A 288,358-nucleotide genomic window follows, 5' to 3' on the forward strand; every position below is an offset into this window, starting at 1 on the left:
GAAGTCACAAACATCTTGAATTTGAAACTATGTCGTACTACGTCGTATGTTGTCGGCGATTAGCCTCGCAATGATCTTAATTGTGGTTATTTGTCAGCCCAAAACCCCCTAAGTATATCTTAAATGCATCTTACCGGATATAAAATGACTACTACATAGTCTGTGGTGATTTTTTGGTGCCCAGTTTTCACGTCGAATTGCAGCCGTCCATTTCGCTCTCCTCTTTGGATCCCTCGGAATACGGTAAAACTTCAAGTCTCTCCTTTCATCTTCTCTGTTAGTGCAACCAACAGCCACACACGCCTTCACCATTTTGATTATTAATGTTAAGGAGCAGAAAAACACGCCGTAAATAGGAGAAATGCACGTAGCCGTAACAGGTTAACACTATGTTTTGACGGACAAGTGGGCGGTACCATTCAGGAGAGCGGAGCTGTGACGTCACGTGGGTAGGGTCTATAGATAATGCTGCAAATATTGTTAATTATGTACGTGACACAGACGGATTCGGACCACAAATAGGATGTCTTGCTCATGTAGTAAACCTAGCTGCTAAGAGAGCTGTAGCAATCAACAGTGTGCCCCTCCTCACTTTACAAACAGTAAAGATTGCTCTCAGCACTTTTATACAAAATTTCTTCAGATCAGTAAAAAGTAAGCACATAAACATTATTCACTAAAATGCATGTTTATATGATGGCAATTTAAATTTTTGCTCGTTAGCAAAAAAAAAAAAAAAAAAAAAAAAAAAAAATACAATTGTTATTTTTTTTCAGAGCATTAAATGTATTGAATCGGATCGAAAATCGTGTCCCCCGTATCGAAAATCGTACCGAACTGTGACTTAACTGTATCGTTGCATCCCTATGGAACGCCATAGCAGAAGCTATGAGGGGAAAAGTTTTCATTTGCCTAAATGCTTAAGGTATTAAATACAATTTTATCTTTTTTTCTTGAAAAACACATTTATTTATTCTGTGTTTCTGTGCGGTATTAATATTGTTGTCTTTTACTTAAGAGGCATTGTCTATTGTTTTTAGTTGTGATTTCTTAAAAAGTATTTTTGAATTTAAGAGTAAATATTTATCACGTTTAAATGGGTGTACTTGATCTATTAATATATACTGTATTCTCACTGTGTTATTGTAAATTGGTTAAAAAAAAATAGGGGGGGTGCAATAATATCGCATATTGCAATACTTTAGGAGATAAAAATTTTCGCACACTAAAATTTGTTATCGCGACAGGCCTAATCACGATACACCACAATTTCAAGATATTGTCACACCCCTATTCTACAATTTTTTCCCCTCTCCTTTCCCACCAGACAAACACCAGATATGTGACCTGGCACAGCAAAATGAATCACAGTGACCCATTTTCAAAATTGAGGATTTGGTATAATCCATTACCATCGCGCAAGCATGGTTTCCCCCAGCGATATTGGCCCGAATATAAGACGACTTTTCAAGACTCAAATTTTAAAAAAGACTTTTTGAACACCAAATTAATTTTTATACAGAAAATAATTACAGTACATCTGAAACAAATGATTATAACAATATACTTCAGAGAAAAAGCATGTTATTTTGCCTCATTAAAATCTTAATATCTGAACATTTAAATATGTAAACTAAAGTGCAATCACATTCGTAAATGAATGGCTTCTGGTTTTTGAAATGTAAATAAACCAATCTATTGCGACAAAACAACAAAATTGCAATAACTGCATTAACCATCAAAGTGAAATCTAACTATAACTGCAGTCTTGAAACAAATCTGAATAAGGAAAAACTTTTCAATAAAATAATGCAAACTGGTTAAACTAGTAGCTGAGATCTGTCATGACAGAACATCGCTTCAATGATATCTGGCGCCATCTAGCGTCGTGAATGGGGAGAGTAGCTGAGATCTGTCATAACAGAACATCGCTTCAATGATATCTGGTGTCATCTAGCGTCGTGAATGGGTATAACGTCTAGACCGCGAATATAAAACGACCCACTCTTTTTCAATCTTATTTCAATGCAAAAAACACCGTCTTATATTCGGGCCAATACGGTATAAGCCTGCCGGGCCACCAGTCTTTTCTCTACAAATTGAGGATGAATATTTGTAAAAACAGTAGGGAGATGAAAAATTGTTTTTGAGATCATTTCTGACATTTTATCTTTTGCAAAATGTGATTTTTGAACACTTAGTGATGTTTATTTCGTGGTAAAGAAAGAATCAAAGAAAAATTTATACAAATGTATTTAATCCTTTCAGGGACATCTATTCAAAAGTTATCATTAATTTAACTAATTCACTGCCAGGTCACAGAGTATGTGCTATGGTAGTTAGTAGGAGAGGGGAAATTGATATTGAAATCACTTATTGACGGCAAAAGACTTCCAATCCATTTCAACTGGGATTGTTCAATCGCTTCTACCCTCTTCCAGTAACAATGGATTGGACGTCTATTGCTAATAAAGGCAGGCAAAGATTGAAGTTATGCGAGGTCACCAAAAAAAAAAAAAAAAAAAAAAAAATCCCAGAGCAAAATACACCCGGACCATACTTGTCTTTATTCTACCCCCCCCCCTAATTTATTACAAATTCTTTTAATTTACTTATTGATTTTTTTTTTTTTTTTTTTACTTTACTTGGAGAAATATATATATTTTTTTAATACTGAAGACTAGTGCTACAACGATTAATCATTTACTGTATCTCAAGTAATTCGATTAGAAAAACCTTCAAATCAAATTTTGCTACTTCGAGGATTCGTTTAATTAGAGTGGCATTGTAATGGTTTGTTATAGAGGTATATTTAGCATTTTTGAGGGAATATGTATTTAAAGAATTTGTTAATAGCGTTGTAAAAAAAACATTTGCATATCATTGCAATCAATTAGAGACCGATTTTTTCCTGTGCCAAATCGCATGTGTTTCATCAAATTAATCAATATTATAATCCTGTGGTCTAAGGTGAGTTAAGAATTTGTCCCGATAACAGGGCCTGAAACAGGTCAAACAGACGATGTTAAATATTAACTCATTAGCTGCCACTGATGTCGCTAGACGTCCATTTTGATAAAATCGATTGGACGCCAGACCTCCCAATTCAAATGGAATTATTGCATACCAAGCTCGAGCCAGTTTGGAAACAAGGAAGTAGCGGTTGATTTTTGCACTGCGGGTCAACGGTCGCATCCTTAGCAAGTCGTGCTTGGAAGTCTGCCAACTAGAGCAAAGGAACGTCTGAAAATGCAGTCTCATCATCATCGCAGAAAGAAAACAAAGCTCTCCCTTAGCCTCACTGAAACATTCCTGCAACTTTTTTCAACTTCTTTTACCTCCCACTCCCGTCGCCACCATTAATTTGATGAGCTACTAGCCGGCTGTTTGCCTTCATGGTTGGAAATTTTCATCTCCATTCAGCAAACTGCTTTGTGCGTAAAAAGTAGCGGTGTGAAGGAAGACAGCAGATGGTCGGATAGCTAATGATGGCAGGTCAGCTATTACCGCTAAACGGCGTGCTGACATACCTGCACGTGTCACCCGAAGTGGCCACGCTAGTTGCTCTTTAAACTCACACAAGTGCATGACTAAAACAAACAAACATTGTTTACTTTGGGTTGTCCAAAGTTTTTCTAGAGGGCCACATACAGAAAAATGAAAAATGTAAACATCCTTTTGAAAGTCATGTTGTCAGAAAACATACTAACTGTATGATGCCTTTCAGAAGAGAAACAGTCTAAATCCCATTGCAGTGTTGTTTTTATGCTACCCTTTTCATTTTCTTCTTTGTCTTAGCATTTTGGACAAAAAATAAATAAATATTAGTCTTTGTCATATTTTAGTCATTTCAAAATGTGTTATTCAACGATTGACAAAGATGTTTTTGACTGTAAAATTTAAAGGTTTTGGCCTAAAAATAATGGTTTACAACAATTTCGAATAATTGAGAGACGAGCATATATTGTAACGTCTACAAGGACAATGCCAACTTCCAGATGATGATAATACACACTCATCAGGAAAATAGTACGTTATTTTCAATTCATTAAACCCACCTGGACGCCACGAAATGTATGGAAAAAAACAAAGTTGTCCGAGAAAGAAAGATGACGCTCGCTACGCTAAATGCTAACGAGAATATGCTAACACTACAAGTTACATTTAGTGTGTGATGATCACTCAGCCTGAAACAATTACTCGAATAATTCGAGTAACTTGATTTTAAAAATTGATAGAGGAATGTTAACCGGTCTGTTAAATTTTGCCAGCTCTTAGCATGACGTTTTGCCTGGACTACTTTTAATGCGGCACAACGCGCTTACAGGAAGAAGACAGAGGCGGCTGATATATTTGATTTTAACCATGCATGAATATAGAGGTAATGACGAAGAAGCCGACGAAAGCGAAGAGAAAGGCACCAAGAAAAAACAGAAAATGTCAAAAGTGTGGGAGGATTTCAAGCTAGACACCAAGGCGAACACTGTTTCATGTATTCACTGTAAGACAGCGCTTGCATAACACTACAGCACGTCTTCAATGCTGCTATCCTTGAGGAAACAAACGGCCGTTAATCTCATAATTTAGTATTATTTTGTAAACACCTTTTTGGCTCCTGGGCATTTGTGTGCTTATTTTAATTTATACAGTCACCTGAAACATTGGGAAAGTAGTATAGTCCCATGTAGCAGTGTAGCTAGCTAAAAGCGCTGCTAATGCTTATAACAAGTTGAGGCCTGTATATAGGACTACAGTATTCAAGGAACGTAGTATAACTGACACGCGAGATGGTCGCTATGTTACGTTATGTGTTTCCATTGATTGTAAATAGTAACTTTGTGTATGCAGGCTGACCTACTCCTACTTACTAGGGGTGTAACGGTACACAAAAGTCTCGGTTCGTTACGTACCTCGGTTTTGAGATCACGGTTCAGTTTATTTTCGGTACAAGGGAAGACGTTAAAAAACAAAATGCAAAATAAAAATGTGCTAGTTGTTTATTACACACTTTTGTGCTTTCAACAATAGGAACATTAGCCTATACAAAGCTAGAATTCTGCTCAAAAAGTAGCGGGTATTTAAAGATAATCCAACAACAATTTGCCTTTCAGACCCCGCGTTTTGGTCAGTTTTGTTTCTGAAAGAAAGAAGAAAAAAGAAGTCCAGTGCTAAAGAGAAAAGCAATCCCAATGACAAAGATTTTAACATGTATTTTACAAATGAAACGCCTCAATGAATCGTTTTTTTTCTTATGAACGGTTTTCAAAAGCTTTATTCGTGGATTTTCTCAGGTTAAAGCGCCACACAGAAATTATTTAATTATGTAAGCAGGATCTGTGTATTATTCTTATTATTTAATTACAGGTGTTTTAGCTCATTTCAATTTATTTTATTTAAATGGGCTATTATTTATTTTATTGTGTTTATATTTTACAAATGTGACGTAGTAGTCATTTATATTGTATATTTTGTGTTGTATAACTTTAGTTTCGATGTGAATATTAGTTCCTACATGTTTTGTTGTGGTGGGAGTGTTTTGTATTGAACACTGGGCCGTGTTGGTTATTATTATAGCAGAGAAGACAGCAGTAAATCAACAAAGACAAGTCAACTGTGCCCCGATGTACCACTCAAGAGATCTGATGGACTAAAAAAGTGGGTTACGATTGCATATTAGTTTGAAAATCGACCGGATCCACCGTATTTTTACACGAGTGACTTCCGGTCTGCCCGATCCTAGCTACCGGTAGTAGTATTGACGCAGGAGGGTCGCGTCTCGCTTCAAATAATAAACTCTGCCGTTCTTTTCGCATGCGTCGTGTTGAGCCGCTTCTGGGACGCGCCTAACACGCGGCCGCACTGCGACTGGTGTGCATTGGCTGATTGACTTTAACGCCCACGTTTAAATGCGTTCTCGCAGCGGCCACGTTGTCGCGCCGTTGACATTTCTGGGTTATACTGTCCTCCCGTGTTGGTCCTCATTATAGTACAGAGAAGACGGAGTAAATATAATCTACACAAAGAAACTGTGACCCCATCGACTCACAGCCTCGAAAAGTAAGGGTTACATTACGTCAGAAACTTGTTCGGTACGCCTCCGTTCCGAACCAAGCACCACGTACCGAAACTGTTCAATACAAATACATGTGCCGTTACACCCTTACCGCTTACAATATGAAAATGTCACGCATTGTGAACATATGACAGAAACTAACCAGAAAACTAGCATTGGTCTCGCTATGTTTTAGAGCGCTTTCACACAAGCAGTGTTTGGTCCTTTTTAAATAGACCAGAGTTGTTTTTCTCAGAAAGTCCACTTTGTTTTGTAAATGTGAACTCTAGTTCGGACCAAACAAACGAACTCTGGTCCGCTCAAAACTCGAGGGTCTCAGTGCGCTTGTGCTACATTACGTGCAGCGTCACACTACACTCTCTCCCCTTCGCTCCAAAGGAGGTAGTTCCACTTCAAAATTTGTCCAAAAGTGCGTCTTTCGTCCACGTGATGCTACTTGGAAAGTTCAGTTGGCGCAGTGTGAATACTGAATCTTGTCATCAAGTCATTTGAAAGTGCTGTTGCAAGGTAGCTCTCCAACCGGACCTTGGTCCCCTTGTCCAAATGCAGTGCTTCTAAATTATTTTTTGTTACGCCCCAACCAGAAAGACGTAAACATTTTGCGCCCCCCAACTCTCTGCCGCAAATGTAAATCGTATCATTTGTCTATAAAATTATTATTATTTTTAGAAGTACAATTCTGCAGAACATTCTGTCCTTTTGTATATTAAATTAAAAAAAGTAATATAGATCAACTTACAATAAAGTTTAACCATAGACTTCAAAACTCTATTGACCTGACACTTCGTCATTCTTTGCGTCACACCTTGCCGTAAGGGGCTGAGCTTCATTTTTAGTAATAGTCATTCGAAGACAGCACACGCTCATGTCCAAGCCGGATTTAAGCTTGGATTATTGAAAAAGTACGAAACCTGTACCGCATACGAACAGGAAGGATTGTCTCGGGAGTGATTTGTTCGAGGATTCAAGGTAATTATTTTATTCTTCGTTCCACGCATGCATTTTTAAACGTTGAGAAAAAAATCAATGGGAGAAATCAGCTGCTACATCATTGGCATCATAGTTCGCCATATATACATAAAATACATAAAAAAACGCTAACTGCACGGTTTTTTGCTTTTGACCAAGAATCTAAATTATTTTACGTCCATATCTATGAAGAATTCCGCAATTACCGTAATTTCCCGAATATAACGCGCACTTTTTTCCCCCAAAATCAACTTGTAAACTCATGGTGCGCATTATAAACGGATACATGGATGGAGACAGAAATATATATGTATTACATATATATATAAACCGATTTTTTTTTCATTGACACGGCCACGTTGTGTTGAAGAAACGTATGCGGCGACCCGTTGCCGACCATTACGGTACGTGACGTCACCGTTTTGTTTCGGTAATACTTCACTCTAATCGGCCGAATGATTTCGTCTGTGTTAAATTCTGCTTTTTTCACTCTTCATAAAGCACAGAATTTAGTTTCTTGAACTCATTTGAGTCGACGTTTATTGCAGCTCCGCAATTCGGACCATAACAAATGTAAGGACACACACTTCCTGTGTCCGTCAACTATATCGGTCCCTCGGGAAACTCAAACCCAAATAACAATAGTTCCTTTTGTTACTGTCGTGTTGACAGCTATGAGCTCTCACGGATTTCCGACTTACGTTCTCACTTTCATTTTACCGTATCAATCCATGGAAGAAACATTTATTCATCATGAGGAAACGAGCAAGTTATACAGCAGCCTTTAAAAGAAAAGTCACATCTGTTTTGTTTTCTCCTAGATTCTGGTAAGTTGGAGAAGTTGTCAAATCATATTATTACCGTAAATATTGTCAGTTTACGTTAATGTTTTGAACTACCAATGTGCTATGCTTGTGCTGTGTTTCACCAGTCAGTAAAATGACATCTCTGTATCTGTACACAAGCTCTGTTTTCTTGTATTCTTCTATTTATTGGTGCTAAAATTAGGGTGCGCGTTATAAACGGGTACAATAATTTTCCCTAGATTTTACAAGTAAATTTGGGGTGCGCATTATACACGGGTGCGCCTTATATTTGGGAAATTACGGTAAAGCATTTATTTCCAAGAATTTTCACCAGAAAAGCTCAGTTTATGTCAGGCGGCTGCTAGCCTCAGTCACTAACAGAGTAGCATTGTTCTTCGACACATTTACATAAAATAAACGCTAAATTCACGTTTTTTTTTTTTTTTTTTGTTTTTTTTGCTTTTAACCAAGAATCGAGAATGTTTTACGTCCATACCTATGTCGAATTCGAGGATTTAAGCATTTATTCACAAGAATTTTCGCCACAAAAGCTCTGTTTCTGTGTCTGTCTGTCAGGTGGCCGCTTGCCTCATTCACTACAACTATATAACTAACTATACAACTGTATAATGACAATAAAAGGCTATTCTATTCAATAATAAGTTATGATTGCATATACAATTTATTAATAATCGATTTATAAATTATTTATAATTGATTCTGCATGGTTTCCTCAAGTATAAAGTTTCTTATGTGAAAATTGAGTGATTTATTAGCTGTTGAAAAAAAAATAAGTTGCTATTTTGGGCAAAAACTGATATGATATGTTAAATATTGCTATTGATCCTGAAAATATAGGTTATTATCTCTGCATTTGGCGATTTTTGTGTATCTAGTGTAAAATCTGAGAATTTTATAGCCATTTTAAATTTTGTTATACTTATATAAAAAAAAAAATTAATCGGGATTTTATAAGGGAACAATTTTAATTTTTTTGAAGCCGCTGCTCATTGAGACTCATATGGCTAATGTTTTGGTTTTAGGTCGGTAGCAGCTTTGGTTTTGAAAATATTTGAACTTGAAGTTTTTGAAAATAGGCCCCCTAAGGACCGGTGTTCTGCCAAAATCTCCTACATCGGCGAAACCTACTACATTAGTCGAATTTGACATCCAAAGTACTACCGTGCGCTCTAAACTTGTTTTGTTTAGATGCATACAGGAATAACATACTAAAAAAATGCCAGCAGAAAATACTTAAATGTAGTTAGATCAAATAAGGACGGTTTAAATACGCTACGTGACTAATGTGGTCAACTGCTTCAAAACTAACACAAAAAAACACAATGGTTAAAAGTCTGAGAGGGTAATACATGCAAAAAGTATCTTTGAGGCAGTGAAATGGTTCTAACTAACTAAATAAAAACAAAAATAGTGAGTACGCGCAGCTTCTAACCGATGTGCGCATGCGTATGGATGCATGCGCAAGCGCGCCGAGCATTGTGTAGGACGTTTCGCCGCGTAGTAAGGAATGGCCGAACACCGGCCCTGCGCCCCATGTCATGTCAATATATTATGAAGTCTATGTTTTAACTTTATTAACATTGTTTTGTTTGTAACAGAAAAAAAAAGTGTATCAATTTTCCTGAATTAAAAAAAAAGTCACGTCCAAACTCTACAAATACACTAAAGGTACATTTTTTGACCAATTGATACTGAAACATTAAAATTTAAGAAAATCAATAAATAATGATTCAAATTGATTAGCAACATTAACTCATGAGGACAATATGCCAAATTTGGACAGCATTATTAATTCATTGGATGCCATTGACAACGACAGATGTTTAATCCAGTGCCGTCAATGACAGTGAACGTGTAAATAATGTGGCTTGTAAGCATAAAGTACACTTGAGTAATTTTCTTTCCTATTCACAGTTGTAATTCAATTTCACATTAATTTATTGATTGAATGTCACAAGCTTTTTCTTTCAGAATTAATCTTTGACAAGACACAGGAAGTTCTGCCTCCCATACCCTACTCACCACCACCACCCGTGAGCTCCATTGAATTTTTCATGTGCAGTGACTGTTGTCTATCCAATCACAACCAAACAGGGAAAAACCACTAGATTGAAATCAAATATTTGACCATATTAACAATTCTTACACTGGACTTACACGACATGATTCAAGTACAAACAATGTGCAGGGGTATAATTTCCTATATTTTTCGGCCAGAAAGGAAAGGTCAAAGACAAGCACGCACCTTGGCACAATGTCACTTACAGCTACAAATCAAGTCAGAAATCTTGGCGTAATTATCGACTCAGACCTAAAGCTTGATCGCCATCTAAAGTTCATCACTAAATCAGCTTATTACCACCGCAAAATATAGCCAGAATTAAGGGGCTTCTGCCTAAACAAGACATGGAAAAACTTGCATGCATTCATTTTCAGTAGATTGGACTATTGCAACGGTATATTTTCAGGGCTTGATAAAAAAATCAATCAGGAAGCTGCAGTTAGTACAGAATGCTGCTGCCGGAGTCCTTACAAATACAAGGAAACTGAACCTCATTAGACTGTTTTTTTTAATCGTTACACTGGCTTCCAGTGAGTCACAGGATAGATTAAAATACTACTGCTCGTCCACAAAACACTTCATGGCCTTGGACCAAAATACATTCTTGATTTGTTGGATCGCTATGAAGCATCCAGACCCCTAAGGTCGTCTGGAACTGGTCTCCTGTATGTTCCAAGAACAAGAAACAAGCAGGGTCAGGCAGCATTTAGTTAATACGCTCCTCACCTCTGGAACAAGTTACGTGAAGGTCTGAAGTGTGCTCAAACTGTTAGCTCCTTCAAATGAGGGGCTAAAAACACTTTTATCACAGCATGTTCATAACTGTCTATATATTTCAAATTTCAAGGTATTTGCTATTTATTCATTTTCTGCTTTATTCCCATTTCTGATTTCAGTTATTATTAGTATTTAACTATTCGTGATTTAATGTGATTGTTATGTATAATTTTATTTCCTGCTTCAATTGTCTTTGTTGTAACTTTTTTTTGATTTAACATGATTTTTACGAATGATTGCGTCTCTGCTTGTGGATCTTCATGTGATCTAAATCACTATGAATTGCCTTGTGTTGAATTCTGATATACAAAAAAATTTGCCTTGCCTATTAATACAATAGGGCAGGGGTCCCCAACCACCAGGCCGTAATACGCTACCGGTCCGTGGCACATTTGGTACCGGGCCGCAAAAGAAATAATAATTTATTAATGACTGCATAATGGCCAACTTTGGCCTGTGCCCCTTAACACACCAGTATCCCTGTCTACTCTAGATATAATACTACAGGACGGAATGTCGTCATAGAAATCCATTGATTGGACTGCTAACAGTACATCTTGTTTTGTATATCTATGTGCGCTTGTCCTCGATAACAATGTCTGACGTAGGGCGGGCGAATCACATTTGTTCCCGGAAATAATTAGCACCAACACTAGATTGACGGAAAACAGACGTCTTTGGACAGATTTTTTTCGGGGAAAAGGGCACCTGACGAGCCAGTAGATGAGCCTAAAACCTCGAAGAAAACAAAATCAACGCTACTTCCCAATCACTAAAGAACCATGAACTGCGAAGGAGTGGATTCGTGACCCGTTTGTGAATAAACCGAGTGATTCGAGCATGTCTGTGCAACAGGAGGATCAATTTGTAGAGATCACAAATGATGGCGACCTTAAATGTATATTTGAGACAACAACTCTACCGAGGTTCTGGATTAAAGTTATTTCGGAATATCCTGACATCGCTAAAACAGCACTGAAAACCGTGCAACAATTTCCAGCGTCGTAGCTTTGTGAAGCGGGCTTCTCTCACTCTCTCATCACACATTGATGGGACCATCTCGTCTCAACGAAACAAGCTCAGGCCTCCCACTGATTCAGCAGGTGAGTTATATTTTCCCTGCACTTAACACGACGGGGCTAAAAACAAATTTTATTTTATTAGGGCTGTCAAAATTATCGCATTAACGGGCGGTAATTAATTTTTTTTCAATTAATCACCTTAAAATATTTGACGCATTTAACGCACATGCCCCACTCAAACAGATTAAAATGACAGCACAGTGTCATATCCACTTGTTGTGTTTTTTGTCGCCCTCTCCTGGCGCTTGGGTGCGACTGATTTTATGGGTTTTAGCACATGAGCATTGTGTAATTATTGACATCAACAATAGCTCGCCATTGTTGATGTCAATAATTTCACAAATTTTATTAAAACGAAAACATTAAGAGGGGTTTTAATAAACCATTTCTATAACTTCTACTAACATTCATCTTTTAAGAACTACAAGTCTTTCTATCCATGGATCGCTTTAACAGAATGTTGATAATGTTAATGCCATCTTGTTGATTTATTGTTATAATAAAGAAATACAGTACTTATGTACAGTATGTTGAATGTATATATCCATCTTGTGTCTTATCTTTCCATTCCAACAATAATTTACAGAAAAATATGCCATATTTTATAGATGGTTTGAATTGAAATTAATTATGATTAATTCATTTTTAAGCTGTGATTAACTCGATTAAAAATTTTAATCTGTTGACAGCCCTATATTTTATATTTGCTGTATTTTTCTGCCGCATATTGCCGGTGTTCTGACAAATTTTGCATGCGCGTAATGTTAAAAATGGCCGCGAATGCAGCAAATTCCAAAGTAAACACTGCAAACTTTCTTTGAAGAAAGGAATATTAACTTACGTTTGCCATGTTAGCTGCACACAACAACTGCACGCAGCTCTCTCACTTGACGACTTCGCTGTGTCGTTAAGCATTAACTTACGCCATTTTCGTGTTGCACATGTTTATAATGTAAATAGTTTTTTAGCACCGCTGGATAACATTGAAAGTCCAACTGAATATGAAGGAGGGCTTTTTCACTGCCACAAAAGCTAAATTTTATAAGGGTGCAAAATTTGACTGAACACCGGTCCGTGAAAAAAAAAAAAAAAAAGACCCAAATCACACAGGTGTTCGGCCATTCCTTACTACGCGGCGAAACGTCCTACACAATGCTCAGGGCGCTTGCGCATGCATTCACACGCATGCGCACATCGGTTAGTGGCGGCGATTACTATTTTTGTTTTTATTTAGTTATTTAGAACCTTTTCACAGCTTCAAAGATACTTTTTGCATGTATTACCCTCTCATACTTTTACCCATTGTGTTTTTTTGTGTTAGCTTTGAAGCAGTTGACCACATTAGTCACGTAGCGTGTTTAAACCGTCCTTATTTGATTTAACTGCATTTAAGCATTTTCTGCAGGCATTTTTTTAGTACCTTATTCCTGTATGCATCTAAACAAAACAAGTTTAGAGCACACTGTAGTACTTTAGGTGTCAAATTCGAATTTGACACCTAAAGTACTACCGTAACGTTTCGCCGATGTAGGATATTTTGGCAGAACACCGGTCCGTGGTGCAAAAAAGGTTGGGGACCCCTGCAATAGGGCACTCATTTAAATCTTTGGCTGCTTTGACAGTGCAAAATGTCCAATCCACTGGGAGAGGCTTGCAGCGAATAATCCAGACATTTCTCTGCGTCATCTTGAGAAGTTGACCACTTTTGCCTTCACCGGCAACAACTCCAAAAGTAACCTCACCTGACTGTTGGACCTTGTCATGTCGTTAACTATCAAACCCAGCAGCTAATGAACACTGCAGAGGTTTGTGGTGTCATATCACACTTTTATGTTGATGGTTTCTATGATTGCGGAATGATACCGGTGGTATTAAGAAGAGGATTAAGACGGGTAAATCCGCACCCAAGGCCCAGTACCAAATGCCCCTACCACCACTCAGCTGTGTAAGACAATTCGGATCAAGTTACAAACTCTGTTAGTGGCCTAAATATAGCAAGCCGGGATATGGGAGCTACAACATGCAGTGCGTGTGTGTAACTGTAGCAGCAGCGTTATGGCAACCATAAATGCAACAGGCTGCTGGCTTGTTGTCATCCTGGACTAACAACACGCATGGCGGGGACGAGAAGCCAAACACCGGACGAGCAAACACACCACGCTAGTCACCATTCGCCAGGATGCGTGGGAAAATTTTGTCTTTTTTTTATTTTTTATATATAATTGACGTATATCACACAATAAAAAAAAACTAATTATTGATACTTCCATGAAGTGAAATAAATGATATGTCAAGTCACAAGGCAAAGTTCCATTAAGTGTCACGGTATGAAAGATTATGTCAAGTCACCGCTCTGCGTGGAAGTGACAGCCGCCTGTCACCCCTCATGCCTCGGCGTAGCTTCACCGCAGCTTTTGCCGTCTCCCCCATTAGCTAGCCGACAAGCTAACACGAAGTAACGGTTACGGTTCACTGGGTGGTTTAGTCACCCGCCTGGCTTGACGTAAGGTCAGTCGAGTGGCTGCTAGGTTGCCCGAGGAGCTTTTTTTTCGGGGACGATAGCCGGTGGCACGGAAACACACTCTGGCGAGCTGGATGCGTCAATGCTAATTTAGCTACATGCTAATTGGCATACTGTACGCGCGCACTAACTGAACTTTTTGGAACCAGCGGTAAACATTTCATTCGAAATAACAAAAAATACAAAGTTTTCACATAAATACAGAGACACGTGGTGCTGATGTCCGAGCGTTAGTTGTCAAACATGCGGCGTACTCTACCCCGTTTGACTCCTGTGTGACACCCGATGAGGAGGAGGCCGACGTCCAGGGCCGACATTCCCCGGGGCTGGAAGCCTTCGATAGCGCTCACTGAGCCGGCTCGCGTCGCAGCCACAGCCGCTTCCCCTGCTCGCTTGAGTAGAGAGTGGGAGGGGGCTTGGGGTACAGGAGTTTCGCCCACCCCGGAGCCGAGGTTAGCAGCGAGCGGCGGGGATTGTCTCGCTGAAAGTTTGGCCTGAAATCCGGACACGCGTCGCCTGGTCGCGATTCACGACTCCTTGGCAAGACGAGTTGCCATCGAGGAGCTGACAATCACGAGTGTCCACGCGGGCATCCGTAAGTATCGTTGCGTGCGTGGACTTCCCACAGTGACACTCTCTGGACAATTCATTAGGTACACCCGCACTATCTTAAAATCAAAGGGTTTCCCAATGTTTATTTAGATTAATGCAAACAACTTGGCAAAATCGCACGACACGCACTAACAAAAGAAAAGCAAAAGTAAGTCGACCGAAGTTATGATTGTTCTCATTCACGGCCATTGACAGCGATAGACGTCAAATTGATTTGAACTGGTTTGGCTAGCACGGGGTGACGATGCCTCAATGCCAGTGACGCCAGTAGACGTACAATCAATTTTCAAACTCCAAATAGATTACACATTTATTGGCGTCAATTGCAGCCAATAACATAGGCGGAGTTTGACTTTGGGGGGGGGGGGCACAACATGTTGATGACCCCAAAACGCAGTGTCAGCAATAAAATTAATTTACAAGAATATTTAAAATAATAAGTTGACAATGAGCGTTTTTTGTTTCCCATTATTCTTGAAGCGAATTCTAAATCAAGCTGCTTAGGCAATTAGGCACAGGTCGCTCCTTAAAAATGGTTGGAAATTATTGTGCGATAAAGAATTGCAACAACCGATCGAATAGACCCTACTCACGTGACGTCACAAATTCCTCCTATTATGGCGTGTTTTTCTGCTCGTTAACATTAATAATCAAAATGGTGAAGTCGTGTGTGGCGGTCGGTTGCAAAAACAGAGAAGATAGACGGAGAGACTTGGAAGTTTTACCGTATTCCGAGAGACCCGAAGAGGAGACCGAGATTGACTGCTGCAATTCGACGAGAAAACTGGGCTCCAAACGACTACCACAGATTATGTAGTAGTCATTTTATATCTGGTAAGATGCATTTAATATATATTTAGAGGGTTTTGGGCTGACAACCACAATTAAGATCATTGCTAGGCTAATCGCCGACAACATACCCTCAGACGTTGTGAATGAACTACCTGAAAATATATAATTATAAGGGGATAATCAGACAGTTGTCATACAATTAATTTACAATTTCACTATTGAGGTCAAAAGCCAAAAAATAAATTCAACTAGGGACAATCTGGAGTAGTGCTATCGCACTTCATATTTATTACATATTATATTTGTATGTAGTGAGAGTGCTATCGCTAAACCATATAAACATTAAAAGCCCTAGCTCCATTGACAAATGACATGAAATACATTAGACTTGAAAGTGGATGTTTGCAAAAACAAAAGATTTTGTATTGAAAATTTCGTAACTCACCTTCCGAGCACAAGATTCCTGATGAATTTTCATGTACGAGGACCTGTTTCACCCAACCAGCAACGTAGCATTTATAAGCCTCCAAGCTCTTAAAGTTTTTCAAACTTTCGTGAGAATAGGCTGATTTTGTGTGGACAAGATAGTTGTAAATATCAGGGTCAGGCAGAGACGGCGAAGGCAGCCGGTCAAAAAACATCGATTTAGGCATCAAATACGGATCTGGCGAATGGATAAACTGAAGCTTTTCCACGTAACGCCGTTTATGCAACGCATCCAATGAGTTTACAGCGTCAGATAACACCGGGGCTTCCATGAATTGCTCTATAACTTGCTCAACTAATTGAAAACAATGAGAATAGGTCTAAAAAATAGGTACAATATGGCGGCCGGAAACAGCGACACGCCCATTTTGTGACGTAGGTGAGTAGGGTCTATAGAAAGGAGAATGTACAGCTCTACGGAACCCCATTGAGTTTCTTCCGGGTCCCTACCAAACATCGAAGAATGGCATGGGTGGCCTCGATCAGAAGGAATAGCATAACGTTTGATTCTCCAGTTACACACAGAGTTTGCTCTATTCACTTCCACTCCGGTAAGTTAATTTCGTTTGTTTACGCAAATTTCGGTAACTTTATGCCCGAAGTCGGCCTGGTGTTAGCTATAGCTACAGCTAAACAACTAGCATGCATACATGTGCATTGTCTTCATAAGACATAATTCCTGTCGTTGCTAATGGAAAAGCTGTAATATGTTGACGTGAGAGAGTGGCAAAGAATTTGTACACAGGCTACATTTTCTGCAACAAAAAATTTGTACATCCGTGGTCACAGACTAATGTAAACACATATTGCCTACCTTTGCTAGAAAGATGGTGTTGCCGTTTGCTATGGTCATAATGTGCAGGTGTTGTGCCGAAAAATAGCCGTCCCGCGTGAAATGTCCCCCCTGACGGGAACGCTCATTTATAACGCTTTATTGAGGTGAAAACATCAAATGTTTTCATGGACGCATTACAGCAATGGATTTAGGACTGTAAAATCAGTTTAAATAACTAAATTAGACAAAATACTAGTACTTTATTTTAGTAACAAATCGTGGACTGGGCCACATAACCCATCTTTGAACAGAAATTTATTTGTCTACAGGTTTTCACGACCATATCTCAATGACAATCACACAGGTATGACATTTATTAGTTCAAGCTAAGTAAAATAATACATATATTCACGTACAAGAAAATCGTTTCCATGTCCATCGATTGGTAAGAAAAAGCTGTACGAGTGACGTGTGGGCGCTCAATAATAAAATAAATAAACAAATAAATCAAATAAACGCTCAAAAAAGCGTTATAAATAAGTGTTCCCGTCAGGGGGGACATTTCACGCGGGGCGGCTATTTTTCGGCACAACAGGTCCTGCACCCATCTGCAGCAAAACTGTTCGTAGCTTTGTAGCGATTTCTAGTTTCGGAATTGCTGATGAGTGTAGTAACTTACACCAAACACTAAATACAGCATGATGTCCATTTCGCGTAGTGGTGGAAGCTTGTCGACATCTTTATTCCATTTGTGTTCGGCTTGCTCGTAAGGGTCAACATTGTTCACATCCTTAAAATTGCTCACATATCTGTCCTTCGCCGTGGTAACAAGTTTGTCTCTGTATCGAACTGGCAAGTTTTCCTTAATTTTTCCATCTTTGGCACTCGTAGTTGAATTGTATTTGCCGTTAAGTTTAAATGTCCCGTGATGCAGACGTGCTTCCAAAATACTTCAACAAGGCGGATATTAAGGACTTCAGGACAAAATATCTTTCATTTCCGATTCCGCCAAAATGTAAAGAAGTACAATTTAAGATCCTAAATGCAATTTATCCCACTAACGACTTTTTGAGACTTAAATTTAATTTTCAGACAAATTGTTGTGTTTTTTGTGAAAATGACATTGAGGATATTGATCATTTGTTTTTTCATTGTGACCTAGTGCAATTGTTCTGGAAGGATATGCGGAGCTGGCTTCAGTCCAAACAAATTGATCTTTCAACGTGGACGGTAGAGTCTATCAAGTTTGGTGTGTCTGGCATAAATAAGGATTTGGGTTTTGTTGTTAATGTGATTTTACTGCTTGGAAAATTCTTTATTCACAAATGCAGGTATTTTAAAACAAGACCTTGTTTTAAACATTGGATGAATGAGTTTCATATATGGTATAGATCTCTGAAATTGATCAAGCAGCAAAAAGCTCTCCATTTGGTTTCATTGTTTGAGAAAGTTAATATTTCTTTGTAAAGCCCTATGTTCGAGGATGTGTGTGTGTGTGTGTGTATGCTGTGTAGTGACGTGTGTGTGTGAATACAAACATGGCCAACAAGTAGAAATGTGTATATTATGATGAAGAGTGTTATTTGTGGTTTCTTGGTAGAATGTTGATCATGTGTGAGCCCGTTTTTGTTTGTAAATGTGTATAATTGTGTAAATAAAAATAAATAAATAAAAAAACGTGCTTCCAAAATGGCTGCGTTGTCGCAAATCTCGCATGATCCCGTGCTGCTGTGACGTAAACGCTCGAGCCTAATACTTTTCGCCAAGATCGTCATCCATTGAATTTGGTACGCCCACCGGTGTCGTGCAAATGTAGTTACCTCAGTCAAAAATTGTATTCCCTGGGCGGACCCATATGGAGGCAGATTTGTGTCTTTATCATTCAATTACAAAAAAAAAGTTGCTTCAAAAAAAAAAAGTTGCCTCAATCAAAATATATATTTTCAACAAAAAGAAAAGTCGCTTCAATAAAAAAAAAAAAAAATGTGTTTAAATGCAAAATAAATTTGAAACTCCAAACACAAAAAAATGCATGTGAAAGCTATATTTCTTTGATTTTTTTTTTTTTTTTTTTAATTGAAGCAACTTTTTGATTGAAGTAATGTTGATTTTTATTTGGGCCACATTTTGGCTTGGACATTTTTCTCTTTATTATTCAATCAAAAAATAAGTTGCTTAAAAAAATAGATTTTCGGGGGGGGAAAAATCACTTCATTTAAAAAAAAAAAAAAAAAAAAAATTTCAATCATAGAAATAAGTTTTTGAATGCGAAAAAATATGGACACTTTCAATGAAAAAGTTTTCTTTGATTGAAGCAATCCTTTTTGTGTTCGGGCCATTTTATGATTAGGACATTTGTGTCTAAATCATTCAATCCCCCAAAAAGTTATAATATATTTTCAATTAAAGAAAAAAATCATTTTAAATATATTTTTTTCTCTAATGTATATATATATATATATTATTTTTTTTAATTATATGCAAAGCAAATGACTGTCTAAGGTGCACGAAAAATAATTTCGACCCATTATAATTTTTTTTTTTGTTCATTTCATTCATTTTTGTGGCAGTTGTATTGCTTTAGAACTTTTATATATATATATATGAAAGTCAATTACACGCAATGACACTTTTCGGCCACCGGGGGGGGGGGGGCCTGCCCCCCCCTTAAAATCCGCTTATGGCCAATAAGCACCTGATTAAACAACAGATGCCGTTTGAACAGTAGGTTAAGATTAAGGCTGTTAATCGTTTTTTGTTCAGTCAGTAGTTAATGTAAAATCAGCTCATTTTCAGAGTAGTTGGTTTGTCTATCCCCAGTTAGACTATTTTTGGTTACCTGTAAAACATATTATTGTCATTACATTATAGAAATGTGCCGATTACCGGTTTCAAGGTATACCGTGGTATGAAAACGTCAAAATTTCAATACCGCGAAAATTTAAAATGTAGGGAGAAATCCCTCGCTTGCAACAGCAAGACTCAACCCTCCCCCACCAGTCGTTACTCAGTGTCAGTGAGTCAGCTGTGCTACACGATGGCTGGAGGAGGTAACTCCTGAACTTTTTCCCCAATCGAACAAAACAAAATTGCTGGTATGGGAGTACCTCAGCGTCAGAAAAGTTACAGATGGCCGCTGCTTGGAGGAGGAGCGCCAAACGACATGTAAAACATGTTTGCGGAGGGTGGCTGCCGAGGAAGCAACACTTCCAATATGATTTCTCATTTATACAAAATTAAAGGTGAGGAATTACCGTCATGAACATTTCCAACCAGCTACGAGAGTTAACTCCAGCGTGTTTAGTGTGTCTAGCCGTGGTAAAACGTGGTGTTTTTTTTCTCTCTGGCAACTGTCTGTATTGAGAAAGTGTGTATCTAATGTAAACATGATACAAGTCATACAAATGTGCTTTTTACAAAAAATAATTAATTCTTTCATTGTTCTGATGGTAATAATGTTGAGCTGTGGCTGTGGGTTTACGGTCACCTAAAGGACAGCACTTATTTTAATTTTATTCAGAATATTTCAATTATTATTATTTTTTTTTTAATTATTTTAACTTAACATTATACTTATGTTCCAATTTGCGAATGTTTTGAAAAATAAAAATCATGGTCAATGGAAAAAAGTTTATCTCAAAGTAACACATTTTAGAGCTGTAATTGCAGTACCGTGATACCGTGATATTTTTTTTGACGTTATCATACCGTTGTTATTTTATTACTATTGATTGTTATGTTTTCATAATAAGCACTTCTATAAATTGTTAAATTGTTATTAAAAACAAAACTTATTAAAGAAAGCAATTTCTTGTGACATTGTGTGGGGAGTTTTTTTTTTTTTTTATATGCTCTGCTGGTGGAAAAACTCAATTGAGTAACTTTTTGTTGATTTGGGGGCATTCCTGGGCGAATTTACTCAACGGGTCAAGCAAATATTTTCCAATATCAAAATAAAATAAAAATTAAAAAAAACAGTAAATATTGACAGTTTTTTTTTTTTTTAATGTTTTTTTTAATGTATTAAAAAAGACAACATTTAATATAACACTTTGGGATTTTTTTTTTAGATATTGTGTTTATTTGTTTATTTTAAATGTTAAAAAAAAAAGAAAATAGTTTTTAAAATAATTTATCATCCAATTTTTTCACATTTAATTTTAGTGAGAAAAATGAAGTTAATTCATATAATTTACTGACAATGTGGTGGGCCGGCTCTGGCCCCCAGGCCTTGAGTTTGACACCTATAAGTTAGAAGATTTAATTTCTTGTGTTTTTTTATTTATAAATTTAAAACTTTTTTGATGTGGCCCACTTTCACCCAGACTTTATATCAAGCAGCCCCTGGATGAATGGAGTGTGAGACCCTTGGTCTAATCTAAGCTGTAGCAACAGTTGTGAAAATAATGCTAGCCTCCGACTGGCATGCTTAGACAAGAAGTTATTTAACAAAGTGTTTATTATTATTATTATTGTTATTGCGTTGCCAGATCAAGCTGGGTGCCAAATGAGGCTAAATATGAGAAGCAGCTGTTGCCACCACAATAGAAAACATTGTTTTCTAGCTAGCTAGCTAGCTAGCTAGGTATTGTTGTGATGCAACATTATCCCACAGCAGAAGGATAAAGATGGTCTGCTGGCTGATTTGTTTGTCACCATAAACATGTCATCCACTTTATGCGCATCCATCACTTTTCCCGCTGGTATTCAGCAAGCACCAATTAGAGTTGTGGAATGAGAGGAGGATGGGCCCATTTTGTCTTTTGAGGGGGAAGGGGCGGGTGTGAAGAAAATGAAAAGAGCGACGGAAGGTCAGGAGAATGCATAGCAGCAGAGAATGAGAGTGAAGTCACGTTGTCATGGAAACTGGCATGGATGTGAGGAGACAAACAAGAATGTCAGCGGGGCTCACCGTTGCAAATAAATGCATTGATGTGTCTGTTCAAATAATTCCTTCAATCGTGTAATCCGACTACTCCATTTTATTCATTTACTTCTGCTATGTGTGAGTTGGAGTGAAAAAAGTGGGGTACACCCTGGACTGGTCGCCGGTAAATCCCAGGGTACATTCATGCCTATGGGCAATTTAGGCGAGATTTTACAGGGCGATTCAGTAAAACCTTACCAATTTATCGGAAAACGTATGTATGGTACATTAGTACAATACTAAATGTTTCTAGGCCTCTTAGAATGTCAAAGCGTGAGTGTCGTCTACAGATGATATTGAAAAGATGATGGTTTCCATGGTGACACGTTCTGCCCTTGGGCTTGTCTTTGAGTATTGAGCCACATTACTTGCGCAAACATCTCTGCTCACTTTTTGTGTACTGCATAATTCACAATTTAAAATAAAACGTTTTCTTAGGTTTTTGAATACATTCAATATTGTCCCCATGTTATATCAACCGATTACCATTTTCTAATGTATTATTTCCTTGCTGCTAAGCAGAAAAAAATTATTAGTTTTGACAAAACCAGACAAGCAGATTTGACAAAAACAAAAAACAAGCCACAAACTCACACATACACACCAACCCAGAAACACTTACAAATGCTTGTTCAACAATGTCAAAACATACACACTCACTTAATGTCACAAAAATTCCATCACATATACATACACACACTCCTACACATTTTTGCTCGAGCCCTTGCACAGTTACACAAACACACACTTTCACACACTTTCGCACACGACACAAGCACTTTAATAATCACACACACACACAAATAAACAGTGACTTTAAGCCACACAAATTCAGACCCCATCTCACACGTTCCCACATACACTTACACACATTCTCTTAGATATTTTCTCTCTCACATACAAGTACACAATCACACAACAACAATTCGATTATATCGATTAATAAATTAGTTGCCAACTAATTTGATAATCGATTTTAATCGTTTGGGTCCTTGTTTGTGTGTAATGGGAGGCTGCGCGCGCTATTGATTAGAGCAAGAGAGAGAGAGTTCACTGCTGCAACTGCAGCTGTTGGGTTGCTGAATCAATATTATTAAGTGTCAAGAGTTAGATTGTCTTTTGTGTTGTTAGATCCAGTGTGCCTCCGTCAGAGGTGAGTATATGAAACCAATGGCGTACCGCACGCAGGCTATTTTTAGACCGTGACGTCGCATCGCAAAGCGGAAGTAAAGCCGAAGTGGGACATTAAGACCCGCCCTCGCATAGACACAACGCAATTAGTGCTACTTTTCGCCGGTAATCTTTCAAAAACGAACATGCCGATTACGCATTGCTTTTTTGGAACTTGTAGAAATGACTCTAGATATTACGACACACGAAGGATGTTTTCTTCATACGTTTCCGGAAACCAAAAACTCGGGAGGTAAAAATGTGAAGACCGAATCAACTTGCACGGACTTTAACACCAGCTCAGTGAATCCATTCACATTTCATATGCAGTAAACATTATGTTGGGTTGGCATCGTCTTTCAGAGGACAAAGAGGTAAGCCATTTTTATATTTTTAACTTATTTTTTTAGCGTAACGTTGTGCCGTACTGCTTCTGTCTGACAATGAATGACCTGGAAAGAATTACAATGGTATCTGACTGCCACTGATACCGTTTCTGTTATATATATATAAAAAAAACAACGTTAGTAAGGGGGAAGTGTAAATAAATCATAGGATTAGGATGTGTTATCATGAAAAAATTAAAAGTGTTCGTTGGCTGTCACTGAGTGGCATTTGCGATCGCTACACAAAGCTAACTAAATTACCCCCAAGAAAGGTAGGAGACGTAGGACAACCAGAGGATATATAAGAAAGACAGGGCTGATGGTAAAGGATAGCTTGTTGAAACAGGAGAATGTCATTGTCAGTCGCGTTGATAAAAAAGCTAAAGCTATGCTTAGGTCGGCTCGTTTTTTTCGTCTTTTTCAGCCTTCGACACTCAAGCCATCTCTTTAACTGAACATTTTTATGTTCTTCCACATCTTTGCCAGTGAATTTGGCACAGGGCACATCATTTTCGGAGAGAATCGGTAGGTTTAACTCTGTAAACATCTCCTTCATGCACGATTTCCATTCATTTCCTATTAGGGACAAACGGTGGCTTGTCCTTACTTAGCAACAGTAGCTAATGTCATGAATATTAATGAGCGGAAGTGACGTGTTGCTTGCGGTACGCCATTGTATTGTTTGTATTATTTATTGATTAGCACGGAGCGTTAAACTAGTTAGCGATTATGCTAATTAGTGTCTCACAGAAGTGGGTAGTAACACATTACATGTACTCTGTTACATTTACTTGACTTTTTCAGTAAAATGTACTTCTAAGAGTAGTTTTACTAAGCCTTACTTTTTCTTTTTACTGGAGTAGATTTGCGAAGAAATAATGCTACTCCTACTCCGCCAAATGGGGCTACACAAGAGTCGTTACATTTTTCCTTTTGTTACATTTTTCCTCTTTAACTTACTACATATTAGATTTATGAGTATTTTGAGTATTAGCGCTACTAATTTCACCAATGACACGTCGCAACAATAATTGCGTTACTCCATTACACCAATCAGACGCAAGCTTGCCATTCTATGATCACGCAAGCCTGTTCAATCACGCGTCTTTAAAGCACCATAACAAATGAACAGTGTTGGGCACGTTACTTTGAAAAAGTAATTATAGTTACTCACTACTTCTTCCAAAAAGTAACTGAATTAGTAACTGAATTACTCTATTGTAACAGTAACTAGTTACCAGGAAAGTAACTAATTCTGTTACTTTAAAAAGAAGTTGTTGTACGTCAAAGAATTTGACATTTTCTGAGCAGTATTCGAGTCAGTTGAATAGAGAAGAACAGACAGGTAGTTGTGTTATAGAACCTTGTAATATTTATTGCACCTCACCAGCAACAGATTTATCCTACACCTGAAGTGCAACAAAAATAACCAGAATTGAATTGCTTACCACAGATGTCGACAAAAGCTTTGCCCCGGGACATAAATTACACTTTACATGCATGTTCTTTCCTTTAATTTCGACCAACTTGAAATAGTGTTTATATCTCCACCTCGTAAAGAACAAATTTTCCTCTGAATGCTCTGCTATCATATCCCTCTGCATCAGTTTTGCGTGTGGGTGTTTACCATATTAGAAGCAGGTCTGGCTCACGGGACATTAAACTTTAACTTGCCAGTTTGAGAAAGAGAAAAACTCCTTACTAAGGCGAAGAACAGATATGTGATCAAACTTAAGGATTTGAACAATGTTGACCCTTACGAGAGTAAAGATGTCGACGGGCTTCCACAATTACGTGAAATGGACATTCTGCTGTATTTATTGTTTGGTGTATGTTACTAAACTCATTAGCGATTCCGAAATTACAAATCGCTACAAAGCTACGAACAGTTTTGCTGCGGATGGGTGCAGTACCTGCACATTATGACCGTATTAAACGGCAACTCCATCGTTCTTGCAAAGGTAGGCTATATGTGTTAACTATTTTCATTGCCATCAACCTGAACGCACCCCAAGTCTTGAATGACAAATAAACAGAGCAACCGTAACGCACCGCTTTTAAACGTCAGTAACAGTAACGGCATTGTAGCGGTGGAAAAAATAATTAGTTAGATTACCCCGTTACTGAAAAAATAACGCCGTTATTCCCAACACTGCAAATTAAGTATTTAAAATAGAGCGCTGCCCTCAACATCAATCGAAATTGCGGATGTTAAACTCTCTCCTAGTTTTTATTTGGCACCGATTGACCACGGTAAACCGGAGATATGATCCTTTCAATTTCATAATAGGAACTATAAAGGAACAACAGTATTCACTACTCAAACTAGGAACTATTTTCTCCACTAGAGGGCAGGGCACTCATGCTCCTTGGACAAATAACTCTTCATTACTGTTTTTTTTCTCTCTTTAATGATTTTCCCCCTTTGGCTTAATGTGGCTATTTAATGGGTTATTGTACACTATCATTATAGCAACAGTTCATATTGATAAATTTGTGCTGGGAGAAAGAAAAATACCATGGCTTAAAAAAAATAACAAAAATAAGCCGTAACTCAATATGTGACTCATTATTTGAGTATTTTTTTCACTGGATACTTCAGTAATATTATTTTGAAGTAACGCCAGGGGTGTAAGTGGACCAGAACGGTCAGGAACGCAGTTCCGGTGTGAGATTCAGGGCCAAAACGCAGTTCCGGATTAAGATTCAGGGCCGGAATGCTATTCCGGTACACGGTGCTTTGATTCCAAAAATATGACGGCAACTGTCAAAGGTTGAATTGATGTGACAAAAAAAGGGCAATGCAACATAAAATGGATCAAATCTTTAAGAGCAACGAAAGAGTTGAAGAGGATTATTTATCATATTGAGTTTTATTTGCTCTGATGGGGAGGTTCACAACATCTTCGCTGTCAATGTACACTTTGGACTTACATTTGTTCATTTATGTTAGGCTTTCCGTATGATTTAAAAAAAAATGTCAATTTTTGCTCGATCATCAAAATATATTTCATTTCACTCTGCATAATAGAAGTCATTTGTACATATTTTTCTGAATGTATGGTACTTACAGTGCCCTCCATAATTATTGGCACCCCTGAAAAGAATGTGTTTTTTAGCTTCTAATATATATATATTTTTTTCAAATTATATGGGACCTTAATGGAAAAAAAGAGAAAAATCCAACCTTCAATACAAGTGCATTCATTCAGTGGGGAAAAAATCCCACATAAAGAAAAAAATATTCGACATCAAATAATGTGTGTCACAATTATTAGCACCCCTGATGTTAATACTTTGTACAACCCCCTTTTGCCAACAAAACAAGGTCTGGGGACTGAGCTGGCCATGGGAGGAGCTTGATTTTGTGTCTGGTGAACCATTTCTGTGTAGATTTGGCCATATGTTTAGGGTCATTGTCTTGCTGAAAAACCCAGTGACGACCCATCTTCAGCTTTCGGGCAGAGGGCAACAGATTTTGATTTAAAATGTCCTGGTATTTCAAAGCATTCATGATGCCATGCACCCTAACAAGGTTCCCAGGGCCTTTGGAAGCGAAACAGCCCCACAGCATCACTGACCCACCCCCATACTTCACAGTGGGTATGAGGTGCTTTTCAGCATGCGCATCTTTCGTGGCATGCCAGACCCACTTAGAGTGTTTGTTGCCAAAAAGCGGTCCCAGGCTTCAACTGGGACTGTGTGCTTTAGTCAGATGAGACCAAGATTGAGGTTTTTGGCAACAAATACTGTTCTTAAGTAGATAAAACTGAGATTTGGCATTTAGTATGTGAGGAAATGAGGAAAAATAAAAATTAGGAGATGGAGGTTGGGGTTATTGCTGTTTTTGTTAACTTTTACTTTGCAAATCATTGAAAAAATTATATTTTTGAATGAGAATCAATTTTTGTACGTGTTATAGAAGTAACTGTGCTAAAACAGTTTTCTTTGCATTTTAGTAGTTTTAGAGGTTTGACATCCTCCCCCAAAAAATGAAATAAATAAATAAATAAAATTTCTGGCTCCATGGCGACCTTCATGTCGGGGAGTTCCGTAAAGACATTCTAGCCAGTTTCACCCCTGACTGAGTAACGCTAATCTTACTTGAGTAAAATGTTTGGCTACTCTACCCAACTGTGGTATCTTATGTGTCTGTTTGTATTCTGTTCTGGAGAGGCATATTAGCACTTGAGTTATTGTTAGATAGCAAAGTGGTCTCCTTTCTTTTTAAAAAGAAACCACACATACGAACCCATTCATATAACAGCTTAGAGTCTCCTTTCAACACAAACTGTAGATTGTCATCCAAGAGTGCTTTAAAATTGAATTAGGATCGTATTCATGAACAACTGTTTGATAAAGAAAACATTCATTACTGCGTCCTCCTCCTCCTTATTTGATTTTGTTGTTTAGTTGGTGTAGAGAAAATAAATGAGTCATTGACACAACTTATATCAGCGCTTTGCCCACAAGATAAAAAAAAAAAAAAAAGTCAATCAGCAGCACTTTTTTATATTTGAATGAACAGTAATTTTGTCTTATTTGTGTACTGAGAAATTCTTTTGATGTTTTTTACTTTTACACCTTTATTAAAAACATTAATACGTTTTATGTACTTAAAGCAGTTGTAGAATCCAATCAAAAGTCCGGAAGCTGTAATGAAAAAAAAAAAAATTGAAGGAAATAGTCACCCATTTGATCTTCATTGTTATTTAATTACAACATGCCTAAAACAACTTGAACGTAAATGAAAAAAGTGACATTTGTCTGATTCATCGTTTGATTAATCATGTGGTTAATCGATTATAAAAACAAGTAATCGTTAGTTGCAGCCCTAACACACACGCACACAGCCCCACACTCAAACCTAGACTCAATCACATTGAATGTATTTTCATTGGGACATGCACACACACGCACGCTCTCTTTGTTTGTCCTGCATTAATACTCTGACACACACTCTCACATGAAGACACAGTCCTATGCAGAGGTGGGTGCAGTAGCCAAAAAATTTACTCAAGTAAGTCTTACTTCTAAATAATATTACTCAAGTAAAAATAGTCATCTGAAAATTTACTGAAGTACAAGTAAAAAAGTATTCGTTGAAAAGAATACTCAAGTAATGAGTAACATTGTGAGTAACTGCTTATAATTTTTGATATAAAAAAAAAAAAAAAAAAAAAAAAAGCATGGTATATTTTCTTTCAGCACTTCATCAGTATGAACTGTTATTATTATGTAGTATTGCATGCTATATTACAGGGGTCATGAATTAAAAATCCTTTGGGTCCGAAATTAAAAAATTACAACAATCTCGGGTCCGGAAATATTTTTAATGTTTTTTTTTTTCCCAAAAATACAAACGTATCTTTACGTGGCCAGGGTGATAATTACAACATTCAAAAATGTAAATAAAATATAAAAAATAAATTTATAGTCAGTAATAAATAATATTTAATAATAATTAATTAGTAATAAATAATAAAGCGATCATATTGAGCCCTTAATTCCGCTATTTTTTTGAGAACAGATGGCAGAGTTCATACGTAAACTTTGCGAAAAAGCTGCGTGCTTCATTTCAAAGTGCCTTTTCCAATGGCTGCTTTTTACAAGCGCTTCCGTTGTTTGGCCATTCCTTACTACGCGGTGAAACGTCTACACAACGCTTAGCGTGCTTGCGCAAGCATCCGCACGCATGCGCACATCGGTTAGAAGCGGCGAGTACTCACTATTTTTGTTTTTATTTACATTTTTAGAACCTTTTCATTGCCTGAAAAATACTTTTTGCATGTATTACCCTCTCATACTTTTTTTAACCATTGTGGGTTTTTGTGTTAGCTTTGAAGCAGTTGACTACATTAGTCACGTAGCGTATTTAAACCGTCCTTATTTGGTATAACTGCATTTAAGTATTTTCTTAAGGCATTTTTTAGTACGTTCTGCCTGTATGCATCCAAACAAAACAAGTTTAGCGCGCATGGTAGTACTTTGGGTGTGAAATTCGACTAATATTTCGCCGATGTAGCAGATTTTGGCAGAACACCCTCTCTGAACAGATGAGGCATAGCGGTCTTGTGCTGCCGCCAGGTAAAATAAACAAAAATGTGTTGGTCTACTCCTCCTTAAACACTCTGATTTCTGCATCAATCTTGCGTAGTTTTGAGCACGCCATTTGCCGTACCTTTTCGCCTCTTCCTCCAACTTCATTCGGCTCAGTTTTTGGCTGTCACTCCACAGAGTCTGGAAAGCGAGTGTGAGACATGCTGTTCTAAAAATAACTTTCAAATGCTTTACTCCCATTGGCTGGCTCACGCGCGTCACCGCTAAGGTTTTTGTTTGTTGCCCACCTCCGCTCTGCAAACCCGCAGAAGAAAATGATTTTTGTTGTTGCAACATGTATTAGTCCGGACAGCTTGAGATCCGGTCCAGACGGCTTGGGGGTCCGGAACCGGACCGAGGTCCGCGGTTCCGTGACCTCTGGGCTATATAAATAAATTTGATTGATTTGATTGAAATCTACTCAAGTAAAAGTAAAAAGTAGGGTTGTTCCGATCATGTTGTTTTTGCTCCTGATCTGATCCCGATCGTTTTAGTGTGAGTATCTGCCGATCCCGATATTTCCCGATCCGATTGCTTTTTTTTGGTCCCGATTCAATTCCAATCATTCCCGATAATTCATCCCGATCATATACATTTTGGCAATGCATTAAGAAAAAAATGAATAAAACTCGGACGAATATATACATCCAACATACAGTACATAAGTACTGTATTTTTCGGACTATAAGTCGCAGTTTTTTCATAGTTTGGCTGGGGGTGCGACTTATACTCAGGAGCGACTTATGTGTGAAATTATTAACACATTATGATATTATTTCACGTTATTTTAATGTTTTGGAGTGACAATAATGGTTTGGTAAACTTGTTAGCATGTTCTCAATGCTATAGTTATCTGAATAACTCTTAATAGCTATGGCCACGTTCGCGTTCTGCCTTTGGCAATGTGTGTTCAATTGTATTATTAACGTTTTTATATTGAAATGCATGCTTTTAGTTTGTGGCGCTTTCACGCCCAAGTGGGGGTGCACTCGCACCTGTTTACGCGAAGAAGAGCGCTCACACGCCAGAAAAAGACGCAGCTTTGAGTGAGTGGGCGAGTTAGCGAGAGAGAAACACAGTTGCGAACCTACGTTCATTGTTTATGTTTATAAAATATCTCTACAGAGGCAACGACTGTGTGTATCATCTTTTCTGTTGTTGTTGTGTGTTTTCCACCCGCGACCGGACACTTACAGCCAGTTGTGTGGTTGTTTGAACGATGTGCTAATGCTAGCGAACGCATGCTAACCGTGTGTCATTGCTGTAAAAGCACATAATTATCATTCATTTACGATGCGATCTGTTTGGTATCGTGGAGGAAATTGATTCAGCAAATTATACGGATGTCCAGCATCGTCATTTGGGAGTTTAGCCCGCTGAATAGCCAGGACAGAGCCGTAGCGTCCTGTTGAGGACAGTGTATTCGCATTTCGTTGTTCATGCACTGTACACTGTACACTTATTCAGCATGTTGTTCTGTATTGTATTTTTATATTAAATAAATAGCCTTTTACGATGACAGATCTTTCTAAGTGTTGGATTTTATCAAATAAATTTCCCCCAAAAATGCGACCTATACTCTGGTGCGACTTGTATATGTTTTTTTTCTCTTCGTTGGGCATTTTATGGCTGGTGCGACATACTCAGGTGCGACTTGTAGTCCGAAAAATACGGTACTGTATTTGTTTATTATGACAATAAATCCTCAAGATGGCATTTACATGATTAACATTCTTTCTGTGAGAGGGATCCACGGATAGAAAGACTTGTGACTTTGTATATTGTGACTAAATATTGCCATCTAGTGTATTTGTTGAGCTTTCAGTAACTGATACTGTGGCCATCCCAAATGCATGATGGGAAGTGGAACCATGACTGTGCTACCAATTGCTATATCTTCTCTGCGTTGGGAAATAACATAAGCTGTTAAGACAATGATCAATTGCCACCTTGCTTCCCTACATTGTTTCTCATGATATTTCTAATCATAGGGAGAGGGATTGCAAGGCTTTAGCCAATCAATAAAAGGCTCCAAAGGCTGCCAAAATTCACTCTACTCATTTTGCGCTGCCATTTATCTCTCTATGTAGGTAAAACGGCGTCATTGCAGATTGAGCGTGACAATGAGTGAGAGGGTCATGCAACGCATGCATTAATTGCGTTAAATATTTTAACGTGACACATTTTTTAAAAAATTAATTGCCACTGTTATCGGGATAAATTTGATAACCCTACCTTAAGCCTAAACTAAACACTCTGGATGAGTGTAACATATTACGTCTGTGACGTTAAATACAATTAGAAAACGATTTAATTTAAAAAAAAAAAAAAAAATTAAAAAAAGGCATGGCCGATTTTTTTTTGCCGATTCCGATACTTTGAAAATGACGTGATCGGACCCAATCGATCGGGACATCTCTAGTAAAAAGTATTGCTTGATAAAACTACTCGAAGAAATACATTTTTCTCTAAAAGTTACTCAAGTAAATGTAACGCTTACTACCCACCTCTGCTCCTAGGGTCTCCTTCTCGTTTCACAAATTGATAAATGACATGCAATGGGACCAAGCAAAAATAATTCATGAGTTCATACATTTCGCTGTGGAAACGCCAACGTCCACTAGATAGCAGCAAAGTTCTCTTTACAGCTTTACCAGAGAGCTGAGGAAGCGCCTTCTGATTGAATTCCAGGTTAACGATTTCTTGACTGCTTTTCTGATTCCTTCAACTGCAAACTTCCTCCCCTTACTTCCACCACCCACAATGCACTGCTATAAGAATGGCGTGCAGATTTCACCACAAAAACTCTTGTACGAATCTAGAAATTTGATTTCAAATCGACTGACAAAGTGTGACACCAAATCTTTGCCTTAGAATTGGTCTTTCAATTGGATTATACATAGGATTTTTGGACCCATGTAAATGAACACAATTAGTCTAAAACAATCAAATACTGGTCACTTTTTAAGGTTAAATACAATAATTTAAATAAAAGAGCAAAACCAGGTAACTTGGAGGCTGAAAGAAAGATGTGAAGGTTGGATCAGAGCAAGCAATCTAAACACATAACTGAAATTAACCCTATACACTCTGAGCGTTTTTGTGAAATTAGGGGTTGATTTTTCTATGAGTATTTCTAAACTTAAAAAAAAAAACTATGTTACCTTGCCTTGTTGTACATGTTTTTAATTCCTAAATCATCAAAGGATCATGTCATGAACTTTTCCCCCCCAAAATTCTTACATCTTTGAAAGTGTCATAACTAGGGCTGTCAAAATTATCGTGTTAACGGGCGGTAATTAATTTTTGTTATTAATCACGTTAAAATATTTGATGCATTTAACGCACATGCCCTGCTCAAACAGATTAAAATGACAGCACAGTGTAATGTCCACTTGTTACTTGTGTTTTTCGGTGTTTTGTCGCTCTCTGCTGGCGCTTGGGTGCGACTGATTTTATGGGTTTCAGCACCATGAATGAGCATTGTGTAATTATTGACATCAACAATGGCTAGCTACTAGTTTATTTTTTGATGGAAAATTTTACAAATTTTATTAAAACGAAAACATTAAGAGGGGTTTTAATATAAAATCTCTATAACTTGCACTAACATTTATCTTTTAAGAACTACAAGTCTTTCTATCCATGGATCGCTTTAACAGAATGTTAATAATGTTAATGCCATCTTGTTGAATTATTGTAATAATAAACAAGTACAGAACTTATATACCATATGTTGAATGTATATATCCGTGTTGTGTCTTATCTTTTCATTGCAACAATAATTTACAGAAAAATATGGCATATTTAATAGATGGTTTAAATTGTGATGAATTATGATTAATTGATTTTTAAGCTGTAATTAACTGGATTAAAAATGTTAATCGTTTGACAGCTCTAGTCATAACCAGTACATGTGGACATTTTCAAATGCCAAATATGGAAAATCACATTGCTTGATTACTGATAAACTTCAAATCTCAGTAAAGTTTTGACAACTGATCATAAAAATGTAACATCATGGCTTTAATTTGACATACAGTATTGCGCATCGAGGTTGAGCAAATGAGCACGGAGTCATTTACATTCCAAAAATGTCACTTTTTGACAATAGTTTGTGAACAATAGACATTATTGTCACGAAACTTGAAAAATAACATTTTCTATCCTTTTCAATGAAATGAAACTTCATCTTCTACATCTGGGAGGAGTCTGTTCATCCCCGGTTTCTTTTGGAGGGGATCGATGCTGTTGTTTATCAACTCCTGTTCCTCTGAATTCATGTCCCCTCTTTCTGGAGACTCCTCATCAGACTCACCATAACTTACTGCTTGTACTCGCCTCCTAAGGACTGGATGGTGTTCTCCTGGTGTTCCACACCTTCTTCTACCCCTGCCTTGTCATTGTGATGCCATATTTCCAATATGATTGTAATAAAATTAAAAAAAAAAAAAAAAAAAGATTTTTCTAGCAGAGAGGATATAAAACTTTGCGGATGTAAGATGACGTGAACTCAGTAAAACTCGTTTAGTTATGATGCGACATTGCTGCCATCTGGTGTTGAATGAGAGAGCTTCTATTCGTTTATACACTGCTCAAAAATGATGTCTTTATGACGAGTACAACAAACGTTATGGCCCAGAGAAATCAAGGGGACACCAGCATCCCCATTTGTCCATTAAGGAGTGTATAGGGTTAAAGAAATGTTTATCTACTTGACTCATTTGCTGCAATTGCCAACACTAGACGTCCAATCCAGCGAATAATCGCTGCCAACCCTCCCTGTCAAAATGGGTTGGAAATCTAGCCGTGGCAATGGCACAAAAACATGAGCATTGAATGAAATGAACATCTTTTGATGTAGAAAATAAAAGCCTGGTGACCCACCAGGTTTATAAAGCTCCACCTCTGGTGCGCTACTGTGTTGACAACCTGCGGAATGCAAGAGGACAAGTCTGCCTTCAAGATGAGAACGCCCACATTTCAAGTTGCTAGTAGCGCACACAAGTGTGCGTATATTACATATACGGTGGCGTTTTCTTAAGTGCAGGGGCGATATTTCACTAATCAACAGTGAGGCCTTTCGAGACAACACGGGCTAGCTCGCTTTTGATCAAAGTTGTAGTTCGGTGAGCCGGCAGCTCTAGCGGGGACGTCCACATCTGGAGTTGCCACAAGCTTCTAGTTAAAAGTGCAAAGGAGGTTTGAGAGGCGGGGCTGTCCCACAAAGGCACTCACAAGCCCTTTTAGTGAGTTTGGTTGTGTGCGAGGATCCACATGGAGATATACTGTCTGGCCCCCCTTAAGCCCCGCCTCTTCTGTTACTATGTAATTGATCCCAGACTGGACATTGGCATTCATATCTTCCTTACTTTATCTTCCAGACAAGATTTCTACTGCTTCCAGATGCCGACACCACTTTTGAGAACTCCAGAGTTCAAGTTAGTTTTCTGGGAGGGTTAAAAAAAAAGAAAGAAAAAAAAAGAAATGAATGCTTTAATGTTTTTATGGTTCCAAAAAAGTGAGTAGACCAGAAGCCAACAGAATCAGAGGTTGACTACATACCTAAAAACATGCTGTTACTGCTTTGACTTTATGTGTCCAAATTCTCTTCCAACTGTAACAAACAACAACAAAAAAATGTTTGCCGTTCATCATAAAACTTCACAACTTTAATTAAATATTATGTTCTTTGCCATTGTATTATAAATCAACAGTATTCACTTTTACATTGGTTGCTTGCTGCTAGGCAGAAATCGTAGGTCTTTAACAAAACTGCCAAAGCTGACCAGTTTCAGTTTCAATTTATTCACTACCATTGATAGCAATAGATGTCCAATCCTTTTTAACTGGGAGGGTTAGCGGCAGTATGTCACAGATTACTTGAAAAAGTAATTTAATTGCTGATTACGCCTCAAAAAAGTAATCTAGCTACTTTACTGATTACTTCATTATCAAAGTAACTAAGTTACTTTAAAAGTAATCTATCGGTTACTTTTTACCCATTTTTCTCCCTTTGCCGCCTCAACATAAGAATGACAACAGAAAAATGTCATCACATGTAATTGACTTTCCAATGATTGAATTTAAAGGGGAATATCAAAATTTCCCACTAGCTTAGCCACTCCGGAGCCCTGAAACTAACAAATATCGGACAAAGTACTTGGAATTTGTTGAAATCAACTCCACCGACCAATTAAACCCCGCTAACTCTAAGTTTAAGCCTAATGTCAAAACTTCTGAATTTCGGGTTATGGTTAACAGCATATCAGTGCCAATGTAAAACAATGCAAACTGACAGCACAATAATCAACAACACACAAGTGGATTGTATAGTGCAATAAACACAAAGGTGGGGGCGGGCGCGGATGCGTGTGCAGCCGTGCACATTAACAACCCGGAAGTACTCATCTCAACACACACGCGCCCGCGGTCAATTTGGCCCCAAAACGTGGCGGCAACTAAACACTTTACACTCAATCGGACTTGCAACACATCCCACAGATGCTAAACGAACACATCACCTCACGGCATAAAAGTGCAACACGCATATGATGTAAACAAAGTTTGCCAACTTGGAGCAATGACTGCCCGTCGTTGCTACGGCAAAGCTACGAAACGGCTGCGCATGTAGGAGGTCCAACCTTTTGCTGATACCCTCCAGAATGAAGGAAAAATACTCACCTTCATTCATGGATATCCACAGATCAACATTCCCTCGCAACGTCTCAACACTCGGCGCGAATGTCCACCCGCCGCAGTCCCACAACACGTAAAGCGAGACCAAAACAGTAAATAGCTAAGAGGTTGTCATGGAAACACGTAGCGGGAACCTTTTACTTTAGCATTTTCTATTCAAAATGCTCTTCGTACATGACTACAATATTCTTCATTCTACATACGTTATGAGGCAATGAAAAAATAGTAATGCAGAGACACTAATGAAACTAACTTTAATCAGATTACTGGTGTACAGTAGAAAAATGAACGCGTTAGATTACTCGTTACTGAAAAAAGTAATAAGATTACAGTAACACGTTACTAACTAACGCGTTACTGACAACACTGGTTAGCGGCAATCAGTTGCTGCCAGACACTTCTAGTCATACCGGATTGGACATCTATTGTCTTCAATGGCAGCAATTGTGTTACTCAATCAGATTTACAGGTGGTTCTTGCTTGCTTCATGAGTTTGTAGTGCAACACATAGTGTATTGAGAGTTAGTAATGTGTTGCGCAGATACATGCCGATCCGTCTGGGAGTATCTCGGCCTGCTCTCACATCTGCTGCCAAAAAGCTCAACCATCAATTTCGACCCAGACGGTTACACTCAAGTGTGGGAGGCAAAAAGCTTTTTTACGGGGTCTCCGTCCGCTCATTTTTACACTGCCCCGACTTATTTGATTAGTTTTTCAGAGAGCTAGTTAGCAGAGTTAGTGTGTTAGTTTTTGTATAAATGTACTATAAATTTACTGTAAATGGTATATTTTGTCTATAAAATTGTAGGGCTGCCACAAATTGATTATAAAATTAATTCAAAATTATTTTTGATAGTGATGTTTGAAGACATTGTTGACATTGGAGCGGCGTGGCCCCGAGAGTCATTGAAAGACCGGTCCACTTCATGGACGGTGTTGGAAGCCAGCCATAATATTCGCTAACCTTGGCCAGAACATATTCAGAACTGTGGATTTACAGTTCCACAAAAATGAGAACTGTAACCAGATAAAAGTCCATGTGTAGGACTTTTAAATTTGCAATATATTTGTACAGTAAAAATGCATAGTTTTGATTATGGTAGTAGTCAGAGAGGTCGACTACTAATATGCACCAACCTTGGCTAGACCTTGTGGCTTTACAGTACCACAAAAATGAGAACTGTAACCTGTAACCAGATCAAAGTCCGCATTTAGGATATTTAATTCAAATTTTCTACATATCGGGAGAGTAAAAATGCATAGATTTGAGTGTGGGAGTAGTCAGGGATGTCCACTTCTAATATTCACCATGCTTGTCCAGAACTTATTCAGAATTGTGGATTTACAGTTCCACAAAAATGAGAACTGTAACCAGATAAAAGTCCATGTGTAGGACTTTTAAATTTGCAATATATTTGTACAGTAAAAATGCATAGTTTTGATTATGGTAGTAGTCAGAGAGGTCGACTACTAATATGCACCAACCTTGGCTAGACCTTGTGGCTTTAAAGTACCACAAAAATGAGAACTGTAACCTGTAACCAGATCAAAGTCCGCATTTAGGATATTTAATTCAAATTTTCTACATATCGGGAGAGTAAAAATGCATAGATTTGAGTGTGGGAGTAGTCAGGGATGTGCACTTCTAATATTCACCATGCTTGTCCAGAACTTATTCAGAATTGTGGATTTACAGTTCCACAAAAATGAGAACTGTAACCAGATAAAAGTCCATGTGTAGGACTTTTAAATTTGCAATATATTTGTACAGTAAAAATGCATAGTTTTGATTATGGTAGTAGTCAGAGAGGTCGACTACTAATATGCACCAACCTTGGCTAGACCTTGTGGCTTTAAAGTACCACAAAAATGAGAACTGTAACCTGTAACCAGATCAAAGTCCGCATTTAGGATATTTAATTCAAATTTTCTACATATCGGGAGAGTAAAAATGCATAGATTTGAGTGTGGGAGTAGTCAGGGATGTCCACTTCTAATATTCACCATGCTTGTCCAGAACTTATTCAGAATTGTGGATTTACAGTTCCACATAAATGAGAACTGTAACCTGATTCAAGTTTAACTGCAGGACTTTTATTCATTTTTCCAAATATTGGTACAGTAAAAGTTGGTAAAGTAAAAGTTTTCAGCATGGGCGTAGTCAGAGAGGACATACTGTACATAAATAATGTAGAAAACAAATGAATACATTTTAATCAATGAATGACTGCACTAATAGGTATTTGGTTTCAAAAGTGTAAAGTCACAACATGGTCTAAACCAGGCCGTTTACAAGAAGAAAAGAAGCAGCATGTGTTTTTTGACCGTCAACACTTTCCTGTGAAACACAGACTGTGTCCTGGGACCTCTCTCACTATGCAGCGTCTTGTGCACGTTTTGCTGGTTCTATAGTTTCATGCACAGTTCGCTACATTTCTCACAGTTCAATTAACGATAACAGTAGAAAACACAGAGCACATTTATAATTAGACCATAAATAAGTCTGTCAATCTTACTTTTAGATAGCTATTTTTCTTATTTAGAGAAATCAGAGTAAAATTTACTTGAAGCACTGGAAGATAATTTTACTTATTTCTAGTAGATTTACACTGAAAAGAAAGGAATTTACTCGTTTTAAGGAAGTGTATTTTTGCAGTGTACTCAAGTTTCGCAGGCAAGTTCACACAGTTTAATGGTATGCTAACTCTGATGCAGGTCGGACTGTCAGTAGCAAAATTAGTGGCGTGTTCGCCACTGTCCACAATATACAGTACATACAATACCAGTACCATACCAATACCACTTTGTTTGAAATTTATTTATGTATATGAATATCAATATGTATATGATTATTTATATGTATATGGCGGAAAACACTCAGGTGACTTGAAGTTCCGCTCTGAGACCCCCAATTTAGCCAACTTTAAAAAATTTCCGATATGCATGTGTGATACATCTTTGGAAGGCTTAAAATCTCAGTTTTCTGGGGGAAGAAAAATTTTGAACAGGAAGGCATTTTTTTTTTTTTTTAAAGAAAATGTTTTTTAAACAGCAAAAACCTATCTAGAGGTGAGAGCATGCGAGGACAGAATTACAGACGCCATGACTTTAACGAGATATTATCGCGTACTTACGTTGTTTCGATGGAGCATGCATCCCTGAGTGTCAAAACACAGCTGTGAATGGCCACAGCAGGATTTTTTCGGGATTTTATGGGTGAAACATGGTAATATAACAAGGGTCGCTATGCAGAAATCGCAGACATCAAGGAGTGGTCGAGATTTTCTTTTCCATATATATACCCTTTTAAATGTTGTTTTTTTTCCCAACTTTTTTTGTTTGGATCGATTATTTATCATCTAACACAGGGGTCGGCAACCTATGACACGCGTGTCAGCACTGGCACGCGAAGGGTTAACCAGTGACACGCGAGGGCATGGCAAAAAAAAAAAAAAATGCGTGTTATGTTTATTGTCGGTTGTATCTTTATCAGTTGCTGAAGCGCCCCATCTTGTGGCCGTTTTATTTATTGGTTCTAAAACAGTAGAAGAAAAATGCAAATAGGAAGTTCTTCAAATGTGATTCAATGTGTTACATGGCAGCTCCACTCTCACAACTTGAGTGGCATTTGTGTTCTTTAGAGCAACGTCTGTGAGTATTTTGTTGTCAAATTGAGAATTACACTCTTTATATTGTCTTTAGGTTGCATGTTTGAGGGGAAATTTGTTTGATATTTCTAATTAAGAACTACTGAATACAGGCTAATTGTGCTTGCATATATGGACGGCATTTTTGTTATTTGCAGCATTGTTGCTGATTGCATGTATTTTTTCATTGTTTTAGTTTCACAAAAAAGAAAAGAGACACATAAAGGATTACTGAAAACATCCGGAGTGTGAACCTTTTTATGTTTAGCTGTTTGGATAGCGGAAGCGAGCCCATTTACAATGCGCCTTTTTTACCGGCATTTTCAGTTGCGCGCCCTGTTATTTGGGGGCTTTACGGGACCGCCCCTCTCACCCACTCTGCCTGTGGCGTTATATGCGAGCAATAATGGATTTTGAGCACACCTCCAGCTCTTCCCCAATTTCTCGACTCCTGCGCTTGTCGGATTTTTTTCTCTGCGCGTTTAATTCAGCCCACGCTACTAACATGTCACGAAGCTGACCAATCAGAGAGCTGGCGGAAGTACACTGTGTTACCAATTGCACTTTTTGATAATTGCAACTCTGCACCATAGTGTGAAGTGGACAGGCGATTAACGTGGCTTGTTGTGGTCGATTCGCCCGGTGCTTACTTCAGAGAGGTGGTGATGTGTATAAAAACACAGTGACACGTTGGATGGTATTTTGCTGGAGACTTTTATTAACAAAACGAAAACCAGCATGGGACACAGCCACTTTTCATGGCGCTATTCGCACAACTCTCTCTCAACACCTTGCTCCCTGCCTCTCTTTTTCTTACGCTTAACTAGTAAGCTGGTCATACTGTAGGGGACAGCGGCCCCTTGGGGGTGCCGGTAACAACTGGTTGGCTGGTTACTTCCGCTTGCTCTGTGCATTATGCCTCGAGAGCGTTGTGTGTGTGTCGCACAACAAGTGTCAAACGCCACTACGAGACAAAACATGAAATTCATGGAAAACGGCCAGGGATCACATTAAGGTAGACATCTTTTGTATTTGTTATATAAAATCTAAAATTGTGCGTAGAATTCACTGTTAGTGAACAAGACAAAGTAGTCGCCTGTTCTGACTTCGAAGGTTAAAACAGCCCGCTCTGTACTGTGAGAGACCTGCACTGAGAATCACGCTTGTTCCCCTTTTCTTGCTGGGTTGTGTGTGTGTGATATGTTTACATAAGATGATGCTCAAGTTTTGATATTTTCTACTATATACTTTTATTTTTTAGTTATTTGATAAAGAAGAATGGTAGTTGTAAGATTTCAACGTATGTTCATGTTGTTTTGTTTGGAGTAAAATTACAGCTCTGTTGGATATAAAAATTCGGATGTGCGTCATTAATCTGGGTGTGGCACACTGATTGACAAGAAAATTTGAAAGTGGCACGCCACACCAAAAAGGTTGCTGACCCCTGATCTAATATATCAGAGAAAATGCGACAGTAACAAAAAAAAACAAAATTAAGCGACAGTTATGAGGTAGATATCCTTTTTACAGACGCCATTTTTTTCATTGTGACATAATTTGTTTAAAAGTTTAAAATATGTGAGTAAATTATTTTATAAAGTCGTTTTTTTTTTTAAATGAAATATGAGACATCAGTTAATGATTCTAAGCTAAAAACGACAGACATTTTGAATATTAAATATAATCAATTACCTTCGTTTTATGGCTGGGTTGAAACAAAAGCGGTTGCGTGACGTCTGTAAACGGGGGTTTTCAGGGTAAAAAAGACAAATTAAAAATAGTTCAGGGGCTTAACAACAGACAAATTAAAAATAGTTCAGGGGCTTAATGTGCCATGAATCTGCTATGGCAGCATATAGACATATTGTTCTATCAAACACAACAGTTCTTTTGGCTTAAAATACAGCAGTTTATTTTAAAGAGGGGTGCAAGAGCAGAAACTGCTTTTTCAGTCGTCTGTTTTCCGCCATATATACAGGGTGTTCCAAAATGTTTGACCCCATTTTGTAGGCCAATAATTTTGGCAATTTTTGTTGGAATGACCTCAAATTTTCACAGCTTGTGTAGAAACGTTTCAAGTTTTTGTGTGTAACGTTTGTCATTTCTATCTTTTCAGGTTAAGAAATGCCGTTCACTTCAAAAGAAAAGGCATTTTGCGTGTTAGAGTATGCTCGGACTCAGTCACCGAAGACAGTGCAGCGTGTCTTCTTCACAAATTTTGCAAAGAAGGCACCAACTACAAAACAAATTAGGACTTGGCACCAAAAATTTCAAGAAATTTCAGCCAGTTTGGCATGAGCTCGAATACCGGGTTGACGTGTGCAGAGTCACAGGCGGCGCTCATATTGAACATTTATGAAAATCTGTCATAGAACCAACAAATATTTGTTTCTTTTCTTTTTAAATTTAACCAATAAAACGTTTGACCTTCAACATAAAGTGTATTTAGTTTCAGTAAGATCCATCAAGCAGTTTCTGAGATATGGACATTTATATATATATATATATATATATATATATATATATATATATATATATATATATATATATATATATATATATATATATATATATATATATATATATATATATATATATATATATATATACATATATATATACATACATATAAATGTGAATCCAGTAGAACTTTTTTTGCATACCTGGTATGGGTGACAATTGTTAAATAAACCTTTGGCTCTCAAAGACCAAAATAGTACTAAGTTAAAATTGAAACTAAAACATGTTTAATACTAGCTCAGTATGAAAGTAAAAATACAATGAATGAATAATGAGTAAACTTTTTTAAACCCTGAGTTTTGGTCTCAAAGGCCAAACAGTGCAACTTTCATGAAATTACAAGTAATAATAATTGACCACAGTATCCTGTCTTTCTACTAGCCTCCCTCTCTGGGCACCAGCAGCAACACACACTTAGCCACTTAGCTTAGCTTACTTTGCTTACTTCTACAGCACTTTTTGAAACAGGTCTCAAATTACTGCGGCATTTCTTTCTGTAAAGACAATAAAAGTAAAGTAGATGAAGTGAGCTGACCTTTCTCTTGGTAGCGGTTGCTGCTGTTGTAGCCTTAAACTCTGTGTTCGTTCACGTTTTGTCTTCAAATGTTTTATCAGGTTCGAGCAAGGGGCGTAAGTTTGCATAGGGACGGTAGGGACATAACACGACCAACTTTTGAGGATGCTCAAATTGTCCCCACCAACTTTTAAGCAACCCTTATTTGCATTTTATAAAATGTTCTAGGTGATTTAGACTGCCTTCCCGTATGTTGTAAGGATAGAATTGACCCAGCCATTATTAAGTGAATTATTTTCATTATGTTCAGACTTACATTTATCACTTTTCACTTGCTGAATATGACATTCCATTTTTTTTCCTCAAACGCACGTTTGACCAACACACACATGCACTCAAATCCCCGACAGAAACACAACATGTCCACAACATCCTGCCTCCTCCGCCCCTTCAAAGGGGAAGTGATATTAGAAGTTGTTTTTCAGCAAGCAGCAGCCAATATAGCTTTTATTTTTTTGTTGAGTTTGGCTGTGCTTGTGGACAAAAGCAGTAGTATTTTACCTGAAGGAAGGCTCCATTTTTTTTTGTTTGTTTGTTTGTTTGTTTTTTATTCCCTGACTAAGACGTTTTTTCCAGTTTTATTTGATTTCTGCATTTAGAAAGATAATGGTTGAGTGGCAAATGTTTATTTTTTTGCATTTCTGGATAGTTAAGCAATTATGGACAAGTTTGTATTTATTGTGTATGTTATATAATTTAAGTTCAAATTAATGCTGCAATGATTAATCGATTGACTCGGGTAATTCAATTTGGAAAAATATTTGGATTAAATTTTGCTGCTTCAAGTATTGTTTAATTAAAGTGGCGTTGTAATTAGAGATGTCCCAATCGATCGAGATGCAGATCGATCGGGTCCGATCACGTCATTTTCAAAGTATCAGAATCGGCAAAAAAATATCGGACATGCCTTTTTTAATATATATATAATTTTTTTTTTTTTTTAAATTAAATCGTTTTCTAATTGTATTTAACGTCACAGACAAAATGTCTTACACTCATCCAGAGTCTTTAGTTTTGGCTTAAAGTGGGGCTGTCAAATTTATCGCGTCAACAGCGGTAATAACATTAAAATATTTAACGCAATTTACGCATGTGCTGCACTACCCACTCACGCATTGTCGCGTTCAATCTATTTTGACACCGTATTACATATACATAGAACTAAAAGGCAACGTAAAATGAGTAGAGAGAATTTTGGCAGCCTTTGAAGCCTTTTTTTAATTGGCCAAAGCCTTACAATCCCTCTCTCAACGATCAGAAATATCGTGGGAAGCAATTTGAGGAAAACAAGTAGTAGTTGATCTTTTTCTTAACACCTTATTTTATTTCCCAACGCTGAGAAGATACATCAATTGGTACCATTACGCACAGTCATGGTTGCACTTCCCATCATGCATTTGGGCACAACAGTTAAATGGCTACAGTATCATTTACTGAAAGCTCATAAAAATCCACTAGATGGCAATATTTAGTCACAATATACAAAGTCACATTTGTCCTTTAAGAATTACAAGTCTTTCTATCCGTGGATCCCTCTCACAGAAAGAATTTTAATAATGTAAATGCCATCTTGAGGATTTATTGTCATAATAAACAAATACAGTACTTATGTACTGTATGTTGAATGTATATATTCATCCAAGTTTTATTCATTTTTTTCTTAATGCATTGCCAAAATGTATATGATCGGGAAAAATTATCGGGAATGATTGGAATTGAATCGGGAGCAAAAAAAAAAGCAATCGGATCGGGAAATATCGGGATCGGCAGATAATCAAACTAAAACGATTGGGATCGGATCGGGAGCAAAAAAACATGATCGGAACAACCCTAGTTGTAATGCTTTGTTTTGAAAGTGTTTGCATTTAGTTTTATTGATTTGGGTGGATACACTGGCCTCTAGTGGCAACAGTGAATGTGATATACTGTAACTCATTTCACATGGCTGAATCCAGCGGCTCTCTGTTAAGACCAGCATCAGCTAAGTTTCTGTATGAGCTAATTGAGTTTATAGGTATATTTAACCGTTTTTTTGTGGGAATATGTGTTTGAAGCTTTTGTGAAGCGCATTGTTAAAAAAAAAAATTAGCATTTTATTGCATTTAAGCTATCAGACTTTTTCTATGTAAGTTAGACAATTGTTCTTTTGTTGTACTTAGATCTTTATTTATTCATTGTTTATACTGTCTGAGGTTCAGCTCAGGTATTTTAATTTTTTATTTTCCATATCAGATTACTCGATTATTCGAACTAACCACTTCATCAATTAATCAACGACTAAAATAATCGATAGCTGCAGCCCTAGTTGAAATATTGCAATTTAAATTTGCTAATAAAATCCATTTATTCTGGAAGATTAACATTTTTCTTTAGCAGATTTTGAAAAAAAAAAGGTTTTAATCGAACAGTGTATCACTTGAACCAATACATATGAAAGTTAGAATAAGTAAATACAGATTTATTTTGCATTGATCATTTAGCCTACATATGAAAGTTAGAATAAGTAAATACAGATTTATTTTGCATTGATCATTTAGCCTATCAATTAATAAATTAGGTTCATATTCATGAGAAATGTAGCCCTGTTCACACAATCTGTTATGTCTTATGTCCCGTCCTCAACAAAAAGTGTACATCCAGGTTATGCCGTTATATCGTCCCTACCAATGTTGAGCCCAAACCTACGCCCTTGGGTTCGAGGTATTGAAACTGGCCGATTTAACTCCACCTCTCGAAACTTTCAGGCCGCAAATCTCGCATGCAGTTATTGTACTCGGCGGAGATTATAAGATGAAATATGTCCAGACCGCCGACGTAGTTTGTTTTTCTTACATATGAAAAAGCTGCCCCGGCATTGGTGGAGAGCGGCTATTGGCCCGCTCTCATTGGTCTGGAGCAAGCCAATAGCGATAGCGTCAGGAGAAAAAAGGCTGCGGTCAAGTGTTATAATACTGGACTGGTAAATGGTATCGGCGCCCTCTTTGTTGGTACCATTTTGACTGGGAAGGGCTGGGCCAGCCCTCCTAGTTAAAATGGATTGAACGTTTACCACCGTGAATGGCAGCTTCTCCTGTGGTGCGGCCTACACATAACCAAACCCATGACCTAATTTTCCCTCCTTTTGTGTCATGCTGTTTTGCAGCCGGGAAGCCTAATTCTGCTTCACGTTAAGGACCACACATAAAAATGTACTTTTATTAGTCATTGTGCCTTTCAGGGTACAATGCTTTGTCGCAGGGGTGGCATCATCAGCTACTTTTTCTTTTCCACCCTTAAAACTGCTAGGTGTGTGCTGCCTGTCGGTGCATCATGCGAGCACATTAGTGTCAATTTTTACAAAATGTTTGTCCATAAATTGTCAGCGGTGGCTCTCCGCGTCCCCAAAAAAACGGACTAATTAGAGCGTTCACTAGTGTTTGGGCTCTTTTCCATGAGAGGAACGTTCTTCAGCCCGCAACGCCTCGAAGGTCTATGACTGCTGTTTTCATCGCAATATGTTCACCATGTGTCGTAGTGGGTAGTAATGCATTACATTTACTTCAATAACCTTTTGAGAAAAGTGTACTTCTAAGAGTAGTTTTACCCCAACTTTTTTACTTACTTGAGTCAATTTGTGAAGAAGAAATGCTAGTCTTACTCCACTCCTTTGAGCTTCACTAAAGTCCTTACTAGAGATGTCCCGATCGATGCCGATCGATTGGGTCCGATCACGTCATTTTCAAAGCATCAGAATCGGCAAAAAATATCGGCCATGCCTTTTTTAAATATATATATATATTTTTTAATTAAATCGTTTTCTAATTGTATTTAACGTCACAGACATAATATGTTAAACTTTTCCAGAGTCATTAGTTTAGGCTTAAGGTAGGGTTATCAAATTTATCCCAATAACGGCAGTAATAAATTTTTCTTAAAAATGAATCACGTTAAAATATTTAACACAATTAATGCATGCGCTGCACGACCCACTCACGCATTGTCACGCTTAATCTGTAATGGCGCCGTTTTACCTAAATAGGTAAAAGGCAGCGTAAAATGAGTAGAGTGAATTTTGGCAGCCTTTGGAGCCTTTTTTTTAATTGGCTAAAGCCTTACAATCCCTCTCCCTACTATTAGAAATATCATGGGAAGCAATGTGGGGAAGCAAGATAGCGATTGATCTTTTTCTTAACACCTTATGTTATTTCCCAACGCAGTGAAGATATATCAATTGGTAGCACTACGCACAGTCATGGTTCCACTTCCCATCATGCGTTTGGGCATGGCTACAGTATCATTTACTGAAAGCTCAAAAAATACACTAGATGGCAATATTTAGTCAAAATATACAAAGTCACAAGTCTTTCTATCCGTGGATCCCTCTCACAGAAAGAATGTTAATAATGTAAATGCCAGCTTGAGGATTTATTGTTATAATAATCAAACACAGTACTTATGTACTGTATGTTGAATGTATATATTCGTCCGAGTTGTATTCATTTTTTCTTAATGCATTGCCAAAATGTATATGATCGGGAAAAATTATCGGGAATGATTGGAATTGAATCGGGAGAAGAAAAAAAAAAAGCAATCGGATCGGGAAATATCGGGATCGGCAGATACTCAAACTAAAGCGATCGGGATCGGATCGGGAGCAAAAAACATGATTGGAACAACCCTAGTCCTTACATTTTTTTCCTCTGTATTTTTCGTATTAGATTTGACTTTATTTTTGCCAGAGTTGCCCACAGTGGCTCTACCAGTTTCACCAACGCATCGCAATAATTACATGACTCCATTATACCAATCAGACGTAACAATACAGTCACGTAATCACACACAATAACGCTGTAAAAATTAAACTATTTGACATAGAGTGCTAACATCCATACTACTCAAACGCAGGGGTGCTGAAAGTCACTCACAGCAGGGGGTGATGAGGATCTTATTTTGTTTTTCCAATTTTTTTCCCCATCCAAAAACAGCTGTTTCTGTCGAAATTTGTCATGATCGTGCCTTTTCCCTTGGGGTGGGAACACCTTGGTACTTCACGATACCGATTAAAAGCTCACGATAATGATGATTTCACCATACAGCGATACAACAATTATCAATGCATTGGTGAATGAACCCCTCCCACTTCAAACGGGCCTCTCCCACTTCTATGGCCGTCAGTGGTAGTTAATGCCAGCCAACTAGGTCATTTTGGGGCCATTTCAAGGTCACTTCCTGTTGATTTTGGGGCATATTATGGGTCACTTCCTGTTGATTTTGGGTTACAGAACATTAAGTGACCCAGGTATGAAAAGGCAGTGACTCAAACTCCACAGCAAATGACCTGTAAATGTTTTAAAATGAACAGAAAGCGACCTGTAAATGCCCCAAAAATCAACCTTTCATGATCACACCAAACCTCTAGATCAGGCATGATTTAAAGGAGCTAACAGTTTGAGCATACTTCAGACGTTCAGGTAACTTGTTCCAGAGGTGGGGAGCAAAATAACTAAATGATGCCTGAGCCTGCTTGGTTCTTGTTCTTGGAACATACAGAAGACCAGTTCCAGACGACCTTAGGGGTCTAGATGCTTCATAGCGATCTAACAAATCAAGAATGTATTTTGGTCCAAGGCCATTAAGTGTTTTGTAGACGAGCAGTAGTATTTTATAGTCTATCCTTTGACTCACTGGAAGCCAGTGTAGCGATTTCAAAACCGGTGTAATGTGGTCAAGCTTCCTTGTACTTGTGAGGACTCTGGCTGCAGCATTCTGTACTAGCTGCAGCTTCCTGACTGATTTTTTTATCAAGACCCGTAAATATACCCATATAGTCCAATCTGCTGAAAATGAAAGCGTGCATAAGTTTTCCCATGCCTTGTTGAGTCAGAAGCCCCTCAATTCTGGTTTTATTTTTTAGGTGGTAATAAGCAGATTTAGTGACGGACTTTAGATGGCTGTCAAATTTTAGGTCTGAGTCAATAATTACGCCAAGGTTTCTGACTTGATTTGTAGCTGTAAGTGACATTGTGCTAAGGTGCCTGCTTATCTTTGACCTTTCCTTTTTTGGCCCAAAAATGATCACTTCTGTCTTCTCCACATCTAACTGGAGAAAATTCTGGCACATCCATTCATTGATTTGATGAATGCATTTACTCAGGGAGACTAAGGGACTATAATCATGTGGGGACACAAAAATGTACAGTTGTGTGTCATCTGCATAGGTGTGATAGAAGAAGTAACCTTTGTTATGTTTGGAAATTGTTTAATGTTGTGAAACAACTGTTAAAGTTGTTAAAATTTCTACCGTTTTTGCATAAGTTCCCTTCTGTCTACTTTCGACAGAGTTTTCTTAAAGTTTTAAAACTGTTTCATTTAAAGATAGATTCAAGTCAAGATTTTGCCAATTTAGGAGTATTTTAGATCAAAAGTTACTTAGGTTCGCTAGGAAGGTTCACTACAACAGAGCCTTTCTGAGAAGTCTACTGCTTCAAAATGGTGGCTGTTTATTAACGCCGCCGTCTGTCATTTCGCATGTAGTCCAATAAGCATGTGATATCTAGGCGTACTTTGTAGGCTGTCGGCTACAGTCAGGAAATATTGGAGCCACCTAGCCTAGCATCGCGTTTGCTACAGCGTCACAACAAACACTCTTCTCTCTCAGTGTCTCTGACTTTTCTCGCGTCATTCAACCAACGTAGTAACGCATCGTAACGCATATTGTCTCGTTGCCGAAACGGTGACAAAATCCGAATGGAGAAAAGAAAACGTAATGCACAAAAACATACAGATTTTGAACGTACAGCGTACACATTTAAAAATCAGTGCCCACTTGTAGAAATTACGCCGAAACCGTACAACTTGACAGGTATGCAAGCTATTTGATGTACTCCACAGTCTAAATCTGCAGTTAAAATTTCCTCGCTGGGCACTATTATAAACTCATAATCATCTTCATTTTCAACCTCGAATTGAATTTTAGAGAATTTCGCAGTTTTTGGTCTCGTATCATACTGTTAGTTTCCTTATTGAACAGTGGCATCTTTTTAAAATAATATTTTGGTGGGAACGCATCGTTATTGGGATACAAAGTATCACGATATATAATATCACCATATCGATATATTTTCACACCAAGGGCGTAGGTTTGGTCTCAACATTGGTGTTTTCCGAAATTTCCGGGTACGCGGTGAGTCAGCAACCAGTACACTTTTGCTCAACAGACGATGTTTATTGATTAGAAAATGCAGAATAAATGAGATTTATTGATTACAATCCCACAAGAGCAAGCAACAAGTATCAAAACAAGAACAAGTGGTAATGATGACGTTAGATCTAGTTTGTCAATCCCAGAATCCCCGCGTTAACGTTACAGCACAACAAACTGTTCCTTAACAATGAAAATCGCTTACCGTTGACAAATGAGCAGGGAGCCAAACGCTCCGGCAAAGCGGCGAAGGAACAAAGCCAAGTACGTAATCCTCTGGCAGACTTCGGGGGAGTTGGGGGAACCTCCCGACTCTTATAGGCACGTCTTACGCGGGGACACGGGTGGCCACTCCCTGCCCCCACGAAAACGCACCACCCGAGCTCGTGATGCCCCCCCCCAAGAGGATATGAGATTCCCCCCCAGTTGAGGCTCCCAGCGGTTAAAGTAGAATGTTTATTTAAGTTATCTCGTGAGATTCCCTCCTAACTATGGAACTCAAGCGCGTACTATGGTGCAACATCAAGTTATCTCCTGAGATTCCCTCCTAACTATGGGACTCAAGCGCGTACTATGGTGCAAAACAAGTTATCTCGTGAGATTCCCTCCTAACTATGGGACTCAAGCGCGTACTATGGTGCAAGAAATGCCTGCATAGGCTGCAAATAAAATTATTTTTAAATGAATTAAATTCATGAAAATTCAAATAATGAATAAATGCACAGTTGAATTAACATTAACGGTAGAAAAGATACAGTACAGGAGGACACTTATCTCTAAGCTGCTTCCTACTCGGGTTTTGCAGGTTAGCAAGTTCACACAGTTTAATGTTATGCTAACTGTGATGCAGGTCGGACTTTCAGTAGCAAAATTAGTGGCGTGTTCCCCACCTCCACAACATTGACGACCACAACTTACAGTGGCTGCTGCTGTGGCTGGCCGAAAAAAAAATCTTTAATATCCCTCGTCTTTGAAGGGGGTGGATGAGGCTCCATGTTGATATGTATTTCTGTCGGGGTTGTGTGAGTTTGCGTGTTTGTTTTTTCTCGTCATCAGCCAATCAAACGTGCGTTTCAGGGGGACAAAAATGGACCGGCGAAGTGAAAACGGGTAAATGTAAGTCTGAACATAATAAAAAAACACTTTATTATAGAAGGGTCAATGCGCCATGAAAATGAGTTCGGTCTTGCATTGAGGAGGACGGCGCTGTGACGTGTGCGGGTGAAGGCGTCCTCTTCACTTTACAGCCGTACTGTTGTGGATGAGGACTAAGGATTCAGCTGATTTTGCGGATTAATACGCATCACGCCAGCCAAATGGCTGCAGAAAAATCTTGCTTTATGAGGGAGAGTGTGCGCCTTTTTGGACTTTCAAAAGGTTCCCATTCACCGTGGATATTGGCCAAAACAAGCCCTACTACTGTGGGACCATTGGACTTACGAGTAAGTGAGTAAATATCTTGCTTGTATTATGTTAAATACTCGGGTCATTTTAATACGTAGGTGGCTTGCAGTTTGTGGCTGACATGCATGCGGGGCGGCTATTTTTTGGCACAACACTGGCGGCTTGTCGCACATCCACCCACCGGGAGAGCAATATATTCGGCTTATTGTGCTCATGTGCCTGGTGTTCTATCAAATTTTCTGACCGATCCGAAATTGCAACTTTGAGTTAAAAATAGCCCCGAATACAGCGATTACAAAGTAAACACTACAAACTTTCTTGAAATTAAGGACTACTTACGTTTGATCATTGATAGGCATGTAAAAAGCTCTCCTCATGCACATTAGCTGCACGTTAGCTGCACAACAACTGCAGCTGCTCTCCTCCGGGGAACGATCTGTAAATTGCTCTCCGGCGAAGACAATCGACAACCCAGTCATCATGTCAAAACATCCGGGCTAGTTGTGTGTGATTTTCCGCTTCAAAGACTTTGAAACATCACTTGGTTCGGGTTAGCATGTCAGCTAGCTGTCTCGCCTCTTGGCTTGTTTACATTCTCCCAAACCGGGGAAGGAAACTGACATAAGCCCGATTTAGGTGTCATAAAATATCGTTTGGGAGGTGCGACAGTAAAGGTGAAGTCGACAGTTTTGACCATTATGGAGTCATTTTGCCATGTCGTCCTGTATAGGTGCATTTCTATTATTTCATATTCCATATAGCACAAGACTGTTATTTGTCATGACCATGCCATTTATTTAGCAATTGGGGAAATACTTGGATAAAAAGAGTATCCTGTAAAAATATTGAAGTAAAGAGACAGAAACAATGACATTTTGCAGCTCTCTTCATCGCGTTTTCCTCGTTGTGAATAGTTTCCCCTCGACGGGCTGACTGGTCCATCTCAAGCCATTTATTTAGCTATTGGGGAAAAATACTTGGATAAAAGGAATATCCTGTAAAAATATTGGAGTAGAGAGACTGAAACAATGATATTTTGCGGCTCTCTTCGTTGCGTTTTCCTCGTTCTGAATAATCCCCCCTCAACGGGCTGACTGGTCCTTCTCATTTATTTAGCTATTGGGGAAAAAAATACGTGGATAAAAAGAATATCCTGTAAAAATATTGGAGTAGAGAGACTGAAACAATGACATTTTGCGGCTCTCTTCGTCACGTTTTCCTCGTTCTGCATAATTCCCCCTCAATGGGCTGAATAGTAAAACTGATGAGCCCATTCTCCCGCTGACGTCATCCACCTGTTGGGGACGCTAGAGCCGTACAACGGTAGGCGTGGCTAACCGGCAGATTAAAAGACTAATTTCTTGTCATCTGCGCTTTGCTAGATTGTTATATATAGTCAAATCGTCTCAAAATATGATTCTAATCTACATAATAATGCTATTTAAGACTTTTTTTTCTCCTGTCGTATGCTCTTTAAAGGTTGGTGGGGACAATTTGAGCATCCTGAAAAGTTGGTAGTGTTATGTCCCTACCATCCCTATGCAAACGTACGCCCTTGTTTCACACCCCTATTTGCTACTCTCATGATAACAAACAAGCCCCAGTTGATTGAATAAAACATTAGTACCCAGACATTTTACACCACCAACAACCTGCAGTACTTCTAAATATTTTAGCACATAGCTCAAATGAACCCCCCAAAACAATCAGGCAGAGAGAATTGTGACCACGGGTCGACAGCATGTTCCCAACATTTGCTCTTGTCTGCTTGCTAGCCTTCTGCAATTGGCGCCTTCCTCTCCAAGGTGAGCATTCGACTGACTTCTTGCACAATTTCTTTTGGTCTGAATTATAAAGCACATCTAAAGCGTTTATAAGTTTTTACTTCTTCCTACTCCTTTTCGAATCTTATGTTTTGTTTGTATTCTTGTATATCCATAATGTGATGCATGTTTTCGAAATAAAATTCAATCAATCAAAAAAAAAAGCGTTAAAATGGGACACTTCCAACATGCTTGAGGCGAATGAACCGTCACATTCCGGGTGAACTGTGAGTTCTCTTTTGCCAAGATACTGAACAACATAACATCTGACTCAACTTTTCTCAGAAATTGTAAGTGTATGTTGTCATTTCAAAGAAACATCATCCTTCTCAGCATGTTGGCGCAATACAGATTCACTTATATGGACTGAGAAAGAAAAGACGTGGTCTTCAACAAACCTAAACCTTCGTGTTTTCAAATGAGATAATGGATATTAATGACATAACAAAGAAGGATGGGACAATTTGGATTACTCATATTTGATTGGCTAAAATCAGTATCTGTATTGATAAGATGCCGGCCCTGTTATTCGGCGGCCATTAATTGGCTTTTGTTAATGTTTTCTCCAAGATAACAGCTAAGAAAAAATAAATTCTGTGATTTTACAGTTCATGAAACGAGAATCTTTCCACTGTGGTCGACCTGATGAAGGTGTTGTCTTTTCCTTGAAATTTGAAGTTGATGCAAGCCTTATTACACTTTTTTACACAAACTATGTAATATTTGTGAGTAGGGCCTCAAAAAAACTCTTCCAGTAACCAAATGGACTGTCACAACCTTAGATATCACATATACTGTATAGAGAGGTAGATGCAAAGTCGAAGTCAGCCATCTTTGCAGCAAACCTAAGATTGTTTGAGTGATTGTTTCCACTAAAATACTCTGAACTCAGCAAAACCTTGACAGATATTTAAACGCTTTGGTGTACAGAGGGGCAAATAAGTATTTAGTCAACCACTAATTGTGCAAGTTCTCCCACTTGAAAATATTAGCAAGGCCAGTAATTGTCAAAATGGGTAACCCTCAACCATGAGAGACAGAATGTGGGAAAAAAAAAAAACAGAAAATCACATTGTTTGATTTTTAGAGAATTTATTTGCAAATCATGGTGGAAAAGAAGCATTTGGTCAATACCAAAAGTTCATCTCAGTACTTTGTTATGTACCCTTTGTTGGCAACAACGGAGGCCAAACATTTTCTGTAACTCTTCACACGCTTTGCACACTGTTGCTGGTATTTTGGCCCATTCCTCCATGCAGATCTCCTCAAGAGCAGTGATGTATTGGGGATGTCGTTGGGCAACACTGACTTTCAACTCCCTCCACAGATTTTCCGTGGGGTTGAGATCTGGAGACTGGCTAGGCCACTCCAGGACCTTGAAATGCTTATTACGAAGCCACTCCCTTGTTGCCCTGGCTGTGTGTTTGGGATCAGTGTCATGCTGAAAGACCCAGCCATGTCTCATCTTCAATGCCCTTGCTGATGGAAGGAGATTTTCACTCAAAATCTCTCGATACATAGCCCCACTCCTTCTTTCCTTTACACAGATCAGTCGTCCTGGTCCCTTTGCAGAAAAACAGCCCCAAAGAATGATGCTTCCACCCCCCATGCCTCACAGTGGGTATGGTGTTCTTCGGATGCAATTTAGTATTCTTTCTCTTCCAAACACGAGAACCTGTGTTTCTACCAAAAAGTTCTATTTTGGTTTCATCTGACCATAACACATTCTCCCGGTCCTCCTCTGGATCATCCAAATGCTCTCTGTATCGAAAAGCAGACGGGCCTGGACGTGTACTTTCTTCAGCAAGCGGGACATGTCTGGCATTGCAGGTTTTGAGTCCCTGGCGGCGCATTGTGTTACTGATTACTTTACTTTACCTTTGTTACTTTAGTCCCAGCTCTCTGTAGGTCATTCACTAGGTTCCCCTGTGTGGTTCTGGGATTTTTGCTCACCGTTCTTGTTATCATTTTGACGCCACGAGGTGAGATCTTGCATGGAGCCCCAGATCAAAGGAGATTATCAGTGGTCTTGTATGTCTTCCATTTTCTAATAATTGCTCCCACAGTTGATTTCTTTACACCAAGTGTTTCACCTATTGCAGATTCAGTCTTCCCAGCCTGGTGCAGGTCTAAAATTTTGTCTTTGGTGTCCTTCGACAGCTCTTTGGTCTTGGCCATAGTGGAGTTTGGAGTGTGACTGACTGAGGTTGTGGACAGGTGTCTTTTATACCGATAATGAGTTAAAACAGGTGCCATTAATACAAGTAACGAGTGGAGCCTCGTTAGACCTCGTGAGAAGAAGTTAGAGCTCTTTGACAGCCAGAAATCTTGCTTGTTTGTGGGTGAGCAAATACTTATTCCATCCATCCATCCATCCATCCATCCATCCATCCATCCATCCATCCATCCATCCATCCATCCATCCATCCATCCATCCATCCATCCATCCATCCATCCATCCATCCATCCATCCATCCATCCATCATCTTTCGCTTGCTCCGGGGTCAGGTCGCGGGGGCAGCAGCTTTAACAGGGAAGCCCAGACTTCCCTCTCCCCAGCCACTTCAACCAACTCCTCTGGCGGGATCCCAAGGCGTTCCCAGGCCAGCCAAGAGACAGTCTCTCCAGCGTGTCCTGGGTCATCCCGCCAGTGGGACATGCCCGGAACACCTCTCCGGGGAGGCGTCCAGGAGGCATCCGAACCAGATGCCCGAGCCACCTGAGCTGACTCCTCTCAACGCGGAGGAGTAGCGGCTCAACGCCGAGTCCCTCCTGGATGACCGAGCTTCTCACCCGATCTCTAAGGGGGAGTCCGGACACACTGCGAAGGAAACCCATCTCGGCCGCTTGTATCCGGGATTTTGTTCTTTCGGTCACGACCCAGAACTCGTGACCATAGGTGAGAGTAGGAACATAGATCGACTGGTAAATCGAGAGCTTTGCCTTTCAGCTCAGCTCCTTCTTCACCACTACGGATTGGTGCAGCATCCGCATTACTGCAGACACTGCACCGATCCGCCTGTCGATCTCTCGCTCCCTCCTACCTTCACTCGTGAACAAGACCCCAAGATACGTGAACTCCTCCACTTGGGGCAGGATCTCATCCCCGACCCGGAGAATGGCACTCCACCCTTTTCCGACTGAGGACCATGGTCTCGGATTTGGAGGTGCTGATCTTCATCCCAACCACTTCACAGAAAAATTTTGGACAGGAGGGCATTTAAAAAAAAAAAAAAAAACTTTAAACAGAAAAACCCTATCTGGAGGTGAGAGCACACAGAGCAGAATTACAGACACCATGACTTTAACGAGATATTAATGCATACTTACCTTGTTTCGATCCAAAAACTCCATGTAGCATGTATCACCGAGTGTCAAGACACAGCTGTGAATGGCCACAGCTGGATTTTTGGGGGGATTTTATGGGTGAAACATGGTAATATAACAAAGGACGCAATGCAGAATCAAGGAGAAGTTGAGATTTTCTTTTTCATATATTTACCCTTTTTACCCTTTTAAACATTTTTTTTTCAACTTTTATTTGTTTGGATCGATTATTTACCATCTAACATATCGGAGAAAATGCGACAGTAACAAAAAAAAATACAATTAAGCGATAGTTATGAGGTAGATATCCATGACTTTTTTTTACAGACGCCATTTTTTAAATTGTGACGTAATTTGTTTAAAAGTTTAAAATATGCCAGTGAATATTTTTTCTAAAGTCGTTCTTTTTTTTTTTTTTTAAAAGCAAATATTAGACATCAATTAATGATTCTAAGCTAAAAATGACAAACATTTCGAATAAATAAATATGATTAATTACCTTTGTTTTATGGCTGGGTTGAAACAACAGCGGTTGCGCGATGTCTGTAAATGGGGGTTTTCAAGGTAAAACGGACAAATTAAGAAGAGTTTGGGTGCTTAATGTGCCATGAATCTGCTTTGGCAGCATAAAGACATATTGTTGTTTCAGACACAACAGTTGTTTTGGCTTAAAATACAGCAGTTTCTTTTAAAGAGCAGTGCAAGAGCAGAAACAGCTTTTTCAGTCTTGTGTTTTCCGCCAAATACGTATGGGATATCTATGGTTACAACTACAACAAAACTTGTGTTTTTCTGAACTGAACCACAGTAACCACAATTTCTCGCAAATTCTAACTGACTCACGGTGTATTTGTGCCACCAGCGTTGGATTTATTCGAGTCAGAGGAGGTGGAGTACCTGGACTTCAATGTGACCGTGAGGTCAGGGGACTCGGTCCGCTTAGACTGCGGCGTTGACCCGCCGTCCGTCTTCATCTGGGGCTTTATCAAAGCCAATTCTGACAGCAGTGTGGCGCTTGTCTACGATGACGGCCGCGGGCCTAAGCTGCAAGCTCCCCTGGAAGGCGTGCTTCGTGTTCACATACCAGCCAAAACCTTTGCGCTGGTGCTGGAGGAAGTAGGGCAGGAGGCGAAGGGAAGGTACACCTGTCAGGCCTTGTACCGCGAGGGCCACGTGGCTAGGGTGACGTTCTACTCGACCCTGCTGGACGTAGAGGATGACTGATTTCACGCTGATGCAAATAAACTCACGAGAACTACCCTAATAATGTCTATAACAGTCATTTACTCTGATTTACTAACTTTCTCTTTCAACGCCATTGACAATAATCGATGTCCAATCACGTTGCTCTTGAAGGTAACCATGGAAACAAAGACTTGTAGTTCTTAAAAGATAAACAGGTAATTTCATATTAAAACCCCTCTTGTTGTTTTCGTTTTTATACAACTTGTAAAATTAGTTTAACTAGTAGGCCGTCATTGTCGTTGACATCTGATGGGGAAAATATCATGTGACTCGAAGTGAATTAGCACATTATGCCTTATGATGAATTCAATCCGGGTCAAAGGGCGGAATGATGTGGAAAATATTATGTGATGCCTTAACATTAGCACATTATGCCTTTGTGATGTATGATTGCCTCTCTGACCTAGATTGTAACAACTTGTTATTGTTTTTCACCTTGGGTTCCATAGTTAGGAGGAAAACTCATGAGATAACTTGTTTTTCACCATAGTACGCGCTTGGGTTCCATAGTTAGGAGGGAATCTCACGAGATAACTTGTTTTGCACCATAGTACGCGCTTGAGTTCCATAGTTAGGAGGGAATCTCACGAGATAACTTAAATAAACATTCTACTTTAACCGCTGGGAGCCTCAACTGGGGGGAATCTCATACACTTGGGGGGGGGTCTCATGGGTTCGGGTGGTGCGCTTTCGTGGGGGCGAGGAGTGGCCACCCGCGTCAGACGTGCCTATAAAAGTCGGGAGATTCCCCAACCCCCCCGAAGTCTGCCAGAGGATTACGTACAGGTCGCTTGGCTTTGTTCCTTTGCCGCTTTGCCGGAGCGTTGGCTCCCCGCTCATTTGTCAACGGTAAGCGATTTTCATTGTTAAGGAGCAGTTTGTTGTGCTGTAACGTTAACGCGGGGATTCTGGGATTGACAAACTAGATCTAACGTCATCGTTACCACTTGTTATGCTTGTTTTGATACTTGTTGCTTGCTCTTGTGGGATTGTAATCAATAAATCTCATGTATTCTCCATTTTGTAATCAATAAACATCGTCTATTGAGCAAAAGTGTGCTGGTTGCTGAATCACCGCGAACCCGGAAATTTTGGAAAACAACGTCACAGGGCGGTGACACGTCACATGGTTACACTGCTGGGCTTCCAGAGTATGACTCTAACGACAAATATGTCATCTGTTCAGCCCTTTTAATTTGAACCCGAGAGGAACGTTAATGAGCATGACAGCACTGTCGATATTTCACAAAACGAGCAGCAAAAGCAAAATGAACAGGAAAGACGGCATAAGACGAAAGTAGGACAAATGTACTGCCAAAAATTGCTACACTGGCGAAACGTCCTATAAGAGGTTAATTTGACACCCAAAGTACTACCGTGCACTTTCAGCTTGTTTTGTTTAAATGGATAGACAGAACATACAGTGTATCACAAAAGTGAGTACACCCCTCGCATTCCTGCAGATATTTATCTTTTCATGGGACCACACTGACAAAATGACACTTTGACATACATCCCTAAATGTCCAAATTGAGTACTGCTTGTCATTTTCCCTTCAAAATGTCATGTGACTCGTTACAGGACTGCTGTCAGCATTGCTGCAGAGATTGAAGAGGTGAGGGGTCAGTCTGTTAGTGCTCAGACCATACGCCGCACTCTCCATCAAATTGGTGTGCATGGCTGTCACCCCAGGAGGAAGCCTCTTCTGAAGACGGTACACTAGAAAGCCCTCAAACAGTTTGCTGAAGACATGTCAACAAAGCACATGGATTACTGGAACCATGTCCTATGGTCTGATGAGACGGGCGGGCTTTCCATTTAGGGATGTACGTAGTTCCCATGCAGTGTACTCACTTTTGTTGCCAGGGGTTTAGATATTAATGGCTATATTTTGAGTTATTTTGAGGAGAAAAATAATCTCTATTATATAAGCTGCACACAGACTGCTTTTCATTTTGTCAGTGTTGTCCCATGAAAAGCGATACTTAAATATCTGCAGAAATGCGAGGGGTGTACTCACTTTTGTGATACACTGTATATACTAAAGAGGCCTTAAGAAAATACTTAAACATAGTAATATCAAATATGGGTGGTTTAAATATGCCACGTGACTAATGTGGTCAACAGATCAACAATCTGCTTTCAAGCTACCATCACGAAAAGGTAATAAAAGACTCAATAAAAACACATAGTAAGTACTCGCACCTTATAACCGATGTGCACATGTGTTAGACGTCTCGCCACGTAGGAAGGAATTGCAGAACACTGGTAGTGTTCGTTTAGTGACAGTGACAAACTACGTCATCACCCCGAGTGTCCATTGCCCGCATAAAACATGGCACCCTCCGTAGGTCAAGACATGTACTAAATATTAGATATTTTTATATCAATGGCAATATTTTATGTGTTTCTAGTAACATACAGTGGGGCAAATAAGTATTTAGTCAACCATTAATTGTGCAAGTTCTCCCACTTGAAAATATTAGAGAGGCCTGTAATTGTCAACATCGTAAACCTCAACCATGAGAGACAGAATGTGGAAAAAAACAGAAAATCACATTGTTTGATTTTTAAAGAATTTATTTCCAAATTAGAGTGGAAAATAAGTACTTGGTCAATACCAAAAGTTCATCTCATTACATTGTTACGTACCCTTTGTTGGCAATAACGGAGGCCAAACGTTTTCTGTTACTCTTCACAAGCTTTTCACACACTGTTGCTAGTATTTTGGCCCATTCCTCCATGCAGATCTCCTCTAGAGCAGTGATGTTTTGGGGCTGTGGTTAGGCAACACGGACTTTCAACTCCCTCCACAGATTTTCTATTGGGTTGAGATCTGGAGACTGGCTAAGCCACTCCAGGACCTTGAAATGCTTATTACGAAGCCACTCCTTTGTTGCCCTGGTGTGTTTGGGATCATTTTCATGCTGAAAGACCCAGCCACGTCTCATCTTCAATGCCCTTGCAGATGGAAGGAGATTTTCACTCAAAATCTCTCGATACATGACCCCATTCATTCTTTCCTTTACACAGATCAGTTGTCCTGGTCCCTTTGCAGAAAAACAGCCCCAAAGCAGGACGTTTCCGCCCCCATGCTTCACAGTGGGTACGGTGTTCCTCGGATGCAATTCAGTATTCTTTCTCCTTCTAACACGAGAACCCGTGTTTCTACCCAAAAGTTTTATTTTGGTTTCATCTGACCATCACGCATTCTCCCAGTTCTCTTCTGGATCATCCAAATGCTCTCTAGCGAAGTGCAGACGTGTACTTTCTTCAGCAGGGGGACACGTCTGGCAGTGCAGGATTTGAGTCCTTGGCGGCGCATTGTGTTTGCCTGGCACGGCCAGACTGTTCTCCCTGTATTTTTCAAACACTGAGAGAATAGTCTGGGACCCAGCCAATTAACAGCCTATCAAGCAAGTACAAAATCAATCGACAAATCAGATTTGTTTGTTTGCGTGACGTGTTCTAAACGAGCAACGTCACTCTTCTGCCTCGGAAGTCGTCTCCACAACAAAACAGATGGTGAACAGGAGAGCCGAGAATATGTTCCAATCCACGTTAAAATCAGTTTTAAATGACCAAAAACAAATCGACACAAGTCATTGACAAGTCTGTCTCGCGCTAGCCATGTTGAATAAACTGAATAAACTGCTCTCCTCGTATGATTACTTCCGCGGGCAAGTCCCTCGTCCCGCCCGTCGCTGATTGGTCCACTCCGCTGTCTGTTTGCTGTGGCGTGCTCCGCCCTGGAAATTTTAATGGTGGCCAGACTCAATAGCTGGAACAGTGGTGAGTCTGGAGTACCAGGCTAGCATTGTGTTACTGATAGTAGCCTTTGTCACTTTGGTCCCAGCTCTCTGTAGATCATTCACTAGGTCCCCCTGTGTGGTTCTGGGATTTTTGCTCACTGCTCTTGTTGTCATTTTGGCACCACAGGGTGAGATCTTGCATGGAGCCCCAGATCGAGGAAGATTTTCAGTGCTCTTGTATGTCTTCCATTTTCTTATTATTGATCCCACAGTTGATTTCTATACACCAAGTGTTTTACCTGATTCAGTCTTCCCAGCCTGGTGCAGGTCTACAATTTTGTCTCTGGTGTCCTTTGACAGCTCTTTGGTCTTGGCCATAGTGTAGTTTGGAGTGTGACTGACTTAGGTTGTGGACAGGTGTCTTTTATACCGATGAGTTGAAACAGGTGCCATTAATACAGGTAACGAGTGGAGCCTCGTTTGAAGAAGTTAGACCTCTTTGACAGTCAGAAATCTTGCTTGACCAAATACTTATTTTCCACTCTAATTTGGAAATAAATTCTTTAAAAATCAAACAATGTGATTTTCAGTTTTTTTTTCACATTCTGTCTCTCATGGTTGAGGTTTACCCATGTTGACAATTACAGGCCTCTCTAATCTTTTCAAATAGGAGAACTTGCACAATTGGTGGTTGACTAAATACTTATTTGCCCCACTGTATTTTAGTAAAAGGGAACAATTGTGGCTTATTAAAGCCCACAAGTCTTTAAGTCTGAGGTTCCCTTTAAAAACGAAATTAAAACTCTTCAAACGAGTTTATCACGAGCAGTGTTGTTAATAACGGCGTTACAATATAACGGCGTTACTAACGGCGTTATTTTTTTCAGTAGTGGGTAATCTAATTAATTACTTTTCTCATCTTGGCAACGCCGTTACCGTTACTGAGGACGGAAAGGCATGCGTTACTATGCGTTACTATATTGGTCAAAAAGTCTGAGGGAGACGGACTCACCGAGACGACAGAGCACAGCAGGAGTGGGGAGGAGGCAAGAAAGTTGTGACGCCGAGCAAACGCGATGCTAGGTAGCTCCAATAATACATGTTGTAGCCGATAGCCGACAAACTACGCCCGCATGTTATGGTAGATATGTTAGACATGGTAGATATCACATGTACTGTATATAGATAAAACTAGATGCAAAATGACAGACATGGCACTAAATGAGTTAGTAGACAGCCGCCATCTTAAAGCAGTAGGCTTTTTAGGACGGCTCTGTTGTAGAGAACCTTCCTAGCGAACCTAAGTAACTTTTTATCTAAAATACTTCTAAATCGGCAAAATCTTGACTTGAATCTATCTTTAAATGATGAAACAGTTTTAAAACTTTCATATGTCGAAAGTAGAGAGAAGGGAACTAATGCAATAATGGGAGCAATTTTAACAACTTTTAACAGTTGATTCAGGGTAAAGGGTAAATTAGGGTAAAGAATTGGGCTCGGGCCAATTGTACCAAAAACCTCCACAAAAAACTTCACATAGTGTGGCCAATGTTTTTTTTTTTTTTTTTTTGAGGGAAAAAAAAAAAAAAAAGTAATTATCACCAATTACTTTGCCAAGTAACTAATTACTCTTACATTCAGGTAATTGAGTTACTAACGCAATTACTTTTTGGGAGAAGTAATTTGTAACTATAATTAATTACTTTTTTTCAGTAAGATTAACAACACTGATCACGAGTAGACGTCCAATCCATTTGAAGTGGGAGGGTGGCAGCGAATAAACATCGGTTCATATTTAAACAGGAGGACAACATGCTGACTCAACTCTTCCATATCTTCTCTTTATATTATTACAAAACTTTACAAGTCGCTAAATCTCCGAAACACAAAACAATTCTCAAGCAAACACACACAAAAAAAGCATAAATAATATAAAAGACTGACAACTTTGCTCTTTGACACAGATACATTCATATGAAATAATAGTTTACTACTAGAAAAAAATAAATAAGTCATCTAAAGGAGTCTTTAGGAGTCTGGCCGTCCATGATGCAGAAAGTCCTCACTTAGGTCCTCCGACTGTCCTCTCAGTAGCTCCGCCCTTCCGGTTGTCTGGGGACTGGGCTGGATCAGCTCGCCCCTGTCGGATATCCAGCCGGGCTTTTCGTCACAGTCCGAGTCGGGAAGGCTGTCCCAGCGCAGCTCTGGACTCTCCTGATCCACACAGTCTACATCCTCCTCTGCTGTAAACATAAAACCAAATAACACGTTAATTTCGTTCTAAGTATTTTATTTGTTCATCAAATGAATAAAAATGAACCCTTTGAATGAGAGTGGTCATTTCAGTGAACATCTATTCAAAAGTTTAACTTATTTACTGCCAGGTCATGTGTTGTGGTAGTTAGTAAAAGAGGGAAATTGATATTGAAAACATTTTTAGACAGCAATAGACTAATGCTGCAAGGATTAATCGATTAACTTGAGTAATTCGATTAGAAAAAAAAGCTTTGAATTAAATTTTGCTGCTTCAAGGATTCGTTTAATTATATTGACGTTGTAATGGTTGTTTTGAAAGTGTTGCATTTAGTTTTATGGATTTTGAAGGGTTAGGGTTAGGTTAGGGTTTAGATTTTTCTTTTTCAATTATTTATCATCTAACATATCGGGGAAAATGCAACAGTAACAAAAAAAAAAAATACAATTAAGTGATAGTAATGAGTTAGATATCCGTGACTTTTTTACAGACGCCCAATTTTTCATTGTGACGTAATTCGTTAAAAGTTTAAAATATCCGAGTGAATAATTTTTTTTTTTTTCCAACTAAAATTTAGACATCAATTAATGATTCTAAGCTAAAAATGACAGACATTTTGAATAATTAATATAATTACTTACCTTTTTTGTGGCTAGATTAAAAAAAATTAAAGAAATTTTATTATAGAAAAAATTAAAAGTGTTCGTTGGCTGTCACTGAGGAGCATTTGCGATCGCTACACAAAGCTAACTAAATTACCCCCCAGAACGGTAAGAGACGTAGGACAACCAGAGGATATATAACAAAAGACAGGGCGGATGGTAAAGGATAGCTTGTTGAAACAGGAGAATGTCATTGTCAGTCGCGTCGATAAAAAAGCTAAGGCTATGCTTAGGTCGGCTCGTTTTTTGTTGTTGTCTTTTTCAGCCTTCGACACTCAAGTCATCTCTTTAACTGAACATTTTTATGTTCTTCCACATCTTTGCCAGTGAATTTGGCACCAGGCACATCATTTTGGGAGAGAATTGGTAGCTTTAGCTCTGTAAAATCTCCTTCGTACACGATTTCCATTCATTTCCAATTAGGGACAACCGGTAGCTTATCCCTACTTGGCAACAGTAGCTAATGTCATGAATATTAATGAACGGAAGTGACGTGTTGCTTGCGGTACGCCATTGTATTATTGACTTTTTTATATTGAAATGCATGCTTTTAGTTTGTGGCGCTTTCACGCCCACGTGGGGGCGCACTTGCACTTGTTTACGTGAAGAAGAGCGCTCACACGCCAGAAAAAGGCCGACAGCTACGTAGCTCTGATTGAGTGGGCGAGTTAGCGAGAGAGAAACACGGCTGCGAACCTACGTTCATTGTTAATGCTTGTAAAATATCTCTACAGACATGTATCATTTTTTCTGTTGTTGTTGTGTGTTTTCCACCCGCGATCGGACACTTAGAGCCAGTTGTGTGGTTGTTTGAATGATGTGCTAATGCTAGCGAACGCATGCTAACAGTTTGTGTCATGTCTTTGCTGTAAAAGCACCTAATTATCATTTATTTACGTCGATGCAAACCTGTTTGGTATCGAGGAAATTGATTCAGCAAATTTTACGGACGTCCAGCATCGTCATTTGGGAGTTTAGCTCGCTGAATAGCCAGGACCTAGCCATAGCGTCCTGGTGAGGACAGTATATTCGCATTTCGTTGTTCATGCACTGTACACTGTACATTTATTCAACATGTTGTTCTCTATTGTATTTTTATTAGGGCTGTCAAACGATTAACATTTTTAATCGAGTTAATCACAGCTTAAAAATTAATCGTAATTAATCGCAATTCAAACCATCTATAAAATATGCTATATTTTTCAGTAAGTTTTTGTTGGAATGGAAAGATAAGACACAAGACGGATATACACATTCAACATACTGTATATAAGTACTGTATTTGTTTATTATAACAATAAATCAAGATGGCATTAACATTAACATTCTGTTAAAGCGATCCATGGATAGAAAGACTTGTAGTTCTTAAAAGATAAATGTTGGTACAAGTTATAGAAATTTTATATTAAAACCCCTCTTCATGTTTTCGTTTTAATAAAGTTTGTAAAATTTTCAATCAAAAACTAAACTAGTAGCTCGCCATTGATGTCAATAATAATTATGGTGCTGAAGCCTGAAACCCATCAAATAAGTCACATTCGAGCGCCAACAGAGGGCGACAAAACACCAAAAAACACAGGTAACAAGTAGACATGACACTGCTGTCATTTTAATCTGTTTGAGCGGGGCATGTGCGTGAATTGCGTCAAATATTTTAACGTGATTCATTTAAAAATTTAATTACCGCCCGTTAACGCGATAATTTTGACAGCCCTAATATTTATATTAAATTGCCTTTCAAGATGACATGTTTGTTGTATGTGTTGGATTTTATCAAGTAAATTTCCCCCAAAAATGCAACTTATACTCCGACTTGTATATGTTTTTTTTCCTCTTCGTTGGGCATTTTATGGCTGGTGCGACTTATAGTCCGAAAAATACGGTACTTAAATATCTGCAGAAATGCGAGGGGTGTACTCACTTTTGTGATGCACTGTACAATACGAAAGGGGTTATATACAGCAGTCGCCTCTGGATGCTTAACAAGCAATAAATGTGCGCGCAGGCTGTCACTTCTGTCACGGTTGCTCTGTCTGTGTGTTTGCGCGGTAGGGTAAAAAACGACGGGACGCAGGCGCCATAAAGTCGAAATCACGTAAGTCGGGTCCGTCGTAACCCGGGGACTACCTGTATTCTTATGGGAAAATCCGGCTCGATATACGACCATTTCGACTCACAAACCAGGTCCTGGAACAAATTACAAATTTGTATGTTGAGGTACCAATGTACGATAATTGTAAGTGAAATGGGGGTCGCAAAATATTGTCCCTGAGCTGCAATTAACCCCTTGGCCTCAGGTTTGAGACTGCTGTCCCATATGACTTAGAGCAGGGCGGTAAACTGAAAATTTACCGGCACCGAAATTCTTCACGATGACAGACGTAATTTTGACCATGACGATAAATTCGGTAATTTAATAAAACAAGAAAATATAGTCTTTTCATCCCGCTTTGACTCTGTGTTGTTCGGCAATGTTCATTCCCCTTTAACCCTTTAACACCGAACGTGTCGGCAGCGACGCGATTACGCATGTCGTCTTTGAAGCTTCGTCACGCTGTAATTACGTCACCCACGTGCCACTGGTTGGTCTCATTTGAAAGTACGGAAGTTGATGTCCACACCAGTTTTTATTTGAAGTCAGTCGACCAAGAAAAACGGGAAATAATGTCATTTGAGTTTGATAGTTTTATTACACTCATAAATATGCATTAAAACGCTGCATGGACCATGTATCTATCTCCATATTTCCATCATTTCTTGTCCTTTTTCAAAACCGAAAGCAGCACAAAAGACTACATATCCCAACAGCCATTGTGATGTCAAGAAGGACGAACCGAATGTGGACATTTTTTATAAATTTCCGAGCGAGGCGCCAACTAAGGAAAAGGAGACATGCGAGGCAAGTAACGGCCGGTTGGTTTGAGCGAGCGACTTTGAAACGTGCAGAATGAAACTAAAACTAAATTTAGCGCAAGCTAATGCATTATTTCATTAACTCAAGGAAGAAGATGAGCCGTATTTGTCGTTGTTTTCCTGGGATGAGTCGGCGTCTCGGCGAGTAGAAGTGACAGGCTGACAGCAGCACGCAAAGTCCGCAAACGGCTGTGTGACGTTGTGTGTGACGCAGCTCCCTGACCTGTTCATGCAGAAGCTTTATTAAGTTCGCAAAAAAAAAAAAAAAAAAAAAACTTTATTGGGTCGTGTGCCAGAAAAATTTGAATTGAACTGAACTACTTGTCAATATTTTTGAAAATACTTCTTTTCAATGTTATATATATATATCTTTACTTCACTATAATCTTTTAAATTTTTATAAAGATGCGTGTTCGAGAAGCATGATTGCATGTACGTATATACTTTAGATAAGGTGATGGGTATAATACCTAAATGCACAAAGAGATATCCTCCAAATCCTTTTTGTGTTAGATTATATATACATATATATATATATTTTTTCTCACTATTTTGCACTGTATATAACCCGTTTTGACCATAGTATGTGTAAAGGCCAAACACGCCTATGACCATACTTGCTGTTTGTGTTGAATTGTCAAACATAAAACTATTCAATCTTATTTTTTTCTATTGAATGTTTATCCTAACAAGTAGAATAAATATTATCAAGCTTCAAAACGGTTGGTCGAGCATGTTTGGTTGTCAATGGGACATCAACATTACAAATTTTGAAAAAATATTTTGGGATTTTTTTTTTTTTTTTTTGTCTTTTTGGGTCCAAAATGTGGATTATAATTGGTCAGTGAAGAAAGCAACAGTTTGGACATGAAGTTCAAGGCGTCCTTAAAAAAGGGACCCGACTTGGCCATTGTGAACAATTTTTTCTTTGAAATATAAAGGCAACATCAAATGCATGCAAATTCAGCCAAAATAGGCTTAGGTGTTAAAGGGTTAAGAAAGCAGAAAGTGTGCTTACGTATGGAGTCACGTGGTTATCAGGAAGCCAAACAAACAAGAGCCCTGTGGCTAACGCTAGCGGCTAACGCTACAAGCAAACGTGATGGGAGTGTGGCTTAAGGGAGGTTCGCCAAACTTTCACCCGACATTAAATAGACTCTTGGCGGCATCCAGACAGGCTTTCACCCGCTGTCCTCCCTTGTTCTCACGATTTCCAAAGAGAATGCTTTCAATGCTTTCTACTAGTAGCCAAGCCACAGGCTAACGCTAGTTGCTAACGCTAGCGGCTAACGCTACAAATAAACATGATGGAGTCGGATAACGGCTCTAACCTTGGCGAAACAGCTGAACTTAATGAGTGGATTGGGCACGGACTGCATCTAGCAATTAGTATGTCAAGTTATTGTGTATCTCTGTTTATGTGTGATTTCTGATGGCTGTTGTGATAGTAAAGCATTCAGCATAAAGTACAATCCAACTGAAAATTTTAATATGACTGTTTAATGGCCCCAGCTATTTTTCTGTATGTGCTTAATTCTGTGTCATTAGATCAATGCAGCTTTAAAGTGCGTGTGACACGAAAAAGCATGTTTATTTCATAATACACGCGGTATTTAATGCTCCTGAATGATATGGACCGCTTGGATGTGTGTGGAAGCGATCGCTATATTTATTTAGTTTTTTGAATCCCGGGCCATGAAAATGAGTGACTTCCAGCTTCGGTCTTGCATTGAGGAGGAGGGCGCTGTGACGTGTACGGGAGAAGGAGTCCTCTTCACTATACAGTAATACTGTTGTGTTTGAGGACTAAGGATTCAGCTGATTTTGCGGATTAATACGTTAATTTTTCACATCACGGCAGCCAAACGGCTGTAGAAAAATCTTGCTGTATAAGGGAGAGGCATGTGCGCCTTTTTGGAGTTTCAAAAAGTTCCCATTCACCGTGGATATTGGCCAAAACAAGCCCTACTCATTGTGGGACCATTGGACTTACGAGGAAGTGAGTAAACATCTTGTTTCGTATTATGTCAAATACGAATACAGCGATTAAAAAGTAAACACTACAAACTTTCTTTAAATAAAGGACTACTTACGTTTGATCATTGATAGGGATGTAAAAAGCTCTCCTGATGCACATTAGCTGCACGTTAGCTGCACAACAACTGCAGCCGCCCTCCTCCGGGGAACGAGCTGTACATTTCTCTCCGCCGGGCGGTTTGCCGATCCGCGAATACAATTGACAACCCAGTCGTCATGTCAAATAATCCGGGCTATTTACGTGTGATTTTCCGCTTCGAAGACTTTGAGACATCACTCGGTTCGGGTTAGCATGTCGGCTAGCTGTCGCGCCTCTTGGTTTGTTTACATTCTCCGAAGCTGGGGAAGGGAAATGACATATGTCCGTTTTAGGTGGCATAAAATATCGTTCGGGAGGTGCGACAGTAAAGGTGAAGTCGACAGTTTTGACCATTATGGAGTATTTTTGCCATGTCGTTCTGAATAAGTGCATTTTTATTATTTCATATTGCATTTAGCACAAGACTGTTATTTGTCATGACCATGCCATTTATTTAGCAATTGGGGAAAAATACTTGGATAAAAAGAATAACCTGTAAAAATATTGGAGTAGAGAGACTGAAACAATTACATTTTGCGGCTCTCTTCGTCGCGTTTATCTCGTTCTGAATAATTCCCCCTCAATGGGCTCAATAGTAAAACCGATGAGCCCAGTTTCCCGCTGACGTCATCCACCTGTTGGGGACGGTAGAGCCCTATAATGGTAGGCGTTGCTAACCGGCAGAATAAAAGACTAATTTCTCATCATCTGCACTTTTCTAAATTGTTGTATATAGTTGAATCATCTCAAAATATGATTCTAAATCACATAATAATGCTATTTAAGACTTTTTTTTCCTCCTGTCGTATGCTCTTTAATGTGTGTGTGTCTGTGTGGGGGTTCATGTGTGCTTGCATGTATTAAAAAATGCACTGGGGAAAAAAAAAACTGAAACCTTGAAATAAACACTTGTGTTAAGTAAATATGTCACAGCAGCCATTAACAATAAGTTGTCTTTTTGAAGTGTACTGTTCTAGCTGTAAGTCATTTGTATTACAATGACATGTTTGCACAGGCATATTGATTTTGACAATGTACATTGTTCAAGCCATACAAGCTATTATAAATGTTCATACTTGAATTCTTATTGTTTACAATAAATTTTTGTATACTTAATGTTTAGACTGCATGTACAATTGTTAAACATATTGAATTGAAAGCTGGTAAATAAATCAACAAGAAACGGTTAACCTGTATTTCATGCATTGATTCAGATTTTCAAATTATATAACAGTTCGCTTGGGCGAATTTATCGTCATTTATCGTTATCGAGGTAAATCTGCTCAATTTACCGCAATACGTGCTTAAGGCCATATCGCCCAGCCCTAATTTCTGACCATAACAAAAACACTATATGAAAGGGTTAAATGTTAAAAAAAAAAAAAAAAAATTACCTGTGTCATCCGCCGGTCCTTCCGTGTCGTCTCCGTCGAGATAACACGAGCGCCGCGAAGGCGAAGACTCCTGGTGCTCGTCAGGCTGGTGCGCCACGTCGAGCTTGGTGGCCGGCCGCTCGCCTGTCGGGGTACAGCCGCGGCACGGCGCCACGCCCATCGGAACCATCTCCAGACCGTCTTGCTGGCATGGCGCCGCTCTATGCATGAGGGGAAGCGTCCCGCCTAATAGCACGCCGTTGCTTTTGTTGTAGCACCTGCGAAGTCACACCCAGACACAAAGTCAAATACAACACACTTTACTTAACACTTAATCCTCTCAAGCATGAATTATGATTTTTCTTTTTAAACCCTGACAAAGTATTCATTTAAGTCATTGGCTGCAATAACGGTGGTAGATGTCCAATCATTTTAACTTCATTCATTTAGTGTTTATAAACATTGTATTAATTTATATATGTATTTCAATCATTAAAAATATAATTAAAAAATGCAGCAATGAAATGCTAATATTTAAGGTTTTTTTTTTTTAATACCAAAAATAGTCACTTGCGCTATAATAGGTTAATAGTGACCATCATCAAAACACAATTAAAAAAATAAAAAATGCAAATTCTGGAGAAATTGCGACGATAGCTTTGCGTTAATGATTGGTATATCGGGTAACTTCCTGTTGGTTTTGAGGCATTTCGGAGTCACCAGTGTTGTTTTTGGCTGCCCTTTTAATTTTCATTGGCGTCTAAGTTTTTTGGACGATAATATTTATTAGTTTTAGTCATAGTCGGAGTTTGACTTTTGGGGGGGGGGGGGACAACATGTTGATGACCCCGAAATGCAGTGTCAGCAATAAAATTAACTGAAAAGAATTTTGAATGAATGAATGAATGAATTTATTGTCATTGTCATCATCATCAGTATCATTGACAGTTAGAGAGTGTGGGATAGTTTGGCCAAGAAAGAGAAACATTGACACAGAATATGGAGTAATTTGCCCGAAAAGACGATGACAGACAAGGGAAGACGGGAAAAAAGCATACGCTTATCGATACCCCTTCCCCAACTTATTATTATTTATAATTATTATAATTATGATTATAATTATTATTATTTATAATAATAAGTTGACAATGAGCGTTTTTTGTTTCCCATCATTCTTGACAGGAATTTTAAATCAGGCTGCTTAGGCAATACTTTTCACCAAGATCGTCATTCATTTAATATGGTACGCCCACCAGTGTCGTGCCAATGTCAGGCATGAAAATCTCTCACCTTTCGGCGAAATTCGCCGTTTTGAAGTAAAAAAGTATGACCTACGTGAATCGTGTAGATCCGAGGAGAAAATTTTTAAGGGGGGCGGGGGGGGTCGGGTGTAGGCATGTGCCGGTTACCTTCACGCTTTGTCATGCTATTAAAACGTCGCGGTTACAAAACCACTAAAATTTTTCGTCATACAGTAGTACGTAATCGTTATTTTTCATGTGTCAAAAATGCAGCCAGAAGTGGCTTGGCGCGACAGCGCTTACCCTTTCCCCTGTTTGATGCTGCGTGTGCCAGTGACGCTATTCCAGCAAACCCAAAAACAAGCACTCTAAACGCAAGGCGTACTTCTCTGCAATTTATTGATCTCTCACATCGTGGCAACTGAAATATACCAAACGAATACATTTAAAACGTTGTACAATCGTATTTTTCCAAGTGTGAGTAGCTTCAACAGTTTAGCTTCATGAAAAAGTTCGCCAAAAAAAACCCCACACATTTTCCTTTCAAATTCAATATACAAAGTTACTAAAAACTTACAAAGCAGAATGATAGGCAAGGCTTAGCAAGGAGAGCAACTTCATTGCGGTTAATCACAGCCGCTGAGAGAGAAACAAGTTTGAATGCAGGGGGGGAGAAAAGAGCGTCAAAGATCGTTAATTGCGACAGATGATCTTGTTCTAAGTACAAAATCACGTTCGCTGGAAGAGGAGAGGTCTCACTCCCAATTTTTTTTTTAGAAGAATGCATTTGCCAGCATATTGAATTTGGTGAGTAATGGTTTCAATCGTTTTCATATTTTGCGTTATGACAAGTTACTGCCGTTCGTTCCAGCTTGCATTGAATAATGCCAGAGCTAGCCAAATCTCTGGTGAAAAAAATAGCTCCCGTTAAGTTAGCGTCAAGCTTGTGTATTTAATGGTAATATAAAAGCAGTGTTGTCAGTAACGCGTTATGTGAGTAATGCATAACAGTAATCTGATTACTTTCTTTCAGTAAAGAGCAATCTAACGCGTTCATTTTTCTAAATCCGTAATCTGATTAAAGTTACTTTCCTTGATGCCTGTGCGTTACTATTTTGTTATTGCCCCATAATGTATGTATAATGAAGAATACTGTAGTCATGTGAGTGACAGCACGTGTCACATTTTCTAACCGGGTATGGAAAAAAAACAGGTGACGTGTTTTACCATGATGCGTGAGCCGTGAGCGCTGGGAATTTGCGGTCAAAACAACATAGCCTTGCTATCTCGCCAGGATGCAATTAAATAGGCAGGAGATATACTACAAACGGCTGCATTTGCACACTGGAAACACAGCCATTACTTCACATTTTTGTCCAGTAAAGATGACAAAAATATCTCCTTGCGCTGGCTCTAAAAGACTGTTGACCGCTAAAGCATCCAATTCAAGCACCACCTGGAATTACAGCACAACAGGTAACAAGACAGCCAGGACTTTTTGATACTGCTCGTGCTCAATCCTCTGTTCAAGCTCAGTTGTTGTTGAGGGTTTTGAAAGCTTAGGTTTAAAGAAATTCTAAATATCCATCTTGCCTCCTCAGCTGTAGTTTTGGCTAAGCAAAGCAAACGGCTGTCTCTCAGGTGCTATAGTCACAGGATCTGTTCGAAAAATAATTTGGACCCATTATGAAACACTTTGAAGGATTCTTATTCATTTCATTCATTTTTGTTGTTTTATTGCTCTAAAACTTTTATAGACAACATTTTAATGGTCATATTCAATGGTCTATACTTTAAAGGGGAAGTTCAGAATTTTTTACATTAGGCTTAATCTTTGAGTTAGCCTGGGTTCAATTAGTCACTGGAGTTGATTTGAACAAATTCTGTGCAGTTTGCCAGTTATTTGATAGTTGCAGGGCTTCGGAGTGAGAGCGCGAGTCAATGGTGGTTGAAATCAACTCCTTCAACTAATTAAACCCCTGCTAATTTGAATATTAAGCCTTATGTGAAAAATTAAAATTGTCAAATTCGCCTCATGTTTCGCCGACGGAGGACATTTTGGCAGAACGCCGGAACATATTTCCTCCACACCCTTCTCACCTTTTTAACCCCTGACCCATTTTCCTGCCTGCAATGTGGTTACACCAGTCAAAAATTGTATCCCCTGGGCGGAGGCATATCGAGATAGATGGATGGAGATGGTTGATTTGTGTCTTTATTATTCAATCCAAAAAAAGTCACTTCAATCAAAAAAAGTGTTTGAACGCAAAAAACTCAAAAATATCCACGTGAAAGCTATTTTTCTTTGATTTTTTTTTTTTATTTTTTAAATTGACGTCAAGTTTTTGTTTAATTGAAGCAACTTTTTTGGTTGAAGTAATGTTGATTTGTGTTTGGGCCACATTTTGGCTAGGACATTTTTGTCTAAAATAATTTTGACCCATTATAAAAATACACCGTATTGGCCCGAATACAAGACGGCCCTGATTATAAGACGACCCCCTCAAGTTTGAAAAAAAGACTTTTTGGACACCAAATTAATTTTTATACAGAAAATAATTACAGTACATCTGAAACAAATGATTATAACAATATATATATAATACATTACTTAACATTAATTCACATACACATTAGTGCATTAACAAATATTTATTCATGTATACTGGTACAAGTATGTGATTGTTATTTTAAAATGAGAAACATTCCTCTGTGAGTCCTTGGGTGCTGCTAACCTAACCTTACGTAGGTATGGTATTATTTCACGTGAATGTACCTCATAAGTATTACTTAACCATTACTGAATGTTTTTTGTTTAGGACCCTGATTGTAAAGTGTAGCACATGTGTCCCATAACTAAGAAATTATAAATGCTAAGTTAACAAACCCTAACGCTATATATATGTATATGGCGGAAAACACAGACAAGACTGAAAAAGCAGTTTCTGCTCTTGCACCCCTCTTTAAAAGAAATTACTGTATTTTAAGACAAAACAACTGTTGTGTTTGATATAAAAAAATATCTCTATATGCTGCCACAGCAGATTCATGGCACATTAAGCCCCCGAACTATTTTCAATTTGCTCGTTTTACCCTGAAAACCCCCGTTTACAGACGTCGCACAACCGTTTTTGTTTCAACCCAGCCACGAAAACAAGGTCAGTAATTATATTATTCAAAATGTCTGTCATTTTTAGTTTAGAATCGTTAATTGAGGTCTAATATTACGCTTAAAAAAAAACGACTTTAAAAAATTATTCACTCGCATATTTTAAACTTTTAAACAAATTACGGCACAATGAAAAAAATGGCGTCTGTAAAAAAGTCACGGATATCTACCTCATACCGATCGCTAAATTGTATTTTTTTGTTACTGTCGCATTTTCCCTGATATGTTAGATGATAAATAATCGATTCAAACAAAGAAAAGTTGAAAAAAAGACGTTTAAAAGGGTAAATATATGAAAAAGAAAATCTCGACCACTCCTTGATGTCTGCGATTTCTGCATTGCGTCCTTTGTTATATTACCATTTTTCACCCATTAAAATCCCCCAAAAATCCAGCTGTGGCCAATCACAGCTGTGTTTTGACACTCAGTGATACATGTGACATGGAATTTTTGGATCGAAAACAGGTAAGTACGCGATAATATCTCGTTGAAGTCGTGGCGTCTGTTATTCTGCTCTCGCGTGCTCTCACCTCCAGAAAGGGTTTTGCTGTTTAAAAAAACATTTAAAAAATAAAAAAATAAAAAATGCCATCCTGTCCAAAATTTTTCTTCCCTCAAAAAAAATTGAGATTTTAAGCTTTCCAATGATGTATCACGCATGCATATCGGACAGTTTTGAAATTTGGCCAAATTGAGGGTCTCAGAGCGGAATTTCAAGTCACCTGTATATATGGCGGAAAACACAGACAAGACTGAAAAAGCAGTTTCTGTTTCTGTATTTTAAGCCAAAACAACTGTTGTGTTTGATAGAACAATATGTCTATATGCTGCCATAGCAGATTCATAGCGCATTAAGCCTCTGAACTATTTTTAATTTGTCAGTTTTACCCTTAAAACCCCCGTTTACAGACGTTGCGCAACCGCTTGTGTTTCAACCCAGGCATCAAACGAAGGTGATTAATTATATTTGTTATTGAAAGTATCTGTCATTTTTAGCTTCGAATCATTAATTGATGTCTAATATTTCGTTTAAAAAAAAAAAAAAAAAAAAAAAAAAAACGATTTTAATAACATAATTCACTCGCATATTTTGAACTTTTAAACAAATTACGTCACAATGAAAAAAATGGCGTCCGTAAAAAAGTCACGGATATCTACCTCATAAATATCCCTTAATTGTATTTTTTTTGTTTCTGTCGCATTTTCTCTGATATTTTAGATGATAAATAATCAATCCAAACAAAGAAAAATGAAGAAAAATCTTTAAAACGATAAATATATGAAAAAGGAAATCTTGACTACTCCTTGATGTCTGCGATTTCTGCATTGTGACCCTTGTTATAAGACCATGTTTCACCCATAAAATTCCCCAAAAATCCAGCTGTGGCCATTCACGGCTGTGTCTTGACACTCAGTGATACATGCTATATGGAGTTTTTAGATCCAAACAAGGTAAGTACGCGATAATATCTCGTTAAAGTCATGGCGTCTGTAATTCTGGTCTCGCGTGCTCTCACCTCCAGATAGGGTTTTGCTGTTTAAAAATGTTTTTTTTTTTTTTTTTTTTTTTAAATGCCCTCCTGTTCAAAACATTTTCCCCCTAGAAAATTGAGATTTTAAGCTTTCCAATAATGTATCACACATGCATAGTGGACAATTTTCAAATTTGGCCAAATTGCGGGTCTCAGAGCGGAACTTCAAGTCACCTGAGTGTTTTCCGCCATATATATACAGTGGTACCTCTACATACGAATTTAATTCGTTCCAGGACCTTGTTTGTAAGTCGAAATGGTCGTATGTCGAGCAGGATTTTCCCATAGGAATACATTATAATTCCATTAATTCGTTCCAAAGCCTAAAAACATACACTAAATTCTTAATAAATACTGCTGGCACTGTTACAAATGGCAATTAAACATAGAAAAACAAATAAGTTATAAATAAATAAGTCAGAATAATATAATAATAAGAAGAATAATTAATAATTATTCCTGTAAATAATGTAACGAATTGGATTCTAATATGGCGGACACTTTTTACTGTCCCTGAACGCACCGCGAAGCTGACGTCACGGTGAGATAGGTCGGTGCGGTAGAGATAATACTTTCGTTTTCTTGAGAGCAGTCAACTGCTTAAGACAATGGGCGTTTTGTGTTGGATAAGTTCTTAAATAAATGATAAAAACGTGACGAAGCTGGCGATTTCCTTGGCAATGTTACCACAATAATAATTGTCACCTTAACTTATAAATAGTGGCGAACGGTGGTCGGAAGAGGACCATGGAGCTGTATTGTTGAGCCAGTTCAGGGACGCGCACACCAAGCTCATATTTTTCTATAACTTGCATCTTCATTTCAAAGGTAAGCATCACTTTTTTCCTTGTTTCTCCAACTGTATCAACTTTTTTTGAAAACTGTGTTGATTTCTCACACAAGAAAATCCACCGTGCGTTCGTTTGCAGTGCTGTCATGTCGTCGTATTTCGAGCAACTCGTCGGATGTAGAAACAAATGGCGGCTCAAATTTTACGTCGGATGTCGAAAAGATCGTGTGTCGAAGTGATCGTATGTAGAGGTACCACTGTATATAATTTTACCGAACCATTAGTTGCTGTCAGGTTATGCATTACCTAATGCATTAACTCATGTTAATTATATTAATAAATGTTAGATAAGCAAATATATTAATTATTGTCATGTTACTTAAACATTAGTTATTGTCTAAAAATGCATTAACTAATGTTAATTAAGGGACCCTTATTGTAAAGTGTTACCAATCATTTTTTAACCAAAAATAATCACTTGCTCTACAAAGGGTTAAAGTTTTAAGTGTCAACTTTTGAATAGCTGCCCACTGTAGTGACCTCTGTCCCTAATGAGGTTAATAAAATCTAAAAGTTGACATCAAACCTAAAATATATTTAAGAGTAGAATCGAGTTTCGTAGTTCTTCCTGCCATCGGAACAAGATTCTACCCCGATCCCAATCCTGGTTTTCTTTCCTGTCCTCAGAAATAAATAAACAGGAGGCTCATTAACGCGGATTGTGTGCTGGCTGAGTGCACACAGGGTAAACTGTGATGCCGCTGAGGCTTGAGCACATAAACAGGAGCAGCATGGGAATGTGTAACGCAGGAAAAAAAAAAAGAGGAAAAGTCCATGGGAATCACACTTGATGACACGCTGTGTGATAAAATCCAAAACACACCACCGCAAATGGACTACAGCACTTGATGGAAAAGTCATGGAGTTCCCCAGGGCTCCATCCTCATCCCGTTATATAGTATTGCACCCGAATTTGAGTCATCTGATTTTGAGGATCTGCCAATTTCAAGCGAAAAGCACATCCAAATGTCAAATATTTCTTACTGCAAATATATCACTCTTGCATAACACCAGCTTACTGCTCGCGTCCTGCTACAGCTATCATAATGTTTTCGTATCAGTGGAATTTACATACGCTGCCAGTATTTCCGGCTCTGTAATATTTTTGTTCCTTTTTTTCAATGTCCTTGTACATCTGGATTATTACCGTATTGGTCCGAATATAAGACGGTGTTTTTTGCATTGAAATAAGACTGAAAAAGAGGGGCTCATATATATTTGCGGTCTAGACATTATACCCATTCATGACTCTAGATGGCGCCAGATATTATTGAAGCGATGTTCTGTCATGAGAGATCTCAGCTACTCTCAAGTTTAACCAGTTTTCATTATTTTATTGCAATGCTTTTCCTCATTCAGATTTGTTTCAAGACTACAGTTACAGTTAGACATCACTTTGATGGTTAATGCAGTTATTGCAATTTTGTTGTTTTATCGCAATAGATTGGTTTATTTACATTTCAAAAACTAGAAGCAATTCATTTACGAATGTGATTGCACTTTAGTTTACGTATTTAAATGTTCAGATATTAAGATTTGAATGAGGCAAAATAACATGCTTTTTCTCTCAAATATATCGTTATAATCATTTGTTTTTCGGATGTACTGTAATTATTTTCTGTATAAAAATTAATTTGGTGTTCAAAAAGTCTTTTTTCAAACTTGAGTCTTGAAAAAGAGGGGGTCGTCTTATAATCAGGGCCGTCTAATATTCGGGCCAATACGGTATATTGCTTTAAAATAAAAAAAATAAAAACAAACAAAATACATTTTTAAAACCTGATCTTTTTTACTCAATTTCGATATTATGCGACGGATCAGGGATATTCCTACCTATTACTGCAGTGCCCCCAACCCAGTGGCCACAAAATGTCATTGTATGTAATTGACTTTCCTATATATACTGTACTGTATATTGCTTTAAAATAAAGACCTAGCTGGTAAAATGTTGTCTATAATAGCAATAAAACAAAACAAAACAAAAAAACCCATAAATGAATGAAATGAACAAGAATCTGACAAAATATTTCATAATGGGTCAAAATTTATTTTTCGAACAGACTAGGACCTTAGAGACGATCCTTTGCTTTGCATAGCCAAAAATACACCTGAGGCAAGATAGATATTTGTTTATTCTTTGTTTCATGTTTTGCCTACCTCACCCAACAAAAATCAAACTCTGACTATGCTTTTTTTGTCCATTCTGATTTTTTTTTCCTAAAGTGATATACAAATATTGCATAAATCATCTTTTAGTGTAATATCGGGATTAATCGGGATCAGATCGTATCGTGACCTAGGAATTGTGATACGAATCGTATCGCCAGATATGAGGCATTACACACCCCTACTCTGCAGTATGGAACAATTTTACATTTTTGATGCATTTAAATCCCTCCTGCCCACAAATTTATAGCTGAGGTATCGGATCAGGAGTCTGTATCAGAAGATCATCAAAGGTGACTTGGATTTGGGTCCAAGAATATTTGAACGTGCCATCCTTCTTATTTTTATATTGATTTGTCTTTATTTAGTTTGCACACTTATAATCCTAAAGTTTCGATACGCATATGCTTTTTTCCCGTCTTGCTTTGTCCGTCATAGTCTTTTCGGGCAAATTATTTCATATTCTGTAACTGCCAATGATACTGATGATGATGACAATGACAATAAATTTCATTCATTCATTCAAAGTTTCTGTCGTGTTCTTGCTCATAGCCATACCTGTTATTGTTGCACAGGTTCTGACAACTCATACACTCCGAAGATTCTGACTGAGGAAGAGCTGTGTACATGCCGCCTCCCTACAAATAAAAACAGTATTCAGTGTAGATGACATCCAGGCGACGTTGTCAAACTGGCGTCCCCTAATTTTAAAAGTAGTTAGAAACGAGTGCAATAGATGAGCACCACGGTGGTCCCACACTCACGTTGTGGTGGTGGTGAGGGTGAGGCAGAGTGCCGTTGTGGCCGTGCGGGTGTCCGGCAGGATAGAGTCCGCCGTTGCCATTGTGCAGGCCGTTGGTGTGTTTGTGATGTAGATGGTGGCACCCCAATGGCAACATACCGCCGCCCCCGCCACTGTGCCCGTAACCCCCGTGGACACCTCCGTTCATACGCCCGGCGCCGGCCATTGCGGTGTACTCAAGAACATGTCCGTTCATGTCCGCCGGCTGGTACAAGTAACCAGGAGAGTTGTATTCTGCATCGAAAAACACATGGCGTTCCACAAGGCTCAATCCCAGATACCTTTTAGATTTAATATTAGGGATATTAGTTGTTTATTTCCGTATTTTTTGGACTATAAGTCGCAGTTTCATAGTTTGGCTGGGGGTGCGACTTATACTCTGGAGTGACTTATGTGTGAAATTATTAACACATTATTATATCATTTCAGATGCTATTTTGGTGTTTTGGAGTGACACTGATGGTTTGTTAAACTTGTTGTCATGTTTTTTATGCTATAGTGATCTGAATAACTCTTAATAGCTATGTTACGTTAACATACCGGCCACGTTTGCATTTCGTTGTTCATGCATCATGTAACATTATCATACTGTACACTTATTCAGCATGTTGTTCTCTATTGTATTTTTATTTTAAATTGCCTTTCAAGGTGACATATCTGTTCTATGTGTTGTATTTTATCAAGAAAATTTCCCCCCCAAAAATGCGAATTATATTCCACTGCGACTTATATATGTTTTTTTCCTCTTCGTTGGGCATTTTATGGCTGGTGCGACTTATACTCAGGTGCGACTTATCATCCTACAATACGGTAGGTGGAAACGGATTACACTACGCAAGCACTTCATTATGCTTGTTGTTAACACTTGTGTATGTAAATCTGATTTTTGTAGAATGTTTTCTTCTTGGAGATGAAATGCATGTGTGGCAGCTTAGCATTTTTTTTTTACATAACGTTTTGAGAGTTGCCGTCATATTTTTGGAATCAAAGCACGGTGTACCGGAACAGCATTCCGACCCTGAATCTTATACCAGAACTGCGTTCCTGACCGTTCTGGCCCACTTTTACCCCTGCTAATTTGAGTTGTCCGATAATGACATTTTAACTGATAACCGATATCCCGATATTGTCCAACGCCGAAAATCCAATACCAATATCAAACCGATACCGACATTTGCGGGTGATAATGCTCACATAACAAATCCCAAACATCTTAATTTTGAGACATGTAATTGTCAATAAGCGTAACTGCTGTGCTCAGCTGTGACCAGCCCATGTACAAAGGCTTCTAACATTCACTTTGAAGGCAACATGCACATTGGCCCAAAACAGATCATGATAATTCGATGCCGATATTATCCGATATCATTTTAAAATGCTTTTATCGGCTGATATTATTGCTTACTCGATAATGTAAGACAATAAATAATCAAATATGTATTCTTGTTTTAATTCTATTTGATTGTTGACAACACTCTTTTATTCAATTTATTTAAGTTGACCTCATGTTTAGAAGGGCTCAATAAAAAGTGCTTGGTCGGCAAGGTGTGAAAGATAAACACTCACTGTGTGTGTTGTTGTGCTGTCGGTTCCTCCACAAGCACATGGCGATAAAGGCCAGCAGAATGAGGACCATCACTCCTAGCACGCAACCCACGATGAGATACAGGAGCCCCCCGGGCGGTCCGGCGGGCTCTTGCGGGTGAGGCCACGGCGGTGTGACGGGCCGCTGGCTTGGCGAACCCGGAGACTGGCGAGCTACCAGAAGGTAATGCTTCTATTAATTTGTGATTTAAAATGTTTTTTTACTACATTTCCAACAGCGGGTCTGTTCTCACCTCTGGTCTCACAGATCATGACATTGCTGTAGTCGCTTTCGCCTCCATCGTTGAAGCACTGCATCTTGATGTCGTACGACGTCTCAGCCTGCAGGTGACCAATCATGTGCCAGTCTTTCACACCTGAAAAGATGAGGAGAAATGTGAGCGACAACTTTTTGAAATTTTAATAACACAATTTTTTTCCCCATTTGGTTGAAGTCATGTTTTTTGGCGCACTCTTGTTTTCGCTGTCCACATTACGCACACACGCTCATCTCTCGTCACTCCCGCGGGCCTTCGCACAGTTGCTCGTGCTCCTGTCCAGCTCCATATATGGCAGCTCGTGTTTGTGCTGGCTCAACTCCAGTGTTAACACAAACACGCATGCACAACAGAAACAAGCTCACATTTACAACCAATGAGATTCATTTTACGTTGCACTTTACTTCATTTTTAAATATTAATTTTAACTCAGTGCAACTAATACTTTTAATTAAAATGTAGTATTGATTGATGTACTGTCTTTATGATTTATCTTTAAATGTAAATTCTTTATTCTTCAATTTTTAATCTTTTTTCCCCCCATTTTGAATCTATTACTGTACTTGCAGAATTGTTTTACTTTTAATGATTTTTAAAAATTATTTTTAACTTTTAACAATTCATATTTTTAATTCCTAAACATCATGATATACCGTGAGCCCTCATTTTTCACGGTTAATGGGGACCTTCCAGTAAAAATAGAAGTAGAGGTGGAACTTATTCAAAATCCCAAAAATTTTTTAAACTTTTTTTGTGTGTGTTCAATGTATTTATTCAGATTTAACAGCATTGGAAAGAGATATATTTAAGACACCCCCCCCCCCCCCCAAGTATAATTATTTAAAAAAAACAACAACAACAACTCCTTATATGTTTATTTTAAGTTTTTTAGCACTGCAAATGTAATAATTATGATATAAATTATATATATGTAGTAAAAGAAAACAATGAGTTGTACATGAATATCTCTTAAAATCTTTGTTTTTTTAAATACTGCATTTATTTATTTAATTATTTATTTTATTTGGGGGAAAACATCCAAATAAATATGATATAAATTATATATATGTAATAAAAGAAAACAATGAGTTGTACATGAATATCTCTTAAAATCTTTGTTTTTTTTTAATATTGCATTTATTTATTTAATTATTTATTTTATTTGGGGGGGGGGGATCCAAATAAATATTATATAAATTATATATATGTAATAAAAGAAAACAATGAGTTGTACATGAATATCTCTTAAAATCTTAGTTTTTTTTAAAAATACTGCATTTATTTATTTATTTATTTTTATTTGGGGGAAAAAAATCCACGATGGACTAAGGGCACGAAGTTTGAAGTGCAAAGAAGCAAGGGATTACTGTATTACTAGATAAATTTTTTCCTTTAATTTCACTCCTTCCATTTCATATTATCAAACATAACCTGCAAGTTTGACAATAATCCCGTTATTCGTTCTTGAGTTATCACGAAATTCCTCTTCGGATATTTTTTGACCTTTGACCTCATGACCTCAAAATCTAATCACCTATTCCATTTTGTATTAAAACCATATCCCGCAAGTTTGATAATAATTATTTCATCAAAGTTATCGTGAACAAAAACAAACGGAACCGAATACATAACCTCTTCCCGTGGGTGAATGATGATAAATACAACCAGAGTAAACATAAAATGTACTTTTCAGATGATTTTTCTTGTTATATACTTATATACTAGTACACAGCCGCTGACGGCGATAGCTACAGTGTATCACAAAAGTGAGTACAACCCTCACATTTCTTATTCTATTCATATCTTCTCATGGGACAACTATGACAACATGACATTTTGACACAATGAAAAGTAGTCTGTGTGCAGCTTATGTAATAGAGTTCATTTATTTTCCCCTCAAAATAACTCAAAATATAGCCATTAACATCCAAACCCCTGGCAACAAAAGTGAGTACACCCCTTAGAAACTACATCCCTAAATGTCCAAATTGAGTACTGCTTGTCATTTTCAGGGTATTGGCAAGCTTCTTGTAGCTTTGGCCATCTTCATGTAGCGCAACAATATGTCTTATAAGATCCTCAGAGAGTTCTTTGCCATGTGGTGCCATGTTGGAACTTTCAGTGACCAGTATGAGAGAGTGTGTAAGCTGCACTACAAATTTGAACACACCTGCTCCCTATGCATACCTGAACCTAGGAACACTAACGAGTCAGATGACATTTTGGAGGGAAAATGACAAGCAGTACTCAATTTACTCAATTTGGACATTTGGGGAGGTAGTTTCAAAGGGATGTACTCACTTTTGTTGCCAGGGGTTTAGATATTAATGGCTACATTTTGAGTTATTTTGAGGGGAAAATAAATTAAAGGGTATGAAAACACTAAGGGGCTGTGAGATATCAATAGAACCGTTATATGGCAAGATAACAAATATTAATAAAGTTAACAAAAAAATAAGTCGCATTCATGAGCAATTATCGAAAATAGATCGAAAATTACGAACATTTCCGAAAGTATTCCGGAAACAGCCGAATGGGGCGGAGACGTCATAACAAGGAAACAAAAGGTCGAGCCAGGTGCCATCGTTGTTTATCGACGAGAGAGTTGCGTTCGTGTTTTGTCAAAAAAAATCGCTAAAATGGTTCAAACCTCTCATGCTATGTGGTTTACAAATAGCCATTTGTCGCAATGTAGTACCCATGAGTTCCCGAACGCGAGAAAAAGAGCTGGACTACGCAGACAATGAGTAAAGTTCGTCCATGCTAAGACGGCTAATTTTGCAGACCCAGCCTAAGGCACGGTTTTGTGTGGTGCACATTTTACACTTGAAAGCTATTCGAACTATGGACAAATGAAATCAAGTTTGCTAAGAAATGCTGATGAAAGCAGCCACCATACACGCGCAGCCACCTCATCAAGAAAAGAGGACGACTGGCTCTGATGAGACCACCCCAGGCTAACCAAAGGAGCAGAGCAGCCAAGCTCGAAATGGCCAGAGTGAGTACTCTTTTATAATAAAAACATATCACACATTGGATATAGGACTGGACACATGTATAAATTATTGCTCGTAAAATATATAGTACAAATCCTCTAATCCCATTCATATTTGTGTCGGTTGGCAAAGCGAAAACCGATGATAGCACATTAAATGATAATTATTCAATATATTATTTTGCAGTCACGGTGTATCAGTTTCACAAAAAGAAATGCAAAACAAACCATTCGGTGTTGCTGTTGCCGCCGGTGTTTCATCAGCGTGATTGCTCCCCTCAATGATCCTTTCATTAGGCTGCATTGGCTTTCGTTTGGGCTCAAATTAATAACCCAAAACACCAAAGAACGGTTAATAACTCTCCTCGTCACCATTAGAAGAATGTTCGTTACGTCGGATTCGTCGCTGCAACTAGAAACAAAATTGTCCGCCATCGTCGCCGCCATTCAGTACTAAGCACTGAGCCGGTTGTTTCCCTATAGTGACGTCACGCACACAATATGCTAGATTTCCGGCATCTCGGGGGCGGGTCGTTTTAGCTTGACAATCGACCTAATTTCTATCATTTTCTTGGTGTTGCGATGTGTGTAATTAGACGAAGTGGCATGATATGAATTCAAAAGGCATGCGTTGATGGATAAATGATGGAATATTAGCATTTCCCCAGGTGTTGTCATACCCTTTAACTCTATTATATAAACTGCACACAGACTAGTTTTCATTGTGTCAAAGTGTCATTTTGTCAGTGTTGTCCCTGGAAAAGATATACTTAAATATCTGCAGAAATGCGAGGGGTGTACTCACTTTTGTGATACACTGTATTCTTCACATATCTTTTGTTATTTTTTGACATGGTTCCAAAAGTGACTACTTAAAGTTAAAGCCAAACTTAACATAGAGGCTTTGTCTAAGTTTAACCCGCACGTCCACAACTTCCTTTCCTTTCCTGTAGCAGGACAGGCAGTTAACATTCCGGCCGGCAACACGAGCCACTACGTATCTTAGCTGACCGCGCTCGTATTTCAGTTCCAGCTAATTAAGTTGCAAGCCATTTGCCAAAAGCACACTAGAGAAGCCTACACTATCTTTTCGAAGTAGCACAGCATGTAAAGTATGTTGACGTGAGGATACAATATGGGTGTCAAAGCCATTTTTGTTGAGGGCCACATCGTTATGTCTATCAACTAGAGCTGCTGAGATTAACCCCTTCAGACCCGCATTTTTTCTGCTAGGCAAGATTTTTACTCTACTCAAACACCAGAACAAAGTGCAATTTTTTTGGTCGAGAATATTTCATGCTTTTATTGGTTATTTTCAATGTAAATGTTAATTGTAATTGTAATAAATGTAATGTGTTTTTGATGAGAAATGAGCACTTTGTTATTATCCTTTTTGAAGTTGCGTTTGGTCAAAGAGCCAAAAATAGCAAAGAGGGCGTGCCAAACCTCATGATTTGATTTCGACGGGTAAAGTCATAGACATCACCATTATTGATGGGTCAGCTCGGCCATGCACTGCGCAACTTCTTCAAGCAAGGGGCTGCCCACATCAAGAGGAGCTAATTACAAACACATGCACGCAGCGAACTAAGGGTGGATTTCGGTTCAAAAAGTACGAAAGCTGTACCACATACAAACAGGAAGGATTGTCTCAGGAGTGATTTGTTGGAGGATTCAAGGTAATTACTATATTTTTCGTACCATGCATGCATTTTGAAAAGTAGCGAAAGAAATGGGAGAAATTAGCCGCTAAGGCATTGGCATTATAGTTCGCGATATTTACGTAAAATAAATGCTACCTGCACATATTTTTTTTTTTGCTTTTAACCAAGAATCCAGGCTGTTTTATGTCCATATCTATAAAGAATTCGGGGATTTAAGCATTAATTCAAAAGAATTTTCACCGGAAAAGCTGTTTTCATAAGGCGGCTGCTACATTCGCTTACTGACTAGCATCATAGTTCGCAATATTTACGTAAAATGAATGCTACCTGCACGTTTTTTTGTTGTTGTTGCTTTTAACCAAGAACGGAGACTGTTTTACATCCACATCTATAAAGAATTCAGGGATTTAATCATTTATTCACAATAATTTTTAACGACAAAAGCTCTTTGTTGTGGTAAGGCGGCGCCACAGTGAACTTTAAAGACAAGCCGCACATTCGACATACTTACGTAAAATAAATGCTACCTGCACGTTTTTTTGTTGTTGTTGCTTTTAACCAAGAATCGAGACTGTTTTACGTCCATATCCATAAAGAATTTAAGGATATAAGCATTTATTCACAAGAATTTTCAACAAAAAAAGCTCTCTGTTGTGGTAAGGCGGTGCCACAGTGAACTTTAAATTTAGACGAGCCGCACATTCGACATATTTACATAAAATAAATGCTACCTGCACGTATAACATTTATTCACTAGAATTTCAACGAAAAAAACTCTTTGTCTGTGATTCCAATCGGTCAGCTTTGACGGCCTCGCCAACAATGCAGGCCCCCTATTTATTGGCCCCGCGCCCCGTTAATTACATTATGAAGTCTACGGGTAAAGTTTCATCCAATCATCTCCCAGAAGTGGCATTAGAAACCAAATTCAATGTATTTATTGGTTCAGAGACGAGAATGCGTCATGTCCTTCAGCAGCACGCTTAGGTCTGAAGGGGTTTTAATCGACTGAGTATCAAATGAATTGACAACTATCTTGATAGTTGATGAATTGTTTAAAAACATTGTTGACCTAAACGTTGTCCAATTTGTCTTTTTTGAGTGTCTTAATAGCAAATATTCTTGTATAAAATTTTCATTTGTATTTATTTTTCGTATTAAAAAAATACAAAAAGGAGATGAAAAGTATTATATTATCTTTATTTCTTTTATTTACAAAAGAAATAACAGTATTTTCATTATTTTAAATAAAAAAACTTGTATTCATATTTTTTTATATTTAGATTTTTTTAAAAATCTTAGTTCAATTGTTAGTTTTAAAAAAGGGTCAAATAGTAAATATTCTCTAATTAATGTAGCTTTAAAAAAAAAGAGTAAATATTCTCTATTTTTTAAAAATTTTAACTTACAAAAATACATTTTAAAAATGATTCTTTTTTATTTTCTTTTTTAATCTAAAAAACAGCAAAGGGAAAAACGAAATATTCTGTTTTATTCATTATTGTTTTGTTTTTATTCAAAAAATGAAAAATAAATACTCTCTCTTTAGTTTTTCCATTCATAACATTTTTTATATTTTTAATTTTTCCAATTTGTTTTTTTCAAGGAAGTAAACAGTAAATATTCTCATCTAATATTGTAAATCAATCGTTCATCGATGACTATATAAATGGTATTGAAATTTAATTTAAGTCAATGCACATAATTTCTTTTTGCGGGCCACGCAAAATGATGCAGTTGGCCAGATCTGCTAGGCAACTGTGAGACTCACCTTCAACTACATCACGCTTGTAGTCGCTATCGTTGTCGCTGTCGGTGGGTCGATAGTAAATATAGAAGCCTTGGATGGGAGTGTTGTTGTTGCTTGAGGGACTGTACTGAAAGCCAAGAAAAAACATGGTTACATTAGACCATAATTATCCTCTTTTTCCTCCCCGAGCAGCTAATGGAGCGGCCCGCTATCAGCCGTCCACGCTCTGATTGCGCGGAAGCGGACGAGGTAATGAGAGGCTGAGGTTACGGAAAGGGCGGTAATTATCTGCGCCCATCAGCACTTGAAAGTTGGCGCGATATGAATTAACGAGCATGAAAACGAGAGCTCCGATATCAACAAGATCGCCTCCGAGTCGGCCACTTAGATAGGAGGTCACTGTGCATTTTGTCATTTTGAGATGGCCTCCCTTCAACCCTGTTGACAGAAGAGGCGATTGCTCTAAGACTGCAAGGGAAGCTCAGCTTCCCCCAAAATGTAAAAAAAAAAGTGATCAAATTAGGCCTGAACGATATATCGTTTAAACATCGCCATCGCGATGTGCACATGTGCAATAGTTCCATCGCAAGGACGTGCGATAGTTTTATTTTTTTTAATCCACAACAGAGGTTGCGTTAGACTTTTTCGTTGTCTGTCATTTTGACTGACAGGGTCATAAAAATCCGGTCATAATCTATTTTTTCCCATCAATTAAATTTTTAAAATGATGATAATGACATTGTGGTGACCCTTTGTTTGGCATAATTCACCTTCTGTACTTGTGTGTCCATTTGGCCGAGCGCGTTACCGGCTACGACAGTCACGTGACAGAGACACTTAAGAGCCGCGCGCGGTCCCCTCACTATCCACTCGCTCTCGCTATATGATTGGCCGAAGAGTCGAAATGCTCTCCCGTGAAATGCCCGTTTAAAAATGTTCCCGTTGTTACTTCTTGCGTTCGCTTATAAGTGCCCATTTAAAAAGGAAAAGTGATGGATGACACTACACACAGAGCGTATTATTAACAAATGTTAAAGTTGTATAATCATATAGCGAGAATAAGGAACGTCACTGACAAGCGCAGGCCCCCGCGAGTGGATAGTGAGGAGTCTAGGATAGTGCGCCTACAGCTAACAAGACTCTTAACATTGCATACCGCTTCAACATATTCAATAGTATTTAGTTTTCATTCATTTTAAATTAATATTCTGTCCGAACAAGCTTAAGAGGGAATCCACACCGTGCCATCACACATCAAGCAGATGAATATGTAACTTTTTCACCGCAGTGACAAAAACAGCTAACTGTGGCCCCAGTAGTTAGGTAGCCTACCATATGTAGCATATGGAACAATGAAATTAACAGTTCACCTGCTGTGGCCTGAGCGTAGTCTCACACTTTCCTCCTGGTGCGCATGGACTTGAATTGCGTGCCCGCTTGTGCAGTCCCTGTTTTTTCACCTCTTTTATCAACACCATCGTCGTTTTGGGGCTTTTTGAAGAAACTTCGGACACTCAGTTGCCTTGACATTTTTCAGAATAAGGCCAACGACGTCACGCATCAAGAGAGACAATAGCTAATTAATAAGCTCACTCGCCACCCTGTGGTCTGGGGTGTGAATTGCAACCGGTCAAAATGACGGATGGATTTCAGTTTTTTCCGTCACCGTCTTAAAAAATCGGTCAACGACGGAAAATATTCGGTTAACGCGACCCCTGATCCACAAATGCATGTTGCTCCATGCTTTCTCTGTCCTGAGCTGATCGCTTTAGTGACACTCACACAACCTCCCTCTCCCCCTCCCTCCCTCTCCTAGGTCTTTGTTCCTCTGCGCACTTGCTTATTAAAGTTAACGATGGTTGTGTTTGATCTTGCCACAGAGGCGGACTTCAGTCACACCGCATCTTTCAGTCGTCGTTTAACTTGTTAAGAAGGCGTTGCATGAAGGAAGCGTGCGCTGGAATGAATGTGTGTGCGTGGAAATGTTGGGGACAGCCGGTGTTCTGACGAATGGGTATGCTTTGTACACCTGTTGTGTTGTGTCAAGGAAATAAACACTAGAAGTGATTCTGCAGCCAAGGTAGATAAACAGAAGCATTAAAATAAAGCAAAGCATTTTTCTACTACAGGACATTATTCTTGTTTAAAAATGATTCGATGATCTGCTCGTGTGGTACATGATTGGAAAGCTTAAAATCTCAACTTTCTGGGGGAAGAAACATTTTTAACAGGAGGGCATTTTTAAAAAAAAAGAAATGTTTTTTAAACAGCAAAACCCTAGCTGGAGGTGAGAGCATGCGAGAGCAGAATTACAGACACCATGACTTTAACGAGATATTATACTTATCTTGTTTCGATCCAAAAACTCCATGTCGCATGTATCACTGAGTGTCAAGACACAGCTGTGACTGGCCGCAGCAGGATTATTTCATTTTATTTTATGAGTGAAACATGGTACTTTAACAGGGTTCGCAATGCAGAAATAGCAGACATCAAGGAGTGGTCGAGATTTTCTTTTTCATATATTTACCCTTTTAAAAGTTTTTTTCCCCCAATTTTTCTTTTTTCGGATAAGTTATTTTATCATCTAACATAGCAGGGAAAATGCGACAGTAACAAAAAAATATTATTTAGCGAAAGTTATGTGGTAGATATCCATGACTTTTTTTACAGATGCTATATTTTTCATTGTGACGTGATTTGTTTAAAAATTTAAAATATGCGAGCGAATCATTTTTTAAAGCATATTTTAGGGGGAAAATTTTGAAAAAAATGTCTAATATATGTATAATATGTATCTTTTTCCAATGCAAAAAAAAAAAAAAAAAAAAAAATATATATATATATATATATATATATATATATATATATTTTTTTTTTTTAATATCGCAATATAATATCGCAATATATTGCAACCCCCAAAAAAATCGCAGCAATAGTTTTTTCTAATATCGTTCAGGCCTAGATCAAATGTATACTGTTAAATGTACTAGCAGGGTTCTTACAGGTTTCCTCAAGTTAAATTTATGACTTTTTAAAGCCCTAACTAAGGCCGTTTTTAAAAATACCTATATCACAGCCATAACGACACTAACACAATTTCACAAATGTTGTTTTTCTATTTCTCGAATGTGGAATGTGTGCAGGATGTAAGAATGTAGCATCTTGAATAGGGGGGATTGTACTCATCCTTCTTTTTCCTCCACAAACGATGTTTGCAACAAAAAGTTCTACTCTGACCACATGATTTTCTTCATGACCCTTCTGCATCGTTCAGATGATCCCTGGCAAACTTCAGACGGGCCTTCACATGTACTGGCTTCAACCTGTAAAGGTTCCTAGCAATGCATGATTTTAAACCATTGCACCTTAGTGCTCTACTGAAACGTTGAAACTGTGCATCCAGCTCTCTTCAGGTCATTAACCAGCTCCTGCCGTGTAGTTCTAGGCTGAGCACTCAATTTTCTCATCATGAGTGATGCCCCACGAGGAGAGATTTTACATGGAGGCCTAGTCTGCGGTAGACTATCAGTCATGTTTAGCCTTTTCCATTTTCTAACAATTGCTGCAACTGTTGATTTATTCTCACCAAGTTGCTTTCCAATTGTCCCATAGCCTTTACCAGCTTCGTGGAGCTCAAAAATATTTTCTCTGGTGTCTATCATAAGCTCTCTGGTCTTGCCCATGGTAGCACATGGATTATGACTGACTGGGGTGCACAGGTAACAATAATGAGCTCAAACGGGTGGTGAGTGGGTGGTTACTCATGGGGTAAAGGTGGACTTTTTTAAGGTAGACTGACAACTCTTTGAGCGTGATAATTATTGCTGATTCTCAGGGGTACAAATATTTATGAACCCCTTTAAATTACAAATGAATTATTTATTTTTTTAAATCATACAATGTGATTTCTGGATTTTTTAAAAATGATCTCTCTATGGGTGGAAATGCATCTATGATTGAAATTTCAGACCTCGAACAATTTTTAAGTGGGTAAGGTGCAGTCAACTGATAGTGAAATTGCACCCCCGGTCAAACTATGAAAAAAATGCGACTTATAGTCCGAAATATAAGGTTAGTTGTATTTTTACAACTATTTCATTTTGTAAAATCAAAATTCACTTGGTCACTTTACAGCATACAGTGGGGCTGATAAGTATTTAGTCAACCACTAATTGTGCAAGTTCTCCCACTTGAAAATATTAGAGAGGCCTGTAATTGTCAACATGGGTAAACCTCAACCATGAGAGACAGAATGTGGGGAAAAAAACCCCCAGAAAAATCACATTGTTTGATTTTTAAAGAATTTATTTGCGAATCATGGTGGAAAATAAGTATTTGGTCAATTCCAAAAGTTCATCTCAATACTTTGTTATGTACCCTTTGTTGGCAATAACGGAAGCCAAACGTTTTCTGTAACTCTCTCAAGCTTTTCAACACTATGTTGCTGGTATTTTTGCCCATTCCTCCATGAAGATCTCCTCTAGAGCAGTGATGTTTTGGGGCTGTCGTTGGGCAACACGGACTTTCAACTCCCTCCACAGATTTTCGATTGGGTTGAGATCTGGAGACTGGCTAGGCCACTCCAGGAACTTGAAATGCTTCTTACGAAGCCACTCCTTTGTTGTCCTGGCTGTGTGTTTGGGATCATTGTCATGCTGAAAGATCCAGCCACGTCTCATCTTCAATGCCCTTGCTGATGGAAGGAGATTTTCACTCAAAATCTCCCCATTCATTCTTTCCTTTACACAGATCAGTCGTCCTGGTCCCTTTGCAGAAAAACAGCCCCAAAGCATGATGTTTCCACCCCCATGCTTCACAGTGGGTATGGTGTTCTTCGGATGCAATTCAGTATTCTTTCTCCTACAAACACGAGAACCTGTGTTTCTACCAAAAAGTTCTATTTTAGTTTCATCTGACCATAACACATTCTCCCAGTCCTCTTCTATATCATCCAAATGCTCTCTAGCGAACCACAGACGGGCCTGGACGTGTACTTTCTTCAGCAGGGGGACACGTCTGGCAGTGCAGGATTTTAGTCCCTGGCTGAGTTTCCACTCTATTTCGGAAATAAATTCTTTCAAAATCAAACAATGCGATTTTCTGTTTTTTTTTTTTCCACATTCTGTCTCTAATGGTTGAGGTTTACCCATGTTGACAATTACCGGCCTGTCTAATCTTTTCAAGTCGGAGAACTTGCACAATTGGTAGTTGACTAAATAAGACACGTCCCCTCCGTGTACACATAATAAGGCTGACTCACAGTCCATCGCAGCATGATCTGCGTGTCGCTGATGGCGTCGGTGGCGGAGATGTGCGGTCCCACCACGGGCCGGTCGGTCATGCGGGGACTAGCTTGGGGCACCTGGTACGGCCGTGACGCCACACTGTGAGGACTCTCGCCGTACAAATTCATGGCTGCCACGCGGAACCGGTAAGTGGCGCCTGAGGGACAGAAAGAAGAAGAACGAAAATCAGTCTACCTGAAAAAATGACCGCATATATGTCCACATTTCAGAGTTCTCACCAGGCTCCAGATTGCGAACTTCCACTGAAAGCTTAAGCGGCGAGATATTGTCGGCCGCCACTCCCCACTCGGTGCTACGGCTGCGTTTGTACTCCACTCGGAACGCCGTGATGGGTGATCCGCCGTTGGCTCTGGGGATCCAGGTGACGTAGACGGAGCTTTCGGTGGCCATGGAGATGGTGGGCCGGTCGGGCGCCTCCGGCACTGCCGGGGGGAGACGAGAAGAGGCGTGAACCCTTGAACCGTGGCGTCGGGACGCGGCGATGAGGATGGAAGGAATTAGGAAAGGAGGAAGCGGAAAGGATAAATCAAAGGAGGAATGTGTACTTACGGCACCGGCCGAGAGCCGAGCTTAGACAGGCAGCAGCGGAAGACAGAGATGAGGGTTAGCGGAAGGTTAGGGAAGTCTTGTTAGTTCCCTTGTCACATTTAGAGAGTAATTATATGGTGAAAATGATTAAAATAGCTGATTTCCTTTCCAAAGATTCTAAAAACAAACTGAAAAGAAATCCATAATGAAGCCACAAAGTCCTTTGCTTCCTCAGTCATGCATCACGTCCTTCTATTATTTTGCGAATTTTACAAATTTTACTAAAACAAAAACATTAAGAGTGGTTTTAATATAAAAATACTATAACTTGTACTAACATTTATCTTTTAAGAACTACAAGTCTTTGTGTACGTGAATCGCTTTAACAGAAAGAATGTTGATAATGTTAATGCCATCTATTTATTACGATTTATTGTTATAATAAACAAATACAGTACATATGTACCGTATGTTGAATGTATATACAGTGGTACCTCTACATACGATCACTTCGACACACGATCTTTTCGACATCCGACGTAAAATTTGAGCCGCCATTTGTTTCTACATCCGACGAGTTGCTCGAAATACGACGATTTACGGCAGCGTCGTGATTGAATTGGTTTCGCTGAATACCGCAGCACGGCGGGTTTTCTTTTAAAAAAAAAATCAACATGGGTCCCAAGGTCGTTGGTAAAAGTGAGGGGAAAAGGAAAAAGGAGATGCTTACAATTGAAATTAAGAAAGAGATGATTGAAAAATATGAGCAGGGTGCACGCGTTAGCGAGTTGGCTCGACAATATGGCCGGAATATGTCAACAATTTCGACGGTCATCAAGCAGGCGGAAGCTATAAAGAAGGTAAACGCCTCCAAAGGGACTACTATCCTGTCGAAACGTCGTGGCGTTATTTTGGAGGAGATGGAACGCCTTTTACTCATTTGGATTAAGGATAAAGAGATCGCTGGTGATTCAGTCACTGAAGCAATAATCTGTCAGAAAGCGTGCGCTGTTTATAATGACTTAAAGACCGCACCTGAAGGGAACGCGGAAGTGGAGAGCCATCTCGCCACCGAGGAAGAATTCAAGGCTTCTCACGGTTGGTTCGAAAAGTTCAAGAAACGGACCGGTATTCATTCTGTTGTTCGTCACGGGGAGGCTGCAAGTTGTGACGCCGAGACTGCCAAGGAATTTGTTCAGCATTTTGAAAACATCGTGGAGGAAGGAGGCTACGTGGAGCTGTCTCGGCCGCCTCCGTTCGCCATGCACCCTAAGTTAAGGTGACAATAAAAGAAACCTTTTTTTTTTTTTTTTTTTAAATGTTTTTTAAACTAATTTTCGTTTTACATGTGTCTAATGTGTTTGTTAAAGTAGAACGTGGCTCGCCGCATCCTCCCTCGGCTCGCCGTATTCCCTCCTCCTGCAACACCCGCTGTCTCGTTCACCACTCTAAATCAAGGTGAAAAAAAAAGGCTATTTTTTTTTTAAACGAATTTTCGTTTTACATGTGTCTAATTTAATGTGTTAAATTACAGCACGGGCTCGCCGTGTCCTCCTGCAACATGCGCTGTCTGCTTCGTCTCCATTCACCGCTTTTACGTTAAGGTGACAATAAAAATGCTTTTTTCAAACCACTGATTGTTGTTATTATTATTATTATTATTACGACTTTTATTCATAAGTTATTTGTTTTGCTTTGTTTAATTGCTATTTGTAATAGTACCAGCAGTATTTATAATGGATTAGGTTGGGTTTTTGGGCTGTGGAACGAATTAATTGAATTACAATGTATTCCTATGGGAAAAGCCTGCTCGACATACGACCATTTCGACTTACAATCAAGGTCCTGGAACGGATTAACTTCGTATGTAGAGGTACCACTGTATTCGTCTTGTGTCTTATCCTTCCATTCCAACAATAATATACAGAGGATATGGCATATTTTATAGATGGTTTGAATTGCGATTAATTACGACTAATTAAATTTTAAGCTGTGATTAACTCGATTAAAAATTTAAACGTTTGACACCCCCTAATTTTAACGTGATTAATTAAAAAAATTAATTACCGCCCGTTAACATGATACATTTGACAGCACTAATTGCAAGGCATCGGCGCATGATTTCTTAGTACTCCCCAATACTGATTACGTCATTTTAGTTCCAGATTAGTCCCGATACAAGTATCAGTATGCCTCCCAATTCAAATGCAATGGATGTCTAGCCCCGTGAATGGCAGAATAAGTTAAGCAGTGTATAACCATGTCATGATAGCAATTATTTAACAGTCCAGCGAGTATGCAGTAATATGATATTAAAAGAAAAATAATGCATATTTTTTTCAAAAAACATCGTACACTATCAGCATCGGCCAATACCACAAAGCCAGGTGTTTGGAATCGGTATCGAGAGCCAGTGCAACACTGCATTTTACACTCAGACACACTGTTATGCATAGATTTGGCAGAAAATGTGCTGGTGCAGTTAACAGAAACATGCATGTGTTATTAATAAGTACAACTGAGAGGCTATTAAGAGGCTCCCACATGTATACCGCTAAATATGTGATTATTCACTGCCTAGCCCTGCCAGTTCAAACGGATTGGACGTCTATCTCAGTCAATTGCAGCCAATGAGTGAAAGTGTTGGTATATTATTCTTTCAAAAATAGACTCAAAGATGGAACATGGCAAAATTTACCTCTATCATGGATGACCACGCCAAAGTGCGTGTTGGGCGTTTTGTCCTCGGGCGCTTTAGGCGGCATCAGGACGACGGGAGGTTTGTTGGAGGGGTTTTTGTTGGACGAGGCGCTCTTTTCTAGAAGAGGAAGAGCACGAGGCGTAAGGAGGAAGCAAAACAAAGTCCCACACATGTTCCCAGTTGTCGCCCCCCCCATTCAAAGCACACGAACAACCCTGAGCCGCTTTCGTTTGATCAGGAGGCGGCTCAAGTTTCGGCTGGATGGCAGGCGCCACCGTTTGACCCTTAAAAGAAACTTTTTGGTTGATAATCAGCTCACTCAGCTCATTTTTGGGTTAGTGTATGCATGGATAGGAGAGAAATTGGGAAAGTGAGGACTACAATGGGCTAACTCCTAATTATTTTTGGAAAAAAAAAAAAAAAACCATACTGTATTAAAAAAATTTAAGGTAAATACTACATATGTGAAATTGTGTGTATGACTCGTACCATGCTTACATTATACACATACTTTTTCTCAACACAGACAGTTGCAGGAGAGAAAAAAACACGTTTTACCAAAGCTAGACACACTAAACACGCTGGAATTAACTCTCGTAGCTGGTGGGAAACGTTCATGACAGTGTTTACTACCCTTTAATTTTGTATAAATGCAAACTCATATTGGAGGTATTGCCTCCTCGGCAGCCACTTTCCGCAAACATGTTTTACATGTCGGTTGTTCTGCAACTTTTCAGTAACCTAAGAATTCCCATACCAACGATTTTGTTTTCTTCGATGAGGGAAAAAACTCCGGAGTTTCACCTCCTCCAGCCATCGTGTAGCACAGCTGACTCACTGACACGGAGCAACAACAACCTTGCAGCTGCAAGCGAGCGATTTCTCCCTGCATTTTTGGGACATAAAAAATAGCTAATACCGTAGGGACGGTATGATGGAAAATTTTTGTGGTTCTGAAACCTTGACATTTTCATACCACGGTGTACCTTGAAACCACTAATCGGCACATGTCTAGTTAAGACAAAAATTAAAAGGGCTGCCGAAAACAACATTGATATCAACAAGAACGACAACAACCTGAAGGGCAACTTGACAATTATGTAACTGACGGTGATTGACTGATTTCTTAAGTTGTTTTTTGTGCCATTTTTTAACACTGGATAAGTTTTGACTCATAAACGGATTTTTCCCGCTCCCGTTTTTCCATCTAAAAGGGAAAAAAAAAACAAGCCAAGACTGAGACATTTGTTCATTTCCAACACTGAGTAGAGCTCATCCTGATATAGGCTGAGCAGAAAAGCAATAAATGACAGTGGACGAAACTCAAAACAAGCTCTTTTTGGCCCGCTCGGATATTTCTCGGCAGAAAGGCGTTAGCATTTGGAAAGCGGCTAGTCCTCGCAGGCATACGACAATCCTAGCCACGCTCGCCGCATACTTTGGACTTTTCCGGCTGTGGTCGAGCAGTTTTCTTGGGATGTGCAGCCGTATGGGCTTGGATTGAGATTTTCTTGTCCCGAAAACGAATGAATAACTTTCTTTTTGTTTACTTGATACGGTCTAACGACTGATTTACTAACTCTTTCAGTATCATTGATGATGATAGATGTCTAATTATGTGACTCTTTTCAACCTTCTGTTGTGGATTGAAAACGTTCATCACTAGTACACCATCAAACCATTTAAGCTGGGAGGGTGGAACATTCGTTCATTCACTACCATCTCTCCCAATTCGAATGGATTGGATGTCTATTGCATCAATGGTAACAAGTTAAAATTATTAATAGGGATGTCCAGATCCAATCACGTGAAGTCTGGAGTACTGTATTTTTCAGACTAAAAGTCGCACATGAGCCTAAGTCACACCAGCCCAAAATGCGCAATGAAGAGGAAAAAATTCTATAAGTCACACCGGAGTATAAATCGCATTTTTGAAGAAAAATTGATTAAATGCAACACCAAGAACAGACATGTCATCTTGAAAGGCAAATTAAAATAAAAATATAGTTCAAGCACCCATGTGCAAACTCGTCCTTATAGCTGTGGCCACCTAGCTTTTAGGCCACGTTTAGCCTTTTTGTTTTATTCATTTCAATAAGACAGGGGTGTCCAAACTTTTTGCAGAGGGGGCCAGATTTGGTGTGGTAAAAATGTGCGGGGCGACCTTGGCTGACGTCCTTTACGTAGAACAATATATTTAAGCAAATTTTAGCTAGCCATTCTGTGTGTCACATTTGCTTTATTGTTATTTTTTTAATTAATAATTTCAACAATCTCACAACTAGCCTTTGTGGCATTCTCTTCGACTCTCGGGATCTTGCTGCTGTGAAATTAAACTAGCTTCAAGTTGCTTCAATTTCTCGCTGCGTATCTTCCCTGTAATCTTGTCGTACATGTGAGCGTGTCTTGTTTTGTCATATCGCCTCACATTGAACTCTTTAAAAACAGCGACTGTCTCTTTACAAATGAGGCAGACACAGTTGTTGCGTATTTTAGTGAAAAAATAGTCCAATTTCCACCTATCCTTGAAGCGTTGGCCGTCGCAGTTCACTTTTTTGTTGTTGTTGATTGTTGCCATTTTAGAAAACTGGAAGTCAAGGGTCACACCGGGTAATCTTGCTTAGAGTACTGCTGCCTTTTAGTGGGTAAATGAGGAGCAACATTTAATGTGTAAGGTACTTCATATGCTGGTAGCAGTACTGCTGACCAATTTATTAAGTCTGTGTGTGGGCCAGGCGTTATTGATCTTATGACAGAGGCTGGGGGCCGGATGAAATTTGACCACGGGCCACATCTGGCCCCCAGGCCACACTTTGGACATGTCTGCAATAACAGTAGCCTCTGCATTTCTATAGTCCCTTACAAGTTTCTCGCTAATTCCAAACTTTCTTTCTGCTGCTCGATTACTGTTTTCAGCTGCATATTTCACTACTTGCCGCTTGTAATCTGCAGAATATGATTTTCTTTTCGGTGCCATTTTGTTCAGCCCTTCTTAGTTGTTTTTATAAGTTACTGCCAATGTTGAACACAGACTTTGTTTGCCCTGTTGTGCTTTAATGTGAAAATAACGTGAAATTACATAATAATGTGTAAAATGGGCCCGCAAGCAGGACTGAACGGGCCGTGCAGGTTGGCGCAACTCGGACATCATGCAATTTGGACGTCACGCAGCTCAGGGTGGTGGCAGATCATCTTGACAGAGACTAACATGTGCTCAAAACTCGCCTCTTTTTGTATGGAACCTCTTTTGTGTTGTGGGCATGGCTGACGAGATGTTTTTGTATATCCTGAGTAGGGCTGGCAAAATTATCGCGTTAACGGGCGGTAATTAATTTTTTAAATGAATCACGTTAAAATATTTGACTCACTTAACGCTCATGCCCCGCTCAAACAGATTAAAATGACAGCACAGTGCAATGCCAACTTGTTACTTGTGTTTTTTGGAGTTTTGTCACCCTCTGCTGGCGCTTGGGTGCGACTGATTTTATGGGCTTAAGCACCCATGAGCATTGTGTAATTATTGACATCAACAATGGCGGGCTACTAGTTTATTTTTTGATTGAAAATTTTACAAATTTTATTAAAACGAAAACATTAAGAGGGGTTTTAATATAAAATTTCTATAACTTGTACTAACATTTATCTTTTAAAAACTACAAGTCTTTCTATCCATGGATTGCTTCAACAGAATGTTAACAATGTTAATGCCATCTTGTTGATTTATTGTACCGTATGTTGAATGTATATATCCATCTTGTGTCTTATCTTTCCATTCCAACAATAATTTACAGAAAAATATGGCATATTTTATAGATGGTTTGAATTGTGATTAATTAATAATTAATTGTTAAGCTGTAATTAACTCGATTAAAAATTTTAATCGTTTGACAGCCCTAATTCTGAGATGAGAAATACATTCACACACCTGGGTGAAAAAAAACCCTAATGAAGAGGGTCCTACAAAAGAGGCGCTACCGAGCTGTGCAGCCACGCCCTTATTCAAAACCCAAATGAATCTTCTCATTGCGCCAATTCGACCAAGTGTGCCAAATATCATGGCTCTATAAGATGTCTAAGTCCCTGAAGAAATATATTCCTTTTAATGGCGAACAAAGGGTTGTCATGGCAACAGACAGAGACATGTGGACATGGGCCTTAAAATGTAGTATTGCAAAAGGTCTTGTAACTTCAGTCATCAACCTGAAAGGAAATGCACATGTATAAGTAAAATGAGTGACTTTTTGTGGCCGCTAGTTGACGTTGTAGGATTAATGCAAATGACTACAGAGCCCTTCAACATACGACTCTCAACAAGCACCAGAGGTTTGGCGCAGATATGTTGTATATCTGTCAAGTTATGACCATTCAAAATTTCTGGTGTGACATAATAGCGACGGTCATTTATCCTTTCCGGTTTGGTAGCTCAGTAATAAGCATGTTTGACTGCCAAAATAACAGTTACCATTATTTTACGGCTTCCCTGCTTTTTTCAGACACTATAAATAGAACTTTTTTATCTTTTTTTGTTTTGTTTTTACAGTGTACTACTATACTACACACCTTTCCCAGTGCGAAATGTAAGCATGGCCGGCTGGCCCTCTCCCGCCGAGCTCCTAGCCACCATGAGCACCTCGTACAAGCTGGACGCGTCCAACTCTGAAAGCCGCAGCGACCGCTCGCTGCCAGGCACTCGCACTGTCAGCCAGCTTTCCATCACTGTAGCCATCTCGTCCACCTGAAAAATTGCAAAATCTTATACAAATGCCAATATCCAGGGTTCATACATCTTTTTCATGTCAAAATTCAAGCACTTTTTAAGAACCTTGAACATCAATTTTCCAGCTTTTCCAGGACCTTTGAACGTTATCCCAATGCTTTTTTTGTTGTTGTTTGTTTAAACTATGAGGCAGAAATAAAAATATGGTGCTTTCTTACAAGTACGCAAGCGTCGTCCAAAATCATCTGCGACCCCAGAGGCTCAAGAAATTTAGTTTGAAAAGTGCTGATTCTGAATTTCCTCTAGGAGGGTGCGCTCCCGGCGGCAGTCAGTGTTTTGTGGCAAACTCTGAGCGCGTCCAATAGCAGAGGTGCTGGCGTAGTGATAGTAAGGCTCTTCGATTATTCTATTTTGAACCGAAAGACGTTCCTGGTGTTAAAATCGTTCAAATCGGCAAGTTCGATTTTCAAAACTGCACCATTTTTGTTGACCTAAGCTGCCGTGGTTTCCTCTGCATTTCCTCTTCCTCCCACGAAAGCGAAGCGTCTTAAACAACAACAACAGCCATGGCTACCGGCCCCCAATGGGTTGACAGTGCTTAGCATGGCAGCAGCACCACTGGCGTGTGAATGTGTGCGTGAAAGGGTAAATGTGTGCTCATGTAAAGCACTTTGGGCATGAAAACTATGTAGATAATTGCGCTAAATACAGTGGGGCAAACAAGTATTTAGTCAACCACCAATTGTGCAAGTTCTCCTACTTGAAAAGATAGAGAGGCCTGTAATTGTCAACATGGGTAAACCTCAACCATGAGAGACAGTATGTGGAAAAAAAAAAAAACAGAAAATCACATTGTTTGATTTTTAAAGAATTTATTTCCAAATCAGAGTGGAAAATAAGTATTTGGTCAACTACAAAAAAAGCAAGATTTCTGGCTGTCAAAGAGGTCTAAATTCTTCTAACGAGGCTCCACTTGTTACCTGTATTAATGGCACCTGTTTTAAGTCATTATCAGTATAAAAGACACCTGTCCACAACCTCAGTCAGTCACATTCCAAACTCCACTATGGCCAAGACCAAAGAGCTGTCGAAGGACACCCAGACTTCCCTCTTCCCAGCCACTTCTACCAGCTCCACTGGCGGGATCCCAAGGCGTTCCCAGTCCAGCCGAGAGAGCGTGTACTGGGTCGTTCCCGGGACTTCCCGCCGGTGGGTCATGCCCGGAACACCTCTCCAGGGAGGTGTCCAGGAAGCATCTGAACCGGATGCCCGAGCCACCTCATTTGGCTCCTCTCGATGCGGAGGAGTAGCGGCTCGACGCAGAGTCCCTCCCGGATGACCGAGCTTCTCACCCTATCTCTGTCTGGAGAGCCCGGACACCCTGTGGAGGAAACTCATTTCGGCAACTTGCATCCGGGGTCTTGTTCTTTCGGTCGCGACCCACAGCTCGTGACCATAAGTGAAGGTAGGAACGCAGATCGACTGGTAAATCGAGAGCTTCGCGTTTCGGTTCAGCTCCTTATTCACTACTACGGAACCGTGCAGAGTCCGCATTACTGCAGACACTGCACCGATCCGCCTGTCGATCTCCCACTCCCTCAAACCCTCACTCGTGAACAAGACCCCAAGATAGTTCAATATGAGGTGCGTGGAGTGCTGCTGGGTGTAGAAAGTGTACTTCTGGTGCTCTTCGGTGTGGGGATCGAAGAAGTGATAATTAACAAAAACGAGGCATTCAGAAAGTAGAAAAATAAAAAGTCTTTATTAAATCATGGTTTTGTTCTGATTAAAAAAATGTCGACATGTTTCGGCCATAGCCTCAGAACAAAGCCATGATTTAATATAGGCTTTCTATTTTTCTACTTCCTGAGCCCCTCGGTATTTTGAATCAAGACCCCAAGATAGTTGAACTTCTCCACTTGGGGCAGGATCTCATCCGCGACCCGGAGAGGGGACTCCCCCCTTTTCCGGCTGAGGACCATGGTCTCGGATTTGGAAGTGCTGATCTTCACCCCAACTGCTTCACACTCGACTGCGAACCACTCCAGTAAGAGTTGAAGGTCAAGGCTTGATAAAGCCAACAGCACCACATCATCTGCAAAAAGCAGAGATGCAATGCTGAGGTCATCAAACCGGACCCCCCCCTCAACGCTTCGGCTGCGTCTAGAAATTCTGTCCATAAAAATTATGAACAGAATCGGTGACAAAGGGCAGCCTTGGCGGAGCCCAACCCTAACTGGGTACGAATTCGACTTACTGCCGGCAATGCGGACCAAACTCTGACACCGGTCGTACAGGGACCGGACAGCCCTTACCAAGGGGGTCTGCCTGGAGTACCCCCCACAAGACTCCCCGAGGCACACTGTCGTTCGCCTTCTCCAGATCCACAAAACACATGTAGACTGGTTGGGCGGACTCCCATGCACCCTCGAGGACACTGCCAAGGGTGCAGAGCTGGTCCGCTGTTCCACGGCAGGGCCTAGAACCACACTGCTCCTCCTGAATCCGAGATTCGACTTCCCGACGGACCCTCCTCTCCGGCATCCCTGAATAGACTTTACCAGGGAGTAGGGTTGAGCATCGAGCATCGATGGGAACCGGTTCTAACACTCCGATGCTCCCGGAATCATTCGAATTTTAAAATTTCAATTCCTTGTTTCGATGCCCTGAGCGCCGAGCGGAAAAAAATTGCTCGAGTTTAAAGACTGATATTTATATACAAGTTATAATTAGCCCTGTGAGAAGTTCATTTAATTCCCAAAAATGTCGAAAACGTAAGACTTTAATATAAACTATGCATTTTTTTTTGACCCCGTATTTTTTTTTTTTGACCCTGCTTCTTAAAAGAATCGGAATCGGGAATCGTTCGGAACCGGAATCGAAACGTGGAATCGCAACTGGAACCAGAATCGTTCAATTTCAAACGATGCCCAACCCTACCGTGGAGGCTGAGGAGTGTGATCCCACTATAATTAGAACACACCTTCCAGAGGTTGCGCTAGACTTTTTCGTTGTCTGTCATTTTGACTGACAGGGTCATAAAAATCCGGTCATAATCTATTTTTACCCGTCACTTAAATTTTTAAAATGTTAATAATGACATATTCAATAGTATTTAGTTTTCATTCATCTTTAATTAATATTCTGTCCGAACAAGCTTAACAGAGAATCCACACAGCCCCATCACACATCAAGCAGCTGTGCGTTATTAGCGCCTAGCTTGCCTTGAACACGGCTTTTTAGGTCGGACTTGACAAGTCATAAAAAAATTAATTTAAAAAAATGGGTTTGAGGATAAGCCTGAGAATGATCGGTTTTCTCTCTGCTCCATATAAGCAATATTTCAACATTGCTTACACGGCCGAGAGTCGGGGCAAACTGCTTGTATGTGTGTGTGACATGCACGAACAGTGCGTGCATGCTATCGATCCATATACCGTATTTTTCGGACTATAAGTCGCGGTTTTTTTCATATTTTGGCTGGGGGTGCGACTTATACTCAGGAGCGACTTATGTGTGGAATTATTAACACATTATGATATAATTTCACATGTTATTTTGGTGTTTTGCAGTGACACTGATGGTTTTGTAAAGTTGTTAGCATGTTCTTATGCTATAGTTATCTGAATAACTCTTTATAGCTATGGCCACGTTCGCGTTCTGCCTTTGGCAGTGTATGTTCAATTGTATTATTGACTTTTTTATCTTGAAATGGATGCATTTAGTTTGTGGCGCTTTCACGTCCACGTGAGGGCGCACTCGCACTTGTTTACGTGACACGCCAGAAGAAGACGGACAGCTACGTAGCTCTGAGTGAGTGGGCGAGTTAGCTAGAGAGAATAGACGGATGTTGAACCTACTTTCATTGTTTATGCTTTTAAATCATCTCTACAGAGGCAACGCCTGCGTGTATCATCTTTTCTGTTGTTGTTGTGTGTTTTCCACCCGCGATCGGACACTTAGAGCCAGTTGTGTGGTTGTTTGAACGATGTGCTAATGATAGCGAACGCATGCTAACCTGTTACTTATTACTAATAGTACCTAATTATCATTTATTTACGTTGATGCGAACCTGTTTTCTATCGAGGACCAAATTGATTCAGCAAATTATACGGACGCCCAGCATTGTCTTTTGGGAGTTCGCTGTATAGCCAGGACAGGCCGTAGCGTAAGACAGTATATTCACATTTCGTTGTTCATGCACTGTACATTTATTTAGCATGTTGTTCTCTATTGTATTTTTATATTAAATTGCCTTTTAAGATGACATGTCTGTTCTATGTGTTGGATTTTATCAAGTAAATTTCCCCCCAAAATTCGACTTATACTCCGGTGCGACTTGTATATGTTTTTTTTCTCTTCGTTGGGCATTTTATGGCTGGATCGACTTATACTCAGGAGCGACTTGTAGACCGAAAAATACAGTACTTTGAATATAAACCTGTACAGGGATTATTCATGCCTGTTATTTGTGTCCTCTTTTTAATAAGCAAAATATGATATCCCTGGAATGACGGATGACAGCCAGCATGTGTTATTGTATGGTCATTTGTTTTGATGCCTCTGCGCATGCGGGTCGTCTTGCTCAGCGCATGTCGGACTGCGAATTAGTGCGCAGATATGACAAAAAATCGGATTCGTGCATTAAGACCTGTAGTATGAACGTAGCCATAGGCTTGTTGCTGTTAAAAAGAGGACACAAATAACAGGCATGAATAATCCCTGTACAGGTTTATATTCAAAGTATATGGATCGATAGCATGCACGCACTGTTCGTGCATGTCACACACACATACGGGCAGTTTGCCCTGACTCTCGGCCGTGTAAGCAATGTTGAAATATTGCTTATATGGAGCAGAGAGAAAACCAATCATTCTCAGGCTTATCCTCAAACCTATTTTTATTTTTTTATGACTGTTGTCAAGTCCGACCCTTCCTAAAAAGCCGTGTTCAAGGCAAGCTAGGCGCTAATAACGCACTGCTGCATTGCTACCGTAGCTACCGTACCGTCTCTCGCTTTTTTATGACGTAATTGCTGCATTAAATCAGATTTGCGGGACTGGACAGTACAGACCGCCGCGACAGTCTGAAAAAATGTGGCCTAGATCGGATTTAGACCACATACGAAAGTGACCCAGATCGGATTTGAAATGGTCCCGTTCTATGCGACTTGTCACGTTCAGACCGTCAAGTTAATGCCTCACTCGAGTCGGAAAAACACGAAAAAATCGGATTCGTGCATTAAGACCTGTAGTATGAACGTAGCCTTAGTTCGGACGCTCAGTTGTCTTACCATTTTTCCGAGTAAGGCCAACGACGTCATGCATCAAGAGAGACAATAGCTAATTAATATGCTCACTCGCCACCCTGTGGTTTGGGGTGTAAATTGCAACCTGTCAAAATGACGGACGGACTTCAGTTTTTTCCGTCACCATTTTAAAAAAACGGTCAACGACGGAAAATATTCGGTTAACGCCACCCCTGCACCTTCCAGTTCCCCTTTTTAATAAGGGAGACCACCACCCCGGTCTGCCAATCCAGAGGCACTGTCCTCGATGTCCACGCGATGTTGTAGAAAAATGAACTGGTCGTTTGATAAAAGTATTGTACTAAACCACAGCAAATGCACCTTTATGCATTTAAATACTACTCTATTTGTAAATTGTTCACTTGATTAAACTCTAAACTGCTTACACACAGACTCAAATACGCTGCACTCTTGGGAGCGACGTTTTGACGCAGGACATTTAGGAGAGCAACTTCGGAACGAGCGCGTAGCAGAGATGAAGCAAATATATTTACTTTCCATAATTCATATTTTTAGACAGGGTGCTGAGAAATATTGTGTGCCAAACACTTTCAAGCATTTTCAAGGACTTTATGCATAATTCAAGCATTTTTCACACCACACCACTCACATCCAAGTATTTTCAACGGTTTCAAGGACCCGTACGAACCCTCAGTATCATAACAGGAATTTTTGTCCTTTTTTTTTTTTTTTTTTTTTTTTGGGCCTCACCTTACGATATCGGACAAAATATGCATTGATGGGGCTCCCGCCGTCGGGTCCAGCTCTCCACTCCAGGTCGTACACGTCCGGTTTGTAGGTCTGCGGCGGGCTGGTAATGATTGGCGCGTCAGGCGTGAGACCGTCGGCGCCCCCGTCGAACGGCGGCTCATCCGAATCCTCCTCCGCCACGAAGCGATCGCTGCCCTCGTCGCTCTGCATGGGCGGTAGCGAAGGCCAAACATCGACGTTGGGCTTTGATTCTAAGAGAAAAAATATTGCGAAAAAACATTGTTGATTGCAAGTTTCATCTCTTTTGACTTGGTTTTAATTAGATTTAGTTTAGTCACTTTTTTCATGTTACTTCTGATTGTTTTTTGTTTTCGTTGTTGTATTGTCAGTGTGCTTGTATGCATTTATGTTATTTGGGTTAATTATTCAATGTCCACTGCTGTATTGTGTAGTAGCAGTAGTTTAATATATATATATATTTTTTATAAATCTCATTCATCAACAATAAGGCTCCAACAACTAACCGATTAAATCAATTAATAAATTATTTGCCAACAAATTTGATCATCGATTCGGTCCTTGTTTGTGTGTAATGTGAGGCTGGTCATGCCAGTGATTAGAGCAAGAGAGAGTGAGTTCACTGCTACACTCAGATTGGGTTGCTGAATCAATATTACGAAGTGTCGAGAATTAGATTGTCCTTTTTGTTGTTAGATCCAGTGTGCCTCCTTCAGAGGTCAACTGTATTGTTTGTATTCTTTGTTGGTGAGACGTTACTACTTAGCACGGAGCGCTACGCTAGTTAGCGATTATACTAATCAGTGTCTTAAGTGTCCATTTGTATTGTGTTTTGGAGAAGCATATTAGCACTTGAGTTATTGTTAGATAGTAAAACCACACACATATAACAGCTTAGTCTCCTTTCAATACAAACTCCCATTCAAACTGTAAACTGTCATACAAGACAATGTTTTTGAAGGAATTAATCATCAATTTTGTCTTTACTGTTACTTAAAACATGCCCCAAACAACTTCAAGTTAAATTGTGAAGGTCATTGGAAAAAGTGACATTTACCCGAATAATCGTTTAATTAATCGTCCGATTATTTGATTAGCAAAAATTACAGTAATAATAATAAAAATGTAATTATACTAGTTTTTTGTTATTTTCTAAAAATGAAAAAAAAAAAATACAATAGAAAATAAAGGTGAATGAAATGAAATCAAATGAAATCAAATGACATAAAATAACACAAAGAACATACACAGGTAACACACAGATAAGAAAAGTAAGTGTGGTGTACCTAATTTGGCCCCAAAGTCTTAAATTTAACACCTAAACTGTGGGATATAATTCCAAATTCCAAAAATTAAGTCAAACAATCCTTTGACTCTCCTAAAAATTGCTTTAACGACACAACTACATCGACTTGGAATCATCCTCACATACTTGCTCAGAAACGACGCGTGGATGAATAAGTGCGAGTGAGCGAGCATACCACCGCTACACTTTGCAAAGTAAACACGCTGGGAGCCGGTAACACTAATCTCGGTTCCCGGGAATGCCGCCAGCTGCCATACATTCCATACGCCGGTCGTTAAAATAGCAGCGATAGAAGTCTGTACCAAAGCTGTCGCTCCAGAAAAACGTCAGCGGAAGTAACGCTAACATGAAAGGAAGTTCTAATGTACCATCAACTCTCTGGCTGCCATTGACAGGGATAGAAATCCAGTTGTGGCTTTTTTCATTCTTCTGCTGTGAATTCAACCCTTTAACATTGGACGTGTCGGCTGCGACACGTTTATGCATATCGTCTTTGAAGCTTCGTCACGCTGTACTTACGTCAACCAAGTGCCACCGGTTGGTCTCATTTAAAAGTGCGGAAGTTGAGGCCCACGCCCGTTTTTACTTGAAGTCAATCGACCACGTAAAACGGGAGATAATGTCATTTGAGTTTTATAGTTTTATTGCCCTCATAAATATGCATTAAAACGCTGCATGGACCATGTGTTTATGTCCATATTTCCATCATTTCTTGTCCTTTTTCAAAAGGAAAGCACAAACCACGAAAGACAACATATCCCAGGAGGCATTGTGGGGTCACAAAAGATGGAGGTATTGTTAACATTTTTGATAAATTGCCGAGCGAGGCGCCACCTAAGGAAAGGAAGGCGAGGTAGCGAGCGATGGCCGGTTGGATTGAGCGAGCGACTTTGAAACATGCGGAATGAATCGAAAACTAAATTTAGCGCAAGCTAATGCATTATTTCATCAACTCGAGGAAGAGGATGGACCAGATTTGTCGTTGTGTTGTTCGGATGAGTCAGTGAGTTGGGAAGAGTGACAGCAGAAACAGCGGAAGAGTGGGCTTTGTGACATAATGTATGACATAGCCATTTGTCTTGATTAAGGGGAAATGAACTGAACTAGTTTATTGTCAGTATGCTTGAAAAGACTATGTTATATTTGATTGTTTTTCTCACTGTCAATCTTTTCAATTTCTATATAGATGTGTGTGCTCGAGAAGCTTGATTGCATGTTCATACTTTTGATAAGGCGATGGGTGCAATATGTAACCTCACAAAGAGACATCCTCCAAACCCATTTGGTGTTATATATAGTATATATATATATATATATATAGTATATATATAGTATATATATATATATATATATATATATATATATATATATATATATATATATATATATATATATATATATATATATATATATATATATATATATATATATACACACAACCCCTAGCAAAAAGTATGGAATCACCAGTCTCGGACGAGCACTCACTCAGACATTTTATTATGTAGAACAAACTCAGATAAAAAGCTTGAAAAAATTATGAATTAGTTCCAAAGTGCAACCCTTTAGCATTCAGAAACACTAAAATAAATGAATAAAAAACATTTTGGTGGTCAGTAAATGTTACTTTTATAGAGCAAGTATAGGGAAATAAATATAGGATCACTCCATTCTGAGGAAAAATATATGGAATCACGAGAAAAAAACAAAGAAATAACAATCAAAACACATCTCTAGTATTTAGTTGCACCAACTCCGGCTTTTATGACAGCTTCCAGTCTCCGAGGCAAGGACTTGATGACTTCAATGTAAACTTGTGCATTTATTGAAGATTTAACCACAGCCATCTCCCCAGTGCCTTTGCCTGACATGCATGAAATCAAGGATAGAGGGAATTTTGATGTTTTTTTCAGGCAGTTATTTTTGTAAATCTCACTGGAACGGCACCTAACAAAAGTTCCAGCATCACCAACTTGTCCAATGCAGATTCCTGACCCATCACTGAAAATGACCTTCATCCAGTCATTCACAGTCCATGATTGCCTCTCTTTAGCCCATTGCAGTCTTGTTCTTTTCTGTTTAAGTGTCAATGAGATAGTTTCCTTTTAGCTTTCCTGTATGAAAAATCCCATTTCCTGTAGGCAATTTTGCACAGTTCTGTCACATATCTCTACTCCAGCTTCCTTCCATGTCTTCTTCTTTTGTCTTGTACATCTTCTGTTTTCAAGAAATATGGCCTTTAGTTCTTTGTCATGAAATATGGATGTCTTCCTCGGTCTACCTGTACGCTTAACTTTAACAACCTTGCCTTGTTGTTTGTACTTGGCCCAGATCTTTGATACAGCTGACTGTGAACAGCCCACATTTTTGGACACCATACGAGTAGCGTTACCTTCTTCAAGAAGTTTGATAGTCCTATCCTTGGTCTCAAGAGACATCTCTCTTGTTGGAGCCATGATTCTTGTGACTCCACTTAGTCCAGCAACCCTCCAAGGTGTGATAATTGCACTGTTTTTATCTGCTGACTAACGAGCAGATCTAATTTGAGGCAGGGGCCCAATTAAGGAAAGGAAATTGACTGGTCGTGTCTGTATTTTCTACTCAAAATTGAGTGATTCCATATTTTTCTCTTCAGAATGGAGTGATTCTATATTTATTTCCCTGCATTTACTCTACAAAAGTAACATTTACTGACCACCACAATGTTTTTTATTCATTTCTTTTAGTGGTTCTGATTGCCAATGAGTTGCACTTTTGAACTAAGTCATTATTTTTTTTCAGGTTTTTTTATCTTAGTTTGTTCTACATAATAATAATAATAATTCATTCGAGTGAGTGCTCGTCCGAGACTGGTGATTCTATACTTTTTGCTAGGGGTTCTGTATTTTCACTATTGTTCTACTGTATATAAACTGTTTTGACCATAGTATGTGTAAAGGGCAAAAACGCCATGACCATACCTGCAGTTTGGGATGAATTGTCAAATATAAAACTATTCAGTCTTAATATATTTCCTTTGAATGTTCATCCTAACAAGTTGAATAAATATTATCAAGGTTCGAAACGGTTGGTCGGGCATGTTTGATTGTCAATGGGAAATCAATATTACAAATTTGGACAAAAGATTTTGCGACTTTTTTTTTGTCTTTTGTGGGTCCAAAATGTTGATTATAATTGATCAGTGAAGAAAACAACAGTTTGGACATAAATTTCATAATGTCCTGAAAAAAGGGACCCAATCAAGCCATTGTGAACAATTTTTCTTTGAAATATAAAAGCGACATCAAAGACATATAAATCCGGACGAAAAAAATGCTCAGGTGTTAAAGGGTTAAAAAGAGTTTATCACAAGTAAACGTCCATTTCATTGGGGAGGGTGGCAGTCAGTTATAGTGAGAAAAATATGAAAATGTTGCTTGTGATGACGTTTTAATTGTGGTTGGGCAAGTCAAGTCACTAACTCGGGAGTTAAGTCACAAATTTATTTACACAGTTAATTTTTCAAACTGTAACTAATAGAGTGGTACCTCTAAATATGAATTTAATTTCTTCCAGGACCTGGTTTGCAAGTCGAAATGATCGTACGTCGAGCAGGATTTTCCCATATGACTACATTACAATTCGATCTATTCATTCCACAGCCCAAAAACCTATGCTAAATCCTGAATTAATACTGCAGGTACAATTACAAATAGCAAAACAAATAAATTATAAATGCAAATCGGAATAATAATGGGTCAAATTTAATGGATGTCTACTAGTGATAAACTCATTTAAATTCACACCAGAACCCCAAAAAGAGCCACACGATCGGACGTCTATCACCGTCAAATAATGAAAAAATGAAATCATGGACTTCTGGAATGAATCCTCAAGCTCAAGGCGGGGGCGGAGGTTTGCGCCAAGGCCGCCCTCCTCTCCCGCGAGCTGGATCGTGAGAGTGAGCTTTGTGCACGCCGCCCGGGGATAAGCCCCCGCGGACGCTGGAATGCGAGGAGTAGCCGTGAAGGGTTAGGACGGGGAGCAGACCACCCGGCTGTAAACGTGGTATACAACCGCCTTGTATTTACGTCGCAGCGTCCTCCCACTCCGCCGTTGCGTTTCCATTAGGTAGAAAACATGAAGCTGATAAGGGCGTTTATATTGGGAGGTACGAGCTCGTGAGCTTAGCCAGACACCCTGAAGCATTCCACCCGGACAGTAAAACTGCAAAAACGCAAAACCAGTGGTTCAAAAAGTGTGGTGCGAGAACCACCAGTGCCACGCAGGCTCCATCTAGCAGTACGTGAAAGATTGACTGAATTCAATGTTCAAAACGAGCTCAGTTCAAAGTACATTTCAGTTACATTCAACTTCAAATACCGTATTTTTCGGACTATACGTCGCACCTGAGTATAAGTCGCACCAGCCATAAAATTGCGCAATGAAAAGGAAAAAAAACTAGGGGTGTCAAACGATTAAAATTTTTAATCGAGTTAATTACAGCTTAAAAATTAATTAATCGTAATTAATCGCAATTAATCGCAATTCAAACCATCTCTAAAGTATGCCATATTTTTCTGTAAATTATTGTTGGAATGGAAAGATAAGACACAAGACGGATATATACATACAACATACTGTACATAAGTGCTGTATTTGTTTATTATAACAATAAATCCACAAATGGCATTATTAACATTCTTTCTGTTTAAGTGATCCATGGATAGTAAGACTTGTAGTTCATAAAAGATAAATGTTATAGTTACAAGTTATAGTAATTTTATATTAAAACCCCTCTTCATATTTTCGTTTTAATAAAATTTGTACAATTTTCAATCAAAAGTAGCGTTAATATAATAATAATAAGAATAAAAATAACAATAATAAAAATTGAGTGAGCCAAACTCTGAGTAATGCCAGTTCACTTTGCATTGTTGTTTAGCTGTGTGAGAATAGGGCCTCATTACTACGGACTGAAGTCTTTTTTTTTCTTTTTGTGAACATTAGTTTTTTTGAGAGATAGCAATATTATTTTTTTTGTGCTTTCACTAAATGATACTTCTGTTTGTTCTGAAGGAGTTGCCGAAGCGTATGCCAATAAACGGCGCAGCCCAAAGAATGCCTGTGTCCACTCGCCTTTATAACAGATATATCTCTGAGCATATCTTACCCAAAATACAACAAGAGACACATAATTGCCACTAAAAGAAAGCAAACTTACCGAAATATGTGTGGAGCATAAAGCAACAGCATAAACATCTCACAACTACTAATTCTCCCACTATTAGAAGGAATAACATTAGTATGGAACGGCACTGCGCTGCCCCCAAGCGGCTGGTGGCATTCGCTTCACTCTTAATGTCCATAAACGGCCTCATTGACATCTGTTTGAGGCCATGCGAGAGCGGCTCATTCAGTGCATGCGTTAATTGCGTCACATATTTTAACGTGATTAATTTAAAAAATTAATTAACGCCCGTTAACGCGATAATTTTGACAGCCCTAAAAAAATATATAAGTCGCACCGGAGTATAAGTCGCATTTTTTAAAGGAAATTTTTTTGATAGAATCCAGAACCAAGAACAGACATGTCATCTTTAAAATTTAAAATACAATAGAGAACAACAGGCTGAATAGGTGTACGGTATGCTAACATTACATGACGCTAGAAGTTAGATCGGGCATAAAAAATCCAGCCCGACCCGACCGGCCTGCGGGTATTAAAGCACGATGCTGCCCGAGCCCGACCAATTAACTTGATTTGCTTGCCCAAGCCCGAAAACCCCCGAAATTTTATGTTTTATTTGTGAGGATTCAGAAGAAGGAGGAAATGCGGGGATGTGATGCGTGGTTGCGTTTTGTGTGATCACGTTTGTGACGATGCCGGTGCAGACAGTGGGGCAAATAAGTACTGGTATTTAGTCAACCACCAATTGTGCAAGTTCTCCTCCTTGAAAAGATAAGAGAGACCTGTAATTGTCAACATGGGTAAACCTCAACCATGAGAGACAGAATGTGGGGAAAAAAAAAAAAAACAGAAAATCACATTGCTTGATTTTTAAAGAATTTATTTCCAAATCTGAGTGGAAAATAAGTATTTGGTCACCTACAAACAAGCAAGATTTCTGGCTGTCAAAGAGGTCTAACTTCTTCTAACGAGGTCTAACGAGGCTTCACTCGTTACCTGTATTAATGGCACCTGTTTTAACTCATCGGTATAAAAGACACCTGTCCACAATCTCAGTCAGTCACACTCCAAACTCCACTATGGCCAAGACCAAGAGCTGTCGAAGGACACCAGAGACAAAATTATGGACCTGCACCAGGCTGGGAAGTCTGAATCTGCAATAGGTAACACGCTTGGTGTAAAGAAATCAACTGTGGGAGCAATTATTAGAAAATGGAAGGCATACAAGACCACTTATAATCTCCCTCGACCTGGGGCTCCATGCAAGATCTCACCCCGTGGCATCAAAATAATAACAAGAACGGTGAGCAAAAATCCCAGGACCACACGGGGGGACCAAGTGAATGACCTACAGAGAGCTGGGACCACAGAAACAAAGGCTACTATCAGTAACACAATGCGCTGTCACGGACTCAAATCCTGCACTGCCAGATGTGTCCCCCTGCAGAAGAAAGTAGACGTCCAGGCCCGTCTGCGGTTCGCTCGAGAGCATTTGGATGATCCAGAAGAGGACTGGGAGAATGTGTTAATAAATTCTTTAAAAATCAAACAATGTGATTTTCTGTTTTTTTTTTCACATTCTGTCTCTCATGGTTGAGGTTTACTCAAGTTGAAAATTACAGGCGTCTCTAATATTTTCAAGTGGGAGAACTTGCACAATTAGTGGTTGACTAAATACTTATTTGCCCACTGTATATTTGTGGAAATGTGTGTTTGAATGATTTGTTAAAAAAAGCTTTGTAAAAAAAAAAAAAAAAAAAGTTTTTACAGCATTTAAGCTAGCGGACTTTTGCTATGTAATTTAGCCAATTGTTCTTTTGTTTTACTTAAACCCACATTTAGTTGTTGTTGTTTTTTTATACTGTTTGAGGCTAAGCTCATGTATTTCAATTAATTTTTATGTCATTTATTGCTCTTGTGAAATGAAAGTGCAATTCTGCATAGTTAGAACAAACACTCAGGTATTTTATTTTGTATTCACAAGCTTAGCTTTTTTTCCCCTTCAGCCTTGATAGAGCAACTAACTATTTTTGGAGATTTAAACAACTTAAAATAGGAATAATTATTATGATTTTTGAATGATTTTTAAATTAATTTTTAATGTCGTTTTAAGTATAATATGTATACATTGATAAAATGACGCCACTAGACGGATATAGATGTTTAGTCCCATTTCAAATGGTACCGATTGCTGCCAGATCCTAGTCAAAATGGATTGGACGTCGAGAATCGTCAATGGCACTAAAGGATGAGCAATCACAGCCATTCCTCCCACTTTAAATGAATTGGACATTTATTGTTCTAAATGGGAGCCAATGAGTTAATATTCAAACTGTGGCTTAAAAAAATACCTCTACCTTTTTTTCTCAACAATTTGGCCTACTAAACTAACATATTTTACTCAGTGGATGTCATTAACGGCCATAGACGTCCAATCCACCCATTATAATGCGACTTGTCCTACATTGCCATTTCAAATTAGGGGTGTAACGGTACACAAAAATCTCGGTTCGGTATGTACCTCGGTTTTGAGGTCACAGTTCGGTTCATTTTCGGTACAGTAAGAAAACAAAATGCAAAATATAAATGTGCTTGTTGTTTATTACACACCTTTGTGCTTTCAACAATAGGAACATTAGTCTAAACAAAGTTAGAATTCTGCTCAAAAAGTAGCGGGTATTTAAAGATAATCCAGCAACAATTTGCCTTTCAGACCCCGCGTATTGGTCAGCTTTCTTTCTGAAAGAAAGGAGAAAAAAGAAGTCCTGTGCTAAAGAGAAAAGCAATCCCAATGACAAAGATTATAACATGTATTTTACAAATGAAATGCCTCAATGAATCATTTTTTTTCTTATGAAGGGTTTTCAAAAGCTTTATTGGTGGATTTTCTAAAGTTAAAGCACCACACAGAAATTAATAAATTGAATTGTGTAAGCAGGATCTGTATATTATTCTTATTATTTAATTACAGGTATTTTAACTCATTCCAATTTATTTTATTTAAATGAGCTATTATTTATTTTATTATGTGTTTATATTTTACAAATGTGATGTAGTATTCATTTATATTGTGTATTTTATGTTGTATAACTTATAACTGTAATTGTTGTATGACTAGTTCCTATGTGAATATTAGTTCCTACTTGTTTTGATGTGGTAGGAGGGTTTTGTATTGAACACGGGGCCGTGTTGTTTATTATTATAGCAGAGAAGACAGCAGCAAATCAACAAAGACAAGTCAACTGTGCCCCGATCTACCACTCAAGAGATCTGATGGACTCAAAAAGGTGGTTACGATTGCATATCCCTCGTATTTTTACACGAGTGACTTCAGGTCTGCCCGGTCGTAGCTACCGGTAGTAGTATTGACGCAGGCGGGTCGCATCTCGCGTAAAACAATAAACTCTGCCGTTCTTTTCGCGTGCGTCCTGTTGAGCAGCTTCTGGGACACATCTAACACTCGGCCGCACTGCAACTGGTGTGCATTGGCTGATTGACTTTAACGCCCACGTTTCACTGCGTTCTCGCGGCGGCCACGTTGTCGCGCCGTTGATGTTTCTAGGTTATACTCTCCTACCGTGTTGGTCCTCATTATAGTAGAGAAGAGGGAGTAAATATAATCTATACAAAGAAACTAACCCGATCGACTCACAGCCTCGAAAAGTAAGGGTTACATTACGTCAGAAACTCGTTCGGTACGCCTCCGTTCCGAACCGAGCACCACGTACGGAAAAGGTTCAATACAAATACATGTACCGTTACACCCTTAATATTCGTTAATAGCACTGGAAAATGATAATTCATTCCCAGACTGACCAGTTCGAATGTATTGAATGAGTTTATGACGTACCAGTCTGAAACGTCAGCATTCCCGACGACTGCGCTGACCCGACGCCGTTGTCCAGCAGACATTGGTACACGCCTTGGTCCGACAGAACCACATCCCTGATGACGAGCTGGTTACCGGACATCAGGACGCGATGTGAGGCGACTAAGGGTTCGGCGTTGAACAGCCAGGTGACGTTTGGGGCGGGATTTCCCGCAGCTCTGCAGCTGAAACGAGCAGTGGATCCAGGCGAGTCTAGCTGTTGGTCAGTGAGGCCTTCTAACATAGTCGCCGGTTCTGTAAGTTGTGAAAAGTCGCATCAGATTTGTCGGACAAAGGTTCTTAAATGCCATGTTCTTACCGAGAATGTTGACGGTGTAGTTGGCGCTCCTGACCGACCCTCGCTCGCTCTCAGCGGCGCAAACGTACACCCCGGCGTCATCCGTCGTCACAGAGACGAGTTCCAAATTGTCGCGTAGGCGTCGCAGAGAAGGACCGACATGGACACGCTCACCGTTTTTAAACCACGTGGACGCAAGGGATGGACTTCCGGATATGACGCATTCTAGCGTGTACGACTGTGACCGCTGCAGTGTTACAGTCATGGGGGTGATGGGGTAAACTATTTCCATTGGAAAGGATGGGGAGTCTGCAACTAAATAGAGTAGAATAGAATAAGACTTTTAATGTTTGTTTTCGCAGTTTTCCCACTTTAATGTTCTACCCATAGGCTGCCATTGACCATTAATCATTAATAGTTTGTTTTACCTAAAAAAATAGACTTCACAATGATATTGACGGGACACATTCCCCAGACATTCTGCCACGCCTTCAAGTCGTCCCACACACCGCTTCAGTCGGTCGAAGTCGGTCGCAGTTATTCTCAAACACATGCAGTGATCCAATGCCGATTTAGGTTGAAAAAGTACAAAAGCTGTACTGCATACAAACGGAAAGGATTGTCTCAGGAGTGATTTGTTCGAGGATTCAAGGTAACTATTATATTTGCATGCGTTTTGAAAATCAATTGGAGAAATTAATCGCTATTGCATTGGCGTCATATTTCGCAATATGTACGTAAAATATATGCAATTGCATGGTATTTTTGCTTTTAACCAACCAACCAACCAACCAACCAACCAACCAACCAACCAACCAACCAACCAACCAACCAACCAACCAACCAACCAACCAACCAACCAACCAACCAACCAACCAACCAAACGAGACTGTTTTATGTTCACGTCTATAAAGAATTCAGGGATTTAAGCATTTATTCACAAGAATTTTCAACGTCAAAAGCTCTTTGTGGTGATAAGGCAGCGCCACAGTGGCTTAAAGACTAGCAGCACATTCGATATTTTTACGTAAAATAAATGCTAACTGCCCGTTTTTTTTTAGTTTTAACTAGGGCTGTCAAAATTATCGCGTTAACGAGCGGTAATTAATTTTTTAAATTAATCCCGTTAAAATATTTGACGCAATTAACGCACAAATGCCCTGCTCAAACAGATTAAAATGACAGCACAGTGAAAGCTGTACCTGTTGTGTTTTTCGGAGTTTTGCCGCCCTCTGCTGGCGCTTGGGTGCGACTGATTTTATAGCCTTCAGCACCCATGAGCATCGTGTAAATAATTATTGACATTAACAACGGCGGGCTACTAGTTTATTTTTTGATTGAAAATTGTACAAATTGTATTAAAACGAAAACATGAAGAGGGGTTTTAATATAAAATTTCTATAACTTGTACCTAAATTTATCTTTTAAGAACTACAAGTCTTTCTATCCATGGATCGCTTTAACAGAATGTTAATAATGGTATTGCCATCTTGTTGATTTATTGTTGTAATAAAGAAATACAATACTTATGTACCGTATGTTGAATGTATATATATCCATCTTGTGTCTTTATCTTTCCATTCCAACAATTTACAGAAAAATATGGCATATTTTATAGATAGTTTGAATTGCGATTAATTGCAATTAATTACGATTAATTAATTTTTAAGCTGTAATTAACTCGATTAAAAAATTTTAATCGTTTGACACCCCTACTTTTAACCAAGAATCGAGACTTAACCAAGAATCCAAACTTTTACGCCCATATCTATAAAGAATTAATGGATTTAAGCATTTATTCACAAGAATTTTCAATGTAAAAAGCTCTTTGTGGTGATAAGGCGACGCCACAGTGGCTTAAAGACTAGCAGCACATTCGACATATTTCCGTAAAATTAATGCTAACTGCCAGTTTTTTGCTTTTAACCAGGAATCGAGACTGTTTTACGCCCATATTTATAAAGAATTCAGGGATTTAAGCATTTATTCACAAGAATTTTCAACATAAAAAGCTTTGTCTGTGTTTCCACTCGGTCAGCTTTGACATAGATAGAACCGCTATTAATCGGCCCTGCGCTCCGTGTCCCGTCAATATATTATGAAGTCTAAGCTAAAAAGTAAAATACCGATTGTTTAAATCCAAGGGGACTTACATAGTACAGACAGTTTGGTACCATGGGTTTGTGTGAGAGTTTCGCCCGTGACGGGATTGTACGAGCCACATTTGTAGGTGCCTTGATGGCGGGGTGAAACGTTCGGGATCTGGAGGTTGCCAGATGGAAGAACCAAGTAGTCATCTAAAACGAGAGAACCAGAAAATTTCAGCCTAAGAAAAGCAACTTGGAATTCGATGTACAATTCTTAAAGAAAACACAGTACCTGTGGACTTCTCCACACGTTCGCCTCGCACTCGTAACCTAGGCAAGGCCGCCGGGACACTTCGGGGCAGAGGACACTCGATGACGACCGCGCCGCCTTCCTGGACAGACAGCAAGCGCCGGCGGCTGTCTTCGTACTGCCAGATTTCTGCAAGGTTCATCAGAAAAGGAATGTTAGGAAGTGGTGAGTGTTGTTATGACTGTGAAAAGGAAAACCCAAAGGCTCATTAAGGATGTCAAAACGTCTTTTGCTTCCTTCCCGTCGCCACTTGGCGGCAGGCGTCCTCGCCCCGTTTGAAAAGCAACTTCCTGTCTTGCCTCAATATTTAATGCAGTGGTGGAGAGTGACAAACTATGACTACTGCCATTGATGTTAAAAACTAAACTCCCCACTTCCTACTATATTGGCTTGTGGATCCTGTGCCTTCTACTGGCTAACTCCTAATTAAACATACACAATTAATTCATCGCCCTTGATACAAAAAAAAAAAAAAAAAATCGGATCTGAGGATCAATGCGTATACATCACTTGAACTTACCTACCAAATTTCTTTGGGATCAATCCAAGAATATCAGAGAAATACCTCAAAATGTTAGTGTACACACCAATAACAGGTGATAATGTAAACCCTGCACAATTGTCATAAAGCGATGTCGCCATATAGTCCAAAATTTTACAAGGTTTTTACGAGGCTTTAAACAGGTTTATTTGAATGGTGGAAATTTTGTAACGCAAATGGTAGATTGCTCTGCAAGCCCCCAGTGGCAACTTGCGGTACTGCAAGTATATATATGCTACCTACCCATAGGCGGCGATTAAGTTGGGGCCGGGGGGGGGCATAGCCCCCCTGGTGGCCGAAAATGTAATTGCAGTTAATTGACTTTCCAATATACTGTATGAGTTTAAAATTAAGACTTTGCCGGTAAACTGTTGCTATAAAAGTTGTAAACAACAAAAAAATGTATGAAATGAACAAAAAATATTTTTATAATCGGTCAAAATTATTTTTCAAACAGATCATGTGACTAGCACCTTCGAGACGGTCATTTGCTTGGCTTAGCCAAAAAAAAAAAAAACAAACACCTTAGAACAGAAGAGACAAGATGGATGGATGTAATTTTTTCAAACCTAAGGTTTCAAAAGCGGAAACAACTACTGAGCGAGAACCAAGGACTGAAGAAGTGGACCATGAAACACCGGAGAGCACCGCCAAAATGGTAAGAGGGGTTTCAGTTTGCCCTAATAAAGACGTTAATTGTACAATAGAGCCACCACCGGCCGTGCCATATTCAATGGATGACGATCTTGGCCAAAAGCATAGCTGTCCTAAGCAGCCTGATTTAGAATTTCCCTCAAAAATGATGGTAAACAAAAAAAAAAACAACAAAAAAAAAAAAGGTAATTTTCTACGTATTATTATAAATGTTCCTGGCTGGAATATTCAGTCTAAAAGGATGTGGATGTACATACAGGATGCCTGTATGTACTAGCATGGGCTAAACTACTATCCAAGCATATATCTTGCAAGTTAATTTTATTGCCGACACTGCGTTTTGGGGTCATCAACATTTTTGCCCTTTCCTGCCACATAAGTAAAACTCCGCCTAAAGTATGTACCTACCTAGTTGTAAGTAGTGTTGTAAGCTCTTTATGACTACCCTTACCAAAGGGACGCCAAGTGAGGAGAGGATACACTGATTAATTAGGGTGTGACAGGGCAGGGTGAGTGCACAAGCAGTCTTAGTATATCTAGTAATATATATATTATACATATATACTGTATCGTGCTGCAACGATTAATCGATTAAATCGAGTAATTCGATTAGAAAAAAGCTTGGAATCAAATTTTGCTGCTTCGAAGATTCGTTTAGGGCTGCAGCTATCGAATATTTTAGTAATCGCGTAATTGACTGAAAATTCTATCGATTAATCGAGTAATCGGATAAAACATTTTTTTAGGTAAAGAGCAATTATAAATATACATGAGAAAAAAAGACAGTTCATCTAATATTGAACCATTTTCAGTCAATCAGTCTTTATTTTCGATGTACATTGTTGAAAACAGCCAACAATTGCATCTCAGATGTGACTATAAAAAAAATTCACTGCTTTCGCTAAAAAAACTTCTAGATTTTATATAAAAAAAAAAAAAAAAAGATATTTCTTACCTAAAAATGTCATTACGCTTGATAACACACATCACTTAAAAGCTAGGTGTTTTTCCCACGTGTTTCAATTGAATTTCCATTTGTGTCAAGCTATTTTTAACTTCTAGTTGAGTTTTAAGTTAGTCTAAACTATACGTCCCGATAGGATTGTGAGTTTTTGCAGTGTTCAAATTAAATAAATGTATGATACCTGTTGTATTGGAGCACATTAGGGACCAGTGCAACTTGGTGTTTTATCCAGCAATGACTATTGAGCTAAAATTGACAGTTAGCATTTTACACCCCCATCACTCTACAGCACTACGTTTTCGCAGATTAAATAAAGCCTATATGTAAGACACGTTTGCCACGCATTGACAGTGGTCATAATAAATAGAAACGTAGCCCTCCACACGGCTAACGTTAAGGGCTAACATTACGTGATTGAGTGACAGTAACGTTATATTTATTAGCGCTGAGAAGCCTACTGCCTTAAGATGGCGGCTGTTTACGACTTCCGCCCAGACGCGGCCGAGTCTGTCATTTCGCATCTAGTTCTAAATACATGCGTTATCTATGAGACGCATCAGACGCTACCTGCTACCACCTTAGCATCATATATGCGGCCGTAGTTTTTAGCAACATTGGCGTAGTTTGTGGCGGCTGTCGGCTATAATAAGGGTTTTTGTTGTTTTTTTTTTTTTTTTTTTATTGCTTCTTCCTCTACTCACGCGTTGCTCCGCATTAAAAGTAGTCCGGGCAAAACGTGATGCTTAGAGCTGGCAAAATTAAACGATTCCTCGAGGTGAATAAAATTATTCGGATCAGTTTTTAAACTCGAGTTACTCGAGTAGCTTGAGTATTCGTTTCAGCTATAGATTCGTTTATTTAAAGCGGCGTTGTAATGGTTTGTTTTGAAACTGTTTGCATTTAGGTTTATTCATTTGTGTGTATACACTGCCCTCTAGTGGCAACAGTGAATATGACTTAACACATTTAACACGGCTGAATCGAGCTGCTCCCTGTTAAGACCTCCCTGTTAAGTTTTTGTTTCAGATAATGGTTTTGAAGCATTTGTACTTTAGTTTATAGGTATATTTAGCAGTTTTTTGTATATCTGTGCTTTGAGTCCAGAAGTACCTTAAGAGCATAAAGGGAAGAGGCCATACCTGCCAGCACCACATGCGCGTACCGGCTCGCCACAGCTGTTCCTTGGGTAGACCGTGCCACACACTGATATCCACCGGCATGGGCACGCTGCAGGGAGGTGATGGTGAGAGTACCACCGTTCACCTCCACACCAGGCAGGGTATCGACAAGCAGGGGGGCACCACGAAAGCGCCAGGAGAGCGCCGCCGATGGGGGCCTGACGGCGCAGTGCAGGCGAGCCGCCGAACCAGGACTCTGGACCAATGAGGCGGGCTCAGAGCGGAAAGATGGATATTGAACTGAGGAGGGAAAGAGAGTGGATGATGAATGGAGGGAGTAAAACCACGTTTCCACTGGGCGGTAAATTGTGACAAGTGATGCACATGTGGGAGGGACAGCCATGGGCTGCGTCAGCTACAGAAATAGACATCAGAAGAGGACGTTTAAACACTAAGGCTGCGTGTGCTGGAGTTTTGTAAAAATCTGTCTCTTAAAGTGCCATTTTTTGGCTGCTATTAGCGATAGTCAAAATGTATGGATGTACTGTATGTATGAATACTCTTACCTCAGAAACTTTCAATGAGTTTGTCACTAGTAGATGTAAAATCTATTTTAACTGAGAGGCTGGCAACCCTCCCAGTTAAAATGGAGGGTAAAATGCTAGCTAGCTGATCGCCACAGCTTTGAAATTACACCAAAAATGCATTGGGATCGTACTGGAAGTAAACAACACTTCTTCAACTTGGGTGACTTCCAGTTCATAGCACTAGCATCGATAAGCAACATCAGTGATGTAAAACTGGGGTTAAAGCTGTATGTTGGGCTACTTTGGTTTATCTTACTGTACAATCAAAATAACTGCGGTTTAATTTAGTACAGTACCCTTTGACATGACGGTGGGAGTTTAGTCCTAGCCTAAGTTGGCGAGAACTTACGTGTGCAGCTAATAAGCAGGGACTGGCTGAGGCACAGCACAGTGGACAGGAAGACCCTGAGGCCACCGTCCATGGTGCCCTGGGACCCCTGCCAGCGGCCGTGATTGCCTGGTGGGCACGCCCTCCTCCAATTGGCCAACCTGAAAGACGAGGAGGAGGAATTACAAACAAAAACATGTCAGAAACCAGCTTGTCATCCCAGCGACCAAAGGAGACAATGGGGAGCATCTCTCTAATCTTCACATGGCACCACTTGACCCCCTCTTCGCACCCTCGGGAGAAGGGACGACCTGATACAGAAAAATGAGCTTCGTGTTGGGAGTGTGCGACTTCTCTCTTCATATCACTCTCTTGTCACACAGCTCTGCTTCCTCATAGGTTCACTCTAGCCTAACGTCCTTCACCTGTCCTGGCTGGATGACCTCAGAAAAGGCGGACGTAATTAGGAGAATTCCTCCATCCTTTTCAAGCAGACCCCCTCCCATTTCTCCTCGTCCTTTTTCTCTTTGCGAGAATAATCCAGGCCAGGCTTTGATCCAGGGGTTCCTGCTCGGTAACCAGGACTTGAGTCCCACAATGGCCGCCCAGCTGTGATATTGATGCCAACGCTACAGCGGAAGGAGCCGAGGGGGCAAATTAAAAAAGATGGTGAGTATGGGGTCCAACAGGGAACTGGATGGGGGCTAAAGCTACACTAAGACAATTTAGGAAATGCTATTTCAATACGTTACATTTTTGTACTGTGGCTAATCTTTTAAAACCTAAAATGGATTACGATAGTTTTGTCTCTCGTTGAACAAGTTTCACAACACAGCATTACCAAACCGGGGTAAATGGTTAGCATCTCCCTGGCTGGCTGGGTAGTTTACCAGACACGCACGAAAGGCCCTGTGCTGGGGAGACCTAACAGTCGCATTTGGCAGAATGTATTATACACCGGATTAAAAGTGACAAAATTCCAAATATGCTAGTTTTACTCACACATACTCTGTGACATTTACGGTGATAGATGAACCAGAGTTGCTCTAAAAATATATTTATTTTACACTGACCACACAATAACTTTAGCATTAGTGCGGCAACGATTAATCGATAAACTCGAGTAATCGATTAGAAGAAAAAAAAGGTTCGAATTAAATTTTGCTGCTTCGAGTATTCGTTTAATTAAAGTGGCGTTGTAACGGTTCATTTTAGGGTTGTCAAACGATTAAAATTTTTAATCGAGTTAACCACAGCTTAAAAATTAATTACAGTAATCTCTGGACTATAAGGCGCACCTGACTATAAGCCGCCACCCACCAAATTTGACACAAAAACAGCATTGTTCATAGATAAGCTGCACTGGACAATAAACTGCAGCTGTCCTCACTGTATTATGAGGTATTTACGCCTAAAGATATTAACCGGTAACACTTTATTTGACAGCGGCATAATACGACTGTCATAAGACCAAATGAACCACCATAAAGCTTTGAACCAAATGGCTGCAAAGCTTCATTGCTTCAAGAAGCTTCATTTGGCCATCACTGCTCCCTTGGGGGAGACAGTCAACCTCTGCTGCCACCTGCTGTCAACACTATTGTCATCTAACGGGCCTCCTAGCATGCATTGTAGCACTACAAATGTAAATAACAATGAAAATTCATGTTCTGTGCTAATTATTTCTTCAGTTACTGTTCCAGTTGTTTCATTAATTGCTAGCTCTGGTATTTGGTAAAACTTTGACAGTAGCGCCATAAAACTGTCATAAGACCATCATAATTATGACATGACACGACACTGCCATGAGCATTAATGGCATCATGACAGATGTCATTTTGTGTCATCCGGCAAATTATCTGACTTTTGAATAGATGTAAAAGATCCGAGTTGGACATAAATGGAATGTGGGTGACATAATTTGCCATGACGATACTAAATGACATATGTCATAAGCATTTGTTAACGGCCATGAAAAGTGTTATAATCTTATGTATTATGGCAATTTTATGATGCCACTGTCAAAAAAAGTGTTACCTATTGACCGAAATAAATCAACAAATAAGCCGCACTGGACTATAAGACGCGGGATTCAAAATGAGGGGAAAAAAGTAGCGGCTTATAGTCCGAAAATTATGGTAATCGTAATTAATCGCAATTCAACCCATCTTTAAAATATGCCATATTTTTCTGTAAATTATTGTTGGAATGGAAAGATAAGACACAAGACTGATATATACATACAACATACTGTGTACAGTAAGTACTGTATTTGTTTATTATAACAATAAATCCACAAATGGCCTCATGAACATTCTTTCTGTTAAAGTGATCCACGGATAGAAAGACTTGTAGTTCTTAAAAGATAAATGTTATAGTTACAAGTTATAGTAATTTTATATTAAAACCCCTCTTCGTGTTTTCGTTTTAATAAAATTTGCAAAATTTTCAATCAAAAGTAGAGTTAATATAATAAGAATAAGAATAAAAATAACCACCAAAGTCCTGACCAAAGTCTGAGTAAGTTGCCAGTTCATGCCAGTTCACTCTGCATTGTTGTTTAACTGTGTGAGAATAGGGCCTCATTACTACAGACTGAAGTGCTTTTCTTTTTGAGAACATTTTTTTTTTTTTTTGAGAGATAGGGATATTATTTTTGTTGTGCTTTTACTAAATGATACTTATGTTTGTTGTGAAGGAGTTGCCGAAGCTTATGCCAATAAATGGCGCGGTCCAAAGAACGCCTGTGTTCACTTGCCTTCATAACATACTGTTTATATCTCTGTACATATCTTACTACAGACTGAAGTGCTTTTCTTTTTGTGAACATTTTTTTTTTTTTGAGAGATAGGAATATTATTTTTGTTGTGCTTTTACTAAATGATACTTATATTTGTTGTGAAGGAGTTGCCGAAGCTTATGCCAATAAACGGCGCGGTCCAGAGAACGCCTGTGTCCACTTGCCTTTATAACATACTGTATATATCTCTGTACATATCTTACCCAAAATACAACAAGAGACACATAATTGCCACTAAAAGAAAGAAAACTTACAGAAATATGCGTGGAGCACAAATAGCACAATGTAACAGCATAAACGTCTCACAACTACTAATTCTCCCACTAGTAGAAGGAATAACATTAGTATGGAACGGCGCTGCCCCCAAGCGGCCGGTGGCATTCTCTTCACTCTTAATGTCCATAAACGGCGTCATTGTAATCTGTTTGAGGCAATGCGTGAGCGGGTCATTCAGTGCATGCGTTAATTGCGTCAAATATTTTAACGTGATTAATTTAAAAAATGAATTAACGCCCATTAACGCGATGATGTTGACAGCACTAGTTTAATTTGAAAGTGTTTGCATTTAATTTTATTGATTTGGGTGGATACACTGCCCTCTTGTCTGCCTCATTTTACATGGGTAAATCCAGCTGCTCCATGTTAAGACCAACATAAGCTTTTGTTCGTGTTTGTTAGTGTTTTGTTAATGTTTTTTTTAGGGCTGTCAAAATTATCGCGTTAACGCGCGGTAATTAATTTTTTAAATTAATCACGTTAAAATATTTGACGCAATTAACACACATGTCCCGCTCAGACAGTATTCTGCCTTTTGGTAAGTTTTACAGCAAGGCTTTTTGTGCTGTCTAACAGCGAACCCTTGTGGTCGCTTTGCGACATGGTTTATTGTTGTCTTGCCAGTTCAATATGGCTGCACGACATCTCGGGCTGACGCCTACGTTGTAATGTTGTGCCTATATGATCCTTGGACAAGATTTGTCCATAAGTATGGTTGTTGTAAATAATGTACATATTATGTTAGTAAGCGAAATGTTATATTTTTTGTATGAGACGCTTTTTGTTTATGTTTAATGAACCTGTATAGCGTGCTAAGCTAACGTTGTTGCTAATGCAATGCTTGTGTAATTTTTTTGTAGTTTTACGAAGGTCTAAAGAGGACAATGGTTTGAGACCATTTTATTAATAAATCAGACGAAAAAGAAAGAAGTCTGATTATTATGGCATCGTTCACGAGCTGTCTAGCTTTGGAAAAAGTAGACGCTTCGGAGTGAGGACAGCATAGACAGATTTAAATGACAGTAGAGTGAAATGCCCACTACAGTCCTTATGTACCGTATGTTGAATGTATATATCATCCTGTGTCTTATCTTTCCATTCCAACAATTTATTTTACAGAATATATTTATATAATTTACAGAAAAATATGGCATATTTTATTGATGGTTTGAATTGCGATTATTTGCGATTAATTACGATTAATTAATTTTTAAGCTGTAATTAACTCGATTAAAAATTTTAATAGTTTGACAGCCCTAGTTTTTTTTTAATGCATTAGTAATTTAGTTTAGAGGTATATTTAGCTGTTTTTTGTGGGAATATGTGTCTGAACCATTTGTTAAGAGCACTGTAAAAAAAGTTAACATTTTATAGCATTTAAGCTAGCGGACTTTTGCTATATAAATTGGCCAATTATTCGTTCCTTGTACATGGATCCTCATTTATTTACTTTTTATACTGTTTGAGGCTGAGCTCAGGTATTTTAATTTTTCATGTTCCTTATCCGATTACTCGATTATTCGAACTAACTAGTTCATCGACTAATCGACTACTAAAATAATCGATAGCTGCAGCCCTATTTAGCATATTACCATATAAAACATTCAAACACATTAATCTAATGTTATTGATGGTAGCTTTGCAAGTTATGCAAAAGCTAAAACCTTGTAATATTCCTTTTTTGTCTAATGACATTTCTTTGGTGTGCCACCCAGCCAAAAACGTTTGAACCACAGACACCGTTCAAACACCATAATAACCGGAATTCTCCTGTGATGCAGCTCTCTTAAGTTTGACATTTCAAAAATTTCCATTCGCCCCAAAACAGTTTTTATTGGTTAAAGAAAAAAATGTGACTAGTCCTACAGTTTTTGTCCAAATCACATCATTTACACATAAAAAATTCAGACCGCGAAGGGCCACAAAAGCTGTATGCACTTTTTCGCCAAAAAATGTACAGTTCTAAAATTTGCAAATAACATACCCATTCATTTCTAATGGGCAAAATTTCCCATTGATTTCCAATGGCCCTATTTGCTATCATTTATCATATTGATTTCCAACCCAAGTGACTCAATATAAACAGGAAGTTACAACTAAATGCACCAAAATCAAAAGGAAGTGACCCGATATCAACAGGAAGTAACCACACAATGACCTCAGATCAATAGGAAGGGACCCCAAAATGACCCCAGATCATTAGGAAGTAACCCTATAACAACAGATATTGACCCTAAAATTATCCCAAATCAACAGGACCTAATATGACCCATAAGCGACAGGAAGTGATGCGATATCAACAGAAAGTGACTCGATATACAGTGGGGCAAATAAGTATTTAGTCAACCACTAATTGTGCAAATATTAGAGGGGCCTGTAATTGTCAACATGGGTAAACCTCAACCATAAGAGACAGAAATCAGAAAATCACAATGTTTGATTTTTAAAGAATTTATTTGCAAATCATGGTGGAAAATAAGTATTTGGTCAATACCAAAAGTTCATATCAATACTTTGTTATGTACCCTTTGTTGGCAATAACGGAGGCCAAACGTTTTCTGTAACTCTTCACAAGCTTTTCACACACTGTTGCTGGTATTTTGTCCCATTCCTCCATGCAGATCTCCTCTAGAGCAGTGATGTTTTGGGGCTGTCGTTGGGCAACACGGACTTCCAACTCCCTCCACAGATTTTCTATAGGGTTGAGATCTGGAGACTGGCTAGGCCACTCCAGGACCTTGAAATGCTTCTTACGAAGCCACTCCTTTGTTGCCCTGGCTGTGTGTTTGGGATCATTGTCATGCTGAAAGACCCAGCCACTTCTCATCTTCAATGCCCTTGCTGATGGAAGGAGATTTTCACTCAAAATCTCTCGATACATGGCCCCATTCATTCTTTCCTTTACACAGATCAGTCATCCTGGTCCCTTTGCAGAAAACAGCCCCAAAGCATGATGTTTCCACCCCCATGCTTCACAGTGGGTATGGTGTTCTTCAGATGAAATTCAGTATTCTTTCTTCTCCAAACACGAGAAGCTGTGTTTCTACCAAAAAGTTCTATTTGGGTTTCATCAGAGCATAACACATTCTCCCAGTCCTCTTCTGGATCATCCAAATGCTCTCTAGCGAACCGCAAACGGGCCTGGACATGTACTTTCTTCAGCATGGGGACACGTCTGGCAGTGCAGGATTTCAGTCCCTGGCGGCGCATTGTGTTACTGATAGTAGCCTTTGTTACTGTGGTCCCAGCTCTCTGTAGGTCATTCACTAGGTCCCCCCGTGTGGTTCCGAGATTTTTGCTCACCGTTCTTATCATCATTTTGACACCACGGGGTGAGATCTTGCATGGAGCCCCAGATCGGGGGAGATTATCGGTGGTCTTGTATGTCTTCCATTTTCTAATAATTGCTCCCACAGTTGATTTTTTTACACCAAGTGTTTTACCTATTGCAGATTCAGTCTTCCCAGCCTGGTGCAGGTCTACAATTTTGTGTCTGGTGTCCTTCGACAGCTCTTTGGTCTTGGCCATGGTGGAGTTTGGAGTGTGACTGACTGAGGTTGTGGACAGATGTTTTTTATACCAATAATGAGTTAAAACAGATGCCATTAATACAGGTAACGAGTGGAGCCTCGTTAGACCTCGTTAAAAGAAGTTAGACCTATTTGACAGCCAGAAATCTTGCTTGTTTGTAGGTGATCAAATACTTATTTTCCACTCTAATTTGGAAATAATTTCTTTAAAAATCAATGTGATTTTCTGCGCTTTTTTCCACATTCTGTCTTTCATGGTTGATTACAGGCTTCTCTAATCTTTTCAAGTAGGAGAACTTGCACAATTGGTGGTTGACTAAATAATTATCTGCCCCACTGTACCAACCATCACCATAGAGGTACCATCGCAATTTCTCCAAATATTGCATTTTCTTGTTGCATACATTAACTCATTGGCTGCCATTGACGACAATAGACGCCCAATCTATTTTGAATGTTCATTCGCCCCCTCACAGTTAAAATTGATTGGACGTCTATCCCTGTCAATGTCGCTGAAACATGATATTTAAAAGCCAGTTTAAAGTGGATCAGACATCTTTCACTGACAAAGGCAAAACAGGTGTAAAAGCGTTTAAAGAGATAATAAAATGGCTAAAGGCGGCAGAGCTTGGATTTCAATGCACTACTGTGTAATCGGACTGCAAGTATACTTTGTGGCGTCTCACATCAAACCCGCTTGGCAACACCGCACGTTGCGACAGGCCCCCAGTTCGCCGGATTCATGATCTATAATTACAATAATAATACACGGGAGCCAATAAAATATGTGAGCGGGAACACTGTCCCTCAAGACTGGTAGTGGGCATAGTATAGCTCGCACACATTTAAATTACAAACATTGTTGAACATTTGTTTCATTAATTTAGCTGATTTTATGTGTAAAAATCGATAAAATATAGTGGGAAAAAAAGTTTGGTGAATAAAAATAAATCTAATAATTTGTTTTCTGATTTATGGATGATATTCAAATTAACTCATTTGCACTAAATAATAAAATATTATACAGTATATCAGTAAATAAAATAATTTACTTCTTAAATGTATTATTGCCAATAAAAATATTCGTAAATTTAACCATTTACAATTGCATAATACATAAAGTCCTTTGTAAAAAAAAAAATTCATAAATTGTCAATAATTGAAATAAAAAAAAATTAAAATACAAAAAATACAATATGAAACATATTCACTATGGCATAATAAAGAAATTTAAAGGACCGAAACAATATAATTCTTTCATTTATAATTGCACCTGAGTCCGATTTACCAGATTTTAAGAATCTGCTGATACCGATTCTCGATCCGATTCCGAAATTATTTTTTTTATTTGCACAAAAGTTCCAAATATGTTACAAAACTGTACTTTTTACAGTACTTCCTCTCCCGCTTTTTCCAGGAGTGTTGTGGAGTATAAAACGTATAGATTTTGGGCATTCTTTTGGCAATGCCCTTGTATAGGGGTGTCCTGTTCACATATTTTTGCACCCGAATCCGAGTCAACTGATTTTGAGAATCTGCCAATACTGAGTCCCGATCAGATACAAAAAGAAGTGTTTAAAAAAAAAAGTTTTAAACATTTTTCTGTCCCACCGTGCCGCCTTCATAATGTGAATTATTTTAAAACAAGAATAACGTAGAAAAATGCTTGTCTTTATTAAACACGTCACTGAGTGTGTCCACTCAGATCTTCTCACGTTGCTTGGAACTGCCGCTCATTTACACACACACAATGAGTTGCCACAGCACACTACCGCTAGTGTTTAACAAGCTAAACGATGATTGACGCATTCGGCGCCTGTGAAGTTGCGCTCCCAAGCTTCTCTGGCAAGATCAAAGCTTCAATGCCTGTCAATCATCGTTAACTTAAACAAGCAAATTCAAATCCAGTGTACTACAGACCAAGAAAAGCAGCAGGAGAGACAGTGAGAGGCTGTACGAGCATGAAACACAAAAACAGAAATATATTTTTTAATATTAAAAACTCGATCTTTTTCCCCCGATTCCGATCCTCTGAAAAATTGCGCCATTGGCCCGATTTCCAATCACGTGATCGGAGGGGGACATCCCTACCATTGTATTTCTGGCATATTTTGTTACTTTTTAGCCCTTAAAAAAAATAAAAAATATATATATAATTAGGTGTGAATGATATTGGAAAAAATTACCATTGCGATGTATAATACCAAGGCTCCACACTAACATTTTGCATTGGTTGTGCTGGTGCCTTTTTCAAAATGCAGGCGCACCCACATTTTCATTGCAACACTTTTAACGCCATAACTTTAATTTCTCTCGATAACATTTATATAATTCATATGAGTGAGTCCACTGATCGTAGGGCTATAGAGCTTTCACTCGCCAGATCAAAGCTACAAACCTGTCAATCATCGCTAATTTTAAACAGCAAACTGTAATTGCCTGCTGACCTAGAAAAGCTGCAGGAGGGAGAGCGAGAGGCTGTACGAGCATGAAGCAGAAAAACATTAATATATATTTTTAATTAAAAAGCTGATGCATGTCACCCGATTCCGATCTTCTTAAAAATGGCACGATCGGCCCGATTTCCGATCATGTGATTGGATTGGGACATCCCTAATTGCAAATATAAATATTAGTAAATTTAACAATTTTCGTAATATATAAAGTCGGAAAATTTCAAAATCGGGAAACTCATGTATTGTCAAAAAATTGAAAAAACTAAACACAAAAAAAAAAAAAAAAAAAAAAAAACGATCAAAATAAGAAGAAAAAAAATAATTGAAACGTATTTACTACAGTTGTCCGATAATTACTTTTAACCGATATGCTGATATTATCCAACTCCAAAAATCACATACCGCCATATGCGGTTGTGGACTTAACATATTCATTATTTTTCCATTATTTATCGCTCATTTAATTTTTGCACCATGAATACAAATGGTCTGCTCACATCACAAATCCCAAGCGGCTGAGTTTGGAGACATCTAATGGTCAATAAGCATAACTGCTGTGACAAGCTGTGACCAGCCCTTGTACAAAGGCAGAAGACTTCTACATTCACTTTGAAGACAACATGCATGTTGGCTCAAAACCGATCATGAAAAAAGTATGTCGATATTACTCAATATCATTTTAAAATGATATTAGCGGACGATATCATCGGCTACCTATAATATCGGAAGACTGTAATATTTACTATTACGTACGTTCATCATCATTGATATAGTTAAAAATAACAAAAATACAGTATGCTAATTATGACTATCATTCAAATAAAAAAATAAACACTTCAATAAATTATAATAAAAATAATGACTTTAAAAAAGTTGAAATCATTATATTCCTACATCTTATACGTCTTATTGTTGTATAAACTACATATTTTAAACTGTCATTTTTGGTGCTTTATCTACCAATGACCAATCCCAGTTATAAATATCGACAGTCTTGGTCACAAGAACTAAATTTAAAGGTCTTAGTCTCCGTTTCAAACGACTGGATTTTCTGTACAAACTGGTCAAGGTAGTGATTAGTTATTCCTCAACTTCATTAATGGGATAAAACTAGGGCTGCAGCTATCGAACATTTTAGTAATCGAGTAATCGACTGAAAATTCTATCGATTAATCGAGTAATCAGATAAAACTTTTTTTTTTTTTTTTTTTTTAGGTAAAGGGCAATTATAAATATACATGAGAAAACAAGACATTTCATCTAATATTAAACCGTTTTCAGTAAATTAATGTCTTTATTTTCTATGTACATTGTTGAAAACAGCCAACAATTGCATCTCAGATGTACTCTCGGATCATAGAAGCACTGGCTCGCATCAAAGTCATCCGCCTTAGGTGCGCTATTTTCGGCTTGAACTCCTCGAGCTGAGTCCAATGGCTGGCTTGAGCCCTGGTGGCCAATATTCATCATGCATCATTCTTCATCATGCTTTTATGCCATTGGCGTAATCACCTGTTACTCAAACATGTCGGAAGTAGCGGCGAAGTTGGATCTTTCAGTCAGAATAATTCAATCAAAACTTTCTACTTAAAAAAAAAGTGCTTTCAAAACTTTTAGTACTTCAAATAAAAAATGAGTTCAAAACTTTTTGCTCTCCAAAAAAGTGACACTTCAATTACAAAATTATATATTGTATATTAAAAAAAAAAAAAAAAAAAAAAAAAATATATATATATATATATATTCAAAAAATATATATATATTTTTTTAGGGAAGGGCAATTAATTTTTGAAACTCATTTTTTCTTTGATTGAAATTAGTTTTTTTGATTAAAGCAACTTTTTCTGGGATTGAATGATTTAGACACAAATGCCCAAACAAAAAAAGGATTGCTTCAATCAAAGAAAACAGTTTAAATGTAAAATTAAGTGTTCAAATGCAAAATTCTGAGTCTTAAATATTTTATCGCGTTCAAAAACTTTTTTTCTATGATTGATTTTTTTTTTTTTTTTAATTGAGGTGATTTTTTTGTTTGAAGCAACTTATTTTTTGATTAAATAATAAAAGCCCAAATGCAAAGCGGGACTTGGCCGTCTACAACCGCCTGCTGCACGTTTCCCCTACTTCAATCAAAAAAAAAAAAAAAAATTCTGAGACTTCAATCAAAAGAAAAAAATTCAAAGAAAAATAGTTTTCAAATGCATTTTTTTTTGTTTCAAATTTATCTTTGCATTCAAACACTTTTTTTTTGATTGAAGTGACCTTTCTTAATTGTGAAATATATATTCTGATTGAGGCGGCTTTCTTTTTTTGATTGAAGCAACTTTTTTTGATTGAATACCTAAGACACAAATCTACCTCCATAGAAACCTAGCCCTCCGCAGGGCTAACGTTACGTGAGCGAGTGACAGCTAGCGACATCTTATTTATTAGCGCTGAGAATCTACTGCTTTAAGATGGCGGCTGTTTACTAATGCCACCCAGTCTGTCATTTCGCATGTAGTTCTTCATAGATGTGATATCTATGAGACGCATCAGACGCTACTTGCTACCGTAGCATCATGCGGGCGTAGTTTTTAGCAAAGTCGGAGTGGTTTGTAGCGGCTGTCGGCTGCGGTAAGGTTCTTTTTTTTTATTGCTTCTTCCACTACGTACGTGACGTCAGCGCGTTGTCCCGCATTAAAAGTAGTCCGGGCAAAACGTGATACGTAGAGCTGGCAAAATTAAACGATTCCTCGAGGTGAATAAAATTACTCGGACCAATTTTTAACCTTGAGTTACTCGAGTTGCTTGAGTATTTGTTTCAGCTCTAGTTAAAACACTAATAGAACTAGAGCTGTCCCGACTAGTCGACATAGTCGACGTCATCGATGACGTAAATCCGTCGACGAGCACAACATCCTGTCGACGGTTAATGAAGGGTTAAAAAAAATATATGCGTGGAAAGTTCAGAATGTCGGATGCTCTGTATGCAAGCGGGGAAAGCGGCACAAAGCCAAAAAAAGCGCACCAGAGTGTCCAAAACATTGACTTATTTCAAAGAAACAACGGAGGGTACACTCTTCTGTCCTGTCTCTTCAATGCCAAGCTTGGCTGCACGTCGGCCGTGAATAAACACCTCAAATGCCGTCACCCAGTTTGTAATTTTTTTAATTTTATTTTTTGTACACCAGAGGGTGCTGTCGCCTTACTGGATAATAATGTTTCATTGACAATGGGCCTATAAGTGCTATTAGTATTGTCCTTAATGCTAACTGAAAGGTTTATTTCATGTTATGGTTTATTTTATGGTATAGAAAATTATATAAGGTTAAAAGGTCATAAATATATACAGTATATACAGTGATTGCACTCAAGGGAGAGATTGTCAATGATAAGGTAATAAATGAAGGTAAAGGCAATTCATTGATATATAAATAAGGTTTAAAAGGAAGAAGGTGAAAAGTTTTTGTTAATTTCTAATTGTGTTGTTTTATTTGTGTGCACCGCAGCTCTTACGGTGTGATTACATCAAGGATGGAATAAAAGTTGTAAACCATCAGTTTAAGAGACCACCTTTTCTATCGGGATGCTACACTAGTTAATTCTATCAGCATTTGAACTCATTGTTTATTTGTGATTTATTATTGTTATTTACGTCTTTATTTGTACTTTAATAAATAATTTAAGTGTTCCAATATGTTTTTTGTGAATTGATAAGCGTCAACAAAAATTTCATTGCTAAATTAGTAAACAAAAACCCCCCCCAAAATTTTTTTTTAAATTATTAGATTAGTCGACTAATCGTAAAAATAGTGGGCTGACTAATCGGGAGAAAATTAGTCGTTTGGGACAGCCCTAAATAGAACCAACAAATACCTTTAATCAGACGTGTCCAAAGTGCGGCCCGGGGGCCAAATGCGGCCCGTGGTCAAATTTCATCAGGCCCCCAGCCTCTGTCATAAGATCAATAACATCTGGCCCGCACACAGACTTAATAAATTGGTCAGCAGTACTGCTTACACATTAAATGCTGCTCCTCATTTACCCACTAAAAGGCAGCAGCCCTCTAAGCAACATTACCCCGTGTGACCCTTGACTTTCAATTTTCTAAAATGGCAACAATCAACAACAACAACAAAAAGTTGACTGCGACAGCAGACGCTTCAAGGGTAGGTGGAAATTGGACTATTTCTTCACTAAAATACGCAACAACTGTATCTGCCTCATTTGCAAAGAGACAGTCGCTGTTTTTAAAGAGTTCAATGTGAGGCGATATTACCAAACAAGACACACTGACATATATGACAAGATTACAGGGAAGATGGCAGCGAGAAATTGAAGCAACTTGAAGCTAGTTTAATTTCACAGCAGCAGTATTTCGCAAGATCCCGAGAGTTGAAGAGAACACCACAAAGGCTAGTTGCGAGATTGTTACAATTATTAGTTTAAAAAAAAAATAAAGCAAATGTGACACACAGAATGGCTTGCTAAAATTTGCTTAAATAATATTGTTCTACGTAAAGGACGTCAGCCAAGGTCGGCCCCCCACATTTTTACCACACCAAATCTGGCCCCCTTTGCAAAAAGTTTGGACACCCCTGCCTTTAATTCTCATGTCACTAACTTTCCACTGGTACCTTTAGCTTACATTGTAAGAAACACCAACAAATCCATCTTGTAATAGTTTACTGTTCAAACTTGTTATGGTTTTTTAAAATGATAATTAGGGATTTTTTTATTGGCTTGTCTCAGTCACAGTCTTGGGGAGTTCTAGTCTTGGATAAACCAATCAAATCAAAATGTTGCCCTTGACCAAAGGTTTTCATTAGCCTTGCTCCATATGATCACTGCCTCCCGTCAGTTCCTGCCAGCGCTATGGCGACCGGTTGCCCTTGTGTAAACACACACACAGCTGCCTATCGGGCCCGTCCATCTGGCGCTTCGAGGAAACACACGAGGGCATCCATCTTCCCACTTATCTGCTTGACTTTTCTCTGACATCCGCCACCATGAAGACACACACCACTAGGATATCTGGTGTCACCCCCAAAATCCCATTAGCGAGGACCTGACCGATGCTGGTGGCGCAGCATGCCGAGGTGAGGATACCGGTCTTGTCAAGGCTAGTCATTATGAAATGTCAACAAAAGATCCATATTTCTTCATATGACAAGTTGTGGAACAAGCTAAGGTCATACATGTAAGCTACAGTACAAACACTGTTAGCCAAACCACTGGAAAAACACCAGGCTAAGAGATTGTTGCTATAGCTGCACAGGGATGAATTCATACATTTTGGTGGATCAGTCACCGGTCAGTCACTAAAAATATAATCAACTAGCAGTATGGGCTGGCGTTGCTCCAGTGAAGAAGTGAAAATGGGCATTTTTGATGCCAATTTTTGGATTTTTTTCCACACTAAATTGGGGCATACAGAGATCAAACCCATCTAAGAACACTCCCAGATATATAAAGTGCAACTATGTAAAATGTCATCAAAATCCGCCAAGCCATTTCGGCGTCCATAAAACACGAACACACAGACAGCCACACAGACAAATGATCCTTTATAGAGATTATAAAATATCCAGCCAAAATGAATCCCTTAGTAATATTACGGAACATTGTACATTTTTTTTTTAAATCCAGCGTCTTGAAGTCACAACGTATCATCACAGCATGTTTAAATTTGTACATGAAACAGTAAAGTTTGAAAGCCAACTGCAACATTGCAATCGCAAGAGCCATCTTATGTCCAAAAGATGCCGCTGCCGCCTGCACGATCAGGGATTTTCTTTGTTCATTTTTGAGTTTTGAATTATTTTTCCACACTCAATGGTAGGAGTGGGAACCTCTCGTTACCACACGATACGATACGATTTGCGAAACAAAGCTCACGATAACGATGATCTGACGATATAGCGATACAACGATTATCGATACATTGGTCAGGAAATCATTCTAGGATATTCTACAAACAACTAATAAACAGAAAAACAAGCCTCTGCTGCGAATTGGAATGAGTTTATCTCTAGTAGACGTCCAATCCATTTTAACGCCTATGGCCGTCATTGGCAGCCAATGCCAGGCAATGAGGTAATTTTGGGCCAATTAAGGTCATTTACCTGATAATTTTCAGTAACTTCCTGTTGATTTTGGGGTGTTTTATGGGTCACTTCCTGTTTATTTTGAGTTACAGAACAGGAAGTGACCTGGGAATCACCCAAATGATTAGGCAGTGACTCAAACTCAACCGGAAATGACCTGTAAATGAACACCAAGTGATCTGTAAATCCCCCGAAAATCAGACAGAATGACTGCGAATGCTCTGGTTTCGAATGAACGAACGTTCCCAGTCTAAATGGATTGGGCGTCAAGGACTGTCAATGGCAACCTTACAGTTACCTGAGACACCATCATGTTGGAAGATCTTGGACGCAACTTGCTGGTTGCTTTTTTTTTTTTTTTTTTAAAACATGGACAACTTTTTAAAACGATATCTCGATTCTTGGCAGGAGCATATCGATAACCTTTTGGGATACAAAGTATCACGATATATCACCATTTCGATATTTTGTCACACCCCTACTCAATAGCGGCCTCCAGAGATGAAACCAATCTAAGAACACTCCCACAGACATAAAGTAGATATGTGTAAAATTTCATCAAAATCCGCCCAGCCGTTAAAGTGTCCATAGAGAACGAACACACACACACAGACAGTTACATTTATACATAAGTATAGATCTTGTATGCCAATTACATCTAGAGACAGTTAGCCACATTAGCCTGCTTGCATTTGGTCACGGAAATTCACGGTATATAATTTGAGCATTGTATTGAGTGAAGTTTTCATACTTTCACAAGACAGACATAATGTTTCTGATTTTAATGTCTGCCGGTCGTTGCTACGGTGATGAGGGAAGGAGTGGAATTTGTATTGCCGTTTCATACAAGTCACTGTGTCATAATTATTTTGCAGCCGCTAAATGGCGTCATTATTCTTGTCTTTGGAGTGATTTCAGTCAGATAATACCTGTTTATGAAAGCTCACATTTGACTCTAGGGGTGTGACAAAATATCGAAATTGTGATATATCGTGATACTTTGTATCCCAAAAGGTTATCGATATGCTCCTGCCAAGAATCGAGATATCGTTTTGAAAAGGTGTCAATGTCTTAAAGAAAAAAAAAATGAACCAACAAGTTGCTACCAAAATCTTCCACCATAATCGTGTGTCAGTTGACTCTAAGGCTGCATTGACGGTGCTCGACGCCATATCCATTTAGACTGGGAACGTTCGTTCATCGAAACCAGAGCGTTCACAGTCATTCTGTCCAATTTTCAGGGTATTTACAGGTCACTTGCTGTTCATTTTAGGGGATTTACAGGTCATTTTCTGTTAAGTTTGAGTCACTGCCTATTCATTAGGATGATTCCCAGTTCATTACCTGTTCTGTAACTCAAAATAAACAGGAAGAGACCCATAAAATACACCAAAATAAAAAGGAAATAACTGAAAATCAACAGGTAAATGACCTTAAATGGTCCAAAATTACCTCATTGGCTGCCACTACCGGCCATAGACGTTCAATCCGTTTGAAGTGGGAGGGAAGGCAGCAAATGAATGAATGTTCATTCGCTGCCACCCTCCCAGTTCAAATGGATTGGATGTCTACTAGTGATAAACTCATACCAATTCACAGAAAAAGCTTGTTTTTACTGTTTATTAGTTGTTTGTAGAATATCCTAGAATAATTTCCTGACCAATGTATCAATAATCGTTGTATCGCCATATCGTCAGTTCATCGTTATCATGAGCTTTGTATCGCAAATTGTATCATATCGTGAGGTACCAAGAGGTTCCCACTCCTATTTGACTCACATTCAAACTCTTCCAGCAATAAAACATTAAAAGTGATTATTAGAAGCAAAAAAAAAGACAGACTTGAGACTGATGTCATTTAGTAATTCTCTTTTCCAGAAAATGTTTTTATCATTTTTATCAATTTTATCATTTCCTTAAACCTGGAGGGGGGGTTGTTTTGTTTTCGAGAAAGACAAATACTGTTATTTGTTTATTTAGTTATTTGTTTATTTTTTTTTAGAGTTTGGGAAAAAAAATCATTTTTTTCACTTGTTTTTTTTAAAGAAGCACTGCATGTACATTTAAGAATAAGTCTTGGTTCACAGGAAATGTCCAATGTTTTAAAATAAAACAACAATCATTGGAATAAGAAAGGTGCTGTTTATGAAAAAAATAAATATCTGCATCAGCCAAATTCGAGATTGGCAGATCATGCTTTTCAAAAATCCAGGTTCGGCCAGCAAATTGTGATTGTGCACCCCAAATTCACATTGTGTTCTCTTTAAAAGGAATGCATTACACAATGCGAAGTCTATGGTGCATAGACTTTCACTTAAGTAGCGCTTTCTACTCAAGGTACTCAATGTACTTTGACCAAATTAAAGGTGTGGTTTAGTATTTTGCTCAAGGACACTTCAGCAGTCTCAAGGGCCGAGATCAACAAAGTTATTGTTGATAAGTTCATACAATCCAAAGCAGTACAGTTATTGTCACTGGGTGCACCAAAGGTGCCCAGACCAGGAAAATCCTGGTATTCTCATTATCCTACTACACATACTGTACATACAGATTTACTAAAATAAGTAAGAAAAGAGTCAGCGAGTTCATTTTGAAAGGTTTTTCCGGAGGAGGGGCGACTGAGCAGTTGTATGCTTTACAAATGTTTGACTGGCATTTGGCTTAAGTGTGTGCTAGCAAAAGAAAATCGCGGTTTCTGGAGAATTGTACTAAATCTAAACATTTCTCTTTAAAGCCACCGTTAACCAAATAAATGTGGCATTCTTTGTAAGGAGGTAGCAGCGTTTATTTGTTGTGCTGCAGATCTCCAATGAAGGGATAGCACCATCTATCCTAGTGCCTTTGGATAAAAGGGAGCTGAGGTCCTGACACAGGAGAAAATAAACACACTGACAGGTTGCCCTCAGGGAAAGCAAAGGAGGAGGAGGGGGGTTCAAGTGTAGTGGGGGTGAGAGCACCTGCAGGAACTCCTTAAAGCCTCATCAGCCCCCATGTGGGCCCGGCCCATATCCCTGTCCCATTGGGTAAACAGAGACAATAAAAAGTGATGCAGTGAAGCATCAAAGAGCCGCGGGGCAGAGGCAGAACAGGTCGCAACTGGCGCTCTTGACTTGGCTTCACAAGACTGCACAGCCGAGTGCGAGCCAACGACAAACAATGTGGGCTAGCGGGAATGAGATCAAATCTCCTCACCGCACTGACACCAAGCCAGAAACCAATCCAGACATTTGTACGATACGATTTCGCACTAAAGGATAGGATTTTGAGGGTACGCTTTTAAGGTCACTAACTTGACGGTTTACTAATCTGACCTGCGAGGAGAAGCCGACCAGAGTGCTATACCCCGAACCTGCCTGCACTCGCCCCTTGGATCTGCGGCGGGTGCTTGCATTCCTCAACTCGACACGGAGGCAAAGCCGGCGGAAAGGACAGATGCAGTGATGGGAGATAAACGTGTAAACAAGATGACGGGAAGCTGTAGATGGAGATGAGGGTAGAAAAAATTGCAAAGTCTTAACACTTAAACTGACGATTCAGTCTTGATTTACAGATTCAAAGCGCAAGAGGCCTAGTAGAAATGACATTTACCGTATTGGCCCGAATATAAGACGGCCCTGATTATAAGACGACCCCCTCTTTTTCAAGACTTGAAAAAAAGTTTTTTGAACACCAAATTAATTTTTATACAGAACATAATTACATTACATCCGAAGCAAATGATTATAACAATATATTTGAGAGAAAAAGCATGTTATTTTGCCTCATTCAAATCTTAATATCTGAACATTAAAATATGTAAACTAAAGCGCAATCACATTCGTAAATGAATGGCTTCTGGTTTTTCAAATGTAAATAAACCAATCTATTGTTATAAAACAACAAAATTGCAATAACTGCATTAACCATCAAAGGGAGGTCTAACTGTAACTGTAGCCTTGAAACAAATCTGAATAAGGAAAAACATTGCAATAAAATAATGCAAACTGGTTAAACTTGAGAGTAGCTGAGATATGTCATGACAGAACATTACTCCTCACGTTCAGCATTCGCTTCAATGATATCTGGCGCCATCTAGCGTCGTGAATGGGTATAATGTCTAGACCCCGAATATAAGACGACTCCCACGTTTTCAGTCTTATTTCAATGCAAAAAACACCGTCTTATATTCGGGCCAATACGGTATATAAATGAAAGTTGCTCAAAGTATATAATGCAAAAGGTTTAAACACAAAAAAAAAAAGAGATCAAATGGACGCAGCCATTTTTTGATGTCAGTTATACCCACGCACTTAGACACAAAGACTTGAGCACAGGCGCAGGTGATAATGGGTGCTAACCCATTGATGCCAAAGTTGTTTTTTTTTTTTTTTTTTTTTTTTTTTTAATTAACTCATTGACTGCCATTGACATCGATAGATGTCCACTCCAATTTGACTGGGGTCATCGCAGTTAAAATAGGATTTAATATCTATGGATATCAATGACATTGAATGAAGTAAAATTTTAAAATCTTTCATTTGTTTTTTTGCTTTTAAGTACATGCTAAATCAAGAAAAGTACAGTAAAATATAGTGGTGCACGATAATTATCGGACTGATAATTATCGGTCCGATAATAGGAATTATGACGTCATCCCAATAAATCCGATAACAATATGTTATTGGGCCTATTAATAACATTTTTGGCACGGTGGCGGATTGGGATGTGTGTATTTGTTTCTACTCCAGGTGAATATACATTGAAAAATTAAATATATATTATCGGTTATCGTATCGGCATCGGCCTTGAGGAGCAGGAAGTTATAGATAACAGTATCGGTTTCCATAAAGGGATATCGTGCACCCCTAGTAAAATACATAATACAATTTTAGAAAATATAATAACTAAGGCTGCAACGATTAATCGATTAACTCGAGGATTCGATTAGAAAAAAAGATTCAAATTAAATGTGGCTGCTTTGAGTATTCGTTTAATTAAAGTGGCGTTGTAATGGTTTGTTTTGAAAGCGTTTGCATTTAGTTTTATTGATTTGGGTGGATACACGGCCCTCTAGTCTACCTCCTTTCACATGGCTGAATCCATCTGCTCCCTGTTAAGACCAACATAAGCTTTTTGTCTGAGCTAATGTATTTTTTAATGCATTCGTTATTTAGTTTATTGGTTTATTTAGCCATTTTTTTGTGGGAATATGTTGTCTGAACCATTCATTTAGAGCATTGTAAAAAAAACTAGGGCTGTCAAACGATTAAAATTTTTAATCGAGTTAATCACAGCTTAAAAATTAATCGGAAATAATCGCAATTCAAACGATCTATAAAATATGCCATATTTTTCTTTAAATTATTGTTGGAATGGAAAGATAAGACACAAGACGGATATATACATTCAACATACAGTACATAAGTACTGTATTTCTTTAATATAACAATAAATCAACAAGATGGCATTAACATTATTAACATTCTGTTAAAGCGATCCATGGATAGAAAGACTTGTAGTTCTTAAAAGATAAATGTTAGTACAAGTTATAGAAATTTTACATTAAAACCCCTCTTAATCTTTTCGTTTTAATAAAGTTTGTAAAAATTTAAATCAAAAAATAAACTAGTAGCTCGCCATTGTTGATGTCAATAATAATTATGGTGCTGAAACCCATAAAATCAGTCGCACTCAAGCGCCAGCAGAGGAAGGAAAAACACCCAAAAACACAAGTAACAAGTGGAAATGACACTTTGCTGTCATTTTAATCTGTTTGAGCGGGGCATGTGCGTTTAATGTGTCAAATATTTAACGGGATTAATTTAAAAAATTAATTAACACCCGTTAACGCGATAATTTTGACAGCCCTACAAAAAAGAAATTAGCATTTTATCTATGTAAGTTAGCCCAATGTTCTTGTTGTACATAGATCCTCTTGTATGCTCAGCTCAAGTATTTTAATTTTTTATGGTCCTTATCCGATTACTCGATTGTTCGAACTAAATAGTTAATCGATTAATCGACTACTAAAATAATCGATAGCTGCAGCCCTAATAATAACAACAACAAAAAAATCATATTTTATGGAATTTCAGTAATTTGCAACAATTAGCATCAATTGGTTAATGATGAGAAAGGCCGGGTAATTTGTAATACTCACATTTGATTGGTTAAAATATTACTGCCATTGATAAACTGCTGCTTTTACATCCTGGAAATATTGGCTTTTATTTGTGTTTTTCCTCTACTATTTCATATCAGAAAAATTATAATCAGTTTTTTCAATTTTATTTAACAAGATTCTTTCCACTGGGGTGGACATGATAAAGGTGTTGTCTTTCCCTTTAATGAATTTCAATACAGTGGAACCTCAATATACAAATTTAATTTATTTGTAAGTCAAAATGGTCGTATTTCGAGTGAGATTTTCCCATAGGAATACATTACAATTCCATTAATTGGTTTCACAGCCTGAAAACCTATACCAAATCCTTAATAAATACTGCTGGTATTATTACAAATGGCAATTACACATAGCAAGACAAATAAATTATAAATAGAATACGGGAAAATAATAATAATAATTCCTGTAATAATGTAGGTACTAAGGTACTAGGGTACATCAGGGAAGAGTCTCGTTGCAAAGAGATACCGGAATATCCTTGATAGTTTATGAAGAACCCACTAAGGTAGCCCGAGGCCACTGAGGAAACTAATGAGTGGAAGCACCAGGCCAACGCCAGCTGCTTCGCCCACTCAAAGAAAGAGGCATGGTTCGGAAACTGCAAAGGGAATTAGCTGCACAGGAAGACAAGACCTTTCTGCAAGAGTGGAAAGTCATTAAACCCGGTGGAGGGTGTAGGGGGACAGAGAGTCGACAGTTGAGGCAGCGCAGGGGTGACGGCTAGGCCAAACGGGTCTCAGGGCCCGAAGACGCCGCGGCCGTGACAGTGTGGCTGCGATGCGGGATAAGGAATGAAAAGCGGAGGCCCCGGGGGATCAGACAGTCACATCCCACAAAGACCTGTTTACCAAGGACACACAGGCCCCCCTTCCCTCACCTCCTATCCCCACTCAAGTGCCTCCCGTTCCAGGGCCGAGACACGGGAGACAACGGTAATTCCGCCCTGAGGCTTTTTGGCCGAGACAGCTGAGACGCAAAGGAAGGGGAGGCGGCCGGCCAGACTGAAGCTGAATGGTACAGTATGTAAGGCTTCTCTTAATTGGAGATTGTTCTGCAATGTCTTGTTTCCCCTGGGAATCTGCAAGAGGGGGAGTAACAGGCCGGTGGGAGGCGCGCTCGTTTCCCAAGGTCGTCCCAGGGCCGGATTAGTCAACAGTGACGAAACTCAATAAGGGCCTCGGACACGGGAAACGGATCGCAGGGTATCGCCGCCGTACAAGGCCACCTCCGGACCTTTTGCAAAGTAACTAACAAGCCAGCGCTTTTGTGGGAGCGCTCGGGGTCCTTCCAGCTGACTTCACAGGCCTTTTAGCCCGCAGTGGGACGCCTGCTTGGACCAAAAGGTAATTCCGATGGAAAGTAAGAATGCCTGAGGGGCCCTTTTGCCTGTGGGGAGTGTTATAATATCCCCGACATGTGCCAAGAGTCTGATTCCCTGCGCCAGGTGAGACATTCCTCCAAGTCAGCCTTGACTCATGGGATGATGGGGTAAAGGCGTTGATGCGAGGGTAGGATCAAGTTTGCCAGAAGGTCCACCTTCACCAGGGGAAGTCAGGATCTGTTGTGTGGGGCATGCGGTGATCTGATCCAGTTGCCAGCCCCCCCTTCCCTCCTGGATTCCATCACCACACGTCTCTGCAGCAACAAGCGGCAGAAAACAGTCTCTGGTCAGCCTCCTCCTGATGGATCTGTGGCCGATGCCCAAAAAGTTTAAATACGAATGTTATTAGTGTGTTTTTTTGAAGAAAGTAGAAAGAAAACAGACTTTGGGAGAAACTAGTGATAAATGGTTCAATGTAGCCGATTTGTGGTGCTCACATTGCAGCGCCAGGGGGAGGGAGAGGATTTACCGGATGGAGAACCTGGACTGCAAGCACTCCTGTCTGCCCGCCAGAACAAAAACAAACATTTGTAAAGAGGTTAAATATAATTAGTCTTCCTCACCGATGCACAAATCTCTTGCAAAAACCCAAACAAACCAGCACCCAAAGACAAATATGCGTTTCCAAACAGAGTGCGCAAACGTTCCATATAGTTTGTCTAAATGTTTATCCTCGCTGCTCTCTGGTTGTTGTGCGCCAATCAGGAGATCGCAAATCAAACGGCTGGTGTCAATAAACAGACGCGTCTCGGCTTCCTGGCACTGGCTCAGAACATCTAAAAAGTCGAACATGTTGAAGTCATGGCCAAGAAAAACTAAACTTCACGACAGCAAACGAAACATGATAATAGAGAACTCATGGTCTCGTCTAGCGCGTGCCATCTTTTGTAAGCTGCTACTGTTGAACCCGACAGATGACAGTGATTGATTGTCACTGAACGCCAACGTTTGCGAAGATCGGTGTCAGAAGACCCTAGTTGCGTTGGGGGGAAAAATGTGGTTCTGTTGAAATCAAAAGAAAACGTAAACAGGGAGAGAACGAAGCTAGGATGAAACAGTTTACCGATAGTTTTTTACTTTATTTACTTTTGTATTAAACTATCAAACATTCATCAATGTAACTGTCAATAGAGGTGAGAATCTTTGGGCACCTAACGATTCGATTACGATTCAGAGGCTCCGATTTGATTATAAATCAATTCTTGATGCACCACAACCCCCACACCCCCACCCCGCTTTTAATTTTTTGTACACTAGTTCCAAAATTGTTCAAAAATCCTCTAAGGCTAAACAAACTACTATTTCAGTATGAAGTTAACCGTTAAAAATAGTAAATAAAATACTCAAGTCCCCATTCTGTATCGGCAGCTTTAAACTACATTCAATTAATTTAATGTTGTGAATCAACTGTTAAAGTTGTTAAAATTGCTCCCGTTATTCCATAATTTCCCTTCTGTCTACTTTCGACGTGAAAGTTTTAAAACTCTTTCATCATTTAAAGATAGATTCAAGTCAAGATTTTGCAGATTGTTTTTTTTTTTTTTTTTTTTTTTAGATAAAAAGTAATTAGGTTCGCTACAACAGAGCCTTCTAGAGAAGTCTACTGCTTTAAAGAGCATACGACAGGAGAAAAAAAAAGTCTTAAATAGCATTATTTGTATTATTTATATTATGTGAATTAGAATCATATTTTGAGACGATTCGACCATATACAACAATTTAGCAAAGCGCAGATGACGATAAATTAGTCTTTTAATCTGCCGGTTAGCCACGCCTACCGTTGTAGGGCTCTAGCGTCCCCAACAGGTGGATGACGTCAGCGGGAGAATGGGCTCATCGGTTATACTATTCAGGAAACGCGACGAAGAGAGCTGCAAAATGTCATTGTTTCTGTCTCTTTACTTCAATATTTTTAAAGGATATTCTTTTTATCCAAGTATTTTCCCCAATTGCTAAATAAATGGCATGGTCATGACAAATAAGTTTAGTCTTGTGCTAAATGGAATATGAAATAATAAAAATGCACCTATTCAGGACGACATGGCAAAATTACTCCATAATGGTCAAAACTGTCGACTTCACCTTTACTGTCGCACCTCCCGAACGCTACTAACCCTAACCCTTATGACACCTAAATAGGGCTTATGTCATTTTCCTTCCCCGGCTTGGGAAAATGTAAACAAGCAAAGAGGCGTGACAGCTAGCCAACACGCTAACCCGAACCAAGTGATGTTTCAAAGTCTTTGAAGCGGAAAATCACACATAACTAGCCCGGATGTTTTGACATGACGACTGGGTTGTCGATTGTCTTCGCCAGAGAGCAATTTACAGATCGTTCCCCGGAGGAGGGCGGCTGCAGTTGTTGTGCAGCTAACGTGCAGCTAATGTACATGAGGAGAGCTTTTTACATGCCTATCAATGATCAAACGTAAGTAGTCCTTAATTTAAAGAAAGTTTGTAGTGTTTACTTTGTAATCGCTGTATTCGCGGCTATTTTTAACTCAAAGTTGCAATTTCTGATCGGTCGAAAAATTGGACAGAACACCGGGCACATGAGCACAATAAGCCGAATATATTGCTTTCCCGGTGGGTGGATGTGCGACAAGCCGCCGGTGTTGTGCCGAAAAATAGCCACCCCGCATGCAAGTCAGCCACAAAATGCAAGCCACCTACATATTAAAAGTATCCCAGTATTTGACATAATACAAAACAATGTTTACTCACTTCCTCCTAAGTCCAATTGTCCCACAGTAGTAGGGCTTGTTTTGGCCAATATCCACGGTGAAAGGGAACCTTTTGAAACTCCAAAAAGGCGCACACACCTCTCCCTCATACAGAAAGATTTTTCTGCAGACGTTTGGCTGGGGTGATGCGAAAAATAAACGTATTAATCCGCAAAATCGACTGAATCCTTAGTCCTCATTAAGTGGGTTACGATTGCATATTGGTTTGAAAACCGACCGGATCCACTGTATTTTTACACGAGTGACTTCCGGTCTGCCCGATCCTAGCTATCGGCAGTAGTATTGACGCAGGAGGGTCGCATCTCGCATCAAATAATAAACTCTGCCGTTCTTTTCGCGTGCGTCGTGTTGAGCCGCTTCTGGGACGCGTCTAACATGCGGCCGCACTGCGACTGGTGTGCATTGGCCGATTGACTTTAATGCCCGCGTTTCACTGCGTTTTCGTGGCGGACATGTTGTCGCGCCGTTGACGTTTCTGGGTTACACTGTCCTACCATGTTGGTCCTCATTATAGTAGAGAAGACGGAGTAAATATAATCTACACAAAGAAACTGTAACCCGATCGACTCACAGCCTTGAAAAGTAAGGGTTACATTACGTCAGAAACTCGTTCGGTACGCCTCCGTTCCGAACCGAGCACCACATCTTGCAACGGTTCAATGCAAATACATGTACCCTTACACCCTTAACTAATAACAATCGGTCCTGAAAAACCTTTAACCGTCGATCTCTAGTCGATAACAAACCACCCTTTATACATCTGGATCGTAACTCTCGTTGGGAGTTCAGTTTGGCTGTGACTGGCATCTTTGCCGGGACACAAAAGTCGCCGACAGCCACACGTTCTGGCCTTAATTTAATCTTGTTGGTCCCTGCCAAAACCAAAGTCATATGTGACTTGTTGGCTTTCGAAGCATTTGAAATAGAAAGCTGCGGTCTCTCGAAAAGAAAAAGGAGAGCTTAGTCGGTACCCGTTGCCGGGGCTTATTTAGTCAGGCAACTTACGGGAATCTTACAAACCGGAAGATGCTAAGGAATGAGGATGCAGAAGAGTTCAAGTCAGCACCAGAGTCATACAAGATGAACCCCGACCTTCTTCGATAATGACAAGGTATTTTTGTTGTGCGTCAAAGCCTGCCGTTTTAGCATCCATGTGGCTCTCTGAAACATGTTCGACGCACATACGGCATATTACAGCTCGCCAAAAGGCTCTCCCTCAGATGGTTCCAAGTACATAATAAAGGGTATTTATAGTCACTTCAAATAGCGTGGCTTAAGGAGGCGGCTTTGCACAGCTCAGACGAGTTTGCAGCCGCTTGAAGAAGACCCGATTTGACGTACACGTTCACGATCGGTTCTAAGGTTGTGTGTTTGTGGTTTGCATCTCCTTATCGTACTCTGTGTATATTTAGAGCGAGTCTGTATTTTCATTACACCAACAAGCAAAACCTCAGAGAAGAAGCAGACCTCCGATCCGGGCTCATTTCCAGCCGGTACCGCCTCGCCCTCCTTTGCCTTCCAGCGGCTATTGCAGAACATCTGTTCCCGCTGCTTGTTTGCCTTCCTGATCGCTGCAGCCTGTGTTTCTCATTTAATTTCTTTAAATCCTTAAGAGTAATCCTCCGCTAAAGGAAAACTAAGTAATTGACACCTTCTGAAAAAGTGTTGTAGGTGCATATTATTACTTTAAATAACTGATCTACAACTGAGATCCGACAAGATTACCCTAAAAATAAATGACTTACAGATGGTTGGATTATAAAATGAAAAGACCGGGAAATTTTCTATAGGTCTTAGGTGACGATAAATTCTAGAGGTTAACCGATATTGTTTTTTTAAAGGCCGATGTGATTTTATAAAAATATTTTCAGCCGTTTGCCATACTTTGCAATACAAAGCTCACGATAACGATGATCTGACGGTATGGCGATACAACGATTATCGATACATTGGTCAGGAAATCATTCTAGGATATTCTACAAACAACTAATAAACAGAAAACAAGCTTCTGCTATGAATTGGAATGAGTTTATCACTAGTAGACGTCCAATCCATTTGAACTGGGAGGGTGGCAGCGAATGAACGTTCGTTCATTCGCTGCCATCCCTCCCACTTCAAAACGGATTGAACGTCTATGGCCATCATTGGCAGCCAATGCCAGGCAATGACGTAATTTTGGGCCATTTAAGGTTATATACCTGTTGATTTTGAGTTACTTCCTGCTGATTTTGGGGTATTTTATGGTTCACTTCCTTTTTATTTTGAGTTACAGAACAGGAAGTGACCTGGGAATCACCCGAATGAATAGGCAGTGACTCAAACTCAACAGGAAATGACCTGAAAATGAACAGCAAGTGACCTGTAAACGCCCCGAAAATCGGACAATGACTGCGAATGCTCTGGTTTCGAATTAGTGCTGCAACGTTTTAATCGATTCACTCGAGTATTCGATTAGAAAAAAACATTCAAATTAAATGTTGTTGCTTCGAGTATTCGTTTAAATTAAATTGGCGTAATGGTTTGTTTTGAAAGTGTTTGTATTTATTTTTATTGATTTGGGTGGATACACGGCCCTCGAGTCTACCTCATTTTACATGGCTGAATCCATCTGCTCGCTGTGAAGACCAGCATAAGTTTTTGTTTGAGCTAATGATATTTTTGAATGCATTCGTAATTTAGTTGAAAGGTATATTTACCCATTCTTTGTGGGAATATGTGTCTGAGCCATTTGTTAAGCGCATTGTAAAGAAAGTGTTAGCATTTTATGGCATTTAAGCTAGCGGACTTTTGCTATGTAAATTAGCCAATTGTTCTTTTGTTGTACAAAGATCCTCTTTTTTTTAAATATATACACAGGGTCCCCCCAGGATTGATAAATCTAAATTCAATAATTTTAAGACCTTTTTTAATGCCATTTAAACTGAAAATTAATACTTTTCTCGCACCCATTATTTAGATAATATTGAATCATATTAAAAAAAAAAAAAAAAAAAAAAGCACTGAACATCAACTTTAACCTCAATTACTAAGTGTGTTTGACAAAGAATGCACATTTACTGAAGATACAATTAAAACACATTTAAACATAAGGTCTTTCAGATTTTTTTTTCCCAGGATAAAATGGATTTTACACTACTTTTGTAAAGCAACTTCAGAAATTACATTTGCAATACAACAGGTTTCCCTTTTAAGAGGACCTAGTCAAGGTGGTTGGTTGGTGATTGTCAAGTTGGTCACCTTAACTGGTGATTGTCAAGTTGGTCACCTTAACTGTAAAGTGCTTGGGGAAATCTTGCAATTGGCAGTGAAAGTTTAAAAAATAGCCACTAAATGGCAGTAGTTTACCATTAATTACCACAAAATAAAAAAGCTACACATGACCATTTCCCTTGGTAATTTTTTTTTCTAATCACATTACAAGAAGTATACAAAACACATGTTAATCCTTTGTTAGCTATTGAAGACATTTCTTTTAACCAGATAGAGAAAATCCATACTCTTATTCAATCAAGAAAAACATTTAAATATACCAGGAGGTGTTTTACTATCACCTACATTATAATTTGCCTATCACCATGCCATGTTATTCAGATCAATGTTACCACGCACTCGTTCCAATAATAGTGTCAACCCTGTTGTGTATCTGAGGGTGATGGTGGATCTACGACTCCGGTTCATCCATACTAAGGTTAGTGCACCTGCAAATACCCCATTGAACATGGCTAACTCTTGAGTTAAAACTAGTGATGCACGATAATGCATTTTTCAGCCGATACCGATAACCGATAATTTCCTCCTCGTTCCAACCGATAACCGATAATGTCAAGCCGATAATTTTATTAAAGATTTATGTAAAATTTTAAAGTATACACAAGAGAAAATATTGCTGTGCAAAAATAATATTGCTCTTTTTTTTTCAACATCAAATGTGAACAAGTAGTAGTAGTAGTAAATTCCAACATCTAAATAAAGACAGATTGTCGGACATTGTGTAATGGTAAACTTTTGGCAACAATTACTTACAGAGTAAATACATAAATTGCACAAAAATGGCTTTAAAAGTATGCCATTCCTAAAGTATAACATTACTAGACAGCAAAAACACAGCTCCTTAAGACTAGTTAAAGTCCCTTGTTTTCAGTGTAAATCTATTGGAAATAAGTTAAATTAACTGCCAGCACTTCAAGTATATTTCACTCGGATTTCTTGAAGAAAAATGGCCAGCTGAAAATAAGATTAACAGCCTTATTTTAAGCAATAAATTATTATACATAATCCTAAAAATAAAAATAAAAAAAAACTGTCAGAAATGTTCTTTATTCAAGAATATGTATGGTTCAAAACATTATTTGAAAGCAATTTTTTCTTGATTTAGGTGAAAATGACCTTATTTTTTTAGATATTTGGGCTTAATAAGAACAAATTGCAATATTTAGTTCAAGTAAGTGGAATAATCTGGCGCATTCAACTAGTCTTCGACACTCAAACAAGATGGGGAAAATTATTTGACTAGATTTAAGAAGAATGATCTGATTAAGACGTCATAAATTTAAAGTGTACTGAATGCATTACTGACTGGATGACTTCTTTGTGTCGTTTGGTGCATGTTACAATTATCAACTAACCACTGTGCCGTCATGATAAACATGGTTTGTTGACATCACCTGTGTAAATGTCCGTGGTAAAACTGATGTGATCGGCATGTCTTTCACGAAGAATCGTGGTCGTATAAACTGCATTATTTTTTCATCCAGGGATTTGGCTATCGGGTCATTTCGGGAATTTCCTCCCGCCTGTGCCCTTCAGTCCGCCCGGCTGCCAAATTAGCACCCGCGCCAGGCCTCTGTCTTGAACCGGAGTGGCGGCGGCAGCTAAGTTCGTACCGGATATCCGCCCGCCCCGGCCGGCTCGCTGCGGCGCATTTGGTGCATGGCTCTGCTCTCATCCTCTACCCGCCTAGGGCGAGGCGGCGGCGGCGGCGGCCTGCCGGACCGGCGGGCTCCGTCGGAAGACAGCTACTTGTCAATTATCGATCTCGTGAGGTGTTTAGCCATAGATGGGAGTTTACCACTCGCTTTGGGCTGCATTCCCAAACACCCCGACTCCGGGAGGACCGCAGCGTCTCCGTATCGTCACAAGCCCCGTAGCTTCCTTTATAGTTTTTTTGTTAACATTAGCTTTAGCATTCGTGCTAGCAGCAGCCTCATATTCGTTCCAAAAATCATTGTGATGCAGTTTTAAATGGCTGCTGGGTTAGTGCTAATGGTGTTCAATGAGGACGCTTTCTTTAGGCCTTGAGGAACGGTTTTGTAGATGGCGAGAGCATCGTTTATTTCATTTCACACACGGGAAAAGCAACGCACGCTAGTGAGAGCGCCTCAACAGTGTCAACACTGATGTGTAACACCGCCTCCTCTATGACGCCGTACTCCTAAACCCCTCCTCCCACAGGGGCTTCAGAGAGGGGAGGGGTTGAGCAGGCGGCAGTGAAGAAGTGGAGAAAACTGCTATGTTGCGCACATTTGGAGGCTAAATCAAGTATATAATTATCGGATTGCATTATCGGTTGATTTTTTTATTATCTGTATTATCTGTGTGACGTCATAATTGCCATTATCGGCCGATAATTATCGTTAGCCGATATTATCGTGTATCTTTAGTTAAAACTACGAAACTCGCATTCATTCGAAAGGCAAACCGTGCAGAAATACATTATTGCATCTAACACATTTTAATTGGAGAAATTGGCAACTTACTTTGAAATGTTAAGCAGGTCCACTGCCTTCGCATGACCCATAAACTGTGACCCAAAGTATCTGGATGCGACTTGGTCGCTGATCCAATACCTCACATGCTGGTCCAACTGTTTGGACTTGGTTGTCTTGTTGAGGCTTTCGTCGAACATAACAACTAAGGCATCTGAGCAGTTCCTTACGTTAGCACACAGTACTGTGCGTTTGCCTGCTGTTGTGATGTTGATGCTAATGATGCTAACAGCGCGCACGCACGAGGTGCATTATGATTTGTAGTGCAGTGCATTGTAAAAAATCTACGCGTCATCTTCGTTATGGACTTAAAAAAAAATTTAAAAAAAACTTCGTCACCGATATAATTTAGGTTGCACTGAGATGTTCTTCAAAACTAAAACCACGGTGAAAAAATTCCAAACTTACGACAGCTAATTTAATACTTTTAATACCTTTAACAATGGAAAACTAAATTCAATGCTTTTTTAATACTTTTAAAAACCCGCGGGTACCCTGATATACCGTGTGAGGCTCAGCTCAGGTATTTTAATTTTTTATGTTCCTCATCCGATTACTCGATTATTCGAACTAAACAGTTCATCGATGAATCGACTACTAAAATAATCGATAGCTGCAGCCCTATTTCAAATGAACAAACGTTCCCAGTCTAAATGGATTGGGCTTCGAGCACAGTCAATGGCAGCCTTAGAGTTAACTGAGACACTACTATGGTGGAAGATTTTGGTAGCAACATGTTGGTCCCTTTCCATTGCCACCTCTTTAAAACGATATCTCGATTCTTGGAAGGAGCATATCAATAAACTTTTGGAATACAAAGTATCACGATATATCACCATTTCGATATTTTGTCACACCCCTAATTCATTATTTAAATGTCTATATTAGAGGCTCAATTTTTCTTGTGCTTCTTACTTTTGCAACACTGGCCACTAGTTGGTGCAAAGAACGATTAACAAAGAACATAACATAACTGGCACCAGATGCCATCTGATATCGCCCAATCCAGAAAAAGTCAACCTATCGGCTCGTCGACATTTATTGGAAAAGATCCTAATATATTGGCTGATATTGGGCTATCTTGAAAAGAGTAGATATATCGGCTTGATTTATTAGCTAGCATCCAAACAGCGTAAGTTCTTCTATTATATGGGCTATATATCGGCCAATGGCCGATCTTGCAAAAAGCCCATACATTTACGGAAACATCGGTCAGCCGATATATCAGTCGATCTTCAACAGGTTCTCCAGAAAACAAGTTCCGACGAACTAATAGACCACTTAATTGAAAGTATTTGCGCTAAAGTTCCGCAATTCATTGCTATGTGTTATGTCTAACACAGATGTCAAACTCGCAGCCTGAGGGTCAGACCTGGCCTGCCACATCATTTTGTGCGGCCATCGAATTAAAGTAATGTGCATCAACTTTTATGTTTCTTGCTTAAATTCCAAATACATTTCTGTAGGACTCAATGAAAGATTGAGGGTTAAAGAAATCAGAGAGTATTTGTAGTCCCCCCCCCAATTGTAAACATTTAAAACATTTTTAAACATTTACAATTTAACATTTTATTGAACATTCATTCATTCGCTGCCACCCTCCCAGTTCAAATGGATTGGACGTCTGCCAGTAATAAACTCCTTCCCAATTCACAGCAGAAGCTTGTTTTTCTGTTTATTAGTTATTGGTCAGAAAATCATTCTAGTATTTGCTAAAAATGTATCGATAATCGTTGCATCGCCATGTCGTCAGATCGTTATTGTGAGCTTTGTATCGCAAATCGTATCGTATCGTGAGGTACCAAGAGGTTCACACTCCTAATTTTTCAATTAAATTAATGAGACTGAGGCATCAAAAATTAGAAATCAGGGTCAGAGTAATGATGCAATAACATCCCTTGAATGTTCATTTCGATCCATCTACCAATTATGGAGGAACAGCAATTTTAGTGTACTTAAGTGCTGTTCCTAGTCATAACGTTTTCATGAGTTAAAATTAATCAGCCAATGCGTTCAGATTTTTGAATACTGTTAAAATGTCTTTAAGTGTACCCTCACAAATTCAACCGTCACATGGATACAATTTTGGGAAAGGATCGCCATTCCCTTCCGCTTTCCCTCAGCTCCTCCAAGCTGCTGGGTGTTGTCATTCAACACCCGGAGGCTTCTTGATCATGGGGTCTTTTTTGGCACGCCGCCCACTGTCCCCTTCCTCCCACCAGCTCCCACCCGACGGGGGCCCGGCCCAGGACAAACAGGGGCCGGCGTTGGCAAACAGCCACCATTCGGAGGTCAAAACACAGAGCTAAATTTGAATCATTCCGCTATTTAGAATTCGGAAGGCGATTTAGAGGGTGAGTCATTACCGACATTCAAATATTGTGACTGTAATGAAAAAATATTAGATTTATCTCTGTTTTTACGGCTCTCGAGATGTCTCCGAGGCAGAGGTCAACATGGCGACAGAATAAAGTGCTAGCGCTAATAAACAAGAATGACATGCTTTGATTTAGGCCATGTTTTAAAAACCGAAGTCCAATTTTGACTCATTGGCTGCCATTGACGGGGATAGACATTCAAAACATTTGGATGGGATGACGGCTCGCTCTGTCACCATGAATGAGTTTACTCATTCACTTCTATGGGAACCTAGCGGCTGGACTTTAATGTTCTTGTGTAGTTCTAATAGTGCCTGTATGAGCTCAGCACCATTACACGCTCTCATTCAAAATTGCCCACTTAACATAGCACTGCCACGGCAACATGTGTTTGTTGTTAGCGGGCACGCTAATAGTCAAAAAGTGGATGTGCGCGCCCTTAATGGCATCGTTGTGCTTTGTTCCCGGCCTGTCCGATAAGAGTCGGGCCCGCTAATGGCTTATTAATGTCCTGGCGAAAGCGTGGAAAGAAAAAACGGAATTCTGGAGCGACCACAAGTACTCTAGTTGTAAAATACAACATTTAATTTGAATGTTATACAAACAAATTGTTTATAAATTATAAAAAAGCTGATGCTGATTCTAGGCCTGCAGCTATCGAATATTTTATTAATCGAGTAATCGACTGAAAATTCTATCGATTAATCGGATAAAACTTTTTTTTTTTTTTTTTAGGTCAAGAGCAATTATAAATATAGTAGGGCTGTCAAACGATTAACATTTTTAATCGAGTTAATTACAGCTTAAAAATCAATTAATCGTAATTACCGCAATTTAAACCATCTATAAAATATGCCATATTTTTCTGTAAATTATTGTTGGAATGAAAAGATAAGACAGAAGACGGATATATACATTCAACATGCGTAAGTACTGTATTTCTTTATTATAACAATAAATCAACAAGATGGCATTAAAATTATTAATATTCTCTTAAAGCGATCCATGGATAGAAAAACGTGTAGTTCTTAAAAGATAAATGTTAGTACAAGTTATAGAAATTTAATATTAAAACCCCTCTTAATGTTTTCGTGTTCTTAAAATTTGTAAAATTTTCAATCAAAAAATAAACTAGTGGCTTGCCATTGTTGATATCATTACACCATGCCACTCCTCAAACCCATAAAATCATTTGGACCCAAGCGCCAGCAGAGGGCGCCAAACAACAAAAAACAAGTAACAAGTAACAAGCGGACATTACACTGCTGTCATTTTAATCTGAGCGGGGCATGTGCGTTAATTGTGTCAAATATTATAACGTGATTAATTTAAAAAATTAATTACCGCCCGTTAACACGATAATTTTGACAGCCCTAAAATATAGATGAGAAATCAAGACATTTCATCTAATATTGAACGATTTTCAGTCAATCAATGTCTTTATTTTCGATGTACATTGTTGAAAACAGCTAACAATTGCATCTCAAATGAAAAAAAAAGACTAATTCACTGCTTTCAATCAAAAAACTTTTAGATCTTATGAAAAATTTCTCCCCTAAAAATGTCATTACGATTCATAACACACATCACTTAAAAGTTAGGTGGTATTCCCACGTGTTTCAATTGAATGTCCACTTGTGTCAAGCTATAAGTTCTAGTTAAGTTTTAAGTCAGTCTAAACTGTAAATCCTGATAGGATTTTGAGTTTTTGCAGTGTTCAAAATAAATGCTGTGCTGTATTGGAGCACATTGGGCACCAGTGCTACTTGGTGTTTTATCCAGCAATGACTACTGAGCTAAAATTGACAGTTAGCATTATTAAGTTTTTATTTTACACCATAATCACTCTAGAGCGCTGTTTTCAAAGATTAAATAAAGCCTGTATGTAAGAGGTAGCCACGCATCGACAGTGGTCATAATGAAAAGAAACCTAGCCCTCTGCAGAGATAACGTTACGTGAGCGAGTGACAGTAAAGTTAATCTGATTTATGCGCGCTGAGAAGTGTACTGTTTTAAGATGGCGGCTGTTTTATTAACGCCGCCGAGTCGGTCATTTCGCATCTAGTTCTACGCACATGTGATATCGATGACACGCATCAGACGCTACCTGCTACCACCGTAGCAACATGCGGGCGTAGTTTTTAGCAACATTGGCGCAGTTTGTAACGGCTGTCAGCAGCAGTAAGGTTTTTTTTTGTTTTTTTTATTGCTTCTTCCTCTACGCACTTGACGTCAGCGCGTTGTCCCGCATGAAAAGTAGTCCGGGCAAAACGTGATGCTTAGAGCTGGCAAAATTAAACGATTCCTCTAGGTGAATAACATTACTCGGATCAGTTTTTAAACTCGAGTTACTCGAGTATTCGTTTCAGCTCTAGCTGATTCCTGAGATCTTCAAATTTCAGTGCCGTTGACGATTAAAGACGTCCAGTCTTGGGTGTCTTTAATTCATTCTGCAGGGAATTTTAATGAGTATCAGACGGCCAATCCATTTGAGGTGGGAGGCTGGCAGTGAATAAACTTGGACGTGGACGGTTTGCATAGCTCAACGTGATGCCTTTTTGTTTTTGAAAGGTATATGTGAGGCAGAAATGCACTTGACTAAACAAAATGCTTTTAATGGTTATTAATTATATTGTTTTGACATTTTTTTCTTTTGTTTGTGAAGTTTATGAAAGGCACATCGACAGAAAGGTAATCTGTCCTTTTATAAGAGTCTTAATCTAGCTAGTGATCTCTAAGAATGATACCCAAACTATGAACTGTGTACATCTAGGGGTATATAAAAGATGTTTTCAGTGAAGCTTTACATTTCCATGACTAAACATGATGTAGTGATTGATAAAGATCTTTGGTTTTACTGTTTTTGTTTGTTTTAGAATTCGATGCACTTTCTAGTTCTTTTTTACGGTTACATTTCTAAAAAGATGGCAATTAATGCCGTTGGTTTACTTTGATTTTTTAAAAAGCTGTTTTTAGAGCAAGTAACTATTTTTGGTCATTTAAAAAAACTTAACCTCCTAAAGCCTGGCGTCCACATATTTGGAAATTAAATTTGGATCACGCAGGCCATTAAATTAACATTTGGTATCCAAATTTGGTCTACGTGACCCCAAATGTGACGTCCAAAAAAGTCGATGCCGGGTCTCAATTATTTTATTACAGGGTTTCACCCAGTCAGGCTTTTTTTTCTTTGGGGATACGTTTGAATTAAAGATGCACCAATACCGATACCAATATTGGCAGGGGGCGCCAATCCAGCCCGAAATGGTGGTGGTGGCTTTTTCATATGTAGGAAAAACAAAGTACGAGACGAAAATGTCAGCAGTCTGGACATATTTCATCTTATAATTTCGGTCGAGTACAATGGCTGCATGCAAGATTTGAGGCCTGAAAGTTTCGAGAGGTGGCCAGTTTCAATACCTCGAACCTGATAAAACATTTGAAGAAGAAACGTGAACGAACACAAAGAGTTTGAGGCTACAACAGCAGCAACTGCTACCAAGAGAAAGGTCAGCTCACTTTGTCTACTTTACTTTTATTGTCTTTTACTGAAAGAAATGCCGCAGTAATTTGAGACCTGTTTCAAAAGTAGGGTTGCCACCTTTCAGAAATAGAAATAAGGGATGCCCCCCTCGCGCCCAAAGCCGTACAGGCGACGAACAAAAGGGACATCACCAAAACTCATAAAATGCATAGTAATGCATATATATATATATAAATAAATACACACATATGTACACACATTTTGCATCGGTTCAATACGGAGCACTTTTAATTCCCAATTCGGAACGATTCGTTATTTCAAAGGACAGGTGGCAAGCCTATTCAAAAGTGCTGGAGAAGTAAGCTAAGCTAAGTGTGTGTTGCTGCTGGTCCACAGAGAGGGAGGCTAATAGAGAGACAGGTTGCTGTGGTAAATTGTTATTACTTAGAATTTCATGAAAGTCGCAATGTTTGGCCTTTGAAAGCCAAAAGTCAAGGGTTTAAAAAAGTTTTCATGATTCATTCATTGTATTTTTACTTTCTTATTGCTGGGCCAGTATTGTATATATTTTAATTTCATGAATTCAGCACTATTTGGCCTTTGAGACCCCAATGTTTATTTAACTATTGTCACCCATACCAGGTATGCAATAAAAAGTTCTACTGGATTCACTTTGAATATATACTTCAAAACAAAGTGGCATAGGTATGGTATCGGCCGATACTGCACAGCCAGGTATCGGTATCCTGGCCAAAAAAATGGTATCGGTGCAACACTAGTTTGAATACGCAATGGTGACATCTTTTGGTGGATATGTGAACAAACCTGTCCCAGCTCTGTGCCATTGCACTGAATTGCATTGTATTTTTGTTTGTTTGTTAAACTAAAATTCCTTTCAACTTAATTTTTCTTGTTATTGACCACGATAGACACCCAATTTATTAAACCTGGGAGGTTGGCAGTGAATGCTCATGTTTCAGTGCCGTTGAAGCCACTAGACGTCCAATCCATCTCGACTGGGAGGGGCAAATAAACGAATGTTTATTCGCTTCTTCAAATCAAATGAGCACCTTAAAATGGTTAAGACCGTGCGTCAACTCGACAATGAAGACGCCATGAGGGAATTTGTGCAAAAACAGCAGTTCGAACTACAATTTGTGGGGATGAATTGAAAGAAAACGTAAAAAGGATTTCCATCTGATTTCACACAACAAAAGAGCAACTCGACAATATCAGCGATCCCTGAAAGGATTTGAATGGCGTCGGAAGTGTCTGCTTGTCGCCCATTGACATCACAAAGCGGCGCCCAGTGTTTGAACTCAGAGGCGTTTTTTATGCGAGGGCAGCCATGTGTGTTGCACCAACGCTTCGTTCTCATTGGACCCTTTGTTCCCCATCACTTGTTTGGAGTGTTCACTTTGCTGACAGAAAAAAAAAAAAAAAAAAACGCATTACAGTCAACACCATTCAGCAATTATCTGGCATCTATAACAGTAATTGATATATTAATCAGTGTTGCTTCTCCTGATTGGGAACAAGTGTCACACTGAAGGCCCAGAGGCTAGAATTAAAACTGTATTAGGATGAAATCATTAGAATTTGATGTCAATATATGATACTGATTGTATACAGTTAAATGTGTTGTCAGTTAAACTCTAACTTTCAGATTTGACTAACAGATTTGACATCAAATTCAATAAAAATGAACGTCACACACTCGATTTAAAACAATTCAAGCTCCCTGAGCCGAGAGAGAAACTCAACATGTTTCTGCAGCAGGTTTAATGTGGCGGAAATATGGCTCCCCAAAGTGTAACTTTGAGTTTTCTTTTAGTACAAAGTGATGATTCAACACTCCATGTTTGGACTTTTTTTTTTTTTAATGGATGTTGTTGACACCGGCACGCCAAAAGCGGACATAATGGCCATTTTTAGACATGTTCTGTTGAGTAGGAATACTGTCTCCCTCGTGTCAGTCACCTGGAAGTGTTTTGCAAGTAGTTTTGGAGTAATGGGCTGTCAAATTTACAAAAACAAGTTGTTTTTGAAGAGTGTGTTTTTAATTTTCTCGTCTCATCATAAAGGAACATAAAATGTAAAAATGACTAATACTTCATGCCATGTTGAATCACTATTTTTTTGTTAAATTGGATTTAAAAAACCAATGTACCTTTTACTTGTACTTTTTTGTAATGCCAGTCAATAGATTTTATTTTTTTGTTAGTTTTTTTGGAGTTGTTTCCTCCTCTTCCCCCAAAAATATTTATAGTGGGGATGACAGTAAACAAACACGAAAAGTGTATGAAAATAATCTAAAAATCCAGCTTTACAAAATTTTAAAGCTCCGGGGCTCTCTCCCGGTGCTTGTCTAAACTTTCCCCAGGCTTCAGCGCAACTTCCCCCGGCCACTGTAGTGACCACTCACCGGTAACGTAGAATGACTTTCCAAGAGATTTGCCCGCATCTCATTGAACATTCCCCGGCCACTTAGCAAACATTCTTGAGACACTCACTCAACAAGCCTTCTATACAGCTGCTCACTGTACCCTCCCCGGGTCTCGGTGAGCCTTTCCCGGCCATTTAGCATGTTCCCCCCGGCCCCTCTCAGAGACTTCTTCCGCCAAATACAACATTCTCCGGTCTCTTGGCAAGCCTTTCCCGGTTCACTCGGACTATTCCTGGGCTCCTAAAACTAATGTTTCACAACCAGCCAGCCGAACTACCTTTGCGTACCCCTTACCTCTGTTCCAGGAGTGCTGGTTCCCTTGGACTGAATCAGCAGCCAAACGCATTCTCCCGTTGAAAACTCCGCAAAGTGCCCTCCATTCCACGCGCGCGATACGGCGACCACCGCACCGGGGAGCGTGGAGCCTCGGCCCCGCGAAAGAGTCGCGAAAAGCGGGGCCAAAGTTCAACAAATGGAGAAAGTGGATGGGGGTAAAAAGCCAAGAGTTCAGCTGGTTGGTGGACGGTGGAGCACTTTTCACAGGTGTGGGCGGTATTCCACTTTGTGTGTTTTGTTTTAAAAAGCAAAAAGAAGGCGAAAAGAATCCAACTTTGATGGTTTAACGCGCTCCCTCGTCAGGAGCCGCTGAACGGAGGTGTTCTTCGGCGACACTCGCACCTCTGGAGCCAGAGTCGAGTTGCTCCGTGGATCATGGCAGCGGCGGCCAGGCTGGAATGTCCCAGCCCCGCTTGCACGTTGCTCCCACCGGGGGGAGGAGAGAAGGAGGGAGGTAGGCGGAGGGTGGAAGAGGAATCTTGGAAGACAGCAAGGAGGAGGGAGTTGGTTCCCAACATGGATTGTGTGCATTAACACATTTCATAGTGTAACCTGCTGCTGAAGGAGAATAAAAACTGACCTGGCCTGGGTGTAAACTGATTTTAATCTCGAGCAGGGGTGTCCAAACTTTTTGCAAAGGGGCCCAGATTTGGTGTGGTAAAAATGTGAGGGGCCGACCTTGGCTGACGTCCTTTACGTAGAACAATATATTTAAGCAAATTTTAGCAAGCCATTCTGTGTGTCACATTTGCTTTATTACCGTATTGGCCCGAATATAAGACGGTCCTAATTATAAGACTACCCACTCTTATACAACACTCAAGTTTGAAAAAAGACTTTTTGAACACCAAATTAATTTTTATACAGAAATAATTACAGTACATCTGAAACAAATGGTAATAACAATATATTTGAGAGAAAAAGCATGTTATATTGCTTCCTTCAAATCTTAATCTTAATATCTGAACATTTAAATATGTAAACTTAAGTGCAATCACATCCGTAAATGAATGGCTTCTGGTTTTTGAAATGTAAATAAACCAATCTATTGTGATAAAACAACAAAATAGCAATAACTGCATTAACCATCAAAGTGAAGTCTAACTGTAACTGTAGTCTTGAAACAAATCTGAATAAGGAAAAACATTGCAATAAAATAATGCTAACTGGTTAAACTTGAGAGTAGCGGAGATCTATCATGACAGAACATCGCTTCAATGATATCTGGCGCCATCTAGCGTCTTGAATGGGGCGAGTAGCTGAGATCTGTCATGACAGAACATCGCTTCAATGATATCTGGCGCCATCTAGCGTCGTGAATGGGTATAATGTCTAGACCGCGAATATAAGATGACCCCCTCTTTTTCAGTCCTATTTCAATGCAAAAAAAAGCACTGTCTTATATTCGGGCCAATACGGTATTTTTTTAAATTAATAATTTCAACAATCTTGCAACTAGCCTTTGTGGCGTTCTCTTTCAACTGTCGGGCTCTTGTGAAACACTGCTGCTGTAAAATTGAACTAGCTTCAATTTCTTGCTACGTACCTTCCCTGTAATCTTGTCTTACATGTCAACGTGTCTTGTTTGGTAATATCGCCTCACATTGAACTCTTCAAAAACAGCGACTGTCTCTTTGCAAATGAGGCAGACACAGTTGTTGCGTATTTTAGTGAAGTAATCATCCAATTTCTACCTATCCTTTAAGAGTTCGCCGTCACAGTCAACTTTTTTATTGTTGATTGTTGCCATTTTAGAAAATTGGGAGTAACGGGTAGTGTTGGTTAGAGTGCTGCTACCTTTTAGTGGGTAAATGAGAAGCAGCATTTAGTGTGTAAGCTACTTCATGTGCTGGTAGCAGTACTGCTGACCAATTTATTAAGACTGTGTGCGGGCCAGACGTGATTGATTTTATGACAGAGGCTGGAGGCCGGATGAAATTTGACCACGGGCCGCATTTGGCCCCGGACTTGGGACATGTCTGATCTAGAGGTTTGGTGTGATCATGAAAGGTTTTCCTAAACCTTTCTAGGACAGTCAGGGGCGCTGAAAAGTGATAAGTGATACTGATTCTAAGGGACCATGCCCTGTTGGGGGCCCACAAAGAAAATTCGAACATTAGGTAATCGTTTGCAAATTTAAATATTAATCATTATAATTTTAATAGGAATCAAACGAAGGGTTTCTGTCTCTTGTTTTGTTTCTGCAAAAAGTAAACACCCAGAGAGCATATCTATTTCCTGCCAGCCACCCCCGCAACCCCAGTATTTTCATTAAATGGTTTGGTCCGCCCTTCCTTCGATCAGATGGGGAGCAGCAGGGCATTTACACCAGTCAATGACTCGGAGTGCGCGGAGCGTGGTACTGCAGAAATGTTTTCAAAACAAAAATCTGGTTTTCAAAACAGAAAAGAAAAGAAAGCAAAACAGGAGATTGGTAGAAAAGGCCAACAGGATGTGACAAAGTACTTCACAAAGCAAGGTTGGTGTCTTGTGTCAGTGAAGTGCTGAAAATTAACCTGTTATCTTAGCTCCGAAGCGAGGTCCCAGCTCACTCCGTAAGAAATATGGGATTTTACCGGCCTCAATGAGCGACATTCACCTATTTAAAAACATGAATTCCAAATAATGACGGCATTTCTTTGGTATCCTACAGATGTTGAAACTTAAGTTGGCGTGGACATTTTTTTTTAATCAGCTTGAATCCAGTTTGTCAAGAATTTATTGAATTGAGTTTGTCATCAATTGAATTTAGTTTGTTAACAATTGACCTCAATTCGGAGCTGTAGCCTAAAGTGGAGATCGTGAGTTTCCAGATGAGGCTAAGCCTACTCCATCATGAAATACTGTAATTGTTTGCTAGCTAGTGTTTGCTCCACTTTTAGCGTGCATTTAATCAGTACAGCAGGCAAACCCTTAGCAATCTCTTCATACTAAAACAGTTGTATACTGTAATGAATACTGTAGTATAGTTTAGTTAAAACAAAACATTTATTCTAAGTCATTTATTATAGTAATTGCTTTGAGAATATTTCTAATAAAAATATATTTAGATTGTAAAAGATGGCCTTCAGTACATTTCTTATAGATGATATCAGTCTATTCATTATTGCTGTATAGGCTGTATGTTTACATAAATATATTTTCATCTTAAATTGATGCAGAAAATACACAAATTAGGGTGTAAAGATTCACCAGAATGCAGAAAATTACGTAGTTGAGACTCTAAATATGTGTGTGTCCCCTGGCACTGGTGGTGGGGCCCAAAGTGATATCTTTTCATGGGACCCAAAATCCTTGGTAGTGCCCCAGTGGACAGTTAACAGCTATTCAAACTTTTAACCATTTATAGAGCAAGTAACTATTTTTAGTAATTCAGTAAACATTTTTTGACACATGGAGCAAGTGACTATTTTGGGGTATTTAAAAAAGTAGAAATTTATATTAACAATTATTATTATATTTTTCCCATCAAATTCCAATGTCTCTATTCACTATTCATTTCAATTGCACGAAAAACCATTCTGTCCAATTGATTTCTAACCCAAGTGGCCCGATATCACCAGTATGTGACCTTGAGATGACCCCATATCAACAGTGGCCCAATCTGAACAGGAAGTGACCCTGAAATGCACCAATATCAACAGAAAGTGGCCCAATATGTACAGGTAGTGAACATGAAATGCCCTCAAATCAGCAGGAAGCGACCCCAAAATCCCTGCATATCAACAGGAAGTGACCCCAAAATCCCTCCATATCAAGGGCGTAGGTTTGCATTGAGACGGTAGGGACATAACATGAGCAACTTTTCAGGATGCTGAAATTGTCCCCACCAACTTTTAAGCAACTTTATTTGCATTATATAATGACTTCAGTTATAAAGGTCATTTAGATTGTCTTCCTATACGTTGTAAGGATAGAATTGACCCGACCATTATTAAGTGAATTACGGTATTTTCATTATGTTCAGACTTACATTGACCCATATTCACTTGCTGAATGTGCCAGTCCATTTTTTTCCCCCTCAAACGCACGATTGATTGGCTGATGACTTGCCCCCTCCCCCCTCACATACACACATTCACAGCCCGACAGAAATACAAGTACGTTCTTTTTTCTGCCAGCAGCAGCCACTGTAAGCAATGTAAAAACACGTCAATGTTGTGGAGGTGGGGAACACACCACTAATTTTGCTACCGAAAGTCTGACCTGCATCAGAGTTAGCATAATAATAATAATCTGTGGGAATTTCTCGAACTCGAGGAGGAAGCTGCGTTGAGAAATATATCCTCTTATATGTTTTCTGCCGTTAATGGTAAATTAACTAAGAAATGTGGTGAACTAAGGATTATCCCCTTATAAATAGTTCCATGATGATTAAAAAGTTTGTATTTCTTGTGTATGTTAATATAATTTGTGTTCAGATTTTGCTATTTAAATTTGCTAATAAAATCCAGACATTTATTCTGGAAGTTTTCAAAATGTTTCTTTAATAGTTTTTTAAAACAAAGGTTTGAATCAAAAGGTGTATCACCTGAACCAATTCACATGAAAGTTAGTATTAGTCAATACAGATTTATTTTGTATTGATCATTTAGCCTATCACTTTATGAGGTTCATATTGATGAGAAATGTAGCCCTGACCCCCGTTCACCCAGTCGGTTTGATCTTATAAATGTCCCTACCCCAGCAAAAAGTGTATATGCAGATAATGCTGTTATCAGGGGTGAAAGTGGGCCGGAACGCACCGGATCGGCGTTCCGCCAAGAAATACGATGGCGGAACGCCGTTTCGGCATACGGTGCTTTGATCCCGAAAATATGACGGCAACTGTCAAAAAAAAAAAAAAAAAAAACTGCCATGCTGCCACAGAAGCATCTCCAATAAGAACAATCTACTAATGTCAGATTTACATACACAAGTGTTAACAATACAAGCCTAATAAACAGCTTGCTTAGCGTCATCCGTTTTCACTGATTTTTATTATTCATTTATTCTACGTAGTTCTCCCCAGCGTCTCTCTCTGTCTGACAAGTCGCGTTGCCTGTAGCCCTTTTCACACATATTACCAGGGAATTTCCCGTATAAGGTAACGCAGGATTTACTCTCGTCATTGCTTTCGTGCATGACAAGATTCCGAGAATGAAGCCGGTTGGACACTTTCACAGACTTGACCTGTGTTGCCCACTGGCACTCTCTGTGCGTGGAAGGCTGCTGGGCGATTTTATAACCTGGACATTACGTCATTTTTGGTCAGCATTGTCACAATGTTGGTCAAATCCTGTCGTGTTTTGTTCTGGAGGGAGCGTTCCTCGACGTGTAACTGCAACCAATTTAAGGTCATCAAGAGGTAAGATCGGGCCTAAAAAAATCAAGCCCGACCCGACCCGGGTCCGCTGGTATTAATGCCTGACCCGCCCGAGCCCGATCAATTAACTTGATTTGCAGGCCCGAAAAAACCCCAAAATGTTATGTTTTATTTGTAGGCCCGAGCCCAGAAAAAAAAAACGAAATTTTATATTTTATTTGTAGGCCCAAGACCGAGAAAAAATCCCTCAAAATTCTATGTATTATTTGTGAGGAGGAGACATGGACAGTCAGACATGGACAGATCACTGCTTGCTGCTTGGAAAAACGGACTGGTTGCGTTTTGCGTGATCACATTTGGTGACAATGCCTGCGCATTAAAGCCTGTCTTTTGTAAGGAATTCTCAGTTGGCAGAAAAAACCCGCAACTTTTCATAATGTTTAAATAGTCTACATATTTTTATGATAATTTTAAATGCATTTGCACAACGAAATAACGCTGGAAAAGTTTGTAAAATGTAAATAAACTAGGGCTGTCAAAATTATCGCGTTAACGGGCGTTAATTAATTTTTTAAATTAATCACGTTAAAATATTTGACGCTGTTAACGCACCCGCTGGCATATATACCCTACCCACCGACGTCACAAAACCACGTGCTCGCTGTGTGGTTCCGCCCACTTGTCCGTCATTTTGTCTCTGTATTAGCATTGTTTTCAATTGATCGAGGAATTTAAAATGCATTTCATGGAAGACCCGGTGCAGCCAGTGTTCTGAATACAGCATTTAACTATTTAAAGAGCATATGACATGAGAAAAAAAGTCTTAAATGGCATTATTATGTGAATTAGAATCATATTTTGAGACGATTCGACTATATACAACAATTTAGCAAAGCACAGATGACGAGAAATTAGTCTTTTAATCTGCCGGTTAGCCACGCCTACCATTATAGGGCTTTAGCGTCCCCAACAGGTGGATGACGTCAGCGGTAGACTGGGCTCATCGGTTTTACTATTCAGCCCATTGAGGGGGAATTATTCAGAACGAGGAAAACGCGACGAAGAGAGCCGCAAAATGTCATTGTTTCAGTCTCTCTACTCCAATATTTTTACAGGATATTCTTTTTATCCAAGTATTTTTCCCCAATAGCTATATAAATGGCTTGAGAAGGACCAGTCAGCCCGTCGAGGGGGAACTATTCACAACGAGGAAAACACGACGAAGAGAGCGGCAAAATGTCATTGTTTCTGTCTCTCTACTCCAATATTTTTACAGGATATTCTTTTTATCCAAGTATTTTTCCCCAATAGCTATATAAATGGCTTGAGAAGGACCAGTCAGCCCGTCGAGGGGGAACTATTCACAATGAGGAAAACGCGACGAAGAGAGCGGCAAAATGTCATTGTTTCTGTCTCTTTACTTCAATATTTTTACAGGATATTCTTTTTATCCAAGTATTTTCCCCAATTGCTAAATAAATGGCATGGTCATGACAAATCACAGTCTTGTGCTGAATGGAATATGAAATAATAAAAATGCATTTATTCAGGACGACATGGCAAAATTACTCCATAATGGTCAAAACTGTCGACTTCACCTTTACTGTCGCACCTCCCGAACGATATTTTATGACACCTAAATCGGACATATGTCATTTCCCTTCCCCGGCTTCGGAGAATGTAAACAAACCAGAAGGCGTGACAGCTAGCTGACATGCTAACCCGAACCGAGTGATGTTTCAAAGTCTTCGAAGCGGAAAATCACACATAACTATCCTGGATTATTTGACATGACGACCCGGTTGTCGATTGCCATTGCGGATCGGCAAACCGCCCGGCGGAGAGCAATTTACAGTTCGTTCCCCGGAGGAGGGTGGATGGAGTTGTTGTGCAGCTAACGTGCTGCTGCTAATGAGCATTAGGAGAGCTTTTTACATGCCTATCAATGATCAAACGTAAGTAGTCCTTCATTTAAAGAAAGTTTGTAGTGTTTACTTTGTAATCGCTGTATTCGTATTTGACATAATACAAAACAAGATGTTTACTCACTTCCTCGTAAGTCCAATGGTCCCACAGTCAATATCCACGGTGAATGGGAACCTTTTGAAACTCCAAAAAGGCGCATACGCTTCTCCCTCATACAGAATGATTTTTCTGCAGCCGTTTGGCTGGCGTGATGCGAAAAATAAACATATTAATCCGCAAAATCAGCTGAATCCTTCTTCCTCATACACAACAGTACACTGTAGCGTGAAGAGGATTTCTTCTACCGTACACGTCACAGCGCCCTCCTCCTCAATGCAAGACCGAAGCCGGAAGTCACTCATTTTCATGGCGCGGGATACAAAAAACTAAATAAAAATAGCGATCGCTTCAACACACATCCAAGCGGCCCATATCATTCAGGGGCATAAAATACCGCGTGTATTATGAAATAAACATGCTTTTACGTGTCACAGGCACTTTAGCTTTTACATGTAACTAAAATGTTTTTTCAAGCATTTACAGTCAATGTTTAATTAATCGTTACAACTAGGCAAATCTCCAGTTAATTGCGCTAGTGAAAAACAACACAATCCCCTAGTGTTGTTGACTGGGCTCATGAGACTATATGGGTGCGGCGCGTGGTCATTTTTTTTGGCATCGGAGCATGTCTTAATGTTAGTCGGTGGTGGCAGTGACACAGCCATGTGTTGTGCATATGGACATGAGTCAACAACATGATCACAGAATTCATTACACGTGGCGGCAGTGAGCAGTCTCAGACGGCAGGTGCAGCCTCTTTGGGTGTGATCCAATCCAAACACAACAAAACAGCAAACGTCTGGAGAAAAAAGAAAGAAGCTAAGGAGGAAAAAGAAGGCCTCGAGTTGCCCAAATTCTGTCATGATCCTGTTACTGCAGCAACAAAACAACACAGAATTGGACCTTGGTCCATAGAAGCTTCTCAAATAGGTCCAAGTTTCATGTGTACAGTTTGTAGGTGCCTTCTGAGTTAGTGTGAAAAGTTCAGTCAACAGAGACTCAAATATTGTAAGGCTCATTTTCTTGCAAAACAAGGCAAAACAACATATACCTTAAAAGAAACTGCAAGTGAGCTATGATCTTTTGAATGTACAGTTTGGGTGAATCCTCGCATACGGTACTCTTGCGACCGCGTCCTAGTTATGACTTGTTTTGCTTGAAATGGAGTGGAAGCTCCTTTAGCTTTGCCTAATTTTTGCCACAGTAATTTGACTTGATTTAAAACTAAAATTGTCCTCAGGTGTTAATGTGAGTGTGAAAATGTTTGTCTGAATCTCCCTCGTTAGGTTCATCCAATTGAACTGAGCATATTAGAGTGGCCTCTTTGCCGGCCATAGCAGTAGTTTGTTGCTCAAAACCATGACTAATACTAGACCAAGACTAGCCTGAAACCGGAAATCACCATTACCAAGTTAAGCTCAAGACTTTTGGGAGTCAAGCTCAAGACTGCGAACAAAACAAGACCGAGAATAAGGCGAAGGTAAAAAAAAGACCAAAATAAGAGCAGGATTAATACTAAGATCGAAACAAGACATATGTAAGACCAAAAATGAGACCAAGACTGAAACAAGACCAAAGACAGACTGAGGCCAACATCAAGATTAAAGCAAGACCAAGACAGAGCCCAAAACAAGATGGAGACAAAAATCAAAACAAGACCAAATCAAGACCAATCATGAAACAAGAGCAAAAAACCAAGACTGCAACAATATCAAAAAACACCAAGAATAAAGCTAGACTAAAACCAAGATGAAATTAGGGCCAAAACAAGACTAAGAACCAAATCAAACAAGACCAAAACAACACCGAGACCTAGACAAGACCAAGATCGAGACCAAAAAACAAAACAGTACCAAGATTAAAACAAAACCAAGACCAAGATCGAAACAAGACCAAATAAAAAACGAGACCTAAACAAGACCAAGATCGAGATCAAAATAAAAACAGTACCAAGATTAAAACAAAACCGAGACCAAGATCGAAACAAGACCAAAACAAAACCGACACCCAAACCAATCTCAAAACAAGAGCAAAAGACCGAGACTGAAGCAATATCAAAACAACACCAAGTGTGAAGCTGGACCAAAACCAAGATGAAATTTGGCCCAAAACAAGACTAAGAATAAAATAAAAAAAGATCAAAACAAAACCGAGATCTAGACAAGACCAAGATCGAGACCAAAATAAAAACAATACCAAGATTAAAACAAAACTGAGACAGAGATCGAAACATGACCGAGACTAAGATCGAAACATAACCAACATAAGACCGAGACCCAAACCGATCTCAAAACAAGACCAAAACAAGACTGACAGAGATTTAAACAAGACCGAGACAATGAAAGACACAAGACTGAAGCAATAACGAGACCAAGATTAAAAAAGACCAAACAAGGCTTAGACAAAGACCGTCATCAGCACCAAAACTGAGTTTTGGTGAGTCACATCAAAGCCCTTCAAAATGTAGCCTTGGACCAAGACCGGTCCCAAATGCATTAAGCACACCTGTATGATAATCCTGCTATCAACCATTCCAGGGTGTACTCTGCCTCTCAAATCAAGTCATCTACGGTCAACTCCAGCTCATCTGCTACCATGAACATTTTTTAAACATGTATTGCATTAAAATAACATTCTGCAAAACATGTGCAGCCATTATCAGCTAGTTTGTAGTGGTCTACAAGGGGGGCGTTTTATGAGAAGCTCATCTTTTCCGCCTTCCTTCGGGGTGACGGGCCACTCGAAGACATTTGATGTTTGGTGAACGAAGAGGTGGGAGGGGGTGATTCGACACAGTCGCAAGTGAAAGGCCAGAGAGTCCACAGGGGAGCCAGGGGTTTGCACACAAAAGGCCAGGGAGGGGCCAGCCGTGCAAGAGGGGCCACGCTGGGAACCAAAGCTGACAGCACAAACACCCCCCTTTGCCTTCACCTCACCCTCCACCCCGCCAATCTCAGCGGTATTTACTCACGTATGCGTGCTGGGACCTCTGACCCACATTTAACTGATAGGAGGCTTGTTTGGTTCACGTCAACAGATTACAATACATTCACGTTGGGTTGGAAGACTGAAGTCAGGGAGCTCTGAAAGTTCCATCCATTTGTGTTGAAGTCAATGCCGTTGGACAGGAGCCTATCCTATTTGATATTTTGATAGAGAACTAGGGTGCCACCTGGATTGGTCGGCAGTTGATCATAGGCACCATTTAGCAAATTTAAGATCCTGTAACACGGCGGTGTCAAATGCATCTTTGTTATGGGTTACATAGTAATTATGATTTCCTTTAGATCAGTGGTTCTCAACCTGGGTTCAATCGAACCCCAGGGGTGAGTCTAAAGGCCGAGTAATACATCCGCGTCAGGCCTGCGCCGTCAAGGAAGACCTGATTTACAACCCTGCGCCGTAGCCTGATGTGATCCTATTGATTTTTCAAACCCTAGCATCGCGTCAACAAATATGACGTGGCGGGAATGGACTGTGATTGGTTCGCTCAGACTGTTGTTTCCGGTTCAGCGCGAAATCACCGCCATAGTAAAACATTTTTCTACACGCAAAAATGAACCAAGCCGACGGAAGTATCATCGAACAGCAAGTCTCATCAAGACATCATAAAGTTTGCCAAATGGCTAGGTCAGCGATTGAATAAAAAAATGGAACAACCACCGAGACGTGTGTCTTCAGAATCGAGTGGCCACACGAAGCGGTGACCCAGTCGGCCAAAAACTGCCAGCTTTTTATCACTTCATGTCGTATTTTTGGTTGGTGCACTTCATCATTTATTGTGTGCATATGTTTGCTGTGAGTCTGCTATTATTTACGTGTCAAATTTCAAGTATATAAATAATAAAGCACAGGTTTGGTGTAAGAAGAGTTGTTTTGATCTTTAATTTTCAACAACAGACAGTTCACACACGATACATCATCACTGATTGAGAGTGCCTAGGTGCTTTTTATGATAACGTTAACATCAAGGCTTCCAACGCAGTTTGGGAAGTTCCATAGACGCCAGAAATCTGCTATGGCTTTACACTGGCTGGTTCTAGGACACAGCAAACAAATTGGGCTGGAGTGCTTTGCAGACCTTGGAAAAAACGCTGGATGCAGTGCTTGACGCCAGTTTGAAGCTAGCTGCCACAGCTAGCTGGTTTTCACCCGAGGCTAGAAGAACCCTATGCGTCATCAAAAAGTTGGACAGACCGCCTCGAAACCGTCTTCTGCGTCGCCTGCGCCTCAACATCTGTATGATCAACATTTATTCCATGTTGATGAGCTGAAGATCCACATTCAAGCGTTCCATCTTGCATTGTTTATTTTTTTTCTCCGTTAAACTAGACAAGAGGAAGTCGACAAGCATGCCCCAAAACTGTACAAACATAACACAACACCCCTCTAGTGGCTTGGAGGTGAATTAGAGCAACGCGTCACCTGGACGGAGAACCATCGAATGTCGAATGACGCCGTAGTCAATGCGCCATCACCGCAACGCGGAAGCATAACTCAGGCTTAAGGGGTTCGGCAACGGTAATGAAACGCAGAGCCCTGTTTTCGTACGCTGATTAAAGTGGCTTTTAAGACCAGGTTTTGGAATGGTTTGCTCCCAATTTACAGGCATAATCCATTTCTTTTAACTGCTAGTCCTTGATCTGATGGGAGGAGGAACTGGTTTGCTCAGTGGAAGGTTGACTCGAACTTGGTAGGAAGGAATAGAACAGACCAATGGGCAGCGCGGTCTTTAATATGGACAGGTTTATAAAACAAGCTGTCAAAGCGAGATAAAAATTTGAAATGGAAATTATTAGCATGCTAGTTTAGATTTATTGGTTTCGAATTGAAAAATATTGATTTATTATCTAATTCCGAAGTGCTCCGTGAATCTACGTGTGAAACTTGTGGGGTTCGGTACCTTAGCGAGGTTAGGAACGACTGCTTTACAGCAGTATTGTTTTTGGCAGCCCTTTTAATTTTCGTCTTTTGTTTTTTCAAAAAATACTTACCAGTATTCGTCTTAGTTATATATTAGTAGTGTCGAAATGTTTTTGTTTTCATCTTTTGTTGACTAAACCTCCCAAACATTTTCGTCTCATTTTAGCTTACGAGACGAAAACTAACCTGATATTTGTCTCGTTTAAGTCAATGATTATTTGGAATTTTCCATCTGAAATCATTTGCTGGTTTTAGCTTCCCTTAAAGTGCGTACGCAGGAGAAAAAAAAAAGCCTTAAATAGCATTATTATGTGAATTAGAATCATATTTTGAGATGATTCGACTATATACAACAATTTGGCTAAGCGCAGATGACGAGAAATTAGTCTTTTAATCAGCCGGTTAGCCACGCCTACCTGTAGCATCCCCAACAGGAGGTTGACGTCGGCAGGAGAATTGTTTCATCTGTTTTACTATTCAGCCCATTGAGGGGGAATTATTCAGAACGAGGAAAATGCAACAAAGAGAGCCGCAAAATGTCATTGTTTCAGTCTCTTTACTCCAATATTTTTACAGGTTATTCGTTTTCTCCAAGTATTTTTCCCCAATAGCTAAATAAATGGTATGGTCATGACAAATAACAGTCTTGTGCTAAATGGACTATGAAATAATAAAAATGCATTTATTCAGTACGACATGACAAAATTACTCCATAATGGTCAAAACTGTCGACTTCACCTTTACTCTCGCACCTCCCGAACGATATTTTTTGCAACCATAGTTAGTCGAGCTTTTGTCATTTCCCTGCCCCGGCTCCAGAGAATGTAAACAAACTAAGAGGCTTGACAGCTAGCCGACGTGTTAACCTGAACCGAGTAATGTTTCAGTCTTCGAAGCGAAAAATCACACATAACTAGCCCGGATTATTTCACACGGCAGCAGGGTTGTTGAATGTCTTTGCCGATCGGCAACCCGCCCGGCGGCAAACAAGTTAGAGCTTGTCGTTCCGCTGCTGAGGGCAGAGGGCTCGTTTGCTGTGAAGCAGTTCGACAATGGCCGCCGGACAAAACGTCCGACGTTGAAGGAGCGCGAAGCTGCCACATGGTCAACATGAATAAGGCAAAACAATGCCGCACTACACGGCGAAGACGTAAACAGCGAGAGAGTCATAGGAGAGCGGCTGCAGTTGTTGTCTGAGGAGAACTTTTCTACATGTCCATCCATGATTAAACGTAAGTAAATAGTCTTTTAGTGTTTACTTTGTAATCGCTGTATTCGCAGCCATTTGTAATACAAAGTTGCAATTTCTGATCGGGTGAAAAACACACCAGGCACAGGAAGAGGGCAATAAACCGAGTATAGTGCTCTCCCGGTGGGGGGATGTGTGACAAGCCGCCAGCCGTCGGCCGAGTGGACAAGGAGCATGTCAGCCAGAAAATGCAAGCCACCTCCATATTAAAATGATCCCAGTATTTGACATAATACAAAACACAATGTATATTCACTTCCTCGTAAGTCCAATGATCCCACAGTAGTAGGGCTTGTTTTGGCCAATATCCGCCGGTGAATGGGAACCTTTTGAAACCCCCAAAAGGCTCACACGCCTCTCCTTGGTGCAGCAACATTTTTCTGCAGCCGTTTGGCTGGTGTGATGCGAAAAATAAACAAATTAATCCGAAAAATCAGCTGAATCCGCAGTCCATCTGCATGCTATAGAGCAGGGGTTCCCATCTGCTGGGCCGCGGACCGGTACCGGTCCGTGGCGCATTTGCGACCGGGCCGCAAAGGAAAAAAAAATTTAATAACGACCGCATTCTGGCCGAATTAACCCTGTGCCCCTGCTTAACACACCAATATCTCTGTCTACTCTAGATATAATACTACGGGATAGATTACAATGTTGTCATAGAAGTCCATTGATTGGACTGCTAGCAGTACATCTTGTTTGTGTATATAATATATCTATGTGCGCTTGTCCTCGATAATAGCGTATTACTAGGCCGCGGGGCAGCACATTTGTTCCCGGAAATAATTAGCTCCCACACGAGCGAAGATAACAGGAAAACAGACGTCTTTGGAAATATTTTTACGGCGAAAAGGATATTTTTACGGCGAAAAGGGCACCTGACGAGCCTACAACCTCGAAGACCCACGAACTGCGAAGTAGTGGATTCGTGACTCGTTTGTGAATAAACAGAGAGATCGCAAATGACGGCGACCTCATTAAAGTACATTTGAGAAAACAACTCTACTGAGGTTCTGGATTAAAGTCATTCTGGAATATCCTGACATGGCGACAAGAGCGTTGAAAACCTTGCTACAATTTCTAACATCGTATCTTTGTGACGCGGGCTTCTTAATTAATGTTTAACGACAAGGCGAAGTCGTTAATGGTGAGCGCGGTGTGCAGCTGTTGTGTGAAGCTTACATGGCAGGATGAATCTGAGGAGAACTTTTCTACAAGTCCTTCCATGATCAAACGTAAGTTAATATTCCTTTCTTTCAAGAAAGTTTGTAGTGTTTACTTTGGAATTGCTGCATTTGCGCATTTTGTGGCTATGTTTAACGTTACGCGCATGCGCAGAACCGCATCGTTGCAATTTTTGATGAGTTGCAAAATTTGTCAGAACACCGGTCCGTGAAAAAAAAAGACCCAAATAACACCGGTCCGTGGTGCAAAAAAGGTTGGGGACCCCTGCTATAGAGCAGTGCTGTATTGTGAGACACTGACCCGGGTGACTTCACATTCGCATTTGTTCTGAACCTGAAACTGGAGCCGGAAGTAACTCATTTTCATGGTGCGGGATTCAAAAATTGAATATATAAAACGATCCCTTCTACACAAATCCAAGCGGTCCAGTTCATTCATTAGCATAAAACACCGCATGAAATATGCAATAAACATGCTTTTTGGTGTCATACGCACTTTTTTAAATTAGCACAGAAGTCAGGCTCACTTTCTATAGGCCTACAGTTTTTATAACGACCCATGTCATGCATTCGACAACTACCTAAATGATGGTGTCATTCGAAAAAGTGTACCCAGAGTTTTACTGTATTTTTTTATAGTACTGTACTTTTATATTGTTATAATTTTTAAAAAATGTATACGGCGGAAAACACTCAGGTGACTTGAAGTTCCGCTCTGAGATCCCCAATTTAGTAAACTTTCAAAATTGTCCGATATGCATGTGTGATACATCATTGGAAAGCTTAAAATCTCAATTTTCTGGAGGAAGAAAAATTTTGAACAGGGGTGCATTTAAAAAAAAAAAAATGTTTTTTAATCAGCAAAACCCTATCTGGAGGTGAGAGCACGCGAGAGCAGAATTACAGACGCCATGACTTTAACGAGATATTATCGCGTACTTACCTTGTTTTGATCCAAAAACTCCATGTAGCATGTATCACTGAGTGTCAAGACACAACTGTGAATGGCCACAGCTGGATTTTGGGGGTATTTTATGGGTGAAACATCGTCATATAACAAGGGTCACGATGCAGAAATCACAGACATCAAAGATTGGTTGAGATGTTTTTTTTCATATATTTACCCTTTTAAACGTTTTTTTTTCAATTTTTTTTTTTTTTTGACTGATTATTTATCATCTGACATATTGGAGAAAAGGCGACAGTAACAAAACAAAACAAAAAAATACAATTAAGCGATAGTTATGAGGTAGATATCTGTGACTTTTTTACAGACACCATTTTTTTCATTGCGACATAATTTAAAAGTTTAAAATATGTGAGTGAATAATTTTTTAAAGTCGTTTTTTTTTTTTTTTTTTCAACAAAAAATGAGACCTCAATTAATGATTCTAAGCTAAAAACGCCAGCCATTTAGAATAATACATATAATTAATTACCTTTGTCTTATGGCTGGGTTGAAACAAAAGTGGTTGGGCGACGTCTGTAAACGGGGGTTTTCAGGGTATAACGGACAAATTAAAAATAGTTCGGGGGCTTAAACTACATGTGACACGAAAAAGCATATTTCATAATACACGCGGTATTTTATGCTCCTGAATTATATGGACCGCTTGGATGTGTGTGGAAGCGATGGCTATATTTATTTAGTTTTTTGAATTCCGCGCCATGAAAATGAGTGACTTCCGGCTTCGGTCTTGCATTGAGGAGGAGGGCGCTGTGACGTGTACGGTTGAAGGCGTCCTCTTCACTTTTCAGCCATACTGTTGTGTATGAGGACTAAGGATTCAGATGATTTTGCGGATTAATACGTTTATTTTTCGCATCACGCCAGCCAAACGGCTGCAGAAAAATCTCGCTGTATGAGGGAGTTTTGGAGTTTCAAAAGGTTCCCATTCACCGTGGATATTGGCCAAAACAAGCCCGACTACTGTGGGACCATTGGACTTACGAGGAAGTGAGTAAACATCTTGTTTTGTATTATGTCAAATACGAATACAGCGATTACAAAGTAAACACTACAAACTTTCTTTAAATAACGGACTACTTACGTTTGATCATTGATAGGCATGTAAAAAGCTCTCCTCGTGCACATTAGCTGCATGTTAGCTGCACAACAACTGCAAACGTCCTCCTCTGGGGAACAAGCTGTAAATTGCTCTCCGCCGGGCGGTTTGCCGGTCCACAAAGACAATCGACAACCCAGTCGTCATGTCAAATAATTCGGGCTAGTTATGTGTGATTTTCCACTTCGAAGACTTTGAAACATCACTCGGTTCGGGTTAGCATGTCAGCTAGCTGTCACGCCTCTTGGTTTGTTTACATTCTCCGAAGCCGGGGAAGGGAAATGACATATGTCCGATTTAGGAGTCATAAAATATCATTCGGGAGGTGCGACAGTAGAGGTGAAGTCGACAGTTTTGACCATTATGGAGTAATTTTGCCATGTCGTCCTGAATAAGTGCATTTTTATGATTTCATATTCCATTTAGCACCAGACTGTTATTTGTCATGACCATGCCATTTATTTAGCAATTGGAGAAAATACTTGGACAAAAAGAATATCCTGTAAAAATACTGAAGTAAAGAGACAGAAACAATGACATTTTGCAGCTCTCTTCGTCGCGTTTTCCTCGTTGTGAATACTTCCCCCTTGACGGGCTGACTGGTCCTTCTCAAGCCATTTATTTAGCTATTGTGGAAAAATACTTGGATAAAAAGAATATCCTGTAAAAATATTGGAGTAGGGAGACTGAAATAATGACATTTTGCGGCTCTCTTCGTGGCGTATTCCTCATTCTGAATAATTCCCCCTCAAAGGGCTGAATAGTAAAACCGATGAGCCCAGTCACCCGCTGACATCATCCACCTGTGTTGGACGCTCGAGCCCTATAACGGTGGCCGTGGCTAACCGGCTGATTCAAAAACTAATTTCTCATCATCTGCGCTTTGCTAAATTGTTGTATATAGTCGAATTGTCTCAAAATATGATTCTAATTCACATAATAATGCTATTTAAGACTTTTTTTCTCCTGTCGTATGCTCTTTAATGCGCCATGAATCTGCTATGGCAGCATATAGACATATTGATCTATCAAGCACAACTGTTTTTTTTTTTTTTTTGCTTAAAATACAGCAATTTATTTTAAAGAAGTGTGCAAGAGCAGAAAATGCTTTTTCAGTCTTGTCTGTTTTCTGCTATACATCAATTAATGTTAAAAACAAAATTAATAAAAACAGACATACAATCATGTCATGGCCCCCAATGACACTCTCAAGCAGTGACGTGCGGTCAGGGGAGGCAGGTGAGGCAGAGCCTCACCTGTCATCATGACAAAAAAATAATTATAGCATCAAATTTATATTAATATTTGTCCATTGCTCTTTATGTATGACTCATTTCAAACATTTTTTATAGTCAAAATCGCTGAATTTGCCAATTTCCTGTTCAAATAACGAAATGAAACGAGAGGTGCGGCAGCAACGAGTAAAGCCTCACCTCTGATTGCGCAATCCATAACAAACTGGGTTGATACATGGAATTGGAGCGTGCTGGTTGCCGTACATCTGCATGTCGCCATTATAATGTTTCCAGATACGTTTATTTGACTTGATTTTCCACAGTCTGGCTAATGTCTTTAACCCTTAAAGTTTAATGTTTGTTAGCGACATATTTAGTTTTGCTGATGGGAAATAAAACCACAGTGAAAAGGCGCAGGTTGCGGCAGTTAGTACTCTGCCGCACTGAAAGGGGGCGTACGTGAAACTGGACTTTCCGTCAAAAGTGGAAGCGATTAACACCACACCGGAGCTAAAAGGTTTGCTTCAAACTGCGGGACAGAAGATAACTCGCGCTTTTCAAACGGACTGGTACACCCGAAAAGACTGGCTATGTGGCTGTCCTTCGAAAAATCGCCTTTGCTGCTTTCCCTGCCTTTTCTTCTCAACTTGTGTCAATGTCTGGACTAACACGATATATTGTGACATTAAAAAACTACCACGAAGCCTCAGAAAACATGAGAGCTCGACCACTCACATTCAAAGCCTGATTGCTTTAAAAACTTTTGGAAGCTCAAGGATCGATTTGGCTTTGACGAACAGCGGAAGCTCAACGGTAGCGGCCTCAATGCTAAGATAAAAGAAAACCGAAGGAGTTTGAAAGACCTCATTAATGCAATCTGTATCCTAGCTAAACAGGAGTTAACATTTCGTGGTAACGATGAGCGTGTAAGCTCTTCTAAACGTGGCATATATGTAGAACGATTACATGGTTTTGCTGAGAAAGATGAAAGGTTAGCTAGACATTTGGACACATCCACTGTGTTTTCTGGCTTGTCAAATAGAACACAGAACCATCTAATTGAAGCAATCCTCTCCATTGAGGCGGAGAGATTTTTTAAAGTAAAGGAAAATAAGGAGGACTTTTACAAAAAGGGCGTAGGTTTGCATAGGGACGGTAGGGACATAACACTACCAACTTTTCAGGATGCTAAAATTGTCCCCACCAACTTTTAACAAACCTTATCTTTTTTTTGGCATGATATAATGTTCAGTTATATAGAGAATTTAGATCTTTCAATAGTTCCATATGTTGTAAGGATAGAATTGACCCTACCATTATTAAGTGAATTATTTTCATTATGTTTATGTTTGCTAATAAAAACCAGACATTTATTCAGTAAGTTTTCAGAATGTTTCTTTAGTTTTTTTTTTAAAACAAAGGTTTGAATCGAACAGTGTATCATCTGAACCAATGCACGTAAAAGTTATTATCAGTAGATAAGGATTTATTTTGCATTGATCATTTTGCCTATTAATTAATAAAGTTCATATACATGAGAAATGTGGCCCTTTGCCCCCTTCATCTAATCTGTTTGGTCTTATTCATGTCCCGTCCCCAGCAAAAAGTGTACCTATAGGCAGGTTATGCTATTATATCGTCCCTACGAATGTTGAGACCAAACCTATGCCCTTCCAAATTAACGCCGGTTTTTGTGGTGAAGGACAGTCGCAAGACCACAAACAGTTTTAATTTCAATCTTATTAAAAAAAAAAAAAAGCTTAGACTAAGAAAAATACAATAGAATATTTAAAAACTAAATTTTGGCCTTAAATAAAATATTCTTTGTTTTTCTTTTCAAACTTTTTGTTTAGCAATCTGTAATAAATTGATTAAAGTATCAGAATTAAAAGTTTTAAAAACAACTGAATATTTCACTAAAGGTCAGAATTGAATTCTGTGCTTTTGTACACCACTCTTTACTCTCATTTATGTTGCATGAATTATAGAATTGCGACGGCCAACACATTGTGTGTGTAGAGAAAATGCATGTTATTTTCTTACTTTTACATATCAATAATATGTACCGTGTGTGCGTGTTTTGTGAAGAATGCTAATGAGATATGAAATAACCAGTAGCCAATTGAATAAGCTACCCTTTTTTGTTTATATATTTGGAAATCTGACACTAAAGGAGTCAGTGCCTCACCAACCATGAACCTCACCGCACGTCACTGCTCTCAAGGTAATTTTTTTTTTTAAGAGAACGTCTAGCACCGTCAATGGCAGCCAATGAGCGCCCTTTAAAAGGTTGATTAAAAAACGGGGGGGGAAAATAGTAAATATCCTCTGATTTCTGTAGTCGTTGATCTGTCACTGACAACTACAGAAATTCCATTGAAAAGTCATTGTAGCGAAAAACATGATTTACTTTTGGGAGCCACACAAAGACGCCAGATATGTCCCCCCCCAACCCCGCGCCCTGTGTTTGACACCTGTGCTGTAACATCATGGGACGCAGAAAAACTTCACATTACAATAGACAAAACTAACCTAAAGCTAAGCTAAACTAAAGCAAAGTTAACAAAAACAAAACTGAATTCCCATCTTAAATTGTCGCAAACATGAACTTGGTTCATTTGTCACTTGTTCTTCAGAGCGCTTTCAATTCTATTCAGGTTCTTCAGGTTAACGGTGGATGAATGCGGCATGGCTGTCCTTTAGGGTGAGGATAATGAGCTGGCAAACAGTGTCAACATAGTGTTTATGGGCTGAGTAAAGAAGTGCTCGCCCACTGTTGACTCTGCCGGCCGACAGCACGCCCTCACTCACAGCGCTATAAAATAACACTCGAGGGTAGATAACAGGCCCACCTGTGCCTAACTTCAACCCCCCAGTCTAATTGGACGGCGCACAACTACGGTACTGTCGGTTCTACGGTCCGCTGTGACTGTCTCCTCCAAGGGAGTAGTAATGGCCAAATGAAGCTTCTTGAAACAATGAAGCTTTGCAGCTTATTGGTTTAAAGCAGACATGTTCAAAGTCCAGCCCGGGGGCCAAATGCGGCCCGTGGTCAAATTTCATCCGGCCCCCAGCCTCTGTCATGAAATCAATGTCTGGCCCGCACACAGACCTAATAAATTGGTCAGCAGTACTGCTACCAGCATATGAAGTAGCTTACACACTAAATGCTGCTTCTCATTTACCCACTAAAAGGCAGCAGCACTCTAAGCAACATTACCCCGCGTGACATTTTACTCCCAATTTTCTAAAATGGCAACAATCAACAACAACAAAAAAAGTTGACTGCGATGGCCGACGCTTCAAGAATAGGTGGAAATTGGACTATTTCTTCATTCAAATACGCAAAAACTGTCTCTGCCTCATTTGCGAAGAGACAGTCGCTGTTTTTAATGAGCTCAGTGTGAGGCGATATTACCAAACAGACACGCTGACATGTACGGCAAGATTACAGGGAAGAGGGTAGAGAGAAATTGAAGCAACTTTAAGCTAGTTTAATTTTACAGCGAGATGAGATGAAAGAGAACACCACAAAGGCGAGTTGCGAGACTTTGTGGAAATGATTAATTAAAAAAAATAATAAAGCAAATATGACACACAGAATGGCTTGCTAAAATTTGCTTAAATATATTCTACGTAAAAGACGTCAGCCAAGGTCGGCCCCCCAGATTTTTACCACACCAAATCTGGCCCCCTTTGCAAAAAGTTTGGACACCCCTGGTTTAAAGCTTCATGGTGGTTCATTTGGTCTTAGACAGGTCTTATGATGCCGCTGTCAAGTCTTACCGGTTAATATCTTTCGGTGTAAATATCCCATTATACAGTGAGGACAGCTGCGGCTTATAGTCCAGAGCGGCTGTTATTTTATATTATTGGCTTCATGGCTTACAGATGACAAATATTTATTAAAAAAAAAAAAAAAAAAAAAAAAAAAAAAAAATCATTTTAAATAATTTAAGATTTTACTTATTTTATTTATTTTTAAATGTTTGTTTTTATTTATTAACAGCTTGTCCTAATTAGGGTCATATGCCACCAATTTTATTTTGTTTGATTTTGTCAACAACTTGTCCGAATTCGAGTCAGAGTTAAGTTTTTATGAATTTCATTTCATCTGACTTCAATTCATTTACCTACAGTGGGGAGAACAAGTATTTGATACACTGCCAATTTTGCTGGTTTTCCCACTTGCAAGCCATGTAGAGGTCTGTAATTTGTATCATAAGTTCTCTTCAACTGTGAGGGACGGAATCTAATACAAAAATCCAGAAAATCACATTGTATGATTTTTAAATAATATATTTGTATTTAACTGCATAAAATAAGTATTTGATACATTACCAACTAGTCAATATTTCAGCTCTCAGTTCTTTTTTAAGAACCCCTCCTGTTCTCCACTCATTACCGGAAGTAACTGCACCTGTTTGAACTTGTTACCTGTATAAAAGACACCTGTTCACATGCTCAAACAAACTCCAACCTCTCCACAATGGCCAAGACCAAAGAGCTGTGTGAGGACATCAGGGATAAAATAATAGACCTGCACAAGGCTGTGATGGGCTGCAGGAAAATAAGCAAGCAGCTTGGTGAGAAGGTAACAACTGTTGGAGCGATTATTAGAAAATCGAAGAAGTTCAAGTTGACGGTCAATCTGCCTCGTTCTGGGGCTCCATGCAAGATCTCACCTCGTGGGCCATCACTGATCATGAGGAAGGTGAGGGATCAGCCCAGAACTACATGGCAGGACCTGGTCAATGACCTAAAGAGAGCTGGAACCACAGTCTCGAAGAAAACCATCGGAAACACATTACGCCGTCATGGATTAAAATCCCACAGCGCACGCAAGGTCCTGCTGCTGAAGCCAGTGCATGTCCAGACACATCTGAAGTTTGCCACTGACCATCTGGATGATCCAGAGGAGCAATGGGAGAAGGTCATGTGGTCGGATGAGATCAAAGTTGAACTTTTTGGTCTAAACTCGGCTCGTCGTGTTTGGAGGAAAAAGAAGGATGAGTACAACCCCAACAACACCATCCCAACTGTGAAACATCATTTTTTTGGTGCTGCTTCACTGCCAAGGGTACAGGATGACTTCACCCTATAGACCCTACCCACCGACGTCACAAAACCACGTGCTCGCTGTATGGTTCCGCCCACTTGTCCGTCATTTTGTCTCTGTATTAGCATTGGTTTCAATTGATCGAGGAATTTAAAATGCATTTCATGGAAGACCCGGTGCTTTCTGATGCCGTAAACTCACTGGATGTGTTGCATAAAAGGCGTTATGTGGAAAAGCTTCGTTCTATACAGTCACCAGATCCATATTTGATGCCCAAATCGATGTTTTTCGACCCACTGTCTTCGCCCTGTCTGCCTGACATCTGCTACGCTGATATTTACAATTATCTTGTCCACGCAAAATCAGCCTATTCTCACGAAAATTTGAAAAACTTCAAGAGCTTGGAGGCTTATAAATACTTCGTTGCTGGTTGGGTGAAACAGGTCCTCGTCCACGAAAATTCGGCAGGAATCTATCTTGTGCTTGGAAAGGTGAGTTAAGAAATGTTCAATTCAAAATCTTTTGTTCTTGCTAACACCCACTGTCAAGTCTAATGTATTTCATGTCGTTTGTCAATGGAGTTAAGGCTTTTAATGTTTATATGGTTTAGCGATAGCACTCTCACTACATACATACGTGTATGTTGTCGGCGATTAGCCTAGCAATGATCTTAATTGTGGTTATTTGTCAGCCCAAAACCCTCTAAGTATATCTTAAATACATCTTACCGGATATAAAACGACTACTACATAGTCTGTGGTGATTTTTTGGTGCCCAGTTTTCACGTCGAATTGCAGCCGTCCATTTCGCTCTCCTCTTTGGATCCCTCGGAATACGGTAAAACTTCAAGTCTCTCCTTCCATCTTCTCTGTTAGTGGAACCAACAGCCACACACGCCTTCACCATTTTGATTATTAATGTTAAGGAGCAGAAAAACACGCCGTAAATAGGAGGAATGTACGTAGCCGTAACAGGTTAACACTATGTTTTGACGGACAATTGGGCGGTACCATTCAGGAGAGCGGAGTTGTGACGTCACGTGGGTAGGGTCTATTGAGGGGAGGATGGATGGGACTATGTATCGCCAGTTCTTGGTTGACAACCTCCTTCCTTCAGTGAGAGCCTTGAAGATGGGTCGTAGCTGGGTCTTCCAGCATGACAACGGCCCAAAGCACACAGCCAAGGCAACTAAAGAGTGGCTCCGTAAGAAGCATCATAAGGTCCTGGAGCGGCCTAGCCAGTCACCAGATCTGAACCCGATAGAAAATCTATGGAGGGAGCTGAAAGTCCGTGTTGCCCGGCAGCTGCCCTGAAACCTTAAGGCTCTGAAGAAGATCTGCACGGAGGAGTGGGCCAAAATCCCTGCTGCAGTGTGTGCAAACCTTGTCAAGGACTACAGGAAACGTTTGGTATCTGTAATAGCAAACAAAGGTTTCTGTACCAAATATTAAGTTCGATTTTTGTGATGTATCAAATACTTATTTCATGCAATTAAATGCAAATTTATTATTTAAAAATCATACGTGATTTTCTGTTTTTTTTGTATTAGATTCTGTCCCTCACAGTTGAAGACAACTTATGATACAAATTACAGACCTCTACATGCTTCGCAAGTGGGAAAACCAGCAAAATCGGCAGTGTATCAAATAGTTGTTCTCCCCACTGTACATTTTCTTGTGCGTGATTGATTAAACCTTGAGCCATCACTTCTAGACACTCAGCGGCCACTTCTTTGGCTGCGTGCTCTAATGTAATCTCCTGTACATCTAAACATCTGACTTCCCAAAGATAATGATTCTGCCTTCCAGTATGATTGGGTGTGAATGAGTGAGATGTTCCACATACTGTTGAATTCCCAAGGAGCCCGCGACAGATGATTTTATCCCACTGCGGTGATGCAGAAAGCAGATGGAGAGAGGTGCGAACGCACGCATGCGCACACGCACACACTTCTGTCCATATTTTGATATATACACACAGTGCCTCTGTCTTGAGGGATTTGTTGAGTGTATGCCATAAAAGAGTGACATTTTCACACTGTAGCTTTATGTCTTCACCTGCATTGAGTCAATGTGAAAAATATGATGAGGTAGACTTTGAACCCTGTTCAAGGGCAAAAGTATCACATCAATATTTTGTTTCTAACTTCGAAGTGCTGTGGGGAATTTTTGTATAACATTGTTGGGTGGGCTGGGAGTTCTTCTCAAGCAAATTGCTTTACAGACGTTGCGCTGGGGGAGTTTTTAAATACAGTGGTACCTCTACATATGAATTTAATTCATTCCAGGACCTGGTTTGTAAGTCAAAATGGTTGTATGTCGAGCGGGATTTTGCCATGTCAATACATTATCATTAGATTGTATGTACTACCACATACTTGTGCAAGTTCTCCCACTTGAAAATATTAGAGAGGCCTGTAATTGTCAATATGGGTAAACCTCAACCATGAGAGACAGAATGTGGAAAAAAAAAACAGAAAAGCACATTGTTTGATTTTTAAAGAATTTTATTTGCAAATCATGGTGGAAAATAAGTATTTGGTCAATACCAAAAGTTCATCTAATTACGTTATGTACCCTTTGTTGGCAATAACGGAGGCCAAACGTTTACTGTAACTCTTCAGAAGCGTTTCACACACTGTTGCTGGTATTTTGGCCCATTCGTCAATGCAGATCTCCTCTAGAGCAGTGGTGTTTTGGGGCTGTCTTTGGGCAACACGGACTTTCAACTCCCTCCCCAGATTTTCTATTGGGTTGAGATCTGGAGACTGGCTAGGCCACTCCAGGACCTTGAAATGCTTCTTACGAAGCCACTCCTTTGTTCCCCTGGCTGTGTGTTTGGGATCATTGTCATGCTGAAAGACCCAGCCACATCTCATCTTCAATGCCCTTGCTGATGGAAGGAGATTTTCACTCAAAATCTCTCGATACATGGCCCCATTCATTCTTTCCTTTACACACATCAGTCGTCCTGGTGCCTTTGCAGTAAAACAGCCCCAAAGCATGATGTTTCCACCCCCATGCTTCACAGTGGGTATGGTGTTCTTCGGCTGCAATTCAATATTATTTCTCCTCCAAACACGTGAACCTGTGTTTCTACCAAAAAGTTCTATTTTGGTTTCATCTGACCAAAACACATTCCAAATGCTCTCTAGCGGACCGCAGACGGGCCTGGACGTGTACTGGCTTCAGCAGAGGGACACGTCTGGCAGTGCAGGATTTGAGTCCCTGGCGGCGCATTGTGTTACTAGCCTTTGTTACTGTGGTCCGTGCTCTCTGTAGGTTATTCACTCGGCCCCCCGTGTGGTTCTGGGATTTTTGCTCACCGTTCTTGTTATCATTTTGACACCACGGGGTGAGATCTTACATGGAGCCCCAGATCGAGGGAGATTATCAGTGATCTTGTATGTCTTCCATTTTCTAATAATTGCTCCCACAATTGGTTTCTTTACACCAAGCGTTTTACCTATTGCAGATTCAGTCTTCCCAGCCTGGTGCAGGTCTACAATTTTGTCTCTGGTGTCCTTCGACAGCTCTTTGGTCTTGGCCATAGTGGAGTTTGGAGTGTGACTGACTGAGATTGTGGACAGGTGTCTTTTATACCGATAATGAGTTAAAACAGGTGCCATTAATACAGGTAATGAGTGGAGCCTCGTCAGACCTCGTTAGAAGAAGTTAGACCTCTTTGACAGGCAGAAATCTTGCTTGTTTGTAGGTGACCAAATACTTATTTTCCACTCCAATTTGGAAATAAATTCTTTAAAAATCAAACAATGTGATTTTCTTTTTTCCACATTCAGTCTCTCATGGTTGAGCTTTACCCGTGTTGACAATTACAGGCCTCTCTAATCTTTTCAAGTCGGAGAACTTGCACAATTGGTGGTTGACTAAATACTTATTTGCCCCACTGTAAGTTCCTTCTCTTTATAAGTCACAGGCCTGGCCAAAGTATGAAAAAGTGCGATTTATAGTCGAGAAAATATGTTAATTATTTTGGCCTTTATTATTCCATTATTTTTTGGGGGGATATTACATGCATAGGTTAACTTAGTTGGCGTTGCTGGGCAAATCCAAAATGTTGACTGAACGCTTCATGATTTGACTTTGAATTGGTATCATTCTCATCACGACTTAGAAGAGGATTAGTACGTTCAGGTGAGCGCAGCTCAAAAGTGTTATTGACCTGGGAAGGGACTTGTTGCGAGTGAAAGAGAGTGTAGTGACCTGTGAGAGCTTCGCAACTCCTTTAAAAAAAAACACATGTCTGGGGTCCCAGAATAAACCCTGGCCCCGGCAGACAGCAGCTCGGCCTCCAATGGGAAAGCGATTGTTTATTTAACTAGTCTTTTATGGAATAGCGATTGACAGGAAGTCCTTAAAACAGCACCAGCTACTATTTATGCAGTCCCCTTTGGGAGTAAACACCCTCCCGACTACCATCAACACCCCCGACGCCCCTCCGAGTTGAGGAATGCAGCCGTTCACCAGCTGACGGCCATCTTGGGAGCTTGGCTCTCGCCTCTCGTTGCCATGGTGATCCGATTTCATCCGACATGCACAGTGATAGGGTTCAACACTTTATAGGGACTCATTTAGCTGCCATTGACTGTGCTAGACGTCAAATCCATTTTGACTGGGAGGGGTAAATCAACGTTCTTTCTTTCTCCCTTCCCAGTCAAATTGGATTAGACGTCTAGCGGTGTCAATGGCAATAAAAGATCAGCATTCATAGACAGTCTTCCCAGTTTAAATTAATTGGTTGTGTAAGGTGGTCAAACACTATCAGCCCCCCGGACACACACACAAAAAAGAAGAAAACAACATTAGTGATATTGGGGGACATAACTAAAGTGTGTTTCTGTTTTTATTCATTATCATTTTTCTAATTTAAATTTTTAAAAAAATCTTATCTATGTCATTCCTTGAGTTGAGTTGTGTTAAGTTTTTGCCCAAGTGTGTCTGGTCCTTGTGATTGTCCATTGATTTCACCTGTTGCGCCTGCTCCCTGTGTGTTGACCAATCAGATGCCTCTTGTGTCACTCAGCTGTGCCTCATTGCCTCATTACCCCTTGTCTGTATTTAAGATCCCCATGTGTTGTATGTTCTTGTTGCATCATTGCCTATCCCAGCGTCTGTTCTCCTCATGTTCTGTGCCCATGCCTGTTTTTTTCTGTATCCCCGTAAATTTTGATTCCTGGTCTTTTGTTTGATCCTCAATCTGGTAAGCGTCACCTTTTTCCTTTTTTCACCACCAACACTAACCTTCTTGGGTCTCATTTTGATTTCTCTCACAAGAAAGTCTGCCAAGCGTCCGCCTTGTGGGAAAACAGTAAAATTTCAACGCTGTCATAAATTGTCGTATTTTGGTGATAATAATACACACTCAGCAGGAAAAGCAGAACATAATATTCCCACCTAGAAGCCACGAAGTATATAAATAAAGGCTGTCCGGGCTTTTAAGACAACGCTCGCCACGCTAAAGTTGACGTCAATGCTAACGCCACAAGTTACATTTAGTGTGTGTGATCCCTCAGCACAGACCTTTAAAGGCTAAAGCAACATTGTGTATTCTCTCTTGCCAAGATAAGAACACAGATCACACCATATAATCCTAAACTCCAGTGAAGAGAGTGAATGAGAGAGGCATCTCACACGAGAGACACGACCCAAACACTGCTATGTTGCAATCTGACGTACTCCATGTACGCTATGAAAATGTCACACATTGTAAACATATGACAGAAGTTACTGCATATCGCATTTTAGTCTCGTCAGAAAAAAACTGGCATTCGTCTCATTATGTTCTAGTCTTCCGAGCCGTGTTTTTAGCTCGTCTTCGTCATGAAAAAAACTGTTCCTCGACGAAATATTTTCACTATCGTTATTAATGATGAATACAACACTGACTGCTACACTTTTAAAAGATTGTGTTTTTAAAAGGAACCACAGATAGAAAGACATGTAGTTTTTAAAAGATACATTTTAGTACAAGTTATACTAATTTGATATTAAAACTAGGGCTGTCAAAATTATCGCGTTAACGGGCGGTAATTAATTTTTTAAATTACTCACGTTAAAATATTTGAGGCATTTAATGCACATGCCCCGCTCAAACAGATTAAAATGACAGCACAGTGTAATGTCCACTTGTTACTTGTGTTTTTTGGTGTTTTGTCACCCTCTGCTGGCGCTTGGGTGCGACTGATTTTATGGGTTTCAGCACCATGAGCATTGTGTAATTATTGACATCAACAATGGCGAGCTACTAGTTTATTTTTTAGAATGAAAATTTTACAAATTTTATTAAAACGAAAACATTAAGAGGGGTTTTAATATAAAATTTCTATAATTCGTACTAACATTTATCTTTTAAGAACTAAAAGTCTTTCTATCCATGGATCGCTTTAACAGAATATCAATAATGGTAATGCCATCTTGTTGATTTATTGTTATAATAAACAAATACGGTACTTATGTACCGTATGTTGAATCTATATATTCGTCTTGTGTCTTATCTTCCCATTCTAACAATAATTTGCAGAAAAATATGGCATATTTTATAGATGGTTAGAATTGCGATTAATTACGATTAATTAATTTTTAAGCTGTAATTAACTCGATTAAAAAATGTAATCGTTTGACAGCCCTAATTAAAACCCCTCTTCGTGTTTTTGTGATGTTATGATAAAATTTGTAAAATTATTTTAACTAGTAGGCGTCATTGTTGTTGCAGGGCGGTGACGTCACATGGGTAAGCTGCCGGACTTCCACAGTGTCACTCTTTAACTAAATAAACATGTCATCAGTTCTGTCCTTCCAATTGTATCCCGAGCGGAATATTAACTCATTCACTCCCAGCCATTTTTACCGGAGCAAGGCCCTTCTTTCCCGGCTGTTTTACCGGATTTTGACTGATTTTGCAAGGCCCACAGAAAATTCTGTTCTACTGCTATATAAATATGAAACCCACCAAAAGAAAGATTACTTTCTTCTTTCAGCAGAAAAAAAGTTAGTTCATATGTTTTTCCATTCTTTAGAAATCAGCATTAGAAGAACAAAAAATCTAATTTCTGATGAAAAAACGGAGAAATTGAGATTTTTGTGAAAGCATACATTTCAAACATAACTTTGACTTATACACAGCTATTTTTTTGCTTTAGTTACAACCCAAACATCTGAATAATGCTTTCCTTTTACAAAATAAGATAAACAACAAGACAAATAGAGCTTTTGATAGCAAAGTAACAATTTATTTACACATAACTAACTGAAAGATGACGCTGTTCTGGCCGCGACAGCCGGTTAAACTTTTCCCTCATCGACGTCTGTCTCATAAAGATGATTTTTTTGGAGTCTCTGCGGGCTCTGCTCGCTAGCAGCATGGACTCAAAGGCATCGTCCGCTGCACTAGTGGTCCCAGTCGTTCTGCTCGGTCGTCCAGCGCCTGGCATCCCGGGCATCCTACCGGTTGTTCTGCTCGGTCGTCCGCCGCCTAGCATCCATTCGGTTGTCTTCCGCCGGCGCCCGGCCGTACAGCTTGGCAATCCGTTGCCTTTGAATCGGGTTGCGGGTCTTACCAAATGTGCTACTGCCCTCAAGTGGCCAGTTTTATTGCTTTAAAATGGATTTTCAGCTTTGTGCTTTTGAGCTAAATTGAATCAGACAGAACCCAGAGATGTCTTTTTAAAAAAACAAACCAAAACAAAACAAAACGTAAAAGACGTATAACTGCGTCTTTGGGACACTGAAACAATTAAAAATAGAACGTATTTGTACGTGTTTGGGTGCAAATGAGTTAATGAGAAGGACAGCCCTGACGATATTTCACAAAACGAGCAGCAGAAGCAAAATGAACAGGAAAGACTGGATGAGATGAGTAGCGTACATGAGTCAAGTTTGCAAGTGAGCAGTGTTGGGCACAAAACTTTAAAAAAGTAATTAGTTATAGTTACTTACTACTTCTTCCAAAATGTAACTGAGTTAGGAACTGAATTACTCTATAGTAAAAGTAACTAGTTACCAGGGAAAGTAAGTATTTCAGTTACTTTAAAAAGAAGTTGTTTGTCAAAGAATTTGAAATTTTCTGAGCAGTATTCGAGTCAGTTGAATAGAGAAGAACAGACAGGTAGTTGTGTTATAAAACCTTGTAATATTTATTGCACCTCACCAGCAACAGATTTATCCTACACTTGAAGCGCAACAAATATAAACAGTAAACAATGTAATAAAATAACAATCAGCAGTAAACAATATAAAGTGAGTTCAATCAATTAAACTCTCACAACCTGAGACAACTGGTGAAGTAGACATAGCCTACTGGACTTGAAGTATTTTGACTTGAAATAGTGTTTATATCTCCACCTTGTAAAGGACAAATTTTCCTCTGAATGCTCTGCCATCATATCCCTCTGCATCTGTTTTGCGTGTGTGTGTTTGCCGCACGCGCTGTTCCGGTTTGTGTGTTGAAACACCGGCTCTGATTGGCTTACCATGACACATGACTCTAACCCTCAGCCAATCACAATCAGTTCCATCGCATCTATCCAGGTGGTGCATTCAGGTAGCCTCGTCCCCCCCCTCATTTGTGTGTGTGCGTGTGTGTGTGTGTGCTCAATGTATTTATTCAGATCTAGCACTGGAAAGAGATACATATAAGACATGTTTGTTCTCACTTTTTTCCCCCAAAGTAAGATTTTAAAAAATGTGTGTGTGTACATATACTGGACTGTCTCAGAAAATTAGAATACACAATATTCTAATTTTTTGAGACAGTCCTGTGTATATATACAGGACTGTCTCAGGAAATTAGAATACACAATATTCTAATTTCCTGACTGTCTCAGGAAATTAGAATATTGTAGCGCACGTCCTTGCGATGGGACTATCGCGCATGCGCACATCGCGATGGCGATGTTTAAACGATATATCGTTCAGGCTTAGTATACAGTGAAACACAGCAGTTTACAGGTACCCCGTACATAACAGCACACGAAAACGTTGATGCAGTTTGCCTCTACTGAGACTTCTAATGACGCCTTACCTTATTTTTGTCACGTAAAAGCCCTGTCCAGGTCGATGATCATCCCGCATTTGTTCTCAGATGTTGCTGCCAAAGCTTACTTCCCAGTGAATAAGCAACACAGGAAAAAACCCTAAAGGAATTGAATGGAAAAAATTTGAGAAATCCAACACTGAAACTTGAGCTTCATTGCAGGTTAAAAAGTGGAGCCCGCATTCTTGTCGAGGCGACGCGTAGTAAAAATACAAACCAAACATTGGACCTCAACACAAATCTGTCACACCGCGGGAATAAAAGCAGTGAGATATATTCGGCCCATAAAAAGCTGCGGATGTGCGCTCGGCTCTTGAGGACGCATCTGCTGGATTCGAGGTCGTGGGCAAGGACGCAAACTCTGCAAAGATGCTTCACCTGCACGCACACAGACGTGCACGAGGGCCATGAAGTTGTCAGCAAGCTTTTTTAGCATTTTTATGGCATTTTCAGTCGATTTTTGTTAGTACAGTATTTTTCAGCTGAAAACTGTTCTAAAAAAAGAATCAACGCATCATTGCGGGAGTCAGTTTTCAACTCTCATTTGTTTGTGCAATCCTTGTGAAATGGCACGAGGCAGTCCGCGTAATCATCAGGAGATAATCAACGTGGAGCCTCGAGAAAATGTCAACAAAGAAAGACACTTTTTTGTCTTCGCGGGTCGCCTGGATTGGATGCGGGGGGTACACTGTGTTTTGTCTGTGCGTCCGCATTGCTGACAATCCTCCAAAGAAGAAGTCGCTGACAAGACACAAGATATGTGCCAGAGCTCGTCTAATCCCAGAGGTGTGATTTCCTCCCCGGAACAGGATGAGCTTTGTGGGCTGGTTAGGGGGGTTCGGGGCGGAGGCAGATGTGAGGTGAAGACACACACAAGTGATGTCTTCATAATGATCGTGAGCTCCGTGAACAATTTGCTCTCGTAAATCGTCGGACGGTCTGAGACGCTCCTGTTTCATATCAAGCGCCAGACGAGAGTCACTGTCTCGGAGTTGACTCTTGGGAGTTTCAAAAACCGGGAGTGAGGGATCACATTTCAGTGCCGTTGACGGTAATAAACGTCCAATCATGTGGCTCTTAATTTTTTTTTTAAGTGAGTTAATCAAGAGTAGACTTCCAATCCGGCGGTGGCGGGTGAATGAAAACATTCATTCGATGTCACCGCTCCCAATTCAAATGGATCGTACAGTGGGGCGAATAAGTATTTAGTCAACCACTAATTGTTGTAAAGGAGATTTTCACTCAAAATCTCTCGATACATGGCCCGATTCATTCTTTCCTTTACACAGATCAGTCGTCCTGGTCCCTTTGCAGGAAAAACAGCCCCAAAGCATGATGTTTCCACCCCCATGCTTCACAGTGGGTATGGTGTTCTTCGGATGCAATTCAGTATTCATTCTCCTCCAAACACGAGAACCTGTGTTTCTACCAAAAGGTTCTATTTTTGTTTCATCTGACCATAACACATTCTCTCAGTCCTCTTCTGGATCTTCCAAATGCTCTCTAGCGAACCGCAGATGGGCCTGGACGTGTACTTTCTTCAGCATTGGGACACGTCTGGCAGTGCAGGATTTGAGTCCCTGGCGGCGCATTGTGTTACTGATAGTAGCCTTCGTTACTGTGGTCCCAGCTCTCTGTAGGTCATTCACTCGGTCCTCCCGTGTGGTTCTGGGATTTTTGCTCACCATTCTTGTTATCATTTTGACGCCACGGGGTGAGGAGGGAGTTGAAAGTCCATGTTGCCTGACGACAGCCCCAAAACATCACTGCTCTAGAGGAGATCTGCATGGAGGAATGGGCCAAAATACCAGTAACAGTGTGTGAAAAGCTTGTGGAGTTACAGAAAACGTTTGACCTCCGTTATTGCCAACAAAGGGTACATAACAAAGTATTGAGATGAATTTTTGGTATTGACCAAATAATTATTTTCCACCATGATTTGCAAATAAATTCTTTAAAAATCAAAAAATGTGATTTTCTGTTTTTTTTTTTCCCACATTCTCTCATGGTTGAGGTTTACCCATGTTGACAATTACAGGCCTCTCTAATATTTTCAAGTGGGAGAACTTGCCCAATTAGTGGTTGACTAAATACTTATTTGCCCCACTGTATGTCTGTCGCCGTGAATGGCATCTAATGATGTAACAAGGAAGTGACCTGGAAATGCCCCAAAATTAATAGGAAGAGACCAGAAACATACAGGAAGTTACCCATGGGAGAGAGAGCCAAGCATCCTCACACAATTTCTCAAGATATTGTGTCTTCTAGATTGGAATCAGATATGCCTGCAGTCTGAACACAGCCTAAATGCTACCCGATTTAATCTGGAAAAATGGGACTACACAAGTGCATTACCTCCCAGTTAAAAGTTATCGCTCAGTCAGTTTATTTCTAGATGTTGAGATTCGCTGTTGCTTGTTGGCAAGCTGTTACAACATTATTTTCTCAAACAAATTCCCCTTATATCCTCCTAGACATACAATATGACCATTTCGTACAAGGTCCTGAAATGAATTAACTTCGTATGTAGAGGTACCACTGGACATACTACAAAAAAACGTCCCTGTCTGTGTTGGGATCTATATTTAACGGCTCGCCATTTCACTACAAGAGGAGAAATACTTGCAACAAAATTAATGGAGCCATACAGTTGAAATAATTATGAAGAAACTGGCCCTGAAGACAGGAAGGTCATGAGCTTGAACAAAATACAGATGCGCACTGCAAAATGCAAACCAACTGAAGAATATGAAAACCAGGCTGGAATTTGACAAAGAGCAGAGAGACAAGCAAGCAAAATGATGTGAAAAGAAATAATCGTGTCATGTCTTGGCCTTCCAGGACCTTTTCTGGGACTGGTCCATTAATCTGGATTGATGTAACACGTGATAGCAGCCAGATGATTTCTTGGAAAAAAATTCTGCCTGCCAATTGTAGAAAAATGACGACGCCCAAAATATGAGAGGTTCACTAGTGTTGTCACTAACGGGTTACTAAGTAACGCGAAATTGTAATCTGATTACCATAGACTTCATAATGTATTGACGGGGCACGGGGCCGATAAATAAGGGGCCTGCATTGTTGCCGAGGCCGTCAAAGCTGACCGAGTGGAATCAAAGACAAAGAGCTTTTTTTTGTTGAAAATTCATGTGAATAAATGTTTAAATCCCTGAATTCTTTATAGATATGAACGTAAAACAGTCTTGATTCTTGATTAAAACCAAAAAAAACGTGCAGTTAGCATTTATTTTACGTAAATCTGTCGGAGTACAATGCTAGTCTGTTAGAGAATGTAGCTAGCGGCCGCCTGATGTAAACAGAGCTTTTCCTTTTTTTTTTTTTTTTTTTTTAAACCTGTCCTGTTCAGCTGTTTGACACAGAGAATGGATGTCTAAGTGCCCGGATTCTGAACAGTTTTAATGTTTCACATGGAGAGTCTGACATATCCCATTGTGATCATTCAAAATACCTTTTTATTATGACAAAGCAGCGAACAGGAAGGGATTATGGGGGGACAGAAGAAAAGAAATACAAGAGAAGAAAGAAAAGAAACACATACACAAACAACAACAAGAAATACATTGAACATCTAAACTAGTTACTAATATGCTGGTGCTATCGTCAGCGAGATGTATTTCCGGTTTACACCATGTGGGGGCCAATTGGCCAGTGAAAGAGGAGAATGGGGGTGGGGGTGTCTATAAGACTATAAGCTAAGTGATTGAAAGGGGTAGAGTGTACACAAATCAGTTCTGTGATCTAGAACCCAGTAATCGTGTGAATCTCTTATGAGTGTAAGCCCGTTGGCGACCAACCCTACGCCGCCGCATCGCCAATCCCGGCACCGGAACCCCCAACCCGAGCATGCCCTACCACATCCAGCAGCACGCAAGCTCCACCGGGCGCGCGACAGCCACGCAGACAGCCCGGGGAGGGAGGGCGGGCGGGGGTGGGTGGGGCCATGCGCAGCCCACCCCTCCTCCCGCCGCCCAGCAAAGGAGCCACCGTCCCCCCCCGGGACCCAGGGTGGTCCCCCGGGCCACCCACGTGCCCATCAACCGGCCTTCAGGGATGGCAGGAGGGGACGCATCACCAACCCCACGCCTACACCCACCCACCCCCGCCCGCCCACCCGGGCCACGAGCCACAGCCACAGCCCCCCAACCGGCACGGCACGCCACGGGACCCCCAGCGGCCCACCAAGCCCCAGGCAAGGCAGGGTCCCCCGCCGGTGCAGGCGACACCCTGCTGATACACCGGCGCCCAGCCAGCGACCCGCGACGGAGCGCAGGGCGGATGCCCAGCCAGAGAAGAGAGGGGAAGGCGGAGGCAGGAGAACCCCCAGGAACTGCCACGGGGCGATGCAAGATCGGAGACCCGACCCCCCAACCCACTCCCGTGGCCGGCAGCCGAGGCAGAGGGGAGGCCACACCCCGGGAGCCACGCCATATAGAAAAAGTGTGGGACCCACCTACCACCCTATTACTGTGGCTGCCAGGTTCCCGACTGGCAGCCATCACCCAGCACCGTGATGGGGGTGAGAGGGGAGGGTAGTGCAATGTATGCATTAAAATAGGAGAGCTTGGCTTGGAGCAGTGGGACCGCAGCATGGAGTTTCTGTCCAGCCGCCCGTCCCACCGCCCTTTGCCGGAGCTCTCCTGTGGAGTATGATGTGTGTGGTGCATTTAAAAAAGGTGCAGGGATGGCGGGGCCTGTGGTGAGGAGGCAGCCGTGAGGCCCCCCCCCCCCCCAACAGGTCCCAACCATCCCACAACCTTGGTGTGTGGTGCATTAAAAACAGGGGGGAGTCGGGCTGGGACTGTAAAGCCCCGTCCCAACTCTCCCCGGAGAAATGTATGAGCATCTGAGTGCCAGGGTGAAAAATATTTACAGTGCCGAAGTGAGAAGTGCGTGAGTTAAGAGGCAGGCTCCCGCGGGCATGGCCCTGTCCACCAGAACCACCGGCCCCAGGGCGGAAGAAGCGTCAGGGCCCCGATCAATCCCCGCTCCAGACCACCCACGGCGCCTCCGCGACCGCCCACCCCCCTCCCACCCACCGAGCACCCACCCCGCACCCCAAGCAGGCGCCACACCAAGCGCCGGCGACCAGGGGGCGTCCACCCCACCGGCAAGGGACAGCAAGCCTCACCCTAGGCCCCGCGGGCCCCAAGAGGCCCTGCCAACGACCCCGCCGGCCGGGGGGCAGCCGCGGCCGCCGCGGCTCAGGGAGGCGGACAGGGCCGGAAACAGACCAAGGGGAGGGAAGCGCACCCCCCACAACCCACCCCCGGGCCAAGAGGGGCGCGCGGTATGGCACCAGAGGGCACCTCCCCGGCACCCGGTACAGGGAGACGCGGCTCCGGCCGGGCGGACCTGGGAGGGAACCATGGCTGCCGCATACACCCCCCGGCCCCCACCCCAACTCCACCCCACCCCGGCCGGCCGGGGAAGGGCCGCGGCCAAACAGAGCTTTTCCGGTGAAAAGTCTTATGAATAAATGCTTAAATCCCTGAATTTCTTATAGATAAGGACGTAAAACAGTCTTGATTCTTGGTTAAAAGAAAAAATACAAAAAACAAACGTGCAGTTTGCGTTTATTTTACGTAAATCTGTCGAAGTACAATGCTAATCTGTTAGTGAAAGTAGCTAGCGGCCACCTGATGTAAACAGAGCTTTTCAGGTGAAAATTCTTCATTAAATCCCCGAATTCTTTATAACTATGGACATAAAGCAGTCTAGATTCTTGGTTAAAAGCAAATTTCTCCCATTGATTTTTTTTCACAACCTTTCAAAAAGCATCCATGGTACGAAAAATATAATAATTACCTTGAATCCTCGAACAAATTATTCCTGAGACAATCCTTCCTGTTTGTATGCGGTACAGCCTTCGTACTTTTTCAACACAAATCTGGCGTTAGAACACTGCGTGCGTGTTTGTAAATAGCTCCTCTTGATGTGGGCGGCCCATTACTTGAATGCGAGGCGCAGTGCATGACCAATCTGACCTGTCAATGCATTATGAAGTCTATAATGACTACTTTCTTTCAGTAATGAGCAATGTAACGCGTTCATTTTTCCAAACCAGTATTCTGATTAGTTTCCTTAGTGTTTGTGCGTTACTTTTTTGTTATTGCCCCATAAAGTATATAGAATGAAGAATGCTGTAGTCATGTACGAAGAGCATTTTGAATAGAAAATGTTCGAAAGGTTCCCACTAAACGTTCGTTTCCATGGTAACCCCTTATAGTTACTTCCTGTTTCGGGACTGAGAAAGGCTTCAGAACGCGGGTGCACATTCGAGCGAGGGAATGTTGATCTGTGTGCGTCCATGTATGAACGTGAGTTTTTCCTTCATTCTTGAGGGTTCCAACGATAGGTTGGAGCCGCTACATGCGAGGCCGTTTTGTAGCTTTGCCGTTGCAACGGCGGCTAGTCATCGCTCCGAGTCGGCGAGCATTGTTTACATCGTATTCGTTTTGCACATTTATCCCATGAAGTGATGTGTTCGTTTAGCATCTTTGGGATGGGTTGTAAGTTCAACTGAGTGTAAAGTGCCAAGTTGCCGCCACGTTTTGTGGCCAAATTGACCGCGTGTCTACGGCGTTTTTCCTGGTTGTGCGTGCACACTCGCGACTGCCCCCACCTTTGTGTTTATTGCACTTTTCATTGCACAATTCATTTGTGTGTTGTTGATTATTGTGCAGTCAATTTGCATTGGTTTTACATTGGCACTGATATGCTATTAACCTTAAACCCTAACCCAAAGTTCAGAATTTTTGACATTAGGCTTTATCTTGGAGTTCGTCGGTGGAGTTGATTTCAACAAATTCCATGCAGTTTGTCAGTTATTTATTTAGTTTTTCAGAGCTCCGGAGTGGCTAAGCTAGCGCGGGTTAACCCCTTATAGCCTAATGTATCACATTTGATACACTTAGAAATTCATTATTTTGAGACTAAGAATTTTGAATTTTTTTTTTTTTTTTTTTTTGATAGATGCAAGTCAACACATGCATCTACAGGTTCCATGAGAAAAAAAAATCTGGATTTAGCAAAGTTTATAGATATGAGGCGGCACGGTGGCTAAGTGGTTAGCACGTCTGCCTCACAGTTCTGAGATGAAGGGTTCAATCCCGGGCTTCGGTCTTCCTGTGTGGAGTTTGCATGTTCTCCCCATGCCTGCGTGGGTTTCCTCCAGGGACTCCGGTTTCCTCCCACATCCCAAAAACATGAATGGTTGTATGTCTCCTTGTGCCCTGCGATTGGCTGGCAACCAGTTCAGGGTGCCAGCCATGCCTACTGCCTGTAGTTAGCTGGGATAGGCTCCAGCACCTCCGCGACCCTCGTGAGGAAAAAGCGGTGTGGAAAATGAATAAATGAATGAATATAGATATGAGAGCGCTTATTACACATATTCATTTAGATTATTATTATTATTTTTTTTTTTTTACAAATTTGAAAAAATTACCATTAGTACCTCAATTTTGGGATTCTCTGACGATTGCTTCATGTTTCAGGCTTTAAAGGGTTAATAGTGCATCGACTAATTAAACCCCCGCTAACTTGAAGATTGAGCCTTATGCAAAAAATTATGATCTTCCCCTTTAAATTCAATTATCGGAAAGTCAGTGACATACGATGACATTTTTCTGTTGTCATTCTTATGTTGAGGCAGCAATGGGAGAAAAAAAGGGTAAGGAGCAGTGTTGTTAATCTTACTTTAAAAAAGTAATTAATTACAGTCACAAATTACTTCTCCCAAAAAGTAATTGCGTTAGCAACTCAGTTACCTGAATGTAAGAATAATTAGTTACATGGCAAAGTAACTCGTGATAATTTTCACCAGTTAAGTTTTAAAACTATTTCATCATTTAAGGATAGATTTAAGTCAAGATTTTGCCGATTTTAGAGCATTTTAGATAAAAAGTTACTTAGGTTCGCTAGGAAGGTTCTCTACAACAGAGCCTTCCTGAGAAGTCTACTGCTTTAAGATGGCGGCTGTTTACTAACGCATCTAGTTGTTTATTATACATGTTGCTAATGCAGCCGTCTCTGTCATTTGCATCTAGTTCTGTATATATGTGATATCTACCGAAGCATCATGTGGGCGTAGTTTGTAGGCTATCGGCTACAGTCAGGCATTATTGGAGCCACCTAGCATAGTAGCATCGCATTTGCAACGGCATCACTCCCTTGCCTCCTCCCCACTCCTGCTCTGCTCTCTCGTCTCTGTGAGTCCATCTTTATCAGACTTTACTCGCGTCAGTAACTGTAACGCCGTTGCCAAGATTAGAAAAGTAATTAATTAGATTACTCACTACAGAAGAAAATAACGCCGTTAGTAATGCCGTGATATTATAACGCCGTTATTAACAACACTGGTAAAGAGTAACCGATAAATTTCAAAGTAACTAAGTTACTTTGAAATTTATCGGTTACTCTAAACTCTAAAGTAATCAGTAAGATTACTTTTTTGAGGACCAATCAGTAATTAAATTACTTTTTAAATAATCTGTGAGAACACTGAGGTTCACCATGGGCAAGAACTTGAAAGATTTTCTAATAATGTCAACAACAACAAAATGCCAATCACCAAATGTTAGACCTACAGGAGGTTTTTAACGGCTAATTACGCACCACTGAAAAGTTGTAGCTAGTCTCTCGCTCTACTAGAAACTGGATTGATAACCGTCATAACATGACCTTCGCCATGTTCTACCTTTAATGTCAACTCTCACCACAGAAGAAATTAAGAAAAGCTAACTGTCTTGGAAGAAGAGTTACAGACGGCCAAATTTGGCACACTCATTGTGGTGAGTTTCTTTTCATACATCATACTTTCAGAGCTGTCGGACTCGAAATTTATAACTTGTGCTGTCTTTCTTCTGAGAATTGGACTTAGAGAGGCTTTTCTTGTCTTCTGCTTAACCCCTTTATAGGGAACTAATTGGCTACCACATGTGCCCCTCCCAGTCGAAATGAATTGGGCGTCTAGCGCTGTAAATGTCATTGAAAGATGAACATTCACATTTACAACTTTTTTTAATTTAACATTTTATTTTTTTTTTGGTGGTGTTGTTTATTTTTAAGCACTAGATTAGTGTTTGGAATTAATAACGTTTCCGAACAATGTAAAAATGGACTATTTGTCAGTTGACTTTTTGTTTTTAGTGTGTGAAAATTTAAAAATGTAGCTGCACTGCAAGTGTGTTTATATATTATAAAATATAAATGACGTAATATATTAATAAATAAAATAAAGAAAATATATTTTCTTTTGATTTTAGGGGGATGTTTATGTTTAAAATCTGTATATTGTTCTTGTAATTTTTTTAAACTGTCGAAAAAGTAATATTTTGATAGTAAAAAATTAAGAATTTGTCCAAACCCCTCATTTTCTCCAATGCTAAAAAAAAAAAAATTATATATATATATATAAATATATAAATATATAAATATATATATATATATATATATTTAGTCAACTACTAATTGTGCAAGTTCTCCCACTTGGAAATATTAGAGAGGCTTGTAATTGTCAACATGGGTAAACCTCAACCATGAGAGACAGAATGTGGGGAAAAAAAACAGAAAATCACATTGTTTGATTTTTAAATAATTTATTTGCAAATCATGATGGAAAATAGGTATTTGGTCAATACCAAAAGTTCCACTCAATACTTTGTTATGTACCCTTTGTTGGCAATAATGGAGCCCAAACATTTTCTGTAACTCTTCACAAGCTTTTCACACACTGTTACTGGTATTTTGACCCATTCCTCCATGCAGATCTCCTTTAGAGCAGTGATGTTTTGGGGCTGTCGTTGGGCAACACGAACTTTCAACTCCCTCCACAGATTTTCTATGGGGTTGAGATCTGGAGACTGGCCAGGCCACTCCAGGACCTTGAAATGCTTCTTACGAAGCCACTCCTTTGTTGCCCTGGCTGTGTGTTTGGGATCATTGTCATGCTGAAAGACCCAGCCACATCTCATCTTCAATGCCCTTGCTGACAGATTTTCACTCAAAATCTCTCGATACATGGCCCCATTCATTCTTTCCTTTACACAGATCAGTCATCCTGGTCCCTATACAGAAAAACAGCCCCAAAGCAGCAAAGCAGTTTCCACCCCCATGCTTCACATTGGGTATGGTGCAATTCAGTATTCTTTTTCCTCCAAACACGAGAACCTGTGTTTCTACCAAAAAGTTCTATTTTGGTTTCATCTGACCATAACACATTCTCCCCATCCTCTTCTGGATCATCCAAATGCTCTCTAGCGAACCGCAGACGGGCCTGGACGTGTACTTTCTTCAGCAGGGGGACACGTCTGGCATTGCAGGATTTGAGTCCCTGGCAGCGCATTGTGTTACTGCTAGTAGCCTTTGTTACTGTGGTCCTAGCTCTCTGTAGGTCATTCACTAGGTCCCCCCCGTGTGGTTCTGGGATTTTTGCTCACCGTTCTTATCATTTTGACGCCACAGGGTGAGGAAGGAGTTGAAAGTCCCTGTTGCCCAACGACAGCCCCAAAACATCACTGCTCTAGAGGAGATATGCATGGAGGAATGGGCAAAAATACAAGCAACAGTGTGTGAAAAGCTTGTGAAGAGTTACAGAAAACGTTTGGCCTCCGTTATTGCCAACAAAGGGTACATAACAAAGTATTGAGATGAACTTTTGGTATAGACCAAATACTTATTTTCCACCATGATTTGCAAATAAATTCTTTAAAAATCAAACAATGTGATTTTCTGTTTTTTTTCCCACATTCTGTCTCTCATGGTTGAGGTTCACCCATGTTGACAATTACAGGCCTCTCTAATCTTTTCAAGTGGGAGAACTTGCACAATTAGTGGTTGACTAAATACTTATTTGCTCCACTGTATATAAATATATATATATGGTGGAAAACACATATAAGACTGAAAAAGCAGTTTCTGCTCTTGCACTCCTCTTTAAAAGAAACTGTCGTATTTTATGCCAAAACAACTGTTGTTTGATAGAACAACATGTCTATATGCTGCCATAGCAGATTCATGGTGCATTAAGCCCCCAAACTATTTTTAATTTGTCCGTTTTACCCTGAAAACCCCCGTTTACAGATGTCGCGCAACCGCTTTTGTTTTACCCAAGCCATAAAACTAAGGTAATTAATTATATTTGTTATTCAAAATGTCTGTCATTTTTAGCTTAGAAATTATTAATTGATGTCTCATATTTCATTTAAAAAAAAAAAAAAAAAAAAAACGACTTTAAAAAATTATTCACTCGCATATTTTAAACTTTTAATCAAATGACGACACAATGAAAAAAATGGCATCTGTAAAAAAGTCACGGATATCTACCTCATAACTAGCGCTTAATTGTTTTTTTTTTCTGTTACTGTTGCATTTTCTCCGATATGTTAGATGAGAAATAATCGATCCAAACAAAGAAAATTTGAAAAAAAAAACATTTAAAGGGGTAAATAAATGAAAGAAATCTCGACCACTCCTTGATGTCTGCAATTTCTGCATCGTGACCCTTGTTATATGACCATGTTTCACCCATAAAATACCCCAAAAATCCAGCTGTGGCCATTCACAGTTGTGTCTTGACACTCATTGATACATACTACATGGAGTTTTTGGATCGAAACAAAGTAAGTACGCGATAAAAATCTCGTTAAAGTCATGACGTCTGTAATTCTGCTCTCGCGTGCTCTCACCTCCAGACAGGGTTTTGCTGTTGAAAAAACATTAAAAAAAAAAAAAAAAAAAAATGCCCTCCTTTACAAAAAATTTCTTTCCCCAGAAAATGGAGATTTTAAGCTTTCCAATGAAGTATTACACACGCATATCGGACAATTTTGAAATTTGGCCAAATTGGGGGTCTCAGAGCGGAACTTCAAGTCACCTGAGTATTTTCCGCCTTTTACATTGGCACTGATTTGCTATTAACCTTAAACCCTAGTGTTTTCCGCCACATATATATATATATATATAAAACCGTGAAGTGTCACTGATTTTCTTTTGAGATGTTAACTTTCTAAAAATTATATACATTGAGGATAAATTCACTTTTTATATGTAAATTGAAATTTGTTGAATAAATACGTTTTTTTGTCTGATTTTAGGTGGTGCGGGGGTTGAGGTTTAAGATCTCTTCTGCCCAAAAAAATTCTATTTAAAAGTTTTGCTTGATTGGTCAAGTGACACTGAAAGAACAGGTATCCTTTTAAAAAAATGTGCTTCAACCTAAATTAGATTTAGATCTAAACTACAATAAAAGGCATAATATTACAAGATTCGAGCTAAAACTCCAAAATTCACATTTAAACCGAAATGACACAAATCTGCCGCGCTTGAGTTTGTAACGCTGAATTTTTGGGCGTCGACTCCTCTGAGGAATTCTCATGGACACTGACACACTTAATCTGCTCTGGGTTAATCTCTTTGACGGATATTAGGAGCAGCCTCTCTGGCCGCCGTCCCTCACCTCTGACCCTCCGTGTAATCCGCCTGCGCCGTGGGCTCATTAAACTCGGGGGAGTTCACACCTCTCGCCATGTTGGCCACAGCTGCGTTTCCCCCCGTCGGTGCCCGAGTCAGGAAAGGCTGGCGTCTCGGCAGGGGCGTCTGATCTGGGCTGCTAGAAAAAAGTCATAAATCAGCGAGAAGAGGTGAGATGCTCGAAAAGTGCTCATTAAAGGCGGCGTTTGCAGAAAAGCAAAAACCCTAATAGGACGAGTCTGTCACACTGGCCTAATGACGGACGATGAGGAAAAGGCTGTATGGAGTGTTAACTAACGTTTAAGTGGTGCAGGGGTCATAAAAGTCAGACACTGCCACAATAATGGAAGGCGGAGAAACCTGCCGTGGAGAGCTAACATGATTGGATACATAATGTAAAATAAGAGAATTCGGCGTTGCGTATCATTATAATAAAATACACCGGTTCTATTTGTCTTTAACTCGTTGGCAACTAGATGTCCAATTCGTTTGAATTGGGAAGACTGACTGTGAATGATTGTTTCAATATGAGAGATGAGATGCGACTGGCGGGCAACCACTTCAGGGTGTACCCTGCCTCCTGCCCGTTGTTAGCTGGGATAGGCTCCAGCACCCCCTTGACCCTTGTGAGGATAGGATAAGATAGGATACCCTACCCTCTCATAACCATTACATAACCATTATCATATCATCATATCATGTAAAATGAGAGAATTCGGGGGTTGCGTATAATTATAATAAAATACACTTGTTCTATTTGTCTTTAACTCGTTGGCAACTAGATGCCCAATTCGTTTGAATTGGGAAGACTGACTGTGAATGATTGTTTTAGTATGTGAGATGAGATGAGATGAGACTGGCTGGCAACCACTTCAGGGTGTGTCTTGCCTCCTGTCCGTTGTTAGCTGGGATAGGCTCCAGCACCCCCTTGATCCTTGTGAGGATAGGATACCCTATCCTCCCATAACCATTATCTTATCATAGCTTATCATATATCATATCATATCATATAGGATAAGCGGAAGAAAATGGATGGATTTTATTTTTAATTTAAAAAGGGGGACTATTATTATTTTTTTTTTAACTTGTGTTTTTTAAAAAATGATAAAACTAGTAAATGTTTTCTTTTAATTAATTTTTTTTCTTAAAAAAAAAAAAGTAAACCCGAAAAAAGACCTGCGTTTGTATTTCATTGTCATTTTTATTTAATTTACATTTTTCATTAAATTAGGGGAAAACAGTAAATGTTCTCATTTTTAGATATTTAGAATTGTTCTAATAAATGCAAAATAATAGTAGTTAATAATTTTCTAATTTTTTATTTTTCATTTTTATTGATGTGATCTTTTTTCTTCACTTTTTTAAAATAAGGAAAACAGACTAAATATTCCCTTTTAATAAATTTCTTTTTTTTTTTTAAACGTAAAACATAAAAAGGTTTTTATTTCATTGTTCTTTTTATTTAATTTCCATTTTTCATCAAATAAGGGGAAAACAGTAAATATTCTCATTTTTAGATATATAGAGTTGTTCTAATAAATGCAAAATAATACTAGTTATTAATTTTCTAAATTTTTATTTTTCATTTTTATTCATGTTAAAAAAAATTCACTTTTTTAAAATAAGGAAAACAGACTAAATATTGGGGGGGGGGGGTTCCACTGGAAAAAAAAAAGACAAAAAAAATGTTTTTTTTGTAAAAAAAAATGTCTCATGTAAAAAGTTTTAAATTGTTAATATATTAAAAAAATAAATAAAAAAAAAAGGTAAATAATCCCTCATTTCTGTAATCATCAATTTTTCATGGAGTAGTTTTATCTTATTTTGCTTTCACTGGCCACACAAAATGAAATGGCGTGCCAAATCTGGACCTCGGGCCTTGACTTTTTTTAAACTTTTGGATGTAAGCATTTTCAAAGCATTTTTCTACAAATATGTCTCACAAATTCAATAATATTCTAAACAAGAGAGCCTCCTCATCGAAAAAAAAAAAAAAAAAAAGTCTTTCAGATGTCTTGAGTTCAGGTGCCTCGATTTGACCTTTGTATTTCATGTTCTAAACAAAATAGCATTCAGACATCCCTAGAGATTGATGTCTTCTTGAGTTTGATTTTGTTCAGGAGACAGAACACAGATGGACGTCCATCACATTTTATTGAAAAATCGGGCGCCTACGAGCTGGGAAAACCTTCCAGGTAAGAAGCAAGTTGGCTCAGTTCCACGTTGTGGTTGAAGAGCTGCCTGGCAGGGCGTCCAATCACCACAGAACCGAGGTGTGTTCTCTTTCCATGATTTTCTGCATCGCTTCCATCTCTCGTTTGATTTAAAACAGCTGAAAAGAAATCAAAATTACTGAAATAATGACCGCGTCAGTGTAGGATAGCTTCTCGGAAAGTAGAAGGGAGTGTCTGGACTTGAAAACTTGGGATGTTTGTTCATGGAAAAGTAACACATAGTAATGTACACAAGACTAAGATTTTGAAGGTCCAGGACTGGTTTTGGAATCGGTTCCCAAAAGACTCAGTGTTTGTTTTGCTCTGGGTCTTGACTCCCAAAACTCTTGCACTTGACTTATTCTGAGTGATTCCTGATTTCAGGCCATTCTTGGTCAGATCTGTGGATTCGATTACTAAAAGACTCGGTCTTGGTTTTGTTTTAGTTTTGGTCGAGGTCTTGGCTTAATTTTACAGATTGCTGATTTCGGTCAAGTCATAGACCTTAGACTTCCCAAAAGACTCAGTTTCGGTCTTGTTCAGATTTCAAATGTGTTTTCTTGACTTAAGTCTGTTTTTTACCTGACACATTGAATGTTCTACGCGGGAACTATACGCACGGAGTTTATCCGGAACATGTTTTTCAAAAGATTTTCAGAATTTCTCTGCAACATGGGAAAAGATCGCAACTTGCGTCAGCCAGGAACAGCTTCTTTGTTGTTTGATGGCCTTCTCATCCCAGTAGTGCCTAGAAGTGTCACGCAAAATGTAAAGTCCAAACATTATGCAAATAGAGTAAAGCACGGACCCCAGATGCAAATGCTTTGCAAAAGAAAAAAGCAAGAATGCAAACTGCCACAACACGATCCCCAATTCCTAAAGCGCGAATTATATTAAAAAAAAAAAAAAAAAAAAAAAGGACGACACATTGTATATTGCTATACAGTGAGGCAAATAAGTATTTAGTCAACTCCTAATTATGCAAGTTTCCCACTTGAAAATATTAAAGAGGCCTGTAATTGTCAACATGGGTAAACCTCAACCATGAGACACAGAATGTGAAAAAAAACATAAAATCATATTGTTTGATTTTTAAAGAATTTATTTGCAAATTATGGTGGAAAATAAGTATTTGGTCATCTCAATACTTTGGTACGTACCCTTTGTTGTCATTGGGCAACACGGACTTTTAACTCCCTCCACAGATTTTTTATGGAAAATTCTTGGTCAGGTCTTGGACTTGATTCCTAAAAGACTAAGACTCTGTCTTGGTCTTGTTTCGGTTTTGGTCTTAGTTTTGAATCACAAAAGTCTTGATCGACTTCATCTCAGTGAGTCCTGGCTTCCTAAGTCTTGGTCAGTACTTCGATTCACAAAATTGGTATCGTATTGGTCTTGTTTCGGTTTTGGTCTTTGTCTTGATACACAAAAGTCTTGATTGACTACATCTCGGTGAGTCCTGGCTTCCTAAGTCTTGGTCAGTTCTTCGATTCACAAAAGACTCAACTTTTGTATTGGTTTTGTTTTGGTTTTGACTCCCAAAAGTCTTGATCTTTAATAAGTCTCAGTGATTCTTGATTTCGGGGAAGTCTTTCTTAGGTCTTGGACTTGATTCCTAAAAGACTAAGTCTCAGTCTTGGTCTTGTCTCGGTTTTGGTCTTAATCTTGACTCACAAAAGTCTTCATCGACTTTGTCTCAGTGAGTTCTGGTTCCTTAAGTCTTGGTCAGTACTTTTATTCACAAAAGACTCAACTTTCGTATTGGTTTTGTTTCGGTTTTGACTCCCAAAAGTCTTGATCTTTAATAAGTCTCAGTGATTCTTGATTTTGGGAAAGTCTTTGCCAGGTCTTGGACTTGATTCCTAAAAGACTAAGTCTCAATCTTGGTCTTGTTTCGGTTTTGGTCTTAGTCTTGATACACAAAAGTCTTGATCGACTTCATCTCATTGAGTCCTGGCTTCCTAAGTCTTGGTCAGTACTTCGATTCACAAAAGACTCAACCTTCGCATTGGTTTTGTTTCAGTTTTGACTTCAAAAGGCTTGATCCTTAATAAATCTGTGATTCTTTATTTCGGGAAAGTCTTGGTCAGGTCTTGGACTTGATTCCCAAAAGACTAAGTCTCAGTCTTGGTCTTTTTTTGGTGTCTTGACTCACAAAAATCTTGATCGATGTCTTCTCAGTGAGTCCTAGTTTCCTAAGTCATGGTCAGTACTTCAATTCACAAAATTGGTATCCTATTGGTCTTGTTTCGGTTTTGGTCTTTGTCTTGATACACAAAAGTCTTGATCGACTTCATCTCAGTGAGTCCTGGCTTCCTAAGTCTTGGTCAGTACTTCGATTCACAAAAGACTCAACTTTTATATTGGTGTGGTTTCGGGTTTTGACTTCAAAAAGTCTTGATCTTTAATAAATCTTAGTGATTCCTGATTTTGGGAAAGTCTTGGTCAGGTCTTGGACTTGATTCCTAAAAGACTAAGTCTCAGTCTTGGTCTTGTCTCGGTTTTGGTCCTGGTCTTGATCCACAAAAGTGTTGATCAACTTTTTCTCAGTGAGTCCTGGCTTCTTAAGTCTTGGTCAGTACTTCGATTCACAAAATTGGTATCGTATTGGTCTTGTTTCGGTTTTGGTCTTTGTCTTGATACACAAAAGTCTTGATTGACTACATCTTGGTGAGTCCTGGCTTCCTAAGTCTTGGTCAGTACTTCGAGTCACAAAAGAATCAACTTTTGTATTGATTTTGTTTTGGTTTTGACTCCCAAAAGTCTTGATCTTTAATAAGTCTCAGTGATTCTTGATTTCGAGAAAGTCTTTGTCAGGTCTTGGACTTGATTCCTAAAAGACTAAGTCTCAGTCTTGGTCTTTTTTTTGGTGTCTTGACTAAAAATCTTGATCGACTTCATCTCAGTGAGTCCTGGTTTCCTAAGTCTTGGTCAGTACTTTGATTCACAAAATTGGTATCGTATTGGTTTTGTTTTGTTTTGGTTTTGATTCCCAAAGGCTTGATGTTCTCTTAACCTTTGTGATTCCTGATTTCTGTAAGGTCTTGGACAGATCATGGGCTCACAAAGCAAAACTGTCCTGCTAAACAAGACGAAATCTGGTAACGATACTATAGTAAACAAAACCACCACTTCCCGTTTTTGATACACGACTCTACCCGGGACTTTTGGTGATTTGAAACACAGACTAAAACTCCCAATGCGCATTGACAAATCTCCGTTGTGTGCTGGTGTGCACGCGTGCGGACGTGGCCCAGGAGAGCGTCTCGCTTTCCAAAGCACGTGACCTCCACGCTGGACCTCGGACAAGCTGAGCGGGAGCCAGAAAACCACATCTGTGCCTTATTTTGTTGCCGTTCAAATGTTGCGCTGGTATGCGCGGCGGGCAACAAACAAAGAACAGTTCCACCTTGTTTCCAGATCCAGAAGCGGTCCACCACGTCCACCCCCCCGGCTCGGACCAACGCAGCATTAGCGGGAATGCAAAGGTACAGATCTTATATATTGGAGCGGCATTCCAGAGGAGCCCCCGCGGGGTGGATGACAGGCCTTTACTTAAAAGCGAGGAGGCATGAAGGAGGGGGAGACGTGCAGTCTGAAGAGGATATTAGAAAAATATTCCGCAGGAAAAAAGTGGCCTCTGGCAATCTTTTTCAATTTCAGGAAACGTTTTGGACCGTTTTTAGAAAAATAGCGAGTAAACTGTCACTCCAGACCAGGGGTCGCGTTAACCGAATATTTTCCGTCGTTGACCGTTTTTTTAAAACGGTGACGGAAAAAACTGAAGTCCATCCGTCATTTTGACAGGTTGCAATTCACACCCACAGGGTGGCAAGTGAGCATATTAATTAGCTATTGTCTCTCTTGATGCATGACGTCGTTGGCCTTACTCGGAAAAATGTTAAGGCAACTGAGTGTTTGCCTTGCACGGCCAGACTGTTCTCCCTGTATTTTTCAAACACTGAGAGAAAAGTCTGGGACACAGCCTCTCGAGAAGGTACAAAATCAATCGACAAATCAGATTTCTTTATTTGCGTGACGTGTTCTTCACGAGCAACGTCACTCTTGCGCGCCGAAAGTCGTCTCTAGAACAACACGGATGGCAAACGGGAGGGCCGAGAATATGTTCCAATCCGCGGTAAATTCAGTTTTAAATAAGCTAAAACACAACGAGTCATTGACAAGTCTGTCTCTCGCTAGCCATGTTGAATAAACTCCGTTCTCCTCGTATGTTTACTTCCGCGCGCAAGTCCCTCATCCTGCCCTTGTCGCTTTGCTAGCGGCACGTCTGCCCGTCGCTGATTGGTGAACTCCGCTGTCTGTTTGCCTCTTGTTAAGTGTAGAAAAGCCTACAAAGTTATGTGATTGTTTGCTTAAGATGTTCACAGTTGCTCGTTCAATGCCTTCAGCATCATTTGATTCCCACATTTGGCTGACGTAAATAGGTGAAAAGTTGGATTGCGCATGCACCGTACCAGAATGCGGATGTCAATAGTAAGAAAGTCACGGGTGGATGCACGACATGAGCGTGCGTCTAATTGTGTGTTTGTTCATTGCTGTGCGTAAATGCAAAGTGAGTATCACAAGCAGCATTCATATTTACGTAGACAAATTGTTATGATTACCTTTTGCTGTTGTTATGATAGTTCGCCCGATTGTTTTGCGTGGTAGTCCGTTAGCGTGTTGCTATGCTGCGATTCTAAAATAGCGACAAGTTGCGGCATAGCGCACCGGAAGTAGAGTGAATCCGCCTTCACAATAATTGCCCGAAACCGGAAGTGCTTAGCTGGAGCGTAGAAAATACTTCAAGCTTAACTTCGAATATTCCATCTACATGTTTAAATGTAATTAAGTTGAATTTAAGCAATGTATATTTATTTATTGTTTATTTTCATGTCTTTTGTACAGATAAACCACACACACAGATACACACATATATACCCACAAACACCTACTCAAGAATATAACCATTTCCACATCTACATGGACAGTTGGGATGAATGGACTGTATAAAGTTGATTTAAGAGGATTTGCATTAAAGAAAAAGGAGAAACCCAGCCACCTGTCCAAGATTGCCTCTACTTTGAGTGGGCCTTAAGTGGTGTTTGGCCAACACACTGACGTGAACACGGCTAAAATCAACCTGAATCAGCGAGAATCCAGTTTTCTCCACTACATTAAGCTTATTCGGACAGAATATTAATTAAAAATGAATGAAAACTAAATACTATAGAATATGTCATTATTATCATTTTAAAAATGTAAGTGACTGGTAAAAATAGATTATGACCGGATTTTTATGACACTGTCAGTCAAAATGACAGACAACGAAAAAGTCTAGCGCAACCTCTGCTCCAGACATATATTAATATTTTAAACACACTGGACACTTCAATTGGCTGATTATGTTTCAGTGCCATTTACGGCACTGGACGTCCAATCCATTTGGACTGGGAGAGGCGAATGAACGAACGAAAAAACAAAATAAAAACCACGGAAAAAAATGCAAAACTGCAGAAAACACAAAAAACTGAGAAAAATCAAGAAAAACCGCACAAACACAAAAAAAAAAAAAAAAAACAAGAGTTGCAAAAAATGTAAAAACCGTGGAAATGTGAAAAAACAAGATAAAAGATTATTTTTTAAATCCTGCAAAAAAAGCACACAAACAAGACAAACTGAAAACTGCAGGTGAAACAATTGCAAAACTGGGGGGAAAAAAGAAAAAAAAAAACCTCTGACAACTGCAAAAAAAAACAACAAACCACACACCCAACCCCCCCGCCAAAGCCCCTCATAAGCAGTGTTGTTAATAACGGCGTTACAATATAACGGCATTACTAACGGCGTTATTTTTTTCAGTAGTGGGTAATCTAATTAATTACTTTTCTCATCTTGGCAACGCCGTTACCGTTACTGAGGACGGAAAGGCATGCGTTACTATGCGTTACTATATTGGTCGAAATGTCTGAGGGAGACGGACTCACCGAGACGACAGAGCAGAGCAGGAGTAGGGAGGAGGCAAGAAAGTCGTGACGCCGAGCAAACGCGATGCTAGGTAGCTCCAATAATACATGTTGTAGCCGATAGCCTACAAACTACGCCAGTATGTTATGGTAGATATGGTAGACATGGTAGATATCACATGTACTGTACATAGATATAACTAGATGCAAAATGACAGACATGGCACTAAATGAGTTAGTAGACAGCCGCCATCTTAAAGCAGTAGACTTTTTAGGACGGCTCTGTTGTAGAGAACCTTCCTAGCGAACCTAAGTAACTTTTAATCTAAAATACTTCTAAATTGGCAAAATCTTGACTTGAATCTATCTTTAAATGATGAAACAGTTTTAAAACTTTCATATTTCGAACGTAGAGAGAAGGGAACTAATGCAATAATGGGAGCAATTTTAACAACTTTTAACAGTTGATTCAGGGTAAAGGGTAAATTAGGGTAAAGAATTGGGCTCGGGCCAATTGTACCAAAAACCTTAACAAAAAAATTCCCATCCTGTGGCCAATGTTTTTTTTTTTGTTTTTTTTTTTTTTGAGGAAAAAAAAAAAAAAAGTAATTATCACCAATTACTTTGCCAAGTAACTAATTACTCTTACATTCAGGTAATTGAGTTACTAACGCAATTACTTTTTACATAACGGCGTTATTTTTTTCAGTAACGGGGTAATCTAACTAATTATTTTTTCCGCCGTTACAACGCCGTTACCGTTACGGTCAAAAGCGGTGCGTTACTTACTTCGAATAAATTGAAGAAACTACCAACCGTAGCGAGTCTACTCTACTCTGTTTATTTGTCATCCAAGACTTGGGGTGCGTTCAGGTTCATGGCAATAAAAATAGTCAACACACATAGCCTACCTTTGCAAGAACGATGGAGTTGCCCTTTGATACGGTCATAATGTGCAGGTCCTGCACCCATCCGCAGCAAAACTGTTCGTAGCTTTGTAGCGATTTGTAATTTCTGACAGCAGAATGTCCATTTCGCGTAATTGTGGAAGCCCCGTCGACATCTTTACTCCATTTGTCTTCGGCTTGCTCGTAAGGGTCAAAATTGTTCACATCCTTAGGTTTGATCACATATCTGTTCTTCGCCTTAGTAAAGAGTTTGTTTCTTTATCGAACTGGCAAGTTAAAGCTTAATGGCCCGCGAGCTAGACCTGCTTCCAATATGGCTGCGTTGTTGTCAAATCTCACGTGATCCCCCATTCTGTGACGTAAACGCTCGAGCCTAATAATGCACGTACTTCAGAGCCGGTTGTTTATATGTGAATTGTCTTGCCCTATGTTTGTATATGTGTATTTGTTGTTAATAAAGTTTTTTTAAAAATTTTTAAAACAAACTTCAGAGCCGGTGTTTTCACACACAAACCGGAACAGCGTGTGCGGCAAACACACACATGCAAAACAGATGCAGAGGGATATGATGGCAGAGCATTCAGAGGAAAATTTGTCCTTTACGAGGTGGAGATATAAACACTGTTTCAAGTTGGTCGAAATTAAAGGAAAGAACGTGCATGTAAAATGTAACTGGGCAAAGCTTTTGTCGACATCTGTTGTAAGCAATTCAAATCTGTTTATTATTGTTGCACTTCAAGTATAGAATAAATCTGTTGCTGGTGAGGTGCAATAAATATTACAAGGTTCTATAACACAACTACCTGTCTGTTTTTCTCTAATTCAACTGACTCGAATACTGCTCAGAAAATTTCAAATTCTTTGACATACAACAACTTCTTTTTAAAGTAACAGAAATAGTTACTTTCCTTGGTAACTAGTTACTTTTACTATACCATAATTCAGTTACTAACTCAGTTACTTTTTGGAAGAAGTAATGAGTAACTATAACTAAATTTTTTTAAGTAACGTGCCCAACACTGTCTATCAATGAGTTCTGCTGGAATTTTAAACCATTCTTCTTTGGCCAAATGCTCCAGGTCTCTAAGATTTGAAGGGTGCCATTTTCAGATCTCTCCACAGGTGTTCTATGCGATTCAGGTCTGGACTCATTGCTGGCCACTTTAGAAGTCTCCAGTGCTTTCTCTCAAACCATTTTCTAGTGGTTTTTGAAGTGTGTTTTGGGTCATTGTCATGCTGGAAGACCCATGACCTCTGAGGGAGACCCAGCTTTCTCAAACGGGACCCTATATTATGCAGCAAAATTTGTTGATAGTCTTCAGACTTCATAATGCCATGCACATGGTCAAGCAGCCCAGTGCCTGAAGCAGCAAAGCAACGCCAAAACATCAGGCCATGCAGCAGCAGCATTATGCATCCACAAGATGGAGCTGAGCTAAACGGAATTTCATGGTATGTTTAAGTAATACTGATCCATAAGGCACATCGGATTATATGGCACATCCTTTGCTTTTGAGAAAACTGAAGGCTTTCAGGTGCACCGTATAGTGCGGAAACTATGGTAATCATAAAGGCTAATTTAGTCATTTTGAAAGTAGGCCGATGTAGCTAATATAGATACATACAGCATGTGATGCTTTCATTATGAGGCTCTCAATTTTTTGCGGTTTTAGATATATATATATATGTGTATATATATATATATATATATATATATATATATATATATATATATATATATATATATATATATATATATATATGTGTATATATATGTATATATACTGTATATATATATGTATATGTATATGTATGGCGGAAAACACTCAATTTGGCCAACTTTCAAAATTGTCCAATATGCATGTGTGACACATCATTGGAAAGCTTAAAATCTCAGTTTTCTCGGGGAAGAAAAATTTTGGACAGGAGGGCATTTAAAAAAAAAAATTTTTTTTTTTTAAAAAAGCAAAACCCTATCTGGAGGTGAGAGCCCGCGAGAGCAGAATCAGACACCATGACTTTAACGAGATATTATCGCATACTTACCTTGTTTCGATCCAAAAACTCCATGTCGCATGTATCACTGAGTGATTTATCATCTAACATACTGGGGGAAATGCGACAGTAACAAAAAAAAAAAATGGAGCGAAAGTTATGAGGTAGATATCTGTGACTTTTTTACAGACGCCATTTTTTCACTGTGACGTAATTTGTTTAAAAGTTTAAAATATGCGAGTGAATAATTTTTTAAAGTCGTTTTTTTTTTTTTTTTTAAACAAAATATTAGACATCAATTAATGATTCTAAGCTAAAAATGGCAGACATTTTGAATAATAAATATAATTACTTACCTTGCTTTCATGGCTGGGTTGAAACAAAAACGGTTGCACGACGTCGGTAAACGGGGGTTTGCAGGGTAAAACGGGCAAATTAAAAATAGTCTGGGGGCTTAATGCACCATGAATCTGCTATGGCAGCACAGCAGTTCCTTTGGCTTAAAATACAGCAGTTTATTTTAAAGAGGAGTGCAAGAGCAAAAACTGCTTTTTCAGTCTTGTCTGTGTTTTCCGCCATATATATTTTTTATTTTTTTGGGCTCCAATATGGCTCTTTCAACATTTTGGGTTGCCGATCGCTGAGGTAATGAGATTACATAGAGGAAGCACCGAATGGGATGTCAACATATCCACACTTATAGGTGATTTACATACGTAATACTGTGTTCCCCACCTTACACTGCTGATTTGCCTACGCTCCACCCCACCTAATCACATCTCCTTTTGACTCACCTTCCCTCCTCTTTCACCTTGGTTATCCGGCTCCCCACATGGTGTCCACAGGTAAGTATGCTAACGATAGCACCACTATGTTCATTGGTTGCATAGGTACATGTCTAAAAATGTATTTCTTCTTGTTGTTTGTTCTTCTTCTCTTCTGTCTTTTCCCGTCCTTTTTGTCCCCCTGTAACCCTGGCCTGTTTGCTGCTTTCTCTGAATAAATAAAACATCATGAACAACCACAATGGGAGTATATCAAATTTCCATCTCTCAATATTATGTTCTGAATGTCATGACCTGATCCCCTCCTGCAGCATGGCCTAATGGCTTTCAATTATCCCCACCTGTCTTCAATTCACCTACTCACAGCCCAGCCAATAGCACTGCCTCATTCATCAATCAACCTGTGTATTTAAAGCCTTGCTTCTCAGTTCCACTCTGTCAGACCGTCTGCGAAGCCTGCCTGTTACCTGCCTGCCTAGCTCTCTGAATCTGACTCTCGTTGCCGAATCTGAATCTGCCTGACTGCTGCCTTCTCTCCTGCCCTGGTAACTCGACCTGCCTTTTGCTTTTGGAAACCTGACTTCTGCCTAGCCCTTGTCTGTACTGCTGCCATCTTTTCACCTGCCCTGCTGGTCCTGTCAATAAATTGTTGAAAACGTGACGCATCTGTGGTCCTCCTCTGTCGGGGCCGTGACACTGAATGTCTAAGCAGCTGAGCAGGACAGGTAAAAAAAACCAAAAAAACCCACTATACATTAAATGCTGCCAACCCGTTAATGTTGGCATCCAAAGTCAGAACCTCTAATGTCAGTCGAAAGTGACATTTTTCAGGAAGGGGATTTGATCAAACGTAAACTAATAACCATCAGGTCCCATTTTCCTCATTATCATCATCATCATTCTTCTCCCGCCTTGAAATATTCAACGCGTCTGGATGCAGTCAGCAAGAGGCCTGCACTTCTTCCGCACGTCAGAGTTCTCCACTTCCCGATGGATGGATAGTGACGGCCGGCCAGTTGGTTCTCATTACTACTTCAAAACTACTTTGTGATCAGCCTCGCTCCACCTTCCCCTCTCCCTGCTTCTGCACCATTTTTCTTTTTCATCCCGAGGTACAAAATTGTTCCTCAAAGTGAAAAACATTGCCAGAGGCCACTTTTCCTCCAGAGTATTTTTCTAATATCCTCTTCAGACTTCATGTATTCATGCAGTCCACTGTGAATTGTGTTTCTGTTTAACCCTTCATGCATGAATTATGACTTTTTTTTTTCTATTACATTCATGAAGGACATATATATATATATATATATATTTATTTATTTCAACATCTTGAAAAAAATTATGAATAAAATATTCAGATTTTAAACATAAACATCCCCCTAAAATCAGAGGAAATCATATAAATGCATTTGATTAAATTTGAACTTTATATAAAAGTGATTTTAGTCTCAAAATATTTTTTATTTCATATATACAGTATATATATATATATATATATATATATACACAGTGGGGAGAACAAGTATTTGATACACTGTCAATGGGAAAACCCATTGGCAGTATATGTGTATACTGTATATCTGTATATATATATATATATATACACACACAGTATATAAAACACAGACAAGGCTGAAAAAGCAGTTTCTTCTCTGAACCCCTCTTTAATATAAACTGCTGTATTTTAAGCCAAAAGAACTGTTGTGTTTGATAGAACAATATGTCCATATGCTGCCATAGCTGATTCATAGCGCATTAAGCCCCCAAACTATTTTTAATTTGTCCCTTTTACCCTGGAAATCCCCGTTTATAGACGTCGCGCAACCGCTTTTGTTTCAACTGAGCTATAAAAAAAGTAAGTTATATTTATTATGCAATATGTCATTTTTAGCTTAGAATTATAATCGAAGTCTCATATTTCGTTTAAAAAACGAAAAAACGACTTCAAAAAATTATTCACGCCCATATTTTAAAATTTTAAACAGATGACATCACAATGAAAAAAATGATGTCTGTAAAAAAGTCATGGATATCTCCCTCATAACTATTGCTTAATTGTATTTTTTTCTTACTGTCTCATTTTCTCCGATATGTTAGATGATAAATAATCGATCCAAACAAAGAAAAATAGAAAGAAAAACGTTTAAAAGAGTAAATATATGAAAATGAACATCTCGACCACTCCTTGGTGTCTGCGATTTCTGCATCGCAGCCCTTGTTATAAGACCATGTTTCACCCATAAAATTCCCCAAAAATCCAGCTGTGGCCATTCACGACTGTGTCTTGACACTCAGTGATACATGCTATATGGAGTTTTTAGATCCAAACAAGGTAAGTACGCGATAATATCTCTTTAAAATCATGGCATCTTTAATTCTGCTCTCGCATGCTCTCACCTCAAGCTAGGGTTTTGCTGAAATCAACTGTGGGAGCAATTATTAGAAAATGGAAGACATACAAGACCACTGAAAATCTCCCTCGATCTGGGGCTCCATGCAAGATTCTCACCCCGTGGCATCAAAATGATAAGAACGGTGAGCAAAAATCCCATAACCACACGGGGGTACATAGTGAATGACCTACAGAGAGCTGGGACCACAGTAACAAAGGCTACTCTCAGTAACACAATGCGCCGCCAGGGACTCAAATCCCGCACTGCCAGACGTGTCCCCCTGCTGAAGAAAGTACACGTCCAGGCCCTTCTGCGGTTTGCTAGAGAGCATTTGGATGATCCAGAAGAGGATGGGGAGAATGTGTTATGGTCAGATGAAACCAAAATAGAACTTTTTGGTAGAAACACAGGTTCTCGTGTTTGGAGGAGAAAGAATACTGAATTGCATCCGAAGAACACCGTACCCACTGTGAAGCATGGGGGTGGAAACATCATGCTTTGGGGACGTTTTTCTGCAAAGGGACCAGGACGACTGATTTGTGTAAAAGAAAGAATGAATGAGGCCATGTATCGAGATATTTTCAGTGAAAATCTTCTTCCATCACCAAGGGCATTGAAGATGAGACGTGGCTGGGTCTTTCAGCATGACAATGATCCCAAACACACAGCCAGGGCAACAAAGGAGTGCCTTTGGAAGAAACATTTCAAGGTCCTGGAGTAGCCTAGTCAGTCTCCAGATCTCAACCCCATAGAAAATCTGTGGAGGGAGTTGAAAGTACGTGTTGCCCAACGACAGCCCCAAAACATCACTGCTCTAGAGGAGATCTGCATGGAGGAATGGGCCAAAATACCAGCAACAGTGCTTGAAAAGCTTGTGAAGAGTTACAGAAAACGTTTGACCTCCGTTATTGCCAACAAAGGGTACATAAGAAAGTATTGAGATGAACTTTTGGTATTGACCAAATACTTATTTTCCACCATGATTTGCCAATAAATTCTTTAAAAATCAAACAATTAAACTTGCACAATTAGTGGTTGACTAAATACTTATTTGTCCCACTGTAAATGGGGGAAGTGACGTATACCATAAAGTTATCAGCACATTTGTAGTTTTTTTGTGTGTGTGTGTGTGTGGCAGGGTTCCTGCCACCCTCCTCAAAGTTAGTTAGTGTCGGTGAAAGCGATACAGAAGATATTAAAGAGGTGTCATTCAACTAGTCGTCAGTCGACACATTCTCACAAATGTAATGAAAATATTCTATAAAGGTTGAAAAGCTATCTAGTGTTGCTTTAAATTGTTAAAACAAAAACATTTTTCACCCAGACAAATGTAGGCGTATTAGTATCATAAAAGACGACTGTTAACTTTCACAGAAACACCAATCAAAGAAGGGTCAAAGAAAACTGTTTTTTAGGGAGTATATACCCTTAGCCAAATCTAATGTTACGCGAGGAAATAGTTATGCCTCAGTTCTTTCCAAAATGTCCATAATGAAATATTCGAATGTACTATTGCAACCCTAAAAGATAAAATACTAAGAAAAGCTGTCTGAAATAAAACGTAGTTGTTTTGACCTAACCTGATGTAACCTTTGACCAGGCATGGCTGTTCTCCCATGGCTCTTCCACAATTGGCTGCGTCAGCACTTTGCAGCATTTCTTATCTCCCTTTTTTTCTTCTTCTTCAGATCTCTTTATGCATTGTCAGGAAGGGAACTGCGGTCCAAATGGCTCGTTCCTCCTCAGGACGGTCCAAGCAGAGGCGGGCCGGAGTGGGAAATGCTTTTCTCCAGATTGTTCCAGATAACGTATCTGTTCCTGGGACTCCTCGGTCACAGAGGTGTTTCATTTTTGAGAGCATCTGGTGAGACAAAGTAGAGCAATTACACTTACTTACTGGATTGTGTAAACGCTAGCTTCTTATCTGGAAATGAGGATAGGAAACAGAATCAGCAAACATGGAATTTAATCAGTAATTACTAGACAAGCTTTCGCTGTATCTCGTTGTAGATTGCTTGTAAAAACAAGAGAATTACGAAGCTGAATTCACATGGCATGGTTCCGGTAACACGATCTCAGGTTTTTCCTCCCCAGTGGCACGATTCGGATATGGGAAAACCTTGGGATCAGATTGGAATCGGGCTTTTTCCAAAATCGGATATTCTGTAATGCATAGGCAGAGTTTGACTTTAGAGGAAGTTGGGGCACAACATGTTGATGACCCCGAAACGCAGTGTCAGCAATAAAATGAACTTACAAGAATATTTATAATAATAAGTTGAAAATGAGCGTTTTTTTGTTTCCCATCATTCTTGAGGAGAATTCTAAACTAGGCTGCTTAGGCAATACTTTTCACCAAGATCATCATCCATTGAATATGGTACGCTCGCCGTCGTCGTGCCTATGTAGTTACCTCAGTCAAAAATTGTATCCCCTGTGCGAAGCCATATTGAGGTAGATTTGTGTCTTTATTATTCGATCCAAAAAAAAAAAGTTGCTACAATCAAAATACATATTTTCAATTTTTAAAAATTCAATCAAAATAATGTGTTTGAATGCAAAAATAAAATAAATTTGAAATAAAAAAAATGCATTTGAAAGCTACTTTTATTTGAATGTTTTTTTTTTTTTTATTGAAGTCAATTTTTTTGATTGAAGCAACTTTTTTGATTGAAGTCATGTTGTTTTGTGTTTGGGCCACATTTTGGCTAGGACATCTGTGTCATTATTAATCAATCAAAAAATAAGTTGCTTCATACAAAAAAAAAAAAAAATTCTAAAGAAAAATCACTTCAATCAAAAAACGAAAAATTTTAATAATAGAAAAAAAGTTTTTGAATGCAAAAAAATATTTGAGACTCAAAAATTTACATTTGAACACTTAATTTTTCATTAAACAAAGTTTGGGAGGGACAGTCAACCTCTGCGGTCACCTGCTGTCAACACTTTTGTTGTCCAACATGCCTCCTAGCATGAATCACAGCACTACAGATGGTAGTAACAATCAAAATTCATGTTTTGTGCTAATTATCTCTTCAGTTACTGTTCCAGTTGTTTCATTAATAAGTAGTTATGTTATTTGCCAACACTTTATTTGACAGTGGTGCCATAAGACTGTCATTAAGCAATCGTAATTATGACATGACACTGTCATGAGCATTAATGAATGCTTATAACAGATGTGTTTTAGTGTTATCCTTCAAATTATCTCACATTTGAATGGATGTAAAAGATCCAAGCTGGACATAATTTCCCGGATGACACTTAATGAGATCTGTCATAAGCATTCAGTAATGCCCATGATAGTGTCATGTCATAAATTTGACGGTCTTATGATAGTCTTATGACGCCGCTGTCAAATAAAGTGTTACCTATTAACCCCCAAAAAATCTACAAATAAACCGCACTGGATTATAAACCGCAGGATTCATAATGAAGGAAAAAAGTAACGTCTTATAGTCCGGAAATTACGGTATTTACATTTTCTGAGAGTTGTTCCATCTATATTCTTTTTTTATTTGAATTCCCCACCCAGAGGGCCAACCTGCTTTTCTTCCATGTTTACATTTAACCGTTACCCACGCTGCTCACTGCACTTCTGAGTGGGGCGACAGCTCTGGCCGTTTAATTGTTATCTTTTTTGAGACTATCAGTCAGCTGATCGTCGCGTCCGCCAGCTGGCTGCCTCCCCTCCCAACGTGACGTACTCTGATTGACGCCGGACGGGAAGACGACGTCGCCGCCGCTGATGGGCCACCTGAGGAAGGGTGCCAACTTCAAAAACTAGCCGCTGTCAACACTCTGAGAGTTCACATTTGACAGCATACGTGCCGCGTACCTCCTTTCCTCGCCAGCTGTTTGCTCGCCATTTGTTCACCTATGCATTTGATCGCTACTTTGTTACTCTTCCGATTTTTCGGTGAGGTCTTTTGTGTTCATTCGTTATTAGATCGTTTTTGTTCACCACTGTAAATAACAGCACCGCAGCAGTAGTCGTAAACTGCTGTCTTTTTTGTTATTTCCTTTTTACGATCAGGGTTTACTTAGTGCAGACATGTCCAAAGTCCGGCCCGGGGGCCAAATGCGGCCTGTGGACAAATTTCATCCGGCCCCCAGCATCTGTCATAAAATCAATAACGTCTGGCCCACACACATACTTAATAAATTGGTCAGCAGCACTGCTACCAGCATATGAAGTATCTTACACACTAAATGCTGCTCCTCATTTACTGATGAAAAGGCAGCAGCACTCTAAGCAACATTACCCCATGTGGCCTTTACTCCCAATTTTTCTAAAATGGCGACAATCAACAAAAAAACCAAAAAGAATGTTGACTGCGACGGCCGAAACTTCAAGGATAGGTGGAAATTGGACTGTTTTCTTCACTAAAATACGCAACAACTGTCTGCCTCATTTACAAATAGACAGTTGCTGTTTTTAAAGAGTTCAATGTGAGGCGATATTACCAAACAAGATACGCTGACATGTATGACAAGATTACAGGGAAGATCCGTAGCGAGAAATTGAAGCAACTTGAAGCTATTTTAATTTCACAGCAGCAGTATTTCGCAAGAGCCCGAGAGTGGAAAGAGAACGCCACAAAAGTTAGTTGCGAGATTGTTGAAATTATGAATTAAAAAAAATAATAAAGCAAATGTGACACACAGAATGGATTGCTAAAATTTGCTTAAATACAGTATATTGTTCGGCTTAAATGACGTCAGCCAAGGTCGGCCCCCCCAATTTTTACCACACCAAATCTGGCCCCCTTTGCAAAAAGTTTGGACACCCCTGACTTAGTGGGTGGGGTTTAAGTGTAGTTTCATTTTGTTTGTTGTTTTGGCCTGGGCTTACGCTGAAGTCAGGTTCTTCCGCATTTTGTATGCCGTAATTTCCCGAATATAAGGCGCACCCGTGTATAACGCGCACCCCAACTTTACCTGTAAAATCTAGGGAAAATTCTTGTACCCGTGTATAAAGCACACCCCAATTTTAATGTCTCAAACTTTTATAAAGTACGCGGTTGCAGCATTTTTTAATCCTTTTGTCAAATATAAAAAAAAAAAAAAATAGAATATTAATTTTCTGTGGTAAAATTTCTCACAGTATACGATAATAATTTTCACAAATTAAGGAGTTGTAGCGAGTTTTAAAGGAATTCACCAGCGGAACTAATGTTGGCAAGTTGTGTAGTTCCCGGGGGGAAGAGTTTAGTTAAGGGAACAGCCGGAAGTAAACAAATGTCCCGCGATTTGCATGCAAGACGTACGTTGTTACTTTGTGAGTTTCAATGTAAATAAAACAACACGGCTTGGCTCAGTGGTTCGACACTCTTCCTCAGACTACTGTCCTAGCTCGCCACACAGTCAACATTTATACGAAACAGATCGCCGCATATATTCTCTTCAAGACAACATCGCTGTGTGCCGGCATGTTGCAACGCAAAGGTTAGAAAAATGTACCGGTAAATAATAAATGAATAGTACAAAAAAACATTTTAATTTTATTAGATGTGAAAAATATCATGAAAACAATTACTTACCACATGAAACTTGATTATTATATCACTGTCGTTCGGATTAGGTAATATTGTGCTGGTCCATGCTTACAATGGAACATGAATCATGATGAATTTTTTCTGTCTTCGTCCCTGTACCCGTGAATAACGCGCACCCATGATTTTACGAGTAAATTTTGGGAAAAAAAGTGCGCGTTATATTCGGGAAATTACGGTACTTTGTTCATTGCGAGTTCGACTTGTGTGAATAAATTTGTGTCGACTTGCAACTTGTGTGTGTGGCTCATTTTATGTTACGCCCTTAGCGAGCCTTCCGTGGGATGTAACAGTGGGATTATGAGATGCATGAGCGGGTCATTTCGCGCTTGCGTTAAATGCTTCAAATATTTTAACGTGACTAATTCAAAAAATTAATTATCCCCGTTAACGCGCTAAATTTGACAGCACTAGTTACATTACATCAGGAACTCGTTCGGTACGCCTCCGTTCCGAACCGAGCACCCCGTACCGAAACGGTTCAATACAAATACATGTACCGGTATACTCTTATTGATTTGGTACTGCGTGTCATGAATTTGCAGTGGATAATGAAATTTCAAGACTATCAAGGAGTTCTAGAGAGAAGTTCACTGTCCCAGCTGTGAAAGGCAAAGGCAATTTGGTTGTGTTCTGGGATTGCTTAGTTCTTTTTGGGACAGGGTGTCTTGAATCTTAACAAGGGTTTCTAGAGAAAAATACACTAGGCAAGGCAGGCAAGGCAAATTTATTTATATAGCACAATTCAACACAAGGCAATTCAAAGTGCTTTACATCACATGAAAAGAATAAAAATAACATTTAAATCAATACAACGTAAAAACCAAGACAATCAAAATAGGAAATAAAATTATACATAAAAATCGCATTTAATCACAAATAGAATAAAAATAAATAAATAAAAATAATACAAAAACTACTACTAATATTAATAATTGAAATCAGCAATGGAGATAAGCACAAGAGGAATAGAAAGCAAGTAGATTGAAATATATAGACAGTTATGGATATGCAGTGCTAAACAAAAGCGTTTTTAGCCCTGATTTAAAGGAGCTAACAGTTTGAGCATACTTCAGACGTTCAGGTAATTTGTCCTAGAGGTGAGGAGCATAATAACTAAATGCTGCCTCACCCTGCTTGGTTCTTGTTCTTGGAACATGCAGGAGACCGGTTCCAGATGACCTTAGGGGTCTAGATGTCTCATAGGAATCAAACAAATCAAGCATGTATTTTGGTCCAAGGCCATTAAGTGTTTTGTAGACGAGCAGTAGTATTTTATAGTCTATCCTTTGACTCACTGGAAGCCAGTGTAGCGATTTCAAAACCGGTGTAATGTGGTCCAGCTTCCTTGTATTTGTGAGGACTCTGGCTGCAGCATTCTGTACTAGCTGCAGCTTCCTGACTGATTTTTTTTTTATAAAGACCCATATATATACCGTTGCAATAGTCCAATCTGCTGAAAATGAATGCATGCATAAGTTTTTCCATGTCTTGTTGAGTCAGAATCCCCTTAATTCTGGTTATATTTTTTAGGTGGTAATAAGCAGATTTAGTGACAGACTTTAGATGGCTATCAAATTTTAGGTCTGAGTCAATAATTACGCCAAGGTTTCTGACTTGATTTGTAGCTGTAAGTGACATTGTGCTAAGGTGCCTGCTTATCTTTGACCTTTCCTTTTTTGGCCCAAAAATGATCACTTCTGTCTTCTCCACATTTAACTGGAGAACATTCTGGCACATCCATTCATTGATTTGATGAATGCATTTACTCAGGGAGACTAAGGGACTATAATCATGTGGGGACACAGAAATGTACAGTTGTGTGTCATCTCCATAGGTGTGATTTGAGATGTCATACTGTTCCATAATCTGAGCTAAGGGAAGCATATAGATGTTAAATAAGAATGGTCCAAGAATTGACCCTTGAGGGACTCCACACGTGAATTTGGTTCGTTCTGACTGATGGTTTCCGATTGACACTATCCGAACTGTGAAACGCAAAGGCAATTCGCTTGTGTTCCGCAGCTGCTTTGCTACATCTGGAACGGTGTGTCTATAATCTGCAAGGGATAATGAATTTTCAAGACTATCAAGGAGTTCTTGAGAGAAGTACACTGCCCGTGCTGTTAAACGCAAAAGAGACTCCATTGCGTGTTGGGATTCCATTGCTGCATCTGGCTCAGGATGACATTAATCTGTGCAAAAGGAGAATGGAATTTTAAGATTATCAAGGACTTCTAGAGAGAAGAACACTGTCCCTACTTGGACAAGTCTAATGTAAAGACTGTCAAGGAGCAAAATCTGCTGCCTACCTTAAAAAGCTTTTAGAAGAAGCGCATGCATCCCCCCTTGACATGACAGCACCGTGAGTGGTCGCAAATGTGCGACAAGCTATAAGCATCGAAGCCCCCCTGCTGTAGATCCAACATCTGCTGCTCCGCCGTGTCCAATCAGAGGGGGGCGATATCAGCCGTGACCAATCGGGCCCACTCGGTGATCTTTTCAGGGGATCCTGCCGGAGGAGTGGGAACAAAAGCGAACTCACGCCCCCCTAAAAGCAAGGCTTTAAATACCACCACCCACCCCCCACTACTTGCTGCAACTATCGTCTTTGATATGTTAGCCGTACCCTTCCTCAAAAAAGTTTTAAGACCAGAGTATGGAACGTTTACATCAACATCTCCATGAAAAGAGTCCATCTTTCAGCGGGAAGCTCCCTCGGTGGAATTCCAGGGTCATCTCTTATCTTTATGACCTTGGTTGAGATCAACTGCAGAGTCTACGCAGGCGTTAGACTTGCAGACACATCCTGCAGTTTGTGCAAGTCTTTTCAGCTTTAGGCATGTTCCGAGGTACAGTGGCACCAGGGGTCGCGTTAACCGGATATTTTCCGTCGTTGACCGTTTTTTTAAAACGGTGACGGAAAAAACTGAAGTAAGCCCGTCATTTTGACAGGTTGCAATTCACACCCCAGACCACAGGGTGGCGAGTTAGCATATTAATTAGCTATTGTCTCTCTTAATGCATGACGTCGTTGGCTATTCTGTCAGAATATTGTAGCGTCACCGGGGTCTGGCGGCAGCACCGTGATTGACACATCAACGCGAGGTTCTTATTGGTGCACCCGGTGTGCCAGCGCGTGATCCAATTGGTGGACTAGATTGCCGCCTGTGTATAGACAAGTTTTCGAGGTACCGGTTTACTTCCTTATGTCTTCCTTCCCCTTCCGTTTCCGCCTGTTTACCATTGAAGTCAATGGCGGTGGAATCGAAGTTGGAAGGTCTTTATACAAGATCCCGGGAATGTTATTTTGATGTAGGCGGGTGGAGAACCAAGCCAAGGCCTCCATGCTTCGTACCATGTCGATTTCCAAACCATGGGTGCTCGTACTCGTCATACAGGAGGGACGGAAGGAGATGTACAAAACTGACAGCTCCTGCAGTCATGCCCCCGCTGTTATGGAAGGTAATGTGCTCTAAAAATACGAAACCTAAAATCTGGCGCATGAAACGACTTGTTGCCTTTGCTATTGATATTACGATGATGATTGTAATTACGAAGTTTAATTGTTTTTACAACAACTAGCTTCTGCTACTGCTGCTATCCGCCTGTTGCTAATCGTGTTTGAATGCACCGCATAAATCAAGTGTCACAAGTTTTTATTCGTTTGTTTACAGCTGGGAAACGCTGTTATAAAAGGGAAGACAACTTGACTTGTACGTTGATGGACATATATCGAACATATATCGTTTGCGTTCCACAATGATGATGACAGCTCGACTCCCGGGAGAGGCCGAGAGAGAGGCAGGAATTGTGACAGACTGTGGTTCGCCGAGATCGCCGTGATCCAACTACGAACTTGTGAACGGCAGCATCTTTAAATATATGCTATTGGAGCTGGAATTACCGAGGACGGGAAAAAAGCACATCTAAATGCCGCCGAGGGCCTCCGTGATGTCGCTATTTGTTCACGAGGCTCCGGAGCTCTGCGGTCTGATATCACATTCTCGTATGCTATTTTTGCAATACTTTTATAAATGTGATTTATTGACCTGTTTTGGAGTGCACCAATCGTTTTAAAAAAAACAAGAAATGGAATCATGTCTAAATGTTTTATTGCGATCAATGCCTGCAATAAAAAAAAAAGAATGACATACTATCTGTGTTAACATCATATGTACATAACCTTGTAGCATTTCCTTGTAACAAAACAATCCATGTCAGCCCTTCTGCAGTCGGCAAATGTAATATAACTTGTAATTTCACCACATTTTGGTCACTAATGGCCGTAGTATCAATCCATTCCTCACGTTAACACAGGCTGACCGTTGTTAATAATTTTGTCCACGAATGATCAACGAAGTGACACGAACTGCTATCCATCTACGTGTCATCTAGGTCGTGCTGAATCAATTTTTGAAGATTCCATGGGTTGCTCTGGCTTGATTTCGTAGTTTTATCGTCGTCAATACACTGCTAATACACTGCTACTCAACCGGACCGGAAGTGCGAAGCAGACATTTTCCTAGATGGCGGCGCCCATATTTCGCTCAGGAAACTTGGCACCAAACGATCACCACAGACTATGTAGTAGTCATTTTATATCTGGTAAGATGCATTTAATATATATTTAGAAGATTTTGGGCTGACAACCACAATTAAGATCATTGTGTGACGTTGGTGATTGGGGTCTATATGGTTGCCTCTTTTTCTTTGGGAGTGGAGTTGTTTTGTTGGTGTTGTTGGCGGTAAGCAGAGTAAAAAGAGGGAGAAAAATACAACTTCAGTGTCTAATTTTTCGCCGCCAAGCAAGCGTTACAAAATTAAAAATGAAGGAAAACTAAATACTATTGAATATGTCATCATTATCATTTTAAAAATTTCAGTGACTGGTAAAAATAGATTATGACCGGATTTTTATGACCCTGTCAGTCAAAATGACAGACAACGAAAATGTCTAGCGCAACCTCTGAGTGGCACATTCCAAAATTTGAAGGATAATTTACCATAAAAATTCTTGGAAAAAAAGCATTCACTTTTCTGATTTGCTGCTATTTACATCCACAATAGTTAATAAACTATTAAAGGCTCAATTAGCTCAGCGTACAGCTAGCTAGCTTTTTAGCTTTGCACAACAGAGTTGCATTAGGTAGAGTGAGACATTCATTCACGGAAAACATTTTTATAAAAGCATGAAAAATAGAATAGAGGACATATATTTGCTCTGCCCATTCTTTTGGAGTAACTGAAAAGTTCTGTGAAAGTTCCGAATTTTAGTCGGTGGAGTTGATTTCAACAAATTCTGTTCAGTTTGTCAGTTATTTGTTAGTTTTAGGGCTCCGTAGTGGTTAAGTTGGCTCGAGTCAATGGTGACTGCTTAGCATACTACTAAAAAAACAATACTAACAGATCTAATATATTGAAATACAGTGGGGCAAAGAAGTATTTAGTCAACCACTAACTGTGCAAGTTCTCCCACTTGAAAATATTAGAGTGGCCTGTAATTGTCAACATGGGTAAACCTCAACCATGAGAGACAATGTGGGGGGAAAAAACAGAAAATCACATTGTTTGATTTTTAAATAATTTCTTTGCAAATCATGGTGGAAAATAAGTATTTGGTCAATACCAAAAGTTCCTCTCAATACTTTGTTATTTAAAATTTGTTGGCAATAACGGAGGCCAAATGTTTTCTGTAACTCCTCACAAGCCTGTTTCACACACTGCTGCTGGTATTTTGGCCCATTCCTCCATGCAGATCTCTTTTAGAGCAGTGATGTTTTGGGGCTGTCGTTGGGCAACACGGACTTTCAACTCCCTCCACAGATTTTCTATGGGGTTGAGATCTGGAGACGGGCTAGGCCACTCCAAGGCCTTAAAATGCTTCTTACGAAGCCACTCCTTTGTTGCCCTGGCTGTGTGTTTGGGATCATTGTCATGCTGAAAGACCCAACCACGTCTCATCTTCAGTGCCCTTGCTGATGGAATGAGATTTTCTCTCAAAATCTCTCGATACCAGGCCCCATTCATTCTTTCCTTTACACAGATCAGTCGTCCTGGTCCCTTAGCAGAAAAACAGCCCCAAAAAAATGATGTTTCCGCTCCCATGCTTTACAGTGGGTATGGTGTTCTTCGGATGCAATTCAGTATTCTTTCTCTTTCAATCACGAGCACCTGTGTTTGTACCAAAAAGTTCTATTTTGGTTTCATCAGACCATAACACATTCCCCCAGTCCTCTAGTGCAGTGTTTTTCAACTTTTTTTGACTCACGGCACGTTTTTACATTGGAAAAAATCTCGCGGCACACCACAAACCAAAAATGTTCCAAAATTATTTTCTCTGCAGTATATTTAATTATAAAATACTTTCTCATTATGTATACTTACTCAGTGCAGATTCGGTCTTCCCAGCCTAGTGCAGGTCTACAATTTTGTCTCTGGTATCCTTTAACAGCTCTTTGGTCTTGGCCATAGTGGAGTTTGGAGTGTGACTGACTGAGATTGTGGACAGGTGTCTTATATACCGATAATGAATTAAAACATGTGCCATTAGTACAGATAACGAGTGGAGCCTCGTTAGACCTCGTTAGAAGAAGTTAGACTTCTTTGACAGCCAGAAATCTTGCTTGTTTGTAGGTGACCAAATACTTATTTTCCACTCTAATTTGGAACTAAATTCTTTAAAAATCAAACAATGTGATTTTCAGTCTTTTTTTTCCACATTCTGTCACTCATGGTTGAGGTTTACCCATGTTGACAATTACAGGCCTCTCGAATCTTTTCGAGTAGGAGAACTTGCACAATTGGTGGTTGACTAAATACTTATTTGCCCCACTGTAAGTCGCTCCAGAGTATAAGTCGCACCCCCAGGCAAACTATGAAAAAAACTGTGTGAAATACTGCTTGTACACGAAAAAACTAGTAATTTAAGTTACCATACTTGTATCTGAAGGCACCACTGTTTGAGCCTCAGACCATTGTGGTACTGTAATGGAAAATCCAGATCGGCCAGTTATATTGTGTATTATTTGACTGCTTTCTTGTGTGAAAGCAGATGCGCTAGCAGACAGCTCGGTAAGACCCGTCTCGACAGGGGATCAGCCCCCGACCGGCCCGCTTCTCAGCAGGCCGATGACAACATGTGAGGAGTTGGCAGACGGGCAAAGAGTGGACGGGAAGGACGGGATTGTGTGCGCGCAGGGTAATTATGGGATGGAGTAATGGTGAGACGGACGTGGAAGGAGGCGGCAGGGGAGGGGGGTAAAGTATGTGGCAAAGGCCTCCATTGACACGAGGATGACACATGATGGTCCGTGACCGGCTAGAATTACACCGCGATGAAATATGTCAGCGCTGACCCCAACAATGCTGACACCCCCACTTCTGCTGTTGTCTTTCCTCTAAAACAAGTAGAGACTTTATGCATCCAGAGGTGAAAAACAAACTGTTGAATTATACTGTTCAATTATACTAACCGCTGTGGCTGGCAGAATATAACTGCAAAAATGAGGGGGAAAATGGAAAAACCGTAAAACACGTGTAAAAACTGTAGTGCTACAGTAATTATTAGGAGTGGGAACCTGTTGGTACCTCACGATACGATACGATTTGCGATACAAAGCTCTCGATAACGATGATCTGATGATATGGCGATACAACGATTTTTCGATACATTGGTCAGTAAATCATTCTTGGATATTCTACAAAAAACTAATAAACTGAAAAACACGCTGTGAATTGGAATGAGTTTATCACTAGTAGACGTCCAATCCATTTGAACTGGGAGGGTTGCCATCCCTCTCACTTCAAACGGATTGAGCGTCTATGGCTGTCATTGGCAGCCAATGCCAGGCAATGGGGCAATTTTGGGCCATTTAAGGTCATTTACTTGTTGATTTTCAGTTACTTCCTGTTGATTTGGGGGTATTTTATGGGTCACTTGCTGTTTATTTTGCGTTACAGAACAGGAAGTGACATGGGAATCACCAGGCAGTGACTCAAACTCAACAGCAAATGACCTGTAAATACCCTAAAATGAAAAGCAAGTGACCTGTAAATCAGAGGTGAAAGTGGCTAGAATTTCTTGCCTGAACTCCCCGACGTGAAGGTTGCCACTGAGCCAGAAATTTTATTTATTTATTTATTTATTTATTTCATTTTTGTGTGTGTGTGTGGGGGTGGTCAAACCTCTTAACCTACTGAAATGCAGAGAAAACTGTTTTAGCACAGTTACTTCTATAACACATAGAAAAACTGATTTTCATTCAAAATTGTATTTTAGCAATGATTTGCAAAATAAAAGTTAACAAAAACAGCAATAACCCCAACTCCATCTCCTAATTTCCCCCCCCTCATTTCCTCACATACTAAATGCCAAATCTCATTTTTAACTACTTAAGAACATAGGATGTATATTAAAATTGAAGTTAATGTACACATTCTAGGTTTTGTGTTGGTTCCCTCCTAGTGTGTTCCTTTGATTGCCCCTTAATTTCACCTGTTGTTCCTGCTCCTAGTGTACCCGCCAATCTGCATCCTCCTGTGTAACCCAGCTGTTCCTCGTTGTCTCGTTACCCCTTTTCTGCGTGTGTGTATATAAGCTCTCAGTTTCTTTTCACTCCTTGTTGCGTCATTGTCAGCGTCAAAAGCAGGGGTGAAAGTGGACCGGAACGAGCCGGATCTCCGTACCGCCATGAGTTTTCGACCCGTAACCGCCATTCCGACGGTACTTTGATCCCGAAAATATGACGGCAACTGTCAAAATCCTATGTGTGAATGTTTGTTTAAAGTATTGTATTTTGTCAAATGATGCCCTCTGGTGGCGGAGTTGGGTGTGTCTGAACTCTTGCCTTTTATGAATGAGAAGCAGATGTTTCTGACATGGCTAAGGGACAGCTACTTACTCTGGTTCGGCCCACTTGAAGCTGTAAGTTGTTTTAGTTGATGCATGTTGGTGTTTGCATTTGTGGTTAAGTTTGGAGATACTGTTTGCTTGGTTATGTTTAGCTATTTGCTATGAGAGAAGTGTGAATACGTTAGCATTTGTAGCATCTAAGCTAGCGGACTTTATTATGCAGACTGGGCTGATTTGATTTACTAAATTTACATATTGATTATACTAGAGGAACGTATGATCACCAATTGTTTTGTGTAAAATGTTTATTGTTTTATGTGTGTCATTTTGAACATGAGTGCATGTGTGTGTTGCAGCTTTATGATTCGTCAAAAGTGAAGAAGTAAAAGCTTCAAATAAAAAAATCCACTATTGCCTCGTTTTGCTGTCTGTCAACCTAGACAAATTCACGTTTAGTGATGACAGGACACTATGTTAAAAAAAAAAAAAAAAAAAAAAAAAAAAACGCTTGGTGAATTGATGCAATAAAAAAGAGCAATGCAACATAAAATTGATCAGCTCTTTCCGAGAAAGTTGAAGAGGCTTGTTTATTTGATCTACTGTCCATCATTTATTTAGACTCATCAAGTGTCATTGTAAATTCTCACTGAACGTAAAAGAAGTATGAATGAACATGTGTGGAACTATGTAGCCTACTTAGTAAAAACAGGTGAAATAACTAAAAACATGTATAATATTGTTGCATCTTTAAAGTAGTCTCCTTTTGCTCCAATTACTTTTTTTACACTCTTGCTATTCTCTTGATGAGCTTCAAGAGGGAGTCACCTAGAATGGTATTTGACTTCACAGGTATGCCTTTTCAGGGTTGATTAGTGGAATTTATTGCTTTATCAGTGGTTTAGGGACCTTTATTTGTGTTGCATTGAATTAGGTGTGTCCAAACTTTTGGCCTGTACTGTATGTTAGTTATATCTTTACTTAAAAAAAAAAAAAAAAGTGAACGTTTACATTAGCTTCAATTTTAATGTACATCCAATGTTATTAACTAGTTAAAATGGAGGATTTGCATTTAGGAAATGTGTGTGTGTGTGTGGGGGGGGGGATTTGATGGGGGTTGGGGTTTCTTCTGTTTTTGTTGACTTATTTTGCAAATAATTGAAAAAAAAAATACTATTTTGAATGAAAATTAGGTTTTGGTTGTATGTGTTGTAGGAATAACTGTGCCAAAAGCAGTTTCATCTACATTTCAGTGGCTTTAGGAGGTTTAACGCCCCAGGGCAAAAAAAAAAAAAAAAAAAAAAATTCTGGCTCCGTGGCGGCCTTCTTGACAGAGAGTTCCGGCAGGAAATTCTAACCACTTTCACCCCTGGTCAAAAGTCTATGTCAGTGTCCATGTGCACGTCAGCGTCTTTTCCCAGCAGTTTTCTCCGTCCGAGCCCTTGTGTTCCTTGACTTAAGTTTTTGATATCAAACCTTTTGTTAGTGACCTGAGTTTTGTTTGTTTCTGTGTTTTTTGGATCCCAACAATATTGTTTGGTACTTTGTTTTTTGCCTTAATTAAATCATTTTTGCACTGCCGGTCTGCATTGCCTCTTATCCTGCCATTGGGTCTACACACCCCCTGCCCGCCCGCATTCCTGACAAAACATTTACTTTTTGTCTTTTGTTTTTTAATAACAAAGACATAAGTACTATACATTCAGAAAAATAAGTGCAAATGACTTATATTATGCAGAGTGAAATGAAATATATTTTGAAGATCATGCAAAAATTGGCAAAAATTGGGAAAATGACAAGCACTACTCAATTTGGACATTTAGGGATGCACGTAGTTTCAAAGGGGTGTACTCACTTTTGTTGCCAGGGGTTTAGATATTTATGGCTATATTTTTAGTTATTTTGAGGGGGAAATAAATTAACTCTATTATATAAGCTGCACACAGACTACTTTTCATTGTTTCAAAGTGTCATTTTGTCAGTGTTGTCCCATGAAAAGATATACAGTACTTAAATATCTGCAGAAATGCGAGGGGTGTACTCACTTTTGTGATACACTGTGCAGTGCAGGGAAAATGTCACTCACTATACACTGACTCAACCTTTTCTGACAGCGGCCTCTCCTAAAACGTAAATACCCGTTATACTTTATATCTGTGGTCGCAAGCATATTGAGTTCTCCAATTGTGAAAGATTTCTTAGCTTTAGCATCATGGGTCGGAATGAGGTATGATGCTCTAAATACATTCGCTTTTGTTGCCTCGTTTGCTAGCTTTTAGCCACATATCATGCAGATATGGACTTGGTTGTAGGCTCCTTTTCTGGCTCAGCAAGTTGCCTTTTTCCCGTAAAAAAAGCTGTCCAAAGAAGTTGCTGCCCGCAGCACACAGCCAACAGCAGCTAAAGTTACTGTTTACATTGACTGGCACAGTGCCAGTGGCACTGGGCTGCTATACCAACCACTAAATAGCGATCTATACAAATCTTTACCCGGATTAGTTTATAGAGTAGACAGGGATATTGATGTGTCAAGAGCCACAGGCCAGATTGCAGTCATTAATAAATTATTTATTTCTCTGGGGCCCGGTAGCAAATGCGCCGCGGCCCGGTGGTTGGGAACCACTGCCCTATATTAACCATATTTGGCCATGCAGCTTTTGCACCTGATATGTCGTCTCTACTCCAGACTGTCGTTCCTGAAACACAGGAGTTTCCAAGCCATATCTTGGGGGTCCGGCGCCAACAAAACAAACAGTGATCATTCACTGCCAACCCCTCTATCACTGTCGCATATGCTACTATGCTATCGCATTCGAACGAGCTAATACTGGATTTCGCTTGACGCAACGGAAGAAAGTTGGGACAGATGGCGTCACCAGAGTCTCCGGTTTCGGGGCGGATGTAATTCCAGAGTGTGGGGATCACCTGCCCTATCCTCCGACAGGTGCCTAATGGCTGTAAAATCAGGTTGTCGCGTTGGGACTTTACCGCTGGGATTGTTGCATTAGTCAATCCTCTCCCTTTCATCCCGCGGCCTGTCAGCTCGTATTCATCTAATTGGTGTTAGCGGCAAAGAGGCAGTGACCTCACACCTCCCTCCCGCACGAGACCCGGCCCTTGGCCCCAACCCTCGCCGAGACCTCCAGTCTGCCGCGGTGCCGTACATGCGGCGCTTTTATGCACTTCTGCACATTGAACTCTGCTTGGCCCCCGACACTGATTAGCCTCCGCTCATCATCGGTGACAGGCCCGACCGGGCGGACCGTCTCACTGCTGGGGGTGCGGGGGCCCACGCTGGGCCGCATTCCTACAGGTGCCGAGCGAAAGATGAAATATGAAAGAGGCCAAACGTTAGCAGAAGAGACTCATCGCTGCGTTTTGCATTATTTGAGGAGTCTTGTAGCTTTTTAACTGTTTCAGTGCTCTTAAAAATTAAATTTAAAAAAATCTTTCAATGAGTTTATCACTACTAGACGATGTTCAATCGCTGCCAGCCATCTCAGTTCAAATGGATTGGACGTCTATCGCTGTCAATGGCAGCCAATGAGTTCATTGTTTTTCATTTTCTCCTTCAAAGGGCAATTTTGTCTGAATTGACTAGTAGACAATTAATCAATGATCAATTGATTGACACAGACAACTATCGTAATAGTCGATTATTTAAAAAGAAATTACCTTAAAAACCGTCCGATTCCTCGAAATTGAGCAAATAGTATTTTCATTTTTTTTTTTTTTTGCATGGTTTTTATTTACATTTTTTAATTCCAATGTTGAAAAGAGAAACATAAAATGTTATACTTATATAGATAGCGCTTTTCCACCTTTCAAGGCACTCTACACTATCTCACCATCCACCTACTGGTGACGCAGCATCAGGAGCAACGTGGGGTTCAATGTCTTGCTCAAGGAGACTTAGACAAGTTCATCAGGGCGGAGAATTGAACCCACAACCTCTGGGTTGGGGGTCAACTACTCTACCACTGAGCCACGCCACCCCGTGAAAAATGTGTGTATATGTATATGGCGGAAAACACAGACAAGACTGAAGAAGCAGTTTCTGCTCTTGCACCCCTCTTTAAAGTAAACTGCACTATTTTAAGCCAAAAGAACTGTTGTGTTTGATAAAACAATATATCTACTGGACTGTCTCAGGAAATTAGAATACACAATATTCTAATTTTTTGAGACAGTCCTGTGTATATATACAGGACTGTCTCAGGAAATTAGAATACACAATATTCTAAGTTCCTGACTGTCTCAGGAAATTAGAATATTGTGTATTCTAATTTCCTGAGACAGTCCTGTATATATACACAGGACTGTCTCAAAAAATTAGAATATTGTGTATTCTAATTTTCTGAGACAGTCCAGTATATGCTGCCATAGCAGATTCATGGCGCATTAAGCCCTCAAACTATTTTTAATTTGTCCGTTTTACCCTGGAAACCCCCGTATACAGACGTCGCGCAACCGCTTTTGTTTCAACCCAGCCATAAAAGGAAGGTAAGTAATTATATTTATTATTCAAAGTGTCTGTCATTTTCAGCTTGGAATCATTAATTGATATCTAATATTTCATTAAAAAAAAAAAAAAAAAGACTTTAAAAAAATTATTCACTCGCATATTTTAAACTTTTAAACAAATTACATCACAATGAAAAAAAAAGGTGTCTAAGTTACGGGTATCTACCTCATAACTATGGCTTAATTTTATTCATTTTTTTGTTAATGTCGCATTTTCCCCAATGTGTTAGATGATAAATAATTGATCCAAACAAAAATTGGGAAAAAAAAGGGTTTAAAAGGGTAAATAAATGAAAAAGAACATCTCGACTACTCCTCGATGTCTGCGATTTCTGCATCACGACCCTTGTTATATTACCATATTTCACCCATAAAATCCCCCCAAAATCCGGCTGTAGCCATTCACATCTGTGTCTTGACACTCTATGATACATGCTACATGGAGTTTTTGGTTCGAAACAAGGTAATACAGTGGGGAGAACAAGTATTTGATACACTACCAATGGGTTTTCCCATTGACTGTGTATCACATATGCATATCGGACAATTTTTAAATCTGGCCAAATTGTCTCAGAGCGGAACTTCAAGTCACCTGAGTGTTTTCCGCCATATAATATGGCTGAAAACACTCAAGTGACTTGAAGTTCCGCTCTGAGACCCCCAATTCACTGTGTTTTCCGCCATATAATATGGCTGAAAACACTCAAGTGACTTGAAGTTCCGCTCTGAGACCCCCAATTTGGCCAGATTTAAAAATTGTCCAATATGCATATGTGATACATCATTGGAAAGCTTAAAATCTCAATTTTCTGGAGGAATAAAAAATTTTAACAGGAGGGCATTTTTTTTTTTTTTTATGTTTTTTAAACAGCAAAATCCCATCTGGAGGCGAGAGCACGCGAGAGCAGAATTACAGACGCTGTGACTTTAACGAGATATTATCGAGTGCTTATCTCGTTTTGATCCAAAAAACTCCATGTAGCATGTATCACTGAGTGTCAAGACACAGCTGTGAATGGCCACAGCTGGATTTTGGGGGGATTTTATGGGAGAAACATGGTAATTCAACAGGGGTCCCGATGCAGAAATCGCAGACATCAAGGAGTGGTCGAGATTTTCTTTTTCATATATTTATCGAGATTTTCTTTTTCATATATTTACGCTTTTAAACTTTTTTTCAATTTTTTTTTGTTTGGGTCGATTATTTATCATCAAAAATATCGGAGAAAATGCGACATTAACAAAAAAATACAATTTAGCGATAGGGTAGGTATGAGGTAGATATCGGTGACTTTTTTACAGACGCCATTTTTTTCATTGTGACATAATTTGTTTAAAAGTTAAAAATATGCGAGTGAATATTTTTTAAAGTGTTTTTTTTTTTTTTTTAATGAAAAATGAGACATCAATTAATGATTCTAAGCTAAAAACGACAGACATTTTGAATAATAAATAATTAATTACCCTCGTAATGCCCCGCTCAGACAGATTTAAATGACAATTCAGTGAAATGCCCACATGTTAATTGTGTTTTATGGAGTTTTGCCACCCTCTGTTGGCGCTTGGGTGCGACTTATTTTATAGTCTTCAGCACCCATGAGCATTGTGTAAGTAATTATTGACGTCAACAATGGCAGGCTACTAGTTTATTTTTTGATTGAAATTTGTACAAATTTTATTAAAACGAAAACATTAAGAGGGGTTTTAATAAAAAAATTCTATAACTTGTACTAACATTTATCTTTTAAGAACTACAAGTCTTTCTATCCATGGATCGCTTTAACAGAATGTTAATCATGTTAATGCCATCTTGTTGATTTATTGTTATAACAAATACAGTTCCTATGTACCGTATGTTGAATGTATATATCCATCTTGTGTCTTATCTTTCCATTCCAACAATAATTTACAGAAAAATATGGCATATTTTATAGATGGTTTGAATTGCGATTAATTGCGATTAATTACGATTAATTAATTTTTAAGCTGTAATTAACTCGATTAAAATTTTTAATCGTTTGACACCCCTAATATATATATATATATATATATATATATATATATATATATATATATATATATATATATATATATATATATATATATAATAGTATATAATATATTATTAGTTTTTCCTTTATGAAGGCCCCCACAAAAATTCTGTTTTAATGGGGTTTTTTGTTGTTGTTTTTTTTTTCTTTGCTTAACTTAAAAAAATACAAAAAAAAAGCCTTCTGGTTTTACGGTTACTCAACATAAATTTCACATTTATTATTGCTACGGTCAAAAATTGGTGGTGTTCCACAAGGCTCAATCCCGAAACCTCACATTTTTGCAAAGTTTATAAATCTGAATGTCAAAATTCCTTCGCATTCCAGTCGTAATAATGTTCCTGCAAATGACAAAATGACACAAAATTCCAATGTGAAAGCTAGATAAACAGTAGATACACCAGTGCATTCTCAAAGGAGTTTTAGATAAACGCAAAAACTGAAAGTAGATTTATTACACTGAGTCACATTGGTTTTGTCCCATCACTGACCTCTCTCAGCCACAAACCATAAACCAGGTCCAGATCCCTCCCTAAAAAAAAAAAAACTTCCATCTCTTCTGGCAGGAGTTAACTTTTTAAGGACGTGGCCTCAGGGACTGAAAGGTGATTGGCTGATGACCAGAAATAATGGAATTTATGCCCCTGAGCAAGGCAACAAACACTCAAATAAGTTTACTTTAATTAAAACCCACTGTATGCATATGTACTAATTGCAAACTTATGAGTACGCATGTCAAAAATAAGTTAAAAAGCGCCAAAAAACATGCATGCTTGCCATTGACAGACTACTGGGAAATCTGTGGAATTATTATGGGATTCCAAAGTCTCTGTCGCTCTGGGCCACATTTTAAGTGAATGCGGACAGGCGCCGCACATCTGGCCAAACCACTATTATTTGTGCATTATCACACATTTGTGCTGCCAGTGAAGTGAAAAACAAGACGGTGATCGGCGTCCAATCATGTGGCGGTTTTTATCCTTCTGCTGTGAATTTAAGTGAGTTTCACTTGTAGACGTCCGATCTATTTGAACCGGGAGGGATGGCAGCGAATGAACGTCGTCGACGGCGCTGAACCACGATCACTCCCTGCCGGCCCTCGCAGTTCAAATGGCGGTTCCGTTGATGGATGACAGGAAGGAAGGCCCATTTTATCAAAGGGGGGTTAGTTGAGTTGTCTTGAGCTGAAACACAAAGTGGCCCCCGCCAATGGCTTTCACTGAGTGGCTGCTGGGTAATTTATAGCACAGAGAGGCTTGTCGGGTGAAAAACATTATTTTAGCAGCCTCCGCATCCCAATAGAAGCCAGATGTGGAGGGATTAGCGAAGACCCCCGACTCTCCCCGAGCCCTCACGCTTTACCCAGATAACTCTTCTTCTCCCCATCCTCCAATCTCGGGCTTCCCTCGCGCATATTTTTCTAAGTGTACCATCCAAAATGGGCACCATTAGATCACCTTCATCCATTTTCGGGTCATTTTACACAACACAATTCATTGAAACAAAATGTACCGTCATTTGCGCACTATAAGGCTCACCTGACTATAAGCCACCACCCACCAAATTTGGCACGAAAACAGCATTTGTACAGAAATAAACCGCACAGGACTATAAACCGCAGCTGTCCTCACTGTATTATGGGGTATTTACACCAAAAGATAGAAACCTGTAACACTTTATTTGATAGCGGAATCATACGACTGTCATAAGACCATGAACCACCATTCATTTGGCCATCACTGCTCCATTGGGGGAGATGGTGAACCTCTGCTGCCACCAACCTCTGCTGTCAACACTGTTGTTGTCCAACACGCCTCTTAGCATGCATTGCAGCGCTACAGACATATGCGGAGTTTAAGGGGGGGCCAGGCCCCCCAATGGCCGAAAAGTGTCATTGCATGTAATTGACTTTCCTATATATATATATACTGTGTATATATATATATATATATATATATATATATATATATATATATATATATATATATATATATATATATTAGGGCTGTCAAAATTATCGCGTTAACGGGCGTTAATTAATTTTTTAAATTAATCACGTTAAAATATTTGACGCAATTAACGCACAAGGCCCGCTCAGACAGATTTAAATGTCAGTACAGTGAAAGGCCAACTTGTTAACTGTGTTTTATGGAGTTTTTCCGCCCTCTGCTGGCGCTTGGGTGTGACTTGCATATGTTATGTGGCGTAATGTCGCCCTCTGCTGGCGATTCAGTGCAGCTGATTATTTGGGTTTCGGCGCGCTTTTCTGACGTGATTATATGTCGACGCGAACTCACACTAATAGACAATGCTCTTCAGACCAGCTAACGTCCGCATCCAGTATTCAGTGGCAGTTCTCATAGCCCCATCACACTGTTTGTGTCTAATACATGCATCGCTTGTGAGTTATATTCCTCCTTTGTTTATATTCATGAGCATTAGATAGTTATTGATGATGTGTATTTGAATTTGTTCACATATATGGTGAAATGCAGTTACATTGTTAGATGCTTGTGAGCTAATTGGCTAGTGCTACTGCTCAAATGGACACGTGTGTGCACATTTTATATTATTTTGTGATTTATGCAAGTTATTGACACATTGCCTTGTTATTTTCAGTTTTACAAAAATACAAGAAACGTGCTCCTGTCAAAAAGAGATGACTTCATTAAAGCCCATGCAACTTTGCCAGACCGTCTGATTTCTTTTTGGAACTTATGTTCGCTATCTGTCAATTTGTGTACTCACACACATTGAGGACAAAATAGGGCTACTAGTTTATTTTTTGATTGAAATTTTTACAAATTTTATTAAAACGAAACATTAAGAGGCGTTTTAATATAACATTTCTATAACTTGTACTAATATTCATCTTTTAAGAACTACAAGTCTTTCTATCCATGAATCACTTTAACAGAATGTTAATAATGTTAATGCCATCTTGTTGATTTATTGTTATAATAAACAAATACAGTCCTTATGTACCGTATGTTGAATGTATATATCCATCTTGTCTTTTCTTTCCATTCCAACAATAATTTACAGAAAAATATGGCATATTTTATAGATGGTTTGAATTGCGATTAATTGCGATTAATTACGATTAATTCATTTTTCAGCTGTAATTAACTCGATTAAAATTTTTAATCGTTTGACAGCCCTAATATATATATATATATATATATATATATATATGTATATATATATACAGTGCCCTCCATAATTATTAGCACCCCTGAAAAAAAGATGTTTTTTAGCTTCTAATATATTTTTTTAATTCAAATAAAATGGGACCTTAATGGAAAAAAGAGAAAAATCCAACCTTCAATACAAGTGCATTCATTCAGTGGGGAAAAAAATCCCACATAAAGAAAAAATTATTTAACATCAAATAATGTGTGTCACAATTATTAGCAGCCCTGGTGTTAATACTTTGTACAACCCCCTTTTGCCAACAAAACAAGGTCTGGGGACTGAGATGGCCATGGGAGGAGCTTGATTTTGTGTCTGCTGAACCAGTTTTGTGTAGATTTGGCCATATGTTTAGGGTCATTGTCCTGCTGAAAGACCCAGTGACGACCCATCTTCAGCTTTCGGGCAGAGGGCAACAGATTTTGATTTAAAATGTCCTGGTATTTCAAAGCATTCATGATGCCATGCACCATAACAAGGTTCCCTAACAAGGTAACAAAATGCGCATGCTGAGCCCTGAATGAATGCACTTGTATTGAAAGTTGGATTTTTCTCTTTTTTCCATTAAGGTCCCATTTTATTTGAATTAAAAAGATATATTAGAAGCTAAAAACATCTTTTTTTCAGGGGTGCCAATAATTATATATATATATATATATATATAAGTTGTAAAGCATGAAAGGAAACAACAAAAAATAGTAAATGAACAAAAAAGATATTTTTTATGGGTGAAAATAATTTTCCGAACAGATCATGTGACTAGCACCTTAGACCAGGGGTGTCCAAACTTTTTGCAAAGGGGGCCAGATTTTGTGTGGTAAAAATGTGGGGGGCCGACCTTGGCTGACGTCCTTTACGTAGAACAATATATTTAAGCAAATTTTAGCAAGCCATTCTGTGTGTCACATTTGCTTTACTATTTTTTTAAATTAATAATTTCAACAATCTCGCAACTAGCCTTTGTGGCGTACCCTTTCGAATCTCGGACTCTTGCGAAATACTGCTGCTGTGAAATTAAACTAGCTTCAAGTTGCTTCAATTTATCGCTACGTATTTACCTGTAATCTTGTCGCACATGTCAGTGTGTCTTGTTTGGTAATATCGCCTCACATTGAACTATTAAAAGCAGCGACTGTCTCTTTGCAAATAAGGCAGACACAGTTGTTGCGTATTTTAGAGAAGAAATAGTCCAATTTCCACCTATCCTTGAAGCGTCGGCCGTCGCAGTTGATTGTCGCCATTTTAGAAAATTGGGAGTAAAGGGTCACACGGGGTAATGTTGCTTAGAGTGCTGCTGCCTTTTAGTGGGTAAATGAGGAGCAGCATTTAGTGTATAAACTACTTCATATGCTGATAGCAGTACTGCTGACCAATTTATTAAGTCTGTGTGTGGGCCAGACGTTATTGATTTTAGGACAGAGGCTGGGGGCCGGATGAAATTTGTCCAAGGGCCGCATTTGGCCCCCGGGCCGGACTTTGGACATGTCTGCCTTAGACGGTCATTTGCTTTGCATATTATTTAAACAAAGAAAAACATTCGGGGAGGGCAATTTTATTTTTCAAATGATTTTTACCTTTGTTTGAAAATATACCTTTTTTTTTTGATTGAAGCAACTTTTGGGGGGATTTAATGACTAACACACCAATGTCCTACCCATAATATGGCCCCTACACAAAAAGGATTGCTAAAATCAAAGAAAACTTTTAAAATTAAAAATTCAATGTGCTCAAATGCAAATATTTGAGTCTCAAATATTTTTTCACATTCAAAAACTTTTTTCCTATGATTGAAAAAAAATTTTTTTTTTTTTTGATTGAAGTGATTTTTCGTTCGAAAATATATATTTTTTTGTTTGAAGCAACTTATTTTTGGATTGAACAATAAAGACACAAATGTCCTAGCCAAAATATGGCCCAAACCCAAAACAACATTACTTCAATCAGTTGCCTCAATAAAAAAAAAAATTGACTTCAATCCCCCCCAAAATTCAAAGAAAAATAGCTTTGAAATGCATTTTTTTGAGTTTCAAATTTATTTTTGCATTCAAACACATTTTTTGGATCAAATAATGAAGACCCAATCTACCTCTATATGGCTCCGCCCAGGGGATACAATTTTTGACTGTGGTAACTACATTGGCACGACACTGGCGGGCTTACCATATTCAATGGATGACGATCTTGGCGAAAAGTATAGCTGTCCTAAGCAGTCTGATTTGGACTTCCCCTCAAGAATGATGGGAAACAAAAAAAACACTCATTTTTAACTTATTATTATAAATATTCTTGTAAGTTAATTTTATTGCTTACACTGCGTTTTGGGGTCATCAACATGTTGTGCCCCTCCTGCCCCAAAAGTCAAACTCCACCTATGCCTACAATTGTATATAACAATCAAAATTCATGTTCTGTGTTAATTATTTCTTCAGTTACTGTTCCAGTTGTTTCATTAATTGCTAATTATGCAATTTGGTAACACTTTATATGACAGTGGCGACAAAAGACTGTCATTAGACAATCATAATTATGACATGACACTGTCATGAGCATTAATGAACGCTTATAACAGATGTCATTTAGTGTTATCTGGCAAATTATCTCACTTTTGAATGGACCTAAAAAAATCCAAGCTGGACATAAATGGAGTTAGTGATAATTTGCCGGATGACATTTAATGACATCTGTCATAAGCATTCAGTAATGCCCATGACAGTGTCATGTCATAATTACGACATTCTAATGACAGTCTTATGACACCGTTTTGCATGTTTTCCTCAAGTATTAAGTTTCTGATTAGAAAATTGAGTGATTTATTAGCTGTTGAAAAAAAATGTAAGTTGCTATTTTGGGCAAAAGCGTATATGATATGTTAGATATTGCTATTGATCCTGAAAATATAGGTGATTATCTCAGCATTTGGTGATTTTTGTGTATCCAGTGTAAAATCTGAGAATTTCATAGCCATTTTAAGTTTTGTTAAACGTATATAAAAAATAATTAATCGGGATTTTATAAGGGAACGACTTTGAATTTTTTGATGCCGCTGCAAATGGAGACTCATATATGGCTAAGGTAGTTGCCTGTTTTGGTTTTAGGTCGGTAGCAGCTTCGGTTCCGAAAATATTTGAACTTGAAGTTTTTTAAAATAGGCCCCCTACGGATCGGCCCTGCGCTCAGTGTCATGTCAATATATAATGAAATCTATGATCTGTTAATCATCGTTAACTTTAATAAGCAACTCCAGTGCACTGCCTGACCAAGAAAAGCAGAAGGAGCGAGAGTGAGAGTCTGCGTGATCGGATCGAGACAGCTCTATTAAATACTGCATTTATTTATTTATTTATGTTAGGTTTTGTGTTTGGTTTCTCCTTGTGTGACTTGTCCCTGTGATTACCCATTGCTCTCACCTGTGTGTGTTTTCCCAGTGTATCCTGCAATCTGCATCCACCTGTGTTACCCAGCTGTTCCTCGTCTCGTTACCCCTTGTCTGTGTATATAATGACCCAGTTACTTGTCACTCCTTGTTGCGTCATTGTCTACGTCAATGTCTATGTCTATGCCAACGTCAATTTCAAGCCCTTTCCGCGCCCTCGTGTACCAGTACCTCTGTTTAAGTAAGTTTTGGTTTGAACCTTGCCTTTTGATCCCTAGTGTTTTTGTTTGTACTTTGTGCTTTTGTTAGTTGTAATTAAAACCATTTTTTGAGTTCTCTGCCACCTGCCTCGCTGCCTTTTTCGTTTTCCCTGCATTTGGGGCCACACAACCTGCCTGCCTGCCCGCTTTCCTGACAATTTATTGGAAAAAAATCCTCGATGGACTGAGGGCGTGAAGTTTGAAGCCCGAAGTAGCGAGGGATAAGACGAAAATTTAAAGGGCTGCCAAAAACAACACTCATTAAAACGAAAATAATGCAAAATCATATATTATACGCTAACATTATGCAACTTAACCAAACATAATGCCTGTACGTTTCCATTTTACATTTGTTTGTCATACAGAATGTGTGTGTTTTTAGAAAGTTGTGTTGTGGGAGTTCAACTCACACAATCAGAGTGTGTCAGTTGGCGGTCAGATTCTCTGATGTGATCTCAAGAGTCTCCTGCCTCCCAGCTGTCACTGCGCTTCTGGCAGCCCACTCAGATGCACCCCCATGTTCCCCCTACAATCTACCTCCTCTCCATTGCTCCCTTTGAACATGGCTACCCAGGAAATTGAAAGCTGTTTTCAAACAAAGACGGGAGGAGAAAGGAGTACAGTCAAAGTGGGGGGAGAGAGGGAGAGGTGGAAAGGGGTCACTGGTCCCTTCTGTTTTATCTACTCTACTTTAACCTGTTTAAAATCTGTTAAACGTTTAAAGTACAGATGTCCCGATCGATCGGGATGGATCGGGTCCGATCACGTCATTTTCAAAGTATCGGAATCGGCAAAAAAATATCGGCCATGCCTTTTTTTAATATATATATATTTTTTAATTAAATCGTTTTCTAATTGTATTTAACGTTACAAACATAATATGTTACACTCATCCAGAGTCTTTAGTTTAGGCATAAGGTGGGGTTATCAAATTTATCCGGATAACGGCGGTAATGAATTTTTTTAAAAGTGTATCACGTTAAAATATTTAACGTAATTAATGCATGCGCTGCACGACCCATTCAGGCATTGTCGCGCTCAATCTGTAATGGCGCTGTTTTACCTATATAGAGAGATAAAAGGCAGCGTAAAATGAGTAGAGTGAATTTTGGCAGCCTTTGGAGCCTTTTTTTAATTGACTAAAGCCTTACAATCCCTCTCCCAACGATTATAAATATCAAGGGAAGCAATGTGGGGAAGCAAGGTAGCAATTGATCGTTTTCTTAACACCTTATGTTACTTCCCAAAACAGAGAAGATATATCAATTGGTAGCACTACGCACAGTCATGGTTCCACTTCCCATCTTGCATTCTGGCATGGCTACAGTATCATTTACTGAAAGCTCAACAAATACACTAGATGGCAATATTTAGTCACAATATACAAAGTCACAAGTCTTTCTATCTGTGGATCCCTCTCACAGAAAGAATGTTAATAATGTAAATGCCATCTTGAGGATTTATTGTCATAATAAACAAATACAGTACTTGCGTACTGTATGTTGAATGTACTGTATATATCCGTTATATTCAAGTTTTATTCATTTTTTTCTTAATGCATTGCCAAAATGTATATGATCGGGAAAAATTATCGGGAATGATTGGAATTGAATCGGGAGCAAAAAAAAGCAATCGGATCGGGAAATATTGGGATCGGCAGATACTCAAATTAAAACGATCTGGATCTGATCGGGAGCAAAAAAACATGATCGGAACAACCCTAGTTTAAAGTACCGTATTGGCCCGAATATAAGACGGCCCTGATTATAAGACGACCCCCTCTTTTTCAAGACTCAAGTTTAAAAAAACTTTTTGAACACCAAATTAATTTTTATTACAGAAAATAATTACAGTACATCCGAAACGAATGATTATAACAATATATTTGAGAGAAAAAGCATGTTATTTTGCCTCATTCAAATCTTAATATCTGAACATTTAAATATGTAAACTAAAGTGCAATCACATTCGTAAATGAATGGCTTCTGGTGTTTTGAAATGTAAATAAACCAATCTATTGTGATAAAACAACAAAATTGCAATAACTGTTGCAATTGCAAAACCATCAAAGTGAAGTCTTACTGTAACTGTAGTTTTGAAACAAATCTGAATAATGAAAAACGTTGCAATAAAATAATGCAAACTGGTTAAACTTGAGAGTAGCGGAGATCTGTCATGACAGAACATCGCTTCAATGATATCTGGCGCCATCTAGCATCGTGAATGGGGAGAGTAGCTGAGATCTGTCATGACAGAACATCGCTTCAATGATATTTGGCGCCATCTAGCGTCGTGAATGGGTATAATGTGTAGACCGCGAATATAAGACGACCCCCGCTTTTTCAGTCTTATTTCAATGCAAAAAACATCGTCTTATATTCGGGCCAATACGGTAACTAGAAACGGGAATTTGTGGGGAAAATGAGTGGGGGTGCTTTAAACTGATGGTCGTAAAGCTCCCGTGAGTCACTTCCTGTTTATTTTGGGTGACTTCCTGTTGACTTTGGGACATTTAGGGATCACGTCCTATTAATATCAGCTTACTTCCTGTTCCTTTTTGGGCATTTACAGGTCAATACCTATTGAAAGCGTGTCACATCCTATTGATTTCAGGTAGGGGTGTAACGGTACACAAAAATCTCGTTCGGTTCAGTACGTACCTCGGTTTTGAGGTCACGGTTCGGTTCATTTTCTGTACAGTAAGAAAACAAAATGCAAAATATAAATGTGCTAGTGTTTATTACACACCTTTCAACAATAGGAACATTAGCCTATACAAAGCTAGAATTCTGCTCAAAAAGCAGTGGGTATTTAAAGATAATCCAACAACAATTTGCCTGTCAGACCCCGCATATTGGTCAGCTTTCTTTCTGAAAGAAAGAAAAAAAGAAGTCCTGCGCTAAAGAAAAAAGCAATCCCAATGACAAAGATTTTAACATGTATTTTACAAATGAAATGCCTCAATGAATCATTTTTTTTTTCATAGGAATGGTTTTCAAAAGCTTTATTGGGGGATTTTCTCAAACTAAAACGCCACACAGAAATGAATAAATTTAACTGTGTAAGCAGGATCTTTGTATTATTCTTATTATTTAATTACAGGTGTTTTAGCTCATTTCAATTTATTTAATTTAAATGGGCTATTATTTATTTTATTATGTGTTTATTTTTTACAAATGTAATGTAGTATTCATTTATATTGTATATTTTATGTTGTATAACTTTAGTTCCTATGTGAATATTAGTTCCTACTTGTTTTGCTGTGGGAGGAGGGTTTTGTATTGAACACGGGGCCGTGTTGGTTATTATTATAGCAGAGAAGACAGCAGTAAATCAACAAAGACAAGTCAACTGTGCCCCGATGTACCACTCAAGAGATCTGATGGACTCAAAAAGTGGGTTACGATTGCATATTAGTTTGAAAATCGACCGGATCCACCGTATTTTTACACGAGTGACTTCCGGTCTGCCCGATCCTAGCTACCGGTAGTAGTATTGACACAGGAGGGTCGCGTCTCGCGTCAAATAATAAACTCTGCAGTTCTTTTCGCGTGCGTTGTGTTGAGCCGCTTCTGGGACGCGTCTAAAACGCGGCCGCACTGTGACTTGTGTGCATTGGTGTGATTGACTTTAATGCCCATGTTTCACTGCGTTCTCGCGGCGGCCACGTTGTCGCGCCGTTGACGTTTCTGGGTTATACTGTCCTACCGTGTTGGTCCTCATTACAGTAGAGAAGACGGAGTAAATATAATCTACACAAAGAAACTGTAACCCGATCGACTCACAGCCTCGAAAAGTAAGGGTTACATTACATCAGAAACTCGTTCGGTACGCCTCCGTTCCGAACCGAGCACCACGTACCGTAACGGTTCAATACAAACACATGTACCGTTACACCCTTAATTTCGGGTCATTTCGGGGTCACATCCTGTTGATATCGGGTCACTTCCTATTGATTTGGGGGCATTTCCGGGTCACTTCCTATTGATATGGGCTCAATTCCTATTGATTTTGGGGTCACTTCTTGTTTATATTGGTCAACTTCCTGTTTATTTTAGGGTATTTACGGAAAATAATGAACTTAGTGACTCTCTTGTGTCACGCTAGCCAACGAATTACACAACACTCACTTCTTTGTATTCAAACATTTTTTTTAAAGTCTGTTTTCTGCAGTTTGTTCACATACTGGTTGAACCCCAACCAGCAGTGAGGACAAAGAACACGACCCTCATCTCAAGCCACATTCAGTCATTTTTTGGGAACGTTTCTCCTTTTCTGTTCCAGGTTAGCTCAATTTTACACATTTGACACGGAGGTGACATGTTCTTAGGAGAGGCTAAATTGCAAAAGATGAACTCGGTGCTTTTCAGAAATATTTTTCAAATAAATTGTCAACACCCCACGAGCGCTCGTTTTTTCCCTTACCAAAAACGTCACATGGCTGATGTTCAACCAACAGCCCGAGGCTAAAACTCAAAACACATTTGTGTTTTCTTTGCGCTCAACCGCCACACCTGTAGAAACTGTTAATCGCATGATGTCACATGTAATCAGCATAATTGCACATAAACTGTCGTCTTGTGCAGTGGTCCCCAACCTTTTTTTGCACCACAGACCGGTGTAATATGGGCCATTTTTTTCACGGACTGGCAATCTGTGGCAGAAAATTACAGTAAATATAAAATAGCAGGACGGGGCTAAAAATGAACATTAAGTGCAGGCAAAATGTACCTCCCTATATGCTGAATCAACCTTTTTGAACAGCGTCCTCTTCTAAAATTTGGGAAATATCCTTGGTCGCAGGCATAATGAGTTATTCTCCAATCGTGAAAGGTTTCTTGGCTTAAGCAATACGGTTCGCCACGATGGTCTCAGTGCATTCGCTTTTGTTGCCTCGTTTGCTAGCTTTTAGCCACATAGCGGAATCATACGACTTTTTAGCCCCCCCAAAAAACTGGCCAAAGTCGTCGAGTTTCGCGGCACATTCCAACAGCAGCTAACATTACCGTATACATTGACTGACGCTGGGCTTCTATAGGTAGGGTTGCCACCTTTCAGACATGGAAATAAGGGACGCCCCCCCCTCGCGCCCAAAGCCTTACGGGCGAAAAAAAGGGGCATCCCCAAAACTCCTAAAATGCATAGAAATGTATGTAATTTTAGATGAGAAAACTGTATTGTGCACTTTGTGGGCATGGCAGTTTTCTTGCAGCGGATTGTTTTTTTTTTTTTTTTCTGCAGGTTAGTGAAAACGAAGTTGTGAATATCGTAATTAACGTTTGTGTTGTCGGCACTGAATCCAGTCACGTGATGCATTGACAAGCCAAATTTCTTAAGGGAATGTTCCAGGATAGCTACAATTCCAGCTGCTGACTCGTCTGCATTCTCTATGAAGTCCAGCATTTTGTTGGTGAGCCCAGACTCTGGACTGAAGTACTGGACAGCAAGGGGAACATCTTCCTGCTCAATTTATTCGAGGCATCGGTCTGTATGGAGAATGGGATGGGTGACGTTAAGATCTTAAGCACATCACCCGCTGCCTTTGGACCCAGGACTTGTTTCAACAGTGCCTCTTGCTTGTTCTCCCCAAAGTCATTTTCTTCACCATTTTGGAATTACATAAAAATCTTCTGATTGAGCCTGTGTCCACAGTCAGCACAATTGTAGCTCTGGCTGGCTATGTTTTACTGTGTGGTATACCTGTGTCACCTCAGCTGCAGTAATTTAGAGGGTAGGAGTGGGATGATGTCAAATTCACTATTAATCAATCAATAGATAGCATATATTTGCAGTAGGACTATTTATTCAGTGTTTATTTGCTGTTAATCTATTAGGAATAATTCCAAATAAGTAGCATTAGTTAGCGTAACAAAATAACATGTTCTTTATGGGTACATAAATTCATTCCATATTGATTGATAATAAATGCATGTTTAAAAAAAAAAAAAAAAAAAATCAACATTCCTAAAAATAATCAACCATAGTAGCAACTGAAATAGCCTAGCTATGCTCCTATCAATGCAAGATGTATGAAGGTAAATATAAATATAGCTTATATGTTATACATATACAAGAGCATAATAACATACCAAATCAAGCTCAGGGGATGTTTCAGGTACAAAGAATTGTGACGAAGGCTCTTCTGGGATCTTATATTCCGTTTGTGGAGGTCCCCTGCAGCATGCTGTTTTACACTTCCGTGAGACACTGCAAAAACTTTCCTGCCTGCCTTGCAGTTTGTGTTATAATCATCATCAGTGACTCTATCGAGCCACTCTAATTTTTGGAGACGTTTCCCCTTTTGAGGATGACGTGGGGTGTCCTGAACTTCTAATGTTGAAGAGACATGTTAGTTTTGAAAACGCGCTGGGCGGTGCACTGAGCAGAGAGAGTGAGGTAACTAGGCAACGAACCCGGAAGTGGAGCGCAGTGCAGGGCAGGGCAGACAGCAGCGGGCCGGCAGATAGCTATCTTGCTGTCTTTAATATCTCCTGCCCTTTTTGTTCATTATTGTTGGCTCAGTTCAGTGGTCACTCATGAGCGCAGGTGTGTGTTTGTGTGACAGACGTGCATGGGCTGGGCGCACCGCTGCCCAACACGCAGGAGCCACGGGTCGCGCGGGGTCGACCCATGGGACAATGGTGAAATACGGAATAAACTGCGTTCCGTATTGGTTCAATACAGAACGCAACTTTTAATTCCCAATTACGAAACGATTCCGTATTGAAAACACCCCAGTAATGGCGGCCAACCACTAGATGGCGACGTACACAAATCTCAACTTGGATTAGTCAATAGAGTACACAGGTATATTAATGTGTCAAGAGGCACAGGCCAGATTGCGGTCGTTAACAAATGATTTATTATTTTTCTGCGACCTGGTAGCAAATGCACCATGGACCGGTACCGGTCCCCGGCCCGGTGGTTTGGGATCACTGGTCTAGTGGACACTGACTGATTTTTTTTACCTACCTATCTCGCTTGCTAAAAATATGGTAAACTTTAGCTAGCTAGCCATCCAAAAAAAGCGTTAAAACGCTAGCTACCTAGTCAGCTAAATCACATGATGTCACATGTAATCAACATAATCACACATGATTTTGTCTTTTGGACAATTATGTGTTATGTTTGTTTTGTGAGCTAGGTAGCTAGCCAAAAATGTTTTAAAACGCTAGCGAGCTAGGCAAAAATTTGTTGACACCCTAGCCTACCCGATGTCAGATAAATTACACGTCACATGTTGTCAACATAATTGCACAAAATATGTTGTCGAGTGGACGCAGAGAATTTTGTTTTGATTTTTAGGTAGCTAGCCACATAAAAATATGTAAAACGCTCAGTAGCCAGCAGTCAAAAATGTGTAAAAACACTAGCTTCCTGACTAGCTGTCCAAAAATGTATAAAAGCGCTAGCTAACTAATCATATGATTTCAACTGTAATCAACGTAATCGCATATAATCTTTCGTCTGGTGAAAGATGACGGTTGTTTTAATGTTTTTTAGCTAGCTAGCCTAGCCAGCTAAAATGTGTGAGATGCTACTAGTCTAGCTAGCCAGCTGGCCAGGGGAAAAAAACACTACTCAGCGAGCCAGACAAAATGTGTGAAACGCTGGCTGGCTAGCAAGCTTGCTATGAATAGCAAGCCAGCTATTTGTGCAGTTTCCTTCGATTTTACTCCACCTGGCGTGTGTCAAACTCTGGTGGGGTTCCACTTCTGCTCTGGAATAACATTTGGATGATCCATGTCTGTGAGGGCAGGCCGGTTCTGCGGTTTGGCCTGAGGGCCGGTTACCGCTGGGGAGGCTAAACAAGCCGTGACGGACAGGTGGCGCGTCCAGAGTGGCATCTTGACAATAGTACGTGCCAAACAAAATGTCTGCCTCATTAGAAGTAGACCAAGCGAGTCTGTTGTATTCTTTTACTTAGTTAAATAAATCTACTTTTGTCGAGTCAGCATGAAAGGGAAAAAAAATGATGGACACTGAGACAAATCCTGGAATTTCAAATATTAACTCATTAGCTGCCATTTGAAATGGGAGAGGTTGGCATTCGATGCCAAATGGACTGGACATCTATCGCCGTCAGTGGAACTGAAACATGGTCATTCACAGCAAGCCATTCCAGTTACAATATATTGGACGTCTATCGTCGACAATGGCTGCCAATCAGTTGTATTTTCTAAGGTAATATTTTTTATAGGGCTGTCAAACGATTAAAATTTTTAATCGAATTAATTACACCTTAAAAATTAATTAATCGTAATTAATCGCAATTCAAACCATCTCTAAAATATGCCATATTTTTCTGTAAATTATTGTTGGAATGGAAAGATAAGACACAAGACGAATATATAGATTCAACATACGGTACATAAGTACCGTATTTGTTTATTATAACAATAAATCAACAAGATGGCATTACCATTATTAACATTCTGTTAAAGCGATCCATGGATAGAAAGACTTGTAGTTCTTAAAAGATAAATGTTAGTACAAGTTATAGACATTTTGTATTAAAACCCCTCTTAATGTTTTCGTTTTAATAAAATTTGTAAAATTTTCAACCAAAAAATAAACTAGTAGCTCGCTATTATTTATGTCAATAATTACTTACACAATGCTCATGAGTGCTGAAGCCTATTAAATCAGTCGCACCCAAGCGCCAGCAGAGAGCGGCAAAACTCCGAAAAACACAAGTAAAAAGTGGACATCGCACTGTGCTGTCATTTTAATCTTTTTAAGCGGGGCATGTGTTAATTGCGTCAAATATTTTAATGTGATTAATTTAAAAAATTAATTACCGCCCGTTAACGCGATAAATTTGACAGCCCTAATTTTTTATGTTAATAAATTAAAAAGGGGATTAAGAAAAATGGATGACTACAATGTACTGTATATTCAAAATTACTATGATTTATTTTTATTTTTATTTTTTTTAAAAAGGTATAACTAGTTGTATGAATTTAGTAACACCATAATATATTATACAAGGGAACTTTCTGGTGCGCACCAGATTGTTTATGGTGTGCACCAGATTGTTTCTGGTGCACACCAGATAGTTTCTAGTGCGCACCACAAAATATCTGGTGCGCATCAGATACTTTTTATTGTGCACCGCATACTATCTGGTGTGCACCAAATAGTTCCCATTGGGCACGACACACCAGATTGTTGATGGTGTGCACCAGATTGTTTCTGGTGTGCACCAAGTAGTTTATAGTGTGCATCTGGTGCACATCAGATACTTTCTATTACGCACCACAAAATATCTGGTGCGCATCGGATACTTTGTATTGTGCACCACATACTATCTGGTGTGCACCAAATAGTTCCCATTGGGCACGACGCACCAGATTGTTTCTGGTGCGCACCAGATTGTTTCTGGTGCGCACCAGATAGTATGCAGTGCATACTAGAAACGATCTGGTGCGCACCAGATCGTTTCTATTGCGCACCAATTTCTAGTGTCCACCACATACTCTCTGGTGCACGCCAGATTGTCTCTGGTGAGCAAAAGATTGTTTATAGTGCGCACCAGATAGTTTGTAGTTTGCACCACATACTATCTGGTGCTCAGCAGATAGTTGCTATTACGCACCACATACTATCTGGTGGGCACCAGATTGTTTCTGGTGAGCAAAAGATTGTTTCTGGTGTGCACCAGACAGTTATCTAGTATGCACCACATACTATCTGATGCGCACCAGGTAATTTCTATTGCGCACCAGTTTTAGTGTGCACCACATACTATCTGGTGCGCACCAGATAGTTCCCATTGGGCACCACACACTATCTTGTGTGTACCAGATTGTTTATGGTGTGCACCAGATAGTTTGTAGTGCGCACCACAACATATCTGGTGCGCATCAGATAGTTTCTATTGCACACTACATACTCTGTGGTGTGCATCAGATTGATTCTGGTGAGCAAATGATTGTTTCTGGTGCGCATCGGATAGTTTCTATTGCGCACCAGTTTCTAGTGTGCACCACATACTATCTGGTGCACACAAGATAGTTCCCATTGGGCACCACACACTATCTGGTGCACACCAGATTGTTTATGGTGTGCACCAGATTGTTTTTGGTGCGAATCAGATATTTTCTAGTGCGCACCACAACGTATCTGGTGCGCATCAGATACTTTCTATTGCGTACCACATACTATCTGGTGGGCACCAGATTGTTTCTGGTGGGCAAAAGATCGTTTCTGGTGCGCACCAGATAGTTTCTGGTATGCACCGCATACTCTCTGGCGCGCACCAGATAGTTTCTATCGCGCACCACATACTATCTGGTGCTCACCAGGTAGTTGCTATTGTGCACCATATACGATTTGGGGCGCACCAGATTATTTCTGGTAAGCAAAACATTGTTTCTAGTGTGCATCAGATAGTTTCTAGCGTGCACCACATACTATCTGGTGCGCAACAAATTATTTTAATTTTAATTATTTCTGTCAATGTCCCTTCAGGGGCTTCGTAATATGTAGCTTAATGGTGCTGAAAAAACTCTAAATTAATATGATTTTTTTTTTTTTTTTTTTTTGCGGAATTGTTGTCCAGTGTAATAAACAAAAGTGGTTCATGAACGGACCCTTGTGGAACACCGCATTTAATCTTTATTAATTCTGTCAGCTGTGATGCTGGAGTGGAAAAGTTTGAAAAATGTTGCTATAAGCTGACCTTGGGCCCGTAAAAATTTGAGGGAGGTCACGCTATCTTCTCCGCATTCTAATGGACCGTCGCAACCTGTGTCCACAGGTGTGGAGGTCAGGGGTCGTCGCTTTACGGCGGAGTGGGAGGCTGTGGGAATGGGGGGTCGGGACCTGTGCTCCGTGGAATTTAGGAGTCGCCATGGCATTGGCAACGGCGCGGCTGGGATGACAGGTAGCCCCCGGGGCCTGTAAATAACTGCTATGCTCTCCTGCTTTTGTATGAGGATGAGCGGAGGGAAACAGGAAATGAAACCATGAGGGACAGATAGTGAAAACAAAGATGATTGTTTTGGTGTTTCATATCTGAGGGCCTCAAAGGCGGGTGTTTTCAAATTGGCCAAGCAATGCGCCCCCTTTGACAGAGTTGTTAGCCAAAAATCAGATGACAGGTGTTGTTTTTCTAGCTTATTTTTCCATTTGCAGATCCACAACATGCCTCAGCACAAAGGGGTCATGCAAAAGACGGACGGGTGACGTATTGATCCGCGGGAACAATCCAAAAGTGGGGGAGGTGAGGTTAACAGGAATCTGATACGGCGGTTTTCTTTCTGCACTCCTGTCACCGGATCTGCAAGTCAGAGAAGAAGGGATTCAGGTGTGTACAAAATAAAAGAGGCGACGGGGGCCTTCTTTCACAGGCGAGGGGATGGGGGTCCTTCACCTCGGCCCCGGGGTGGGTCGCGGTCCATGACCTGCGACCTCGCTCTGAAAGAAGGGAATGTCAGGGAGGGACCGAGAGATGTGTTTGAGCACAGCCAGGAGGTGGTGAAAAAGTCGGGATGCATTTTGAACAAAAAGGAGAGTGATGCGACTTTAACAATTAATCAAATATGTCACTTTGCGATTAATTAATCTTGAATTATTGCATTTTAATTGTTTTTTTTTTAATTGATGAGGAAATAAATAAGCAGCCTAACATAGGTAAATAAACAAAACCAAAAAAAGTCCAAAGTGCATATTAACTATATTGCAAAGTGTATCACATTTGAGACAAGCTTTTCTGGCCCTCATTGCAGTCAAAAAAATTGTTTAAAACCTTATTATGTTTAATCTCACTTTAGTTATATTTGTTTTACCATGAGAACTGCATGTAATGCTTAATGTAGCATTTATGATACCAATTGGAGAACATACAGTGGGGCAAATAACTAAATTTAGTCAACCACCAATTGTGCAAGTTCTCCTACTTGAAAAGATTAGGGAGGCCTGTAATTGTCAACATGGGTAAACCTCAACCATGAGAGACAGAATGTGAAAAAAAAAAACAGCAAATCACATTGTTTGATTTTTTTCCCAAATTAGAGTGGAAAATAAGTATTTGGTCACCTACAAACAAGCAAGATTTCTGGCTGTCAAAGAGGTCTAACTTCTTCTAACGAGGTCTAACGAGGCTCTACTCATTACCTGTATTAATGGCACATGTTTTAACTCATTATCGGTATAAAAGACACCTGTCCACAACCTCAGTCAGTCACACTCCAAACTCCACTATGGCCAAGAGCAAAGAGCTGTCGAAGGACACCAAAGACAAAATTGTGGACCTGCACCAGGCTGGGAAGTCTGCAATAGGTAAAACGCTTGGTGTAAAGAAATCAACTGTGGGAGCAATTATTAGAAAATGGAAGACATACAAGACCACTGATAATCTCCCTCGATCTGGGGTCCTTGCAAGATCTCACCTGGTGTCAAAATGATAACAAAAACGGTGAGCAAAAATCCCAGAACCACACGGGGGGACCTAGTGAATGACCTACAGAGAGCTGGGACCACAGTGACAAAGGCTACTATCAGTAACACCATGCGCCGCCAGGGACTCAAATCCTGCACTGCCAGACGTGTCCCCCTGCTGAAGCCAGTACACGTCCAGGCCCGTCTGCGGATGATCCAGAAGAGGACTGGGAGAATGTGTTATGGTTAGATGAAACCAAAATAGAACTTTTTGGTAGAAACACAGGTTTTGGTGTTTGGAGGAGAAAGAATACTCAATTGCATCCGGGGAGGAAACATCATGCTTTGGGGCTGTTTTTCTGCAAAGGGACCAGGACGACTGATCTGTGTAAAAGAAAGAATGAATGGGGCCATGTATCGAGAGATTTTGAGTGAAAATCTCCTTCCATCAGCAAGGGCATTGAAGATGCGACGTGGCTTGGTCTTTCAGCATGACAATGATCCCAAACACACAGCCAGGGCAACAAAGGAGTGGCTTCGTAAGAAGCATTTCAAGGTCCTGGCCTTGCCAGTCTCCAGATCTCAACCCTATAGAAAATCTGTGGATGGAGTTGAAAGTCCGTGTTGCCCAACGACAGCCCCAAAACATCACTGCCCTAGAGGCGATCTGCATGGAGGAATGGGCCAAAATACCAGCAACAGTGTGTGAAAAGCTTGTGAAGAGTTACAGAAAACGTTTGGCCTCCGTTATTGCCAACAAAGGGTACATAAAAAAGTATTGAGATGAACTTTTGGTATTGACCAAATACTTATTTTCCACCATGATTTGCAAGTAAATTCATTAAAAATCAAACAATGTGATTTTCTGTTTTTTTCCCCCCACATTATGTCTCTCATGGTTGAGGTTTACCCATGTTGACAATTACAGGCCTCTGTAATATTTTCAAGTGGGAGAACTTGCACAATTAGTGGTTGACTAAACTAAATGTTTTTAAGCACTTCAAATGTAATAGTTATGATACGTTTTAAAATTGTTACCGTCCCACCAAATTATTTTTAAACAAGAATAAAGCAGTAGGAAAATGCTTGGCTTTATTAAATGCCTCATAGTGAGTCTATTCAAATCTTTTCAAGCTGCTCACACACAATGAGTTGCCGCAGCAACTGTTTAACAAGTTCAATGATGATTGACACAAGTCAGTGACCCTGGCAAGATCAAACACAAGCATCTGTCAACATCGTTAACTTTAATAAGCAACTCCAAAGACGTGCCTGACAAACAAAGAGCAGGGAGAGGGAGCGAGGGAGCGATGGTAATGGTATTTTTTATTCTTTTATATTTTTGATTGAAAAAAAAATCCTCAATGGACTAAGCGAGGGATTACTGTATGTTCTCGTCTGTCAATGTTCATTCGAGATTGTTGAAAACCTTTCTGTATATTGGTACTAAAACTTTTGAATTTTACAGACGAAAACATTTTGAGTAAACGTTGACTAAAAGTAGACGAAATTAGTCTTGGTTTTTGCCAAACAAACACATTTTGAAATGAATAAAATATGACCAAGACTAATAAGTACCGTATTGGCCCGAATATAAGACGGTGTTTTTTGCATTGAAATAAGATTGAAAAAGAGGGGTCATCTTATATTAGCGGTCTAGACATTATACCCATTCACGACGCTAAATGACAGCAGACATCATTGAAGCGATGTTCTGTTATGACAGATCTCAGCTACTCTCCCCATTCACGACGCTAGATGGCGCTAGATATCATTGAAGCGATGTTCTGTCATGGCAGATCTCAGCTACTCTCAAGTGTAACCAGTTTGCATTATTTTATTGCAATGTTTTTCCTTATTCAGATTTGTTTCAAGACTACAGTTACAGTTTTACCTCACTTTGATGGGTAATGCAGTTATTGCAATTTTGTTGTTTTATCACAATAGATTGGTTTATTTACATTTCAAAAACCAGAAGCCATTCATTTAAGTATGTGATTGCACTTTAGTTTACATATTTAAATGTTCAGATATTAAGATTTGAATGAGGCAAAATAACATGCTTTTTCTCTCAAATATATTGTTATAATCATTTGCTTCAGATGTACTATAATTATTTTCTGTGTTAAAATTAATTTGGTGTTCAAAAAGTCTTTTTTCAATCTTGAGTCTTGAAAAAGAGGGGGTCGTCTTATAATCAGGGCCGTCTTATATTCGGGCCAATACGGTATTATCGTCCAAAAGACTAAAAACATTGCCGGCAAAAGACGTCCAATCCATTTTGACTGGCAGGGGCTGGCTGCGATCATTCGATCATTCCATCGCTGCAGCCAAAATCGATTGAGCGTCTGTCGCTGTCAGTGGCAGCCAAAGAGTTGATTACTCAAACTTTCAAAGATGTCTTGTTCTTGACTCTTCTCCTTTAATCTTCATTATAAGCCGCGCCCCCCGCCCCCATGACCTTTGTTCTCTGGTCACATCAGTCTGTCAAGACATGTGCCTACCAGATGTGAATTTGGCGATGAGCTGTCAGTAGGGGGCAGCACACAAAAAGTCTCTCCATTTTTTATTTATTTATTTATTTTTAAATAACGATTTTTATGAATCATCACTGCCCTGTGCTGTAACATTGTTTTGAACGCCCGTATTCTCAATTGTATTTGAATGCATCGGATGGGTTATTAGAAGACAGAATTGTTGCCATTTCTTTTTTCAAATTAGTTAACGTATTTCAAGCTCTATTTACAGTCCCTTTTACTTTCTGTGCCTAGCGGTGGCCTTCTGTACTGTACTGTATCAATAATTATTCATTGTCTTTGTAATGGCTAATGCTTTCCAAGTTTTCACTACCTCTAATTTACCTTTTTCATAAACTGTTTTATTTGCTTATAAGTCAAAGGTGTCAAACCTGTGGCCCATGGGCCAGATCAGACCAACCAGATCCTTTTGTGTGATCAGAAATCATAGACTTGACTACAGAAATCAGACAATATTTGCAACATGGTTTATTCCTCTGTTTAAAAAAATAAAATAACAACAATAATAATGATAAATTTTTAAAAATCCATTGAAAAAAACAAGGATATTTATCCAACATCCTTTTCTGTTGTTTACATTTGAAAAACAAAAAATGTATTTTATTTAAAAAAAAAAGTATTCACCTTTTTTGTTTTTTATCTAAAAACGTCAATAAAAAATACCAATGAAGAATTATATACATACACGTAGATCTATTTTTGAATAATAATTTTTTAAAAAGAGCATACTTACTATTATCATTTTTATTATTTATAATTAAAATATCAAATACTTTAAATACTTTTAAATATTTTCATTGAGACGCTCCAAAAAGGAGATTTGGACCATTTATGGGTCGACAATCTCTATACATTGAATCGACTATCAAAATACTAATAACAATAATAAAACAGTCGATGAACTTTTTTCAGTGCCATTGATGATGATAGAGGTCCAATCAAATGGCTATTTTCATCCTTCTGCTGTGAATTTTATCCCTCTGAATCAATCAACGTGTTCCCTATAGACCCGGGGTCCTCAATTAGCGAACCGTGGTCCACGACTGGACCACGGCACACCTCTCTGCGGACCCACGGACGAACTTTTTTTTCAACATGCATCGTTTGTATGAATCGCCAATTTATCAATATGCGCAACAATTCTATCGCTAAATTCTGTTTCATTTTTAGTCAAATACCTTCCACGTTTTTACTTCTGTTGTCATCTCTATGACAACAATGATTGGCTGAGAGAGCTTGCATGCATGCGCTGATTGGCTGAGAGACCGTGCATGGATGCGCTGATTGGCCAAAAGAGCCTGCATGCTACTAGCTAGCGTGGACGGACCGCAGGAGTGTCAGCAACCTCAAACACGAGTCACACCCGGCACTTTGCAATCCGTTTGTGCATGCTGACGTGTACATTATTTTTCATTCAAGAACGTGAGTCATACTGTGAGCAAACGTGATTTATTTATTTATTTCCCCGTGTTACCCCAGTACTCTCGCTGCATGCAGGCAATGTTCAAAATCACAAAGTTAAGCAACGTTCACTAACACCACACATGCCACCAGTAGAAGATCACAACATTAACCCTTTAACACAGAACGTATCTGCAGCGACGAGTTTACGCATGTCGTCTTTGAAGCTTCGTCACGCTGTAAATACGTCACCTACGTGCCGCTGGTTGGTCTTATTTGAAAGTACGGAAGTTGATGTCCATACCAGTTTTTATTTGAAGTCAATCGACCAAGAAAAACGGGAGATAATTTCATTTGAGTTTTATAGTTTTATTGCACTCATAAATATGCATTAAAACGCTGCATGGACCACGTATCTATCTCCATATTTCCACCATTTCTTGTCCTTTTTCAAAACCGAAAGCAGCACAAAAGACTACATATCCCAAGAGCCGTTGTGATGTCAAGAAGGACGAACCGAATGTGGACATTTTTTATAAATTTCCGAGCGAGGCGCCAACTAAGGAAAAGGAGACATGCGAGGCAAGCAACGGCCGGTTGGTTTGAGCGAGTGACTTTGAAACGTGCAGAATGAATCTAAAACTAAATTTAGCGCAAGCTAATGCATTATTTCATTAACTCAAGGAAGAAGATGAGCCGTATTTGTCGTTGTTTTCCTGGGATGAGTCGGCGTCTCGGCGAGTAGAAGTGACAGGCTGACAGAAGCGCGCAAAGTCCGCAAACGGCAAAAGAGTAGGCTGTGTGACGTTGTGTGTGATGCAGCTCCCTGACCTGTTCATGCAGAAGCTTTATAGACCCTACTCACCAACGTCACAGAATGACGTGTCGCTGTATCCGTCCGCCATATTGTCCGTCTTTGTTTATCCGTATTCTCACTGGTTTCAATTTGTCGTGCAATTTATAGTGCAATTCATGGAAGACCCGGTGCTTTCAGACGCTGTAAACTCATTGGATGCGTTGCATAAAAGGCGTTATGTGGAAAAGCTTCAGTCTATCCATTCGCCAGATCCATATTTGATGCCTAATTCGATATTTTTCGACCCACTGTCTTCGCCCTCTCTGCCTGACATCTGCTACCCTGATATCTACAACTATCTTGTCCACACAAAATCAGCCTATTCTCACGAAAGTTTGAAAAACTTTAAGAGCAGCACTCTAAGCAACATTACCCCGTGTGACCCTTTAATTCCAATTTTCTAAAATGGCGACAATCAATAAAAAAAAAAAAAGTTGACTGCGATGGCCGAGCTTCAAAGATAGGTGGATATTGGACTATTTCTTCAATAAAACACGCAACAACTGTGTCTGCTTCATTTGCAAAGAGACAGTCGCTGTTTTCAAAGAGTTCGATGTGACGCGATATTAGCAAACAAGACACCCTAACATGTACAACATTACAGGGAAGATACGCAGCGAGAAATTATAGCAACTTGAAGCTAGTTTAATTTCACAGCAGCAGTATTTCGCAAGAGCCCGAGTGTCGAAAGAGAACGCCACAAAGACGAGACTGTTGAAATTATGAATAAAAAAATAATAATAAAGCAAATGTGACACACAGAAGGGCTTGCTAAAATTTGTTTAAATATATTGTTCTATGTAAATCAGCCAAGGTAGCCCCCCGCATTTTTACCACACCAAATCTGGCCCCCTTTGCAAAAGGTTTGGACACACCTGTTTAACTGATGATCCGTAGACAAGGCCAGCTTCTTTCACTTGGTACCAGCTAAATATTATTCAAAATGTAATAACGATGGAAGAATTAAGCATCTTGAATTTGAAACTGTATGTTGTCGGCGATTAGCCTCGCAATGATCTTAATTGTGGTTGCCAGCCCAAAACCCTCTAAATATATATTAAATGCATCTTACAAGATATAAAATGACTACTACATAATCTGTGGTAATCGTTTGGAGCCCAGTTTTCTCGTCGAATTGCAGCAGTCCATCTCGCTCTCCTCTCCGGGTCTCTCGGAATACGGTAGAACTTCAAGTCTCTCCGTCTATCTTTTCTGTTATTGCAACCAACCGCCACACACGCCTTCACCATTTTGATTATTGATGTTAACAAGCAGAAAACCACGCCATAATAGGAGGAATTTACGTAGCGGTAATGCGTCAACACGACGAGTAGACGGACAATATGGTGCGGAGGCGTGGTTGTGACGTCATGTGAGTAGGGTCTATTGAGTTCGCAAAAAAAAAAAAAAAACCTTTAATGGGTCGTATGCCAGAAAAATTTGAATTGAACTGAACTACTTGTCAATATTTTTGAAAATACTTTTTTTCAATGTTATACAGTGCCTTGCAAAAGTATTCGGCCCCCTTGAATCTTGCAACCTTTCGCCACATTTCAGGCTTCAAACATAAAGATATGAAATTTAATCTTTTTGTCAAGAATCAACAACAAGTGGGACACAATCGTGAAGTGGAACAACATTTATTGGATAATTTAAACTTTTTTAACAAATAAAAAACTGAAAAGTGGGGCGTGCAATATTATTCGGCCCCTTTACTTTCAGTGCAGCAAACTCACTCCAGAAGTTCAGTGAGGATCTCTGAATGATCCAATGTTGTTCTAAATGACCGATACAAAAAGATTTCCCAAGCTTTAAACATCTCAAGGAGCACTGTGCAAGCCATCATATTGAAATGGAAGGAGCATCAGACCACTGCAAATCTACCAAGACCCGGCCGTCCTTCCAAACTTTCTTCTCAAACAAGGAGAAAACTGATCAGAGATGCAGCCAAGGGGCCCATGATCACTCTGGATGAACTGCAGAGATCTACAGCTGAGGTGGGAGAGTCTGTCCATAGGACAACAATCAGTCGTACACTGCACAAGTCTGGCCTTCATGGAAGTGTGGCAAGAAGAAAGCCATTTCTCAAAGATATCCATAAAAAGTCTCGTTTAAAGTTTGCCACAAGCCACCTGGGAGACACACCAAACATGTGGAAGAAGGTGCTCTGGTCAGATGAAACCAAAATTGAACTTTTTGGCCACAATGCAAAACGATATGTTTGGCGTAAAAGCAACACAGCTCATCACCCTGAACACACCATCCCCAGTGTCAAACATGGTGGTGGCAGCATCATGGTTTGGGCCTGCTTTTCTTCAGCAGGGACAGGGAAGATGGTTAAAATTGACGGGAAGATGGATGCAGCCAAATACAGGAACATTCTGGAAGAAAACCTGTTGGTATCTGCACAAGACCTGAGACTGGGACGGAGATTTATCTTCCAACAGGACAATGATCCAAAACATAAAGCCAACTCTACAATGGAATGGTTCAAAAATAAACGTATCCAGGTGTTAGAATGGCCAAGTCAAAGTCCAGACCTGAATCCAATCGAGAATCTGTGGAAAGAGCTGAAGACTGCTGTTCACAAACACTCTCCATCCAACCTCACTGAGCTCGAGCTGTTTTGCAAGGAAGAATGGGCAAGAATGTCAGTGTCTCGATGTGCAAAACTGATAGAAACATACCCCAAGCGACTTGCAGCTGTAATTGGAGCAAAAGGTGGCGCTACAAAGTATCAACGCAAGGGGGCCGAATAATATTGCACGCCCCACTTTTCAGTTTTTTATTTGTTAAAAAAGTTTAAATTATCCAATAAATTTTGTTCCACTTCACGATTGTGTCCCACTTGTTGTTGATTCTTGACAAAAAATTAAAATTTTATATCTTTATGTTTGAAGCCTGAAATGTGGCGAAAGGTTGCAAGGTTCAAGGGGGCCGAATACTTTTGCAAGGCACTGTATATATTTTTACTTCACTATAATCTTTTCAATTTTTATAAAGATGAGTGGTCGAGAAGCTCGATTGCATGTACATATATACTTTAGATAAGGTGATGGGTATAATACCTAACTTCACAAAGAGATATCCTCCAAACCCTTTTTGTGTTAGATGATATATATTATTTTTTTTCTCACTATTTTGCACTGTATATATCCCGTTTTGACCATAGTATGTGTAAAGGCCAAAAACGCCTATGACCATACTTGCTGTTTGTGTTGAATTGTCAAACAAAAAACTATTCAATCTTATTTTTTTCTATTGAATGTTTATCCTAACAAGTAGAATAAATATTATCAAGCTTCAAAACGGTTGGTCGAGCATGTTTGGTTGTCAATGGAACATTAACATTACAAATTTTGAAAAAAGATTTTGGGATTTTTTTTTTGCTTTTTGGGTCCAAAATGTGGATTATAACTGGTCAGTGAAGAAAAGAACAGTTTGGACATGAAGTTCAAGGTGTCCTTAAAAAAGGGACCCAACTTGGCCATTGTGAACAATTTTTTCTTTGAAATATAAAGGCAACATCAAATGCATGCATATTCGGCCAAAATAGGCTTAGGTGTTAAAGGGTTAAGCAACGTTCAGTAACGCCACACATGTCAGCAGTAGAGGACCGCATCTAACAAAATGGCATGCTCAAACTTGACCAAGAGAAGAAAAGTGGACAATGAAAATCTCCGTTTCAATGAGAAATGTAATGACAAATATGCGTCAATTTTACCAACTGCAAGTACCAAACCTATGTGCTTACTATGCTTAAAGACAGTTGCTCTGATAAAAAGTGAAAATGTGAAACGCCATTATGTTAAAGAGCACATCTCTTTTGAAGATAAGTTACCTCCTAAATCAGAATTGAGAAGGTAAGAATTTTTTTGAAGCAGTCATATCAAGAGTCAAGCAAGGTTATTGTTAAATCTATGACACAACAACAAATTGCAACGGAGTTCTCACTCAGAGTGTCGTTGGGTTGGCCAAACATAATAATTCAATACAATTTTATTTGTATAGCCCTATATCACAACAGGTTTGTCTCAGAGGGCTTTACAGAGTCATTTTGATACACAGTCAGATACAGTAGATCCGGGTTCCCCGACCTTTTTTGCACCACGGACTGGTGTTATTTGGGTCTTTTTTTCACGGACCGGTGTTCTGACAAATTTTGCAACCCATCTAAAATTGCAACGATGCGGTTCTGCGCATGCGCGTCACGTTAAACATAGCCGCAAAATGTGCAAATTCAGCGATTCCAAAGTAAACACAACAAACTTTCTTGAAAGAAAGGAATATTAACTTACGTTTGATCATAGAAGGACTTGTAGAAAAGGTCTCCTCAGATACATCCTGCCATGTTAGCTGCACACAACAACTGCACACCGCTCTCACCATTAACGACTTTGCCTTGTCGTTAAGCTTTAATTAAGAAGCCCGCTTCACAAAGATACGATGTTGGAAATTGTAGCAAGGTTTTCAATGCTCTCATAGCGATGTCAGGATATTCCGGAATGACTTTAATCCAGAACCTCGGTAGAGTTGTTGTCTCAAATGGACGTTTAATAAGGTCGCCCTCATTTGCGATCTCTACAAGTTGAGCCTCCTGTTGCAGAGACATGCTTGAATCACTCGGTTTATTCACAAACGGGTCACGAATCCACTCCTTCACAGTTCGTGGGTCTTCGAGGTTGTAGACTCGTCAGGTGCCCTTTTCGTCTTAAAAATATCTCCAAAGACGTCTGTTTTCAAGTTATCTTCGCTCGTGTGGGGGCTAATTATTTCCGGGAACAAACGTGCTGTGCCCGCGGCCTAATAATACATTATTATCGAGGACAAGCGCACATAGATATATTATATACACAAACAAGATGTACTCCTAACAGTCTAATCAATGGATTTCTATGACGACATTCTAATCTATCCTGTAGTATTATATCTAGAGTAGACAGGGATATTGGTGTGTTAAGCAGGGGCACAGGCTTAATTCAGCCAGATTGCGGTCGTTATTAAATTATTATTTCTGTGCGGCCCGGTAGCAAATGCGCCACGGACCGGTTCCGGGGATGCAGCCCGGCAGATGGGGACCCCTGCAGTAGATGAATGAAATGAGTCCATGACCTAAGAAGTCGTTTTCTGATGGAGAAATAATAAAAGAGTGTATGACTGAAGTGATGACAGCAATGTTCAAAGGGAAAGAAAAGGAGAAAATGACAACAAAAATCAAACCTCACTCTCAGATTTATCAACCACAAGACACACTGAAGTACTGGCTGATGATGTGAGTAAACAGCTTTCTGACCCCCAAATGCCATTTCAATGCCAGTGTTTACAGTTAAAGTTACTGTATATAATTGTTATGTTTGCACCTTAATGGCAGAGCTTGTCATTTATGTTCTGAACATGTGAACATGTACTGTACTACTTGCAGGTTTTCTTTTTTGTCCAGCAGTGTTTTACATTTACAAAATGGAATTTCAGTAGTTATTGTTTGCACCTTAATGAAAGATCTAGTTAATTATTTAGTGCACATGCATAAACATTGCACTTGTAGGCCTGTCGTGATAACAAATTTTAGTAGGCGATATGTCTCATAAATTATAGCCGATATGCGATATTATTGCCTGTTTTTTCCCAACCTATTCAACCACAAATATAGTGACAATACATCCTAATAAATCACCTATTCACATGCAATAAATTGTTATTCTTAAACAAAACACAAACTATATTAGAATTTATTAAATATAAAAAAAAAACACACACAAAAAAACACAGTGAATAATGAGTCATTTTAATTCAATTCAACTCAATTTTATTTGTTTAGCCCTAGATCACAACAACGCTGTCTCAAAGGGCTTTGCACAGGCAATATGACACACAATCAGAAAACGGCAAATGAAGTAACAACGATGAATAAATAAAGTTCAAGTCCTGGGCATCCCCCATCCTTAGACCCTCCATGTCGGCAAGGAAAAACTCCAAAAACTCCGGAGTCTTTGGGAGAAATTGAGAAACCTTGGGGAGTACCACAGTCAGGAGAGATCCACTCCCAGGACGGATAGACAGGAAGCACCAGGACTGCTAAAGGGAATTAGCAGGCGAAGTTACAGTCCTTAAAGATGCAGTGGAGTAAAGGAACAAAAAGAGTCCATCTAGCCAGATGAGACGGGGGTAGCAACGAGGACGTCCATCCAGCCAGGGGTCCAGACAGTCAGGAGGCTGCAACTGAAAAATAGCCCCTCCCCTGAGGGGAGGGGGGAAAGGGGACACCGGGTGACTAGTGATGAAGAGACTAGACAACTAGATATTAACATTGGAAAGTGGTAGGTAGAGTGAGAAAGAGGAGATAGAACTCAGTGGCTGTATTTCCCCCAGAATTAAAGCTTCTATTGCAGCTTAGACTAAACTGTGAGTCTACTCCGACTTCAACTAGCCTGACCATAAGCTTTGTCGAATAGGAACGTTTTTAATCTAATCTTAAATGTGCAGACTGTCTCGGCTTCTTTAATGTTAGCTGGAAGCTGATTCCATAAAACAGGGGCTTGGTGGCTAAAGGCTCTAGCTCCGACAGTACTTTTAGAAACCATGGGAACTACCAGTAGACCTGCATGGGGCGGTATGGAACCGGAGCATCGGTGAGATAAGATGGCCCCAACCCATTCATGGTCTTAAATGTAAGAAGGAGGATTTTAAATTTAATTCTAAACTCGACTGGAAGCCAGTGAAGGGCCTGGAGCATAGGGGTGATGTGCTCTCTTCTATTGGTTCCTGTTAAAAGTCTTGCTGCTGCGTTTTGGAATAGCTGAAGACCTTTTAGAGAACTTTTAGGACAAGCTGCAAGTAGGGAGTTGCAGTAATCCAATCTCGATGTAACGAACGCGTGAATTAATTTTTCTGCATCGTTTTTAGACAAAATATTTCTAATTTTGGCTATGTTGCGCAGGTGAAAAAAGGCTGTTCTGCAGGTTTGTTTAATATGAGTCTGGGTCAAATAGAACTCCTAGTTTTTAACTGTGGTGCTGGAGGCTACACTTACATTGTCCAGAGTGACTATCTGGGCAGTTAAAGAGTCTTTCACACTTTTTGGGCCTATTATAAGGACTTCTGTCTTTTCAGGGTTAAGTGGAAGATAATTACGGCTCATCCAGGTATTTATATCTCGGACACAGGTGCTTAGTTTATCCACTTGCCTGATCTGCTCAGGTTTAATTGATAAATACAGTTGTATGTCATCGGCGGAACAATGAAAATTAATGCTATGTTTTCTAATGATATTGCCTAAAGGAAGCATATGCAGCGTAAACAAGATGGGCCCGAGGACCGACCCTTGCGGCACACCATAACTGACTCCGGAATACGGTGATGATTGCTGGTTTACATTGACAAGCTGGTACCTATTAGATAAATAGGATTTATACAAGCATAGAGCTGCTCTTCTAATGCCTATGTCACATTCTAGTCTCTGCAATAAGATAGTATAGTCGATTGTGTCAAAGGCTGCACTCAGGTCCAACAGAACCAGGATCGAGACTAATCCATCGTCAGCGGCTAGTAACAAGTCGTTAGTTACTTTGACTAATGCAGTTTCAGTGCTATGATGAGCTCGAATGCCAGACTGGAAAAGTTCAAATAAACTATTGTCCTGTAGGTGCTTGAGTTGTTTAACTACCACTCTTTCAAGGACTTTGGAGAGGAAGGGTAGATTAGAGATAGGTCTATAATTGGCCAAGATATCAGGATCAAGAGTAGGTTTTTTCAAGAGCGGTTTAATAACTGCATATTTAAAGGACTGATTATTGAGTCAAGTTATTGAGTCAGAAGGGGCCCAACGCCTTGCTTCCTTGCTTATGCAGTATAGCGGCCCTGCTGAAGTGGCCCTAAAAATTTTTGAAGTGTAGAACTCAGGCACCTTCTCACTGGCGTCCAATTTACTCCCAAAGAAAGAGTGAAAGAGAGAGGAGAGAGAGTGCCTTGTCTTGATGGAGGAGGCAAATGCTGAGAACAAGTCGCGATGAGAAAGGAGGCCATTGTAGGGGGCTGGCCCGGGTACAAGTCGCCCATTCAGAAGCGGCCGGCCGTGTACAATGGCTAAACTAACATCACTGACATTTGGAGTCGGCCTAGGAGACGGCGGGGAGGCCGAGGGGGACGCTTGTCGGGGGCGCTAATCATCGATAAAAAATCGCACGTCAGCGTCGGGGATCAAACCCCGGCTTTAAAGACATCTGAGATAGCCGCTTCCCCTCTATAGGCCGTCCCCCAGCGGGGCCACGCGGGAGGCCGCCGGAGGCCAGCGGGGCCACGCAAAGCAGGCCCGGATCAAAGCGCCGCTAGCTACGCTCTACTGGCCGCCGTTAAAAGACACTTGGGGAAAGCGGAAAGTCAGCTCAAGAGTCGCCTTTTTTGTTACATGCGCGTCACTGACGACTTGATCGCATCACAAGTACTTCATCGACACAAGTTGCAGCGCGCTTGTTGAGGATACTACTTTTCATTAAATGGGATTACTTACCCGTCTGTGCCACTTTATTCAATTGTAAGGATTGTGTTGGAGTAAGAAAGAGTAAGCAAATTATAGCAAACCCTCACTTAAATAAAAGCATTGTAATATTTAGTATTTTATAGTAAGTGTTTTTATGAAAACATTATTAAGTCATTTATTAAGTCAATTTCCACAATAATATTTGTACAGTGGACTGCTTTATTTCCTATTTTGACAATATTTTTACATTGGAAATACTTATTCGGATATACATACAGTGGTACTAAAAGTTATCTGAACCTTTTGGAATTTCTCACGTCTGCATAAAATCCCCATCAAATGTGATCTGATCTTTGTCAAAATCACACAGATGAAAAACCAGTGTCTGCTTTAACTAAAACCACCCAAACATTTATAGGTCTTCATATTTTAATGAGGATAGTATGCAAACAATGACAGACGGGAGGAAATATAAGTAAGTGAACCATCACACTTAATATTTTGTGGCCCCCCTTTGGCAGTGAATATCTCTATCCATCAAACCCGTCCACTACTAGCAAGTCTAACGATAGCCAAAAAAACAATATTGTTGAATTGGAAAAACAAACAAAACATTAGCATTAACCAATGGCTAAATCTAATCATTGAATATATAACATTAGAGAAAATATCTGCCAAACAGACAAATAAAATGGACAAATACGAACAACAGTGGGAAACCGTCGCAAGAATGATGAACATAGAATAAGGATTCTCTCTCACCTGCGAAGGAATGCCTCAAAAATAATAGAAATGTATACATAAATGGATGTATGCGGGGTGTCCAGGGAAGTTGTATGCATCCTTCTGCAGCTGGAAACTGGACATGTTTAAATCCGAACTGTTTTATACACTCCCAACAGCATGTAATAAATAATTTTTCTTCCTTCACAGTTTAGTCGGTCAATGGGCTTATTTTACAAGGATACTCATAGACAATTTGGTTTCCAGCTACTGGGGATCATATGCAACTTTTTTTTGGAACACCCTATATATTACTTATCAGACTTGGAACAATTAAGGAACTATGCGTAAATAATACACTTCACTGGTCCTTGGCATACATCTAATGGTGTTTGATAAACCTCTTCTTCTATCAGCTTTACAGGTGGAGTTTGTTGGCGTCCTGCCATGGGCCGTCCCGCCGCCGGTCTTGGCCCCCGGGATTTTCGGCCGGGGCTTGTCTGGTTGCGTCTGGCTGTGAGGGGGGTCCCGTCGGGCGCGCGCTGGTGTCGTGGGCGGGTGCGGGGGCCGCGCGGGTGCCGGTCCGGGGCCGCGGCCCTTCCCCGGCCGGCCGGGGTGGGGTGGAGTTGGGGTGGGGGCCGGGGGGTGTATGCGGCAGCCATGGTTCCTTCCCAGGTCCGCCCGGCCGGAGCCGCGTCTCCCTGTACCGGGTGCCGGGGAGGTGCCCTCTGGTGCCATACCGCGCGCCCCTCTTGGCCCGGGGGTGGGTTGTGGGGGGTGCGCTTCCCTCCCCTTGGTCTGTTTCCGGCCCTGTCCGCCTCCCTAGGCCGCGGCGGCCGCGGCTGCCCCCCGGCCGGTGGGGTCGTTGGCGGGGCCTCTTGGGGCCCGCGGGGCCTAGGGTGAGGCTCGCTGTCCCTTGCCGGTGGGGTGAACGCCCCTTGGTCGCCGGCGCTTGGTGTGGCGCCTGCTCGGGGTGCGGGGTGGGTGCTCGGTGGGTGGGAGGGGGGTGGGCGGTTGCGGAGGCGCCGTGGGTGGTCTGGGGCGGGGATTGATCGGGGCCCTGACGCTTCTTCCGCCCTGGGGCCGGTGGTTCTGGTGGACGGGGCCACGCCCGCAGGAGCCTGCCTCTTAACTCACGCACTTCTCATTTTGGCACTGTAAATATTTTTCACCCTGGCACTTACATGCTCATACATTTCTCCGGGGAGAGTTGGGACGGGGCTTTACAGTCCCGGCCCGACTCCCCCCTGTTTTTAATGCACCACACACCAAGGCTGTGGGATGGTTGGGACCTGTTGGGGGGGGGGGGGCCTCACGGCTGCCTCCTCACCACAGGCCCCGCCATCCCTGCACCTTTTTTAAATGCACCACACACATCATACTCCACAGGAGAGCTCCGGCAAAGGGCGGTGGGACGGGCGGCTGGACAGAAACTCCATGCTGCGGTCCCACTGCCCCAAGCCAAGCTCTCCTATTTTAATGCATACATTGCACTACCCTCCCCTCACACCCCCATCACGGTGCTGGGTGATGGCTGCCAGTCGGGAACCTGGCAGCCACAGTAATAGGGTGGTAGGTGGGTCTCACACTTTTTCTATATGGCGTGGCTCCCGGGGTGTGGCCTCCCCTCTGCCTCGGCTGCCGGCCGCGGGAGTGGGTTGGGGGGTCGGGTCTCCGATCTTGCATCGCCCCGTGGCAGTTCCTGGGCGTTCTCCTGCCTCCGCCTTCCCCTCTCTTCTCTGGCTGGGCATCCGCCCTGCGCTCCGTCGCGGGTCGCTGGCTGGGCGCCGGTGTATCAGCGGGGTGTCGCCTGCACCGGCGGGGGACCCTGCCTTGCCTGGGGCTTGGTGGGCCGCTGGGGGTCCCGTGGCGTGCCGTGCCGGTTGGGGGGCTGTGGCTGTGGCTCGTGGCCCGGGTGGGCGGGCGGGGGTGGGTGTAGGCGTGGGGTTGGTGATGCGTCCCCTCCTGCCATCCCTGAAGGCCGGTTGATGGGCGCGCGGGTGGCCCGGGGGACCACCCTGGGTCCCGGGGGGGGGACGGTGGCTCCTTTGCTGGGCGGCGGGAGGAGGGATGGGCTGCGCATGGCACCCCCCCCGCCCGCCCTCCCTCCCCGGGCTGGCTGGGTGGGGGCCGTGGCCCTGGGTTGGCGCCCGCGCGGTCTCTCCGCCCGTCTGCGTGGCTGTCGCGCGCCCGGTGGGGCTTGCGTGCTGCTGGATGTTGTAGGGCATGCTCGGGTTGGGGGTTCCGGTGCCGGGATTGGCGATGCGGCGGCGTAGGGTTGGTCGCCAACGGGCTTACACTCATAAGAGATTCACACGATTACTGGGTTTTAGATCACAGAACTGATTTGTGTACACTCTACCCCTTTCAATCACTTAGCTTATAGTCTTATAGACACCCCCACCCCCATTCTCCTCTTTCACTGGCCAATTGGCCCCCACATGGTGTAAACCGGAAATACATCTCGCTGACGATAGCACCAACATATTAGTAACTAGTTTAGATGTTCAATGTATTTCTTCTTGTTGTTTGTGTATGTGTTTCTTTTCTTTCTTCTCTTGTATTTCTTTTCTTCTGTCCCCCCATAATCCCTTCCTGTTCGCTGCTTTGTCATAATAAAAAGGTATTTTGAATGATCACAATGGGAGTATGTCAGACTCTCCATGTGAAACATTAAAACTGTTCAGAATCCGGGCACTTAGACTTCCATTCTCTGTGTCAAACAGCTGAACAGGACAGGTTTAAAAAAATAAATAAATAAATTAAAAAAAAGAAAAGAAAAAAAAAAAAGAAAAACCAGTGTCTGCTTTAACTAAAACCACCCAAACATTTATAGGTCTTCATATTTTAATGAGGATAGTATGCAAACAATGACAGACGGGGGGAAATATAAGTAAGTGAACCATCACACTTAATATTTTGTGGCCCCCCTTTGGCAGCAATAACTTCAAACAGACGCTTCCTGTAGCTGCAAATCAGTCTAGCACATCGATCAGGACTAATCTTGGCCCATTCTTCTCTGCAAAACTGCTGTACTTCAGTCAGATTCCTGGGATGTCTGGTATAAATCGCTGTCTTTAGGTGATGCCACAGCATCTCAATGGGGTTCAAGTCTGGACCTTGACTTGGCCACTCCAAAATGTGTATTTTGTTCTTCTGAAACCATTCTGAAGTTGATTTACTTCTGTGTTTTGGATCATTGTCTTGTTGCAGCATCCATCCTCTTTTAGATTCAACTGTTTGGCAGATGGCCTCAGGTTTTCCTGCAAAACTTTTGAATTCATTCTTCTATTAATGATTGCAAGATTTCCTGGCCCTGAAGCAGTAAAGATGCCCTGAATCATGATGCTCCCATATACATATATACAGTTGTGGTCAAAAGTTTACATAAACTTGTGAAGAACATAATGTCATGGCTCTCTTGAGTTTCCAGTTATTTCTACAACTCTGATTTTTCTCTGATAGAGTGATTGGAACAGATAATTCTTTGTCACAAAAAACATTGATGAAGTTTGGTTCTTTTATGACTTTATTATGGGTGAACAGAAAAAAGTGATCATATCTGCTGGGTCAAAAATATACATACAGCAGCGCTAATATTTGGTAACATGTCCCTTGGCCATTTTCACTTCAGTTAGGCGCTTTTGGTAGCCATCCACAAGCTTCTGGCAAGCGACTGGTTGAATCTTTGACCACTCCTCTTGACAGAATTGGTGCAATTCAGTTAAATTTGATGGCTTTCTGACATGGACTTGTTTCTTCAGCATTGTCCAATAGTTCAAGTCAGGACTTTGGGAAGGCCATTCGAAAACCTTAATTCTAGCCTGATTTAGCCATTCCATTACCACTTTTGATGTGTGTTTGGGGTCATTGTCCTGTTGGAACACCCAACTGCGCCCAAGACCCAATTTTCGAGCTGATGACGTTAGGTTATCTTGAAGAATTTGAAGGTAATCCTCCTTCTTCATTATCCCATTTACTCTCTGTAAAGCACCAGTTCCATTGGCAGCAAAACAGCCCCACAGCATAATACTACCACCACCGTGCTTGACGGTAGGCATGGTGTACTTGGGGTTAAAGGCCTTAGCTTTTCTCCGCCAAACATATTGCTGGGCATTGTGGCCAAACAGCTCGATTTTTGTTTCGTCTGACCACAGAACTTTCCTCCAGAAGGTCTTATCTTTGTCCATGTGATCAGCAGCAAACTTCAGTCGAGCCTTAAGGTGCCGCTTTTGGAGCAAGGGCTTCCTTCTTGCACGGCAGCCTCTCAGTCCATGGGGATGCAAAACACGCTTGACTGTGGACACTGACACCTGTGTTCCAGCAGCTTGTAATTCTTGGCAGATCTGCTTTTTGGTGATTCTCGGTTGAATCTTCACCCTCCTGACCAATTTTCTCTCAGCAGCAGGTGATAGCTTGCATTTTCTTCCTGATCGTGGCAGTGACAAAACAGTGCCATGCACTTTTGCACTGTTGCTCTTGGGACCTGCAGCTGCTTTGAAATGGCTCCAAGTGACTTTCCTGACTTTGTTATGATCGTGAGCAGACAACCCTAAAGCAGGCACGTGAGTTGGCGTGGTTAGGAAGTCAAAAAGTTTATTCAAAAATGGAAATCGTTGGTGTAGAGAGCCTGGGCGAAGGTAACAAGAGACGTGAGGCGCTGGCGAGATCCTAGGGTAAAGCAAGAGAGGTCTATGATCAGATAAGGTCAGTCAGAAATATTCAAAACACGAGAACGCACTAACAGTGTACTGAGAGAGACGATCCAGCGACGTGGTGGAGCTCTGGCTGGCTTATGTAGGCTGGTGATGGTGATTGCTGCCAGCTGCCGTCGCTCCACCCGTCAGGTGCTGGGCCTGTAATTGGATGACAAACACAGCCACAGACCTGCCCAGCACTAGGCCTGACAGACTTGTTCAAATCAATGATTGTTCAAGTCAATAATCACTCATAAGAAATTGCTAATTCGTGTTGCTGTATGTATATTTTTGACCCAGCAGATTTGATCACTTTTTCTGTTAACCCATAATAAAGTCATAAAAGAACCAAACTTCATGAATGTTTTTTGTGACAAAGAAGTATCTATTCCAATCACTCTATCGGAGAAAAATCAGAGTTGTAGAAATAACTGGAAACTCAAGAGAGCCATGACTTGTAAACTTTTGACCACAACTATGTATATATACAGTGCCTTGCAAAAGTATTCGGCCCCCTTGAATCTTGCAACCTTTCGCCACATTTCAGGCTTCAAACATAAAGATATGAAATTTAATTTTTTTGTCAAGAACCAACAACAAGTGGGACACAATCGTGAAGTGGAACAACATTTATTGGATAATTTAAACTTTTTTAACAAATAAAAAACTGAAAAGTGGGGCGTGCAATATTATTCGGCCCCTTTACTTTCAGTGCAGCAAACTCACTCCAGAAGTTCAGTGAGGATCTCTGAATGATCCAATGTTGTCCTAAATGACCGATGATGATAAATAGAATCCACCTGTGTGTAATCAAGTCTCCGTATAAATGCACCTGCTCTGTGATAGTCTCAGGGTTCTGTTTAAAGTGCAGAGAGCATTATGAAAACCAATGAACACACCAGGCAGGTCCGAGATACTGTTGTGGAGAATTTTAAATCCGGATTTGGATACAAAAAGATTTCCCAAGATTTAAACATCTCTAGGAGCACTGTGCAAGCCATCATATTGAAATGGAAGGAGCATCAGACCACTGCAAATCTACCAAGTCCCGGCCGTCCTTCCAAACTTTCTTCTCAAACAAGGAGAAAACTGATCAGAGATGCAGCCAAGAGGCCCATGATCACTCTGGATGAACTGCAGAGATCTACAGCTGAGGTGGGAGAGTCTGTCCATAGGACAACAATCACTCGTACACTGCACAAATCTGGCCTTTATGGAAGAGTGGCAAGAAGAAAGCCATTTCTCAAAGATATCCATAAAAAGTCTCGTTTAAAGTTTGCCACAAGCCACCTGGGAGACACACCAAACATGTGGAAGAAGGTGCTGTGGTCAGATGAAACCAAAATTGAACTTTTTGGCCACAATGCAAAACGATATGTTTGGCGTAAAAGCAACACAGCTCATCACCCTGAACACACCATCCCCACTGTCAAACATGGTGGTGGCAGCATCATGGTTTGGGCCTGCTTTTCTTCAGCAGGGACAGGGAAGATGGTTAAAATTGACGGGAAGATGGATGCAGCCAAATACAGGAACATTCTGGAAGAAAACCTGTTGGTATCTGCACAAGACCTGAGACTGGGACGGAGATTTATCTTCCAACAGGACAATGATCCAAAACATAAAGCCAAATCTACAATGGAATGGTTCACAAATAAATGTATCCAGGTGTTAGAATGGCCATGTCAAAGTCCAGACCTGAATCCAATCGAGAATCTGTGGAAAGAACTGAAGACTGCTGTTCACAAACACTCTCCATCCAACCTCACTGAGCTCGAGTTGTTTTGCAAGGAAGAATGGGCAAGAATGTCAGTCTCTCGATGTGCAAAACTGATAGAAACATACCCCAAGCGACTTGCAGCTGTAATTGGAGCAAAAGGTGGCGCTACAAAATATTAACGCAAGGGGGCCAAATAATATCGCACACCCCACTTTTTAGTTTTTTATTTGTTAAAAAAGTTTAAATTATCCAATAAATTTTATTCCACTTCACGATTGGGTCCCACTTGTTGTTGATTCTTGACAAAAAAATTAAAATTTTATATCTTTATGTTTGAAGCCTGAAATGTGGCGAAAGGTTGCAAGGTTCAAGGGGGCCGAATACTTTTGCAAGGCACTGTATATATATATATATATATTATATTCGTCAGAGGGTCCAACCCCTGTTTATCATTAGAGGGTCCAACCCTCTGACGAATATAGGCGGAAGTGCTCGCCGAAACATGTCAGATAAATAATATGACCTACTATTGCCTGGGATAAAAGAAAAAGTTTGACCAATTTATAAGTGTAGGCAAAATGAACTCTATACAACTAGTTACAGAAAACGTTTGGCCTCCGTTATTGCCAACAAAGAGTACATAACAAAGTATTGAGATGAACTATTGGTATTGACCAAATACTTATTTTCTGGCTGGGTTGAAACAAAAGCGGTTGCGTGACGTCTGTAAACGGGGGTTTTCAGGGTAAAACGGACAAATTAAAAATAGCTCGGGGGCTTAATGTGCCATGAATCTGCGATGGCAGGATATAGACATATTGTTCTATCAAACACAACAGTTGTTTTAGCTTAAAATACAGCAGTTTCTTTTACAGAGGAGTGCAAGAGCAGAAACTGCTTTTTCAGTCTTTTCTGTTTTCCGCCATATAAATATATATATATATATATATATATATATATATATATATATATATATATATATATATATATATATATATATATATATATATATATATATATATATATATATATATGTCCGCGCCTTTTTGGTTTTGCAATTAATGTATTCCGAACGCTTATGGAATGAATTCATCGAGCTCTGTGTGCCTGTGTGTGACGTGAAGCACTGCTGTGTATAAATTCCCGCCCCGCAAGTAAATGTCGAGTAACGCCCTCTCTCGCTTACGCGCGAAGTTAAAGTGAAACAAGAAAGAAAACAAATAGCTATGGCGAGCAGAGGAGTGGAGAGACAGAATTTTGAGGAAGCCCCGGCTTCTTTCAAATCTGCGGTGTGGCAACATTGTGGTTTCCTCGTAGATTACAATGCGGAGGGAGAGAAAATATAGAAAAAAAAATTTGCAAGCATTGCTCAGCGCTTGTTCCCCATGCTAATGGCAACACTTTTATAACATGACTCATGCACCTCAGCCAGCATCACCCACAGATATCACTTTCTCAGGGTAGGACAACCCCGAAGATGACACCAGTGAAAACACACGGCGGGCTTTTATTTATTTGCAACGCTTGACCCGCGTTACATTGTTCCCTCGCGGACATATTTCTCCAACAACGTAATCCCCGACATTTATGAAATGGCACGCAAAGCCATCGAAGATGATTTCGCTAAAGCACATAGTTTCGCCCTGACCACTGATAGTTGGAAGTTGGACGTCCCGTGCTACAGAGTGCCACTACCTAACTGTGACAGTCCACTATAATTCATACCTGTCAAATTGTACGGTCTCGTCGTAATTTGTACAAGTGAGCACTCATTACGTTCAAAATCTGCACGTTTTTCGTGCATTACGTTTTTTTTTTGTTTAATCTGTTCGGATTCGGTCACCGTTTCTGCAACGAGACAATGCGTTGCTTGAATGACGCGAGAAAAGTCCGAGACTCGGAGAGGGAAGAGTGTTTGTTGAGACGCTATAGCAAACGCGATGCTAGGCTAGGTGGCTCCAATATTACGTGACTTAGCCGACAACATACAATCTACGCCTAGATGTCTCATGCATATATGGAACTACATGCGAAATGACACTCGGTAGCATTAGTAAACAGCCGCCATTTTAGAGCAGTAAACTTCTCAGAAAGGCTCTGTTGTAGTAAACCGATACGAGCGAACCTAAGCAACTTTTTATCTAAAAAAAATCCTAAATCGACAAAATCTTGACTTGAGTCTATCTTTAAAGGATGAAACAGTTTTAAAATTTTCACATGTTGAAAGTAGACAAGGGAACTAATGCAAAAACGGGAGCAATTTTATCAACTTTAATGGTTGATTCACAACATTAAATGACCTCCAAACATAGCAAAGGTTACTATGTTTTTTGTTTTTTTGTTTTTTTTTAATGAAAAACAAAAAACATGAAAGGTATCACCACTTTGCCAAGTAACTGTTTTACTACTGTGTGTGTTTTTCAGTAGTCAGTCACTACACTAGCCAAAGAGCTAAGAGGCATTTTAACAGTCGAAAATGTTTACATTTTTAGTGTTTATTTCATTTTTTAAAAATCAAAATAAAGGCAGTTTAAAAAAAAAAAAAAAAAAAAGCAAAACGCAAACCTAAACCGAACCGAAACCGTGATCCCAAAACCGAGGTTCAAACCGAACCGTGGGCAAACTGAACCGTTGCACCCCTAATATATACAGACACATATGTATATCACATATACACATATATATACACACATACACAAAAATATTTATATACTGTATTTGGTAAAATGGTAAATGGACTTACACTTGTATCGCGCCTTTCCACCTTTAAGGCCCTCAAAGCACTTCACACTATATCCTCATCTACCTTCTTGGTGACACAGCACCAGGAATAACATGGGGTTAAGTATCATGCTCAAGGATATTTAGACGAGTTCATCGAATCATTCGATCGAACCCACAACTTCTAGGTTGGGGAACGACTAATCTGAGACATGCCACCCCACATACTATACATACTGTATATACACACACATATATACACCTATCGCATTTTCATCTCGTTGTCATCTTGTCAGACAAAAACTGCCATTCGTCTGGTTATATTCTAGTCTCCCAAGCCATGCTTTTAGCACATCATCATCACGTCATTGTCATGAAAAAATTGTTTGGCGACGAAATATTTTCGTTATTGTCATTGCTGACGAAAACAACAATGCTCCTGAGTATAAGTCGAAGGCCCAGCTAAACAATGAAACTTATAGTCCAGAAAATAAGGGAATTGTCTGTCCTGCCTTTTTTTCCTCTGCATGCGCATGCCCCCAAAGCATGAGGCTGCACATGAACACGCGCCCGCTCGTTGACGTCCAAGGCTGAACGGCGGGCAGCTCATGAAGGCGGCCTGTGTGTCCGCATACACACTTGCAAGGGGGTAAACAAGGCCGGACCACCTAGCCTGGCAGCCTGAAGGCAACCTGGCGTGCGTTGCCATCCCTTAATCTGCCCACAACCACACTGTGACCCCTCCGTT

At 39.7% G+C, this 288,358-nt stretch overlaps 2 protein-coding genes across 5 annotated transcripts; one reads left to right on the plus strand and one right to left on the minus strand.

Annotated features, from left to right (window-relative positions):
* Positions 1-63,559: 63,559 nt before the first annotated feature.
* LOC130917402 (cell adhesion molecule-related/down-regulated by oncogenes-like) lies at positions 63,560-197,617 on the minus strand. Of its 4 annotated transcripts, none has more exons than XM_057838761.1 (19): positions 197,529-197,617; positions 125,621-125,760; positions 124,706-124,984; positions 121,390-121,536; positions 121,164-121,307; positions 119,032-119,325; positions 118,695-118,967; positions 108,354-108,604; positions 102,178-102,352; positions 97,615-97,734; positions 94,607-94,810; positions 94,343-94,524; positions 89,101-89,206; positions 82,647-82,769; positions 82,375-82,566; positions 80,771-81,042; positions 80,565-80,644; positions 71,069-71,325; positions 63,560-63,972 (listed from the first exon to the last, which is right to left on the minus strand). In XM_057838761.1, the coding sequence occupies exons 1-19, from the start codon at positions 197,576-197,578 to the stop codon at positions 63,758-63,760; spliced, it is 3,504 nt and encodes a 1,167-aa protein (XP_057694744.1). In that variant the 5' UTR covers positions 197,579-197,617; the 3' UTR covers positions 63,560-63,757. The 4 variants fall into 4 exon arrangements, with proteins under 4 accessions (XP_057694744.1, XP_057694745.1, XP_057694743.1 ...); XM_057838762.1 differs by lacking the exon at positions 197,529-197,617 and adding an exon at positions 165,405-165,845; XM_057838760.1 differs by lacking the exon at positions 197,529-197,617 and adding an exon at positions 128,654-129,619 and having other exon boundaries at positions 63,560-63,969.
* LOC130917403 (tigger transposable element-derived protein 1-like) lies at positions 95,447-96,547 on the plus strand. The gene is made up of 3 exons (XM_057838763.1): positions 95,447-96,195; positions 96,290-96,374; positions 96,451-96,547. Exons 1-2 carry the CDS (start codon positions 95,591-95,593, stop codon positions 96,366-96,368), a joined length of 684 nt encoding a protein of 227 aa, XP_057694746.1. The 5' UTR covers positions 95,447-95,590; the 3' UTR covers positions 96,369-96,374; positions 96,451-96,547.
* Positions 197,618-288,358: the final 90,741 nt, after the last annotated feature.

Source organism: Corythoichthys intestinalis, chromosome 6 (assembly GCF_030265065.1).
Source record: "Corythoichthys intestinalis isolate RoL2023-P3 chromosome 6, ASM3026506v1, whole genome shotgun sequence".
NCBI classification, from domain to species: Eukaryota; Metazoa; Chordata; class Actinopteri; order Syngnathiformes; family Syngnathidae; genus Corythoichthys; species Corythoichthys intestinalis.

Excerpts from the sequence above, each read along its gene's own strand:
- LOC130917402 (XM_057838759.1), bottom strand. The coding sequence starts at position 128,916 with ATGGGCGTTAATTCATTTTTTAAATTAATCACGTTAAAATATTTGACG. Across the intron at positions 118,968-119,031 it reads CTACACCGTCAACATTCTCG|AACCGGCGACTATGTTAGAA; the intron begins GTAAGAACATGG and ends CACAACTTACAG. Across the intron at positions 82,567-82,646 it reads CATGATCTGTGAGACCAGAG|CTCGCCAGTCTCCGGGTTCG; the intron begins GTGAGAACAGAC and ends ACCTTCTGGTAG.
- LOC130917403 (XM_057838763.1), top strand. The coding sequence starts at position 95,591 with ATGGGTCCCAAGGTCGTTGGTAAAAGTGAGGGGAAAAGGAAAAAGGAG. Across the intron at positions 96,196-96,289 it reads GCCATGCACCCTAAGTTAAG|AACGTGGCTCGCCGCATCCT; the intron begins GTGACAATAAAA and ends TTGTTAAAGTAG.